The sequence below is a fragment of the Schistocerca americana genome, chromosome 1 (assembly GCF_021461395.2).
Source record: "Schistocerca americana isolate TAMUIC-IGC-003095 chromosome 1, iqSchAmer2.1, whole genome shotgun sequence".
NCBI lineage: Eukaryota > Metazoa > Arthropoda > Insecta > Orthoptera > Acrididae > Schistocerca > Schistocerca americana.
The window spans coordinates 357,862,170-358,150,527 of NC_060119.1; the positions used below are offsets into that span (position 1 = coordinate 357,862,170).

Below are 288,358 nucleotides of genomic sequence, written 5' to 3' on the forward strand. Positions count from 1 at the left end.
ACCAAAAAGATTCTCTGCGTTACTCTGGTCGACCACAAATATGGGAACAGTGCGAACGCCGGATTTGTAAGATACCTCAGCATTAAATTGTCCCAAGAGAGCAATCTTCTGTTGCCGAGTGACAGGTGATAGGAGTGGAGAACCCAACTGAAGATATGTCTGAGAATTAATTATAGTGGCAGCAGAACCTGTATCCACCTGCATGTGAACGTTCCAACCAAGGATTTGGACAGTGAGGAATAACTTCCCTGAAAGGGAAGAAGTGCAATTGACAGACAACACAGAATCAGAATCAGCGTCATGTTCATGAACATCATGTATGTGGTCGGATTTGCAAACGGAAGACAAATGACCTTTCTTTTTGCAATTGTGACACACAGCCCAACGTTGGGGACAATCCTCGAGTGAATGTTTCATAAAACACTGTGGACATGAAGGAAGTTGCCGGGGGTTTTGCTGCAGTTTCTTAGCGGGTTGTTTACGGTTAGGCCGAGGCTGCGCATGGGAGCCCACTGTGGCCACGTTGGCCGGCGGGGACGCGCCGCACGCGTCGTCAACAGCGCACAGAGGTTGTATTTCCCCGACATCACCCCACGCCTCTATTTGTCCCCTGCCGGTGTGAGAAATTTCAAAAGACTGCGCGATGGAGAGGACTTCATCTAGAGTCGGATTTGCCAACTGAAGGGCACGTTGCCTAACTTCTTTGTTGGGCGCCAACCGGATAATAGCATCCCGTACCATGGAATCGGCATAGGATTCTTTGTGAACGTCAGTAACAAATTGACACTTTCTGCTGAAGCCGTGAAGTTCAGCAGCCCAAGCGCGATAGGATTGATGCGGTTGTTTTTGACAACGATAAAAGGCAACACGAGAGGCTACCACATGCGTTTGCTTTTGAAAATAGACAGACAGAAGTGAGCACATTTCAGCAAAGGACAAAGACACAGGATCTTTCAAAGGAGCCAATTGCGTCAACAACCGATACATTTGAGGTGAAATCCAGGAAAGGAACAGAGACTTACATGTTTGTTCATCCGTGACATGAAATGCCAAGAAGTGCTGTCGAAGACGTTTTTCATAATCAGACCAGTCTTCCGCCATCTTTTCGTAAGGAGGAAAAGGAGGTATAGCCAACGACGAGAAACGCCCCGCGTTTGACGCCGCGATGAAATCGCGAATTGCCGATGTTAGAAGCGTTTGCTGTTCAATGAGACCCTGCAATAGTTGCTCGACAGTAGCCATGGAAACCTGTGGGTCAACGATGAAAAGGAAAAATCCACTACCTCGTCACCAATTGTTAAAACGTCAAGTTGAACACACATATTTCAAAACGACACAAATATAAGTCAGAGAGGAAGTTGACAAGCTGGACATGTGAACACGGTCACATTCGAATGAGCACCGAGTCCAAGTCTAGCGGCCGCTGACTGGCTGGCCGCTTAGGTGGTGCGGCTGCGGCATGGCTGGCAGACAGCGCCGCATGTAGGGGACGCGCGTAATTGCACGGCGGCACTTTGAATGATCGGCGAGTCACAACAGGGATGTTCCTTTTGTTGTGTATTCTTACTGTGCCTGGCCCAAGGGCTATCCAAAACACCTGACACTTCCTTTCCATCACCCATAGAACCTGAAGAATACCATTTTTATGCGTGGCATTGTGGAACATATTAAATAGCACACATTGCCACATGCATACTCATACAGAAAGATTCTGCATCAGTGCACATTTCATTATAAATAGCAGACCAAATCAATGAAGGTGAGTGCCATGGTAGTTCCTTCGAAATGGCGACTGGCAATTTCCGTCTTCAAACTTGTTTGATTCAGGCATTGGTTTTGACTGTGATCTAGATGCTAGTTAAAACTGGAACAGGTGTATTCTGTTTGACTCTTGTTGCTGATAATAAAAATCAGTTTTAGCTGATCTGTGAATTAAACAATCACAATACAAGATACCAAAATTATTTTCAAGTATGCTTCACTCCTTGTGCAGGGTTCAGACTGAAATTATTTACTCTGGTGTAAAGATATTCAAGAATTTCCCATCTGACATAAAACAAGAAATTTGGAATCCCTTTCAGTACTTCATTAGCCACATCTCCTATAAATTATTTAATTATCTAGCATCAGGGATTGAAAATTTCTATTAACTACAGGACAAGAATAAGTGTTAGTGGTAAAGTTGCTGACAATTAGTAGTGTATTGTGAACAGCTCTCTGCACGTGCAGATGTAGGTAACAGTTTTCTGTGAAAAATAATGAGATAATCGAGAAACTTTTAAGCTAACGATATAAGATAAACAGCAGCTGTTTAATATAACTGAGGAAACAACAGCTTTTGTTAAAATTAACAGTTTCTTGTTCACTTACCAGGTTACATTTACCTAATGAAAACACAAATCTTATTAAATAGTATAGTAATATTTCATTGTTAGTGCACTGTAAAGAGCAAGTTTGAGGCACTTGCCGCTCTTCTGTTATTGGTTATCTTGAGCCACAACCCTGAAAATTCTCCTTGATTGTTGAATGTATGACACACAATAAATGAACAAAAACAAATACTGTTTCAGTGATGTAAGATAGATTACTTGATATAGACGTTGGTTGTTTGATCTGTCATGAGTGACACCTTCCTAAGGCCCTATAAATTTCTGGTGTAATTACATTGTTACCTTGTATTTGTATTGTATTTCTTTTCTCACATAACAGAATATGGTGACATTTTATTCTGTATTGGTTATGATTTTTGGGGCTCCTTTAACTTCCAGATATTATTTTGGGTGTATCTTTGGCCATCGCCTGTCTTTCAGCATTGAAATGTGTAGGACCTGTTGTCATTTGAACATAACATGACAGTGCCGCATACATCCATTCCTCTTGTGGCCTCAGTTTGTTACTCCACTTCTTAATTTTTTAACTTGTTTTGTTATTTCTTAAAATGTTGTCGGTCCAGTAAAATTGGAGTGGTAGCACACATCGCTTATAAGACATTGTTTTTAAATGTAGGGCTATATTTATTGTTAAGGTAGTGTTTACTTTCAATATGCAGACCATCTTGGGGTTACTCACCATGTTTATTCATATATTTTATTACCTCTACTGAGTCTCCTAGGTTTGTGTATATTTTGACCAATCCTATTTTCGCTCCATCTGTTTTATCAAGTTTTGCTATTAGCAGCAGTTCAACTTCATCCAATAGATGATATTGTCTATGGTATCTTTCAAGTTAGCTGCTATCAAGACAGTTTTATCAACAAATTGCAGATGATGTAGTGGATTGCCAACATCTTTACACCATTTTGTTCTCCCATTCAGAGTTTATGAAGGCGTATTCCAAAACAAACAAAAATCATAAAAAACAACTTGTTGTTTTGCTGTCCTTGTCATAACAGTATGGAATGTTATGAATGCTGTTGTTTTTCTTATTGATATCGGGGATGAGTTTTGTGTATTTGTAATCTCTTCTGTATAGTACAGATTGTGGTGAACTATCTCTTTCCATAACAATTATAAGAAAAAGTCACTGAAAAAGGGACATACAAATGATATAATTGATTTTCAAGTTTCCTCTTTAGTATTTCCCCAGATAATGAAGTCTTGTAATACACTAAGGGGTAAAAATTACAACACCAAAAAGTAGTTGTGTGGAATAAACAAAAATTGGTAGGCGTGTTTCTAAATCTGAAAGATGAAGTCTATTCAGATTTTGTGCCAGTCACATAAGAGTGGTCCTAATAATACCACCACTATGAGGATGCAAACCAGGTAACGATCATGAGGAGTTGATGTTGGTCAAGAATCCCTTTAAGGTGACAAAGATGCCATTATTAACACTTCACTGAGTTTGAATGAGGTCATTTAGTAGGGCTGCAAGAAGCTAGCTTTCCCTTCTGTGATACTGCAGAAAGACTTGGCAGGAATGTAGCCACTGTAAATGATTGCTGGCAGTGGTGGTCTTGAGAATGTACAATCACAAGACCAGACTCTGGATGGCATTCATAAACAGCAATCCAGGGGGTGTTTTCCAACCGCATAATGCTTGCCCACATATCGCTGTTATAACCCAACGTGCTCTTCAGAGTGTCAACATGTTGGCTTGGTCTGCTCGATCACCAGGTCTGTCTCCAATCAAGCACATAAGGTACATCATCGAATGACAACTCCTGCGTCATCAGCAGTCAGCATGATTTGTCCCTGTATTGGCTGACCAAATGCAACAAGCATGGAACTCTATCTCACAAACTGACATTCGGCACCTATACAACACAATGCATGCATGTTTGCATGCTTGCATTCAACGTTTTGGAGGTCACACTGGTTATTAATGTACCAGCATTTCACATTTGCAATGATTTATCTTGCGCTTACAATAAATTGTGATGCTGCAGTGTTAATCACTTAAATATGTTATCTAGACAAATGTAGTCCCAAAATGTTATTACTCTAGAGTAATTATTTTTTGGTGTTGACCTTTTTTCCCATCATTGTGCTAGCCTTTGGGACAAGAATGGAAATTAAAAACAATTTTATACTTCAAGTGTGCATTATCATTTATTCATAATTGTTTGATTTATTAATTATTTTTTACATGGAGATTTCCAGTAATTTTGTTAACTGTAGCAACATTTTTGCAGATGATGTAATGGAGACAAATGAACTGGCAGTCCGAGATGTTGTTGATCTGCTTCATGCAAAATTTGCCATTATAACTGGTAAGTTGTATAATAATAAATAATTTTCATGGTATTAATATATATATATCTTCACCTAAGAGCATGATGGTTAATCTAGGGTCACATAAAAAACTTACTTGCAACTGCAGGGGAATAGGGGAATATGGAGAAAGGAGGAAGTTGTCAATGAAAAGTAGCCACAAGATCCAAATGATATCTCTCTCTATTTTTTTTAGATAAAACAATGCATACCAATGTGTTTGTTTGAACTGGTAGTACTTAACAGCATTATTGTTTCCAGATCTCTCCTGGGAAACTGTCAAACAGTTCCCAGCAGAATTGTGTGGGTTTAGGAGCAACTTAAGTGTGTAACATGTCTTTTTGTGGGGACATTCACAAACAAAGGTCACATTGACAGTCACATGGGCTGTCAGACTGCAATGTCTAGTTAGTCTTATTAGTGTTGTGACATAGCCACTTGTGATTTCTATGTCATCTGTTGAATGGTTCTGGCTGCATAGTTACATATGTGGGAAACTGCAGTACAGTTTGTCCAATACAGCAGTGAGAGCAGAGTCTATGATGCCTAGTTAAAAGGAACATTCTTTTTACAGTAGCCCAGGAACTGTTTGTGAGTAACAGACACCCTGTGACATCCCTAGCTGTACTCTGAGACAGTGGTGGCTGGTGGCAGCAAAGACATTGCTGACACAAGTCGTCTTGTTAGCTTGGTGCTACAAGGCCAAGCTGGGCGACTGAGATACACCAGTGCTGTGTGACATTAGTGGGAAGTGGACAGGTTCCATGTTGAACGCCAGATCCTTGGAGACTGGCTGTAGTGTCTGGCAATGGCAGTACTGCTCAATGATGTTGAAGTAACTTTGCCATATGTTCAACCGGTGACTGGTGCAGAGGCTGCACCAGTCAACTGGACGACGCTGAAGGAATGCTGATATCATCTGTGTTGGGATCGTGTAGTGTGCGTTTATTTCCACCTCAACCTGCATCGTTCCTGCTTCCATTCCCCGCCCTCACCCCCCCCCCCCCCCCCTCCCTCCTCACTCCCTGCTCATTATGATCCTCACCAGGCGATGTTATCGAGCTGATTTGTGTGTTACACTGCAACCACTACCGTCAGACCTGAAACTTGAGACATTATTGGCTTTTTCAAGGTCACCACTGCCATCAGTTCAGAAACTTGAGCCATTATTACTGTGAAGGAGATTGCAGAGAGTACTTCCAATTTTACTATATATTAAGGTACGGAGTGAGGGAAAAATTACTTGTTAAATGCTGCTGGCAAGCTGTAATTAATCAGTGTTATCTTCATGATCACTGCAAGAACTGTAGGGAACTGTAATATATTCTTAGATTTTTCACTTAATACCGGTACATGAAATTTTGTAAGTAGTCTATCGAGAGATAATTTGTGGGTAAGTTCCTGGGTAATTTTCCTGTATCCTATCAATGAAACTACTGTACATGAACATTAATGTGTGAACTGTGACAATATTAAAAAGGCACTTATTTCATCCATTTCTGGATACAAAGTATTTGGGACCAGAGGCCTACAGATCATCATCATCGCTCTGTGACAGATAATATTAAGTGTAATAGTTTTAGGGAATGGTTCATCTGTTTTACCCAGTTTATCGTTTAGTCTGTTCCATTACAATATCAGCACGAAAATCTAAAATTGTCAGATCTAGTGTAAAGTATGAAGTAGATTTGGATAAAAACTGACAAAATATCACCTGAGAAGCTCTTCATCAGAAATTGCACTAATAATTTTGAGTCAGATCTTCATTTCTCAACCTATTCTGGTTCAATAATATTTAAAGTAAACTGGCAAATTTATTATGACAGTTGTAAATGTCTGAAAAAGTGCTCTGGATAATTTTTGATATAACTTGTGAAGCTGTGGCTGTTTGAGTAAGGGCATTTCGGGATTTTACCACCTGTAATGTTTATCTCCCTCCTGATGATGGAGAGCCTCAGAACTTATTGTCTGCATTGGTTTCTCAACTCCACCCACCTTTCCTAATCTTGGGTGGTTTCAATGTCCACAACCTTTCGTGGGATGGATCCATGATCACGAGCCATGATAAAGACATGGAAAATTTACTGACAGATCTCGACCTCTTTCTCTTGAATACTGGTGCCTCCAAACACTTCACTGTGGCACATGGAACTTACTCGGTCATAGCCCTGCTCTTCTCCCATCCATCCACCGGAGGGTCCACGATTACCTGTGTGTTAGTGACCACTATCCAGTCCTCCTGTCCCTCCCTCATTGTTACCACCCTGGGTGCCCACCAAGATGGGGTGTACACAATGCTGACTGGGATGCTTTCATCTCTACTGTTGTTCTGAGCTCTCCAATAAATTGAGGCATTGACAAGGCTGTACAGAATCTCCTATCCTTCGAGATCACCCTATCAGAAGGTACTACCTTGGTGGACCTCGGAAATTGCTGAGGCCATTAGAGAGTGTAAGCAGGCTGTCCAGCACCGTAAGCAGCATCCATCGATCGAGCACATCATTACCTTTAAATGGCTCTGTGCCCAGATCTGCCACTTAGTAAAATAACAGAAGCAAGAGTGCTGGGAATGTTATGTTTCAACCACTGGAACATGTACACCACCTCCACAGGTCTGGATGATCAGATGCCTGTATGTATACCAGTCCTGTGCAGGTGCACTTGTCATTTCCTTGATTGGTGCTGTTTTCAATGACCCAGATGCCGTAGCTGAACATTTTGTTCTGTATTATGCTCGAGCCTCTGCATCTGAGAACTAACAATCTGCCTTTCTTGTCCTTAAAGAGAGAATGGAGTGATTGCACTTATCTTTCAATACACACCACCTGGAGCCCTATAATGCTCCATTCAGTGAGTGGGAATTCTTTAGTGCCCTAGCCCTTTTCCCTGATAAAGCTCCAGGGCTAGATCCCATCCACACCCAAATGCCCAAACTTGTATCAGTGTCAAACTCACAAACAGCCTTGGATACAGGACGGGGTCAACAACATTCGAGGAATAACCAACAAAGAAAGCAAGTTAAATAACTTACTCAAAGAGAGGAAAGTGGACATTGCAATAATAGCAGAAACTAAGAAAAACTAAAAGGAACAAAAGATTTGACAGACTACTGGATGGCTTACAGTGGCATCCCACAAAGAAAATGAGCCAGTGCTGGAGTATCGATTTTAGTTAATGATAAATGGAAATATTTGTGAATACAGATTCATAAATGAAAGAATAATGACAGTCAGATTTCAAATTCCCAGACGTCATCTAACAGTTATACGTGTCTACAGCCCAGAAGAGGGAAGGAAGGATGATACTAATACTTGTTATCATGATCTTCAGAAAAAAGTTAACAATAACAACAAAACAGATCATGTTGTCATCACTGGCGATTTTAATGCAACAATTGGAAATCTACCAGTACCAGGAATAGGAGAACTATTTGGAGAAAAGGCCCTTAATAATAAGGACATGAACTATGTCAGTTTGCCTCCTTCAACAATTTTAAAATTATTAACACATTTTATAGAAGGAAAGACATTCACAAGTTTACATGGAGTGCACGAGGATTAAGGTCTGTGATTGATTACATACTAAATAATGATAAAATGAAGAGTCTTGTGCAAGGTACATGTATTTATAGAGTAAGTTGCACACAGTCCCTGGCCAATTTATTAGACAAACTACAGTTTTTAAGCAGATTATGATTTTTGTTTAACGAAATTTGTTTTTTTAATACATAAATTGTGATAAAATGATTATGTGTAGTCTACTTCATAACTAAAGCGATATAACAAATAAACAAAATGTAGTATTTGTTGAAAATATTTTGTTTCAATAATTACGACAAAAATTAAAATATTGTGAAAGTGAAAACATTAGTTTTAATACCTTGTTGAGCCAACTTTTGCAGCTATGAGAGCCTTAATACAATGTGGCGTGCTGGCGTGCTGTCAATGCAGGACTGTATTGTGTCCTGCATTTGTGGATGATAATACCACACATGGATGATCTTCTCTAAGAGCTGTGTTTTTCTTGTGATGACATCTTTTGCCATCTCCCTCTTCATTAGTTCCCATACATTTTCTATGGGGCTCGGGTCGGGACTATTACCTGGCCAGTCTAACAGAGGGATAGTTTGTTCCATCATAAAGGATTTAACTGACCTGGCTGTGTGACAGGGAGCTCCATTGTGCATAAAGATAAATGGTTCCCCATTTGGGAACCATTCTCTGAGCTGTGGTATTAACCAATTTTGCAGGACTTCCTTGTACTGGTCTTGCCTCATTATGCCTTTAACCATGTAAAGATGTCCTGTACCCGTGCCACAGATGACAGACCAAATCATCACCTTAGTTGTATGTTTTAAGGTCTGAATAATGCAGACTGGATGAAATTTTTCTCCTGTTTGATGGCCCACGTACTGAGATTTGTTAGTTAAAATTTCAATCATGCTTTCATCGCTGAAGCATGTCTGTAATAATCAAGAAACATAAGTAATATACTATGAGTAAATGTTCATAGATTATATCATATTGTAAATAATAATCTTAAAGTTAAATTACCAATCTCCAGAAGTCTGCATCCTTATCACACACTGTTTAGCCCACTTCAGACACTTTACATTCATTGTAGTTGTTAACTTTGGCTTTCTAGCTGGTTGACAGACCTTGAAATCAATATACTTCAACTTTCTGCGAACAGTGTGTTCAAATGTATTCACATCAACCTCTTCCAGTTGAGATTTTATCTGTTTTGTTTCTGCAATTCTTTTTTCTATGCAAATTCTTTTGAGAAATCTTTCTGACCTTGGTGTGAAATTGGTTTTATTACACATTTATTCTTCCCTTTGGGGCTCTATTCTTCATCTGAATCAATTTTCTTCTTTATACGCCTCACGCTAGATACTGACGTTTCCAACCTTTGTGAAATTTCCCGGTTGGAATACATTTTCGTATTAACGAGGGCTTTGACCTCAGCTTTTTTATGTAGTGAAATTTCCCCTCCTTTACCCATTTTTGAAGGTCACAGTTAGTAATATCTGGCTGTTAAAAAATCAGTTATGATGTCAATATTACGAAATTGATAATCAAAGCGAACAAAGTATTACACCAGTTACACATGAGAACGCCACAGAACAGGTCCTTTCCTGTGCGCTCTACTCTGCTCATTGATACCTACAATTGGTCAACAATCCAATGACATGTAGCAACAATAGATACAAAATTCAACAATGTAATAAATGCCCTGAATAACTGTCATAAATTTTCCAATTAATTGCATTAAATATTGTACTCAACACGTAATTATTACAAATAACATTAAAAATGTGCAGTGTGTCTAATAATTTGCCCAGGAACTGTAGGTAGTGACCAATTCCTTCTAAGCAGTAAGATATGGTTACTATCAAAATGGAAGAAGACAAAGAAACTCCAAAAGAAGCCACAACAAGAGTTGTTCATAGTACATCTCCTGTCAGAATATAGTATTAGGAAACTTTATCTGTACAGACTCCAAGAAAAGCTTGCTTCACTACCAGTCAACAAAGACATCGATATAGAATGGAATAATATCAAAACCTGCATCATTGAAGCAGCCTCAGAAGCACTTGGTAAATGGAAGAAAACAGATGGGGAAAAAGAGACTCATAATTTGGTATACAAAAATTAAAGAAACCATTAAAGAAAAACAAATAGCCGATATGAAGTTTCTACAGACAAAAAACATCAGACAGCTGGGAAATATATAAAATAAAATGGAATGCTACAACACGAACAGCACAAAAACACACCAAGGGTCGTGGGACTCATTCATAAGTGTCTCTTAGAACATGATGTACATGATAGACAGCAGTGTGCACACAAGATCATGAAAGCCCTTAACAAGGGGGAAAAAAAAAAAAAAAAAAAAAACAATTAGGTAGGATTACCACTAGATAAGACTTTTACAACTAATAAATGAACGTTGGTCGAACTGCAAGTTCCCAGACCCTTGGTATACAGCAGAAGTAATCTCTCTTTTTCAAAACGGGAAACATAGTGACTGCAAAAACTATCATGGCATATGTCTTCTAAACATTGGCTACAAACTATATGCAAAGATCACCAGTAACCACATGAAGAATACCACAGAAGCTATTATTCCTGAAGAGCAAAATGGATTTAGATCAGGTCATTCATACACAGACAATGTGTTTGTAATTAAAAACATCGTAGAAAAACAGAGAATTTAAAGTAGAAATCCATATGACCTTTATTGACCTTGAGAAGTTTTTTCTACTTTGTGAGCCATGATAGCCTATGGAAGATTATGTCTGAATGTAGATTTCCTTATCACTTAATAGAGGTAGTGAAAAGTCTTTACAAAGCTGCAAACACTGTAATAAACACAGGTTGGAATTGATTATAAGAAATGATTATTAACCAAGGCGTTAGACAAGGGTGTGGCGTATCACATACCCTTTTTAATATTTATGTTGACTTCATTCTTCACAAATGGAAATAAAGTAAACAAAGGAATTAAGATAACGAATGAGGAACACCAGTGTGTACTTTTGTTTGCTGATGGAGTTGTTGTTATTCTAAAGAATGAAGATGACCTCCAAAGATTAATATACCAGCTGAACAAAATTTGCAAGAAGTACAACTTTAAAATTTCTAGTAAAAGAAAGAAAATGTGGAAATAAAATTTGAACAGCAGACATGAGGTAGCCATGACGAACGAAGGGCTGCCCAAAAACAGCTATATGAGTAGAAACAAAGATATTAGAACAGAATTAAATATTTTCAGCAGGAATCGAAAAAATCCAAAAATATCCTGAAGATTGGAAACATCACCTTATGAGATTGCCAGGCCACAAAATTCCTCAAAAGATCCTGAACTAGAAGCTGAATGGGAAAAGAGATATTGGAAGATCTAGAAAAAGGTGGGAATGATTTTGTATGAGAGTTCAGAACAGGCAACTGCCTAATCCTTAACAGGACAATGATGATGATGATGATGATGATGATGATGATCTTTCAGCAGACAGCGTCATATCCTTACTATCTTCAGCTGTACCTGGAACAAGGGTGAGTTCCCTTTCCAATTGTGAGAAAGCTCCATCGTCCTGGTACTGAAACTGGACAAACATCCTCTACAGATGGAAACCAATTGTTCTATTAGCCTCACCAATGTTCTCTGTAAGTTGCTCAAACACATTGTGAGCCAGTAGTTGTGTTGGCTCCTTGAGTCTCTGGGCCTTCTGGCTCAGTCCTAGGACAGTTTTCCGCAAGGCTGTTCCACTGTTGATATTTTGGTTTACCTAAAGTTTGCCATCTTGGACAGCTTTTGATTGACATCACAGCCATATTGTAGCCTTCTTCAACGTACAAAAGGCTTATGACATCAAATAGCAACACCACATCCTCGTAGCCTTATATTCGAGTGACGTTTCTGAAACCCAGAACCTCTTGTCCAGAACCTCTTGTCACACCACACTTTCTTCTTTTGAGTTGGTGGTCTAGCAGCGACTGTAGGGTTCTTCAATATCACCTTCCTTGTATGCTGATTATTTTTGCTTTTACTATTGCTCCTCTAGTGTGGGTGTTGCTGCATGCCAACTACAGTGTGCCATTCGAAAGGTACTGTCAGGGACCCTATAATGAATCCTCCTCCTCTAACATTACCTTTTTCTTTATAGAGATACCCCTTTTCATTTATACTACCAATTCTTCTTTCGATAGACGTTATCTCAGCTGTTTCACTGAAAGAATTCATATGATTTTTTATATGATGTATTATATTTCAAGCTATAAAATGTATAAAAACGAAATTAATCTGTTACAATCGATATGTACTAACAGTTAAAATTACTCTTCTTTCAAGAATAATCGAAACTACAAAACTTCTGGCATTCTTGAAATTCATTTTATTAATTGTGCAATCTAACACTAATTATTAAATTTGTTTCTAGATTTATTTATGAAATAATGATGGTAAAGATTCTTCCCTGTGGAGAAAGTTTGTAAACTCTTTTGCCTTGTGAACTCTTTGGAAATTGTGACTACTGCAGAATGTTAAGTAGTGGTGGGCATGCCTCTGATGGAAACACACATATTTTGTTAAACTTGTCAACAACAATGTAATTATTGGTTTTTTAAATGGGGAAATTGTAAAGTCAGTGTGATTTAGAAGACTGGGATAAAACAGAAAGATACTTATAGCAACATGCAAATCTTCATCAGTTATTTAGTGCAACAAGAACCCGCAACGTTAAATCAAAATTTTCAGCAGCGAGATGTACTCCTAGACACAACAAGATTTTGAGCCAGCAACAACTACTTTCAGTTTTCCGGCACCAAAACTCGTGCCTTGCATTTCTGTCGCTATTGGACTGTTCATCCACAATCAGAGCCTTATCTTGGTGACCAATTACTCAATGTGGTGAAGACTTGTAACTTTTTGGGAGTGCTCTTCAATGCCTGGCTGATGGCTTCTCCATCTTTGTCAACCTAAGCAGATGTGCTGGCTATGCCTTAATGCACTTCGCTGCCTCAGAAACAGCAGCTGGGATGCAGATTGCACTAGCATTGTGCAGTTTTACACAAGCCCTGATCCTGTCCCACCTTGATTATGGGAGTCTGGCATACAATTTGGCATCACCCTCAGCATTGCAGTCACTGGACCCAATACACCACTATGGGATCCAATTTGCAACATTGTCCTTTTGAATTAGCCCTGTGTACAGCCTAATTGTGGAGGATGGGGTTCCACCTCTACAGATGAGGTGCCTACAAAAGCTACTCAGTTACGCTATACATGTTTGTGGCTCCCTAAAGCATCCAAACTACCTTGTCCTTTTTCCAAGTTGGAGATCCACCCCTCACAACAGAGATCCAGGACTGTGGTCAGAATTGCAACTCGACTATAGTGTCTCTGCTCTGAACTCAAATTCCCCCACTGTCATCTCTTGTCAGGGAGCAATCGCGTACGCCCGCATGGATATACTCCAATCTCTGTTCTGTCTTGATTTATCCTTTGTGCTGAAAGATTCAGTTGACCCCCTGGTGTTTTGCCATGTGTTACTGGTTATCCTTGATGAATTTTCAGGTTTGGAAGTGGTATCCACTGATGGGTCAATGTCTGATGGACAAACCGGTTTTGCACACACACATACAATGTGCAGTGAACTACGCTCTTTGCCAAGGTGTATTCAGTGTCTCCACTGCCAAATTGGTGGCCATCAAACGAGCCCTTTGTCATGCTTCTTTACGCACTGGCAAGATATTTCTAATCTGTAGTGACTTCATGAGCAGCCTTTAGGCTGCAGAGCAGTGCTATTCCCACCACCCATTAGTCATGATGATCCAGGATCTTCTATCTGACCTCCATCAAGCTAGACAGCCAGTTGTCTTTGTTTGAACCCCTGGCCATGTTGGGATCTCAGGTAATGAACATGCTGACTGCTCTGCAAAGTTAGCTACCAGGATGCTGAATTTTCAAATGGGAGACACAGAAATGGACCTTCGGTCAACTCTGCGCATGAATTGTTTGGTGTCTGGAACTCAGAATGGTTTGCTCTGGTCTCCCCAAACAACCTGAGGGCAATAAAGAAGACCATGACAGTGTGGCTGTCTTCCCTTCACACTTCCCGCAAGGAATCCACTGTCATTTGTTGGCTACACATTGGCCACACTTGGCTGACCCACAGCCACACACTCTGACATGAAGACCCACCTTATTGCTGATGTTGTACCTGCATGATGGTTGCCCACAGTCTAATAGACTGCCCAAATTTGGCTGTTTTAATGCAATATATTAAACTTCCTGAGATGCTGTTTCTGGTGCTGGTGGATGATGCCAAAGTGGCTGACCTGGTTTATGTTTCACTCGCGAAGAAAGTTTCTACTTATTTATATAAGGTGGGGCACTTTGGCCTCATTGACCACCTGCTGTGGTGCAGGGGACCTGTGATGGCCCTTGCCCAGCAGTCTGGCCTGACCCCTATCCTTCCCACCTTTTTATTCTCCTTATTCTTTTACATTTGGTGTTTTCAATGTTTTGTCCTTTCTTAATTTTCATCATCTTGTCTGTGTTGCTCATTTTCTTGAGCTAACATAATGTGAGGTGGTGCTAGTGGGATGCAGAGGATGTCTCTCCCACCGCATACCATGCTCTAGGGACCTCCAGCTGCGTTCTGCACAGAGTGGCTCGCCCATCTTACCCCCTCTCACTCCTCTCCTATTTCTCCGTGATTTTATCTTTGTCCTATTGTATCTTGCTTACAACTGGTCTTCCCAGGAGTTGCTTTTTATATCCTCCTCCAGAGGGTTATTTCTGGTTCAGTAGATATAGGATGAAGGGTCTGATGACCTCACAGTTTGGTCCCTTAATCTCCAACAACCAGCCAGCAGTATATTGCAGTCAGCCAGGGAACAAGTATCAGTGTTAGGATTACATGATATATTCATTTGTGATGGTAGTTGCAACTGTGTGCATGGGCCTTGACTGGCTATTACAACAGAACTTTGTTATCATGAGAAAGACCATGGTCATACTTGAACTGAAGTTTTTGTGTGAACATTAGATAAACATTTGCCTCATCCATTGCTATGTAGCGAGTTTTTGTGTCCTGATTGGTACTGCTCATATTAAAATCCACATAGCAAGTAGAGCACTAAACCTTCCAGTTCTAGGGAAGCTAAATTGTCTAGGGTTAGTCCAGCTGATGTTTTATAGAGACATAATTTGTAGAACTGTGAATAGGATCTGTTCCTGAACTGTATTAGGTGCGGTGTGTGTGATACAAAAACTGTTTGAATATTTGGATTTTTTCTTTTAAAGTAGTTAAATGATTTCAGTATCTACTTCCTCAGTACCCCACAGTATCAATTAAGAGTTCCTTTTCAACTTTGGAGAGCAGATAATATCAATAAGTGGAATGCAGGCTAAAGGTTACCAATTTGCCACTATTTTCAGGTTACATTTGTCAGTAGTTTACAGGCCCTTATTATGTGAGTGACTATATATATTATGATAAAAATTAATAGACTAAAATGGAAATCCAACCATCCACACCACCACATATTCTGCAGCGATGTTAATACCAGCTTGTTTGGATAGGGTTTCAATGCATGGGTAGTTACATACCCAAAGTACTTGTGTTTGACCTGTGTAAAATTACAGAACATTTAAACATACTCACTCATGTCTAATATGTATTCTTTTAAATGTATGTGTATCTCCATCAACATGTTCAACATAAGAATCCCCACACTGTACCTCGTCCTATCATTGCTACCTCTGGATCACAGGGTACCGGGTTCAGTTCCTGGCCGGGTTGGGGATTTTCCCTGCCTGGAGACTGGGCATTTGTGTTGTCCTCATCATTCCATCATCATTTATGAAAGTGGCTAGATTGGACTGTTTACAGATTGGGAATATGTACGGGTGCTGATGACCTGCAGTTGAATGCCCCACCAACCAAACATTGTCACCATCACCTCCTGCAGTGAATCTACTATACAGAACATATCAACAGGCTGCTCTGGTTCTACATTCATGCAAAGTAGCTTTCCAGTGTTTTCTGGCACAATATCATGTGAATCAAGCAGTAGCGTTTTTGTTTGCAGCTTAACTGGTTTGCCCCTTAAGACAGATGAACCTTGCCTCAATATGTCATTGGCGATAGTTCTTTCTAGTTGGAATGTTGTCTCTCTAAGTTCTGCTATACATTGCCAAAGGTCAATTTTGGCATAATACTCTAACAGAAGGTCTAATCCCAAGATCATACAGTAACCTTTGCTTACACAAGGTACTACTTGCACACATTACTTAAACTAAACCACCCCAACCTGAAAATTCAATCTCACTGAATCTAATGTCTTAACCATCTCCCACCTCATACAACTTACAGCTCAACTGAGTCAGTCACTTCTGACCTACAAGATTCCGACTTGAGGCCATTACCCCCCCCCCCCTCCCCCCCGCCTCTTGCGTCCAACTAAAACTTCTGTTCTCTGCCTTCCACAATTCCTACTATACCACATTCAACCTCCGCTTACGTATCTGTAGCATGAAAATTTAAAGAGGAAGTTGCCCAATGGACTTCAGGGTCCCTCTAGCTTTCAACATCTGTCCACTTCCCCCTAGTCTTTTGGCCATCATTAAGCCTTCAGTCTCATTGATGGTGTCCATCCATACCATTCTTACCCCATTGAGGCTACCAACATTGCCTCTGGACATGCTGTGCCCATCCACACCCATCACATCTCACATTAGTAGAAAAACTTCTCAGTTATCATGAACCCCTGTTGCCAAAGTTAATTTCTTTAAATTCTTTAGCCATTCAGACAGCAACGTACATATCTTTCAATGTACCTGTACAAACGCTTCTTGACGTATTGGACATCAGGCTCCTCAGGAAGGCATTTTGTGCCCTGTGTTCGGCTTCATGGAGTGTAATCCTTTTTGCTTTGTCACTGTCCCCCAACTCATATGTTTGCCCATTAATTTAATGTATCCCAACCGAAAAACTTTATACTGTCTCAATACGCCACCCTGTCTCACAGTGCCACTTAACTGTTTGTGGAAGAACCTTGAACTGTTGTGTTTTTAATACTGTTGTAGGAGGCCTTGTTTCAAATGATCAAATGTCCGTGCATTTCTCATCCTCTCTCTACATCTGACAAAAGTTTTTACCTCCTGGAACAACCATAATTTTGCTACTTGCAATAACTGATCATCTGACCATCCTCCAATGTTTTATGATGATTACAGATCGCTCAAAAAAGACATTACATTCTCAATTGATGTGCCAAAAAACAGTGACTAAATTGGCGACAGCTGGCTCTGTCCGTTTCCAAAATTTGCTCTAGGAATTCTGACTCAACTGCAACACCTCTTGCTGGGCAAAACCCTATCCCAGACTCTGTCATTGTGGAACCTGCATCTCCACTGCACAAATAAGTATAACACATTATAAATCAACAATAGCTTATTCTCTCACAACTGTGAAACATTAATTTATACTCTACACCTCATTGTGAGCCATCTTGATTCAGTGCATTGCCTAGCCATATAGGCATACTGGTGACAAGTGAATCAGCCTGTTGCCTCAACCCAGCACAAAGTGCAGTGTGCCCTAGCAATTACAATGGGAACACCTTATGGGCTGCAAACACGATTCCCCAGTATTACCTCAAAATTGTGACATGTCAGCCGGTTCTAATGGCTCCATTAATATAGCCTTCAAATTTCAATGAATTTCTCGCCTAAACCCCATCCCCCTTGCACAGTGTAGAAACAAAGAGTTTGTTCACTTACCCTACTGTGTGATCACACCATGAACTGCAGATGTGATGATGTGCTGCGTGGAGATGTGACGTCAAAACAAAGGCCCAGTCATCCCATTGGAAACTGTCTGAAGAGACAAAAAAAAAAAAAAAAAAAAAAAAAAGTTCGACGAGTTTAATCACATGTGAAGGTTATTCTCACTGTTTTCTTCGATTACAATGGGATAATGCCTCAAGAGTTCCAGTCTTACGGTTGTGAAGTCAGTAAGGAATACAATGTCAACGGCAGCTGTATGCATCCTCTTTGGTTTGAAGCTGGCACAGTACTTACAGTAGAATATCTTTGGCTTCCCTCTGACAACCATGCCTCCATCCTTGCTACCCTCCCTGTTTTCCTTTCCCTGTTGCTTCATAACCTGGGTTGTGAGTAACTGAATCTACTTTCCCTTCTTCCATTTCTTTCCCCTCTCTCCTCCCTGATGAAGGAACATTTGTTCCAAAAGCTAGGAACGTAAATTTTGGTTCTGTTTTTTTGTGTATCTATCGGCTGTACTGAGCTCAGGTAAGTACTTGCCAGCCCCTCTATCTCTTTGTTAGTATTTGTTTCACATCTTTATATGAGATTTTCCATTAATCATTAAGGAAGTTTCAGATACACTAACTAACCAATAAATTGCAGACCCAACTCACTCATGAGAAATTGAACTTATTGACCTGCCAGTAGAAGGCGTTGGGAGACAAATGAAATGGTGGGCATCAGAACAAGTTGCTTTTCCTACTACTTCAGTGAAGTTCGCTGTTGTTAAATCTTTCTTTCAGTATCTCAGATATTTGGTGAATTGTTACCTTTATTCCTTAAATTATAGGTATTCAGTAATGTATGAGTATACCTGGGTAAGTAAAACTGAGTTATCATCTCTGTGTGCATTCCACAAGAACCTTTTCATTGAGCATACTAACAGCATAATAAAATAATTAAATGAAAAATAGGACCAACAAGAATTTAATGTGATTTATGTAAGATGAAAATTTAAATATTTTCAATGAACTAAGGTTTTAGGACTCAACTTGCAGTTAATAATTGTGTGATCATGTTTCATGTTATGTGATGTCTGCTTGGAGAAAGATTACTATTGATGTGTGAAGGGGTTGGTATTTGGTCTGTTTCTGCTCTTGTTAGCTCTGAGAAAGGATAAAAGTTTGATAACAAAATCTTGACCTTTTTATTACTGTGTTTGTTACGAAGTGCTGGCTTTGAACTATGAGTGTTTTTCTGTTCTTACATTGTATTTTATTATCTGTCCTGTGTTTTATTGATTTGCTTTTTCTTAATAAGGCAGAGAAAATTGTTCTTATAGTGATGACGCAAATGTTGTAACGTCCAATTTTCAACAGAACTACTGATTGGTTTTGTGCTAGATTGTCATTTTACTTAAAACAAATATCATTTTGTATCCTTGAATACTGACCAGTCCTCTTGCGACTTCAAGACGTCTGCCATCACAGAGGGGCAGACTGGAGCAGTAAGCTAAGGAACAGCCAGGCATGTTACAGTGCAGTGGTCAGAACAGCAACGTATTGTGTTTTGTCCTGCAGCAGATTGTGATTTCACACATGTACACTTTCAAAAAGACAAGCTTTATTTTGGCTGTTATTTTGTATTTAATTAAGAGCAAAGTGTTTTATTTTTTCAGGCTTATTCTTTCATTCGCTGCTCCCCTTGAATCTAAGCCTACACACATTTCCAGACACTAAGGTGTGAAGTACTTGTTTTTGAGCAGTTTTGCTGATGACAGACAACAATTCTCAAATTTAAAAATTGCTGTAATCACTTTTGGTTGACATCTACTTCTATTCAAAAGGGACTTTTAAATAGATAGTCTCTCTCTCTGTTTCAGGAGGAAAGTCACGTGATGGGTGTCCAATTATTGTCTTTCCTGATCTGGGTAATTTCTGCGGCTTGGGTGATGAAGAATACAAGCGCCTTATTTTGTACCTCACCTCTGTCCCTTCGTGAGTGATTTTAATAATTGTATTAGTGCAATTCATTGTAGTGACAACCATTCTTTTATTTGAGATATTATTGTCTCTAGTTGTACTATAGCCATAGTGTAAGCACTTTCCAGTTTTCATTGTGTGAATACACCGAAATTGCAAGAACAAGGAAAGTAGTCCAGGATGCTACCATAATGTGACTTAAAAAAGTTGACATTAATATTCTATTCAATTAAACAAATAGGCAGTTCCCACATGTTTTGTAAATTTTATTTTAGTTCTTGGGTAAGGAAAATTCTTAGCTTACAGAGAAACAGGTGACTTATGAAAATGGCTCTGTAAAGTTAACAAATAATTTCTTAAAACTGACTTTTTTCTGTGAATGTTTTATGATCATCACTTCTCCAAAGCAGATTTTTTTTACTACGGGGGTGTTAAGAGTAGCCAGTGATGAAAACTATGTTGTTTATTTCTTTTTTGAGACATGTCGTACAAGGCCTAATGAGAAAGTAAATTCAGTTTTTGATAGCTGCTGTGGCTGCATTGTAACCACAAGTGTCTATATCTGGGCTGACCAGTGTGACACACATTAATTCTCATATTGCAGACATGGTTACTGCACTTTTCACAACATACTTGCAACTTTGTTTCCTGTTAATGGTCTCTGTCCACACTGATGGCAAATATTTATCATAGCATATTCGCATAGACTGTAGTGCTACAGTACCAATCATTAAATTCAATAACCATGACTATTACCTGATATATCAAAAATGAACACAAGCAAAACTTAATTTCTCCAAAAACATAATTATATGCACTTAAACTGAAAATACATATTTTACTTTCATCAAAGTCTTGTCAACTGAATTTAATGACTGCCTCACAAACTTGAGGCATGCTGTCAATAAGCTTTTGTAGGTACTGTGAGTTATATAATATCACACATCCTTAGTGACATTTCAGAGATATTCCTTACTTTTTATGTGAACTTACTGGATGTGTCTGTTCACTTCATCCCAGGTCATTTAATATGATTACAATCCAGGGATGAGCACGCCATATCTTTCAGTACCTTCTGTTTTTCCTTGGATGCACTGTACTTCTAATAGAAAACTGACTAATGTTTTGGGGGCTGCGCAGGGTAGCTGCGCGGTCTAGGGCCTCTTGTCATGGTTTGCACAGCTCCCCCCTGTCGGTGGTTCGAGTCCTCCCTTGTGTGTGTGTGTGTGTGTGTGTGTGTGTGTGTGTGTGTGTGTGTTTTTTTTTGTGTGTGTGTGTGTGTGTTGTCTCCTTAGTGTAAGTTACTTGCCAATGCCCACCACATCCACACACACAGAAGTTTTAAAGATTTTATGAAATTCCATCTCTCTGCCTCATGCCTTGTCACAGTACCTCAGACAAAATCTGAACTTGAAATATAAACATAGCCTAGAGCTGTGCAACAGCAATATGCATTGTCCTTTGATCTGCACCAACAGTGTCATGACCAGCCAGTAGTTGCTGGAAACATGGTGCAAACTTGTGTTTTACAGACGACAGTAATGAGTTCCGATAATGTTTGAGAAATTTGATGCATCCATCACTTGCAAATTTCTTTCTGTCATACAGTTTATAATACATGAAATCTTGTCATTGACTGTAATTTGCTACAAAATTTGTCAAGGGTATGAGGAATAGATAATGGAATACATCGATGATATGGAAATGAGTGTGATTGTGCAGCAAAAGATCTGAGCACTGTGCACAACACAGAATGCAGTGGATGCTTGTTTCTGGTACATTACCATACAAGGTGGAGAAAAATTGTCACGGGATTTTAACCTTGGATAGCTGATTCCAGTAGGAACCAGAATTATTAATGTTGTGTAGACCGACAACGCACCATTTTTAAACTACGGAAAGTTGGCACCACACGCTCCAATTGGTTTCGGATTGCCCTTCCATTCTTGAGTTTATGGGCTGCGCTATGGTTGTTGTTTCACACATACAAACGTCCATCGTCGTGGATATATTGTGATCTCCGGCAGGCAAAGCATTTGCGGTCATGCGTTGTCCAGAGCATCCGGCAACAGGGCAATTCCGTGGCCAATCGAAGTGCATGGCGCCAAATTTTCATAGTTTAAAAGTAATGTGTTGTCGACCTACGCAGCACTAGTAATTTTGGTTCCCATTGGCATCAGCTATCCAGAGTTAAAATTTCGTGACAATATTTTTCTCTATCCTGTATTTGGCAAGGCCCTGTTGAGGTTTACGATGGTGGTTTGAATCTCATTGAGGATGTGGAGTAAAACAACATTGTTGCTCAAAACTATGGAAACAAAATTACAATCCTTGAAGTCGAGGCAAATTTCTAACCTATAAAAGACCAAAGCTAGATTACAATCTCCTGTGCATGGTATTTTGAAACACAGGATTATTTATTGATTGACTTTTTGGCATGTGATGTAACCAACAACAGCAGAACTTATTACGATCATACAATCCGAAATGAATGATAAGGCAGTTTGAGATTTGAATTTTATGTAAAACCACAAAACACAAAGTCACTGCCACAGTATTACAACAGTGCAGTGTCTGATGACACTAGACTTTTGCTGTGAACATTTTTTTCTTTTTACCTAGAGACCCATCTGATTTTGAAGTCTCTTTGTGTCTGACAATTTCGTTGCTGGTGGGACATTAAGGGTGATAATAGTGTTAAACAAGCTATTGCCACTTAGTTATAACTACATACAGCATCATTCTTTGATAAGGAGATACTGAATGTAATACCTTGTTATGAAAAGTGTCTCATCGTAGATGGCAATCTTTTTGGTTCCATTATACAGGGTGGTCCATTGATCGTGACCAGGCCAATATTTCACGAAATAAACGTCAAACGAAAAAACTGCAAAGAACAAAACTTGTCTAGCTTGAAGGGGGAAACCAGATGGCACTATGGTTGGCCCGCTAGATGGCACTGCCATAGGTCAAGCAGATATCAACTGCGTTTTTTTTTTTTAATATGAATCCTCATTTTGTATTACATATTCGTGTAGTATGTAAAGGAATATGAATGTTTTAGTTGGACCACTTTTTCGCTTTGTAATAGATGGTGCTGTAATAGTCACAAACGTATAAGTACATGGTATCATGTAACATTCCGCCAGTGCGGATGGTATTTGCCTCGTGATACATTACCCCTGTTAAAATGGACCATTTACCAATTGCAGAAAAGGTTGATATCATGTTGATCTATGACTATTGTGATCAAATTGCCCAACGGGCATGTGCTATGTGTGCTGCTCAGTATCCTGGATGACATCATCTGAGTGTCCGGACCGTTTGCTGGATAGTTACGTTATTTAAGGAAAAAGGAAGTGTTCAGCCACATGTGAAATGTCAACCACAATCTGCAACAAATGGTGATGCCCAAGTAGGTGTTTTAGCTGCTGTCACAGCTAATCCGCACATCAGTAGCAGACAAATTGCACTAGAATTGGGAATCTCAAAAACGTTGGTGTTGAGAATGCTACATCAACATCGATTGCACCTGTACCATATTTCTATGAATGGCGACAACTTTGAACGTCATGTTCGGTTCTGCCATTGGGCACAAGAGAAATTACAGGATTTTTTGCACATGTTCTATTTAGTGACTAAGTGTCATTCACCAACAGCGGTAACATAAACCGGCATAATATGCACTATTGGGCAACGGAAAATGCACAATGGCTGTGACAAGTGGAACATCAGCGACCTTGGTGGGTTAATGTGTGGTGCGGCAGGGAGGGTAATTGGCACCCATTTTATCATTGGCAATCTAAATGGTGCAATGTATGTTGATTTCCTACGTAATGTTCTACCGATGTTACTACAAGATGTTTCACTGCATGACAGAATGGCGATGTACTTCCAACGTGATGGATGTCCTTCACACAAGCTCGCGTGCGGTTGAAGCAGTATTGAATAGCATATTTCATGACAGATTGATTGGTCGTCGAAGCACCATACCGTGGCCCGCACATTCACCGGATCTGACGTCCCCGGATTTCTTTCTGTGGGGAAAGTTGAAGGATATTTGCTATTGTGATCCACCAACAATGCCTGACAACATGTGTCAGTGCATTGTCAACACATGTGCGAACATTACAGAAGGCGAACTACTCGCTGTTGAGAGGAATGTCATCACACATATTGCCAAATGGATTGAGGTTGACGGATATCATTTTGAGCATTTATTGCATTGATGTGGTATTTACAGCTAATCAAGCTGTAACAGCATGCGTCCTCAGAAATGATAAGTTCACAAAGGTACATGTATCATATTGGAACAACCGAAATAAAATGTTCAAACGTACCTACGTTCTGTATTTTAATTAAAAAAACACACCTGTTACCAACTGTTCGTCTAAAATTGTGAGCCATATGTTTGTGACTATTACAGAACCATCTATCACAAAGCGAAAAAAGTGGTCCAACTAAAACATTCATATTTCTTTACGTACTACACAAATATGTAATAAAAAATGGGGGTTCCTATTTTTAAAAAAACGCAGTTGATATCTGTTTGACCTGTGGCAGCGCCATCTAGCAGGCTAACCATAGTGCCATCTGGTTTCCCCCTTCAGGCTAGACAAGTTTCGTTCTTCGTAGTTTTTACGTTTGGCGCTTATTTTGTGAGATATTTGGCCCAGTCACGATCAATGGACCACCCTGTTTATTGTGTTCTCTTAAGTGGGCACTGTAAAATTTATTTTGGAGATTCATTATACACAATAATTTATCAACTTGTTTTTAAAGACCCCAATTGTTGTGTCTAGGAATCCTGCATACTCGGTTCGCTAGACAAATAATCAAACAACTCTTCATTACTGAGTTTTATTACAATAAGGCGAGATACTATTACTTAACTTTGATAGATGTGTTGCAAGCAAATGGCAACATACAAAATAATCAGTCTTCTTCAGTATAGGCAAACACAAGTCTGTGCTGCATAGAGATTCCTAACAAAGTGGCTGACGTTGATGTTGCTGTCGAAGTGGGCTACCACCAATCGGGCGTGGCGCTTAAGTCATTTTCACATTGGAGCCACTGCTGTTGCATTGTCATCTTGGAGGGAACGTGCCATTGGCTGACTTCTTCTCATAACCTTCTCTGCCCTGTCATTCCCAAATGGTATGCCGGCACTGACTTTACGCTGTAATGATCCTCCCCCCCCCCCCCCTCCCCTCCCCAAGCGACGTACTGTCATTGTATCTGGAGCTCAACTGGTGGGGTCGGGGGGGGGGGGGGGGGTAGGAGCATGAACGCTTTGCGCTTTGATAGACTGGAAGTTATGTTTGCATGGGACGTCAGACTTCTGGTCGTACCCTGCCGTCCGAACTCTGCTCTGGTGGAAATGCCCCTGGAAATCACCCAGAAGGGTAAGTGTCCACCTCCTGTGGCCCATACCATGATATAGAAGGCGTGTAGGCATGTCCAGCTCCATTGGTAGGATGAGAGGAAGCAGAGGAGATGGGGGTCCGTCTTCATGGGATTGTCCTGCAGTGTCATGATGACACCCTCTGACGGCTGCTGTGGCTGTGCTATCCTTGGGATCCTTGAATCTGGGGGAAGAGATACAGAAGGATCACCATGCACATGACAGCGGCGAATTCGACTGTGATGTTAGCACTGCAATCCATCTGTGCCTGATATGAGATACATCCATGCGTCAAGTTGACAAGGGATCTTACCTCGTGCCCACTGTCTGCTGCTGCCAAAAACCCTGAAAAAAAAAACAATATTATGCAGTGCGAAGTGATACTTGTGGCCTTCCTTCACCGCTGGGTGCTGAGGAGGGTGGAGCAATGTCTAATGGCAGCAGCCGTGAAGAAATTCTGCCGGCAGTGGTCCATCTCATGGATGCGAGTGATAGGAGGCGAGAAACAGTTGCAATGCTTGAGCTCTAGGTTGTGTGGTGTGAAGTTTGTCAATTTGCTGGTTGAAGTTTCTGACAAAATGTTCCACTTCGCCATTTGACTGTGGATGGGACGGGGCACTAGTTAGATGCTGTATGCCATTGCATTCACAGAATGTCTCAAATTCGTGTGATGTGAACTAAGGGCCTTTGTCCGACACTATGGCTTCAGGCAAAACTTTGAGGCAAAACATAGAGGACAACACCTGAACTGTGCTCTGTGACATTGTCAAGTTCATTGGCACAGCAAAAGGAATCTTGATATAAGAGTCCACCACAATCAACCAACAAATTTTCCCAAAAGAACCCACAAAGTCTATGTGCACATGTTGCCATGGTGGTTGCGATTTAAGCCAAGCAGAGAATTTTTGTGGCAGAGTGAAATGATTTTCGTACATGTGTGACACTGTGACGTCATCTGTTCTATTTGGGTGTCCATACCCTGCCAAATACAGTGTCGACACGGTAACTGTTTCATATGAACAATCCGCCAGCGTCTTTGGTGAAGTGAGTGCAACACTTCTTTTTGGAAAGCTTTGGGGATCAACACACATGACTGTCCACTGTCATTTTGAACAAGAATGATACCTTGCTGTATAGTGAGGATATGACGATGTGCAAAGTATTGGCGCACTACAAAGTTCTACGTGCTATGCAATGAGCGAGGCCAAGATGTGCGAATGTATTTTAGCAAAATGTTTGAAGTTCAGAGGAAAGGATTGAAGCAATTCAGCATCATGAGCATCGATGTAACAACAAGAGCCAGGAGAAGTGTCAATGTTCGTAATAGGCCCAAGTGGAAGAAGTGAAAGTGCGCCCGCATTACCATATTGAGCTGTCGGACGATACACAATCTCGTACAGATATTGAGACAACAACAAAGCCCATCTTTGCAATTTTTGAGCAGTTCATACAGGAGCCGGCTTCATCGAAGGAAACAAGAACTGCAATGGATTGTGATCTGTTACTAAGTAGAATTTTCTGCCATACACATAGTGGTGGAATTTGGTGACACCATACACAATAGCCAATGCCTCTTTCTCAATTTGTGAATAGTTACAATGAGCTTTGAACAACACTTTTGATGCAAAAGCAATAGGCCCGTCTTTATCACCAAATCTATGTGAAAGCACTGCACTGATTCCGTAAGAGGAAGCGTCGACTTGCAACACAACTGGTTCGTCAGGAACAAAGTGAACCAAGCCTCAATCACTGAGAAATACATCATTAAGTTTTTGAAAAGCTTCTTGGCACTCATCTGTCCAAACAAAGGGGTGTTCTTGTGATGAAATTGAGCTGCGATTTGTGCGACATCGGTATGAACTGGATATGAGAGTTCATTTTCCCTAAGAGTGACTGCGAGTGTGTGAAATTGCGAGGAACTGGCAGATCACATATGGCTAACAGATGTGACTGAAGAGGATGTACACCTTGACTGTTTATGACATAACCAAGATACTGCAACTCAGATTTAAAAAAGATTGCACTTGACCAGTTTACACTTTAGTCCTGCATCAGATAACACACAAAACAAAGCATGCAAATTTGCAATATGTTCTTCAGGTAGCGACCTGATATGACAGTATCATCCAAATAGTTTGAACAATTTGATACTTGCACACAGTTTGAGATTCTTCATCTAGTGGTATTTGAAGTTACATGTTGCTCAAATTAATTTTTAAAAGTAGCGATGCGTGCCTGATCTGACCACAAGATCCTCTGGGAATAGCAATGGATAAGTATCAATCGCAATTTGTGGGTTGACTGTAGACTTCAATTGACCACAGAGGGCAATGCAACCTGAAAGTTTGGGGAGCAAAACCAGTGGACTTGCCCATTGCTAGCTTGTATGGGTGCAATAGCTCTGCTATCTTGCAATTCTTTAAGTTCAGCAGCCACTTTGTCCCATAATGCAATGGTTCAGGCAAAATTTTGGCTAAGCATTGTCTTTCAGAGTAGTATGTGCAACAAAATTGTTAGCCTTGCCAAACAATTCAGAAAAGACTTCTGAGAATTGTTTCAGCAAGCTAGATACACTGTCTCTGGCATTGAATTCAGTCACTGTCAACACATTGTCCTAACTTTGGGAAAAAAAAAAAAAAAAAAAAAAGAAAAAAATCAAAGCCAAATATCCAAATATGTTCTGACAATCGCATGATTGTAGCATAGGGAAAGTCACAGTTCGCGTGTACGAGTGATACAGGCAGGCAAAGTACATTTTTCGATAATGGGAATATCTTGGCCATTATAAACTGTGAGGAGTGTGCTAGTTTTAGACAGGCGTGGGGAGCCTAACAGTTCATGTGTGTTAAGATTCAGCAATGTAACAGAGGCACCAATGACCAACTGAAATTTCACATGATTTCCACTAAGATGCAAGTGAACAAAAAGTTTGTTGGACTGGCGTAGTGCTGAAGAAACTGTTTGCTTGTTAGTTTTGCTGATGCCTGCAGCAGGATATGAATACACTGCATTGATGACATAGGCCTTGTGATGAGATCTTTGTGAGTGGGTTCAAATGGCTCTGAGCACTATGGGACTTAACGTCTATGGTCATCAGTCTTTGTGAGTGGGCAGAATTCCAATGTTTGTCCTGATGCAAATCTACGGATTGTATGTGACCTTTCTATCCAAGGCATAACACTGTGCTTGTCTGGATGGGCAATCTTGGTGTTTATGCTGTGAATAGCATCGAGGACATGACTTAATTCTATTCACTGACGTAGCTGCCTCTTTAGAGAAAAGTTTACGCGGCTTGGCACGTGCGTGCAGTTGCTGCATACAGGGCCGGTCATGAACAAGGGATGACTCAACCCAACAAATTGGTGACTGCTCAAATTTACAGCTGCCATGGCACCTGAATCGTACTGATCTGGAATTGCACTATGTGACAAAATGAGGGATCTGACTGTTTCAAAATCTGTTATTGATGGTTGACATCAGTTGCATTCTACATGATCGCATATTCTGCAAATCCATTACCCACTCGAGATAAGTTTGTTCTGACCTTTTCTTGTAACAAAAGAATTGGTACCTAGCTGCCACCAAATTCATATGTTGGTCATAATTGTTAGTGAACCTACAAACTGGAGTGGTGTTAGGAAACAATTTCTGAATGAGGCGAAAGACTGCACTTCTTGCTGTTGACAAAAAGTAATGTAGTTTCACAGTACCTGATACTTTGTGAGCAATGATGTGGGCTTCATAATGTTGCAACCACTCGAGCCATTCCTCTTCTTTTTCATTAAACTGGCAAAAAGGCAGTATGGCACTTTGAGCAACAGTTGCGGCATGTTGTGCTGTGTTTGTTGCTTGGTTGGCGAGTAACTGCTTTACTGTGTTTAGAAGGGTTGCAATCTGCTGCGTCTAAAACTGAAATGTGTGTTAGCTGCATTGCATCTATCACTTGCAGCTGAGGCGCCTGAGCACGGCGTGGAATGGTTGGGTTGCTCAGTATGGAATGGGCAAATGCAATAGATCGACAATGCAAGCAATAAAAATAAGCACACAAGCAAAGAAAATTTCTGCAATACCCACCTGAAAACACTGAAGAAAAAACACTATAAGAGACACTGTTAGAACATGTAAACACACCCCTGCAAAAAAGAAACAAGGTAGAATTAAGGCGCCAACAAAACACAAAAGCCCACGACAAAACAAAACAGACAAAACAAGTGGCAGCTGATGGCTAGGGGCTCGAATATTAACAGGTTGTCACTATGCTATTTGTTCACCTCGTCACCAATGTTGTTATGTCTAGGAATCCTGCATACTTGGTTCACTAGACAAACAATCAAACAACTCATATTAATGAGTTTTATTACAATAAGGCAAGATACAATTACTTAACTTTGATAGATGTGTCGCAAGCAAAGGGCGAGGTACAAAATAATCAGTTTCCTTCAGTATAGGCAAACACAAGTCAGTGCTACATTGAGATTCCTAACGAAGTGGCTAATGTTGACGCTGCTATCAAAGTGACCTGCCACCTGTTGGGCATGGTGCTTATGTCGTCTTCACGTAGGGGCCGCTGCTGTCACATTGGAGGGAGGTTGGTGAGTGCATGATTGGCTGACTTCCTCTCATAGCCTTCTCTTCCCTGTTACTCCTGACTGGTGTGTCAGTGCTGACTTTATGCTGTAATACCAATAGTGGGGAAATGAGTATGATACTATATATTTATGTTCTATGACGATAGCTGGAAACATGTCATTTGAATACAAACTGATGTTACAAAATGTAATAGCAAACAGAAATTTTGCAGGTCACCAAATGCACTAAGTGAGCACTTTCTTTATTGAAATCCTTTGTATATATCTAAATATTCTGTGTTTCCTTAATAAACTTTTCTTTAAAGTAATTGCTTCTACTCTCTTACTTTCTTTAAATTTGTAATAAGAGATGATAAAATATAATGCAACAAGAACATGTGAATATTCCACACGCACCATTAAAAACTGAATCCTGTCTGATGTAATTTGCTGTCTGTTAATTTTGTAGCACATACAGGTTTTAGTAGATGCATTGATTTTTGTTCCAGAATGCAGGAGGCTGATGTTGGCTTTGTTTTGGTTGTGGATCGTCGTAATGACAAATGGAGTTCTGTGAAGGCCGTCCTTCTGAAAATCTCAGTGAGTTGATAATATTTTCTCAGAAGGATGTAGGAAGAATCTGAAACTTCAGTAATGGACATTTGCAAATTCCTGTGTGTTAAGTACAGATAATACAAATATATTAATAATGTCATTACAGTAAAGATGACTCTCCTTCTCTCTCTTTGTATATTATTTACATTTTTTGTCTGTGGATTATTTAATGTTCCTGGTTTGTTGTCAGAACAGATTTATTACATTTTATTGAGAAAGAATACCTATTTTATCAGTTGTTTAGATTCTGATGCACCAAATCTAGATCAGTTATAATCTGTTGTAACTCAACCATTTCTTCCACTAGGACTTAAAAACCATCTTTTGCCATCCGTTAAAATGAGAAATATCCTTTCCAAAATTATTCTTACAGTCTCAAAGTTCTATTTTTCCCTAGACCCAATCTGCTTTCTTGACACCTGTTTTATCCTCCTGTTACCTGTGCTTCCAAGCCCTATACCACAAGGGTTTACTCCTTTGACTGTCTTACACCAGCATTGCCTACCATCTCCTACTGACCTGTAACTGCCATCTCTCTGACTGAGAAGTAGAGCTGTGTGAGAACAGGTACACCATCTGTCAGTTCTGCTACAGTTTATGTGCAGCATTATATGTGGGCATTGTTAGATTTGCTTTCATTAGCGTATACTGGTAGATCCTAGTCACAGGTAAATGTGATCTTGCAGATGCAGAGTATGTTCTTCAGTGTAATATAATGAATTCACAACTCATGTTATATACATTTCACACCCTCACCCTATACCTCCCCTACACCTCTTTTCTTCTTCACCTCAGTAACCACTCCACTTAGAATTGCATGTGTTTTGACAGGACATTAAGCCCTAAGGCTGTTCCATCATGAATTAAATGAATAATTTGGTTGCCACAAGGTTGATCCTTGTAGATACGTTGGTTCTGAAAGAGGAGTTGTTCAGTCTCCTGAAAAATCATTGTACACGAGCACAACTTCTTCCCACAATTCGGAAAATACAAGATGTGTGTGAAACATTTGGTGAATAATCTCAGAAAATAAAGGAAACAAGACATACAACAAAATACGAGGGTTATTCCAAAAGTAAGGTCCGGTTATAAAAAAAAATCAAAACTAAAATGTTTTTTCAAAACAATTGTTTTATTTACATTCCTTACATCTTTATCTATTTTTCTACATAACTTCCATACTTATTTAAACATTTGTCACATCGTTCAACAAGCTTTTGAATGCCCATGTTATAGAAATCGGCCGCCTGTGACGATAACCAGTCCTTAACTGCTTCTTTCACTTCATCATCTGTGTCGAAGCGCTTGCCGCCGAGAAACTCCTTTAAGTAACGGAACAGGTGGAAATCACTTGGCGCCAGGTCCGGACTGTAAGGAGGATGGTCCATCTGTTCCCATCCAAATTTCTTGATCAGAGCTTGCGTTTCATTTGCAGTGTGGGGTCTGGCATTGTCATGCAACAACAAGATTCCAGACGACAAAAGACCACGTCGCTTATTCTGGATTGCACGTCGAAGTTTAGTCAGAGTAGCGCAGTAGGCGGCTTTATTAATCGTTGTTCCTCTCTCCATAAAGTCGACTAACAATACTCCACGTCTATCCCAGAACACAGTCGCCATAACCTTACGTGTTGAGATTGTCTGCTTTGCCTTGACCTTGACTGGCGATGACGTGTGACGCCATTGCATTGACTGACGTTTAGACTCTGGAGTGATGTGAGAAACCCATGTCTCATCCCCTGTGACAACATTGTCTAAAAGACTGTCACCTTCCTTATGATATCGCTCCAAAAAATCAAGAGCAAAAGCCATTCTTTTCATTCGTTGGGGCTCAGTAAGCAGCCTGGGAACCCAACGGGCACACAATTTGTGAAACTTCAAATGTTCAGACACAATTCTGTACAAAGTTGTTCTACTCACATTCGGAAAATGCATGTCTATGTCTGTAATAGTGAATCGGCGATCTTCACGAATTTTTTTGTCAACCGCATTGACCAAATCGTCTGAAATCACTGATGGTCGGCCACACCGTGGTTCATCGTGCACATTATCCCGTCCTTCATTAAAAGCTCGCACCCACTTGCGCACTTTACTGTCGCTCATTATGTTAGGACCGTGCACTTCAGTAATCTGCCGATGGATTTCCGCCGCTGAATTGTTTCTTGCAGACAAAAACCGTATCACTGCCCTTACTTCACAATCGGCGGGCTGATCAATTGTCTTAAACATTGTAAAGTGACACTGTGAACTACACTCAGCAACAGTAACAAAACGAATGGCGGCGTTTGACGCGCAAGGCTTGCCGGGAGTCGGCGCGCATGCGTGTTTTGTCATTGGCGCCAAATTTCAATAGTTACGGCGAATCGGACCTTACTTTTGGAACAACCCTCGTACCTTTACTGGCCTTCAAGGTAATAACTCTTATCCCCAACACGCTTCTGAAATTGGTTGTAAAGCTATTGGAAATTGCTAGCAAACTCTTCTTGTGGAATGACTCGAGGAACCATGGTCACACATTGTTGGATATCTGCAATGTCTGTGACCATTCCTGAACAATATTGCTTATACTGGGTTTGCTTATACTCAACTCCTTTGCTCTCATTCACAAAGACAGCCACTGGTCATCTACAAGCACCCATATTCCTCTCATTGTAAAATGATGCAACGTGTTAACATAAAGTTTTGCTTCATGCAAGTTTACAGTGTTGAAGCAGTGAGTATAAAATGCTGGTTTACAAGCTTTAGGAAGAGCTGCATTTGAGTCGATAAGCACAATCCCAGACAGCACTGAATCAGTGCGGTGTACATTTACAGATGATTGGCGGCTGTCTTTGAGAATATCAGAAGGGTTTAACATAAGCAAAGGCAGTATAAGCATGATTGTTCACGAACATTCACAGATGTTGTGGATATCCATCATTGCATGACTATAATGTCTTGAATGATTCCACAAGAAATGTGTGTTGACAGTTGCCGACAGCTTTGTCACTGATGTCAGAAATGTGTTGTAGCTAATGGTGATTACTATGAAGGCCAGTAAAGGGATTTTGTTTCTAACTGTTGTTTCCGTTATTTTCTGAAACCTTTCACCCAATTTTTCGGACACAACTTGTGTGTTAAATTCAACATCACAGGATTCTTAGTACCTTCCTCAAGTTCTAGACATGATTCTCCTGTTTAAAAAGAAAAACTGAAATTTCCACTCTCACTGTGGCACAATTGAAAAATTGGGCAGTCTTTTATGAGCTTCCTCTTAAGCATTTTTCCATTTCAGAATTACCTTGGAAACTCATTGAATGAGAAAGATAATTTAGAATGATCAGTCACATAATATGTTTGTTGTACATATCAGTGGGAGGATTCTAGTGTGCGTATAAAACTACGTGAACTGAAGAATGTATTTCGCTCATAGAAAACAAATCAGATTAGTGCTGATGCCCTTGTATGAAGAATTACCATTCAGCATGAAATGAGCCCCAAATCCTTCAACATACATTATCACTTGCACATATACAATTCATATTCTCAGTCTCTTGGCAAGTTGTAGCATCATTCAGCTGATCCAGACTCATGTCAGAATCATTTGATAAATACTTCAGTCATGCGTGTACAAGCCTCCCTGGTCGTCTTACCTGAAATGTATTGAACACATTTTGAATGCTGTGAAGAGGGATGTGCATATTTTGGATCCTGGTTCAACCACTCTCGCAGAGCTGTGGGTTGATAATAATGGAACAGTAAGCCTGTGACATGGTGTTTTGTGAAGGCAGTGTTATGATGTGTCACTACCATAGCGCATCTGATGCCAGAGCAAACTTTCTACAGATTTTGACATGTTTAGTTTGCCATGGTAGTTGATAAGACATACGTGTATAGCTTTCAGCCAAAACAAAAACAAACAGGCGCGCACACACACACACACATACACACACACACACACACACACACATACACACATGACTGCCAACTCCAGCAGCTCAGTCTGGAATGCAACATCACATGGGATGCAAGCAGCAGTCTGGAGAGGGTGGTGAAGAAGGGGGGGGGGGGGGGGAAGGAAGGGATGAATTCTGTCTGGCAGTGTGTGCAGGGACTAAACTGCCAACAGTCATAGTGTCAGGAGGTTGTAGGGCAGGGAGGTTGGGAAAAAAGGAGCAAAAATGGAAGGGAGTGGAGAAAGACAGGTGGATGCATTGGCAGAGGGCTAAAAATAAACAGGGTTGGGAGTTGAGTATGGGAAGTAAATGATAGGTCAGAGGGGGTAAAAACTATTAGGTGAAGGGTTTGGGCAAAGTATGTTACCATAAGTTGAGGGTGGGATAATGATGGGAGTGGAGAATATGTTGTAAGGATAACTCCCATCTGTGCAGTTCAAAAAAGTTGGTGGTGGAGGGAAAGATCCAGATGACCCGGCTAGTGAAGCAGCCATTGAAATCAAGTGTGTTATGTTCAGTTGCATGCTGTGCCACAGGGTGATATACTTTGCTCTTGACCTCAGTTTGGCGGTGGCCTTTCATCCTGGTGGACAGCTGGTTGATAGTCATACCAATACAAAAAGCTGTGCGATGACTGCAGCAGAGCTGGTAAGTGACATAGCTGCTTTCACAGGTGGCCCACTCCGGATGGAGTAGGATAAGCCTGTAATAGGACTGGAATAGGTAGGAAGTGCTTGGTGGTGGAATAGGCATGTTTTGCACCTGGGTCTTCTATAGGGATATGACCCTTGTGGGAAGGTATTGGGAGTGGCATGGGGATAGACTGAGATGTTGTGAAGGTTGGATGGGCAATGGAAAACCACTTTGGGAGAGGTGGAAGCCATCTTGGGTCGGATGTTCCTCATTTCAGGGCATGATGATAGATAATCAAAGCCCTGGTGAAGGATGTGTTTCAGTTGTTCCAGCAAAACTTTCCTGCTGGGTGATGAGGAGGACACTCATTTGTGGCTAGTTCTTGGGGGTGGTGGAAGGATTGGGGGTATGAGTGGAAATGGCACAAGAGATCTGGGGGATAGTGCCTGCCTGTGAAGGCCTTGGTGAGACCCTCAGCATACGGAGCAAGGGAGTTTTTTCACTGCAGATATGCCATCCCCTGGTAGCCAGGCTATACTGTCCCCACACACTCAACCCAACTGTTTCCACCCCCTCCGTCCTATCACCTCCTCCAGATTCTCATTTTCCAACCCTGTTTATTTGCAGCCCTCTGCTAATGCATCTGTCTGTCTTTCCCCACCCTTTTCCATTTTTGCTGCTTTTTTCCCCATCTCCCTATTCCACAACCTCCTGACACTGCGCATGTTGGCAAGCTAGTCCCTGCACACTCTGGCAGACAGTGTTCATCTCTCTTCCCACCTGTACACTACGTGCATGCGTATGTGTGTGTGTTTTACTGATGGAGGCTGTGGCCGACAGAAGCTATATGTGAGTCTGTCTTAATTGTGTGTCCCCAACTTGACATGGCTTCTTTGTGCTAAGTAGCGATCTGTCTTTTCCTACTTTGTTGATATTCCTACCAGGATTTTCCATTACTTGACCCAAGATTGTGGTTACACAGTGAGAGACATTTTTCACGTTTGCAATTCTGGTGTACATTAGATCTACAGTTACATCTGATGCAAAGGTGAGTTAAATACAGTAACAAGATGGCGACCTAGTTCTAGATGAAAGAGCACAAGTCAGATGACAGTGATGATATTGAGTGTGGTTTTAATGATGAATACAGGTTATCTTCTAGTTAATTAATTAGTGAAGATACATTTTATATTTAATATTACATAACTTCGTTAAGAAAAAGATGTTATTGTACAATTATATGAAATTAAGGTTATGTGCAAAAGTGAACTAACTGCTTGAGTGTGTGCTGTTGACACCATCTAGGTTGGAAAGTAGCAGAATACACACTCCTGTTGATAAAGCTTTGTCCCAAAGTGATTATTGCAGCAGTTCAATTTTATAAACATTAGGAATGTAGTATGTTCACACCAGTAAATAAGAAATGCAAAAGATTATCATTTTCATTGTAAATCTGTTGGCAAGACACACAAGAAAACAGTTGACATATTTAGAAGGAAAACCAAATCTTTAAGTACATTTGACAAAGCTTGTGAAAATGTGAAGGCTTTTGCAGATATAAATTAAGAAAAAAAATGTGTCATTGATAGGTTGAACTTTCAAGGATAACAATGCAAAAAGACAAATGGGAAGCAATAAAAGGTGAATGCACTGGACTGACACGTGATCTACAGAAGACAGTTTCACTCCCAAAAGCTCCTAATGGTACTGTATAACAATGAAAACAACCAGTTTTTGACAGTAGTTGGATAGATAAAAAGTCTACTCACCAAGCGGTGGCAAACCACACGTAAAAGGAGGTCATACTTAGGCAAGCTTTCGGAGCCATGAGGTGCATCACAATCAGCGAAAATAAGCCAAGTGTAATACAGTTTCTGAACTTCCCAGCAGTCCCCTGAAATTCAAATTTACCAGGAAAAAACTACTTATAAATGTAAAGAAGGAAAACGTAGACATAGTCGATGTTACGCTACGTTACCCTAGTTCACAACTATTTTTGCAAGAACTTACTAAGTACTACTCAGATTGTTGGAGATCCATATCAATCCATCTCAATAGATCAGTGAGAATCCTCAAAATTATACTTAAAATATACAAGAGATTGTCTCTTAATAGCACACAACATAGTCCTTAGTTGAATGAAACAATATTGTTTTATGCAGGGTACTATAATAAGGGAAGATGGCACTACAGATGTAGGCAGTACATTGCTTTGAAGCCGGCGCCGCTATGTTAGATGCCCTGAAACAATAGAACAATAGCAGAGTACTGTTTATGATTGCTTCATGTCCTTAATTTCTGTCATATGCACACAACAGTTGTTTTAGATAGAAAATATGACTGCTTTCATGAGTAACAGCATCAAGAAAGCATTCTCAGCATTTTTCTGGTCTTAAGTGTGTATTTGATCCAGTAATATGGCACATTTCATCTCATTAAAGTAATTTTCTTTTTGTGATCCATTTTGAATAAGCAAGAAGAGAAGTATGTGATGTGAAAACACTGCTTTAGTAATCCAATATTTTCCTGATGTTTTCGTCAGTCTTAAAAATGCTAAGAGAGATTTTGCTATGTTTTGTCAATTTACAATATTTCCTTCTCACTGTGTTCATTCTGAGAGCTTATCAGGTTGGTCTGATAGGAAATATAAAGTCAGATGACAGAAATAAAACCACTACAGTAAAAGTAAATAGCAAAACAAAAATTTATATGTCTGCTTGTGTCTGTATGTGTGGATGGATATGTGCGTGTGTGCGAGTGTATACCTGTCCTTTTTTCCCCCTAAGGTAAGTCTTTCCGCTCCCGGGATTGGAATGACTCCTTACCCTCTCCTTTAAAACCCACTTCCTTTCGTCTTCCCCTCTCCTTCCCTCTTTCCTGATGAGGCAACAGTTTGTTGCGAAAGCTTGAATTTTGTGTGTATGTTTGTGTTTGTTTGTGTGTCTATCGACCTGCCAGCGCTTTTGTTCGGTAAGTCACCTCATCTTTGTTTTTATATATAAAACAAAAATTTATGTTTATAAAAGAAAATATCACTTGAATGAGTCCACAAACAAATCAGATGTGATTCCGTTATGTTTTAGAGTATAATCAGAATTTTTATTTCCCCTTTAAATTACACAAACTGGCATTTTTAATCAAAGCTGTAGCATCATAAGCTAATGTTTGGGGCAGCTGTCATTTGTGTCATTTGTGCATGGTTTTTACAGGTAATATCTATGTTGAGACAGTGTTGTTCTTCAATTTCCATTTCTTGTAATTGCCGTATCTCTTATAGGCCGTTGATGTCTGATTTCTGTGAAAAGCAAATATGTCACATTGAATAAATGTTAATCTGTTGAATGTCATTTAGTGTTCTCAATACTCCAACTGATTTTTTTCTGTGGCTGAACATCAGAGATTAATTTCTTGAAGCATGCAATTTGTTCTTGGTCATTGTGGCATATAACTCTCCGATTATGATTGAGGAAGATTACTGTGGCTGTGTGTGTTGCACCTTCATTTTAATGTAATTTTTTATATTTTTCTCTAAAGTTCTTTAATTTAGAAACTAAAGAAGAATTTGTTTACCATTTTAGGGCTTTTTCCCTGGCCTAATACATGTGGCATATGTTTTACGGCCAGTTGGTTTTCTTCAGAAGGCTATTTTGGAATTTACCAATAAACTGTCAAAGGATGAGTTCAAATTCAAGGTAATTATGAACTATATTAGGCTGTTTGGCACATCTCATATTTTTGTGCATATTTGACTAGTTCCATGTCAGCTAGTAAAAAGATGTTGAATGAAGTTGCAATTTATTATCTTTTGTAATGGTTTAAATCAGAAATGTCACTTATTTTTGTTGTAACAATATGAGACTGACTTACAGTGTTATTGCATGTGAAGCTAGACCAGTAATGACAGTGAAACAACAAAGCTAAATGTTGTAGTTAACCCCATTGTGAAGTGAAGACTTTAATGTGCTCGGCACTAAAGGATTGTCAGTTTTTCAGGTCTGCTATAATATGTAATTAGAGAGTTAAGTTTCCTGCCCCTTGTGCTTCCATGTTCATTGTGTTCTTATTTTTTGAACAACAGAGATTTAGGTCTAAATGCTTGAACTGAATTATAGCTGTTTTGGTTTATGTTAAACCCTCCATAGTACAACCATTCAGTTCCGTAATACACTTGCCTTCTACTACCCATTACTCTGACTTATTTGCAGCATGAATTAATCAGAAGTATTTACAACCTGAAACATTTTGTGTATGTGAAAAATGTGTAGATGTATGATCTGACTCCTTGGGGATATGAGATAGAGGGCAGGAAAAAGAAGACAACTCATGACTGCTCCTGTTAAGTATTGTATAGAGGCTGCAAGAAGACTTATGGTGTAGAGGCTTTGTTAAGAGTTCATGGTGGTTGTTCATTGCTCGATTAGAGGAGGAGGAAAATCTGATAAAGTATACTGGTTCCCTAGCAAGTTTTGTACTAGCAGCTAAAGTGGCATTTACTTTAGAAGAGAGGTGAGCTATCAGTAATGTAATGAGACACTTCTGTGTTAAACACATTCTTAATGTTGTGATTGTGGCTAATGGAGATGGTTTACAGTGCAATCGATGAGGGTAATTGCAGCTTACCCGTAAAACAACCTTGCTAGACTCAAAAATTAAAAAGAATCTGCTCAACAATGTAGAGAAAGAATGATTGCTACTTACCATAAAAAAAAAAAAAACACGTTAAGTTACAGACAGGCTCAATTAAAGGACACTTACACAAAATTTACAGCCACAGCCTTCATCAGCAAAAGAAAAGGACACACCATTCATACACACAAGCAAGCACACCTCACCCACACATGATCGTCAAATCGAGCAGCTTGGGCCAGAGTGCAAGTATCATGTGGGATGGAAGCTGCAATCTGGAAGGGCCAGGGAAAGGAAATGGGTAGCTGTGTACAGGTGGGGAGAGAGAGGAACATTGTATGACAGAGCATACAGGGACTAGAATGCCAACAGATGAGTGTGTGGAGGTTGCGGGGCTGGAAGGTGGGGAAAAAAGGATCAAAAAAAGGAGAGGAGCGAGGAAAGACGGGTGGGTGGATGGGTGCATTGACAGAGGGCGGCAAACAAAGACGGTGGGATATGGGAATGGGGAGAATATGACAGAATGAAAAGGTGGAAACTATTGGGTGGAGGGAGTGGGGACAATATGTTACTGTGGGTTGAGGTTGGGATGACTACTTGAGTGGAGAATGTGTTGTAAGGATAACTCCCACCTGCACAGTTCAGAAAAGCTGGTGGCAGAGGGGAGGATCCAGATGGCTCGGGTAGGAAAGCACCCATAGAAATCAAACATGTTATGTTCAGCTGCGTGTTGTGCCAGAGGGTGATCTACTTTGCTCTTGACCACAGTTTTTCAGTGGCCTTTCATCTTGGTGGACAGTTGGTTGGTAGTCATAACAATATCAAAAGCTGTGCAATGATTGCAGCAGAGCTGGTAAATGACGTTGCTGCTTTCATAAGTTGCCCGACAGCTGATGGGGTAGGATAAACCTGTGGCAGGACTGGAATAGGAAGTGCTGGGTGGTGGATTTAGCTGGTCTTGCACCTGTGTGTTCCACAGGGGTATGATACTTTTGGCAGTGGGTTGGGATTGGGAGTGGCATAGGGATGGAGTACAATGTTGTGGAGATTGGGTGGATGACAGAGCACCGATTTAGGAGGGATGGGAAGGATCACGGATAGGATATCCCTCATTTCAGGGCATGATTATAAGTAATCAAAGCCCTGGTGAGCGATTTAGTTCAATAGGTAATGAAAACCCTCATAATGGGTGTGGTTCAGCTGTTCCAGTCTGGGGTAGTAAAGGTTGATTAAGGGGGCATTCCTTTGTGGCTGGTTCTTGAGGATGGTGGGAAGATTCAGGGTGCGTGGGGGCATGGGAGATCTGATGGCGGACTATGTCTGGCGAATAGTGCCCGTCTGTGAAGGCCTTGGTGAGACCCTCAGCATACAGGGCAAGGAAGTTCATGTCACTGCATATATGCCGTTCCCAGGTGGCCATGTTATATGGGTGGAATTTTTTTATTTTAAAGGGATGATAGCTGTTGAAATGTGGACAGAGGTGACGATGGAGCCATCAGATAAGAGGAGGTCAACATGTAGGAAAGTTGCACACACTGTTGAGGAGGACCAGGTGAAACAGAATGACCTGTTGAGTTGCAGATGGGCACAACAAAGACACACACATATTCACAAAAGCAAGCGAACATCGCACACACGTGACTGCAAACAGTGGCAGCTCCAAATGCAATGGCCATCTTCCCTTTCATAATATTATCTTCTAGATACATTTCCTTTGTAAAACTGTGTCATATATTTCTTCCACTTTTCGCCTTTCCCTTCCAGTATTTCTTTAATACTGGCTTGTCTTCAAAGCTCCTGATGTTCACACAGCAGCTTCTGTCTTCACCCAAAGTTCCTTCAGTTTTCCAATAGGTGGCATCTATCATTTCCATAGTTATGCATGCTGCTCGAGCTTTGCATTTCTCCACTAACCATTCCTGTCATGGCATTTTGCACTTGCTGCCACTCATTTTTCTGGTATTTGTATTCTCTTTCTCCTGCTTAACTTATGTTTGTATCAAGTTCAATTCCATGGGGAGTTTGAATGATGTTTGTACATGTGAAAGTTATATTGGGATGTTGTTCTGATCTTCAGTCCAGAGACTGGTTTGATGCAGCTCTCCATGCTAGTCTATCCTGTGCAAGCTTCTTCATCTCCCACTACCTACTGCAACCTACATCTTCTGAATCTGCTTAGTGTATTCATCTCTTGGTCTCCGTCTACGATTTTTACCCTACATGCTGCCCTCCAATATTAAATTGGTGATCCCTTGATGCCTCAGAACATGTCCTACCAACCGACCCCTTCTTCTAGTCAAGTTGTGCCACAAATTTCTCTTCTCCCCAATTCTATTCAATACCTCCTCATTAGTTATGTGATCTACCCATCTAATCTTCAGCATTCTTCTGTAGCACCACATTTTGAAAGCTTCTGTTCTCTTCTTGTCCAAACTATTTATCATCCATGTTTCACTTCCATACAAATACTTTCAGAAACGACTTCCGGACACTTAAGTCTATACTCGATGTTAACAAATTTCTATTCTTCAGAAAGGCTTTCCTTGCCATTACCAGTCGACATTTTATATCCTCACTACTTCGACCGTTGTCAGTTATTTTGCTCCTCAAATAGCAAAACTCATCTACTGCTTTAAGTGTTTCATTTCCTAATCTAATTCCCTCAGCATCATCCGATTGAATTCGACTACATTCCATTATCCTCGTTTTGCTTTTGTTGATGTTCATCTTATATCCTCCTTTCAAGACACTGTCCATTCCATTCAACTGCTCTTCCAAGTCCTTTGCTGTCTCTGACAGAATCACAATGTCATCGGCAAACCTCAAAGTTTTCATTTCTTCCCCATGGATTTTAATTCCTACTCCGAATTTTTCTTTTGTTTCGTTTACTGCTTGCTCAATACACAGATTGAAAAACATCTGGGATAGGCAACAACCCTGTCTCACTCCCTTCCCAACCACTGCTTCCCTTTCATGCCCCTCGACTCTTATAACTGCCATCTGGTTTCTGTACAAATTGTAAATAGCCTTTCGCTCCCTGTATTTTACCCCTGCCACCTTCAGAATTTGAAAGATAGTATTCCAGTCAACATTGTCAAAAGCTTTCTCTGAGTCTACAAATGCTAGAAATGTAAGTTTGCCTTTCCTTAATCTATTTTCTAAGATAAGTCATAGGGTAGTATTGCCTCATGTGTTCCCACATTTCTATGGAATCCAAACTGATCTTCCCCGAGGTCAGCTTCTACCAGTTTTTCCATTCGTCTGTAAAGGATTTCTGTTAGTACTTTGCAGCCGTGGCTTATTAATCTGATAGTTTGGTAATTTTCACATCTGTCAATGCCTGCTTTCATTGGGATTGGGATTATTATATTCTTCTTGAAGTCTGTGGGTATTTCGCCTGTCTCATACATCTTGCTCACCAGATGGGAGAGTTTCGTCAGGGCTGGCTCTCCCAGAGCTGTCTGTAGATCTAATGGAATGTTGTCTACTCCCAGGGTGTTGTTTTGACTTAGGTCTTTCAGTGCTCTGTCAAACTCTTCACGCAGTATCATATCTCCCATTTCATCTCCATCTACATCCTCTTCCCCTTCCATAATATTGTCCTCAAGTATATCGCCCTTGTATAGATCCTCTATATACTCCTTCCACCTTTCTGCTTTTCCTTCTTTGCTTAGAACTGGATTTCCATCTGAGCTCTTGATATTCATACAAGTGGTTCTCTTTTCTCCAAAGGTCTCTTAAATTTTCCTGTAGGCAGTATCTATCTTACCCCTGGTGAGATAAGCCTTTACATCCTTACATTTGTCCTCTAGCCATCCCTGCTTAGCCATTTTGCACTTCCTGTCGATCTCATTTTTGAGACATTTGTATTCCTCTTTGCCTGCTTCATTTACTGCATTTTTATATTTTCTCCTTTTAGCAATTAAATTCGATATATCTTCTGTTACCCAAAAGCTGTCCATTCTTCTTCTACTATATTTTTTTCCCCCATTCTTGTCAATCGTTCCCTAACGCTCTCCCAGAAACTCTCCACAACCTCTGGTTCTGTCAGTTTATCGAGGTCCCATCTCCTTAAATTCCCACATCTTTGTAGTTTCTTTGGTTTTAATCTACAGTTCATAAACCAATAAATTGTGGTCAGTCCACATGTGCCCCTGGAAATGTCTTACAATTTAAAACCTGGTTCCTAAATCTCTGTCTTACCATTATATATTATATCTGAAACCTTCCAGTATCTTCAGGCCTCTTCCATGTATACAACCTTCTTTCATGGTTCTTGAGCCAAGTGTTAGCTATGATTAAGTTCTGCTGTGTGCAGAATTTCTTACCCCATTCCATATTCATCTACTACGTTTCCTTCTCTTCCTATTCCTGCTGTCGAATTCCAGTCACCCATGACTATTAAATTTTCGCCTCCCTTCACTATCTGAATAATTTCTTTTAGCTTATCATACATTTCATCAGTCTCTTCGTCATCTGCAGAGCTAGTTGGCATATAAACTTGTGCTACTGTGCTAGGCGTGGGCTTTGTGTCTATCTTGGCAACAATAATGCGTTCACTATGCTGTTTGTAATAGCTTACCCGCACTCCTATTTTTTTTATTCATTATTAAACCTACTACTGCATTACCCCTATCTGATTTTATATTTATAACCTTGTATTCACCTGACCAGAAGTCTTGTTCCTCCTGCCACCGAACTTCACTAATTCCCACTATATCTAACTTTAACCTATCCATTTCCCTTTTTAAATTTTTTAACCTATTTGCCCGATTAAGGGATCTGACATTCCACACTCCGATCTATAGAACGCCAGTTTTCTTTCTCCTGATAACAATGTCCTCCTGAGTAGTCCTTGCCCGGAGATCCGATTGGGGGACTATTTTACCTCCGGAATATTTTATCCAAGGGGACACCATCATCATTGAACCATACAGTAAAGCTGCATGCCTTTGGGAAAAATTATGGCTGTAGTTTCCCCTTGCTTTCAGCCGTTCATAGTACCAGCACAGCAAGGCTGTTTTGGTTAGTGTTACAAGCCCAGGTCACTCAATCATCCAGACTGTTGCCCCTGCAACTACTGAAAAGGCTGCTGCCCCTCTTCAGGAACCACACGTTTGTCTGGACTCTCAACAGATACCCCTCCATTGTGGTTGCACCTACAGTACGGCTATCTGTATCGCTGAGGCACACAAGCCTCCCCACCAATGGCAAGGTCCATGGTTCATGGGGGGAGGGGGGGGGGGGGTTGTGATACATGTTTTTATAACTACACTCCTGGAAATTGAAATAAGAACACCGTGAATTCATTGTCCCAGGAAGGGGAAACTTTATTGACACATTCCTGGGGTCAGATACATCACATGATCACACTGACAGACCCACAGGCACATAGACACAGGCGACAGAGCATGCGCAATGTCGGCACTAGTACAGTGTATATCCACCTTTCGCAGCAATGCAGGCTGCTATTCTCCCATGGAGACGATCGTAGAGATGCTGGATGTAGTCCTGTGGAACGGCTTGCCATGCCATTTCCACCTGGCGCCTCAGTTGGACCAGCGTTCGTGCTGGACGTGCAGACCGCGTGAGACAACGCTTCATCCAGTCCCAAACATGCTCAATGGGGGACAGATCCGGAGATCTTGCTGGCCAGGGTAGTTGACTTACACCTTCTAGAGCACGTTGGGTGGCACGGGATACATGCGGACGTGCATTGTCCTGTTGGAACAGCAAGTTCCCTTGCCGGTCTAGGAATGGTAGAACGATGGGTTCGATGACGGTTTGGATGTACCGTGCACTATTCAGTGTCCCCTCGACGATCACCAGTGGTGTACGGCCAGTGTAGGAGACCGCTCCCCACATCATGATGCCGGGTGTTGGCCCTGTGTGCCTCGGTCGTATGCAGTCCTGATTGTGGCGCTCACCTGCACGGCGCCAAACACGCATACGACCATCATTGGCACCAAGGCAGAAGTGACTCTCATCGCTGAAGACGACACGTCTCCATTCGTCCCTCCATTCACGCCTGTCGCGACACCACTGGAGGCGGGCTGCACGATGTTGGGGCGTGAGCGGAAGACGGCCTAACGGTGTGCGGGACCGTAGCCCAGCTTCATGGAGACGGTTGCGAATGGTCCTCGCCGATACCCCAGGAGCAACAGTGTCCCTAATTTGCTGGGAAGTGGCGGTGCGGTCCCCTACGGCACTGCGTAGGATCCTACGGTCTTGGCGTGCATCCGTGCGTCGATGCGGTCCGGTCCTAGGTCGACGGGCACGTGCACCTTCCGCCGACCACTGGCGACAACATCGATGTACTGTGGAGACCTCACGCCCCACGTGTTGAGCAATTCGGCGGTACGTCCACCCGGCCTCCCGCATGCCCACTATACGCCCTCGCTCAAAGTCCGTCAACTGCACATACGGTTCACGTCCACGCTGTCGCGGCATGCTACCAGTGTTAAAGACTGCGATGGAGCTCCGTATGCCACGGCAAACTGGCTGACACTGACGGCGGCGGTGCACAAATGCTGCGCAGCTAGCGCCATTCGACGGCCAACACCGCGGTTCCTGGTGTGTCCGCTGTGCCGTGCGTGTGATCATTGCTTGTACAGCCCTCTCGCAGTGTCCGGAGCAAGTATGGTGGGTCTGACACACCGGTGTCAATGTGTTCTTTTTTCCATTTCCAGGAGTGTATGCTAACTCTGCATCACTACCTATAATGTACTGATAGCTGAAATCTACATCTTCAGTAAAATAACAGATGATGATATAACCGATGCTGACCTCCTTCCTGTCCTTATGGTTTTATATTTTCTCCTTTGTCAATGGAATTTAGTATCTCCTGTGTTCTCCAAGAATTTCATAAGACTTTGTCTTTTTACCTAGTTGTTTCTATGCTACCTTCACCATTCCATCTCTCAGTATTACTTATTTGTCCTATCTTTTATTTTTATTGTTGTTTCAGTCAATCATTGTTGGCCCTTTGAAACTCCAGCAACCTCTGGTGCTTTCAATTTATCCAGATTACACCTCCTTAATTTCTTAAGTTTCTTCAGTTTTACTATGCAGTGACTATTATGATCAGTCACAATATCTGGCCCTGGAAATGTTTTAAAATTTAAAATATTTGTTTCAAAATCTCTGTCTATAATCTATCTAAATCTTTCCAGTGTCTCCAGGTCTCTCCTATGTATACAAACTTCTAACATTATTCTTAAACCAAGTGTGAGAAATGGTTAAATTGTGCTCTGTGCAAAATTGCACAGACAGCTTCCCCTTTTGTTCCTTTTACCCAATCCATGCTCTCCTACTATTTAAGGGATCTGACATTCCATGCTGTGACCCATAGAATGTCACTTTTGTTTTACACATTGTCAACATCCTCCTGAGCAGTCCTTGCCAGGATATCCAAATGGGGGACTATTTTTACCTCCAGCATATATTACCAAAGAGTGTATCATGTTCAGTATGTTGTACAGTAGAGGTGCATTTCCTCAGAAAATATAATGATTGATGTTACCCTTTGCTTTCACTCGTTTGCAATACCAACTTAGTGAGGCTTTTGGTTAATGTTACAAGACCAAATCAGTCACCCAGACTCTTGCCCATGTGATTACTGAAAAGGCTGTCCCCCTTCAGGAAACTATGTTAGTTTGGCCTTTCTATAGATCCCTCTCCTATATGGCTACACCAACACTGTGGCTATCTAAGTCACACACTGCATTAAGGTCCATGGTTGTACATTGTAATTAAGAGCCAGATGGTTGCTTGAGTGGCCATGCTCTGCTTCAGCTGTTGTAATTAATGCAGGGTGTTTTTAAATTAATATTGGGGTTTTAATGCTTTATAATATTTATTATATTAAACTTACAGTTATAAACGATATGTCAAATGAAAGAGCAACTCAAGCAGTTTTACCAAGAACCTTATAAATGTTCAATGTGAGCACCATTTGTTACATGGCCATGTGACAAATGGTGCTCACATTGAACATTTATAAGGTTCTTGGTAAAACTGTTAGAGTTGCTCTTTCATATTACATATCATTTATAACTGTAAGTTTAATGTAATAAATATTATAAAGCTTTAAAATCCCGATATTCATTTACAAACACCCTGTATTTTTTTCTGTTTCTTAAATAGATTGAAAACTGAAGAGGTCATTCTTCAGATTTGGTATTCCATTTTGACGAAGCACCCTGAATTATTATGGTGTGAATATTCCAGAGATAATGTCTTTTCTTCTTTTGATTATTAAAGTAAACCTGTCCTCAACCTGAAGGCTAATTTGAACACTTGGGTGTTTTATAAGGCCTTGGCCTGTTGGAAGTGATATGTCCTTGCTTTCCTTTGACGCAGACAGTTATAGGAGGATTTGGAGTTTAACTTGGACTCTGAACCACAGTGCACTTTATAATTTTTCAGCTACATAAATTGTTGCCAGTGCTGATGGAATGATAACTGACATCAAAAATACTAGGACCAATTGTGGACTGAACTCTGGACAATTAGATTTACAAAAGGGGATTCAATGGTTTAATGTCCTATTAATGATCTCATTAGAAATGGAGCACAAGCTCTGATTGTGGGAGGATAGAGAAGAAAAACATGAGAGACCTCTCAGTGGAACCGTTCCAGTATTCAAATTAAGCAATTTAGGGAAATCTGGATGACAGAAGGGGGGATTTGAACTGTAGTCCTCTTGAATTAGTGTTTGCTTGTTAAATTGGACATGTAGTGTGATATACATTGATCAAACCATTGTGCTGAATTATTTATTTTATAACATAAAAGGTCCTAAATGGAAGAACTATTGCGTATTTCATTATGAACTATTTATTTTATAAGAACATAAAAGTCCCAAATGTAAGAAATATTGCATATTTCATTATGAACATAATCATGTATTTAGGAAGGAAAATAGCAGTATTAAAGTAACTGTCATATATAGGTAAATACAAATTATTTTACTTTAGGTAAAATTTTTAAAGGTTAAAACAACAGCAATGTAGTACTCATTTTGCAGGTCATTGTATGCAACTGTGTTGAAGATTTGCATGAGTACATTGATAAAGCACAGTTAACACCTGATCTTGGAGGAGAAATCAACTACAACCATGAGGAATGGATACAACAAAGACTTGTGAGTTTACTATTTCTTAAGTAGAACAATTTAAGATTCTTGTAGTCAGACTTCTTTGAGGGGACAGTTCATTACTGTATCATATCCTTGTCCTTTCTTTTTTATCATTGCGATGTGTTTGAATTGTAAGTCTTCATTGGTACCTTGTAGATCATTGATATTTATTTTCCATTATACCATTAATAGTGATACGGAGTTGTTTATTTTGTCAGAGTAACATGAGCAAAAAAATTATAAATACTAGCTCAATGTTGTTGAAGATCTATATGAGGAAACGTGGCTTCAAATAATTTGTTATCATGTTTCCTTTTTTAAATTTTGTTGTTATTTCAGCTCCAGTTAATTTAATTCTGTACTATATAAGTAACCATCTGTCACTGTCAACTTGGTGACTAGTGGACCGTCCTCACAACGTATTCTATTTGGTGATTATTGATCTATACTGTTATAAATATTCATATTCCCTCATGGCATATCCTTCATTGTATTTTGATTTGATTTTTTTCTCTTATCTGTATGCAGGCTCTGGAAAAGTTCTCATGCAACACACAAGAAGTATCAGATGCTCTGGACAGCTTTACCCAGCGATTGCAAGACACTGAGTTCCCTAATGACGTCAGTGCAACACAACAGTTGCTTAAGACACAGGTGTGTGGGGGAAGTCTTTGAAATATTTACTTTAGAGATACAATTGAAATGTGGTGATATTTCAAATGCTAGAATCAAGAGCCATTTCTTCAATAGATGGGAAAAAAAGATACACTAGATTTTATTGTGCTGTCATTTGTGCTCACTCATATTTTGAAATTAATTCCATTTTAAATAAATTAATAGTTTTATATAAAACTGTATGTTGATAGCACTTGTTTGTGTCATTAAATTGATTAGAACTTTCTGAATTTTAAAAGGTTTTGAGGGCTAGAAGTAAAGAAATGGCAACTGACTTGCTTGAACAGTATGTTGCAAACAAAACAGAATAAGAAGAAAATCTTTTACATCTTTGCACTATGAGTTGTGATTAGGTAACTGATTTTCATGAATCTTGCCTCTGTCTCGTTCTCAGAATGCAAACATTTCTTTATGTTACTTGCTCAGACGTTATGTCAAAACACACATCATACATAATTTATTATTATTCTTGGATTGTTAATAAATGCAATGGATTGCACATTTCAAAATGCACTTCAATGCTTTCCAACAAGGCTTGTTTGATCTATCTTTGACCCTAAAAAATTACTTCTTTTATTTTCCAAACTGTAATGACACTCCACACATCACCTTCAGTTACTCATTTCTGAGGAAAAAGTTTTATTTAATCAGATGTGAGAGTGGTAAGGCTTATCCAGCAGTGGTAGTTTAACTTCATTTTTGGCCTACTGTTAGCAGTTACACTGCCCAACTTACAAAAATTGTGATTCTTTGATTAAATTTTGCTGGACTTTGGCTTATACAGATTTACATGTTCCAGATTCATCAGTGTGTTTTTCCGTTGTGCACAGTTGATATTCTTTCTAATTGGTGGTTGTGAAATTCACCTGCAGGGCTATATTGTCATTAAAAAGATCACAACTCCTGTCAATAGTGTTGTTGACAATGAATCAAATTCTAACTTTTAAAAGTACGCAACCACCCTCAGAAATAGATTTTTGTCAAGAATCTCCTATTTTTCTGAAGCTTTTCTTGGATTATCATTTTAACCAATTTACAGAATGGCTTGGAATTGCTAATAGAACAGCAAAACAGTTAATATCAAGAAATTGATTCCATTAATGTGGCTTTCTGTGTCAAAACTATGACTTTTCTCATATTTATTGTGAAAATGTCAGTGAGAGACACAACAACACTGTTTGTACTCATTGTTCCAGGGTACTGAATATGCAGAGCTGAAAGAAGAAATTCTCCAAGCAGCTCGACATGGTGAAGATTTACTAAACGATATCCGTCAGTCATCATCTGTTTGCAGAGAAGACCAACAAGAAATGTACAAAATGTGTCCCCATCGTTTAGGCAATGTTACTGCTGTAGAGAGGTGAGTGCCATGAAATAACATTTACTTGCCAGCTACAAGTTTTATGCTTATACTCAACTTCAAATTAACTATGTGAACTCAGTAATGACAGGAATAAATCTTGGAATGTAGAAATTTAATTTGAGATAGAGCTCACTTCAAGGAAACTACTAAATTTTTTTCTAAAGAGTATGTAATATCCCAGTTTGATAGGGGAAGAGTGTAAGGATCTGCTGTTCACTGTCGACATCTGGAAATGTGGGCACAGGTTGGCTTGGATAATTCCACAACACATTTTCATTTACTTTTATCAGCAAACTTAGGGATGAATATGGCATTTCTTCCAGGCATGTTACTGCATTCATCTCACTGAAGGACACAAAAAACAATCATAGTATTAGTCAGAAAGCATAAGCGTTTACAGAATAGGTGAACAGATGGGAGCCTGGACAAAGAAAAGACTTAATTATGAAATGTCTTCATTGCCAACACTGTTTCACAGAGAAGATAGAACTAACACTGCTGTTTCTCAGTCTGTGCGTAGCTCTACACACAGCTATACAGTTGAAGTGGCTTCATCAATGAGTGGTAGATTAGCTAACAGCCTCTATATCAGCTTTCAAGAGCCCAAGGCACTTTTGGCTCAAATGTTTCAAAGAAGCTTGGAGCAACGTATCCACAAGACATTCATGTGGAGGCAAGGAAAAGTAGAAAAATGACAAAATGACTTATGAAAAGTTTTCTAACTACAGTCCTTGGTGAACCTGTATGTGATGATGTGAAGATCCTGTTGTTGTGTGATACCCAGTCAAGCCATAAAGATTGTACTCTCGTAGATGAAACTGGGATGTTACATGGAAGATGTTACCACTAAATGCAACAAAATGTTACCGTCTTGTGATATGTATTTTTTCAGGAAGTATAAGATCTACATGAGAAGGGTCGTTGAGTTTGTAAGACTACAATGTGAAAAAAAAAAAAGAACAGAAGTAAAGTTACGCTATACAGTTAACTTCCTGCATCAAAGTAAAAGCATATGTTACAATATTTGTGGCAAAAAGTTGGTTGTGGCATTGACATAACAATATCATCTGCAAATGTAATTAGTATGGCATTTGGTAATGGACTGCTGGACTATGGAAGTGATGTTGAGTGAAAAAGTGGCTTTAGGAAGATGTGCCTATTGCTCTGCTCCACTTTGCATTGACCATCTCATTGTAATTCCACACCTGGACTTTGAAGACTGAGTAGCTGTGTAAGACTATTAAATCAGTAGAAAAAGTTGGTTTTTCAGGTAGTGTTTATTATTTTAAGCAGAGGGGAATAAGTCAAAACATGCCCTTCGTAGGAGAATGATTCTGTTAAAAATCCTGCTGAAATTATTCATGAAACAGCAACATAAAACATGCCTTTTATGAAAGCAAACAAAATCCTTTTGATTTGTTGCTTAAATTATTAATTCAAGTTACTCATGAACATGTAAATGAAAACAATAATACCTGATGTTAGACATATAAATACGAGACAGCAAAATTAAGTTATTTGGCAGCTAAATGCCCTGTGAAAATGCTCAATGCTGATGTTAGATTGTAATGTTACTCCCTAATCGAATTTTAATATATATGATGGCAAAGAAACAGCTGGTTTACTTTTGAAATTATACTGCCTGATTACATTACCTCTGTTTATGAATGCAACTGTTAAATATTTGAATCTAAAGAGATTATATAAAGTACTACAGTTCTGTATCGCAAACCCACTAATCAAAATATCACATTTGTAGCACATGTAAATGAAAACAATAATACCTGATGTTAGACATATAAATACGAGACAGCAAAATTAAGTTATTTGGCAGCTAAATGCCCTTTGAGATTTTTCATGAATAGGACACTCACAAGGGAACCTCCCCATCACACCCCCCTCAGATTTAGTTATAAGTTGGCACAGTGGATAGGCCTTGAAAAACTGAACACAGATCAATCGAGAAAACAGGAAGAAGTTGTGTGGGACTACGAAAAAAATAAGCAAAATATACAAACTGAGTAGTCCATGCGCAACATAGGCAACTTCAAGGACCATGTGAGCTGAGGAGCGCGGTGGTCCCGTGGTTAGCGTGAGTAACTGTGGAACGAGAGGTCCTAGGTTCAAGTCTTCCCTTGAGTGAAAAGTTTGCTTTCTTTATTTTCGCAAAGTTATGATCTGTCCGTTTGTTCATTGACGTCTCTGTTCACTGTAATAAGTTTAGTGTCTGTGTTTTGTGACAGCACCGCAAAACCGTGCGATTAGTAGACGAAAGGACGTGCCTCTCCAATGGGAACCGAAAACATTTGATCACAAGGTCATAGGTCAACCGATTCCTAAATAGGAAAACATGTCTGATATATTCTATACGACACTGGTGACGGCATATGCGTCATATGACAAGAATATGTTGTCGAGCTGAGGGGAGCTCAGATTGACCTCCTATTTCCAGATTTCCATAAAACATTTGACACCGGTCCTTACAATCGACTATTCCTGCCAGAATGGTCACCATTCGTGGTAACTGAAGAAAAGGTATCGAGTAAGACAGACGTTATATCTGGCATTCCACTTGTACACTTGGAGAATGGGTAAAAAGATTCTTCTACCTTGCCCGATTTAGGTTTTCTTTTGGATGTGATAATCACTCCCAAAAAAGTGGTGAAAACATAAGAATTTGTCACATAAACTTTAACAAATGAATGCAACAGTTTCACAGTCGCACAGTTTTCCCTATGCTCTGTCAAAACATACGTTTTTAACGTTTTCAAATTTTTCCGCATGTAGACCGTCAAATCCTGCATATGTCCAAGCAAATCTGAACATGTCCTGGAATTTTGGAGAGCGGAGTTGATTATGTGTGAGTGCCTGAACTTCGATAATTATCTGAAAATAAAAAATTAAACGTTTCACTCGAGGGAAGACTTGAACCAAGGACCTCTTGTTTCGCAGCTGCTCACGCTAACCACGGGACCACGGCGCTTTCGAGCTTACACTTTCCTTGACGTTGCCTATCATACGCATGGACTACTCAGTTTGTATATTTTGCTTATTTTTTTCATAGTTCCACACAGCTTCTTCCTGTTTTCTCGATTGATCTGTGTTTAGTTTTTCAAGGCCTATCCACTGTGCCAACTTATACCTAAATCTGAGGGGGGTGCGATGGGGAGGTTCCCTTGTCAGAATAATTCAGTCAGATAAAGTAAGGAACTTATAGTAGGCCAGATTCTGAAGATCTAAGACTGTATGCACACATTTAAACACAGATATCTATTGTTGGTTTAGACTTGATAAAGGAAAAGCTGATCTCTCTGTACAAAATTAAATGGGCTTTCTGCTTGTACAAAAGTTGAAGATAAGTAAACAGTTCCCATCTGCAGTTTGCTGCAGTTTCAATCAGTCCGCTGCATCTCATACTCAAGTTCAACTTGAACACCCATTGTTTCCAAATTACAGTTTTTCCATCCAGTTATTTCAGACTTTCCTTTTCACCATTGTAGGGTGAGCATATGTGTGTGATCTACTTAGCTCAGTGGCATCCCATCTGAGGCAATTTGTGAGCCACGATTCCATATTTGTGAACCATGATTCCATAGCAGCTTTCTCCAGGTTCATCTTCTTGTGAATTCTTTAGCTGCCTGCTGCTGATTGATTGGCCGACTGACTGACTGCATTCTGCTCATGCATGCCAAAACTTGCCATGCCACAGTATCTGTATCTTTCCTATCGTGTGAAAGAAGACCAATTTCAAAATCGGTTGCAATTTTCCCTTGGGGGTAAATTGCCTCATATGAAGATCACAGTAATTACATGTATAAGATAAAAGTCTAAATTTTATGTAAAGTTTATGTATGACTGTCACATTATAGAAACAACCCAAACAGTCATAATGAATAAAAACAGTAATGAATATGATATACAGTGTACATTAAAAAAACTTAAACATAACACCGATAACATGAATTAATAATGTAAGTGCTTGTGTGTGTTTCGGGTGGAGGGGTGCGCGCTTGTAAGAGTTGTTGTATCGGAAGTTAGACTCATTATCATTAGTGTTCAGCCAAAAGGCAGGTTTTCACATGGTAGTTCTTCAGGCTGTCCGGTCTTCTGCCATCCTCTTTAGGTCCGCATAATTTCCTCTTCCCTTTATGTTGTCTATCATCTTGTATCTCCTTTTTTCTCTCAGTCTTCTCCCTCCAAAGCATCTGCTAGAAAGCACTCCCTTCTCAGTGAATGTGCCAGCCAGTTCTTTTTACTTTCTTTTATAACCTTCAGCAGACATCTTCTCTCACCAATCCTTTCCATTACTCTTTCATTACTCACTCATTCCATCCAGCTTATCGTCTCCATTCTCCTCCACATGCACATCTCAAATGCTTCTAACTTTTTTTCTTCCTCTTTCATCTCAGTGTCCATGTTTCTGACTCATATAGTGCCACACTCCAGACAAAACATTTGCCAAGCCTTTTCCTTAGACCTTCATCTAATTTGCCACATAATGCCTGTTGAATGCCTTCTTTGCTATGGTAATTCGAGTTTTCACCTCCTGATGACAGCTCAAGTCTTCAGTTAGTGTGCTTCCCAAGATATTTAAATTTATTTTAAGACTACAATGTGACATGACTTAGTCAGACTGCCTGTTGGTGCACTAACATGACTGTACAGTTCGTGAAAAGTTTGTGCTGCCATACTTCATAACAATGCACTTTACAATATAAAAATTTTGCACAGTGATTATTTCTGGATGCATTAGTAAAGTGTAAAATTCTGTATGACACAACTCAAGTGCATTCTTGTGGCTGACATATGTATACAAGGGTGAGTCAAATGAAAACCTTAAATATTTTTTAAAATATTATTTATTGCGCAGAAGTGGTACAAATCTGTATCACTTTTGAACATAATCTCTCCCACGCTCAATGCAAGTCCTCCAGCACTTACAAAGTGCATAAATTCCTTTAGAAAAAATTATTTTGGTAGTCCGCACAACCACTCGTGCACCGCGTGGCGTACCTAACCAGAATGGAACTTCTTTCTTCCCATTGTGTCTTTGAGTGGTCCAAACATATGGAAATCACTTGGGGGCAAGGTCTGGTGAGTGTGGTGGATGAGGAAGACACTCAAAATGCAGGTCTGTGGTTATTGCAACTGTTGTATGGGCAGTGTGGGGCCTTGCATTGTCATGTTGCAAAAGGACACCTGCTGACAGCAATCCACATTACTTTGATTTGATTGCAGGCCGCAGATGATTTTTTAGGAGATCTGTGTATGATGCACTGGTGACAGTGGTCCCTCTAGGCATGTAATGCTCCAAAATGACACCTTTGTCATCACAAAAGAGAGTCAGCATAACCTACCCTGCTGATGGTTCTGTTCGAAACTTCTTTGGTTTTGGTGATGAGGAATGGCGCCATTCCTTGCTTGCTCTCTTCATATCCAGTTGGTGGGAGTGAACCCAGGTTTCGTCCCCAGTAACGATTCTTACAAGGAAGCCATCACCTTCTCGTTCAAAGTGCCGAAGAAGTTCTTCACAAGCATCAACACGTCGTTCTCTCATTTTTGGAGTCAGCTGCCATGGCACCCATCTTGCAAACAATTTGTGAAACTGGAGCAGATCAAGCACAATGCGGTGTGCTGACCCATGACTAATCCATAAACATGCTGCAGTGTCATTCAGTGCCACTTGGCAGTTTTCCTCCACTATGGCTTCAACTGCTGCCATGTTCTGTGGAGTCACAACTCATTGTGCCTGACCTGGACTAGGAGCATCTTCCACTGAAGTCACACCATTTGTGAACTTCCTGCTCCATTCATAGACTTGCTGCTGTGACAAACATGCATCAGCGTACTGAACCTTTATTCGTCGACGAATTTCAATAGGTTCACACCTTCACTACGCTAAAACCGAATAACAGAATGCTGTTCTTCCCTGGTGCAAGTCGCAAGTGGGGCGGTCATCTTTATACTGATACTGCGACGGTATGTGTGCATCTGCACTATGCTGCTACCTACAGACCATTCTGCCCGCTGTCTGTAGTAAGCTTACCAACTTACAGGATAACGGTGTGAAACTTCGATTTGTTATTACAAATTTAAGGTTTTCATTTGACTCGCCCTCATATATATATATTTCCATATCTGGTGTTTCCTCATGTAATACCTCCTATTTTCTGAAGTTCATTAGGTATTGAAAGTGATTGCAGAATGGAAGGAGACCAATCTGATTCTGCCGCTCAAGTGTACTTTAAACAATGCATCGTCATATTTGAGTGTGTTTGGCAGCATAATGGGCTCCGCCATATATACAAACAAAGCAGCTGCCTAGAGTGCCAGAACTGAGTGCCACTATATTTTGAATAGAAATCAAGAACAGTTTAAAAGATTGGATATTGTAGACTATTACCAAAAAATTACCACTTACATTACCCACCTATGCACATATTGTTATGATGTAGAGGTGTTGCTTAAGGGGGGAGGGGGAGAAGGGATATTAGACTGATGAGATAGGGTTAGGGGAGTCCAGTGCATCAAAATATGTAGATGCTGTCCTGCTTAGCTGACAAAAAATGTATAGATAATGGGATGTCACTGGTTGTATGGTATTTCTTGTAGATAGATGTTACTTAATCAGTCTCTTTCATTCTCAAAAACTTTGTGGTAAAATATGTTTAGCACTGTATCTTTCATGAAAATAATGCAAAGAATGCAATAGTCAGGACCGGTGATGGTCAAATTCAGAACATATTTTGTCTTAGGATTCCACTCCCTGTGATTGACCTGCTAATAAGGAATGGATGAAAGATAGATAGATAGATAGACATAAAGAAATAACAGTGAAGTTACATCTACAAGAGAAAGCAAATGCGTTTTGCAAGAACATGTGGAGTTGTGATTTGTGCTCTCTGTAGTCACCCCCTCCCCCTCCCCCCTTCCCCCATGCTTTGGATTGGTCAATGCTGGGGCTCCTCCTTCTATTACATTTCTACTGGGCTTTGTGTGGCCCTATAAGGATCTCACTGCTATTGCTGTTTGTGTTGTTTATCTTTGAAATCATACTGTGACTAATTTATACGGTACATAATGAGTTCCATTGCAGTAGGAGGTATAGACAAGAGAGTTTAGCATTTGGTCCTTTTGTGATTGTCTGATTTTTTTTTTTTTTTATTGGTCCAGTTTTTTTACACAGCACAAATTATACAAGTTATATTGGACAGGTCAAAATTAGGACACAGTATTTAGTATCAGCAAAACAGAATCATTTAGGTACACATTCCTATTATCTAAGTTTATCGATATATGTTTCAGTGACATTTAATTTTACATATTCATAAATTCTGTAACAGAATGAAAAGAATACTTTATTAGACATGTCTTTAGTTTCATTTTAAATATTGCGTGAGTAGCAATTTTTATTTGCTCTGTTATGTAGTTGTTTAGTATGACAACAACATTAACTATGCTCCTCTGACAGGGTGTTATTGTGGAAAATGTTTGGTGTATATTTGTTTGTTCTGCAGTAATTTGCCTGCTTTCAAGAGGTAATCCCTCATTAATAAGATAGTTTTACAAATGAATGAGTACAGGACATTCAGAATGCCAGGCTCAATAATGAAATTGACATTTCATCTATTTTTTTAAACCCACAAATTATTCTTGTACTTTTGCATCCCAAAAACATTTATGCTGTGAGTTGTGTCTATAGAAAATGAACCCATTCGGAGCAGTGACTGAAACTATGCATATTATGCATGCAGTACTGTTGTACTTGTAGAATTTAATGTTCTTATACTACAGCATACAGATTAGCATTTCTTTGACAATTTATGTACACATGTGTCCCATTTTTAGTCCTGCTGAATCCACAAACTGAAAAACACGTACATTTTGTAGAGGATCCTTTTTCAGTTTTGTTTAAATAGATATTTGGCTGGATAATGGAAATAAATTAAAACTGACACATACAATTTTTTCAGTATATGCAATGAATTTGATTTTGATGCAGTACTCTGAAAGTCTTTTCACTCAACTTTCTGCTGTTAACTGCAATGTTTCTGGGCTGGATTCAGTGAGTAATATGCTGGTGTCATCAGCAAATAGGATAGTGTTTTTAGGACTTTCACAGAATATTTTATTTTGCAGAAAAGTATGTTTAAACCTTTTACCAGCGCAAAATAATTTCATTCATACTTTTAGTTTGTAAATTCCTAGAGTTATATTTTGTATCAACAGTGAAAATAAAATTACATGGCTGTTTAGTTAACCTACTGTCCTATACTCAACAACAATTATGATGATGATGATGATGATGATGATGATGACGACGATGACGACAGTGATAGCAGCTTCTTATGCTGCCAAGTGAAAGTTCTTAAAGTGATAATTGAAATAATGTTCTAGTTGCTTAGGTTTCTTTACTAATAATTTGCTTGTATTTATGATGATTTCTCTATGTGGATTCTCACAAATACTTTTCTCTACGTATGTATGTGTACATTCAATACATAAATTTTTTTGTATGATATGGTTCTGTATGTCCAGTTTCATGTGTGTTTTGACAATGAATTTATGGCTGAAACTTCAGGGATAATATATAACTGGAATTTATAACAAAATAATAATAAAAAACCACTTCATCTAGGTTATTAGTCCAGCTTGAAGAAACAGAAAGAACATTTGATGATTTTTGGCAGAATCATTCTGCAAAACTTAGACAGTGTCTAGAACTGCGAAAATTTGAACAAGACTTTAAGGAGTTACAGGTAACTGTTCCACATAATGTTATTTTCTTTTTCCGTTGTTTTCATGAAAACAGTGCACTTATTTTCCTTTCAGATCTGCTAAGTTCAGGGTGTATACGGTTTGGGACATCCGGGAAAAAACCTGGGAATTTTTTCATCTAGGAGAAAACCAGGAAAACCTGGAAATTTTTTAGAATCCGGGAATTTTTCATTGTTTTAGACTTTAGTTACTTTTTTTGTAATTTTGACTGGTAAGATCTGATAAACAGCTAAATGAGTCAAAGGCTTTAGGACGAAGACTATGGAATACTTCATAACAATAAACTGCTGCCAGTGAGCGTAACGTCTCAGCTGTTTACATTAAGTTCGTTTGAGCAGTTTCCTGCAAGCGCACATGCATGCGCATTTGAGTTGCGTATGGGCAGTACCTTCTCCTGCATTCGGATAGTGTGGCTGTTACTGTATCAGCAGTAGCAACAAGCGGCCAGAAGCTACCCAGAATAAATTTTCTGTCATACCCAAGCTGCCAGATTGTATAGCAGTCTGAGTTGTAGTGGGGAGGAGGGTTAGTCTCCACATAAGATGTGTTTACATTTAGTGATTATGTTGTTTTCTCTTCGTTTACACTTCTCACATCAAATGGAAACAAAACGGATTTCTGTGGTTGGGAGGTATCAAGTGAATTAAAATAAATTCACATCATTGCAGAAGGCTAACATATGTTATTAGTTTCAGTTTTCTGATTTTATTTCCACGTTTTTGACAGTCATTCGCCTTGCAGAACAATGAAGTTATTTTTGTCGGTTTGCTAGTAAATGTGACTTTCAGTAATCTTTTCACCAAAGACAGTCAGTTTATTAGAAACTAAATGTTTTGTTCTGCACTATTGGCTGGTTTCGGCTGTTCACTGAATTTCAAGTGTACATTTTCATCTTCTGGCACGTTTGGCATTATGCCATAATAAAGAACCAGACATAAGATAATACACTCCTGATACTCCAACAAAATTTGAATCTAGAAAACTGCACTGAAATCTTGATATCAGATTGGGGCAACTTAATTGTGAATCTGGACATATGAATGAGCACTTTAAGCCAAATTATGAATTTTAGTATGGTGTACGAAATTCCACTGCTCTTGGAGTATCCTATTTCTTTTATGGTGTCTTGTAAGATCTCTTAATACTATATTTGTATGAACATATATGGGCTTCCTACGTCATTGTAGCTGCCCACACCCAGTAACGCCTGTTTTCTGGCACTCCCTGGCAACTGTTGAAACGAAGCTATTTCTAACAGGTTGCGAAGAAAATATTGTGAATGATGCTTTGAAAAGTGATAGTTTCAAAGTAAATTTCCTTTTACACTAGATGAATTATGTTACATGTGTGAATGTGCAACGAATTTCCAAAATCAGTGTGTGTTTGACTCTCATTTAAAACTTAATACATTGAGAACTTGCCACCTAGAAGAATTTCAGGCCCAGAAGACCAGACATTAATGTCATTATTTTAAATTTTACTGGCACATTTGTGTGATGTATCTTCAAGTGTAACACACGCAAAAAAGACCAATATTACATGTGAAAGTTTAACTTTTCTTGTAGCTTATTACTCTTCAAGACCAATATTATATGTGAAAGCTTAGCTTTTCTTGCAGCTACACTATGTACATTAATTCAAACTATTAATTTTTCCTATTTGTGTGTTCACACTGCTTAACAGTGATGTTGCTATTGGCTGACTACATCATGTGTCCTATACTTTGAAAATCTGCTGTCACAGACTGGTGATATCACGTGACATGAACTATGACTAGCTTACAAAAGGGCATTTCAATCTCAGTTTCAGTGCTTTGGAAATTAACATACTGTTTCGAATCTATACTTTTGTAATACGAATACAAAAATATGCAGTGTGTCATAATATGATTTTTTTTTTTTTTTTTTTTGCCAAGTTTTTTCATTCTCCGAAGTTCCTCGCTGGTGTATAAAACCATTCAAAGGATTGATATTTTTACAGCTCCAAGGGAAAGTATAATGTCACTTATCATGGAAAAAGTGTAATTTTCACCTTGGACGAAGTGTTTTTTCATGTGGGAGAAAGTATGTTTTTAACTGGGAAATCCAGGAAAAATCTGGGATTTTTTTTTTCTAGTCCACGTATACACCCTGTAAGTTATATTAAAGCTCCATCTCCAGTAATACAAAGTAATCCATAGTATATTATCATGTCGCAAGACTCTCTCCTCTTTATACTGTTTTTAGCATGATTGAATTTCACCTGTCATTTTTTGCAACAAAGAATCACAGTAAAAAGACCAATTTTGTATCTATTCTTTCAAAATTGTAGGTACTTAACAGCACAAAAGTTGCAAAAGTGCCAGGTTTTTGAAAATACATTATTTTAAAACATCAAGACTGATAGGCAGGCATGTTTACAATTTTTTGATGTCAACATTTGATTGTAAAAGTCAAAACATTAGTCCTGAGAGAAAAACCAACATTAGAATTTAGGAAAAGTCGAAGTTCCACAAACCTGTCATAAATGTTTATGTGTCACTTACTTTCCAAAGATGTCTGAGAAAAAAATTTGTTTGCAATCTTGGCTAAGTAGAGTGTCATCACCGTCAAATCCTTAAGGAACAACACTGTATATTAACAAGAAATCATAGACCTATTCTTTTGATCAAGCTGTTTGTCATGGGAAAGAGACAGAGGAATATAGTCTCTTAATTCTTATTCTGTAGACAGTAGCTACCACCTCAAATGATAAGTTTTCTGTTGTTTGTTATTGCTGTATTCAACATTTAGAAAGTATTCCATTTCTCTCTCAGCAAGCTACTGCCTCATCCCACATGCAACTTCTGTGATGCAAGTGTACCCCTCTATGAAGGGCTAAAGTAGTAACAAGACAACTGACAGCATTGAAACATGTCTGATCTAATCAGTGTGGAGACACATATAAAGTACCTCAGGTCAGTTGATATACCACAAGTGTTACTCTTATGAAACTGAGATGATGTCTGTAGAATTCTTTAAAAAATACCCGGTATGATTTATACCATTCACAGATGTTTGAAGATACAGCTGTTTATACTTACTAGCAATTTAATTGCCCCATAATGTGTACATTGCCTTTTGCCCTAATGACTGTGCCAGTGTGCTACTGTGTGGATTCATTCAAGGGAGGGTCCAGTGATGGTGAGGTAGAGGGTGGTCATAGAGCTCTCAATTGCTGCCCACAACACATTTCATTAGAAACATTTTTATTTTTAGATATATCAGTTTCCAAATTTCACAGATAAGTCGTGGAGAGTAAAGTAGCATGAAAACTAAGCATCTTGAAAATAGTGAGAAATTCTGTAAAATGCAAGCTACATTTAACATGGCAATTTGCAATCAGTTGTATGAGGGGCTGCCCACATGGATGTGCTTACAACGTGACCAGTAACATTCTAGCAAGGCAAAGTTGCACATTTCCAGGCCTTAAGTGTACCTGCTACCAACAGCAAATACGACACGGATCATAAATCCACAGGTAGAACCAACTAGCTACAGCAAGTGGAGTAAGGGAAAGACATCCTGCTAAGGGAGGCAAAGAGAGAGAGAAAAGTAAGATAAATACTGAATTCCCAACATAAGTGCAAATGACTGAAAGAAACAGCTTTCCCTTCACAAGGTTTATAATTTAAAACAGCAATCATCCACAAATATGGTATGAGCAAGTTTGATTTAAATAACCTTTTATTGATTTTGTGTTTATTATGAATGCATCATCAGAAAGCTCTTACAGATTTTCTTGTTTTCCTGGTGGGGCCTTGCTTTACAGTTATAGATTTTGTACAGTGGTTTACATTTGTGTGTGATAATTTCATTTGGGGTTTGCACTACATATTTTAAAATTTCTGCATTTTGGCGCATGTACTATGTGAATGCCGATAATTTTTGTGGGAACTGTTTGAATACACACCTTTCTATGTTTTATACCAGCACACATGCTCAGCATTTACAGAATACGGCCCAGATTCACTTGAATAACAAAAATATTAGTTTAGCAGAAGCACTGAGTCATCATCAGATGCACACTAAAGAGAAAGGAAACCTGGTAGCAGGGCCACATGTGAAAGCAGCCATGTGGTGTGGGAACCATACCGCGATCACTGCACAGCTTTTCATATCGATATGACAATCAACCAGCTGCCCACCAGAATGAATGGCCACTGTCAAACTGTGGCCAAAAACAAAGTTGAGCACTCAGAGATACAACTTGCATCTGAGCACACATGCTAGATTGCCATAGTTGCTTCACAATTGGAGCCATCTGGATCCACCCCTCCACCACCAGCTTTTCTGAGCTACTTAGACGGGAGTTCTCCTGACCTCTATATCCATTAACCCACTGTCCGCATATCCTATACCCAACAGTTTCCCCCTCCTCTGGTCAGTCACGCCTCCCAAACCATGTATCCATATCACCTCCATTGTGTGCTGTACCCCACCAGCTTCAGTAACTGTTCATCACAAGCTTAGTCCATGTACTTTTCACCCCTCCCTTCATTGCTAACCAGCAAACCTGCTGCCTCCTCCCCAAATCACTAGCTACCCACTACCAACCCCTCTTTCTACCTCTTGCATCTCTCTAGCCACCCCACCAGACACAACCCCTAGTCCACCTGCCGAAATGCAATACTGGCATTCTCTGTCCAGCTCGCACAATGTAGCAGTTCAGGTGTGTGTGTGTGTGTGTGTGTGTGTGTGTGTGTGTGTGTGTGTGTGTGTGTGTTTACTTTCACTCTACAAAGGGTATTTGTTCCAAAAGCTTAGGAAGTTTTCTTTCTCTTTTGTGTTTGTGTCTGCCTGTCAACAACTCAGTGATACTGGTATTTGCTGAGTGGTCTCCTTTACTCCAAAATTATTTACATTCTGGCATAATTTCCAACAAAAATATTGGTTTCAAAGATATACACCTCTGCACAAACCTATAATGATTACAAAATGAGGCCCCAGCAGAAAAGCAAGAACTGCATCTAGAGATGCAGTTGTAATAAATCCAAAACCAGCAGTGGTGTTATTTAAATAAACTTTCTTAAACCATACTTGGAGCTTGTTGCTGTTTTAAACCTCATAATTGCCACAGTTCTCATAATGTCTACTTTCAGTGATGCAGCATTAAGCATTTACTTCATTTCCATGCTCACATAACCAAAGTTTTAAAACCTGTGCTAAGTGAAATACTCATAATGAGCACTGCACACTTTGATTTTATATCATATAAAAATAATGAGAATTTGGTACTATGATGGTTCTTAAATTAGTTTCATGGCACACATTCTCAAATTTTTGGACAAATGCTGTATGTCACTAAATTGTAATTCATTAGATGTTAGATCAAATTGCTGTACTTAATAATGATGTTAACAGATTATTGTTTTTATTATTATGACATTGAAACATTTTATACTTATTGTCACTAAAATCATAGGCATCTGTGGCACGTTAATAGTGTGGTACTGTAAAAAACTGAGACATGAACAGTCTTCCCCCCTCCCTTTTTCAGAATTGAACCTGGGTCTGCACCTAATTTCACTTGACACCAAAAGCATTGCAGAACTTTCGTGAACCATGATCTCTCATATGCTGCCTACAATTCATTGATATTATAAAAGCTGTATGAAAGCAATTCAGTCAACATACAACTTTGACACAGAATTTACAGACCGTGAATGTTACATTAGTTACCGATGGAAACATCCAGATACAAGTAATATACACCATTTAGTTATCTTCCATAACCTCCACACCCTGTTTCCCTTTGGGGATATGACCAACAGGTCAGGATTGGTGAGGTATCTTCCATCAGCAGTGACAACGATGGCTGTATTTGGGACTCCTCATCTGCCTCCTTTCAGTTCCTGTACTCCTGATGCAGCTGGGGTCTAGAGGTAACGACTTTGACTAGTAAACAAAATGTCCTTAGTCCTGGATTTGAACCCTGCTGCTGCTTAAATTTTTAATGAAAATCATCAGCAATGGTGGTTGAAGACTTCCAGCATAGAAGTCACCCTCACTCTGCTAACAGCCTTGTCAAAGAAGGCAGAAGAGCTGCCAAAGGTTCAGGGCACTCTCTTGCTCTTGGGGTTTGAAACTGCCCATAAAAGGTGGAAGAATTAGCAATGATCACTGGCATGAGGATGCAGAAGGCGATGGAAACCATTGCATTAAAGACACATAATTTATGTCCACAGGAAATGTGGTCTGTAATTAAAAAAGTGTCATGATGATCTCTCCACTGGCAAAAGATTCTGGACAGCATGGATTTTCAGGAGGAGACTGCCAGTGGCAGGTGACCATGAGGGGAAGATTAAATAACCAAGGAAACAATAATGTTCTACAAGTCAGGGCATAGAATGTCAGAAGTTTGAATGTGGAAACTGCAGAAATGTAGAAAATCTGAAAAGGAAAATGCTAAGATTCAGTCTAGATATAGTGACAGTGAATTGAAGTGAAATGGAGAGAAGAAAAGGATTCCTGGTCAGATGAGTGTAGGTATAATATCAACAGTAGCAGGAGTACGATCCCTTATGAATGAATGGGAAGGTGGACCAGAGAGTGAGTTACTGTGAACAGTTCAGTGATAGGGTTGCTCTCATCAGAGCTGTCAGCAAACCAACACCGAAAATAGTAGTTCAGGTATACATGCTGATGTCGCAAGCAGAAGATGAAGAGAGAAAGTATTTGAAGATATTGAATGGGTAAATCAGTAAATAAAGGGAGATGAAAATCAAATGGTCATTGGGATTGAAATTTGTTTGTAGGGGGAGTAGTAGCAGAAATGGTTATAGGATAATGTGGGCTTTGTAGATAAGAAACACAATTGAGTTCTGCAATAAGTTTCAGCTAGTGATAACAAATATTCTGTTCAAGATCACAAGAGAGGAAGAGGTATATGTAGAAAAGTCTGGGAGATGGGGGAAGATTACAGTCAGTTTACGTCATGGTCAAGCAGAGATTCTGAAGTTGGATATTAGATTGTAAGATGTATCGAGCAGCAGATATAGATGCAGATCACAATTTGGTAATGATGAAGAACAAGCTGAAGTTTAAAGAGACTAATTGGGAAGAATCATTGTGCAGGGAAGTGGAATACACATATACTAAGGAATGAAGTGATAAGCTTGAAGTTCTCTGGGGCTATAGATGCTGCGTTAATGAATAACTCTGTAGGCAGTTCAATTGAAGAGGAATGGACATCTCTAAAAAGGGCATTCACAGAAGCTGGGAAGAAAAACTTAGGTACCAGTAAGATAACAGCGAAGAAACCATGAGTAACAGAAGAAATACTTCAGTTGATCAACGAAAGAAGGCAATACAAAAATGTTCAGGGAAATTCGGGAATACAGAAATACAGTCACTTACGAATGAAATAAATAGTAAATGTAGGGAAGCTAAAGTGAAATGGCTGCATGAAAAATGTGCAGAAATCGAAAAAGAAATAATTGTTGGAAGGTCTGTGTCAACATATAGAAAAAGTCAAAGCCTATGGTGAAATTAAAAACAATGGCAGTAACATTAAAAATGCAATGGGAATTCCACTGTTAAATGCAGAGGAGAGAACCGATAGATGGAAAGCGTACATTGAAGGCTTCTATGAGGGGGAGGATTTATCCAATGACATGATAAAAGAGGAAACTGGATAATAGGGAAGAGAAAGGGTTTCCAGTTTTAAAATCAGAATTTAAAAGAGCTTCGGAAGACTGGAGATCAATTAAGGCGGACAGGATAGGCAACATTCCGTCAGAATTTCTAAAATCACTGGGAGAAGTGGCAACAAAATGATTATTCACATTAGTCTGTAGAATGTATGAGTGTGGCAATATACCATGACTCAGAAAAACACCATCCACACAGTTCTGAAAAGTGCAAGAGCTGACAAATACAAGAACTATTGCACAATCAGCTTAACAGATCTTGCATTCAAGTTGCTGACAAGAATAATACACAGAAGAATGGAAAAGAAAATTGAGAATTTGTTAGGTGACAACTAGTTTGGCTTTAGGAAAGGTAAAAGCATGTAAAAGCAGTTCTGACTTTGCAATTGATAATGGAAAGTAGATTGAAAAAACCAAGACAAGTTCACAGGATTTGTCATCCTGGGAAAAGCATTCAACAGTGTAAAATGTTTGTTTGAAATTCTGAGAAAAATATTGTTGAGCTATAGGGAAAGATGGGTAATTTACAATATGTGCAAGAACCAAAAGGGAAAAGTAAAACTGGAAGACCAAGAATAAAGTGTTTGTATTGGAAAGGGTGTAAGACAGGGATGTAGCCTTTCGCCAGTACTGTTCAACCTGTACATCGAAGAAGCAATGACTGAAATAGAAGGAAGGTTCAAGAGTGGAATTAAAATCCAAGGTGAAATGATGTCGATGATAAGATTTGATGACATTGCTGTTCTCAGTGAATGTGAAAAAGAATTACAGGATCTGTTGAATGGAATGAACAGTCTAATTAGTACAGAACATCTGTTGAGAGTAAATCGAAGAGTAGGAAAACTGGAACAGAAAAGAACTGAAGCACTTGAGATGTAGTTCTACAGATGTTGAAAATTAGATTGACTGATAAGGTAAGGAATGAAGAGATTCTGTACAGAATTTTGAGAAAATTACCACATGGTAAGTACTGACAAGATGAAGGGACTGGATGATAGGAGAGCTGAAGACAGAGGTTGGAATACAGCCAGCAAATAGTTGAGGACGTAGGTTGCATGTGCTGCTCTGAGATGCAAAGGTGGCACAGAAGATGAATTTGTGGCAGTCCACATCAAACGAGTCAGAAGACTGATGAATCAAAGACTCTTGCCTTCTTCCACATTTTGCGAGAACTTATTGCAGAAAGATGTCACCAACTGTGATCCTCACCAATATTCCTTTGGGCATTTCCCATGGTGGAAATTGCACAAGGCCAAGAGGTACTCTTTGCTCCAGCACTTTCAGAAGTCTTCTTCTACTTTCTGATTGAGTCTGAATTCTCTCACCATATCTGTTACAATTGGTATCTCAGTCCTATTTGACAATGTTTTATCTTCCCACAAGGAAGTGTGCTGAGGAGAGCACTTGTGGTACATTTTGGGTTATTGGCTCCACTTTGAAGGTGGCTTCAATATTCACAAGCTCAGCTACAGCCCTTCTCGTCCATGCTGGGCCATCCAAGTACCTTTCAGACAGCTTTTGGTTGAACCAGTCATTCTCCCCTGACATACTCGTCACCAGATGATACGCACAGCTACACTGGAGAGCCAAAGAAATGGTACACATGCCTAATATCGTGAAGGGCCCCCTCTAGCATGCAGAAGTGCCGCAACGCGATGTGGCATTGTCTCGACTATTGTCTTAAGTACTGGTGGAGGGAATTGACATCATGAATCCTGTAGGGCTGTCAATAAATCCGTAAGAATATGAGGGGGTGGAAGATCTCTTCTGAAGAGCATGTTGCAAGGCATCCCAGTTATGCTCAATAATGTTCGTGTCTGGGGAGTTTGGTGACCAACAGAAGTGTTTAAGCTCAGAAAAGTGTTCCTGGAATCACTCTGTAGCAATTTTGGACATGTGGGGTGTTGCATTGTCCTGCTGGAATTGCCCAAGTCCGTTGGAATGCACAATGGACATGAATGGATGCAAGTAATCAGACAGGATGCTTAAGTGTGTGTTACCTGTCAGAGTCATATCTAGACGTATCGGGTCCCATATCACTCCAACTGCACATGCCCCACACTATTACAGACCCTCCATCAGCTTGAACAGACCCCTGCTGACATGCAGTGTCCATGGACTCATGAGGTTGTCTCCATAACCGTACATGTCCATCTGCTTGATACAATTTGAAACGAGACTTGTCTGATCTGGCAACATGTTTTCAGTCATCAGTAGTCCCATGTTGGTGTTGACAGGCCCAGGAGGGACATAAAGCTTTGTGTTGTGCTGCCATCAAGGGTCCATAAGCGGGCCTTCGGTTCCAAAAGCCCATATCGATGATGTTTCGTTGAATGGTTTGCACACTGTCTCTTAGTTGATGGCCCAGCATTGAAATCTGCAACAGTTTGTGGAAGGGTTGCACTTCAGCCACGTTGAATGATTCTCTTCAGTCATTGTTGGTCGCATTCTTGCTGTATTCTGCCTGTTTACATATCTCTCTATTTGAATACACATGGCTATACCAGTTTCTTTCGTGCTTCAGTGTATAAATTTCATTATGCTTTATTGTGCGAAATATTGGTGAGTTTTACTAGCAGAGATGGCCACCCATAATTCCATTATCTATTTCTTGGTTGCATGGAATGCTTGGACATTGTCACTGTGGATGATGTGTGGAATATCACGTCTGTCAATAAATCTTTATAGTGCTCACAAAAATCAACCCATTGTTGCATTGTGAACTAGCTCTAGGTGAATGGCTCTAATTGCAGCACAGGAACATAACAATATAGCATTTAGTTGTGTTACTTTCTATGTTGGTGTATTACGGTCCTAGAAAATAAACACCAGTGATCTGGATGGATCTGCGCAGTCAGTGGAACTTTTGTTTCATGACTAACAAAGCAACACATTGTTTTATGTGGGAAGCCTGATAAATAACTTATGTGTTGCATTGGGCCTGTAGTATCCAGGAGGAACAACGAAACCCTGAATGCACAATTCAGACTCCAAGGTGATGGAAACAGATATGAGTATGTGTAGTTAAAAGCCTCATGAAATGATAGTTTCTGTCCAGGATAGGTGGATGTCATTCTTCAATGGTTAATTTGGCATAATGCAGATGACCACCTAAATGCAAAAGTCTTTATCCAAAAAAGGACTGAGAGACTTTATTCTTAATCCAGTGAGTAGGTGCATGTTTTCCTTCAAAGTCTGATTACATAAAAGAGAAAAACCATTGCTCTTTTACACCCGTTATCCAATAATGTCAAGTTGCTGCCATTTCTTCTACTGTAAATTCACCATGCAAATTCAAATTTCTTTTTCAGTCAAAGAAATTGGGCAACGACTCACAGCAGATTCCAGGAGGAACTAAATCTTTCAGTGTATATCAGTGGCTGAGTAAGGAGGACCTCTGGATCTGAGAGTGAGTTTTTAGTTCCTGGCAAAGAAACAGGTGTGCTATACTTGGATATTCATTTAACCAGTGACAGGGCTGTTGTTTAAGACAAGGCTTCCCCATACACCATGTCTCCATTCTATGTAAGGTTTGAGACATTTTTCCTTCTGACAAATTATCTCTGGGATTGTGTCTACCTCAACACAGTCTCCAATGGGATGGTGAAGTGTACTTGTGAATTTCTATTATGCAGTTGCATACAAAAATTTTCCAAGTATTGGGACTGTCTCGCAACCAAGCAATCAACACCATGGAATCGGTCAAAAGAGTTGCCCTACATATGTGTATGTTGGCAGCCTTGCTAGTAATGTTGAAGTCTCAACTCCATTATTGTTGCCAGCAGTTCATCATGGCAGCTAGTCGGCTTTTGCTGTATATCAACTGAATATGAGACTCACTATTTACAGCGCACCCGACATACAAGACCACACTATGTGTGCTCAGAAGCATCACAGAAAATGGGGTGCAAATGCTTTGCTCTTCAGAAATTTTGAGCCATCTTGGTTTATAAATATGTGATAGGCTTGAAAAGACTGACATCTAAGTGTGCCACTGGGTGACGTGGTGCTAAGGGAGAATTTCATCCCACCCTAGTGTAAGTAGCAAAGTTCCTTGAACCAAAATTTTCTCTGTTAAAGATACTGGTATTTCTAAGCCCAAGGGGTCATAAAAGCTAGCAGTTGTTTGTAACAGCTTTAATTTGACTACTGTGGGGGATTTTATTGATGACTTCATGCTGATCCACAAAAAATGTATTATCTACTGTATTCCACTAAACTCCCAACCCGTGTGAAGGTATTGTGATCTCTTGTACTTCTGACTTCCATATTCTGACAAGCTGCTGAGGCTTCAGCACCCATTTTAACGTAGCCAGCTGGATCTGACTCACAGGTGAGGTCAGTTAATAGTAAAGGGTTATTTCTGTATTTTTGCCTGCAGTGCCTGGTGCAAAATCATCCATGTAAGTGCTATGGCCTAATAAGGTGATGGGAAAAGGTACATTGACTGCCAATTCTCTAAGTGCTGCTGAAAGGAAGAATGGACTAAATTTAAGCCCAAAGAAAAATCATTTGAATTAGTAATTAGTTCTTCACACGCTTGAGTGCTTCATTTGCTCCATGATGATGATCTCTGTACCAGAAAAATTTCATCATGTGTCTGTCATCTGGATGGAGAATAACTACAAAACGCCTGGATAATATCTATAATGGCAAAATGTTGCTTTCGAAGATATACAGGAACTGCAGTTATGTCAGAAAGAAGGTTAGGCCCTTTTCCCAAGTCTTCTGTTAGTGAGGGAGAGTCTATTTCATGCCAAGATGCTTACAATATGACTTGCCACTTTGTGCTTTCATATCTCTTACTCATCAGTATTTGATGAAGTAAATAAAAGATGTTCACTGAATTTTGGGTGAGAAGGTAGACTGACACAGCCATTTTGGGTGTAATTTGGCCTCTGTGTCTCATAGGAGGCATTGAGGTGGTAGATGAGTGTGCTAGAAGTTGTCATAATGATGTTTGATTTAAAGGTTGTAATGCTCCAATAATAATTCATTTCCAAATGCCTCTACAAAATTAAGAATGATTTTTAAGCATTACGGATGTTATTTGAAAGAACAGCTGCTTATTTTTGTGGGAGACAACTGCTCTTCACTTATTTTTGATTGAACAGGAAGCATAAAATTCCTCGGGAAGTACTGAATCTTTTGCACCCGTTGATCGGTCATGATCATTTCATATTCCTGTTGTCTTGAAATTCTAGGAGCTACAGACTGCATTTCCCGATGATTGATTGATTGATTGATTGATTGATTGATTGATTGATTGATTGATTGATTGATTGATTGAATGGCATGTTGATGAGGTTAATGATGTCATACTTTATGGAAACTGTTGGGTGGTTTATACTAAGGATCCAGCTGAAGTTTGAAGGTAGTAAATCCAGTGATGGGAAGGTGCATTTGGGCTTAGTGTCTTCAACAATTTTCCAGTGGTGATATCATTGTATCTTTCTGCTGGACTTTCTTTACCTTCTTGCAATCTTGAACTCAGTGACCACATTGATCATGAAGTACACAGTAGGTTTCTGCCTGCCGTATGGACCTTTGTGCTGTTTGTTCTAACATAGATTGAATGTTGAGGGCTATTGTAGATGGTACAATCTTTATTGGTCTGCAAGTTTCCCTACCAATCTTTTGTACCCTCAGGGCCCCAGCTACATTCCTAACAAGAATTCTATCAGTTTGAAGGCTTTCGTTTCCAACACCGTATCCTCTTCGTATGAATTATCCAATGTCGACAAACATTTTCTGGAAAAGCACAAAGTATCTTTGGAACTAAGAGTCAACCATATGTCTCTACATTTTCTGCCAGTGGCTGCAGAGCGTGAATGCAATTGTTGCATTCAGTAAATGTTAAGTCAAGAGATTACGGGTAACTGTATGTTATACGTGTGACGTCTTCAGGGTAATGAAGGTGCACTTGGATGATTCAAACACTACAATATGCTTGTAAAATTTCATTCATTTGTTCTTAAGCATGTGCTGCAGCTACTCAAGCACGACTCATGCCCCGTCCTCACGCCCACAAAAGGCAAAGGTCCTGAGTTCGAGTCTTGGTCCATCACACAGTTTTAATCTGCCAGGAAGTTTCGTATCAGCGTACACTCCACTGCAGAGTGAAAATATTCTGAAAGCATTTAGTGTTGGAATACTGCATTCCTTGCACACATTTCAACTTACAGAGACTGTGGTTGTTTCAATATCTTTGGTCACATTTAATTTTAGTTATAGCATCACTAAAAGGTGTGAGCACTTGATAAACCTTCATTTCAACTTCCTTATTAGAGTCTGCTATGTACACATTTCGTAAAATGTATTTATTTTTCAACATAATCTCCCTTCAGCTCCATACACGTTTGATAAGTTTGATACCCTTTTTATAATGAGAACTGTCTAACGCCTCAAAATATCCATTAACTGCCAACATCACATCTTCATTTGTTGAAAATCTTCAACCACCGAGCCATTTCTTCAAGTTTGGGGACAGAAAATAATCCGAGGGGGTAAATCTGGTGAATTGGGTGCATGAGGTAGCAATTCAAACTTTAATTCATTAATTTTGGCCATTGCAATAACAGATTGTGAGGTCTCTAAGAAACAACAGTTTCTTCTTGGCCAAATGCAGCCATTTTTGCTTGATTTCTTCACCCAAACGTTGCTGTAAGTTCACATAATACTTGCCAGTGATGGTTTTTCATTTTTCCAGAGAGTCAATGAAAAGTATCCCATGCTCATCCCAAAACACCGACGCCATGACCTTGTCTGAAGATGAAATTTTCTTTGCTTTCTTTGAAGTCAGCTCTCCAATTTGTGTCCATTGTTTTGATTGTTCTTTTGTCTCAGGAGTGAAGTGAGTGACACATGTTTCATCCGTGGTTATGAAAGGTGCAAAAAATCAGCTTTGCTGCTGCAAAACTTTGCTAAACACTCAATTGAAACATCTTCACGACACTGTTTTTGCTGAAGTGTGAACAAACCTTGCACACAGTTTTCTCATGTCCAAATTTTCAGATAATATGTGATGTATTGCACTTTGTGAAATGACTACTATGTCTACTAGCTCGCGCACTTTCAGTCGACAATCATCCAGTACCGCTTTGTGAAATTTCTTCACCATTTCATGAGTTGTCACCTCATTTGGTCGACTACTGCGATGTTTGTCCTGGCAGCTCGTTTGGCCTCATTTACACTTAGCTACCCAATATTTTACTGTTGTCCTTGCAGACTCTCCCAAAGGAAAATCTAGCTCAGCTTTAATATTGGCTGCACCGAGGCCTTTAAAAAAAATTGTATCACATAACGATGACCAATTTTCTCCATTTTCACAAGTTCACTCACAATGTTCACTATTGATGGCTGCCAAACAAATACTAAACAATGTGGCGTCTTCAAACTTGAAACATACGCTTCATAAATTGTGCACTTTTTAATCAAGAGATATTTTTCAACAACGACTGCCATCTCTCGGTCAGGCCGGCTACTAATGGGACCACCCTCATACATTACAATAATGAATGGAGCCAAACTGAAATGACTGAGCTGAGAGTGTGGTTAGTTCACTATGCATGAAGAAATTTCATCATTTAGTGACTAAATCGATGAGTAATGCCTCATGAGTTATCAAAGACATCCCAGAGATTGTGAACATACCCATTCCTAGCATTTTCTTGTATTTTGGCTCCAGAAAATATGTAGGAGAAAGTAGAAAGTGATTTAATATCCACCAACAACCCACACCTTTTTTTTTTTACATTGAACTTGTAGATCGTTACAGAACTCCTTTAGTTACAAGTACAGAGACCAGAGACACACAGACAAATCAGACATGCTGTTTAGTGACCCCCACAAGCTAGGTCGAAAAGTGCAAATTTCACCCAGTGGCATCCCAGAGGTGCTCAGTAGGATTAAAGTCGAGTGACCTGGCAGACAAAGCAAAAGACATTCACAACTTTTGGAGTACTGCACAAACAAACAGTTGTACATGATTGACAAGTAGGTTCCTATATTATTCTGTACTGAGAGATGGTGACCAATATTTCTGGCCCTGTATCCTCCTCTGCAAACATCACCACATGAGAATACACCCATTGCCTGCCATCGCAACAGTCCCCTACTGCCATGTGGGATGCATATCATTATGTTGCTTTTGATGTACTTGTATCCTGGCATTTACATGTACCAATGTGTAAGATGAGCTTATTTACCAAAGCTCATCGATCAAGGCAACTTATTCCTCACAGTGGGGGTCAAATCGTGGTGGGTTTTATGCCCATTCTAATCTCTGTGCTCTGTGGTGTATGGAGAGTAAGGTACATCTATAGAGTCATGGGTTGTGTGACACTCAAGTGTGGGATTCTGATTGGTATGGCCATTCACTGTTTATTGTTGTCCAACACTGAAATGATGTGTGAATAACTGCACTTTGGCCTGTCTATTCAGTTACAATCACAGTTTTCCTAATCCCTCTCAAGAGGATGCCCATTGCAGTTCAGTGTGGTGGTGACAGTTTCTTTCTAATAGAAGTACACGTGGTGCACCTGTGATACATGGACTTGTGGAAAGATCAGTGCTGGTCAGCTTTAGAGATGGAATGTTCAATGCATTGCTCTCTCATGATCTGACTATGACCAAATGCTCTGGTACCATGTGTTATACGCGAGCTGTGCTCAACCATTATACTGATGGCTAATATTCTTATGCATTATCACCTTCAAAAATAAACCCATTGCAACAGTGTTGAATGTAGGGCTGGTTAGTATGTTGGGGTAAAATATCCTGATCATGCACAGCCCTGAAATTATCCTCAATACTGATGAGATGTCTCAGACATTCAAACATGATACCATTCCCAGAACAACTAACTCCCAGATGGTTGAGATGATCATTGGTGCCTGCCTACTTCTACACTCTTCTAAGGCAATCATCAGGTGTCAGACAAATCTTGCAGCCTCTTTTGAAGAGAACCTGATGGCACTGATTCAAGTTCCATTTCAGGTTTCTTGTCACTTACGTTCTTCATGCATCATATTGTTTGGGGGGGGGGGGGGTGTTTATTCTGCTGTTCATGATGGACACTTGGAGGTCAAAGTAATTGTATGGATATGGTTGCTTACTGTCTGCATCAACAAGGCCCTTCCAATTTCCCCAAAAAACGCAGCCTTCAGTCCTGTTGCATTCTCCTTGTGGTATTTCCGAGCCACAATTTATAAGTAGTTTTGATCACCTGATGTTGTTGACTGCAATTGATCACTGTCAGGCAGAGCTTAAATGTTTTGTTTCTTGTGACAGATTGAATGTTCAAATGATATTGCTATGGTGTACACCAATCTGGCAAGTAACTTTGTGTTCTCATAACTCTTCTTCCCATGAAATGCCAATGCAGGCATGATGTAAGCTTGAAATGACCCTTTGAGGTGTAATGAACTGATAGATAAGAGTACACAAGCCGCATTGTCCTGTTCATTGATGGAGATACAGTGCAGTCCACTGAACTACAATCCCTAACACAAGTGGCTGATCTAGCTATTTCCTGTGGTCAAAATAATATTGAGAAAGAGGTTTCCGACTAGAAAAAGACAGACTGTGCAAACCCTGCATCACATACGGTAGGGGTATTTAGGAACACACCAAAAAAAGATACTGACATTGGAGCAAATTCGTGCAGTCCCTTCTCCTGTGAAATGTAAGAAACAGGTGAAGAGGCTACAGTGTGTTTCTTATGTGTAGCCATGTGACTTGGTCTCACCACCGTTTGCCAATTTTGTCATAATACTTGATAACACCACAGAACATAGCTCTTCTGATATATATTGTTTCATAGCAAATTTCACCTTCATAGTGTGGTTTCTTATTTTTCATAAATCTGACACTTATTGCCTTTGTGCAGTTAAGTATCCAATTGTTCTGGTAAAATATTAATGTTGTAAATGCTGCTGCAGATTGTGCAGTATGTTGTCAATACTTTCAGTTTGCAGTGTACAAATTGTAAGAACCTTTATGTTAACTTTTGTGTGAGGAAAATAAAAATAATTAAAATGTAAACAGAAGTTAAGGAAATGTATAAAAAGAAAGAAAAGGCAGTATGCTTGAATTTTTACTGGCTCTACTAATGGTTCTCAAGAAATCATTTGAAGATATGTAACTTCACTAATGTGAAATGATCCAGCCTCTGTTGTATTTACTAGTTTCCTTCTCTATATAAATACGTATTGCTGATTAAAATTATAATAATATGCTTATCAAACCAAGGTAGCTTGTGCTTTTGTTCTTTCTCTTTTTCTGTTATGTTAATAACATAATTTTCTTATTTCTGCCCATTATAGTTTTCTTAAGACCGAAGATGAAAAATGCTTATTAATATTTTATATTGTAGCTTGTAATCTGTTTATTTGCCTTAATCAAAATGTTGCTTACTTTCCATAGTACAAGTGAGGTGGAGGTCATGTATAATATGTGAGTAGTAATGTAACATTAATCATTAGAGAAATTTATATAAAATTTAAGAAAGGAAATTGTAGCATTACTCATGTGACAGACAAATTGCTGGGACAAACGTCAAAAACAGTGTTTTGCTGAGATAAATTGAGCTGCTATTAAATGGTGAATTTTTGTTCAGGTTCGCTGGTTTCAGATCTGTGAATAATCTATCCAGATTTCAGAACTGTTGTGTATTCAATAAATCATTTAAAAAAAGGTGATGACAGATTGCATACTGAAATTAAGTTCCCCCATCCCATCTGATCCTCCCTTAAACTCCCCCCTCTCCATCCTTCCTTCTGTCCATGTGACCATCTGTCCCTCCCTATCCCTCTCCCTTCCACCTCTCTCTCTCTCTCTCTCTCTCTCTCTCTCTCTCTCTCTCTCTCTCTCTCTCTCTCTCTGTCTCTCTCTCTCTGATGACTGCACACTCATTAGAATAAATGAAAAAAAAGTTATTTTTGTGTCCTTCAACCAATGAGTCAGTGAAGGTACAGTTTCTCTTCCCTTCATTTACAGTTTCCTTTAATTCATTGCCATTTATCTTTGATATACTTCAGTGCTTATTCTTTTCATTTGCAATGCTTGATATTTTCAGGGTAATTTTGATAGCCATCTAAAAACAATATGTGAAATGACTGAGATTGGTGAAACTGTAGCTAGAGTTGAAATACTGTTAAATGAAGCTAGAGGTTTCCAAAAAATGTGTTTGGTAAGTACAACTATTTTACCTTTATTTATAATCGTAGTAAAAATTGGAATACATTGCAATTTTCCCCCATCAAAACATCTTCCCCTCCCCTCTTTTATTGCACTGCTTATCAGGAAGCTCCATAGCATGTGCAAGCTCACCACTAAGTTGCATTTATTAACTAATCTTACACTTTAAGCAGGTATAGTAAGTATTCATTAGAAAAACCTTAATATTACAGATGGATATAGAACGAGCAGAAGAACTAATTACAACAGGACAGCAGCTTCTGTCCAGTCGTCATTATTGTCCATTGGATTGTGTTCAACCGAAGTGTGATGAACTTCAGCGTATGTGTGATATTCTTTCAGAAAGAATTAACTGCCGATTGGAAACTCTAGTAAAAAATAAAGAATTGCAGGATCGAATAGAGAAGGTAATGAACTGTTATCCTTGGAAATTGTTTGCTTCCTTTATACTTTATTTTTTATCGTGTGTGTGTGTGTGTGTGTGTGTGTGTGTGTGTGTGTGTGTGTGTGTGTGTGTGTGCGCGCGTGTGTGTGTGTGTGAGGGAGAGGGGTGAGGGGGTGGGGGGGGGGGGGGGGGAGAGAGAGAGAGAGAGAGAGAGAGAGAGAGAGAGAGAGAGAGAGAGAGAGAGAGAGAGAGGCATTGTACCTTTGTTCTAGTCCGGAGACTGTGAAACGTGACACTACCCCCCAGACTAAAGAAATGTTGGGTTGACTTTACAGGGAATCATGTATACAAAAGGTTATTGACTATTCCCTGGAAATTGTCCTAAATGGGCAGCTATGTCATTTTGTGCTCACAAGTTTCTTTTTTTATTTTTGAAAAGTTCTAATGAATTTCAAATAATTTGAAAGCCTGCTAAATGCTCCATTTGAGTAATGGGATGCCTGTGATGCCACTAGCTAGTTCACTGCCCCTACTATTGTAAAGCTCATTCACAATGATATCTTTTTTTGTAAAATGGGTAACAAATGGTGCATAGTCCACATTGTACTAATAAATCTCTAAGAACCCCTTAAATATATAGTTTTTGAGTATTCCAAAGAATGAGATGTGTAAAAAGTGGTTGCACTGGCCAAATGCCTCGTTAATGAGGCACAAATTCCCTAACTTAAGGTAACATTAATTTACATCCGAGATATGCTTTCCCACTATTGCATGGAAAGACACAATGTTATTCAACGCAATTAAACTCTTAGTGAAATTTTGAGAACTGACTGTCATTATACCCAGTATTACATGCAAGCTTCGGTACCTCAATTGGTAGAGTGGTGGACTGTAATAGTTTATAAGTGGTTATCTATTTCTCACTGGCTCAAATCTACCCTCAAGGAAAATTTTAACGAATTTTTAGACGAGTCGACAGTCTTCTTGTAGGAAAACCAAACCACATTTACAATATTTCACAACACCGATTGGAAACGTAGTATTGTTGAGTTTTCCATGCCGTTTGTATGTGGTTACATTTACATTTGCAGTTGCAGTTCACAAGGGTCACCTTCAAGAAGATTTCTGGTTAATGTGACCACACAAGTTTACTTTATTGGAAACAATACTTTTTTTTTATCTCCGTACTGTCCAACTAGGATCCTTACTGTTAAAAGTTTCATTATCTTACGTAAAGATGACGTAAGTCTGCTTCAGATACTGACGTTAGTTTCCACTCACAAATGTCCCACGTGTTTTATATCTTTCCATATACAAAATCTCATCACTCTGCACCTCATTGTACTATGGCCTGTGGTGATACGTTCACCACTAGCAGTGCTTTCCAAAAAATGTGAATTGTATGTACTCAAATTAAATGCATTGGTCCAAAGTTATCTATATCTCTGACCAAAATTAATGTGAGACTATAATAAATTCCACTATTGAACCAATTGCCACAATGAGTTCTTGCTAATGCTATTATCATGTTTCATGTAACATTTTTAAAATTTTATGATCTTGCCAGGATTTGAACTTATAAAAAGTTACGATGTTGTGTAGATTCGAACCTGCAACCTTCTGTTCCATAGTCAGACAGATTACTCATTGTGCCATGGAATCAACTCACACTGCACTACCTCTGCTCAGTATGTTGTATATGAGGAAGTCAATATAAGATGTACCAAGAATTTTATTGTGCTTCGGGTAATAGTTTATGACTGCAGTGACAGTAAATGATGGCATGTTTTACAGGCCAAGCTCATCTTAGTTTCTGAAAGTGTATTTCACATGAATCTGACTGTCGATAATCTAGATGTAAGATATGGATTCATTTTGAGTGAGTGTAATGATGGTGTGGGGAGATAATGCCCACCCTTGCGCATATTGCTGCTCTAGTGGAAGTAAACACATCAACTTCCAGAAGGTTTCCTCTATTAATATTCGCAAAATTCTTGTCCATTGTTACTTAAAAGGTGTAAATGGATTTTCCATAATTAAATAGCTAAATTGTCTACAGAAGAAACACAAAGAAACATAGTGACTTTGGCGAACACCTGTAAAACACATATAGCTTTTTGTCTTACTCCTAGTCTGTGACATCACCAGAGCTTCAGGCAGTAACTTAGCATTTTTGATCACATGACCAATTACTGAAACTTAATCATTTCTGAAAAGTAACATATATTTTGTGACAATATTGATCAAACAGACTATTTGAATGTTATAAAAAGTCAGAACAATAGCAATGCAAACCATATTTTTAACATAGGAAATTCGTCTGTTATGGATATTTCCGGTAGTAGGGAGTGCCCATGTTTCAATTTTGTAGGCTGTTCATTGAGAACTAAACCACGCACACAAAGCAGCAAATATTGACAAGTGTTGCTTTATAATCATCTTGTCACTAATGTTCTACCTCAGAAGGACACAGAAATTGAAGTTGTTTCGTGTATGTCACGAATATGTTGTCAAGCATCGCCCATAATGAATACATCTACTTCTGTACCCTACAGACCACTGTGAAGTATGTCGGAGAGAGTACTTCTCATTATACTGTGTTTTAGAATTTTAGAGTAAAATTGTCACCAGTTTAACAATTACAAATTTATTTCATTTTGTCGGTTTCAACAGAGTAATCTGCCATCTTCAGAAGTCAACAAAATGTGGGATGTTACACGGGATGTACATGAAGTCCGGGAACACTTTCAATAATTTATTGCACATGAACCAAACATTTTGCAGATATCGTATGTGTCATATTGAAGAGAAACCCTGAAAGTTTCTTTTTTCATGTATACTGCCGCAGTGTAGTTTGCTAATTTGCCGAGAATCGACGCTAGTCGCAAATATAGTGTGTTCAGGTGTGGAGTGAGCTTTCTTTGTGTTGGAGTTCGACAAAAACAAGTGTGCTACAGCTGTTCAACGGATGTTTAGAACCAAGAATGATAAGAAGAAGAAAGAAAACAGGCATTCTACAGATCGGAGTGTGGAATGTCAGATCCCTTAATCGAGCAGGTAGGTTAGAAAATTTAAAAAGGGAAATGGAGAGGTTAAAGTTAGATATAGTGGGAATTAGTGAAGTTCAGTGGCAGGAGGAACAAGACTTTTGGTCAGGTGAATACAGGGTCATAAATACAAAATCAAATAGGGGTAATGCAGGAGTAGGTTTAATAACGAATAAAAAAATAGGAGTGCAGGTAAGCTACTACAAACAGCATAGTGAACGCGTTATTGTGGCCAAGATACACACGAAGCCCATGCCTGATACAGTAGTACAAGTTTATATGCCAACTAGCTCTGCAGATCATGATGAAATTGATGAAATGTATGATGAGATAAAAGAAATTATTCAGGTAGTGAAAGGAGATGAAAATTTAATAGTCATGGGTGACTTTAATTCAATAGTAGGAAAAGGGAGAGACTGAAACGTAGTAGGTGAATATGGATTGGAGCTAAGAAATGAAAGAGGAAGCCGCTAACACTTGGTTCAAGAATCATGAAAGAAGGTTGTATACCTGTAAGAAGCCTGGAGATACTAGAAGGTATCAAATAGATTATATAATGGTAAGACAGAGATTTAGGAACCAGATTTTAAATTGTAAGACAGTTCCAGGAGCAGATGTGGACTCTGACCACAATCTATTGGTTATGAACTGCAGATTAAAACTGAAGAAACTGCAAAAAGGTGGGAATTTAAGGAGATGGGACCTGGATAAACTGACTAAACCAGAGGTTGTACAGAGTTTCAGGGAAAGTATAAGGGAACAATTGACAGGAATGGGGGGAAAGAACTACAGTAGAAGAAGAATGGGTAGCTTTGAGGGATGAAGTAGCAAAGGCAGCAGAGGATCAAGTAGGTAAAAAGATGAGGGCTAGTAGAAATCCTTGGGTAACAGAAAAAATATTGAATTTGATTGATGAAAGAAGAAAATATAAAAATTCAGTAAATGAATCAGGTAAAAAGGAATACAAACGTCTCAAAAATGAGACTGACATAAAGTGCAGAATGGCTAAGCAGGAATAGCTAGAGGACAAATGTAAAGATGTAGAGGATTATCTCACTAGGGGTAAGATAGATACTGCCTACAGGAAAATTAAAGAGACCTTTGGAGAAAAGAGAACCACTTGTATGAACATCAATAGCTCAGGTGGAAACCCAGTTCTAAGCAAAGAAGGGAAAGCAGAAAGGTGGAAGGAGTATATAGAGGGTCTATACAAGGGCGATGTACTTGAGGACAATATTATGGAAATGGAAGAGGATGTAGATGAAGTTGAAATGGGAGATACAAAACTGCGTGAAGAGTTTGACAGAGCACTGAAAGATCTGAGTCGAAACAAGGCTCCAGGAGTAGACAACATTCCATTAGAACTACTGACAGCCTTGGGAGAGCCAGTCCTGACAAAACTCAACCACCTGGTGAGCAAGATGTACGAGACAGGCGAAATACCCTCAGACTTCAAGAAGAATATAAGAATTCTAATCCCAAAGTAAGCAGGTGTTGACAGATGTGAAAATTACCGGACTATCAGTTTAATAAGTCACAGCTGCAAAATACTAACACGAATTCTTTACAGACGAATGGAAATACTGGTGGAAGCCAACCTCGGGTAAGATCAGTTTGAATTTCGTACAAATATTGGAACACATGAGGCAGTACTGATCTTACGACTTACCATAGAAGAAAGATTAAAGAAAGGCAAACCTACATTCCTAGCATTTGTAGACTTAGAGAAAGCTTTTGACAATGTTGACTGGAATTCTCTCTTTCAGATTCTAAAGTTGGCAGAGGTAAAATACAGGGAGCGAAAGGCTATTTACAATTTGTACAGAAACCAGATGGCAGTTAAAAGAGTTGAGGGACATGAAAGGGAAGCAGTAGTTGGGAAGGGAGCGGGACAGGGTTCCAGCCTCTCCCCGATGTTATTCAATCTGTATATTGAGCAAGCAGTAAAAATTCGGAGTAGATATTAAAATCCATGGAGAAGAAATAAAAACTTTGAGGTTCGCCGATGACATTGTAATTCTGTCAGAGACAGCAAAAGACTTGGAAGAGCAGTTGAACGGAATGGACAGTGTCTTGAAAGGAGGATATAGGATGAACATAAACAAAAGCAAAATGAGGATAATGGAATGTAGTCGAGCTAACTCGGGTGATGCTGAGGGAATTAGATTAGGAAATGAGACACTTAAAGTAGTAAAGGAGTTTTGCTACTTGGGAAGCAAAATAACTGATGATTGTCGAAGTAGAGAGGATATAAAATGTAGACTGACAATGGCAAGGAAAGTGTTTCTGAAGACGAGAAATTTGTTAACATTGAGTATTCATTTGAGTGTCAGGAAGTCGTTCCTGAAAGTATTTGTATGGAGTGTAGCCATGTATGGAAGTGAAACATGGACGATAAATAGTTTGGACAAGAAGAGAATAGAAGCTTTCAAAATGTGGTGCTACAGAAGAATGCTGAAGATTAGATGGGTAGATCACATAACTAATGAGGAGGTATTGAATAGAATTGGGGAGAAGAGAAGTTTGTGGCACAACTTGACTAGAAGAAGGGATCAGTCGGTAGGACATGTTCTGAGGCATCAAGGGATCATCAATTTAGTACTGTAGTACTGGAGGGCAGCGTGGAGGGTAAAAATCATAGAGGGAGACCAAGAGATGGATACACTTAGCAGATTCAGAAGGATGTGGGTTGCAGTAGTTACTCAGTGATCAAGAAGCTTGCACAGGATAGAGTAGCGTGGAGAACTGCATCAAACCAGTCTCAGGACTGAAGACCACAACAACAACAACAACATGGTAAGAAGCCACTAACAATGAAAGCCATTTACCACTGTCACAACAAATTCGGTACTACGGGTTGCTTGCACCCAGCAAAGAGAAGCGGATGTCCCAGTGTGAGTGAAGTAAATGTGGAACACCTACAAGAGACATTCATAAGGAGTCCAAAGAAATCGGTGTGTCATGCATCCCATGACCTCGAAATGACTCCAGTGACAGTGTGGAAAGTCCTGCGACAGAAGCTGTCTATGAAACCATTCAAATTGGAGCTAGTGCAGAAACTCAGCGATGATGACAATGACAAGCCTTTTGAGTTTTGTTCTTAGTTGCAGCAGTTGAATGAGGATGAGGATGGCATTGTTGATCACCTAATTTTTAGTGTCGAAGTCACTTTTCACATTTTCATCATGAAGTTCATAGGTACCTGAACACTGAGCTGCCGCATTAATGGATAGGCTGTGCCACAGAAGTGGACAGTTGTTTCATGAAATGGCCTTCCCGATCACCAGATCTCACTCCTTGTGACTTTTTTCTGTGGGGACACATTAAAGTTCTGGTGTATGTACTGCCTCTACCACGTGATGTAGCAAAGCTCCAGGAGAGAATACGGGAAGCGACTGCCCCAGTCGATGATGCCATGTTGGGATGGGTAGGGCAAGAATTTGATTACTGTATTGATGTTTGCCAGGTCACTAATGATTTGCATATCAAATGTTTGTAAAAAAAAAAAAAAAAAAAAAAAAAAAAAACACTTTCAGAGTTTCTCTTCAAAATGCAGTATGTATGACATCTGTACAGTGTTTAGTTCTTGTGCAATAGATAATTTAAAGTGTTCCTGGACTTTTTTAACACACACATGTATTTAAAGTATAAGAAGGATATTACAGAAACATACTTAATATTCGTTTAGCAGCTGTCAGTATCTTCTTCTCAGAAGCATAATGCCATTACAGGTCCAAGAATGTACATACCTTATGTGATTGTTGTATGCACACATTGATAATTTACAATAAATGAATTGTATTTATATACACAGTCAAATTGTGCTGACAGTAAGGAACATATATAAAAGCATATTAAAAGTACAACTAAACAATGTAAGAAAATATAGTTTGCTACCTACTGTAAAGAAGAGACGTCAAGCTGCAGACAGGCATGATTAAAAGACACTCACATATAGCTTTCGACCACAGTCTTAGTCAGTAAATAGGGAGACACACACACACACACACACACACACACACACACACACACACACACACACATATGACCACCAACTCCAGCATCTCAGCCTGAAATGCAACATCACGTGGGATGCAAGCAGCAGTCTGGAAAGGGTGGGGAAGGGGAAGGGATAGTAGTCTGTGGGTAGGGAAAGAGATTAATGCTGTTTCGTGGACTAGACTGCCAACAGGCACAGCATCAGGAGGTTGTAGGGCAGAGAGGTGGGCAAGAAAGGAGCAAAAATGGAAAGGAGTGGGGAAAGACAGGCAGATGTGTTGGCAGAGGGCTGCAAATAAACTGGATTGGGAGCTGAGAATGGGGAGGAAATGATAGACCAGAGGGGGTGGAAACTATTGGGTGGAGAGTGTGGGGAAACTATGATTCCATAGGTTGAGGGTGGGATAATGATGTGAGGAGAGAATATGTTGTAAGGACAACTCCCATCGGTGCAGTTCAAAAAAGCTGGTGGTGAAGGGCAAGTTCCAGATGGCTCGAGTAGTGAAGCAGCCATTGAAATCAAGTGTGTTCTGTTCAGTTGCAAGCTGTGCCACAGGGCGATTTAGTTTGCTTCTTGATCACAGTTTGGCAGTGACCGTTCATGCTGATGGACAGCTGGTTTGTAGTCATACCAATATAAAAAGCTGTGCAATGATTGAAGCAGAGCTGGTAAGTGACATAGCTGCTTTCACATGTGGCCTGCCCCTGATGAGGTCATCTTTACTGACAAGGGCTGTGGCTGAAAGCTATATGTGAGTGTCTTTTAATCGTGCATGTCTGCAACTTGATGTGTTTGCTTTGCGGTAAGTAGCAATTGTGTCTTTTCCTACATTGTTGATATTCCTACCTGGAGTTTCCATTGTTTGATTAAAAGTATAACTTTGGTATACAAGGGAAATTATACATCATAGGTATTAAAAAAAACATGGTACATAATTCCATATAAGCTGTTGCTGATAGTAATTAGAATACCTTCCCATTCAATTTGTGTATGAAGAGTGGGCAGAGTGAGTGCTTAAAAGTTGGCTTTTGTTGGATAGTTGGTGTTTATCTTTATGTGCTGGTTAATGTTTTTCAGCGTCTCTGTGAACACATTCTTGGGTCAAAGCTCACAGTGACCATTTATGTTGTCCATTTTTGTATATGTTCAATCTCCCCTCTTAGTCCTGTTTGGTGTGTGTCCCATGCACTTGAGCAATAAGAGAGTTTTGTAAGCAGTCTCCTTTGTAGACTGTTTGTATTTTCCAGGTATAATTCTGGTGAACTGAAGTCTGACATCTGTTTTGCATGCAGCCGGGTCTGACCATTCTGTTTAATATCCCTAAAATTACTACTCCCAGGTGTTTGTAGTTCACTGATTCCAGCTGTGACTTACTGATATCATAGTCTTAGGATACAGTGTTTTTGGGTTTTGTGAACTGTAAGAGTTTTCATTTCTGCACATTTAAAGCCGATTACAAATCTTTGCTCCACTTTGAAATCTTATCAAGATCTACCTGATTTTTGCACCTTTTTTCTAGACAATATTTCATGATAGGTAACTGCATCATCTACAAAAAGACAGAGGTTCTATATCTAAATCACCCAGCACTGGTGCAAGAATTAAACTGGGATAGTGCTATTAGATTGTCGTTTGAAAAAGACCATTTGAAAATGGAGAAGAATGCTTCTACTTCTGATTCAGTTGCAGCTCCTGTGCCATCCATGTGTGTCTGGACACTAAATTCAGTGCCATGTACCACCTGTACACGTGACTAGAATTTCTTTGGTTTTGTGAGAGATGTTTTGATGTGACTGTGATACATTAGTCATTGAAGAGTTCAGGGATTATCCTTTTCATGGCCAAATGCGTTTCCTTTAGCATGGCTTCATCAATAACCCTATGATTTGTTTTACGCCTTGTTTGCAGTAGACACTGTTTCCTTAACAGAGACTATGGATGGCCCCTTTCATCCTGTACTGTTTTACTAGGTACACTTTCTGAATGCTTGGTCAGTTATACTTCTAAACTTGACTACAGTTCCTCTACATGTTTCTGCCAGAGCTAAATGTTTCAAGTTCCTATTGAAATATGACACTACTATACCTTAATGTAATTTACTAAACATGTAAATCTTTCAATTTGTTTTCATTATTATGAAAAGGAAAGTTCCCACTCACTATAGAGCAGAGATGCTGCATCACAGATAGGCACAACAAAAAGACTGTCACAATATAAGCTTTTGACCTTAGGCCTTTGTCGAAAATAGACATGCCCTACACGCGCATGAGTGCACGCGCACAAGTGCGAGCGCACACGAGCACGAGCACGCACGCACGCACGCACACACACACACACACACACACACACACACACACGCGCGCACGTCTGCAGCCTTTGGCAGCTGAAGCCACACTGTGAGCAACAGCAGTGTGCATGACAGGAGAGGCAACTGGGTGGGTGTAAGGAGGAGGCTGGGGCGGGGAGGGGGAGGGATAGCAGGGTAGGGGTGGGGCACAGTGAAGTGCTGTTGCGGAGCACGCAAGGACGAGGTGGAGAGAGAGTAGGGCAGCTAGTTGCAGTTGGGAGGTTAGACAGGAGCAGGGGAAAGGTGGGTTTGGGGGGGGGGGGGGGCAGAAAAGGAGAGATGTAAAAAGACTGGGTGCATTGGTGGAATGAGGGCTGTGTAGTGCTGGAATGGGGACAGGGAAGTGGCTGGATGGGTGCAAAAGATGAGTAACGAATATTGCAGGGGGAGTTCTCACCTGCACAATTGAGAATAACTGGTGTTGGTGGGAAAGATACGTATAGCACAGGCTGTGAAGCAGTCATTGAAATGAAGTATGTCGTGTTGAACAGCGTGCTCAGCAACAGGATGGTCCAGTTGTTTCTTCGCCACAGTTTGTTTGTGGCAATTCATGTGGATAGCTAGCTTGTCGGTTGTCATTCTCACATAGAGTGCAGCACAGTGGTTGCAGCTTAACTTGTAGATCACATGACTGGTTTGACAGGTAGCCCTGCCTTTGATGGGATAGGCAGTGTTTGTGACCGGACTGGAGTAGGTGGTGGTGGGAGGCTGTATGGGACAGGTCTTGCAACTATGTCTATTATAGGGATATGAGTCATGAGGTAAGGGGTTGGGAGCAGGGGCTGTGTAGGGATGGATTGAGTATATTGGGTAGGTTTGGTGGATGGCGGAATACCATTGTGGGAGGGGTGGGAAGGATATTGGGCAGGACATTTCTGATTTCAGGGCACAATGAGAGGTAGTCGAAACCTTGGTGGAGAATGTAATTGAGTTTGCTCTAGTCCTGCATTGTTCTGAGCTAAGAGGGGAATGCTCCTCTGTGGCTGGACTGCGAGACTTTGGGAAGAGGTGGGAGACTGGAATGATAAGGCACAGGACATTTATTTTTGTACAATGTTAGGAGGATAATTACCGTCTGTGAATTCTTCAGAGAGACCCATGGTATATTTCAAGAGGGACCACTCGTTACTGTAGATGTGATGACAACTGATGGCTAGGCTGTATGGAAGGAACTTCTTGGTATGGAACAGGTGGCAGCTGTCGAAGTGGTAATATTGCATGTGGTTAGTAGGTTTGATATGGACAGAGGTAATGATGTAGCCATCTTTGAGATGGAGGTCAACATTTAGGAATGTAGTTTGTAGGGTTGAGTAAGACCAAGTGAAGCAAATGGGGGATAAGCTGTTGAGCTTCTGGAGGAATGCGAATAGGGTATCCTCCCCCTCGATTCAGATCACAAAGATGTCATTAGTGAACCTGAACCAGGTGTGGTGTTTAGTATTCTGGGTGTTCAGGAAGGATTCCTCTAGATGACCCATGAATAGGTTGGCATAGGATGGTGCCATGCAGGTACCCATAGCAGTACCCCAGATTTGTTTGTGGGTAATGCCTTCAAAGGAGAAGTAATTATGGGTGAGGATATAGTTTGTCATGGCGACTAGGGAGAATGTTGTTGGTTTGTAATCCATTGGGTGTTAGTGTAAAGGGAGGTGGTATTAATAGTGACAAGCAGGGCACCATGTGTTAAAGGAACACGAACTGTGGAGAGTCGGAGGAAATGGTTGGTTTATATAGGAGGGTAGGTTCTGGAAATAGGCTGAAGATGTTGATCTATGAGAGCACAGATTCTCTTAGTGGAGGCACAGCAATTGGCCAAAATAGGGCATCCTGGGTGGTTGGGTTTATGGGCTTTAGGAAGCATGTAGAAGGTAGTAGTCTAGGGAGTGGTAGAGGTGAGGGCAGACATGGACTTCGGGGAGAGGTTTTGGGATGTGCCTAAAGATTTGAGGAGAGACTGAGGTCCTGCTGGATTTCTGGAATGGGATCACAGTGGCAAGGTTTGTAGGTGGATGTATATGACAGCTGGCGGAGTCCTTCTGCCAGGTAATCCTTGCATTTCAAAATAACAGTGCTGGAGCCTTTGTCTGCAGGTAGCGTTATAAGGTCAGGATCAGTTTTTAGGTGGTCGACTGCAGTTCTTTCTGCAGATGTAAGGTTAGTTTGCATTTGGGGAATGATGATGAGGCAAGTTTTGAGGTTAAGAAATTCTGGAAAGTTAAGAGGGGGTGATTTGGGGGTAGTGGGGGTGGATCATGGTTGGATGGAGGAGTTGACTCAGTCAGATAGGGTTCAACATTGGTCTTTGGTTGGGTTGGTGGTGGAAAAGTGTTCCAAAATGTAGGGACTGGGAGGAGGAGAGAAGGTCTTTAACAAGTTCTACATGATTGAATTTGTGAGCGGGGCAAAAGGTGAGACCTTTGGAAAGGACTGATATTTCTGTGGGGCTAAGGCTTCTGGTGGAAAGGTTCATGACTGTGTTTCTGGTCTGTTGAGGTTCTGGATTCTGTGTGGTGGTGGGAGGGAGTTTTGGAGGGTGGAGTAAATGTTTTAATTCCTATTTTTCCTTTGTGAATGCTTCTATTGCTTTGTGATCGTTGATACCAGTTTTAATGTGGACATTCTGAAATAAGCCAGTTCCATTTTTCTCCTGTTAGCTCTAATGTATCTCAATCATGAGCGAGTTTCCAAACAGTTTCAGAGAAGACATTTATTATTGTTTCACAAGATGTCTGTAACATTTGTCACTTACAAAACCGACAAAACTGTAATTATCCCAGTCAAGTTTCATATGATTAAAACTTTCTCTGGTGACATTATGATTGGGAAAGTTATATTCTAGTGAATTTAGGTTTTCTATAGAATGTTTGGTCTCATCTGGTGGCGAGTCTCGTGATTGATGAAGGAATTGAATTATAAATTTTGCCCATTATTCTACTGAATCTTCTCCAAACAACCTTGCCTTCAGCTTCAATTTCGATCTCAGTGGATTTGAATTTGTTGGCTGTGTTGATGAGTAGTTCACCTCTATTTCCATTTAGCATACCCTCTTGATGTTCAGTTAGATTAGATTTGCCCCCAAAATTTCCTTGATATCAGTTTTGGGCTTTAGTCAGCTTTCTGTTTCTCCTGTGTGAGCTCCACAACTTTTTAGGGACACTTCAAACAATGATGATATGTGGGGAATGCTTGGACAATTAACTGCTAGGATTTCAAGTCTCATCTACATGGGTTTTTGTGTGTGTGTGTGGGGGGGGGGGGGGGGGGGGGGGGAGGAGGAGGGAGATTGGCTTTGGATCCTACACTATTGCTTTGAGGGGCACACCCTTTGATGAATTTCTCGGCTATCTTGAACTCGTAGCATATACAGCTGTTAAAAATATTAGTGACATCTGTGTGTTATGTTTTTTTTTTTATATTGGATGAACTGTTTTTACTTCACATGAAGAAGAGTAGACCATTCAATAGCGTTTACAAAGGAGTTGTTAATCCAGTAGCCTCTTTCTGTATAAATATCAGTTGTATATTTTCTTTCCTCTTTACCTCTTTTTGTATTTTTTTCTGCTGAGGCTTATGGTTAGCACTCTTTGTGTTGTATGTGCCTTGACTGCTTGTTCTGTGCCAACCTACTTATCTCAGGGGAGCACTTACACCCAATGTCCTCAGTTATTTGTTGGATATATTCCAATCTTTGTCTACCTCGACAGTTTGTATTCTCTACACCTCCTTCCAGTTCCATGATGTCTTTACATGTTTGCTACCATCCTTTTCTTGTTCTTGTCAATGTTTTTCATATATTTCTTTGCTTACCAATCCTGTGGAGAACTTCCTCATTTATTTTCTTATCAGTTCATCTAATATTCATCATCCTTCTACAACACCACATTGCAAATGCTTGGATTTTCTTCTTTTCTGGTTTCCCCAATATCTGTGATTCAGTCCCATTCAGCATTTTGTTCCTGATGTACATTCTGTGAAATTTTTTCCTCAAATTAGGCTCTTGTTTAATAGTAATAGAGCTTTTTGGCCACAAATGTCCTCTGTGCCTCTGCTAGACTACTTTTTATGTCCTTCTTGCTCCATCTGTCATAGGTTATTTTGTTTCCAGTGTAGTGAAATTCCTTCACATTATCTATCTCATGGTCACCAATTTTGATATTAAGTTTATCACTGGTCTCATTTCTACTTCTCTGCATTATTTTTATTTTTCTTCAGTTTACTGTCAATCAATATCTGTGTTTAGTGACCAGTGAATACCACTCTGTATGGCTTCAGAGAGGATAACAATATCAGCAAGTCTTATCATTGATATTCTTTCACTCTGGATTTTAATGTCACTTGTGAATCTGTCTTTTATCTCTGTTATTGATCCTTCAATGTGCAGAATGAACTGTCGGAGAGAGAGACTGGAGCCCTGTCTTACACCCTTTCTAATCTGAGCAATTCATTCCTGGGGTCCCATTTTTTTCCCCTTCTTCAGTCTTATACATATTGCATATTAATGAACTTTCCTTGTACATTACTCAAACATTCTCAAGAATTTTGAACATAATGTCCTGTTGAATGCTTTTTCAAGGTCAACAAATGCTATGAAAGTCTGTCAAGTTTTCTTAAGTGTTGCTCTCATTATCAACTACAATGTCAGAACTGTTTCTCTGGTGCCCTTTCTTTCCTAGTCCCAAACTGATCAGCACCTAAGAGATCTTGAATGTTTGTTTTCTTTGTCTTTTTGCTACTCATGCATGAAGTGTTAAGCTGATTGTACAATAATTCTCATACCAATCTGCTCTTGTTATTTTCATAAATATGTATATGATATATTTCCTAAAGTGTGATGGTATGTCTCTAGTATCATAGACTCTACATGCCAGCTTGAGTAGTTGTTTGGTTGCCATTCTGCCCCAGTGATTTCAGAAATTCCGAAGGACTGTTACCCATGCCTTCAATCTTATTTGATTGCAAGCTTTCCTTAGCTCTGCCAAACTGTGAATCTAAACTTGATCTCCTGTGCCCTCCTTATCAACTTCCATTTCTTCTTCTATCACTTAATCAAGCAGTTTCTACACATTGAAGTGGTCCTCAGTGTACTCTTTCCACCTATCTGCTGTCCCTCTCTTGCATTTAACAGTAGAATTCCTATTACACTGTTAATGTTGACTTCTTTGCTTGTAATGTTATTGAATGTTGTTTTGACTGTTCAGTATGCTGAATCAGTCCTTCAGATGGCAATTCCTTCGTTGATTTCCTCACATTTTTCCTTTGGCCGTTTTTTGCCTTTGCTACCTCACACTTCTTATTTATTTCATTCCTAAGTGACTTTTATTACCGTGTTCCTGTCCTTTTCCTGAGCGTTTTTTTACTTTCATCTTTTGTCGATCAGTTGCAGTATTTCTTCTGTTCCCCGAGGTTTCTTTGAAGTTACCTTCCTTGTACCTATATTTGTCTATCTAACGTCCATGAGGCCCATTTTAGATATGTCCATTCCATTTCAGGTGAGCTGTCTGTTGTGGTATGCATTATTGCAATATCTGTGGGCTCAGAGAACTTCAGATGCATCTTATTATTCCTCAGTATCCCACTTTTTTCCATGCTGATTCCTGGGGATGATTCTCTTAAACTTAAGTCTGTTATTCATCATTACTAAATTATGGTCTGAGTCTGTAGCTGCTCCTGGCTACAATCCAATGACTCATTCCGAAATCTCCATCTCACCATGATGTATTCCAGCTATTATCTTTCCATGTCTCTAGGGCTTTTCCATGTATACCACCTCGTCTTGTGATTTTTGAATAGTATATTCACTATTACTAGCTGCAGTTTACTGCGGAACTTGATCGTCATTCCCCTTTCTCATTTTGACTACAAGGACCGTATACCAGGCTCATATACTAGACCCATATTTTCAAGTCTTCTATTGCTTCCCATATTATAACATTCTGATCACCCATGATGTTGGATTTTCATTTACCTTTAAACACTGAGTGAGTGAAACCTTCAATATCCTCACATACTGTCTCTATCTCTTCATCTTATGCTTGTAACAAAGGTTTATGTACCTAAATTATTGTTGTTCATGTTGATTTGCTGTTAATGCTTAAGAGAATAACTCTCTCAATGAATTGTTCAAAGTAGTTCAATCTCTGACATACCTCCCTATCTAGATTGAGCCTTTGCATTTTCCTTTTCAGATTGTATAACTTCCCTACTACACACACACTTTTGACATTGCACACTTCAACTCATAGAATTTTGCCCTTTTGTTGCTTGTTTAATTTTTTGTTCTCATGGTCACCTCTCCCTTGGCAGTCCCCTACCAGAGATTCAAATGGGGGACTAATGTGGAATCTTTTGCCGTTGGAGAAATCGTCATGACACTATCTTCAGTTACAGGGCCCATTTCCTGTGAATACACATTACGTGTCTTAAATGCAGTGGTTTCTATTGCCTTCCGCATCCTCATGCCATTGATAATTGCTGATTCTTCCATCTTTTAGGAACTGTTTCCACACACCAAGGATAAAAGGGTGCCCTGAACCTCTGTCTGCTCGCCACCCTCTTTGATGTGGCTGTTGGCAGAGTGAGGGTGACTTCATAAGTCAGCAGTCTTTGCCTGCCATGCCGATAATTTTTATTCAAAATTTAAGAAGTGGCTTAAATCAAACCTGGGACCCAGGACGTTTTGATTACTAGTCAAAGATGCTACCCTTAAACCGCTGTTGTAGCAGTGGTCAGATACTCTGTTTCCTATTCACTAGTGACGTCTGTCTTTGAATCGTATCCACCTGTTACGTAGGCCCATAGTGTCACTGTGTGTGTGTGTGTGTGTGTGTGTGTGTGTGTGTGTGTGTGTGTGTGTGTGTGTGTGTGTGTGTGCGCGCCAGTGCAGCCAGTTTTGTCTAAAAGAAAGATTGGGTGATTGATATGGCAGACTTTACGTAAAACTTCATCTTGGCACTTATCCGATTGTGATTTTACAAAACTCATGTCAGAAGTGTACAATAGTACTTGAAACCGAATCCTCTAAAATTTAGGTCTACTGTTGTATCACTACGCCGCCTTTCCTGGGTTACTGTAAATTTTGATAATAAATAATAACATTGTAATTCTTTCTCCATCTGCCCTCTGCTCCAGCTAAGAACACTTGGCCAATGCCGAAAGAATTATTTACTACACTCCTCTGACTGGCTTAATGGGGCTCTGTGCTGCAGCACTTGTTTTAAGACATATTGTCGCAGAAAAAAAGCAAGTTCTGGTGTTGTGGGCAGTTACAGCAATAACATTTCCATAAAGTAAATCTAATTTATTGCTGTAATTACATAAAACAAATCGTTAAGTTGAAAAATATTGGTGACATAGTATATACAATTGAATTTAGTTATTTTTATTTACTTTTATGTTCTAGGCTAATCGGTGGTGTGCAAAGGGAATAGACCTTCTGGCATCACAGCACATTGAAAAGTGGTCTTCATCTCCAGAAGTGGCTGAACAGTGCTTATCAGAAATTCAGCAATATATTGCAAGTGCAGAAGAGTTCAAGCTTAGCAGTCCGAAAGAGTTTCGGACACTTTTTCAGGATTCAATAACACCAGAAACAAAGGCACTTGTCACACAGGTGTGTGGGATCCTTATAAATTTTTGGACTTACTGTAGTTGAATTCTGAGAATAACAATAGTTGAATCGATCCTTTCTCTCTCTGACTTTTTATTTTCTCATCTTTGTAAATTTTCCACATCAGCTACAGCTACATAAACAATTAAGAACATATTCTGTAGTTTCAAAATTGTGTTTGTATTTTGTGTGTTTGATCCCCAGTAATGATCCTAAAGGACTGAAAGGACATAGAAGCATATGCAACTATGGTGCTTGAAACTGATGACATGGCACTAAGGACGTAACATGTTGATGACCTTTCTCTGTCCCCACCCCCTGTGCTCTGTCTTGTCTTTCTTAGTATGTTCACTTGAATACAATTAACAGGATTCATCCTTAAAAATTTGTTTTGTTACACAGTCAAGGAACTTATCATCTGAGTATAATTTGACAAATTTGTTTTCCTTCTTTGAGCTCAAATCATTGCAGTTCGTTTCCTTTATTATCAAATTTTAATCACTGTGGTGTAATAAATGTTTATTCATGAAACATAAGTAATAGAAGAAATAAAGGGACAACTCAAAATATACTTGAGGCACTGAATAGTCACTAGGAGCACAAATGAGATCATAAATGTTGCTAAACTTCGTTGGATGTGTGTTATACGAGAGTGTGTACATGTATTATGTTAGACCTGAAGAAAAACTTGTCTGAAAGCTTAGATATTTTTCCTTCTTGTTTATTTGCTTATCAACTACACAATGCCTTTGCTATATAGTGAGTAGTTACCTTTACTTCTCCCACAATTTTAGGTTATTGCATTCTGACCAATTGTAAACATGCAGGACGGCTCTGTTTGTCTTCCATATCCCCCAAATCACATACTGTTAACTTTCCAGAATTTCTTAATGTCGAACATTGCCTCACCATCATTCCCCAAATCCCTCAACATGCAAACTAACCTTACATCTGCAGAAAAAACTGCAATCCATCACTTAAAACCTGATCCTGACCTTATAATCTTACCTGCTGACAAAGTCTCCACCACTATTGTTTTGAACTGCAAGGATTACCTGGCAGAAGTACTGAGCCAGCTGTCAGATTCGTCCACAAACAAACCCTGCCAGTGACCCCATTCCAGAAAACCAGCTGGATCTCCAGTCTCTCGTCAAATCCTTAAGCCCATCCCAGAACTGTCCATATCTCTCCTCACCCCTACCACTCCCCACATGCCTACCTTACACAGGCTCCCTAAAGTCTATAAATCCAACCACCCAGGATGGCCCATTGTGGCCAGTTGCTGGGCTCCCACTGAGACATCTCTGCTCTCATAGATCAACATCTTCAGCCTATTACCCAGAACCTTCCCTCCTATATAAAAGATACCAACCATTTCCTCCACTGACTCTCCACAGTTCTTGTTCCTTTACCACCCTGCTCATCACTATTGATGCCTCCTCCCTTTACACAAGCATCCCTAATGCCCATGGCCTTACTGCTGTTGAACACTACCTTTCCTAACGCCCAATGGATTGCAAACCAACATCCTCCTTCCTAGTCGCCATGACCAACTATATCCTCACCCACAATTACTTCTTCTTTGAAGGTTTTACCTACAAGCAAATACGGGGTATGTCTATTGGCACCGTCATGGCACCATCCTAGGCCAACCTAATCTTGGGTCATCTAGAGCAATCCTTCCTGAATACCCAGAATACTAAACCCCACACCTGGTTCAGACTCACTGATGACATCTTTGCGATCTGGATCAAGCGAGAGGACACCCTATCCACATTCCTCCAGAACCTCAACACCTTCTCCTCCATTTGCTTCACTGGTCCAATTCTGCCCAACAAACCACCTTCCTAGATGTTGACCTCCATCTCAAAGATGGCTAAATCATTACCTCTGCCCATATCAAACCTACCAACCACCAGCAATACCTCCACTTCTACAGCTGCCACCCATTCCATACCAAAACGTCCCTTCAATTCAGGCTAGCCACCCTTGGCTGGTGCATCTGTGGTGATGAGCGGTCCCTCTCAAATTATACTGAGGCTCTTACTGTGGCCTTTACAGACTATAATTATCCTTCCAACCATGTACAATAGCTGATTTCCTGTGACTTATTTTTCCAGTCACACACCACATCCCAAAGCCCCACCATCTGGTCACAGAGGGGCATTCATCTCGTGACTCAGTACTGCCCAGGACTGGAGCCACTGAATTACTTTCTCCTCTAGGTTTTTGACTACCTCTCATCATGCTCAAATGGGAAATATCCTACCCTCTATCCTTCCCACTCATCCCACTGTGGTATTCCACCACCCACTGAACTTACACAATATCTTCGTCTATTCCGTACACTACCCCTGCTCCCAACCCCTTGCCTCATGGCTCATATCCCTGTAATAGACCTAGATGCAAGATCTGTCCCATACAGTCTGCCGCCGCCACCACCACCACCACCACCACCACCACCACCACCTACTCCAGTCTGGTCGTAAACATTGCATGTTCCATCAAAGAAAGGGCTACTTGTGACACCAGTCATGTGATCTACAAGTTAAACTGCAACCACTGTGCTGCATTCTATGTGGACATGTCTGCCCACATGAATGGCCACCGACAAACTTTGGTCAAGAAACAAGTGGACCATCCTGTTGCTGAGCACACTGTTCAACGCAACTTTCGTCATTTCAATGACTGCTAGACAGCTTGTGCCATGTGATCCTTCCCACGAACAGCAGGTTTTCTGATTTGTGCAGGTGGGAACTCTCCCTGCAATATATCCTTTGTTCCTGTAACCTCCTGGCCTCAGCCTGTGTTAGTCATTGTCCTTACCGATCTAGCTCCTTCCCTGTTACAATTACAGCACTACACAGCCCTCTATCCCACCAATGCTCTTTTTATTTCTCTCCTTTTCCACTACCCCCCGCCCCCCTCCCCCCCCCCTCCCCCCCCTCCCTCCCCCCCCTCCCTGCCCCCCTTCTGTCTATGGCATCCGCCACTATTAATCTCCGCACCGAGTAATGCCACGCTATTATGTACGGCCATGAAACACATTGTTGGCCCCAATTCTCTGTGGGTGGCCTGCTGCTAGCATCACAGGCTGACATTTCTGCGTACATGCGATCCAAACCACAGCATCTGGCCACAGATAACACTCAAAGACTGGCAGCCAGAATATTCAATGACACCAGCCACCAGCTCCGTTAACTACAGAGCCTTATTTAACACTGCCACTGACATCTACAAGTCAGTTCTCATTGTGCTATGTTCTAATGTACAACTCAGGAGAGCTGGGCTGCAGTGGACCTGCTGCTTGATGTTGATTTGGCTCCGCTCTAGACTTAGAATCCGAATGATATTCTGGAACTGGGACTTCAAACTCCACTAGGCTTAGTATATCAACAGACTTGTGACTCTGCCTTCAATGTATATAATTTTCCACAAAGTGTTCAACAACAACTTGGCTCTTTGTAACATAATTTTTTGTATCAGTGTGTCTCAATAAACTGTAGAATGGTGACATATTTGTCGTCGTATTCCTGGTTATAACACCGCCTAACCTCCAGAGTGCACCTAGCTTCCCCACCCTCTATTCACCTCATCCCTGCACACTCCCACTTGCATCACTTTACCATCCCCCACCCCTAGCTTGCTATCCCTCCCCCTCCCTGCCCCAGCCTCCTCCTGACCGCCACCTGGTTGTCTCTCTCTCATCATGCGCTGCTGCTTGCAGTCTGACTTTAGCTGCCAGAGACTGTGGTCGAGCGTGTGTGTGTGTGTGTGTGTGTCTGTGTGTGTGTGTGTGTGTTTTGTTGGCAACAGAAAATAGAATTTCTTTCTTATATCTGCTATTAACCTGGTTCCTGTCAATGCATTCTTTCGGTACACAAAATTGCAGTTTTGCTTATGTCTGGTGACAGATTTGGACTCTGACCACAATCTATTGGTTATGAACTGTAGATTAAAACTGAAGAAACTGCAAAGAGGTGGGAATTTCAGGAGATGGGACCTGGATAAACTGACTAAACCAGAGGTTGTACAGAGTTTCAGGGAGAGCATAAGGGAACAATTGACAGGAATGGGGGAAAGAAATACAGTAGGAGAAGAATGGGTAGCTTTGAGAGATGAAATGGTGAAGGCAGCAGAGGATCTAGTAGGTAAAAAGACGAGGGCTAGTAGAAATCCTTGGGTATCAGAAGAAATATTGAATTTAATTGATGAAAGGAGAAAATATAAAAATGCAGTAAATGCAGTAGGCAAAAAGGAATACAAACACCTCAAAAATGAGATCGACAGGAAGTGAAAAATGGCTAATCAGGGATGGCTAGAGGACAAATATAGGGATGTAGAGGATTATCTCACTAGGGGTAAGATAGATACTGCCTACAGGAAGATTAAAGAGACCTTTGGAGAAAAGAGAACCACTTGTATCAATATCAATAGCTCAGATGGAAACCCAGTTCTAAGCAAAGAAGGGAAAGCAGAAAGGTGGAAGGAGTATATAGAGGGTCTATACAAGGGCGATGTACTTGAGGACAATATTATGGAAATGGAAGAGGATGTAGATGAAGTTGAAATGGGAGATACAAAACTGCGTGAAGAGTTTGACAGAGCACTGAAAGACCTGAGTCAAAACAAGGCCCTGGGAGTAGACAACATTCCATTAGAACTACTGACAGCCTTGGGAGAGCCAGTCCTGACAAAACTCAACCACCTGGTGAGCAAGATGTATGAGACAGGCGAAATACCCTCAGACTCAAGAAGAATATAATAATTCCAATCCCAAAGAAAGCAGGTGCTGGCAGATGTGAAAATTACTGAACAATCAGATTAATAAGTCATGGATGTAAAATACTAACACTAATTCTTTACAGACGAATGGAAAAACTGGTAGAAGCTGACCTTGGGGAAGATCAGTTTGGATTCCGTAGAAATATTGGAACACGTGAGGCAATACTGACCCTACGACTTATCTTAGAAGCTAGATTAAGGAAAGGCAAACATACATTTCTAGCATTTGTAGACTTAGAGAAAGCTTTTGACAATGTTGACTGGAATAATCTCTTTCAAATTCTGAAGGTGCCAGGGGTAAAATACAGGGAGCGAAAGGCTATTTACAATTTGTACAGAAACCAGATGGCAGTTATAAGAGTCGAGGGACACGAAAGGGAAGCAATGGTTGGGAAGGGAATGAGAGAGGATTGTAGCCTCTCCCCGATGTTATTCAATCTGTATATTGAGCAAGCAGTGAAGGAAACAAAAGAAAAATTCGCAGTAGGTATTAAAACCCATGGAGAAGAAATAGAAACTTTGAGGTTTGTCGATGACATTGTGATTCTGTCAGAGGCAGCAAAGGACTTGGAAGAGCAGTTGAATGGAATGGACAGTGTCTTGAAAGGAGGATATAAGATGAACATCAACAAAAGCAAAACGAGGATAATGGAATGTAGTCGAATTAAGTCGGGTGATGCTGAGGGAATTAGATTAGGAAATGAGACACTTAAAGTAGTAAAGGAGTTTTGCTATTTAGGGAGCAAAATAACTGATGATGGTCGAAGTAGAGAGGGTATAAAATGTAGACTGGCAATGGCAAGGAAAGCTTTTCTGAAGAAGAGAAATTTGTTAACATCAAGTATAGATTTAAGTCTTATAAAGTCGTTTCTGAAAGTATTTGTATGGAGCATAGCCATATATGGAAGTGAAACATGGACGACAAATAGTTTGGACAAGAAGAGAATAGAAGCTTTCGAAATGTGGTGCTACAGAATAATGCTGAAGACTAGATGGGTAGATCACATAACTAATGAGGAGGTATTGAATAGAATTGGGGAGAAGAGAAGTTTGTGGCACAACTTGACTAGAAGAAGGGATCGGTTGGCAGGACATGTTCTGAGGCATCAAGGGATCACCAATTTAGTATTGGAGGGCAGCGTGGAGGGTAAAAACTGTAGAGGGAGACCAAGAGATGAATACACTAAACAGATTCAGAAGGACGTGGGTTGCAGTAGGTACTGGGAGATGAAGAAGCTTGCACAGGATAGAGTAGCATGGAGAGCTGTATCAAACCAGTCTCAGGACTGAAGATAACAACAACAACATATGTCTCGTGACTTCCTTGTCCCCCCCCCCATACAATGTCCTATTGAGTGGTGATAACAATAGATTTGAATTTGCTGCACAATTTCTTACAGAAGCTGCATCTGCATCCGGATATTTTTGTTGTTAATTTCTCTGCACTACTGGAAAAATGCTCATTCACAAAACTGCCCTATTCCTATGAATTTTCAGTTTACCTATCCCAGTCCTTTACGACTAAATTAATTTGTTTTGGAGTAATAATGTCACTAGTTAGATTATCAGATTTATTTTATTAGTCTTTTCTAATTTAGGTGTTTTCACACCCATCTATAGAATGTGCACATTTAATTATTACAAGAAACAAATTATAGGTCTAATATTTATTCTAAAAATTCGTATATTTTTCTTCCTTTTCATTAACTTTGTTACCAAAATTTTAACACTATATAGTGCAAACACAGTTTGCATATCTCATACTTGAGAACCTACAGCATAACAACATTTGTGAGAGGGCTAAAAGCCACAATCAGTTTTGTTTTCCATTATCAACATGCACATAATTTATTGACAGGTTGTATTTAGCTTTATGCACTATTACGTCTATGCCACTTCTGTTACTTACAGATTTACTTTATGTTAGAATCCATATCCACATACACATTACACATTTGATTGAAATAGATTACATCATAATATTAATATGATAAGAATATTTTGTTACTTGGAAATTTATACTACACCCTAGATCAAGTCCATACAAAAGATTCCATGTTGAAGCTGAATTCACAATGACTGACAACTGATTGAGAGTTAATCAGTATGCAAAATAACATCATAGTGATTGTCAGCTGACTGACTGAACAATTCATCCTACCTTATAACTAGTGATGCGGTTCAGATGAACTATTATAGTTAATTTTCCATTATTTTTAAGTAACCCCCATTCACACCTCCAGCTCATCTCACCCTGACCTTAATAGTGGTAGGGTTGCCTTGCCCTGACAGTGAATTTTTTGAGATAGTCAGTCATATAAGTACCAAGTTTGGTTGAAATTATTCCAAGCAGTTCCAGTTCTATACTTTCATGTCTGTTTACAATCCCCTTTCTGTTAAATAGGGCTGTCAGTGGTGTATAGACCCCATGGTAATTGTCTCTTGCTGGTAAACTATACATGTACCATGTTTGGATGAAATGATGCCAATTCCTGGAACACACACACACACACACACACACACACACACACACACACACACACAAATGCTCTGCTTACTCTGTTTTGTAACATAAATTTTTATAAGCATTATGTGATTCTTCTTTTGAAGGTGTTACATCGAATAGATGACGTTACAATGATGTGTGATAAAAGACTGGACAGTCTGAAGCGTATGATTCAGAAGCCACCTAGACCTGTCCAGACAGTGATACCAGAGCCTGGTGTACCATTACAACCTCCAGGAGGTGCTCCAAACTTGTCTCGTGACCATCACAATGTTAACAAGGGATCAAAAGTGTTTAGGAAAGCCAATACCATGCCAAAGGTTTGAACAATAACTTACCTAACCATGTACTATGTAATGCAAATTATCTTTGAAATAACTGCATTTACTTTATCTGTTATTGAGTTCCTAAAAGTGAACGGAAAATAATACTTACTGGGCAGATCAGCAGTTAGTTTTTAGTTTTATTGTTTTGTTTAAACATAAGCCAAGGTTCTTGGTCTGATTGTTTTCTTTATGATAATTGATATAAATTATTGTTATTGAAATTATTGCAGACTTAAGTTTGAAGATAATTTGTGGGTAACATTTGCTGTTCATGTAGTCATTCGTTTACTTTCATGTAGCAAAGAATGATGTACAAAATGATCTGCAAAGGTGTAAGAAAATAAGAGCACAGACATTGCTAAAACAGAACCTTTTCTGCCTGAAAAATGTGTAGGAAATTGAACAATAATTATTTAAGTCTTTCTTGTCGCCTTTTTTGTAAAGGGGTGTAACAGTGTCACATTTTAATTTGCGTGGAAATTTCCTTAAGTCAGCTGTGCATTTTTTATTAAGTTAAAACACCACTTTAGAGTTATGTTTGAAATTCCATCAATACCATATGAGCTTTTGTTTTTTTAGAACTTCTGTAATCCTAGTAGTTTCAGTGGAGAATGTTGATGCTACTTCTAGTTGCATGAAGTTTTGTGGAATGACATTTTTAACATATACTCTCAGTTCTTCAACTGAACAATTTAATCCTATTTTTGCTGCTGCATTTAGAAAGTGATTGTGAAAAATAGTTGCAATTTGTTAATTATCAGTCACAACATTATCGTTTAGTTTGCTATGGCTTCTTGTTCCCTGATTGGCTGTCCTATCTCCTGTTTCACATACAGTTTTAATTTTGATATCTGCATTATTAATTTATGTCAGGAAATGTATATTTAATGACTTTCCTTAAGATATTACAGTATCATTTTGTATAGTGTAAGTAACATCAGATTTTGACTTATTCAGGCCTCTAAATAAATTTCTGTTTCCTTCTTACATGACATTTTAATCCCTTTAGTTATCCATGGATTAGTTGTTTCTTAGTAGACTTTCTAGATAACTTTTTAGTAAAGCTAATTTAATATATTGATGCAAATTTACTATAACATATATTTAATTTCACCTTAGCACCTCTTTCCATATGTTTGTGATTTCATACCAACTATTTGAATCTATTCTTAAAAGATTGTACCCTGTTCTGATTACTAAGCCTCACTGCTTTGTATGAACTATCCTCAGAGCTGTAAGGGGCTGCATTGTTTATTTTTATTAATTGTGCATCACGTTCAGATAGCCCATCATCAGTTGGTTACACATTAATTGTTTCAGGTGAGCACCGTCAATAAAAATGTTTTAAATCTGAGTCCTGCTGTCTTGCTGCACACATGTTGGACAATTCACTTCTGAAATCTGATAGAAACAGACAAATATTGATCCTGTTCAGTTTTCTTCTCAGAATCTTTCAAGAAACCAACATTGATACATCTACAAGCTACTGGCTACTCCTTCTTGCCTGACAGCTCAACAACAATATTATGAGAAGGAAAGTTGCTACTCACCATATAGTGCAGGCCAGCCTGGGTGGCCAAGCGGTTCTAGGCGCTACAGTCTGGAACCGCGGGACCGCTACGGTCGCAGGTTCGAATCCTGCCTCGGGCATGGATGTGTGAGATGCCATTAGGTTAGTTAGGTTAAGTAGTTCAAAGTTCTAGGGGACTAATGACCTTAGAAGTTAAGTCTCATAGTGCTCAGAGCCATTTGAACCATATAGTGCAGATGCTGAGTCGCAGATAGGCACAACAAAAAGATTTTCACACTTAAAGCTTTTGGCCAATGGCCTTTGTCAACAATAGACACCCACATACATGTGCATGCGCACACGTACACACACACACACACACACACATACACACACAGGACTGTAGTGTCAGGCAACTGAAACCACACTGCGAGCAGCAGCACCAGTGCATGGTGGGAGTGGCGACTGGGCGACTGGGTGAGGGAAAGGAGGAGGATGGGGTGGGGAAAGGGAGGGATAGTATGGGGGGGGGGGGGGAGATTGTGGACAGTGAAGTGCTGCATGTTGAGTGGTGGGCAGGGGGGAGGGGGGGGGGAAGGAGTGGAAAAGGAGAGAAATAGAGAGAAATAAATAAAAAAATAAGATGAATAAATGCCAAATGGATGGAAATAGATCTGGAAGAAGAAGTTGACAATAGCATGGATTACAGAAGTAAGGAAATATCTAGGAAGAAACAACATCAAAGAATCAGAAATAGCAAAAAGAAACGGTTTTAAAAATAAAATACTAAATTTGGAACACTTTCAAAGCAGAAGAAATAAAAAATTGGGAACAACATTGACAGAAGAAAGGAAGAGACTTCATGGGGAGAAAATGAGGGAATATTAAAAAAATAGGAAACAACAACAAAGGAAGAAGAGGAACTGAAGTTGTTAACGTGATCCTAGTTGGTCAGTAAGATTGTAAAGAAAGAGAAGAAAAATAAAAAGGAAAGACTGGGTGTCGTGCTGGAATGACGGCAGTGTAGTGCTGTAATGGGAGCTGGGAAGGGGTCGAATGGGCGAGGACAGCGCCTAACGAAGGTTGAGGCTAGGAGGGTTACAGGAACATAGAATATATTGCAGGGAAAGTTCCCACCTGTGCAATTCAGAAAAGCTGGTGTTGGTGAGGAGGATCCATATGGCACAGGCTGTGAAGCAGTCTCACTGAAGTGAAGGATTTTATGTATGGCAGTGTGTTCAGCAGCAGCCTCATTTAGAAGAGATGCCCAAAGACAACATTTTGATTCCCCCCCCCCCCCCCCCCCCCCCTCTCTCTCTCTCTCTCTCTCTCTCTCTCTCTCTCTCTCTCTCTCTCTCTCTCCCCCCCTCTCCCTCTCCCCCCCTCTCCCTCTCCCTCTCTCCCTCTCTCTCTCTCCCTCCCCCCCCCCCCCCCATCCCTCTCCCCCCCACCCACCCACACACCCCTCTCTACTGTCTTTCCCATTGCATAAGGAACATTTTCTGCTCAACCATTGCAGATAAAAAGATGAAATTTGCAATAGACTTTGTACATTGTGTAACACAATTTCAAAGTATGTTTTTGTCAAAGAAATTTAATTTTTTAAAAAATAAAAATTGCTGTGTATCATACACATAATTTTAAAAAATTGTTTTGAGATTTCTGTGACTGATATTTTATTAAAAAGCCGTTAAAAAGGTTTACCTATCCAATTACTAGGGTTAACCTACCACATTTTGAAAGTGACCAGTAAAGTAACCACTGAGAAAATGTTCCTCATATGACCTAGCCAGAAAGTTATTCCAACCAGTCTACTACACTCTACTTTGCTCAAAAACTGGTTAAGGCTCTTCTCCTATTGAAGGTAATTGCTAATCAGAATTTGAAATCTGATTTCTGGAGTTTGCTCCTTTTGATTATTATTATTATTCAGGTATGGGCCCAATAGGACCACATGATGTACAATCAATCAATGTCACTTTTGATGGTTGGTCTTTCTTTGTGTCCAAATTTGTTTCATCCTTTCAGAATGAAGTGTCTTTCATCAGACCACATTTCCAGTCCATTCTCTAATTTCCCTGTGACCAACTTTCCAATCAAATATCTTTTGTCTGAGTGTTTTTCTGTCTGTAACATCTGCCTGAATCTATTTTAAGAGCCTCCTTAATCGCAGCAATCCATTTAATTGATTCAGTTTTGGCCTTACTTTTGTTTTCATAGAATTCTATTATTTGTTTTGTCAACCTTGTGGGTGCTATTCTTTTAATGTGCCCGTAAATTTTTTTTAAATTTTTTTAATGTCATCATGTATGTTTGTGTGTTCTTCTATTTCCTTATTACTTCTCAGCCTATAAGTTTCTCATCAGTAATTTTGGGGCCTAATATTTTCCTTACAATCCTTCTTTCTTTTGAATTTCTGCAATATCCCTCTTTCTATTTAAAATTAAACTTTCTGCTCCATAAAGACATTAAAGCTTGATTACAGTGCTGTAATGCTGAAGATGACTGAAATTAGAGTTTTTTATTATAAATAAATTTTTTATTATAAATATTCTGTGTTAATCTGAATGCAGTTGCCATTTTTTGACAACAAACTTTGTTTTCAGCTTTTTCCAGACCGTTTTCTTGTACAATTTATCCCAAGTATTTAAACTGAGGAACCCTTTTTATTTTTCCATATTTTGTGTTCAAAAACTTTGTTGCTTGTTTGTTACATGTCATATATTCCATTTTTTAAAATGATATTTGTAGTCCTACTTTTCCCCAACTTCCGTAAGAATTTCAATTTCAATTTGTTTTTGTTCTGTGTTAATATACCTAGTTAAAATTGCCAGATCATCTACAAAGGTGAGGCAATCTACTCTAATATTACTTCTATGTAACTGACTGATTTATTTTTTTTGACTCAACTTTTGCTCTTGCCATTCTGTTATTACCTTTTCCAAAACACAGTTAAAATGTAATGGGAAGAGGCTGTCTCCCCGTCTCACACCATTCTTTAATGGTTCAGAAATTTTTCCCATGATTTTAACTTTGGAGCTAGTGTCGGTTTATGTTTCCTTAATCTGAGTTTTATTATCTAGTCCTTGTTCCTTTAAAACTTGGAAAAGAGATTCACGATCAACTGAGTTGTAGGCCTTTTTGAATCCACAAATGTACATACAATATTTTTACTAGAATTCCTTTGGTGCCTAAGGGTTAATTTTAAATTAAGAATTTGTTCTGGACAGGATCTGTTTGGTCTGAAGCCTGCATGGTCTTCACCAATTTTAGGTTCTAACTCTTCTTGAGCTCAATCAAGTAAACATAGTGATACAATTTTGTATGCGACAGGGAGAAGAGAGACTCCTTGGTAATTAGTAACCTTGGTTCTATCCCCTTTTTATGTAATGGATGTATTAGGGCAGTTCTTCAGTCCTTAGATATTTTCTTAGTTTGTCAGATATGTCCTATTAGTTGAGTGATCCCTTTTATAGTGTTAGGGCCAGCTGATTTTAGTAGTTTTGCAATTATACCTTCTCCAGATGCTTTCTTGTTTTTAAGTCTCTTAATTTGTTTAGTTATTTCGATTTTGACAGTTTCTTTAGAGTCAGGGTTAGTGTTATTAGTTTGCTGTGATTGCAATTTATTTGCTGGTTCTGGACAGTTTAATAGTTTTTCAAAACAATTAGTAAGTACCTTACAATTTTTCTAGTTGTTAAGAGCCTAACTGCCATTTTCATTTTTGAAGCCAAGGCTTTGAGGTTTGTAACTGGTTAGTTTTGTTTTGAGTGTTTTATAATAGTTTCTCATGTTGTTCTTTTGGAAGTGTTTTCAATTTCTAAAAGTTGAGCATTTTTGTAGTTTCTTTTAATCAGTTGGATTATTTTAGATGTGTCTTTATTACAGTTAGAAAGGTTTTGTACGTATTTCAAGTTTTGTTACTATTCCAATTTTTGAATGCCTCATACCTAGACTTAATTGCTGTTTCACAATCCATGTTCCATGAAGGGTGTTTTTGTTTCTTTCAAAGCAGAATTAAATTTTGTGTTGTTTTGATGAACTTTTCTTATAGGCTATACCAATTGTTTTTTGTCAAGTTCACTTGTTAGAGTTAGCAGTGTCAAATTTTGGATAACTTTTTTTAAGAGTTTTTGAGGTTGAAGTTTTACTTTTATTCACGTTAAATAATAATTAGAATCAATACGAGCCTCTTTCCTAACTTGAACATTTAAAATTTCTTTGTAGTTTGGGTATGAAATTGCTACATGATCGATTTGAAATTGTTTGAAGGAATTTTCGAGATGATGCTTTGTAACATTTCCCAAGCTTCATTAACTTCTACAAGTTTTTTGTGGTTATACTTATGGACTGACATATGGGCATTAAGTAAAGTGTATGCTTCATTTGCGCATTTAAGAGAAATTGTCATTAGTCTATTATTAAGGGTTTTATCTCTGTTATGGAATTTAAAATATTTTTGGAGACTGCAAAGGCAGCTACCACATGTGGTGTATTATTAAGTATTTTTTTATCAGTTTTACTTTTAAAAAGATGATAATTGTCAAAATCCATGATGTAATTGTCCGTCGTTCGTGTTTCTTGTAGTGCCAAAATTTGAATCTTTTGTTCTTTTAATGTATTTCCCAATTTATGAAGTTTACTTGGTTGCAAAAGTGTTTGTATGTTAAGTGTCGCAAAAATGTATTTGTTTTGGTTTTAAGTTGGCCAGAGGACTCTGAATTCCTCTGTTGAATCACATTGCAATTTAAGCTGGCCGCCCCAGAATCCGAAAGACCAGTTGCGCCAGTAACACTGGCCGTGGATTGAGCACCTGGAGTAATATTGTGATTATCAAAATGCTCCATGATGATTGTACCTGGAATCAGGTGGGGATGAGTAGGCTCACTGAGTGAATTCGGAGTGTTAAGACTGGAAGGGTTAGTTCCAGAGTGTAAATTTCAGTCACACCACTGGTGAACAGATGCTGATCACTTTGCTGCTTACTACAAGACAGACCCAAAGTGGATTTGGTTTCATTTTCCCTTGGTCTGGGACTGCTTATTCTGTATTCGCAGCTGTCCACCGTATCTGATGGAATGTTCACTGTCTGTACATATGGCCTGTCCAATACCCTATGCAAGGTCAGCTTCTCAGACTTTTAGTTACAAAGTCTTGAAGCCGTTTGATTATTATGTTTTACTTCTTCCCAGTTCCCATTATCTATTTCCCCCTTAAATCTATTTGATTCAAAATAGGCCATGTCTAATTCTGTCTGAAGACCACAAATCTGGCTCTGGTGCAGATACCTGCCACTTAGTTGTGGAGGTGAGAACTAAACACCATCCAGTGTCTCAAGGCGGCACCACAAACTGACTGACTGCTAGACTGACGGCTAATATGGCTTCAAAAAGTTGTTCGAGGGAATCCTCACAATTAGACCGCTGCGGGTTCTCTGCAAACGGTGCATGAGGAGGAGAGCTCTGACAGTTCTGATAGTTCTGATAGTTCTAACAGTTCGGGTACAGGTAGACTCTACATAGACTTGGATAGGAAAAAGTCGAAAAATGATAGGAGCGAGTCGGAAAATGTTAGGAGCGAGTCGGAAAATGTTAGGAGCGAGTCGGAAAATGTTAGGAGCGAGTCGGAAAATGTTAGGAGCGAGTCGGAAAATGTTAGGAGCGAGTCGGAAAATGTTAGGAGCGAGTCGGAAAATGTTAGGAGCGAGTCGGAAAATGTTAGGAGCGAGTCGGAAAATGTTAGGAGCGAGTCGGAAAATGTTAGGAGCGAGTCGGAAAATGTTAGGAGCGAGTCGGAAAATGTTAGGAGCGAGTCGGAAAATGTTAGGAGCGAGTCGGAAAATGTTAGGAGCGAGTCGGAAAATGTTAGGAGCGAGTCGGAAAATGTTAGGAGCGAGTCGGAAAATGTTAGGAGCGAGTCGGAAAATGTTAGGAGCGAGTCGGAAAATGTTAGGAGCGAGTCGGAAAATGTTAGGAGCGAGTCGGAAAATGTTAGGAGCGAGTCGGAAAATGTTAGGAGCGAGTCGGAAAATGTTAGGAGCGAGTCGGAAAATGTTAGGAGCGAGTCGGAAAATGTTAGGAGCGAGTCGGAAAATGTTAGGAGCGAGTCGGAAAATGTTAGGAGCAAGTCGGAAAATGTTAGGAGCAAGTCGGAAAATGTTAGGAGCAAGTCGGAAAATGATAGGAGCGAGTCGGAAAACGACAGGGAAAGCGAACAGCAGGAGCAAGTTATAGTAAATGTACTGATCGGGAACTCATTCTCAGCCCTAGAGAACAAAGACGCGCACGGAGAAGGCAAAATGCAGACGGTTAAGCGCAAAAGAAAAGAGCGAGTACCGCCAATCATCGCCTATATTACATAGAGAAGCCCGTTACTCCTCAAGGAGCTGCAAGTGGGCATAAAGGGCCTAGGACAGCGAAAATTGGGGGGGGGGGGGGGGGGGGGGAAATGTAGAGGATTATAGGAGGGTTAAATCGGAACTTGAAAGGAAGGAAATCGAGTTCCACACATATTCTATCGACCCCAAACAGGCTCTGAGACTAGTACTAAAGCACCTACCCATCAACGCTGAGGAGGAAAATGAATTAATAGAGGAGGGATTCGTAGTACACTCAGTTCACCAATTCTCAAAACCCCCCAGACTGCAGAAGAAAGTCACGGCCGCAAGAAAGAGCCGAATTTCTTGGCGGTTTTAGAAAACAATGAGGATGCTCAGCAGGTGTTCAAACTGCGATACCTGCTGAGATTCCGAATAACTGTAGAATGGTATAATAAACTGGAAGGACGTGGGCAGTGCCATAGGTGTCAAAAATTTAATCACTCGAGCAGCAACTGCATCTTGCAGCCGAGATGTGTAAAGTGTGCAGGCCCCGATCTTACCAAGTTGTATACAAGCAACAGAGAGTGGCAAACCTGGTATGTGCCAACTGCAAAGGCCCCCACCCAGCAAACTATCGCAGATGCGAAGTATACCAAAGATTGGTGCAAAACCAGAGGCAGCAGAAACTGCCCTAGCAACAACAGCCGCATCAAATGCTCAGGCTCATCAACAACCAAACTTTGAAGTGCGAGCAAGAGATTTCCCGAGTATGCGACCATACAGGGCAGCTATGCCCGCTCCCACCGCCCAATCTACGTCCGCGGCACCCCCTGCGACAGTGCAGGAGACGACCCTCCCCCCCAGTCCCATCTACACCTCCCCCACCCACAATACAGGCTTTACCTCCACCACCAGTTCCGGAACAGGCAACTGAAACAACAACAAACAATACTGCAGTCCCACCGCAGGAGCAGCCACAGGCGGGGCCAAACGCGGACAGTGATCTCGGCAGTTTTCTGAGGGAATTCAGAGAACTGGGGAAGCTGTTTGTGGGGATAAACCTGAGAGCAGTGTTACAAAAAGTGAAAGAAACCATAGCGGCAGTCCGAGCCGTGAAAGATAGATACGCAAAAATGCTAGTAATTGCTGAAGCAGCTATGACACTCTTCTGTAATGAACCGTAGCAGTACTAGAGAGTTCAAAATGTTAACATAGAATGCAGACGGCATATCCTCAAAGATCCCACAGTTGCAATCATTCCTAGATCGTCATGCCATAGATATAGCCTGCATTCAGGAGTCGCATCTAAAGCCGGCCGTTTGATTGAAGGTACGAAATTATTCCGTGCACAGGCTCGAAAGGCAAGACCGTGCAGGCGGACTAGTCGCTGTCCTTGTGAAGCTGAGGATTTGTCACCAGACGATCGAAATGCCAAATCTGGCCACGGTCGAGGTGGCCATCATCAAATTAAAAGTTGGTAACCACATAGTTAAAATAGTATCGGCATATAAACCCCCACATATCAACTTCAGCAAGCAGGACCTTCAACACCGGATCAAAATCGGAGAAAGAGTCATAATAGCAGGGGACCTGAACTCCAAAAGTGTGGACTGGTGGTGCAACACGACAAATTCTGGAGGCTGGAGATTGAGAAGGTTTATCGAGAGCAATCCCCAAGTGGGAATAATTGCTCCTGACGAGCCTACTCACATCCCCTACAACCCCAACGATGCACCGGACATCCTAGATATCTTCTCGTACAGGGGCCTGCCTTGGAGGGCTGCGCCAACAGTCCATCATAAGCTGAACTGAAACCACAACCCAGTTGTCCTGGAATGTGCCAATGTTGAAGACACAATCCGGAGGATGACAAACACAATGTATCAAACTAACTGGGAACAATATACCGCCCTGGCAGGATAACAGCTGGAGGACATTCCGCAAATGCGGAACGAGAGGGAGCTGCACACAGCAGTAGAGTATTTCACAAACGTCCTCCAGACCTGTGCTCTAGAGACAAGCACCAGGCTAGCAACCGAGCCTGGTGCCAAGGACCTGCCCCCTGATATCGGGGAGCTGATAGTCGCAAAGCGGCGCATGAGGAGGGATTGGCAACGCTATCACGATCCTGCAGATTATCGCTTGCTTAGGCGGCTTGAAGCCCAGGTAATGGAAAGACTGATGCAGCACAGAGGCCTCTGCTGGGTAGAGAAACTTAGGAATGCAGAACAAGACATGAACCAAGTCTGGAAAATCGCAAAAGTGCAGAAGGCTACTCGCAGGGTAGACAGGCCACTCCGAGGTCCAAATGGGCTAGTATACGACGACGAGGATAAGGCAGAATTACTGGCGACATCGTTAGAGTCAGAATTCTGTACTCACGTCATTAAGGATGACGAGAGTGACAGGCAGGAAGAAATAATAACTGGATGAGTGGCTCAGTTAAGGCAAGAAAGGCCAGATACAGAATTTATTCCTGTTTCCGATCGACTTGTGTGCGCCTACATCAGGCGCTTAGGGAATAACAAATCTCCCGGTCCTGACAAGGTCTGTGTCCTATACCTGAAACACATGCCTCCCAACGCAATCACCTACCTCACCACACTATACAACCAGTGCCTTTCCCTAACCTACTTCCCAAAAACCTGGAAAACTGCTCAGGTCGTAACCCTACCCAAACCCAATAAGAACCTTATCCTTCCACAAAACTATAGACCTATCTCACTCCTGTGCTTTCTAGTGAAAGTACTCGAGTGCCTGATCCTCAGCACCCTATCCAAATTCCTATGAGACAATAACACAATCATCCCTGAACAGTTTGGATTCCGTCATGAACATAGCACCCTCCATCAATCCCTGCGCCTGGTGGAACACACATGCAGTGCGAGAGAGTGGAAACACAGCACAGGAGCAGTCTTTCTTGACATTGAGAAAGCATTCGACAAAGTCTGGCATGATGGCTTAATATACAAGTTATCCCAGTTAGGCATTCCAGGACATATCATCAACATGACTGACTCGTTTCTGGCGGGGAGGCAGTACCATGCCAGATGCAGCAAACATGTAAGCGCGATCAGGGATGCTGTGGCAGGAGTTCCACAGGGGTCAGTTCTTGTCCCCATATTATACTCGCTATACACAAACGACGTGCCAAAGTCGGCAGGAGGTGCGATAGTGCTGTATGCCGATTACACGACGGTTTACAGGAGTTGCAGCAACCTCAATTTCATAACAAAAAAAGCTGCAGGAGCACTTGTACAAAATCGTAAAATGGTGCATTATTTGGAAAATAAAGATAAATCCTGAAAATTCCGTAGCAGTCATGTTTATGAGAAAACTGACCGCCCCCGCCTACCCCCAAAAAAAAAAAAAAAAAAAAAAAAAAAAAAAAAAAAAAAAAAACACCAGACGTATTTTTGCAGCTGAAAAGGAAACAGAATGGAGTGGCTCAGCTACATACCTCGGCCTTGAACTAGACAAACGCTTAACCTTCCCAAAGCAGATAAACAGATCCAGAGGTAGAGGCTACACTGCTTTCATTCAACTGTACCCACTCTTAAAAGGTGGAGGACTCAGCATAGAAATTAAACTTAGATTGTGCAGGGCAGTTATACCGCCAAGTATGTTATATAGATCGGAATTTTGGTCCATGGCAGGAGACGGACATCTGCAAAAAATTCAGAGACTCCAAAACAGAATCCTCCGCGTCATCGCCGACACACCACACACACACATTAAGGACCTCTATACCTATATTAAAAGAAAATCAGAAAAACTCTATGAAAAGGCACCTACCTCGACCCACCAACTAATAAATCAGTTAGGATCCCATTATCCTGATGCTACAGACAAGCGTCCAATATCAACATTAACGAGAGAATTCAGGGCATAACAGTTACAGACAAAACAGGCAGACATGCTAACATGATTTAGATAAACTACAAAAGCTAAAAGCTATTCCTCTAAATATCATAAAGCCATATCAGAAGTCAGATGGGCAAAGCCCTGCGGTGCTTCTGTGGAACATTAATATAGATAAGCAACTCAATGCACCCTTTAGGAGACACAGATGGGGAAGGTGTACAGTGTCACAGTAACATTGGCCTATGAGTGTACTATATTCAAAGATTTGGAGGGCAATACGCCTACACAACATTGTTTCCCCAACCGTAACACATGCACCGCCAAAGTGATCATATTCGTCAATGCTACTGTGTTCATTACATGTTCTCACCTCTTGCCATATAAGTGTACTGCTGCCACCCCCCTCCCCTCCGCCATCTTACCTTCCTGGCCAAGAGACAGCTGCTGGACCACCCAGTTGTTGAGCATGGCACCCGAGATGATGTGCTTCACTTTAATGACTGCTTCGCAACCTGTTCCATATGAACTCCTCATACCAGCACCAGTTTTTCTGTTTTTGCTCGGTTGGCAACTCTCCCAGAAACATATCTTTTGTCTTTTGTTCCCATAATGCACCTGGCCTCGACCTTCACTAGTCCCTGTCCTCCAGCTGCTTACCCCTTTCCTACTTCCACTTCAGTACTATCTATGGCCTTTATCCCGCCCACACACCTATAAAGTCCTTTCCCTTCTCTACTTCTCTGCCTTTCTCAGCCATATCCAGTTCCTAACATGACTCTGTACACTTCCAAAGGTTGCACTAGCATCTTCCCCCACTCTTACACTGCCACTCCTCCCCATATGCACCACACACATCTTCTGTACCCTCATTGCTCACTCCAGCTAGATCCTTAGCACTCAGAGATGACAGTGGCCTTGTGTGTGTGTGTGTGTGTGTGTGTTTTGGGGGGGGGGGGGGGAGAGAGGAGAGGGAGAGGGAGAGAGAGAGAGAGAGAGAGAGAGAGAGAGAGAGAGAGAGAGAGAGAGAGCGGGGGGGGGGGGGGGGATTAATCGGTATTGCAAATTTATAGTTAAAGTGTTCGGAGCTTAATGTTACATTGAGCAAGTTGTTCAGATTTTATTTTATGTAGATCGAATTAATTAAGTGGATATAAGTACGAAAATGTGAACTTTCTCCTAGTGAATTTTATGGTGGATGTGCATTTCTGTGCAAGGTTGATAACTTTGTGTACATAGACAGTTTTCCCACTGCTTTTGCCTCTTTATTTTCATATTCATCTTTTAGAATGATACATTTTGTGCTCAGATTGTATTATTTGAAACAAACTTACTTCAATACAAACACCAGGAAAATTTTCTAGAATGAAATCATTCTCTGGAACAATACAGTACATGTCTTTGTGCTACTTTCTGACAATAGTGTAAATATACTTTAAAGATGTAGCTGATGCTGTCAATGTGTAATTTTAGTTATTCCATGTCACTGAAGGCCCTCTTTCATGATGAGATTTATGGAACATGATGTATGTATGTATGAGTGAATGAATGAATGAATGTGATGGTAATACTAAACATCAAATTATAAAACTGTGTTCCTCTACTTTTTAGTATACAATTTTTATGCATTTTTTCCTCTTTTAGATTGATATGCCCTCTGATTCATGGCAGATTCCTGTAAAATCTTATGAATCTAATGACACAAATCTGTCTCCTGACAATGAAGTAAATCATGATCAAGAGACTTTGAAAATTAAACAAGGCCATGTCCTAACAGAACTGTTGGAAACAGAAAAGGCGTATGTATCAGAGCTCGGATCTATTATAAAGGTAAGTTTGATAACATCTGCTAAATGATTGTGAAAGAAACTAGCCCATTTGATGAAAAATGAAGTTTTTATGTCGTATGAACGTTGGAAAGTATGTAAGTGAACTTAAAACAGACAAGCACATTTGTGTGCAGACCTGCTTTGAAATGTGCAGTGTTGTTATGAAATGTAAAGCTTTATTTATACTTCCCATAGCCATATTCTTTGCAACTGTCAATGTATTCTTTATTTTTAAATTATCTACAGTAATGTTTGTAACAATTGCAACACACAGGAAAAATGATGTTGTTCAGCCTTGAAGGTGTGTGTAGAACAGTGTATGAAAAATAAGTAACTAAGATACTAGAGAAACGTTGTTTATATCATCCATTCCTGAGTATCCAGAGATGCCATTGTTTCATAACTCAGTGAAGAGCTGTCAGGGGAGATGAGAACATGAGAACACGAGATCATGATAGCATATCGTGTCAACATTAAGGAGTACAGTATCGGTGCCGGAAATAGTTCAATCAGGGTAATGCGTGAAAGCAGTGAATAGATCATCTCCATATGTGACAACATGCTGATATTGGATCACAATCCTTGACAGCACAGGATATGGTGACACTCATCTTTTCTTCTCAAATAAACTATAAGCCTTTGTCCTCAGTGTTGTCTCAATGTAAAGTACGAAGATATGCGGGCACAGGCAGAAGTTCTATAGCTAAGTGAAGGTAGTCAATCTGTGCATATTGTGTTTTGTGCTGGACAGTCCTTAAATTAACTACTTAAGCAATTATTATAATTGTAATATTAATTTAATAGGAAAGTGAGAAAAAATTGACAGAACACTGAAAGAATTAACAAGAGGACTGCACGGCAATCAGATTTTTGTAAATTTTTATATTTGTAGCTCATGATGTTCAGGCCTCAAAAATAGCTCTCCCAAAATAGTTCACTGCAATTCTCAGAAGTACTGGAGAAAATCAACATTGAATTTTTCTGACCATTTTTAATATGCTAAACTAAAGTGGTGGTATTTCGACAAGCAGCTTGGCTATATGTTAAAGTGCTCATCTGCATCTACATCTACATGATTACTCTGCAATTCACATTTAAGTGCTTGGAAGAGGGTTCATCAAACCACAATCATACTATCTCTCTACCATTCCACTCCCTAACAACGCGCGGGAAAAACGAACACCTAAACCTTTGTGTTCGAGCTCTGATTTCTCTTATTTTATTTTGATGATCATTCCTACCTATGTAGATTGGGCTCAACAAAATATTTTCGCATTCGGAAGAGAAAGTTGGTGACTGAAATTTCGTAAATAGATCTCGCCGTGATGAAAAACGTCTTTGTTTTAATGACTTCCATCCCAACTCGCGTATCATATCTGCCACACTCTCTCCCCTATTACATGATAATACAAAACGAGCTGCCCTTTTTTGCACCCTTTTGATGTCCTCCGTCAATCCCACCTGGTAAGGATCCCACACCGCGCAGCAATATCCTAACAGAGGACGAATGAGTGTAGTGTAAGCTTTCTCTTTAGTGGACTTGTTGCATCTTCTAAGTGTCCTGCCAATGAAACGCAACCTTTGGCTCACCTTCGCGAGTTCCAGTCCTGGTGGAACCAAATTTTTAAACAAACATGCATGTTGCATGTTTAGTGAGCATCTATGTGACGCATAAAATATAAAAATACAGAAAAAATTAATTTGTAATTTTTGTTAAATCATAAAAGTTTGGAGAAGTTGTTTTGGGTATGTTTATTATTTGCTTATTTCCATCAAACCAGTAATTTAAGTGGTCTATAGCTTTATTGTAGTTCTCTTGTAGTTTTGCTGTAAGAAGGATGCTAGTGTCACCTGCAAACTAGCTATTTATTTCTGATTCAGTGCTTAGATCTAGGGAGATTAAATGACTGAATTGAAATGATGAAAAAAGAAATTTGTAGCTCAATGTGACTAAAAGAAGGAATGAGTTGATAAGACATATTCTAAAGCATTAAGGAAATATCAATTTGATAATGGAGGGAAGTGAGGAGGGTAAAAGTTTTAGAGGGAGATAGATGGAACAACCAGCAAATGGATGTAAGTTGTAATAGTCATGCAACAGTCAAGAGGCTTACACTGGATAGATTAGCATTGAGAGCTACATCAAACCAGTCTTCACACTGAAGACCACAGTAACTACAGAAAATTAATGGCAGATTAAAATCGTATGTTGGACTACGAATTGAGCTATTGATGTATGATCTCCCATCCCTGGCAACTTCACTCCTGCCAATACCTCTTAGCGTCTACACAACTTTCATCTTCCAGAACATTTCACACTCCATTACAAGGTGAAAGATGCTAGCTGTTTATTTTATTGCATTTGCAATATAATATTGCAATATAATATAGGCAGTTACTAGTTTTGGCTATTATCAGCCATCTTCAGGTACTTCCAGCTTTGTTATGGTTCGGCATACATACTTCATCTATGTTTTTGGCTGCCTCAGCATTAAAATACTGGGTACTAAAAAAAAAAAAAGAAATCCAGGAGGGTACCTATATAGACATAATGCTGAATTCTACTTTGTTCTACTTTGAAAGTGGTGGGGATGCGAGCCGGGGGGGGGGGGGGGGGGGGGGCTGTAAGAGGGAAGTGATAGGCACATAAAGCTACCTTTTATGATAGTGAACCATTTTTAAGTTAATAAAATATCTGCATTGTCCAGGGAAACATTAAACACCATTCAGAGAACATTGTAGAATCTTGTAACATATTCGGAGCTCAAGCATCAAGTGGTAACTCAAATAGAATGACTTCTGACATGCCAACCAATGTGATGTGAAATCACACATACCACTTTTCTATTACATCCTGGAAGCTATGGATAAAGGCATTTGAGTAGATACAGTATTCCTTGATTTCAGAAGAGCATTTGACTCAATACTACACTTAATGTTTGTTAACAAAAGTATGACCATATGTGGTACCCAAAGAAATCTGTGACTAGATTGAGAATTTCACGGTAGGGAGAAAACAGTCTCACAGATAATATTAATTACGTAAGGGAAAGATAGATTGCTACTTACCATAAAGGTGTCAAGTTGCAAACAGGCACAATTAAGATACTTACACATTAGTTTCCAGCATTATGGTCCCAGCTGCAGGAGGTGGTGGTCATGTGTGCATGAGGCATGCTTGTTTGTGTGACTAAATGGTGTGTGTGTTTCTCTTTCTTTTTGTGATGAAGACTGTGGCCAAAAGCTAATGTGCAAGTGTCTTTTAATTGAGCCTGTGTGCAACTTAACATGTCATCTGTATGGTATGTTACAATCTATCTTTTTTTTACATTGTAACAATATTATGAAAATGAAAGTTGCTACTCACTATACAGCAGAGGTGCTGAGTTGCAGATAGGCGCAACAAAAAGACTGTCACAAATAAAGCTTTCGGCCATGAAGGCCTTCGTCAACAATAGACGACAGGTGCACATGCGTGTGCGCTCACACACGCATGTGCAAGTGTGCTCGCACATGTGTGCACACACGCATGTGCTCGCACACACACACACACACACACACACACACACACACACACACACTCACTCACTCACTATCACACAAACGTAACTCCCACACACGACTGCACTGTCATGCAACTGAAACTGCAAGACGACTGCACTCTCAGGCTACTGAAACTGTGGTTTCAGTTGCCTGGGAGTGCAATCATGTGTGTGATCTGTGTGTGTGTGTGTGTGTGTGTGTGTGTGTGTGTGTGTGTGTGTTTTCTGTTGTTCACGAAAGCTTTATTTGTGACAGTCTTTCTGTTGTGCCTATCTGCGACTCAGCACCTCCACTGTGTGGTTAGTAGCAACTTTCCTTTTCATAATATTATTACATTCCACTTGGATTTTCCATTGTTTGATTTTTCTTACATTGTTGATATTACAACCTGGAGTTTCTGTTGATAAATAATATTAATTGTAACCTCAGACGTCTTGCAGGTGATCCAGTCATTTATACTGTAGAACCTTCTGAAAAAAATTCGGCCTAAATATTCTGGCAAAAATGGATAAAATTTCAAAGTATTGTGAAGATGGCAACTTACTTTAAGTACTGAGAAATGAAAAATTGTGGAGTTCACAAAACAAAAAAACACAATATCCAATGACTACAATATCAGTGAACTACATTTGGAATCAGCCAACCCATATGTATTCCTAGGAATAACATATTGTGGGGATATAAATTGATCACATAGACTTAGTCATAAGTAAAGCAGATGATAGACTTTAGTCCATTGGAGATAGCAACGAAACACTGTTGTGATCCATCTTGAGATTGTGAAGCACTACTCAAGTGTGTGGGGCCCATACCAAATACATCTAACAGGGATACTGAATATATTTGAGGAAGGGTACATGAATGGTGACCGATTTGTTTGACCAATGGGAGAGTGTCACAGAAATGCTGAAAAATCTTAACTGTCAGACATTTGAAGATAGATGTCAACTATCCCATGAAAGCCTACTTTCAAAGTTTCAAGAATCAGTATTAGGTTAGGAATCTCAAAAAAGCCTCCTACTATGCACTTCTTTCACGGGACTGATGATACAAGATTAAACAAATTGTGTGCAAAGAGGCATTTAGGCAGTTATTGTTCCCACAATCTGTGAGTGAATGGGACCCTAATGTGTGGTATGATGGAAAGTACCCTCTGCCTTGCTCTTCACAGTTATTAGCAGATTATGGATGTAAATGTTGCACAAATGAGAAGCAACAAAACCACTACCAGGTCCGTCTGCTGATGCATAAACACTCAACAACACATGAAAGTTTTACACAGAGCACCCAAGTCACTTATCAGTAAACATGCAACAGTATGCTTACTGGTATGTTTCAAAACACTGTGCATTAAAAGGGGATTTTTCCGGGGCTCATACCTCCCATTCTATTGGTGATAGTGTTCTGTGTAGCCTTTAGGCTATAGGGACCATTTGTACACCCAACAGGCGCGTAATGGGGCCTCTTAGGGATATGGCAGCAAGAGAGGGGAAGAAAACCAATGTGCACTCTGTGTGCATACTGGGGGGAGTCATTCCAGATGTGGAAAGGGTCCTTCCGGATGCCATGAAGGGTACAGGGTGCACCCATCTGCAGGTGGCCGCTCATGTCGGCACCAATGATGTGTGTTGCTATGGATCGGAGGAAATCCTCTCTGGCTTCTGGTGGCTATCTGATTTGGTGAAGACTGCCAGTCTCGCTAGTGGGATGAAAGCAGAGCTCACCATCTGCAGCATCGTCGACAGGACTGACTGCGGACCTTTGCTACAGAGCCAAGTGGAGGGTGTGAATCAGAGGCTGAGACGATTCTGCGACCGTGTGGGCTGCAGATTCCTCGACTTGCGCCATGGGGTGGTGGGGTTTTGGGTTCCACTGGAAAGGTCAGGAGTCCACTACACGCAGCAAGCGGCTACACGGGTAGCAGGGGTTGTGTGGCGTGGAGTGGGCGGTTTTTTGGGTTAGATGGCCTCGGGCAAGTATAGAAAGGGCAACAGCCACAAAGGGTGCGGGGCAAAGTCAGGACATGCGTGGACCAAGCAGCAATCGGTATTGTAATTGTTAACTGTTGAAGCTGCATTGGTAAAGTACCAGAACTTCAAGCGCTGATAGAAAGCACTGAAGCTGAAATCGTTATAGGTACAGAAAGCTTGCTGAAGCCAGAGATAAATTCTGCCGAAATTTTTACAAAGGCACAGACGGTGTTTAGAAAGGATAGATTGCATGCAGCCGGTGGTGGCGTGTTTGTCGCTGTTAGTAGTAGTTTATCCTGTAGTGAAGTAGAAGTGGATAGTTCCTGTGAAATATTATGGGTGGAGGTTACACTCAACAACCGAGCTAGGTTAATAATTGGCTCCTTTTACCGACCTCCCGACTCAGCAGCATTAGTGGCAGAACAACTGAGAGAAAATTTGGAATACATTTCACATAAATTTTCTCAGCATGTTATAGTCTTAGGTGGAGATTTCAATTTACCTGATATAGACTGGGACACTCAGATGTTTAGGATGGGTGGTGGGGACAGAGCATCGAGTGACATTATATTGAGTGCACTATCTGAAAATTACCTCTAGCAATTAAACAGAGAACTGACTCGTGGAGATAACATCTTGGACCTACTGATAACAAACAGACCCGAACTTTTCGACTCTGTAAGTGCAGAACAGGGAATCGGTGATCATAAGGCCGTTGCAGCATCCCTGAATATGGAAGTTAATAGGAATATGAAGAAAGGGAGGAAGGTTTATCTGTTTAGCAAGAGTAATAGAAGGCAGATTTCAGACTACCTAACAGATCAAAACGAAAATTTCTGTTCCGACACTGACAATGTTGAGTGTTTATGGAAAAAGTTCAAGGCAATCGTAAAATGCGTTTTAGACAGGTACGTGCCGAATAAAACTGTGAGGGACGGGAAAAACCCACCGTGGTTCAACAACAAAGTTAGGAAACTGCTGCGAAAGCAAAGAGACTTCACTCCAAGTTTAAACGCAGCCAAAACCTCTCAGACAAACAGAAGCTAAACTATGTCAAACTTAGCGTAAGGAGGACTATGCGTGAAGCGTTCAGTGAATTCAAAAGTAAAATTCTATGTACCGACTTGACAGAAAATCCTAGGAAGTTCTGGTCTTACGTTAAATCAGTAAGTGGCTCGAAACAGCATATCCAGGCACTCTGGGATGATGGCATTGAAACAGAGGGTGACACGCGTAAAGCTGAAATACTAAACACCTTTTTCCAAAGCTGTTTCACAGAGGAAGACCACACTGCAGTTCCTTCTCTAAATCCTCGCTTAAACAAAAAAATTGCTGACATCGAAATACGAGGGTTGTTTTTTTAGTAAGGGCCGTTCGCGTGTATAGTCCCGTAGTTCGCGCGGACGTCGCAACAAGCCTCTGCACCACTTGCTGGCATCCTTCCCGTTCACACTGATGCAAGTTGCAGCTCTGTAGCTGACGTGTACGCATCGCTGTGCTACTTTATAATGTTTACGATTATTGAATCGCCCGCCGCGTGTGAGATATGGTCAGTGATATGTTTTTTGATCGCGAGAAGCCTATCAGCTGCAGAAATTCATCGTCAGTTAACAGAAGTTTATGGTTTGAATGCAATGAGTAAAGGTAAAGTGCGTCAATGGGTTAGAGAGTTTAAAAATGGCCATCAAAACGTCCATGACAAAGAACGCTGAGGCCGGCCCTCTGTGATCACTGATGATTTGGTGGCTGCAGTCGAAACAAAGATTTTTGAGGACAGAAGATTCACAATTTCCACTCTTTCTTTGGAATTTCCACAAGTTTCAAGATCGGTTTTGTACTAAATCGTGTCTGAAAACCTAAACTTTAAGAAACTGTGTTCTCGGTGGGTACCCAGACTCCTCACAGAGGACCACAAAGGGAAGATATTTGCCACTTCATTGGACTTTTTGATTCGTTACGAGGAAGAGGGGGATGACATGTTGAGTCAAATTGTCACTGGAGATGAAACATGGGTATTCCATATCACTCCCAAAAGCAAGCGCCAATCGATGGAATGGCGACACACACAACCTCACCCATCAAGGTCAAAGCGAAACAGACGCTGTCAAAGCGCAAGATTATGGCAACTGTGTTCTGGGACCAGCGCGGTATTTTGCTAGTGGACTTTATGCCACGAGGAACAACAATCAACTCAGATGCCTACTGTGCAACTCTAAAGAAACTCCGCAGAGCAATTCAAAACAAAAGGCGCGGCATGCTGACAAAAGGAGTTTTGCTCCTGCACGATAACGCTAGGCCTCACACCTCTCAAAACACTCGGGATTTGATTGATTCTTTTGGCTGGGAAGTGTTGGACCATGCACCATACAGCCCCGACCTTGCTCCTAGCGATTTTCACCTTTTCCGGTACCTGAAACACCATCTTGGCGGGCAGCGCTTCAATGACGACGATGAAGTGAAAGCGGCCGTGAACTCTTGGCTGCCGGAGCAGGCGGCCAAATTCTTTGAAGAGGGAATTAAAAACTTAGTTGTACAGTATGACAATTGCTTAAATAAACAACGCAACTATGTGGAAAAATAGGTAAAAGTGTGTAGAATCAGAAAATAAAAGTTTTTTTACAAAAGTATTTGTATCTTTTTTAAAAAATAAAAACGGCCCTTACTTAAAAAACAACCCTCGTAAGTGTCCAAGGAATAGAAAAGCAACTGGAATCACTCAACAGAGGAAAGTCCACCGGACCTGACGGGATACCAATTCGATTCTTCACAGAGTACGCGAAAGAAATTGCCCCCCCTTTTAACAGCCATGTACCGCAAGTCTCTAGAGGAACGGAAGGTTCCAAATGATTGGAAAAGAGCACAGGTAGTCCCAGTCTTCAAGAAGGGTCGTCGAGCAGATGCGCAAAACTATAGACCTATATCTCTGACGTCGATCTGTTGTAGAATTTTAGAACATGTTTTTTGATCGTGTATCATGTCGTTTTTGGAAACCCAGAATCTACTCTATTCCGGAAACAGCGATTGTGTGAGACCCAAATCGCTTTATTTGTTCATGAGACCAGAAAATATTAGATATAGGCTCCCAGGTGGATGCTATTTTCCTTGACTTCTGGAAGGCGTTCGATACAGTTCCGCACTGTCGCCTGATAAACAGAGTAAGAGCCTACGGAATATCGGACCAGCTGTGTGGCTGGATTGAAGAGTTTTTAGCAAACAGAACACAGCATGTTGTTCTCAATGTAGAGACGTCTACAGACATTAAAGTAACCTCTGGCGTGCCACAGGGGAGTGTTATGGGACCATTGCTTTTCACAATATATATAAATGACCTAGTAGATAGTGTCGGAAGTTCCATGCGGCTTTTCGCAGATGATGCTGTAGTATACAGAGAAGTTGCAGCATTAGAAAATTGTAGCGAAATCCAGGAAGATCTGCAGCGGATAGGCACTTGGTGCAGGGAGTGGCAACTGACCCTTAACATAGACAAATGTAATGTATTGCGAGTACATAGAAAGAAGAATCCTTTATTGTATGATTATATGATAGTGGAACAAACACTGGTAGCAGTTACTTCTGTAAAATATCTGGGAGTATGCGTACAGAACGATTTGAAGTGGAATGATCATATAAAATTAATTGTTGGTAAGGCGGGTACCAGGTTGAGATTCATTGGGAGAGTCCTTAGAAAATGTAGTCCGTCAACAAAGGAGGTGGCTTACAAAACACTCGTTCGACCTATACTTCAGTATTGCTCATCAGTGTGGGATCCGTACCAGATCGGGTTGACGGAGGAGATAGCGAAGATCCAAAGAAGAGCGGCGCATTTCGTCACAGGGTTATTTGGTAACCATGATAGCGTTACGGAGATGTTTAGCAAACTCAAGTGGCAGACTCTGCATCGCGGTGTAGCTTTCTCGCCAGGTTTCGAGAGGGTGCGTTTCTGGATGAGGTATCGAATATATTGCTTCCCGAGGAGATCACGAATGTAAAATTAGAGAGATTCAAGCGCCCACGGAAGCTTTCAGACAGTCGTTCTTCTCGCGAACCATACGCGACTGGAACAGGAAAGGGAGGTAATGACAGTGGCATGTAAAGTGCCCTCCGCCACACACCGTTGGGTGGCTTGCGGAGCATAAATGTAGATGTAGATGTAGATGTAGATGGATTGTCTTAGTGTCAATATCCTACAGTATAGGGCCAAATGGAGCTGCAGATTTAAAGACAGCTAAGAACCACAGATGGCTGAAAGTTTTATGGTATATTCCTAAGTTCCTGATGTTGAATAACCTTGAAAATTTTCATGATATTTTTATCCATTTCTGAGATACAGAGGTTCAATGTTGCCCTATGCACGTAAAATCTCATATTAGGTGAAATATAAATAATAAATAACCACAGGAAACTGCTCTAATTTTAATGCTATGTTATTTAGGCATTTATCTAGAAGTGCTAGCTTCCCATTTTCGAAAATCTTTATCCATTATCAAGACACACACCAAAAACATGGTGTCTGAGTATCAAAACTGAGCCACAGATCCCAGGACAGCTATCCACAGCAAATGGGTGTAATCTTTTTTACAATATACAGGGTGATTCAAAAAGAATACCACAACTTTAGGAATTTATAACTCTGCAACGACAAAAGGCAGAGCTAAGCACTATCTGTCGGCGAATTAAGGGAGCTATAAAGTTTCATTTAGTTGTACATTCATTCGCTTGAGGCGCTGTTGACTAGGCGTCAGCGTCAGTTGATGCTAAGATGGCGACCGCTCAACAGAAAGCTTTTTGTGTTATTTAGTACGGCAGAAGTGAATCGACGACAGTTGTTCAGCGTGCATTTCGAACGAAGTGTGGTGTTAAACCTCCTGATAGGTGGTGTATTAAACGTTGGTATAAACAGTTTACAGAGAATGGGTGTTTGTGCAAAGGGAAAAGTTCTGGACGGCCGAGAACGAGTGATGAAAATGTAGCACGCATCCAGCAAGCATTTGTTCGCAGCCCAGGAAAATCGACTCGCAGAGCTAGCAGAGAGCTGCAAATTCCACAATCAACTGTATGGAGAGTCCACATTGGCACTTATCTGTCCGTAACTACCTGAACGTCAACTACCCGAGGCGATGGATCGGCCGCCAGGCAGCCCGTGACAGAGCACTTCATCACTGGCCTCCAAGAAGCCCTGATCTTACCCCCTGCGATTTTTTTCTTATGGGGGTATGTTAAGGATATGGTGTTTCAGCCACCTCTCCCAGCCACCATTGATGATTTGAAACGAGAAATAACAGCAGATATCCAAACTGTTACGCCTGATATGCTACAGAGAGTGTGGAACGAGTTGGAGTATCGGGTTGATATTGCTCGAGTGTCTGGAGGGGGCCATATTGAACATCTCTGAACTTGTTTTTGAGTGAAAAAAAACCTTTTAAATACTCTTTGTAATGATGTATAACAGAAGGTTATATTATGTTTCTTTCATTAAATACACATTTTTAAAGTTGTGGTATTCTTTTTGAATCACCCTGTATTTCTAATATCCTGATCTCAAACAGTTGATATCTTTATCCATTTTCTAGGTACAGAGGTTCAAAGTTACCCTATCTGTACATGTAAATTATGCATGTGAAATCCAGTGTGAGGTGAAAATGTAGTTATAAAGTGACATAGCATAGAGAAATATGCTGTGAAGTGTGTTCGTTATCGTCAGTAGGGTTCTGAGAACCCCATGTTGTAGTTGTGAAGTACATGCAAATTTTTTGTATGTGTAGAGACTTTTCAATCTCTTTTCCCACTGTCACTGTCGCTTCCCTCTCAACGTAAAAAAGTGTGAATTTGTTTGCACGCTAAAACCTTCAGTAACATTTTTAAAGGTGCTGAGAAACATAGAATGAGGCAGCTGGTGCCCCACTTTTCATTCAGTGTCTTTTAAACAGGAACATATTCACCTGTTGTGTTTTTCTGCTGGTTGAATATGTTTGAAGAATGTAAGTGCTATTGTACTACAGTCAGCAGCCTGGATATGTGTTGATCCTGCAAAATTGTTTCAACCAGCACACTTACTTTAATAAATTTGATGAGGTTTTTTACTAATCTGCATGTTGTCCCACATAACGCAGAAACCAAACTCTCACTCATGTGGTTTTGGTGGCATATCTAGTTACCTTCTGAAATAAATCGGCCATCATGTGTTTTATTCTCTGTTAGCTGTAATAAACTGCTTCTGTAGGGACAGCTCTCTAAAAAATTCAAGGCAGCTAAAGTGGTTCATCTCTCATCTCTTTAAAAAGATGAAATGAGTGATGTCAATGACTACAGACAAATCTTGATCCATTCGAGCGTATCAATGGTTCTTGAGAAAGCAGGATATTTCCATAATAATAAGTTTCTGGAAAGCAACTATTTATTGACTGCTCTTGAGTTTGGCAATAACTGGGGTCCTACATTCATTTCCAAATGTGTATAATGCTCTCACTGACAGAAAGCGTACAACAAGATTACTGCTTGATCTCACAGAGGCCTTAGGCATCGTCAGCTGTGAGTTATGTATGGAGAAACTGTTAGAGTGTGGAATTAGGGGAAAGTGCAATGACTGGTTTAGATCATATCTCACAGACAGAATACAAAGAGTTGCAGTCACCTTAAAAAGTTTTGGAAGCATGCAATCAAAGGAACAAATTGTAAGACAGGGCATTGCTTAAGTGTCCACACTTGGCCCACTTCTGTTGTTATATTTGTCTATGATCTGACTCCAAAATATTCAGAAAGGCCTACCAGGAATGTTTGCTGATGATACCAACATACAATATTCAAATCACTGTGCTAATGATCTCTGTAACATCAAATCAGAAACAAACTCTGAGATGGTATGTTGATTAAACAAGAACTAAATATTATTGAATAAAGGTAAAAACTGTACATAAATTTTCACCTATCACATGTAGTCTGATCAAGGGCAGGTGATGTCAGATTTGAAAAGGTGCGTATAAAGTACTGGGTAACCCTTAATTCCTCAGAAAGTGGATAGATGTTACTCTTCGATGGGTTGTGTGTGTGTGTATATATATATAATAGAGGGAAACATTCCACAAGGGAAAAATATATCTAAAAACAAAGATGATGTGACTTACCAAACGAAAGCACTGGCATGTTGATAGACACACAAACAAACACAAACATACACACATAATTCAGGCTTTCGCAACCAACGGTTGCTTTATCAGGAAAGAGGGAAGGAGAGGGAAAGACAAAAGGATGTTGGTTTTAAGGGAGAGGGTAAGGAGTCATTTCAATCCCAGGAGCAGAAAGACTTACCTTAGGGGGAAAAAAGGACTGGTATACACTCGCACACACACAAATATCCATCCGCACGTACACAGACACAAGCAGACATTTGTAAAGGCAAAGAGTTTGGGCAGAGATGTCAGTCGAGGCGGAGGTACAGAGGCAAAGATGTTGCTGAATGACAGGTGAGGTATGAGCGGCGGCAACTTGAAATTAGCGGAGGTTGAGGCCTGGTGGCCAACAAGAAGAGAGGATATACTGAAGGGCAAGTTCCCACCTCTGGAATTCTGACAGGTTGGTGTAAGTGGGTAGTATCCAAATAATCCAGATGGTGTAACACTGTGCCAAGATGTGCTGGCCGTGCACCAAGGCATGTTTAGCCACAGGGTGATCCTCATTACCAACAAACACTGTCTGCCTGTGTCCATTCATGCGAATGGACAGTTTGCTGCTGGTCATTCCCACATAGAAAGCTTCACAGTGTAGGCAGGTCAGTTGGTAAATCACGTGGGTGCTTTCACACGTGGCTCTGCCTTTGATCGTGTACACCTTCCGGGTTACAGGACTGGAGTAAGTGGTGGTGGGAGAGTGCATAGGACAGGTTTTACACCGGGGGCGGTTACAAGGGTAGGAGCCAGAGGGTAGGGAAGGTCGTTTGGGGATTTCATAGGGATGAACCAAGAGGTTACGAAGGTTAGGTGGACGGCCTGAAAGACACTCTTGGTGGAGTGGGGAGGATTTCATGAAGGATGGATCTCATTTCAGGGCAGGGTTTGAGGAAGTCAATCCCTGCTGGAGAGCCACATTCAGAGTCTGATCCAGTCCCGGAAAGTATCCTGTCACAAGTGGGGCACTTTTGGGGTTCTTCTGTGGGAGGTTCTGGGTTTGAGGGGATGAGGAAGTGGCTCTGGTAATTTGCTTCTGTACCAGGTCGGGAGGGTAGTTGCGGGATGCGAAAGCTGTTTTCAGATTGTTGGTGTAATGGTTCAGGGAATCTGGACTGGAGCAGATTCGTTTGCCACGAACACCTAGGCTGTAGGGAAGGGACCGTTTGATGTGGAATGGGTGGCAGCTGTCATAATGGAGGTACTATTGCTTGTTGGTGGGTTTGATGTGGACGGACGTGTGAAGCTGGCCATTGGACAGATGGAGGTCAACGTCAAGGTAAATGGCATGGGATTTGGAGTAGGACCAGGTGAATCTGATGGAACCAAAGGAGTTGAGGTTGGAGAGGAAATTCTTTAGTTCTTCTTCACTGTGAGTCCAGATCATGAAGATGGTATCAATAAATCTGTACCAAACTTTGGGTTGGCAGGCCTGGGTAACCAAGAAGGCTTCTTCTAAGTGACCCATAAATAGGTTGGTGTACGACGGGGCCATCCTGGTACCCATGGCAGTTCTCTTTAATTGTTGGTATGTCTGGCCTTCGAGAGTGAAGAAGTTGTGAGTCAGGATGAAGCTGGCTATGGTAATGAGGAAAGAGGTTTTAGGTAGGGTGGCAGGTGATCGGTGTGAAAGGAAGTGCTCCATCGCAGCGAGGATCTGGACGTACGGAATATTTGTGTATAAGGAAGTGGCATCAATGGTTACAAGGATGGTTTCCGGGGGTAACAGATGTGTCAGCATATATATATAATCATTTATTTAATTTGTAGGCCTTTAAGGCATACAGCAGAGTAAAAAATTGTGCCAACCACAATATAAATAGAATATAACAAACTGCACATCACAAAAATTTGCAAAGGTACATGTTTCCAAAAAAAAAAAAAAAAAAACCAACATTGCTGTTGATCCCCACCCTCATCTTCTACTGTTGTCGGCTCCAACTTTTGAGTATTGCCAGTACCTGATCCTTCCATTGTGTCCTCGGTTGTCCCTTTGGCCATCTCCCAGCTGGTTGGAAATGGAGAACATGGTTAGCGAGGGATCTACCAGCTCAGAAGATGTGGCCTAGCCACTGTAGTCTCTTCTGCCCCAATATTTGACTGATGTGTGGTTCTCCGTACCACTGTTGTTCTTCATTCCCATTTACCTTCAATGGTATTGTAGACGGCACATATATTTTTTGAAGTACGTTCCTCTTGAATGCTCAAATTGCTTTGCTTCTTCAGTTGTTGCTAAAGTTGCCCAGGTTTCACAATCATATAAAAGTACCAGCCATACTAATGTCATGTACAGCCGAATCTCGTTTTATAGCTGTACAGTTGAATCTTGTTTTTGAGCAATAACAGCCAGGATTTGAATAGACTGTTTAGGCTGAAGAAAATGCGGTTAGCGTTTGTTATTCATTGCTGCACCTCTTTTGTCACTTCACTTTTATTGGTCAGTATGGATCACAGGTATTTGAATTGTCTTACTCATTTGAAGGCACACCCATCAGTAGTAGTGGAGGGGAGAGGAGTTTGATGTCACGAGACGACGAGATATTTTGTTTTACTCTCGTTCACTGCAAGCCCTATTTGTCTTGCATTGCAGAGGAATCGTGAAGTGTGAGCACTTACTTGCTTCTGGGTGTTGCCAAGGGTCACATCATCATCAGCAAATGCCGAGATTGTGTCTGTTGCCACTATATCCATTTCTCTGTTTTGACCAGTGTTGTGGCTTACTTTTTCCAAGGCCAATGGACTCCTTGTTGCAATCTATTTTGAATACCAAATGGTGATGATAGTTGGCTGTCAAATCTTGCTTGGCAAGTTGATTGGGAATAGCAAGCTGCTGTTAGTCGGATGGTGGAATGTTGAGTTGTTCTAATGTTTTCCATAGCTTGGAGCAGTCAGTGCTTTCATATGCTTGCCTAAAATCAATGAACATGAAGTGTAGTTTCCGATAAAACATGTAAAACTTGCCTCAAGGCAAATATGTGAGAAGAGTTGACTGTCCAAAGATGAAGCCACACTAAGAAGTGCCTATAATTTCTTCAGTCAATGGTTTCAAGCAGCTTAGGAGCAGCATTGTAAATACTTCGTACCCAATCTCAAGTAGTGAAATCCCGTGGTAGTTGGACACTTATGTGGCATCTCCCTTCTTGAAGATTGTGCCTTTCCCTTCTTCAGAAATTTTTTCCACTGTCCAAAGTGTAGATATTAACCACTTAAACACCTCCATCAATGCTTCACCCCCCAGGCTTAGCATCTCAGCTATGATACCACTACTACATGGAGCCTTTTTGTTCTTGAAGGCCTTTAGCGCAACACAGATTTCTTCCTCTGATAGTTCAGAGATTTCCCCTCTATCAAATTGGAGTTTTCAATGCTGTTGGGCTGCAATGGTTCAATAAATTCTCAAAATGTTGTTGTTTTTTTTTTTTTTTTTTTAAATAGGTTTGCCTGCTCTAGTGGTGGTACCACTTCACCAATATCATTCACTAAAACCAATGTATTTTGACGGTAGACACCTCTGGCAAATCTTGAGGCCTGGAGGAAAGAGCATGATGACTTTGGCTCTTCGACTGCTGTCAACAGGTTTTTTTGGTGTTCCCGTTTCTTCCTCCTCGTGAACTGGTCTGTTTTTTGCCTTGTCTCATAATATACTATTCTTGTATCATCTATAGGTTGCTCTAGCCATTTTGGCCTCCTCGCTGATCTGGTCTCTATGAATTTCCGACATTCTTCATCAAACCTAGGTTTACTTCTGTGTTTTGGAAGACAAACAAGCTCTTCATTTGCACTCAGCAGCACCATCCGCCTTCTACGTTGTTAGAATCTTCCGATGTTGTGAGATGTTCTGCAATTTTTTCTTGGTAGTGCTGTCTCACTGCTACATATTTCAGTTTTCACTTGTCAAGATGGACTATCCTTTCTGCATTATTTTGCCATTTGGTGGACAGTTTCAGACGTAGTTTGGCTTCAACCAAAAAGTGATTGGAGTTCAAATCTGCCCTGCACAAGGTTCGTGCATGTGAGACGGTTCCATGATGCCCTCAGTCAACTAGAATATGATCGATTTGGTCCTTCATACTTCCACCTGGGGACATCCAGGTAACATTATGTACTTCTGGGAAGTATATGCTTTTGATGGTCATTCTCATTATTTCAGTGAAGTTAGTTAGCCTGACACAGTTCTCATTGCTTGTTTCATGGCTACTATCAGGGCCAATTGTTGGGTGATACTTCTTTTCTCTACCCACTTTGATACTGAAATCTCCTATTATCAGTTGGATTGAACGCCTAGGTAGTCCATCTACTACATTTTCTAGCTCGAGATAGAAATTGTTCTTTGTTTCTTCATCAGCATCTTCTGATGGGGCATGACAGGTGACTAAGCAGATCTTATATGGTTTAGCATTTAGTATAATAAAGTAGATGCAGCCATTTACTGGAGACCTTTTATTGATAGTGATAGATGATACCATTTAATTATGGACAGCAAATTCAACTCCTGAAGTCCAGGCTTGACTTAGCTCATCCCCTATCTTCATGACTCCGGAGATGGGAACTTGCCCTTGAATATATTTTCTCTTCCCGTTACCCACCAGGCCTCAACCTCCGCTAATTTCAAGTTGCCGCCGCTCATACCTCACCTGTCATTCAACAACATCTTTGCCTCTGTACTTCTGCCTTGACTGACATCTCTGCCCAACCTCTTTGCATTTACTTATGTCTGCCTGTTTCTGTATATGTATGTGTGTGTGTGTGTGTATGTGTGTGTGTGTGTGTGTGTGTGTGTGTGTGTGGGTGGGTGGGTGGGTGGATGCGTGCGCGCGAGTGAGTGAGTGTATACCCGTTCTTTTTTCCCCCCTAAGGTAAGTCTTTCCGCTCCTGGGATTGGAGTGACTCCTTACCCTCTCCCTTAGAAACCACGTCCTTTCGTCTTTCCCTTTCTTTCCCTCTTTCCTGAGAAGCAACCTTGGGTTGCAAAAGCTTGAAATTTGTGTGTGTGTTTGTGTATTTTTTATTGTCTCTATCAATGTACCAACGCTTTCTCGTTTGGTAAGTTACAGCGTTGGTATGTTGATAGAGACAATAAACACACAAACACACACACAAATTTCAAGCTTTCGCAACCCAAGGTTCCTTCATCAGGAAAGAGGGAAGAAGAGGGAAAGACGAAAGGATGTGGGTTGTAAGGGAGAGGGTAAGGAGTCATTCCAATCCTGGGACGGAAAGACTTACCTTAGGGGGGAAGAAAGGACAGGTATACACGCGCGCGCGCTCACACACACACACACACACACACACACACAATCACATATTGCATTCCATTTTCGGTTGTGTCTGATAGAGAGATATTTATTATGTGGAAGAGAATAGTTAAGAATGAGGCAAGCAGATCTACCACTGAACATCTATTTATGTAGCTCAGTATCTTGCCAGTACCTTATATATTGACTTGTCCCACATCTATTAGTAACAACACGAAGCAGGATTTCTGGGATCAATAAAAATCAAATCAAATCACACTGAATGCTGTGTTCCATCCCATACAACCTACCTACCCTGCTGGATCCTCCTCTTTGCTGGACAACTGGTTCTGAAGACTGCAGGAAACTTCTTTTATTTTACTTGAAAAATGCCATAATAACATTTTAAAATACTTTTCAATTCTCTAGTTTTTATATTTTATGTTATTCAGAATGGTTTTTGATGTTCAGTTAGATATTTTACGTAAGATTCTGGAAATATTTTACAAACTTCCCAAAGACTTTAAAAAGCTCTTAGTTATTGCACATTTCTGGATGTGCATGTCTACATCTTAAATTGTTGGCTCTTAGTGTTAATCCTTTTAAAATTTTTAATTTGTAAACTGCATGTCAGATAACACTGGTGAAATAAACGTCGTGATGTGTGTAAGCCTTTTAACTCCATCCCTTCCACTGAGTACCATCCTGGATGTTCACTGCTAGTATTTTAATATTAACCCACAACATCAGAATTGATATACTTCACTGTAACCAAGCCGAATAGATCTGAAAATAGCTGAAACTGATGATCATCCATATTACATCACAACTGTGCTTGAAATGATCTGTCAACAGTTGCTCCAACTATCAAAAGACATTATATCTGCCCTAATCGTGAAACATTCATTCTATATTAATTTCATTGTTTTGATCGTCATCAGAGGCACTGTCTCCTCATGTCATTGACCATCACATCATACGGTGGCTTTACAATACCATAATGTGTGTTTTGTGCATCACCATTTGCATGTGTACAAGAATGATTCAAAGGACAAATAATTAAAAAAAAAAAAAAAAAAAAAAAAAAAGAGATGGATGGTCTGTTCAAATGCTGTTACACACACATCTATCATAAAGCTCATTTAGGTCTGGAGACATAATTTATTGTAAAATAACCGAGCTTATAAGATCGTTCCAATATGGTTTAATTTAGTAAAATTTAACATTGAACATCATGTATTTTCTCTTAGATGATTTAAAGCTCTGGTACCTTAGCATTCTGTTTTTATTCTTTTTTTGATTTGTTGTTTTTTCTTTCAGGGCTACAAACGTGAAATGCAAGCAAGTGACATGCAGTCTATAATACCTCAGGCCCTACTGGGGAAATCAGATGTGTTGTTTGGTAATTTGGAGGAACTTTATTCTTTCCATGGGGATGTTTTTCTGAAAGATTTGGAAAACTGCATCACAAGCACTGAACTTGTGGCATTGTGTTTCATACAGAGGGTAATGAATCAAAGGATGCTTTAATAAATTAAATTAAAAAAAGTGTTGAAAATATGCGTAAAATACAATAGAAGCTGTCACACCCGTAAAGGACAAGTATGAGAGGTTTATCAAAACAATGATACTAGATGGAAAACTTAGATTTGTTAGTTATATAATAAGGAATATCTATTAAGAACTTGTTTCATATACCTGACTTTCTTGTTTACTTTTTCAAGAATGTAGAACTCAGCAGTTTAATGTAGGTTAAATGTAGGGTAAATCACTAACCTATAGGTAACATTATATATAGCATTTTATTGTAATCACCAAATTTAGAAACTCTTCATCAGATTGTTAAACCCAAAATCAAGTTTTGAGTGAATGGAAAAAATGAGAAAGGAGACTGAAGGCAATATTATCAACTACATACCTCAATAATGAAATTGGACATCTTTAAATAAGAACAGTCTTACAGGATGTGGACCAAACACAAACTGTAAATATTGGATAGCCAGTAAAGTTAACTGACCAAGAAAAGGTGTCTCAAACATATGAAATTATTATAGAATTTACAAAATATCAAGGCAGATTGCATTAATTAAAAATTCTGCATTTTCCAGTTGTAAATTTCTTTTGTTGAATCATATTCCCCAGAGTTAAAGATGGGGTGATACTGTATTCTTTAGCATTAACCTGGAATGCCGCACATGCTACCTTTTCAGAGAATAATGAGGGTCTAGGAAATGGTGATCTTGCTCTTACTATGATGCTATAACTGTAAAACAAATGGTAGAAAGAAGAGTGTGTGTGATATGAAGAAGCACATACTTCCGAAACTGTTTTCAGTATTGAGGAAGAAATGTGTAGTGGAAAAATAATGAATGGTAAAGCTTACTTACATATAAAAATAAGTTTGTATAATACTTCTTTTGTCACAGTGTAAGAAATGTTGGAAATAGATTTTGTGTGGATATGAGTGAAATGAGTTCAGTGTGTGTGCTGTAGGTCACCGGCTTGGATTTGTTAATTAATGCAACATTCCTGTGGGTGATAAAACAGAAAAATGATGAGTAGACAAATCAGCACTGGGTAAAAACAGTAAGAAAGTAAACACAAAAACAAGTTTTCTCACTCTGATAACCAATATACATACTTACAGCTTGAAAATGTGAGCTACCAGTATGATAGCAAAGGCTTTCATAAATTTTTCTTATTTGGTTATTTGCATATTCCGTGCTTCATAATGGTGACCTTCCCCTACAATACAGAGTGAGTCAGTTTTACAGTTATAGGACATCTCGGCAGATTATGTTGCATATAAGGGTGAAACGTAATGAACAGATTGAAAAAGTAATAAAAAATATGTAATAATATCACTTTATTGGAACAATTAAAAAAGAAAAAATGTTGCCAACATATTATAGGACCAGGTATTAATGTAGTTCTGAATAGCGTATTCAGCATAAGAGGAATGTAAAACACATTTCACCCTGTGAAATTAAGGTTTTGACATGTGTCTAAAGATGGAGGGCAAGGGATAATGTAAACCGCAGACACAATAGAGTTAGGCATAGAACCAAGAATAGAGGAAATGTAAAAGATAATACTAAGAAGGTCTTACTGTGTACTAGTTCTCCAAACAGTTTCACAAATGCAAAATCTGTGGGCAAAAGAATAAAGATTGGTATGTAAAACAGGGAAAGGCAAACAGTCGCTTGTAACAGATTGACATGTGGCATGCAGAAACATGTGCCAGAACATAGTATTTGCACTAGTTTTTGAACTCATGCTACACAGGTGGGAATTGTCTGTCCAGCAAATCCTGCGATCTCACAATCGTCCTGGTCTAAACCTCCCCTAAACTTTTTCCAGCTGCCTCATTTTACCTTTCCCTTCTCCTACCAGCCCTTTTCCCAGCCAGGCAACCTATCTCCCCCCCCCCCCTCCCTCCCTCCCCCCTTGTGCCATCTTCTCCATTTTCCACCCCTTTCCCTTTCTCTCTTCCTTTCCTGTTTCCCTCTTCACCTCCACCTTTCTCTTATTTTTCCTCCCTCCCCTTCTCTCCCCACAATCCTTTGTGTGTCTCTTATGTGCTCTACCCGCAGAATTCCTTTCATCTTGTTGCACAGCTGCAGAGTCACTTGTCGAAGGACATGCCTCACACTGTACTGCTGCCCTCTCATCACCTTTAGTGTCCTTCCCTACTTCCATCTGCCCAGGCAGCTACTCTCAACAATCAGTACTCAGTATCACTCCGGCTATGGTGTGTGTGTGTTTGGCTGTCTCGGCCGCTGTGGTGGAGCAGTTATAGGCGGTTCAGTCCAGAGCTGTGCTACGGTCACAGGTTCGATTCCTGCCTCGGGCATGGATGGGTGTGATGTTCTTAGGATAGTTAGGTTTCAGTAGTTCAAGTCTAGGGGACTGATGACCTCAGATGTCATGTCCCGTAGTACTCAGAGCCATTTGACCCATTTTGGCTTTCTGCATGGTTGTGTGTGTGTGAGTTCGAAAGCTAGTGTACACACTATTTTCTGTTGTGTGTTTCTGTGCACAACACACCATTCAGCTACAGTGAGTGGTCACATTTTCGTAATTTATGTATTATTCTAGCCAGGAATTACCATTGTTGTTATTCAAAGACTGAGAATTACATGGTGCAACTGAGATGAGCTAGTTGGGATGAACTATAATTTTTTAAATGAGTAGGAGGAGGAGGAGAAAAAATGTTGTTAGGCTGCTTTGGATATTTCATTTGTAATTTTACAGTAGCAAGTGAGGATGATTTCTGAGATACAGAGATGCCAGAAAGATTACTGTGGAATAAAAATGACAATGGCTCTGCTTACTGCTGCTTATTTTTATCAACAGTGTGCAGTCTCAAAAGCTTAACTGGTTCAGCTGACCACTCCAAAAGAAAAATGGGAGCATTACATTATCATTTGTCTATTCTTTGTAGCATTTACTTTTGCATTCAAATTTTTTTCTTATGTTTGTTAGATATCTTTCTGATATTGCATTACTTTGTTTACTGCAGCGTGATGCCTTTTACCGTCTGTACAGTTACTACTGTCAGAACATACCACGATCAGAACATCTAAGGGAAATGGTAGGCGAGAAAAACATATTTTTCCAGGCTTGTCAGTTGAAGCTTGGCCACAAACTGCCACTCGCAGCGTATTTATTGAAACCTGTTCAGAGGATAACGAAATATCAACTGCTGTTGAAGGTAAGAATAAATCCAAGATGGTAAGAGAGCAGCTGTATCACTTTATTTACTGAAGTCTATCATGGGTTGTTTCTTGCAGCAAACTTATTGTTATTACTATTATTATTTATAATATACAGTGTGAGATAGCTAACTTTTTCAACTCAAATTACATTTAATCCATTAAAGACAATTGTAATCTGTTCTCATCTAGATGATTAGTGGCTGCTGACCCATGAAACAAACAGCAATATGTTCTCACAACTTCATTTGTAATGCAAATACAGGCATCAGCTTTTCTTCCATAAAAAGCTAGTCTATTTTTGCCACCAGAATAGCAGATCTCAGTGAGACAAATTCAGCGATTTAACTCTTTTGCAGATCTAACAAGAAATCGTGGAATAAAAATACATTGAATATAGAGTTTTTGTGCTTTTGTTGCAGCTGTTGGAAGTTATGCCATTCTCCGAGGAAACTTGTGCTATCGGGTTAAGATACAATATCATGCTTGTGCATTAGACTTTACAAAGGTTTAAATATGTTTCATACCAAAGAAAAGATATATTGCTGGAAAGCCATATAGGCAGCATTAAGATGAGTCAGTCAGCTTATTTTAGCTTCTACAACGTTCAAGAAATGGTAGATATCCATGAGAACATCTGATGCTTACAAAGGATTGTTAGCGACAAAATTACCAGTATTTGCAGAATAATTTTATATTTTCTATCAAACTAAAATTTTCTTTCCTTTTATTACATATTCTGTCATTTGCACACTGCTGAAAAAATCATTCGTTAAAATAATAATGAAGTAAATGAAACCAAAGATAATGTACAAAAGACAATGCATACATTATTATTTGCTGCCCCATTCCTGTGATGTTCTTTTTTTTTTTTTTAAATGTATATTCAACATGAGAACCATTTGCTTGATGAAACTTTCATACGTGGTGAACTCACTGTTGTCAACATATCTGGAGTAATCTCTTTAAATGCAGCAGTGATTTACTCTTTCATGTCCTTCAGTCATTGTAGCCTCCTTGCAGAGAACATGTTTAACATGACTTCAGGGGAAGAAGTCTTAATGGCATCAGGTCTTGTTGGTAACCTCTGAATAAGACTACCTCTTCCCACTCACCAGTTTGGAAATAAGCATCTCTTGCTACTGAAGAATTATGGGTGGGAATCCATCTCATTGGAATAAAATCACTTTTTCTAACTACAAGGTTAAAGTATTTACCAGTTATTTGTGCACTACTTTGATAAATATACCATTAAGGGCTCATCGTGTGCTGTGCTGTTCTGTTATGAAACACCTCAGAGTCACACTTAACTGTCATTGATTGAAAACTAGATGAAGCCAATGTGGGTTTTCTGTTGACCAGAATTGCATGTTTCTCAAATTTACATTCCTGTGATTTGTGAATGTGGTCTTAGCAGTGAAGAATACTTCCCACAAAACTCATTTTTCTGGAGAACTATGTGACAGTATTAAAAATGTTTCTTCACTGCCTTGTAGCTGTTGGCGTCAAGAAATTTGGGATAGGTAATATTTATGTCTGTGAAGAGTACGCAGAACTCTTCTTTGTATTTGACAAGAAATTACTTGCAGCTTTATTGCTGTAGGTGCAAAAATTGCTACTTCTGCAGCTTTGTTTGTACCAGTATTTCTTTGTATATGTTATAGTGGAAGTTTCAACAAAAGTATACCATCACTGGTAATAATGCACCTTCACTGGCCCATTAAGTGTAAGTGGATTACTGATTCCAGTTCTGACAAACAATAAACACTGGCTAGGGATAGTGCACTATCACTACCTTCACTACCAAGAGGTAAGGAATGTGAACCACGGCTGTAATAACAAAACAGTCGTACTTTAAAAGTTACATTTATCACCTGTAGTTTGAAAACATAGTCATATTATGTAAAATTCATTTATTGCAGCAAGGACTTGAACCATGGCACATTGAGTTGCACAACACATTTTTGTTTTTGAAAAGCATCTCAAAGTCTGACAGTTGCACTTGAATCCCTGGCCACTTCCTGTTGACTGAGATGTCACAACTGTCCGTAGGGCAACAGTTTTCTCTACTGGAACTTCCTCCCCTGAGAGGGCAAGTACTGAACTGGGACCTGAAACAAAATGTTGTAGTTGCAGTTGCAGTGGCATATCGTATCGTCCCTTCCATAATTATTTAAAAACAAACAATTTATTACCGTGTGTATAGTTGGCTCAGAACACCATCTCTTTTCCCGATTTGGTAGAAGCCATCGGCCGTTGTCTTGAGGATGACACTCAAGATCGACCTAGCATCTCCTCTTCATCTATCAAAGTCAGGAACTGGAACTCACAGTACAGCCCATTTCCACTGTTGGAAAGCAGCGATCTGAACAGTGGTACATTCTTTGCGCTTGTTCTTCTAAGCACTTGTACGCTTTAGTTCTGTGTTTCTTAATAGCACGAGTTATCTCATCTAAATCAGTCAGGCGGTAGTCATTATCATCACGAATACTTTTTCTCTGTCCTCAACCTCTATTTCTGTTGGTACATTATCCTCCTACAATGGAGATTTACTGTGATCATTATCTTGCAATGTTTCAGTCCCTGTCTCACTGCTAACACTCACTTTATTAATTAGATTTTCAAGGTCATCCTCAGAGTGAACATTCATCAGTGCTTCAAGAGGTAAACTTGTTGAAGACAAACCATGTTTAGGAGGGCAGCCAAACATTGCTTCATACAGAGATCTTTTAATTCCAAAATGTACTGTGCTATTCTTCATTAGCTGCACCGATCTTAATGCACGGCTCCACCATGCATGTTGTGCTCCTGCACCCATGTAGTTAGCATATTTTCTATGTCTTGATTTGCTTGCTCTATGCTGCCTTGCTTGACTGTGTCTGGGTTTACTGTGGACGATCTTAAAGTTGTGCCATAATTCAGCTAAGCTGCTCATTATTTTGTTAACGAACTCTCTGCCACTGTTAGACCACAATACTGAGAGAGCGCCTAACAATGTAAAAATGTCAATAATGTTATTACGTATCTCTTCATGTTTTTTGGGCTCCAGTAGCTTGTGAAACAACGAATTTAGTGAGGTGGTCCTGATAAACCATTATGAATTTGTAATCTCCATCTGGTTGCGATTGGGAAGTCGATGAGATCAAATTGACATCTGGAATTTAGCTCCTTGAACAGCATTGGCTTCACTACTATTCCTTTTTTCTGACCTTTCTACTTTTCTAAACAAGGCTCATACAAACTAGGAAAAATATGGACATCTCTGTATGTTATATTACAGAACTTTGACTTCAGGCATGTCATCATTCTGTCGCATCCACTGTGGCCAGTCATTACATGAGCATCATGCAGAATATCGTACAGTTCTTCTTCATAAACATAGTGTTTAATCTTACCTTCTTCAATTATAGGTTGTATTAATTTGGTTACTCCATTCACTCCAGCACTTCATATCTCTTCAAAAACTTGTAGTTGTTGTCATCCCTCTTTCGTTCTGATTTTAGTGATTTAGCCTTGCTGATAAGTGACTCATACTTTTCTCTGTCCATGAAGACAGAATTTTAACTGAGATTTCCCCGTTCCACTCTAAGATGTTTATAGAACTTCACTGATGTAAACCATAACTGCACTGCTGTCAACCATAACTGCACTGCTGTCAACCATAACTGCACTGCTGTCAACCATAACTGCACTGCTGTCAACCATAACTGCACTGCTGTCAACCATAACTGCACTGCTGTCAACCATAACTGCACTGCTGTCAACCATAACTGCACTGCTGTCAACCATAACTGCACTGCTGTCAACCATAACTGCACTGCTGTCAACCATAACTGCACTGCTGTCAACCATAACAATAACAAGCTGATGACAATTACATTCATGCTGATGCATGGTAGCATTGTTGGACGCACTGTTAGTAACTCGGGAACAGCAATAGTACACCTTCACTAGTGGATAATATACTACTGTACACTTTCCCTAGCTGAGTACAGTGATGGTTCATCATCACTAGTGGATGTGTTTTTTTCAGTTTATGGTAAGCTCACACTGATCATTTTAGTGATGGTGTACATCCACTAGGGAAGGTTTATGTTCCCTAATCTCCACTTCCACAATAACATACACGTTTCCTTGAGGAAAAACTTCTAATCTCTCCAAGTTTTTGATAGTATTAATGAAGGTAGTATGAGTACGATACTGAATACTGGGGAAACGCTCTGCATACAGTTCTGCTTCTCTTGATTCAGTTTAGTATCATTTGCCATAAACTAAGGTCATGTTGACCAATTCTTCATTATTAAATGGTGTTGTATTACTGAAAATGGTTTACGCATTATTAATGATTCAACATTGTGAATGATTTACAAGCAACATGCTATAAATATGTCACAGCATTCCTACAATAAACCTGATCTACGAGGTCTGTTCAAAAAATTCCAGAACTTTGTCCGCAACATTTTTCTACACTTATATTGTACTTACTGTGCATGGTCATCTTCAAAATACTCTCCTCCACAGTTGATACACCACACCCAACACCATTTCCACTTCTGGAAGCATCCTGGTACGCCTCTTTCTGAATTGTGAAAGGCCCCATCTGCAAATTTTCTTTTATCTCATCTATCATTGCAAATCTGTCCTGTCAATGGGGTTTTCAACTTTGGAAATAAAAAAGGTCCCCAGGGGCCAGATGTGGAGAGTACGGAGGACAAGGCAGCACAGTGGTTTCGTTTTTTGTGCAATAGTCGGGCACCAACAGGGTTGAATATGCAGGTGCGTTATCATGATGCAAGAGTCCTGAATTGTCTCACCACATTTCAGGCTGTTTCCTTCTCACATTTTCTCGCAGGTGTCAGAGCATGTCCCGATAGTACCACTTATTAAGTTTGTCCCCATAGCATGAATTCATGGTGAACTAATCCCTCAAAGCAAAAGAGAACTTACCATAATGGCTTTGACATTTGACCTGACCTGACTTTTTTGGTCTTGGAGAACCTTTGTCAACCCGTTGTTAAGATTGAACCTTGGTCTCACCATCATAACCGTAGATCCATGTCTCATCACCAGTTACGATTCTCTTAAGGAACATCTCATTTTCATTTGTGCGATCCAAAAGCTCTTCACAGATTGTGAGGCAAAGGTCTCTCTGGTCTTCACTCATAAGCTGTGGGACAAACTTGGCGGCAACGTGATGCATTCTAAGAAGCTGTGTTATGATTTTGTGACATGATCCAACTGAAATGTTACATTCTTGTGCAATTTCTCGGACAGTCTGTCTTCAATTGGCACGCACAATTTCGTTGATGTTCCTGACATGAGTGTTGTCAGTAAAAGTTGAACTGCATCCTGAATGAGGGTCATCTTCAGTTTCCATCCAGCCGTTTTTAAACCATGTGAACTATTCGTAACACCAAGTACGGCTTAAGCACTCATCATCGTAGGCTTCTTGTATCATATGGTGTGTCTCTTTTAAAGGTTTTCTTGAGTTTCATACAAAATTTAATGCAGGCTTGTTGCTTCTCTAAAACTGCCGTCTCGTAATTCACAAACTTTGCGACACACCATTCCACTCAGTATAGCACTGAACAATAACTAAGAGACGTACAACAATGAAGCTTTGGCAGTTACACATTAAACACAGGTGTGTGTAGGGATGTCAACCGCTAAATTACATATGTTCTGGAATTTTTTGAACAGACTTGTACGTAGTCAGTGCTTCTACTGCACTTAAGTTAACTCCTCCAAAATGCAACACACAACTGATGACGTATCTCTGTCTTGATGGTGTAGGTTCTTGTCAAGAGTAGCAGAAACATCACATACATATTGTCACAATGGCAGGAAGCTTTCTTGCAGAGTAGCATATACTTCCACATGGCGGGTCATTCAAAGGTCGCAGTAAGAGCACAAAAATCCCTATATTCATTGTATTGATTTCTTATAATATATTCAAAAGAGGGGTCTTACCAAATTTGTCTCATAGAGAACTGCTGTTTGGTGGCAACAAATATCATAGTTCCATTTGAGAAAACAAAACTGATGTCTGTGTCTTGGTTATTAATGAACTTACGAGAACAGATTGCTGTTTAATGATAAAAGGCAGGCTTTCATGTCCAGTGTCTTCATTAGTTAAAACTTCCGGGCTGAAAGGCCGAGGTCGATTTGTAAAAATATTCTTCTTGACGTTTCGTTGCCAACTGTGGGCAACATCTTCTGTGGTGAGTCATCGACTGGCTGCCAGGTCGTGGAGGTTCCGTTTATATAGAGTACATAGAGGGCACTACCATATGTCACATGGGGCTGACTATAAGTCTATCCCTGACTAATGTCATTATTCTCGATTTAAGGTAATCGTTTGTCACACCGTTTGAGCAAAGTCGACCACCATATCTTTTCTGTTAATATTATTGTGATGTTTCTGAATTTCTTTAGCTTCTCTATACATGCGTGCATAATAATGCAATGTCCTGGCTAGCACACTCATCTCACTAAATGTTATTTCATGATCACCATCTTTATAAACGTGTTCCACTACAGCTGATTTGTCGGTATGTCCCAGTCAACAGTTCATTTTTGTTTGGTTAAGCGGATATTGACACTTCTTTTAGTTGTTCCAGCTACACAGAACTTTATACACCCCAGGAGTTGCTAAAGGCTGTCGAGTGTCTTTCTAAACACTCATTAATCTTCTTGGTGGGTCTAAAGATTGTTTCAACTTGAAACTTGGCCAGAACTTTCCCAATACGGTCCGTAATATTGCTAATAAATGGAAGAAAAACTTTTCCAGCTGACAGTTGTTGTTGCTGAATGTTGTCGGACACTTTTCTTCTGGGATGGAGTGCTCGTCTATCTCATTGTCAGCGTATCCATTTTTCTTAAAAGCCATTCGCAAGTGATTTAGTTCATCTTGCAAATAAACTGGCTCACAGATTGTACTAGCTATGTCCAACAATGTTTTAATGACACCTCTCTTCTGCGCGGGATGATTGTTCAAATCCTTACGGAGATAACAGTCGATGTGTGTATCTGCCTGTTTAATTACTGATACATCCAAAAAATTAAGTTGTCTATTACTCTCTTCCTCCATAGTAAAGTGTATCTTTGGATTAATACTGTTTAGGTGCACCAAGAAACCATACGTTTCCTCTTCACCGTGATTCCATACCACAAAAGGATCATCCAGATACCAATACCACATCAAAGGGCTTTTACTGACAGACTGCGGGGCCTGTTGCTCAAAAAATTCCATGAATAGATTAGCAACAGCTGGACTCAGAGGTCTGCCCATGGCCACTCCTTTGGTTTGTTGGTAAAACTCATTATCATACTGGAAATAAGTCGTGGACAGGCAGTGATGAAACAGGGCTACTATATCAGTGGGAAACATATCAGCTATGTATGAAAGAGTTTCGTCAACAGGAATCGTGGTAAACAGGGATACCACATCAAAACTGACAAGGATATCACGTGGGCTGACAGTAATCTCCTTCCGTTTTTCAATAAAGTGCATAGAATTTTTAATCTGAAAATCAGTTTTACCAATATGCAGTTGTAGCAAGGAGGTGAGATGTCTAGCCAACTCCTGAGTAGGCGATCCAATAGCTCTCACTATCGGTCTCAATGGGACATTAGGCTTATGTATCTTCAGTAGCCCATATAATCTAGGAGGGTAAGCTTCTGTTTTGCATAGATATTTTTATCCTCTGTGAGAATGGTAGACTTTTTTATTAATCAATTGGTAGCTCCTAACACATTCATTGTAGGATCCTTTTGAAGCTTTTTGTATGTGTTAGAATCCAAAAGGTCATTGATCTTCATATGGTAGTTGTCCTCACTCTTCGTCACAACAGTAGCATTACCCTTATCAGCAGTAAGTACAAGAATACTCCTGTCTGCATTAATCTCCCATAACACCTTCTCCTCTCCTTGAGACAAATTACTGCTAGGTGGCTTAGCTTTACACAGTGTCCTGGCTGTTTCCATGCTGATTTCATCAGCAGAATGTGGTGATAAATGATGAATCCCCACCTCTATATCAGCTATAATATCATCCATGGGAACATTTGATGGAGCAATAGCAAAATATCTTCCTTTTAAGACAACAGAAATTTTTTCCTTAGATAATTCCCTTTCCAACAAATTAATAACCACACAGGAACATCTGTAACTGTTGTTGCCTGCCTGCCCTTCTGTAAATTCTCAAATTTTTTCTTCTGCCTATTAATGGGAAAGAAGAAGGCTTAAATTTAGATAAGATATGGTGGTTGACTTTGCACCAGCGATGTGACAGTCAATTGCCTTAAGTCGAGAATAGTGGCGTTGGTTGGAGATGGACTTGTGGTCGGACCCAGGTGACGTATGGTGGTGCCCTCTATGCACTCTATATGGATGGGACCTCCACGGCCTGTCAGCCGGTCATTGACTTACCTTGGAAGATGTTGCTCGCAGTTGGCAACAAAATGTCGGAAAGAAGTAGTTTTAGAGATTGACTATGGCCTCCCGGCCCGGAAGTTTTAACTAATGGATCATTGTTTGTTTCATGAGCCCCTAGTCCCTGTTTGGCTTGGTGAAAATAGGGTGAAAGTGTCTTTAATAGGTCAAAAGTAATTTCATGTGACAAACCTCGGTGCCTCACCCTGAATATAAGACTTATATATGCGACGGTACGTAATGGTTACTGCTGAGTGTAGTTGCTCTTCAAAACAGCAGTCCATACAAGCAAACCAGCTGCGTCTTTATGTGCTGTTACTCGTACTTTAAGTACTGGGGCTATGCAGGGCTCTGTTTAAAAAGAATAGCTCAATGTAGTCATAGGGTCGACCCTCACATGTCTGCTTTCATGCCCCACAGTTAATTCGCTTCAAATAATGAGCTGTAGCTTTGATCCTGCAGTCAAATACTCTATTCACTAGGATTGCGAGTTAATGAAATAGACAGAAATACAAAATAAAAATTAAATGAATAATTTAATAACAAGGTCCTATTCTAATGTCTGTAATTGATTTAGACGACAGAGAGTTATGTTGAATATTGTTTATTCGAAAAATGACATCTCATATAAACAGGAAGTGGTCCTAAGATGGTCATTTAAAATACAGTCAATAAATACCCTTATCAAAAGCAGGAAAGTTACATTGAGAGCGTTACAAGAATGGTAACAAAATATACATTGAAGATATGCGAAAACTGTGTCATACACTAAATCATACATGAAATATTCACCAGTACAAAAACAGTTCAGAGTTCAGCATGATGATTCATAAATTAATGCACATAATTCAAAGAATATAAACACATACTCTGTCTGTTCTAAGTTCCATAAATCAAGTGGAAAAAGTTAAGAGTCCTACTATGGAGCACATTCAGATCTCTCGAAATATTAAGTCCCTTCAGAGTTAAAGTATGGTAGTAGCTGTCCACTGCCCAGAATCAATCACCTATACAATGGAATCAATCATGTTACTCTAGACAGGTCTGCTTTCTTCCAGAACTCGTGTAAAAGTGCCCATAATCGCTTCTCTGAGCTTTTCTGTTGAAAAGTCCCAGTCTGCACTTGACACCCTTAGTGTTCCACTACTGCTTGCTTTTCCATTCCCAATAAAAATACATCCTTCTTACGTGCTACTGACATAATTTGATTCATCTTGATCACTTTCCAGACTAAACTAAAATATTACAACAACATTTAAATAAAGAAATGTTATAAATATTCGGTCACACTCGCATCATTCACAATAATTACAAAGAAAGGTTTGTTGATAAATAAATAATTATCCTTAAATGTTATTTAAACAATTATTTATGATTTATGACTTCTTGATAGAAGCATCTTTCAGTTTTCTTTTTTGCTTATGGTGTCCACTAATTCATGTGATTGACCACTTTTAAACCTGCACAGTCTTTTAATAGCCTTTGCAGTCAACATTTAAATAAAATTGCAAAATAGTAAACTGTTCATTAAATAAATACACAAGCATGACAAAATATGAGGTATTGATGCTGTTTTCATCTGCTGTGTAAATGTGGAGAATATGATAATCGTACCGAGCGAGGTGGCGCAGTGGCTAGCACACTGGACTCTCATTCGGGAGGACGACGGTTCAATCCCGCATCCGGCCATCCTGATTTAGGTTTTCCGTGATTTCCCTAAATCGCTCCAGGCAAATGCCGGGATGGTGCCTGTGAAAGGGCACGGCCGACTTCCTTCCCCGTCTTTCCTTAATCCCATGAGACCGATGACCTCGCTGTCTGGTCTCCTTCCCCAAAACAACCAACCAACCAATATGATAATCTGACAAATATTGGCATAATAAAAAGGCATCGATGACATAATTAATCAAGAAATAAAATAGATATAGACATGTAGTTTTCAGGGATTATTGCTATAGTGTCGTGCTATCATCCGAGATTTCAGAGGTTCATTCATTAAATGTTTATTTTCTGTGAAATATTAACTTATTATTATTATTATTATTATTATTATTATTATTATTATTATTCTTTTTCATCTTCTTTTTTTTTTTAATTTGAAATGTTGTGTCACTGAATTAGCCTCTTTTTTCTGAGACCGCAGATGTATTCAGATTCACTTTAATATGTAACTGTGATTTATTGTCAAAGTTAAAAGAGCTGTAACTTAGCCACCTGTAATATTGTCTGACACTCCGCCATTTCCTGGAGCACAAAGGTCATGCGAGTGACATCCATCCAGATCCCCAGCATTAGGACTTCCCCATTTCTGGTGACACTGCTTGTCTCTGCACATGGCTGGCTGGAAACTGTCAACTAGCGAGGCTGGCTGTGGTGCGCCCTGTGCCCTGGGGCCACTAGCATTCAGTCATACAACAAATTCATCTCTGAAATTTCCTGGCAGATTAGGACTGTGTGCTGGACCGAGACTCGACTCGAGACCTTCGCCTTTCGTGGCCAAGTGCCCTACCAGGAGAACTTCTGTGAAGTTTGGAAGGTAGTAGATGAGGTACTGGTGGAATTAGAGCTGTGAGGATGGGGCGTGAGTCGTGCTTGGGTAGCTCAGATGGTAGAGCACTTGCCCACAAAAGACAAAGGTCCCGAGTTCGAGTCTCGGTCTGGCACACATTTTTAATCTGCCAGGAAGCATCATATCAGCGCACACACCACCGCAGAGTGAAAATTCCATTCTCGGGAAATTCATCTCTTCTCAATACCAGGCCTAGATTGACGAATAACTCGTCCACATATTCGTAACATTATGTATATAATTTCATGTCTCTGACAACAACAGTTAAAATAATTAGTGATGGTATCACGAAATATTATGAAGTTGTTTGTTGTGTGCAAAGGTAACTGAAGCCCGTATTTTTGTTACTTTTAAATCTCTGAGCCCTCTTTATACAAAATAAATAGAATCAACAAGTTTTATTCACCATTGATCACTTCATAATGAAATGGGCTTCGTCATCATTGTATAATACAGCATGTTTGACACCTGAGAGATTTTTTTCACATATACGATTGATATGTAGACAACATTCCATTAGAACTACTGACAGCCTTGGGAGAGCCAGTCCTGACAAAACTCTACCATCTGGTGAGCAAGATTTATAGTATATACTATATAGTAATAAAGTTCACTAATGTCAATTAACAGAAGTATAGATAATAAGCGCCACAATAATGATATACGCCACAGGAAGATGTCTAAGACCTAGTGTCTATAAGTTATACTATGATGTCGTATGGTGCAAACACTGTGCAATAATAATTGGATAGAGTATACAGGACACAATTATATAAAACATAGAAGCATAATTATACAAAGCATAAACATGCCACATACTGATACAGCAGACTATGGGAAAATTTGTTACACGCTATTATCCTCCTAAGGCATCTCAAAGAATTCTATAATGTGGTAAAATGGGTGTTGTGATTGCCAGCTTTGCCATTTAATTTTAAAAATATTTAGATCCATAGATCAAACATAGATTGGTAATTTGTTGAAAATTTTGAGTAGGTTCATTTTGTGAGAATTTCCAGTTCTTGTTAAGCTATGCCTTAGTTCTGGTGTTGTGTTCATGGGCTTCTTCCCTAGCAGCAAATTCTGAAGTATTATTTTTAACGTAGAGCAGACACATATGTAAGTATAAATTTATAATTGTAAGTATTCTGAGCCTGGGAAAAGGATGACGACAGTGCTCTATGGATCCTGTTTTACACATTATAAATAGAACATATTTTTGTATTTTTAAAATATTCATGATGTGAGGGAAATGTCCCTATACAATCCGACCAAGCGACATAAGTGACTGGCAGAGTGCAAAGTATGTCACCCTAAGGTAATCCAAGCTCACTAAATCCCCTAACTTCAAAATGAGGTTTGACACCTGAGAGATTTTTTTCACATAAGCGATTGATATGTAGACAACATTCCATTAGAACTACTGACAGCCTTGGGAGAGCCAGTCCTGACAAAACTCTACCATCTGGTGAGCAAGATATATGATACAGGCGAAATACCCTCGGACTTCAAGAAGAATATAATAATTCCAATCCCAAAGAAAGCAGGTGTTGACAGATGTGAAAATTACCGAACTATCAGTTTAATAAGTCACGGCTGCAAAATACTAATGCGAATTCCTTACAGACAAATGGAAAAACTAGTAGAAACCGGCCTCGGGGAAGATCAGTTTGGATTCCGTAGAAATATTGGAACATGTGAGGCAATACAGACCCTACGACTTACCTTAGAAACTAGATTAAGGAAAGGCAAACCTACATTTCTAGCATTTGTACACTTAGAGAAAGCTTTTGACAATGTTGACTGGAATACTCTCTTTCAAATTCTGAAGGTGGCAGGGGTAAAATACAGGGAGCGAATGGCTATTTACAATTTGTACAGAAACGAGATGGCAGTTATAAGAGTCGAGGGACACAAAAGGGAAGCAGTGGTTGGGAAGGGAGTGAGACAGGGTTGTAGCCTGTCCCCGATGTTATTCAATCTGTATATTGAGCAAGCAGTGAAGGAAACAAAAGAAAAATTCAGAGTAGGTATTCAAGCCCATGGAGAAGAAATAAAAACTTTGAGGTTTGCCGATGACATTGTAATTCTGTCAGAGACAGCAAAGGACTTGGAAGAGCAGTTGAACGGAATGGACAGTGTCTTGAAAGGAGAATATAAGATGAACATCAACAAAAGCAAAACGAGGATAATGGAATGTAGTCGAATTAAGTCGGGTGATGCTGAGGGAATTAGATTAGGAAATGAGACACTTAAAGTAGTAAAGGAGTTTTGCTATTTAGGGAGCAAAATAACTGATGATGGTCGAAGTAGAGAGGGTATAAAATGTAGACTGGCAATGGCAAGGAAAGCGTTTCTGAAGAAGAGAAATTTGTTAACATCGAGTATAGATTTAAGTGTCAGGAAGTCGTTTCTGAAAGTATTTGTATGGAGTGTAGCCATGTATGGAAGTGAAACATGTACGAAAAATAAGAAGAGAATAGAAGCTTTTGAAGTGTGGTGCTACAGAAGAATGCTGGAGATAAGATGGGTAGATCACATAACTAATGAGGAGGTATTGAATAGGATTGGGGAGAAGAGAAATTTGTGGCACAACTTGACTAGAAGAAGGGATCGGTTGGTAGGACATGTTCTGAGGCATCAAGGGAGCACCAATTTAGTATTGGAGGGCAGCGTGGAGGGTAAAAATCGTAGATGGAGACCAAGAGATGAATACACTAAGTAGATTCAGAAGGATGTAGGTTGCAGTAGTTACTGGGAGATGAAGAAGCTTGCACAGGATAGAGTAGCGTGGAGAGCTGCATCAAACCAGTCTCAGGACTGAAGCCAACAACAACAACAACAACAACAACAACATGTTCCTCCCAGCAGAGTGTGGCATCAGTATAAATATGTGTAAAAGTTTTAATGGCTTATTTTCTATTTCATTAGACATTCCCATAGGAGTTGTTGGGTTTTATTGGGATTACACAGGAGTTATTAGCTGCAAACCATTTCAAGAATGTATCAAGAATTTCTGTTGCTATCCGATTCAGATCTGAGCTTCTTTGATGTGTGGTAAGTAGCGTTGTATCATCAGCATAACATATGTCAGAATGAGCTGTGTTCTTAGCCAATCGTTGACTGCTGCAATGAAGGGGAAGGTTTCGAAATAGATCCTTGTGGAACACCTGTGCTGATTTCCATTAAGGAGAAATTTACATTTGTGACTGAGACAAATTGTTTTCTGTTGCTTAAATAAGAATGCATCACCACTAATTTGCTCCCATGCAACCTGTAAAACTCCAGCTTCCGTATTAGTATGTCAACAGGAATGCAATGGAATGCTTTGCTTAGGTTGCATAATAGCTATTGTACCAAGTTTTCTAGTCAATAGCTGTTAAAGTGTGATCCAAAATTCCTGGAACTTGCAAAAACCAAACTAATTGGTACATAGGTGGTAGTGTTTTTCAATGTAGCTGCTTATTTGTGAGTGCATAGCAGTGCCTCAAATATCTTTGAAAATATTGGCACATCTGAGACTGCTCTGTAGCTTTGGGGAAGCTTGTTCCCTTTTTAAAAAACTGAGATAACTTTTACCACCTTGAGTGTGTCTAGCTATACTCCAAATTCTACACATTTATTAAAAATAAAAGCTAATGGTGTAGAGACTGTGTGTATTGTCTTATTTTAATGGTGTAGTTCGAAAACCAGTAGCAGTCCATACTTTGAGAATTTGAAAATTTGGAAACCGCTTTTATAATATCAGCAGATGTGATATTACTCCATTGAAATATTTGGTCACTAGGCAGTGGGGCTCCAGTCAGGTCCATTGCTGATGAACTTGTTGCTTTAAGATTGTTTCCTATTTCTTTAACTGGGTATAGAAAGTAGTGATTTAATTCCTCATCTGTCAGACATGTTTGTGTGCATTTTGGTGTGTCCTTATCGTTTGCCATTCTGCCATACATCTATTGGGGGCACTGCCAGTGTTTTTGCCAAGAGGAGCTTAGTATTGTAGAATTTTTTGCACATAAGATAGGACTTATAAATGTCTCTCTTTGTTCTGTCCTGTTGGTCCAGGCATGCTTCTGTATCTGGTACAGTATGAGCTTGTTGTTTCTCTGGTTCCTGTGAGCTCTTCAGGAAAGCAGTACAGCCTTTTATTTTTGGGTGCAGTTGGAGATCTACTTTCCTTTTTTTTTTCTACTGGGGAATAAGAATACCATAAATCTGTATCTCTCTTAAATCGAACAATGGAAAATCAAGGATGGAATGTAACAATACCAGAAAGTTGCTACTCACCATATAGCGGAGACGCTGAGTCACGATAGGCACAACAAAAAGACTCGCACAGTTGTGGCTTTCGGCCATTAAGGCCTTTGTCAGCAGTAGACAAGCATGCGCGCGTGCGCGGGCGCACACACACACACACACACACACACACACACACACACACACACGGTCATGCAAATGCAACTTGCACACCTGTCTGCGGTCTCGGAGAGCTGAAGCTGCACTGCGAGCGGCAGCACCAGTGCATGATGGGAGTGGAGGGTGGGTGGGGGTGGGGAGGAGGCTGGGGCGGGGATGGGGAGGTATAGTGTGGTGGGAGTGGCGAACAGCGAAGTGTTGCAGTTTGGACGGAGGGTGGGAGAGGAGGGGGGGAGGGGGGTGTCGGAGGGGAGAGAAATAAAAAGAAATTAAAAGACTGGGTGTGGTGGTGAAATGATGGCTGTGTAGTGCTGGAGTGGAAACGGGGAGGGGGCTGGATGGGTGGGGGCAGTGACTAGCGAGGGTTGGGGCCAGGAGGGTTGCGGGAATGTGGGATGTATTGCAGGGATGTGTCTCATCTGCGCAATTCAGAGGGGCTGGTGTTGGTGGGGAGGATCCGTATGGCACGGGCTGTGAAGCGGTCATTGAGATGGGGGATGTCATGTTGGGCGGCGTCTTCAGCAGCAGGGTGGTCCATTTGTTTTTTGGCCATGGTCCATCTGGGGCCGTTCATGCGGACAGACGGTTTGTTTGTTGTCGTGCCTACATAGAATGCAGCACAGTGGGTGCAGCTTGGCTTGTAAATCACGTGACTGGTTTCACGGGTGGCCCTGCATTTGATGGGATGGGTGATGTTGGTGACTGGACTGGAGTGGGTGGTGGTGGGACGATGTATGGACGGCTCTTGCATCTGGGTCTATTGCGGGGGTGTGAGTCATGAGGTGGGGGACTGGGAGCAGGGGTTGTGTAAGGATAGACAAGTGTATTGTGTAGGTTCACTGGATGGTGGAATACCACGGTAGGAGGGGTGGGAAGGATAGTGGGCAGGACATTTTTCATTTCAGGGCACAACGAGAGGTAATCGAAACCCTGGCGGAGAATGTAATTCAGTTGCTCCAGTGCCAGATGGTACTGAGTTATGAGGGGAATGCTCCTCTGTTGCTGGACTGCGGGGCTTTGGGAGGTGGTGGGAGACTGGAAAGACAAGGCATGGGAGATTTGTTTTTGTACCAGGGTGGGAGGATAATTACAGTCAGTGAAGGCTTCAGTGAGACCCTCAGTATGTGATGACCACGGGTGGCTAGGTTGTACGGAAGGGTCTTCTTGGTATGGAATGGGTAGCAACTGTCAAAGTGGAGGTATTGCTGGTGGTTAGTAGGTTTGATATGGACGGAGGTACTGATGTAGCCATCTGTGAGGTGAAGGTCAACATCTAGCTAATTCTGTACAGACGTTTTTACCAAAATAACAATGCCAAAACTGCACAAATTGGCCTAATACAACATGCAAAGTTACAAAATCCAGTTTACTTTTTGAATACATCATTCTTCTTCTACATTGGAAGACAAACTTTTACTGTATTAAGATAGTACTGTTAATTCAGACAACTCGTTAGTCAGTCTTTGAGAATGGTGAGAGTAGGGAAATTGGCCTGCAGTTTTCAGTGCTTTCGACATCATATATCTTTAGTAGGGGCACAACTTGTACATACTTTAAATACTCTGAAAAATTTCCTGAACCAATACATTTTTTTATTATGTGTGTTAATTGAGTTTGTATGGTGTCTATGCGTGCCTTCAGAACAGAGTTGCATACCTCATCTAGGGCTGCTTTTTCTTATTTTTTAGTTTTTGTATTGTGTCCTTTACTTCTTGCTCTGTTGTGTAATAAAACATAATTGTGCTGGATATATAATTCATTCTTGGTGCTACACTTTCATAGAGAAACTTTGTTGCAGCTTCTCTGTAATACCTGAAAAATAGTCATTTACAAAATGTCCTAGTTCTTATGGATTTTCTATTTATCTACTCCCATCTTTCATTTGTATGTTGTTGTACTAACCTGCCTTTTTTGGTTCCTTGTTTTAGGATGTTCCTTGCTACATACCTCTTATTTTTGCATTATATATAATTCTTTCATTAAATGGTTTTTCCTAGCAAACAGTACCCTCTTGTATATATTTTTTTGTAATTTTTCTACTGATTTAAGCACTCTGAATTAGTGAATTATATTTGTAAAGAATTGGGGTATCTAAGAGTTTCAGAGGACTTTATAATAGTTGCTGTTACCTATTTACTTTTCTTAGCTGGTGCTGCTGAAGTGCTGCATGTGAAAACAGGAGTTGACCTTGTGTGGCCCCATTTCCACACCCTCTTTTGTTACTGAGTAGCTCCAACAATCTTACCTTACCTTACCTTACCTTCCCAGCCCTCTTGCAGTAGAGGCAATGCATAGTGAAACTCTTTTCTTCCAGTAGTCACAGGTGGCACCAGTGCAATGTGTGCCTGATCAGTAGTCATCGGTACCTATCCAGCCCCACATTAAGACACTGTATAGTACTGTCCAAATGAAGATTATGAAACTGGAACGACTTGACCATGGACACATTTGTCCTGCCAATTAAGGATGTTATCTTGTTCACATCACCAGCTGCTCCACCCACAGTTACTACCTGATTATCTTTAGGTAAATCCATATATAAAAGCCTTAAATCCTCTTTCTTCCTAACATTATCAGTGCTTCGATGTTTCCTAGTCATGGGCAGAGACTGCTGCCCATTTCCTACCTCTCCTCCTGCCTGAATCTCCTCTCCACTTGTCTCTGGCATTTCCATCAAAAGTGTCAGACCATTCCTTCCTCCTCCCAGCCTTCCTATCAGCTGTCATTTCCCAACTGCCACTCTCCTCACAGTGTGCCTTCATCCTCAGTAGCTCTTTGCTTTCTGCCTTCGATTGCAGTTCAAGGGCCCAGACATACTTTCCTCGATCCTCTATCGTGATTTAGCTACAGCATATCTTGAAGTTCCAAGAGAGGGCCTCTGTGACTTCCTTGGTGTGCTCCCCACTACATTCATCCCAATGAAACTATCTATTACAGCCCTCACAATAAATCTAACTACTGACTTTCGTACTAACTCGCCACTGTTTTTATAGTTATACAGTTTTGGAACATACAGCAGTATTTCAGTCTGCCGATAGTGTCTGATGCAACTGTCTATGCTGAGGGATGAAAGATGAAAACTTCTACTAATAAATCCTGTGTGGTTTTAATGGATATTAGCAGCTGCACTTGAAGTCAGTGTATTTGTGGTTCTTACATATATGCTAATGTGTATTAAATGAAATATCTGCATTTAACAGTGTGTAAAGTTCTTGGAATTGTGCATCCCATCTATAACAGAAGTTATATACAAGAAAAATCTTCTTTACTCTTGATTATCACTTAGAATTTTGTGGTCTCCTCGAATATTAGTATTGACATACTTCAAATAGGTGGGGAGCCCATTTTACACATGCTACTTCCTGATCAAAATCAACTACTTGAAGTGTGTGCACCTTTCGTGCCTGAATGTCGATTGGCAACCAACCACAACGTGAGTGCCTATGGTGTGAATGATCTATAGATTGTGGTGAGTGTGGAGTTCTAAATTTCTGAGTACGCTGCACACTGCACATGCACAGAGACAAGGACTCTGGTGGCATCTGCTAACATCAGAAGTTATAACCTATTCTGGATGAGTTCACTTCTATTGCAGAAACTGACTTTGTGCTTCCATGGTTTATTAATCTTTGTGACACATTGAGAAGCTACACAAGGTCCTGGTATTTTTTTCTACTAATATTCTCCTACAAGAGAGACGAAATATCTGAAAGCAAAAAGTATTTATATTTCACAAAGAAAAAAAACCTATACTATGCAAAAATAAGAATGTAAACAGATAAATATGTTTTAATGAAAATTATTTCAACAGTGAAACTTTCAGATTTCTTGGATGAGAAAAACATTTTTTGTTGTTATTTAGCACTTAGCAAGAAAACAATACACAAAGGATAAAGCAAAAAGGCACTATTTATTCTGTTCTACCTATTGTCTGACATATTTGCAAGTACATATTTTCTTGAGCAAATACATGGATATGTTCTGAAATGTTTGGATGACACTTTTCTTATTCTTTCAGTTCTCAGGAGTGTAGAGAATTTACCATGTGACCGTTAACAAGAACTTCCACTATGAATTTGGCTTTGGTCATTAACAAACTCTATTGCCATTGCTTGTCCCTTAATTTTATTACTGTAATTGGATTTTTCTATTTAAAGGATAATCCCTCATAACCTCATTTTCATCAATCAGATGCTAAACTCCACAGCAGACAGCTCACACAACACTGGCAATTTTGGCATTCATCTGTAAATGAAAACAACCACTCATAGCAGACAAGACTCAGTTAGGGAATAGAATGCCAGGGGTGCTAAAGTAGGTGCACTTGTCTCGAGTAGTCAATTCAGATAAGAAAGTCGATTGTGTAAAGATACTTTTAAAGTGACTAGACAGGGCCTAAAAAGAGTGCTCCATAAACTTTGATAGATTTATTTGTTGAAAAGATAGGTAAAAAAAATGAAAACATGTTGGATATCTGTTTCTCATCGTTGTTATACAACACGACCAAGTTCATCACCTTGTAATTTTCCATTGATCTCTTTTTCACAGGACTTAATACACTACAGTGAAGATGGCAAATGTGGTAGAGAACTTCAGGAAGCACTTGATGGTATGCTGATTGTGCTCAAGTGTGTGAATGACAGTATGCACCAAATTGCAATAACTGGATTTTGGGTAAGTATTTCTGCTGAACTTTAATATAACTTAATGTGTTACTTTTTTATTGATGTAGTAGATGGAATGCAAATGACATTTGTTATTACAGTGTCAGTTTTCCTAAACTGAAGTACAACTGTGACAAGGAAAAAGTGTGTGAGGAGCAGTAAACAATCTTTACTGCTAAGCACAACATATTATCTGTGTATATAAGGAACAGTATTGTCAGTAATGCAGCAATTATAAAATGAGAAATGAGGACGCATTATCTACTTGAGAAAGCAATTCTGCTCTATACTAAGACAAAAGGTTTTGTTAGTGTACAGCTTAGGATTATGGTTGTGTCAAGTTGTTGCCTGGAAGATCTAATACTTCAGTTATAAAGTGCATTTAGGAATGTAGAGTGAATTCAGAAAACAGATATATTACTGATGACGACTTTTCAGTGCTGTAACTCTCAAAAGCTTGATTGTGTAAAACAGCAGTTGTGAAGCGACATTCTTATTATCAGTTGATTGAGAGTGACAATTTGGATTGATGAGGATGCTTAAAAGTAATGTGCCAAGCAAGTTTTCATTCTAGTAGTGGAATTCTTTATGTTAAGTGAGAATGTATTCAATATAATGGCTTGAATACAGCTGGCACTTTCAGTGGAGTGTCAGAATGTCTGTGGAGGAATGGCAGCTCATTCTTCCTCAAGAGCTACAACCAGAGAAGGTAGTGATGATGTATGCTGAGATCTGGAGCCAGCCAGCATTGTAACTGATTCCAGAGGTTCTGACATATGATTTAACGATCAACAGCTGTATGAAATATTGTTCCAAATTATTCACTGAATATGAATTTCACGTCACCATCTGCAATGGGTATAGATATATTGTTCAGTTGTGACAAACGAAAATTTGTGCCAGACAAGAACTCAAACCTGGGTTTCCTGCTTATTGTGAGCAGTCGCTTTAACCACTTCTGCTGTCCGTGCACGCTTCCCAGCCTTTTCCAAACCTTTACGTCATGGTCCACATCCTTAGATTTTAGTCTTTTGTAAGTCCTCCTTTTAAGCTTGCAACATTACACTATTCTCGCATAGGGAGAATGGTTTCACCACAAGGAATCAAAACCTTGTCTTGTGACACTATTTGATAGGTGATGTCATATGGTTTTTTACAACGATGCTCCACAGTGCCTGTTCATCAGTGCGTGAGTTCTGCCTGTTCTTGATTTAACTGTGATTGTTTTGTCATGCTTCCACTTCACAGTTCCATCACCAACAGTTGACGTGGGCAGCTTTAGAAGGGTAGAAATGTCACTGATGGATGTGTTATGCAGGTGATATTCCATGAGCTGTCCAAGTTCAAAGCCACTAAACTCTCCTGACCTATCCATTCTGCTATTATTGCTTCTCTACTGACAACACAGTACTACTCCCCACCTTCTTATTATAGTGGTAGATCCATCACTTTTGACGTCTAGTGGTCAATTTTTCATTACTTGGGGCTGTATACCATACTTTTGATTATATATGATAGATCACTAGTCACTAAATAGAGAAGGTACTGAATAGTGGACTGGTGGATAGGCATGTAGTAAGGATGAAACATTTCTTTCCTTCTGGGCAAAGCCCTGCTTTCAAGCTAACAAACTTCCACATAGCCCGTGCTGTTCTAGATGTGTAGACCTTAAGCATACTGGGAGAGGGGCTGCTTGTCACCCCAGTTGTGATACTTGTGAGTGTCCAGACTGTATTGAATGGGAAGTACTTGCTAATTTGAAATGGGTGCTAGTTGTCACAATAAAAGGTATTTCAGGTAATTGGTAGCTTGAATGTAAATGAAGGCTCTTATGTAGCCACTAGCGAGATGATTAACATCGACTAAGGTTGCTCACTGAGTAAAGGGGGACCAAATAAAATAAATGAAGCAAGAGGTGTTGAGGTTCTGTTGGAATAATGACAGGATGCCCTTAACATGGATCATGACCGTAAAGATGTCATAAGTGAAACTGAACATGGTGAGTTATTTAGGTTTATGAGTGGCTTGTAAGAATTCCTCGAGACAATTTAATAAAAACTGGTGTAATATGGTTTCATGTTTTGTGCCCGTGACAATGCTGTGCATTAATTTTTTGTTCATACTTTCAACAGAGTAGTAGTTGCATGTAAGAATGTAGTTGGCCTTGGTTATTATGCAAATAGTATTTATATCCAAAGGTACTGCTTCCCCAGTAGACTGGTATCGTTCAAACTGTGTATCAATAATATAACATGTTATGTTTTGTGGATTCTGTTGTATGTCGTTATTTTTTGTTGCAGGGGGATTTGAGTGACCAAGGAGAGTTACTAATGCAGGGCTCATTCTCTGTATGGACAGAAAGCAAGAAAGACAGGCTACGAGAACTACGCCTCAAACCTATGCAGAGACACATCTTCTTATATCAGAAGGCTATGCTTTTCTGTAAAAAGATTACCAAAGAAGGCCAGAATAAAGCTGAATATCATTTCAAACGATATTTGAAGGTAATGAATGTTTGTACAATACTTCTACCATGTGGAAAATACAATTAGGTGCCTTTTCCCTGAGGAAGTCTTGTGTGGCAGTGTCAACAGAAGTCAGCCAAGATTGACTTCTGCTTGGTGTCAACTTTAGTTAGAAAACAGAACTGTTCACAGTTCGTTGTAGACTAGTATTTTGTAATTTGGAGCAACAAGATTCATGGTTTTGTTATATAAAAGTATTTAAGTGATTATTACATCAGTGTGTTGTCTGTGTTTTTATTGAAACTCTGATGCACGTTTGTTTTATATGCTGACTGCCCTGTGAAAGGCAGGAATCACTTGCAACACCCCTGTCCAAAGCGCTAAGTCATACTGTGCATACAATAGATGTGTATGAGCCAATATCATATTGTTGTAGAACAACAAAAGATGAGGAGGAGTGGCTCCATATGGGAAAACCCTTGTTTAGTCCCTGTCCTTACACATTAGTTAATATTATGCGGGAAAGGTTTTTCATTACCTTGTAATGACATTGGATCTAGAATTACAAAACCTAGTAGTGTGGACAGTAAATGACATTAGGAAATATCAATATTCTGTAGTGCTGCTTGAGGACATCAATAATTGTTGCTGTTTAGCTTTGGCTTATTTAACACAGTAACATTCCTATTAGGGATTCAAGGTCATTGTTGTGACCGTAGTAACTGAATGCTACTACTTTTAATTCAGCACAAACATCCTCAGTATCAGGATAGTGTTTCCCTACTATAGTCCCATGAAGGTGACTGATTACATGCTTGCTAATTAAACATTTTTCAATATTATGAGAAGGAAAGCTGCTACTCACAATATAGTGGAGATGCTGAGTCGCAGATATGGCCTTTGTCAACAATAGACTCATATGCATACGCGCGCACACACACACACACACACACACACACACACACACACAAATGCAACTCGCACACACGACTGCCGTCTCAGGAAACTGAAACCACACTGCAAGCAAACACCCCCCGCATGTGCGCGTGGATCCTCTTGCGCACGCTGGTGCGCGCGCTGCCCCCTCCCCCCCACACACACACCTGCAGCATCTGGCAGCTGAAGCCACACTGTGAGCAACATCAGCAGTGCATAATGGGAGTGGCGACTGGGTGAGGGAAAGGAGGAGACTGGGACAGGGAGGGGGAGGGATAGTATGGTGAAGTGCTGCAGGTTGGGCGGGGAAGAGGTGGGAAGGGGAGGGGGAGTAGTGGAAAAGGAGAGACATAGAAAGGAATAAATAAAAAGAAACATAGAGGAAAAATAAAGTAATAAAATAAATAAATAAAGGCTGGGTGTGGTGGTGGAATGACGGCTGTGTAGTGCTGGAATGGAAGCAGGGAAGGGGCTGGATGGGTGAGGACAGCGATTAATGAAGGTTGAGGCCAGGATGGTTATGGGAACATAGGACGTATTGCAGGGAAAGTTCCCACCTGCGCAATTCAGAAAAGCTGGTGTTGGTGGGAAGGAACCATATGGCACAGGCTGTGAAGCAGTCATTGAAATGAAGGATATAATGTTTGGTAGCCTGTTCAGCAACAGGGTGGTCCACTTGTTTCTTGACCTTAGTTTGTCGGTGGCCATTCATGCGGACAGACAGCTTGTTGGTTGTCATGCCTACGTAGAATGCAGCACAGTGGTTGCTGCTTAGCTTGTAGACCACATCACTGGTTTCACAGGTAGCTCTGCCTTTAATGGGATAGGTGATGTTAGTGACCGGACTGGAGTAGGTGGTGGTGGGAGGATGTATGGGACAGGTCTTGCATCTAGGTCTATTACAGGGGTATGAGCCATGAGGTAAGGGATTGGGAGCCGGGGTTGTATAAGGATGGACGAGTATATTTTGTGGGTTTGGTGGCCAGCGGAGTACCACTGTGGGAAGGATGGAAGGATAGTGGGCAGGCAATTTTCCATTTTCAAGGCATGATGAGAGGTAATCGAAACCCTGGCGGAGAATGTAATTCAGTTGCTCCAGTTCTGGGTGGTACTGAGTTACAAGGAGAATGCTCCTCTGTGGCCGGACAATGGGGCTTTCGGAAGTGGTGGGAGACTGGAAAGAAAATACACGGGAGATTTGTTTTTGTACAAGGTTGGGAGGATAATTACGGTCAGTGAAGGCTTCAGTGAGACCCTCGGTATATTTTGAGAGGGACTGCTCGTCATTGCAGATGTGGTGACCATGGGTGGCTAAGCTGTACGGAAGGGACTTCTTGGTATGGCAGCTGTCAAATCGGAGGTATTTCTGGTGGTTATTAGGTTTGATATGAACAGAGGTTCTGATGTAGTCATCTTTGACATGGAGGTCAGCATCTAGGAAGGTGGCTTGTTATGTTGAGTAGGATAAGGTGAAGCAAATGGGAGAGAAGTTGTTGAGGTTCTGGAGGAATGTGGATAGGGTGTCCTCACCTTTGATCCTGATAGCAAAGATGTCATCAATGAATCTGAACCAGGTGAGGGGTTTAGGATTCTGGGTGTTAGGAAGCATTCCTCTAGATGGCCCATGAAAAGGTTGGCATAGGATGGTGCCATGTGGGTGCCCATAGACGTACCTCAGATTTGTTTGTAGGTAATGCCTTCAAAGGAGAAGTCATTGTGGGTGAGGATATAGTTAGGAAGGAGGTTGTTGGTTTGGAATCCATTGGGTGTTGGGAAAGGTGGTGTTCAATAGCAGTAAGGCCATGGGCATTAGGAATGTTAGTATACAGGGAGGTGGCATCCAATAGTGAAGAGCAGGGCAGCGTGTGGTAAAGGTGCAGGAACTGTGGAGAGTCAGTGGAGGAAATGGTTGGTATCTTTTATATAGGAGGGTATGTTCCAGGTAATAGGTTGAAGGTGTTGGTCTAAGAGAGCAGAGATTCTCTCAGTGGGGCCACAGTAACTAGCCACAATGGGGTGTCCTGGGCGGTTAGGTTTATGGACTTTAGGAAGCATGTAGAGGGTAGGAGTGTGGGGAGTGGTATGTGTGAGTAGATAGATGGACTCTGGGGACAGGTTCTGGGATGGGCCTAAGGATTTGTGTAGTGACTGGAGATCCTGCTGGATTACTGGAATAGGGTCACTGTGGCAAGGTTTGTAGGTGGAAGTATCTGACAGCTGGTGGAGTCCTGCCAGGTAATCCTTGCAGTTCAGAACAACAATGGTGGAGCCTTTGTCTGCAGGTAGGATTATAATGTCAGGATTAGTTTTTAGATGACCGACTGCAGTTCTTTCTGTGGATATAAGGTTAGTCTGCATGTTGAGGGATTAGGGGAATGATGGTGAGGCAAGGTTTGAGGTTAAGAAACTTTGTAAAGTTAACAGGGGGTGGTTTGGGGCAGTGGTGGTGGATCATGGTTGGATGGAGGAGTGGACTTAGTTAGGCAAGGTTCAATATTGGGCTTTGGTTGAGTCTGATTGGTAGGGCTGGTGCCGAAAAAGTGTTTCCACTGGGAGAAGGAGAGAAGGTATTTAACAAGTCCTGCATTATTGAATTTGAGAGTGGGGCAAGAGGTGAGGCCTTTGGAAAGGACTGATATTTCTGTGGGGCTAAGGCTTCTGGAGGAAAGGTTTACAACTGTGTTGCAGGTCTGTTTAGGTTCTGGATTCTGTGTGGTGGTGGGAGGGAGTTTTGGAGGGTGGGATAAGTGTAGTAGGTCTGTGAGATACGGTTTGTCCACTATGAAGGGGCATGGGGGAGGTTTGGAGGTTGTTGTAGAGGTGGTGGACAGTGGTACTCCGAGGTGGGAGTAGAAAGTGAGCAGGATGAAGAGCTTTTTGAGGTGGCATCTTGCATGTTTCTCAAATTCTTGCAGGTAAAGAGGTTCAGTGTGTGTTATGTGTTCCAAGAAGAATGGAATTGCATAGCAGGAGAATCTTGCAGATGGAGAGAAGGTACTGAAGGAGATTTGGGTTTGGTTGATACGCTTTTGCAGGACTATGTTGGTGAGGGCTAAGTGTTTCCAACTGGCTTCATTAGCATTTTGCTTCCTTGCTTGACAGCATGTGTATTTGGTTGGTGCATGTCTGTTTGTCCCCCTGACATTCTGTCATGGCACCATGGCAATCCCATACAAAATCATAGTGAGAGGGTGTCTAGTTGAGTGTTTGCCATGTTGATATCTGTAGACTGGTTTGACGTGGGAGCCACAAGGTCCACTTCCATTTTCCATTGGTTCATAACCGGCTGGATGTGTATGGGACCCAGTGTTGGTGGGGGCAGCTGCTGGCTGCGTCAGGAGGTCTCTCAGAAGGCTGGCTGCATATAGGTCTTATGATTGTATAAAGTAAAATAGGAGTACTGCGTGTATGCGTGTCACTGCAGTGTGGCCTGATTTTTTATTTTTATGGCGTATTTCGATTGCATTTGAACATTTAATCTTAAACATAACTTTTGCTGAGCTGTTCTGTGACGGTGCTTGGTTCCCATGTCTTTTTCCACACTTTTATCTGAAATGATTACTGAGTAACTCAGTTGAAAAGTTTGTTTCAACTGTTGTCGAGGCTTGGCATGTGGATGCACAAATGGTTTTAAACTTGACATCAATTTTCAACGTGATCTCCCACGGAGTTCCTCCATTCCAGATTGTGCATTGTGTCGACTGGCTCTGTACTGAGAGAGAAAGGACAATAAAACATTGTCTTTATTGTATTGTTGAAAGAGCTTCATTGTGTGTGTCTTGAAAGTTTGTACAAATCATTCAGGGAGTACATTGGCCTCAGAATGAAATGGTGTAGTCCTGAAGTGTGAAATGCTGTTGGTTTTACGAAATAATTGAAATTCCTAAAAAGAAATTATGTGCCATTGTCAGTGACAATAGATTTTGGCAGTCCTTCAATAGAGAAGACTAGACAAAGACGTAGACAAAGCCTGAATAGTCTTTGTGGAAGATATCAATGACGTGTATCACAATTGGAAATTTGGAGAAAGCATCGATGAGGATGAGCCAGTAGGTTCTGAGAAACGCTCCTGCAAAATCAATATGCAGACATGACAAAGGTTCTGAGGCTTGTGGCCATGGAGAATACAGTCAAGGCAGAGCTGACTGGTATTTTTGACAAAAATGGTATCTAGCCAAAATAGTTTCAGTGTCAGTATTCTTCCATTTGCTCTCTGACAGTGCAGTAGATATGAGCTATGCCCTAATGGCATTGATATAGCATCTGTAGTACCTTAAAACTATTAACTGTAGGAATAACTACTCTTGTCTTGCCTTGCCTGATTCTGAATGAACCAAAATGACACTGTTGTACACTGTTAGTACAAGCCTCACATTCCAGTAAGATATAATCTGTAGTTGGTTAAGTAACTTCTTATCATTAGGCCACTCCATTTGAATACAGTGTATCATGTTAGGCAAAACAGGGTCTATAGATACAAGTTTGTCAGTTAAATTTGAGTTTTCCTGGGAAAGTTTCCATTGGGTGTTGACAGCTGATATCCATTGGAAAACAAACATAAGCTGAAGACTCAAACTTTATGTCTTGTCCTATTGGCAGACACAAAAGCCAATCCGTGTTTGCATGTTGTGCTGTGGACTTGAATGTAATTTCGTAGTTACAATTCAACAGAAGCAGCACCCAGCAATACAGACATGGAGCAGTTTGCGTAGGAACATCATTGTTTGATCCAATATAGCCAATGAAGGTTTGTGGTCTGTGTACACAAATGTACATCCCTAAATGTAATAAAGAAATTTCTGGGCTGGAAATATAATCATGGGAGCCTTTTTTTCAATCTGATGTTAATTTCTTTATGCCATTGTCAGAGTCCTCAAAGTGAATGCAATTGGACTTTTGAAACCATGTCAGTGTGACAGAACAGTGCTCATGCCATAGGCTGAGACATCCACAGCATGAGCATTTTGCTTGGACCGTCAATCAAATAGTTTAATTTGTTAAATGCGCATTGGCAATCGCTGATCCAGTTCCATTTGGTGCCATAATGTAACAACTTGTGCAGTGGTCCACTGATGGAAGCTACATGAGGGAGAAATTTCCAATAGTAATTTATTTCTCCTAATACAGAACATAACTGCTTGATATCCTTGGAAGCTGGAAGCTGTTTAATTGCGTCAGTGTGTTGCAATGTTGACTTGATGATGTATGCAGGCAGTATGTGTTCTAAGTACTGTACTTCACATTGTCAAAATGTACACTTGTCTTCATTGTATTTCAAATTCACTGCCTGTAGAATTTTGAAAACTAATTTCAAATTCTTTAAGGACTTCTTTGTATTTGTACCTGAGGCAATAATATCATCAAGGTAGTTCACAGCATTTGTAGCTTTCTGAATTAAATGTTCTAAATACCACTGGAATGAACTTGGCACACTGGCTATGCAGAAGGGTGACATTTTATAATGGTAGAGACCAAGTGGAGTATTTATCACCATAGTTCTTTAACCGAGCTAGTTTTGACATTGATCCTTTCAGCGTTGGAATAGGTTATGACTCAATAATAGACTGAGAATCAACCACTACTCTGAAATCTCCACAGATGCAAAGTGGGCCATTCGGCTTCTGACAACTAAGATTGGTGTTGCCTGTTGGCCAGTGTTCATGGTTTTGATAATCTCTCTTCATGACGGTCAAGTTCCTGCTTTACATTATCTTTCAGTGCAAAAGAAATGTTGCATGCTTTGCAAAATTTTGACACTGCATCGAGCTTCAGTGTAGAGTCGCCATGTAACCTATGATACTTCTTGTTGCTTTGAGGGAAAAAAATCATCATATTTTTGCAATGCCTGATTTAACTTTTGACTTGGAATAACACTTTTTGATGTGCCTCCTCGTGAGTGGTGAAGCTCAAAGCATTGAAGAGATCCAGCCCTAGTAAATTTGTTGCTTTATTTGAATTTACACCTAAAAATTTAGCCTGTTTCATAAGTTGCTATACATCAACATATGCTGAAAATTGTCCTTTTACTGGTATCTCCTGATTGCTGTAACTGAACAGCAAACTGTGAAAGTCTGTAAAGTTTGGAGTGGAATGACTGAAACTGACAACCATATGTCAATTTGAAAAGTTACAGTTTGAAGAGTTACAGTTAATGTCTTTTTTATTGCCACCAAAGATGACATTTATGTGACGTTTCATTCATGAAAGTTTCTGAACTTGCACGTGTTCATTATGAACAGTACTTGACTTTTTACTACTATCCATTGCTGTGTGCTTGAGTGTCTGTTGTTTTTTTTTTTTTTTTTTTTTTTTTACAGTAATTGCGACAGGCATTGTGATTGAAATTATTGTCTCCTATGTGGTTTATGCCACAGTGTGAACTTGATTGTAATTTACAATTTCTAAACTTGTTTACTGACTGTTTTGTTCTAGTAGTGTCCATGCCCTGTGTTTCCTGGTGTGGCCCTACAGGTTGCTTGGCTATGCCAGCCATTGATGCATGATCGATACACATCGTCGCACAGTATTGCACCAGTAGATACATGCGTTTGTTTGTATACTAAAATCAATGGCAGATCGCCTTCTAAAGACGTGTTTGTTAGACTAACCAGGTCCTCCTCTAATTTATTGCTGGGGGAGTGCATGATAAGCATGCCGTGAATTAGTGAATCTGCGTAAGTTTACATACATTGATCATTTTCATAATGAAATGTATATTCTTGAGTCAGGCCTCAGTAATTGACTTATCCACTGTTTATAGCTTTGATTTGACTTCTTTAAACTTTGAACCAAATATATGTCTGCCAGCAGCAACATGAACTTGCGAGTTAAAATATTTCGTAAACATTTCTTTAGTGTCAGAAAAAGGGAGATCATTGGTTCACAAGTAGGTTACAGTCTCAGAAGAATCTGAAATACAGTTGGTTGTGCGCGTGCTGATAAAAATGATTTTCATTCCATGTCATCTGATATTTGATGCACGAGGTAATGTTTCTCCAGTTGCTGGACATAATCGTTCCAGGACTCCATTTTTCGATTGAATGTTGAAAAGTGTGGGTGTGGCATCTTTAATTGCAGTAATTGTTGTTGGCTGTAGTTCTTGATTTCTTCAAGTTGGGCCAAGTGTGCCATCATTATGAGCTCATGGGTTGCAGACTGTTATTGCAATAAGCTGAGAACTGTGTAGCAGAAATTCCGGTTGGGCCATGTCTGAAAAATATGCTCAGAAGTGTTTACAAAATTCACAGAATCTTCCTGAAAAGCATGTGGATTAGCAATCCTGGAATGGAACAACTGCGGAATAAAGCTGCATAGCTTTTCCACAAAAATCAAAGCAAAGAATCATGCAGTCTGATGTAAGTAAAACAAAAAAAAATTGTCCCTCTCCCCAGTATTGTCCTTTCTATTTACTACCCAACATTGATGAGAATGCTGTGATTTTGCACTTATGAAATTTGAATAAACAATTCCCAGTTTTTCTTGTTGCTGAAATGTTGAGAGTTGGTGAAAAAGTGAGAATAGCCTTCAAAGTTTTTCTTGACAGCCAAAATATTGTGAATGTAGTAACTGACTTCTTTTATTAATTCAGGTGAAACATCCACAATAGCAGAAAAGTGTTTCCCTATCATAGTTCCATAAAGATGGTTGATTGCACACTTCCTAATTTAATACTTGTTTGAAACCGCAGCACTATAACAGAAATATAGTAATACAGTAAGAAATAACAAATTACATATATTAAGAGTGTGATACAGAATGGAACTTAACTTTGGTACAGTTTTGTGAAATCTAAAAAACTTTACAGTCTCGTGGCAGTCTCTGATGTCCTAACTGTAACTGATAGTAATACTGCAGACACTCTTGATTGTCATATGACTCCATAAATAGCAACTGCTAAGTCAGGAGATGGTCCTCAGAGAACTGTACTAAGCTGGCTGCAGGCACTGAACTGAACTGTCTGATGGCTGGATAGTAACTCTCTGAGTGTCCGTGGTGCATCGCACTTCATGCCTGTTAGTAAAAGAATTTCCATGTTCACCAGTACAAGGCAAATGCAATGTAGTTGCCCTTGACAGCCCTTTCTTTGATGGCTCTTCATACTGTCAGTGGATGAAGTGAGTGTGACATGGATATAGACATGGCATGGAAGCAGAAAAATGTCTGGATCTGTGAATGCCATTTGGAAGCTGCTGCTAAGAACTGAGAGGCATTGTGCAAGTGGTTATGCCTGTGTGGAAGTGGTCTCTTGCCAGATCTCTGGTGTACCTTTAAGCCCAATGCACAAGTCATAGTAATGAAATGTGAAAGTGATTGTAAATCCAGGTTGGAATATCAATAATAGTATTAAAAGGATAGATCACTACTTACCGTATAGGTGACACATTGAGTTGATAGGCACAATGAAAAGATCTTAACACATTGAGATTTCAGCCAAAGCTAAGCCTTCTTGAGTAAGAACACATCACACAAGCAAACACACATCACCCAAACATGACTGCTGTCTCCAGCCAGAAAGCAATAGTAAGTGCTTCATCTGACAGTGGTGGTAAACTTTTTGGATAAATGGATGTGTTTTATTTTCGTACTTTCCATGATCATTCTGGTGAGTATTGATTTAAATCTGAATATTGTTTAGCAATTGGGTAATAGTTATTGGAATGAGGTTTCTGTTGGGTTGGGTTGTTTGGGGAAGGAGACCAGACAGCAAGGTCATCGGTCTGAGGTTTTTGTATTTATGATATTAGTTGTACAATAAATGTAACAAAAATGCACAATTTATTATTTTGTATAGTAAAATCTTCTTCACTGACTGACGCTCAGACAACAAAAACAATCCTTGTAGTTAGTTAGCAGTTGAATCCCCAGGTAGGCCCAGGTATAGTGAAACTTATAAATTCCTGCACTCATATCACAATTCATTTGCTGCTTAGTGGTATTTGTTGATAATAATAATTTAAAATAATATATTGGTGGAATTAAGATTCATATAGCCACAACAAAAGTCACAAAAATAATTTCCTTGTTTTTTAGCCTTCTTGCATAGGATTTAGAGTGGAAGAGAAATGAAAACATACCTTATTAGCCACTTTTACAAAATAACTATTTAGATGCAAGAATCTGCTAGCTACAGAACAAACAGCAGTGCTCTTTGTAGAAAGACCTTCACGCACAGATAACTTTTGTTCTATGGACAATATAGATATGGTTTCGGATATTAAATTAGCAGTAAGAGATGAACATCAGCTATTTAATATAACAGCAACTTTTGAAGTAGTGTGTTTCTTGCTAACTTTAATATGTTAAATTCAGCTTGATAAGAACAAATAATTTATAGTAGTTTAATAACAATTAATTATTAATGCTATTTCTAATAGCTGTTTCACTTTTTTTAATGTACATCTTGACTCATTCCACATCCCTGAAGGTTCATCATCGTGGTGGGCACTATAGAGCACAGTGAATGACTGGTTTTCAGTAGTTTATTTTACACAAAAATTATGTATGTTTGTATGTCTTTCAGATGTCTCAGATAGGGTTAACAGAGTCTGTGAAAGGTGATGGCCGTAAATTTGAAGTTTGGCTGCAGGGGCGGCAGGAAGTTCACACCATTCAAGCTTTAACCTTAGAACAGAAGGAAGTATGGGTGAGCAAGATAAAAAGTGTCCTACTTGATCAGTTAGCAGAACTGAAGGGCGAAAAGATCAGGCAGTACTCTATGGCAGGTGGAAGCAAAATTATTCACAGGTATAAAGTAGTTCTAGAAAATTTCATGATTACAAATTACAGCATAGTTTTTAACACTGCGGATAACTGCTTTAAGAGTAATTCTGTTGGGGGTTTGGCAATTGTGAACCAAATTTGAAAATTTGTATAAAAACTGTTACATTCTTGAAGAAAAGTATGACTTGATTTAGAAAATATTTGAGGTTGCAGCAACAAATAATGTTCAGTAGTATCAACAAATTCTCATTGACATAACTTTCCTGTTTGTAAAAGTGATCTCTAAGCTGCTTGTTTTGATTTCTGTGAGGGTCGTAAGTACACACTTCATGTTAGAAATTTTACTTTGAAGTTCTGCCAGGAAGTTTCAGGATCAATATTGTTATGCTGTAACATCTTGAAATTATAACCTCTGACAAGTAGTATGCAGTTAGCTTCTAATTACTTAAATATATTATTTTTATTAGCTTGCATCTGTTGCTGTGATATTTACTCCAAAATGTGTGAATGGTACAGCATAATGTTAAAAGTAAAGACATTTTAGTGATACTTCTTTATTGCACAAAACATCATTCACTAATGTTTATTCAAATTTTTTATAAGTTTAGTTTAATTTTCCCTATATCAAGTATAATTCAAATTGATTTTTTTTCACTAGATATGTTTTGCTTTTGTTGGCAAAAAACATTACAATGTTTACTCTATAACTACTAAATATGCTTTTCCAGTACAAGCGAAATCTGTCTGGTAATGAAGATTTACTGTCTGCAGCATGCTTGAAGTGAATAACACAAGCTGCTGCAAAAATGACCATCAAAGTGTACATGTTTGCAATTCAGTGAAATTGAGTGAAAAAAGTAAAGTGGGAAGGCAACTGCACCTGAAACCAGTGTTTAGTTTGACATGAGTATTTTTTAAATGTAAATGTATAGTATGGATCAAAATAACTATTCTAATTTTCTCTAATTTTGTGTTTGATGAAAATTAATATGTCATAAACTATCAGCATAATTGTAAAAGTCATTGTTTTAATGCATTGAATATTAAATACACAACATTATCATTTGGTTTCAAGTGCAATCCTCCTTGATTTTTTAATGGATTCTTATTTATCTTTGTATGTTGATTGCATGGAAAACTAAACGTAAATTTCTTTCTATTTCCTTCACATCAAACCACAGAAACATAAATCATCTGTTACCATACTGGGATTTTCATTTGTGTCATTTGTTTCAGATCTTTTCTGACTTGTGTGTGGTATCTTTTTCCAACTATTTCTAACTATTCATCTTCACAAACAGGCCATTACACCAGACAACATCATGGGATAGCCATTCATGTCTTCCAAAAAATGGAGGTCTAACATTTGAAGAATCTCAAAATAAACGTCCTCATGTAGTGACTGAAAATCCTGAAGAAGAAGCTGCATGGAGCTCAGAGTACAGTAACAGTGATGATGAGGATACTTTCATAGAGCACACAGAGGTAACTAACCACTGTTTCAGTTATTTAATAAAAATCGGTATACTCACTGAGCATAGCTTACAAAATGAAACGGCTTCACACACCGTTTTCTCCCTCTTTTGTTTAACCAAAATATTTATAGCCTTTACTTTGTCACTGAACGCTAATGTTACACATGTTTTCTTTGGGCTGGGAAGGTACTAAATTTTTGTTCTGGACTTTAATTAGCACAACAATCATTAGAATGAATATCAAAGAAATTAACTAATAAATAACACGTACAGGTAGGTCTTCAGATGAAGTAGGTGATATAAACTGCATACCGCATGCTTCATGTTTCATATTTGCGTGGTTGAAAACATTAATTGGATTGCTCATTACTGTGAAGCTCTGAAGTCTATGCAAAGACAGATGATATTAGTGAGCATTTAAAAAAAAAAAAAAAAAAAAAAAAAAAAAAGAACGCAAAGGGCATTAATTCAGTTTTGTCTTCATTTTTTAAACTTAACTATATTGCAAAGGCAGTTGCCAATTATTGTGGGTATTAGATAAATTGCAAGCTCAAGCAAATAGTATCTGTGAACAACTGTGTCAGGGAAACTGCTTACAGAAGATGGAATTTGCTTTACAAATTAAGATTTCATTGTGCCGTTTACCGATGTGCTGTCAATGAAGGATATGTGCCTGCCGTGTTGTGCAGACACTGTCTTCTAGAGCTGTGTACCTTTCTCCAGACAGCTAGTGAGCTACAAATCTGATGGTTTTCAACAATCTTTAAAAAAATGCTTGCAGTGTGTCTTAGCAGCTAAAATTTTGATATTGTGTTTCTTTTGGCGTATTCATCTGTATAAAAAAATTTTAGGTCAGACTGGACTGTTCCCATGTAGTCAGGTATGGCTCTTTGTCTTATCCATTCTACATTTATACCATTCCATATTTGCTATGTTTTGCAAATTTTCATTTCACAAAACCAGTGACCTGTTTTAAGTCAACACTATGTCCGAATCTTTTATAAGTATATATCTTCCACAAAAAACTGTTCCTTGCTGATTTTGCACCACTTGTTTTTACTGCTAATTGTGAAACATATTTCTCTTTCATTGTGCTTTTTCCACAGCACCGAGCGAGGTGGCGCAATAGTTAGCACACTAGACTCGCCTTCGGGAGGACGGGTTCAAATCCGTGTCCAGCTATCCTGATTTAGGTTTTCCGTGATTTCCCTAAATCGCTTCAGGCAAATGCTGGAATAGTTCCTTTGAAAGGGCATGGCCGATTTCCTTCCCCAACCTTCCCTAATCTGAGCTTGTGCTCCGTCTCCAATGACCTCGTTGTCGATGGAACGTTAAACACTAACCTCCTCCTCCTTTCCATAGCACTACTCAAATTTTTTACACAAACTGTTGTTTGCAATCTTCTAGAATAAGTTCATTCTACTGTTTGGGTTAAGATATATTATTTGATAGTCACAATTAGTACCAACCTTTAACATTGCTATTCATAAACAGTGAGCATTTACCATTTTTTTGGGGTCATATATATATTTTAATGGATTTTTCATTGTTCAAGTCCACAGGCTAAGTACAGTTAATTTCACTTTCCTAAATTGTCACAATTTCATTTCTGTTTTTGATAATATGCAGTCAAGTTTTTGATAATTTGTTTCTATGAAGTGGGGTAATTCATATTAAAGACCCACTCTATGTACATCCTGGAGACAATTATGTTTAAATGAATGGTAATGTACTTACCTATAACACACAAGTGAAGGCAAAACTTTAACTGAATTACAAATAATAAAAAGTTTGCAGACCACAGTCCACATACAGAAGGGACAATTTTTTTGCAACAGATTATCATCTGGTTTTAAGACAATTAATTTTAATACCTTAAAGAATAAACTGTAAGACTGATTAATAAAGAAAGGGTTGTATTCAGTAGAAGATTTCTAATTGTAATATCCCCTTGTAAAACTGTTAGTATTTATATGTAGGGTGGAACTTAAATAGTGGCAACACTGCTGTGGAGACACTATGCAATTGAATCTACTATTGTTGCTGATAGCACACGTCGTTGACATATCTACCTTACCTCTGAGCAAATGGACTCTCCTGTCCCACGACACCGGTGTGCGCACTACAGAGGGAATTACAGTCGCTTGTGAGCGAGCGGTCTAATGTAATGGTATCACTATGTTTTCAAAACAGGAACAACTAAGTTGGATCAAGATTCAATGTGCCAGAGGTCATATAGCACTACAGTGTCATCAACGTCTTAAAGAGGCATGCGGGGAATCTGCATTGCTGTACAGAACAATGGCACGTCAGGTAAAAGCCTTCAACGAAGATTGGCAAACTGTGGCAGACAAGCATCGGGCAGGTCGTCCTAGCATCTCTGAAGAAGTAGTGCGAGCTCTTGCTGTGTTAGTGGACAGTGATCGACGCCATATGATTCGTGAGCTCACCCAAGAAACTGGATTAGCGCATATGACTGTGCTTCACATCCTGAAGGAATGCCTGGGCATGTGAAAAATTGTATCAGGATTGGTTCCACATGACTTGATGGAAATGCAGAAATGGATGCGTTATGACACTGCTCAGATGCACTTGCAAAGTGCAAAGGAGAGGCTTTCTATTGCCGTGTCGTAACACTGGATGAGACATGGGTCATATCATTCGAGCCAAAACTGAAATGCCAATCCAACGAATGGCATCATTATGGATCGTCGCCAAAGTCGGAAGTGCATCAGAGGTCCAGTATGGTGAAAGTTATGGTGATTCTCGTGTACAACTGTGATGGTGTTATCCTAACGCATTATGTTCCTCCACGGCAGACCGTCAGTGCACAGAATTACTGTTGATTTTTGAAGCATCATCTGTGACCAGCTTTGCGACAGAAGCAGCAACGCTTTCTGCACAACCCACCTATCATTCTGCACGGCAATGCACCATGCGTGCAGTGCAAGCTGTGGCTGCTCTGTTCGCTCGACGGGACTGGGAAGTACTGTACCATCCGCCATGCTCCCTGGACAAGTCCTTGTGACTTTGATTTGATTCCAAATATGAAGGAACCACTTCGTGGCATTTGCTTCAAAACTGTTCCAGAGATTCAACCACTCCATTTGCACCATCAACAGAACAGGCTCTGCTAATGGTATACTATGCCTTCCACATCACTGGCAACTTGTTCTACACAAAGCTGCTAACTACTTTGAAGTACAGTAACAGGTGCAAACAGGTAACTCTTTTGTATTGGTTGTGAATAAATAGTTGCCACTATTTAAGTTCCAGCCCTCGTAGCTATAAACTTGTTTTTGTAACTGACAACTGGTAGTTTCTGATTCTCCTTTTCTTTCCCTTGTATACATATGACTTTTACTGAGGTTGGGGGGAAGAGACCAAACAGCGAGGTCATCGATCTCATCGGATTAGGGAAGGATGGGAAAGGGAGTCGGCCGTGCCCTTTCAAAGGAACCATCCCGGCATTTGCCTGGAGCTATTTAGGGAAATCACAGAAAACCTAAATCAGGATGGCCGGACGCGGGATTGAACCGTCGTCCTCCCGAATTCGAGTCCAGTCTGCTAACCACTGCGCCACCTCACTCGGTGACTTTTACTGGTAAGAGGAGTGCAGTTGGTAGAACCTTATATCTCATTGTACATTTAAACTAAATCTGTGGTAATATTTGAAAACTGATCATTATATAGACAGCAAATAAATTAATAAGTGCTCAAAAATGGTTAAAAAATCTTTTCATAAGGTCAACCATTCTTGTGATTTTGCTAAGCATGTCACAAAGGACATTTCTCATTTGCTTGCATAAATAGGTGCCCATACGGGGAAAATTGTGGAGAGGAGGAGGGGGAAGGACAGGTGAGGAGCTCAAGGTCTCGTGCCCTAACCATCAAATGGACTTTTTTTTTACGATGCTGTAAGACAAAAATAAACATAATGCATATACATGTTGATGCCACTGTACTTCATTCAGTTCTACCATAGTCAAGTATAAGTACATTCCTACTGCATTATTAGATGTCAAATCTACAAAATAATTGAATCATCAAATTTATATAACTGAAATCAATGTCTCTCCATCACCAGTATATGGGACTTCATTATCTGTGGATTCTATTGTTCACTAAATTGGTTTTACTGGCTTGTATTTATTGTGTGCAAACAGAGACAGAATGTAGCAGGTGAATTTGAGACATTTAGCCATTGATAAACTTTCCAAAACCAAGTGGAAATCTTCAGTTTATTTTTTTGTAAAAGTACTCAGCATGTGCATGTAATTATCATTTCCAGTCATAATGCTCTCCAAGACTCAATTACATCATTAATTTTGTAAATCATTTGTAGCTTCTTCCCCACCAAAAAACTTGGAGTAAAATGCCAGAAACAGTTTTTATGTAGCAGTATTTTAAGGTAAATTCCCTCCTCCCCCCCCCCCCCCCAAGTAATCATATGGGCATACCTCTTCGTTTCCTGGATGTTACTTAATTGTTCTGCAACTTACTTGCAAATAGCAAAGAATACAGTGTTTACACTTTCCTAATTTTTTGGTTTCCCAAATAGCAATTATTTAAAAACTCACATTAGTAGTTACTTCATCTGCACACTTTTTATACTTTAAGTGATTGTATGAAATTTAGTTTCCATGTATTGCATAAGCTATTTTGTTTCACTACCTTTATATTTCCTTGTAAAAAAACTAACTATCCTCTTCTTTCTCAATCATTGTGAAGAGCACACCTGCCCCGAGGACAGCCACAAGTGATGCACAGTGCAAAAATTGAACTTTCTTATGCATAGGCTTATATGATTTCGTTATCTTCCTCTCTATCTTATGGAATAGCTAATCTCCTTATGCTTAATGGACTAAAAGACAATGAATGCTATGCGGATCAAACTCACATGCTCTACATTTCTGGCATGTATTTCCCATCCAATGTGCATTTATGTCGATATATGAGGTGTGATAAAAAATTAATGGGAATTTTCATTTTTCTTAAAGAATCTTTGTTTTTTCATCATCATCATCATCATCATCATCAACTACTACTACTACTACTACTACTACTACTACTACTACTTTTTTCACTTCAAAGTAATCCCCTCAGATATAATAGACTTATGCCAGTGCTTTTCCCACTCTCAGAAGTGCTTCCAACACTCACTTTTTGTTATGGTGTTCAGCTCCTTCAGTCAGTTTTTTTCCCCCCTCATCAATGGTTCAGCAGGGAACCATGTTCGGCAAATACAGTGGGCTGAGACAACATAATGGTTTTGTTTTTGTCAAAAAATTGTGAACGAGCATTGAAGTGTGAGTGAGAGCATTTTCATCACACAATTTCCATGAGTGGTTTTGCCACAGTTCTGGTTGTTTTCTCCTGATTACTTCCCACTGTAATCTTACCCTCCCACATATCACTATTAAAATTTTTCTTAGTGACTTCATTAGCTTCAAAAGCTTCAAGAGGCGTAAGATTTACAAAAGAAAAACATTTTACTTATTTTCATTTTCTCTTGTTGTTGGCTGCAGTTCTCGCATCTAGGGGTACATTCTTGTGGCTGAATGTTGACTTAGTGGGTTCCAAATAACTAAATAACTGATGAAGATTTGCCTGTATTACTCTTGACTTTTATTCTATGTCATATTTTTCAGTATCACACAGTCTTTACAATTTCCACTTCTATCACACCGAAAATTACATTTTTAGTGTCAGTCATAAAAACACACCGAGCGAGGTGGCGCAGTGGTTAGACACTGTACTCGCATTCGGGAGGACGACGGTTCAATCCCGTGTCCGGCCATCCTGATTTAGGTTTTCCGTGATTTCACTAAATTGCTCCAGGCAAATGCCGGGATGGTTCCTTTCAAAGGGCACGGCCGACTTCCTTCCCTAATCCGATGAGACCAATGACCTCGCTGTCTGGTCTCCTTCCCCGAAACAACCAACCAACCAACCAACCAACCAACCATCCATAAAAACACATCTGTTTCCATCAGAGGCAGGTGCACTACTACTGCTTACATTCTGCGGTACTAACAATATTCCAAAGAGTTTAGGAAACAAAAGAGTTACAAATTTCCTCGACAAAAGTAGAATCTTTAGCAAATTATATTATTATCTTATAAAAGACTCCAGAAATAAATTTAATAATTCACATTATATTGTGCAATTAATAATAGGAATTTTTAGGTATGCCAGAAATTCCTTAATTTCAAATATTTCTAAAAGAAGATTAATTTTAGCTGTACATACTGATTGTAACAAATTAATTTCTTTTTGTACATTTTAGCCTGAAATATAATACATCATATACAAAATCAAATGAAATTCTTTCAGTGAAACAGCTGACAGTCTTCACCTATGCAAGATTTAAAATACCTTTTGGTATCATGTATTTCTATAATGAAAAAAAGTGGGCAATGCTAGGTTTATACTATTTCGCGACAGATTATAAGGTTTGCCAAACAGTGTACAAATGATGCCCATGATAGCATATAGATGTATAGAAGTATCTGATACACAACATATTAGAGAATATATGAAAAATATCTACTATACAACTTGTAATCCATACATATAGCAGGATATAGTACTCAGATTTCAGATCTGTGGAACATACTGTCACAAGACAAATAATATAAGGTCAAAACTACAACATTTCACCACTGAACTATAGAAATAATTACAGAGACAATGTAAATTACAAGAATTACAACTGGTAAGTTAACAACCCCACAATCAAACCTTCAGAATCTTAGAAGAGAAAACTTTCAGAGCCTAAAGTGTACGATGAGTGAGCCAACTTGAAAAACTCACAATGGTGGGTACTGACCAGAAGAATATACTCAATCATGAGTAGGATTCATTTAGCCATATAAACCATAGTATTTAAGGATATGTTGTTTCATTAAAGAACAAAATAATGGAAAAATATTGGGGTCTAAGTTCACAATGTGGGAATCGACCCATGAATCTGAACCACACTGGGTACAAACCAGCAAAAAATGTTTCGACACAACAAAATACATAAAGTTCGTAATCATATCAATAAGTTCAATTATGTGAAAAGGGTAATTGTAAGAATCATCTAGCCTAAGTCAATGGTTGTCCACTTTCCTTGAGCACAAAACAGAGCTAAGCGTGAGTCGGTCCACAACTCAAGTTCCAACCAGATACAATATTGCAATATTCAAGATAAATACAAGTAAACGGAGTCATAATTAGCTTGAATGATGACTCAATCCAGTAGCTTGAGAACCAAAATCAGAATATGAAAGCAGATACGCATACATCTTGTTATATTGTCTACACTAGTAAATGTGTTCCACACTATTTGCTAAGTGTCCATACAAACTAACCTACATACATAAAGTCTTAGAAGATTCATTTATAACTGATAAAAAAATACATACTGATTTAAAGTTACATAATGTATTGGAAAGTCAATCCACCTACTTGAAAAAGCATACATTTATGCTGAATAACACTATCTGTAGCAGTCTTGGCTAACAATTCACAAATATCAGTCACAACACTGATTTAGTTGACATGTGCTCAAGTACATTACCCGGCTCCTATGATCTCTTGGAAGTTGACTGGTCCAGCGGGGTCCAGCCATACAGCAGTGTGGGGAGTAGACCCACCCACATCTCTCAGTTTCCTCCTTAGAGTTCTCATCATGCACCCCAGTGTATAGGTAACTTTCTGTCTTGCATTCACATCAAATCGTGAAACATTGTACTAAATATGCTGTTCAGAACCTTCTTCACATCACACAAGATATACTGTCCTTAGTCATTTATTAAAGTCATGGGATTCATGTCAGCTGTGATTAAAAAGTGTTCACATATGAAACATTAATATTCAGAGTTAAATGCAATAAAAAATGTACTGATAAGCTATTACACAAAGATATGCTCAGATACCATTCCTAATTTTTTCTGTACTAATTATGAATATTGTCCTGTTTCAAGATTGCGAAAAGATCTACTCATTTAGTGTCATGGTATATGTGTATCAAATTCTAAAGCACAAATCTATTGTAGAACAAATTATATAGTGTGTCACAGGTTTTAACTCACTCAATAAATAAGATAGAACTCTAAAAATCACATCATCTTACATATTAAATTCCAGACAAATGAAACACAATTATATAGTTCTATGAATTTACAAATAGATTTAAACTCAGTCACTGGATAAGATCGAACTTTAGAAACTGCATGATCTTGCACATTACATTCATGGTAAACAAAACATGGTTATCTAGTCTTATAAATCTAGTAGCAGTTTATATTTCCTTCTAGACTAGGGATTATTATGCATTCATGTTCGTAGGTATTGTTCTCTATACTAAATGTTAAAAGTACTTGACATTTTATGCACTTACTTTGCTTACCAGTAGCTCCTCTTATTTTTACACATTCAATGGGCATTTCCACAAAATTCTTACTATACTTGATCTTGTCTCTAAATTGTTCAGATATGCCACAAATTGGGCTACCTGTATCAAACAAATAGTTCCCTCCCCACTGATCAATCTTAATGTAAGGACATCCAAAATCTGAATCACCATCTCTCTTCATCATCAGTTAATCACAGATAACTCACCTTTACTGCTTGAATCATTAGTCTGCATTGAATGACAGCATCTCTGTTATTAGACACTTCATATAAAAGATCATTTTCAATTTCATAAAATGCTACAGCCACATTATTTTTGCAGGATTTTATCAACTTTTACTGGTATCATGGCATTAGTTTGGTTACCCTTGTTGTCAGGGAAAAAATTGAACACACTATGTGGGTCCCACAGCACAACTAACATCACTTATTACAAAAGGAACACAGAACATATTACTGTCAAAATTACATTTCCTACTTAGATCTTCTTTCACTCCATTCCACCAATTTGGATACAAATTTTGGCTGACTACAGCTAACTTATTCCAGACTGCACATTTATCTATGTCATCATTAATCTTGTCCCAAACAAATTTCAAAGGGTTTTCATCTTTCTTCTCTAGGCTTACAGATAACTCACCTTTACTGCTTGGATCATTAGTCTGCATGACATTAATGACAAACTGCTTTGGCTGGACTGGTATTCCATGACTTGGAGATTACAAACATCACTTACCTTACCTGTATTTGTAAATAACTCTGAAACTTCATTGTTCTTAAACTTCACAAATACCTGATCATCATCATCATCATCATCATCATCATCATCATCATCATCACATTCTTCCAAAATTACTTTGTCAACAAGATCACCAACAACACAAGTCTCTTCACCGTCAAAGTCACACACCTCACCCACATGCATTTGCAATAAGCTACCAATCTCAGACTTACCAGCCTCAGTTATTTCACAGCTCTCATTCACATCTACGCCAAAAATACCATCTAATTCAGATCCAATACAGCCTTCACCTGTTTTACACAGGTCAATAATTCTGTTTGCTGACCAAGAGAAGAAATCATTAGTACACACTATAATGAATCACCCTCCTCTTTTTTTTATTTTTTTTTTTTTTTTATAGATATAGATAACCGATACCATGTTCACAATCAATTCTTGCATAGTTAAAATATCTCAGTTGTTTCATTAAAAAATTCATATGATTTTGTATACGATGTATTATATTTCAGGCTAAAATGTATAAAAAAAGAAATTAATGTGTTACAGTCGATATGTACTAACAGTTAAAATTTCTCTTCTTTTAAAAATATTTGAAATTATGAAATTTCTGGTATACTTAAAATTTATATTATTAATTGTACAGTCTAGCTCTAGTTATTAAATTTATTTCTTGATTTATGTATAAAATAATGATATAATTTGGTGAAGATTCTTCTTTGGTAAAGAAAGTTTATAAATTCCCTTGCTGTGTAAACTCTTTGAAATAATGCGAGTACCGGAGAAAGTGAGGAGTGGTGGGCATGCCTCTGGTGGAAGTAGTAGATGTTTTCTAAGTTTGTCACCAACAATGTAATTATTGTTTTTTTTATGTGGAAAATGTAAAAATGGAGTGATGTTGAAAGATGTGGCAAGGAATAAAATTCAAGAATAATACAGGCAAGTCTAAATCAGTTATTTGGTCATCAAGAACCTACAAAACCGAATTTCAACTGTAAGAATGTACTCCTAGACAAGACTTTGAGCTATCAACGATGACAACGAGGTAATGAAGATAAGTGAAAAGTTATTCTTTTGTATATCTTACACCTTTCGAAGCTTTTAAATCTGTGCAAAGACAGAGAAATTTAATAGTGATGTGTGGAAGGGTAATATTACAACACTACATCAAAATTCTCATTACTCTCACATTCTGGTTTGTGATTAGTATGTACACCACTATAACTAAACATAGTATTTCAAAACTTTTGATCAAAACATGAATGGCAAGTCTGATGTTCCTTCTGTTCAACTTCAGATACCTGTGCCACATTATTAACACTGTTGTTATTATCTAATAGCAAGTGTAAATTGGGGGTCCTGTACTTATTGTGTATCCTCGCCCCAGAACTGTGGACCTTCACTGATGTGGACTGCCATTTCTCGAATATTTAGCTCTGTGATTGTTTCTTCTATTAAATTGCCCATTGTTATACCCATTATTCCTATTCTGCCGATGTTCAAAATTTCTGTTGCTATTACCATTTTGACCCAGATAGAAATTACCATTATTTCTGTTTCTGTAGTTATTATCATTGTGATCTCTATCATTTCGATTATTATGATACATGCTTCTTTCTACTGCCCCATCCAGCATATCAACATACTGTAAAAATTGTTCAAGGAAGTCATCAGGTCCATGTACTAAATCCCACTGCAAACTTTCTGGTAATCTCCTTTTTAGTGCATCAATCAATGTCATTTCATCAAATGATTTGTCAAGATGTGTTAATTCCTTAAGTTGATTCTTACATAACTCTTTCAGGGTACTGTCCCTATTCCAATAAATTGGACCATTCAGAAATTCACTTTTAATTCTCCCTTGTTCAGCTTTAGACCAAAATTTATTTAAAAACCTTTTTTTGAAACTTTGATATGTTTCCCACTGACTTAAATTTAGATTTACCCAAGACAGAGCTTCACCTTCAAGACATCTTTTAACAAATTTAATTTTTTGATAGTCAGTCGTGCCCGACACAAAACTATCTCTACAGTTTTTCTTGATGCAATAATTTACCAACAGCCCTATGTATTGTAGAAATTTATTTTATAAACTTCTTATGTGCTATCAGTTTCGGCATTACCTTGACGACTATGACGTGTGGGGCCTGAAGATAGCATCAATGTAATGCTGAAACTGGTAGCACATTAGAAGTTTATAAAATAAATTTCTACAATACATAGGGCTGTTGGTAAATTATTGCATCAAGAAATACATGCCAGCCGTTTTCCCACGGTCCATAATGGATCAATGAAGATTATCTCTACAGTGGTGCAGAAAATTCACTGGATGTAAATTGTCTGATGGAAAATTTTTAATTGGAATGTCTGACCACGCAATACCATTGCTTGAATAAAGATTTTAGTGAATACAATTTTCCTGAACTACTGAAATTTAGCATACTGCTTTTCAACATTTAAAACTACTAAAGTTCTCTTCATTTTTTCCTCTACGGCCTTCTGCTGAACTCTGATGTCAATAACATTTTTCTCGTGATTTTCAGATTGGGCAACTAACTCATTTTCTGAAACAATAATTTTTTTTTCTCAGGCATCGACTTTTTAATCCATCTGACAACCCATTTTTTAGCGCCAAAACCTGGTTACTAGGTTGGTCTAGTTGGTATTGTACCATGTCCATTTTAATATTGTTTTCAGTTTTTAGGTCATTTAATTGTCCTTGTAGTGAAGTTAATTTGCTATCATTGTTTGTCCTTATTTCAGTTAACTGCTCATTCACTGCACTAAATTTGCTATTGCTATCTGTTTTTATTTCTGTAAACTGATCATTAACTGCACGAAATTTGCTATTGTTGTCTATCTTCATCTCCTCTAAATTTGCTAAAATCAACTGCAAAATATTGGTTTTCACTGTTTCTTTGCTGACTAAACTTTCACTTGGTTCAAACATGCCTAGGCTGGGTCCTACAGCTTTCATTTCATCATCACTACCCTCATCTCTATTCATTTTCCTAGCAATCATGAGTATACAAGGAAAAAAATTCACAACTAGTTTGTATTTTTTTTTTTTTCTTATTAATGTCCTTCGTTGTAGATGTAAAGTCCTCATTCAATTCATCTGGACCGTCATTGTTCATAGTATCTTGTCACTGTTGGTACAACTTTGTTGGGCAGCCTAGAGTCTTCTTTCTTCGAGTGATTGGAGTTAAAATAGACTGCAACTGACACATTTTTTTTCCTTATGCAATAGACAAAACTTCATTATCAGTCAAATGATCGTGACTGATGCCCGCACTCGTAATCTTACCCTCCCATACAGCACTATTAATTTTTTCTTAGTGTCTTCATTAGTTTTAAAAGCTTCGAGAGGCATAAGATTTACAAGAGAAAAACTGTTTACTTATCTTCATTTTCTCTTGTTGCTGGCTGCAGTTCCTGCGTCTAGGGGTACGTTCTTGCGACTGAAATTTGGCTTAGTGGGTTCCAGATGACTAAATAACTGATGAATATTTGCCTGTATTACTCTTGAATTTTATTCTTTGTCATATTTTTCAGTATCACACAGTCTTTACAATGTCCACTTCTATCACACCGAAAATTACATTGTTAGTGTCAATCATAAAAACACATCTGTTTCCGTCAGAGGCAGGCCCACTACTACTACTTACAATCTGCAATACTAACAATATTTCAAAGAGTTTAGAAAGCAAAAGAGTTACAAGCTTCCTCGACAAAAGTAGAATCTTTAGCAAATTATATTATTATCTTATAAATGAATCCAGAAATAAATTTAATAATTCACATTAGATTGAGCAATTAATAATAGGAATTTTTAGGTATGCCAGAAATTCCATAATTTCAAATATTTCTAAAAGAAGACTAATTTCAGCTGTACATATCAATTGTAACAAATTAATTTCTTTTTATACATTTTAGCCTGAAATATAATACATCGTATACAAAATCAAATGAAATTCTTTCAGTGAAACAGCCAACAATGTTCACCTATGCAAGAGTTAAAATACCTTTTGTTATCACATATTTCTACAAAGGAGGAGGAGGGGGGGAGGGGGGGGGGGGCAATGCTCGAGGAGGGGGTACCATTACAACACGAATGGTGCACAACTTCCAGATAGGATTCCTTATCGGTTGTACGACCCTAAGACAGGAACTCATGATGTGCTGTCCCTTTAAATTGATTAAAACAGTGAGAAGAACCTTCACATATGGTCAAACTTTTGGATTTTTTTTCGGTCTTGGCTCTTGAGGCAGTTTCCATTGGGACAATTGTGCCTTGGTTTGGACGTCATACCCGTATACCAATGTTTTATCACCTGTTATAAGATTCTTCAGAAGTTCTGGATCATTCTCGACTTCATTCAGCAATTCCGGAGCAATGGTTACTCGACGTTGATTTTGGTCAAAATTCAACAGTTTCAGAGCAAACTTTTCTGATACACATAAAATGCCCAAAACATTGGAAAAAATTGCATGGTATGAGCCAAAGGAAATGCCAACATCATCAGTAACCACTCTGATTATGGTTCGGCAATTTTTCTGAACGATTTTCTGTACTTCTTCCACATTGTCTTAAAGTAACTGATATGCTAGGGTGTCCAGGGCAGTCATCATCTTCTAGACCATCATTGTCACATTTATACCACTCATTAACTCTTGTCTTAAGCGTAGTAGATTCATGAAAAGCCACAGTCAACATTTCAGATGTGTTGCTGCACTTTATTCCACTTATCAAGCAAAATTTAATGCAAATTCTTTGATCCACCATTTTTTAAAGTAAAAATTTCCTGAGCACTACAAAACATGAACAACCTTTTTGACTGTAGAAACTAAACTGAATATCAAAACAGTTGAAAATGCAAACATACCTCAGGAAAATGTGTACCAACAAGATAAAAAATATTTGAAAACCAGATGTATAAAGCCTGCAAATTTAAAAAATTCCCATTACTCTTTGATCATACCTCGAAAGCCTGCCCCAAATCAGTTGTCAACAAACAGGCCATTCAGTTGCTTCATGCAACCAGGAGCACTTGTCAACAGTTCAATATCTCTATTCTTGTTTGCAGTGTGAAACCTGTCACTCCTATATGGGGACTATTTTGCTGTACTGTTCATGTAGTATCTGTCTGATTTTTCTCTTATCATTCACCAGGTCATTTTTCATGTAGTTTTGGGAGTCTTTAGCTGCAGAATACATGTAAAAAAATTCTCTTGGTATTCAAGAGCCAGCATGTCCAAGTTAAAACTTGATCTTTTGAATACATTTACCAACTTCTTTGTCAGAAGATAATGGTGAATATCGTTGAAACTTCAAGTTTTAACTTAGACATGATGCAGCTTGAACAGCAAGATAATTTCATATAAAGCTATTCTCAATGTTTATTCCACACAGTATTTATTGGCCTCATCTTTAAATATGCAAAAACTTGATAAAATTGTTGCCCGTTCTGGAATGGATTCTATCAGGTTGTAGAACAGGGCTGGCCATGGCGTGCTAAACTTCAGGTGGGACAGGTGTGCAGGCCATGTGTGGGCTAGGGCTCAACCTGTGTGGGCTTTGCTCGTTCCTTTCTGGCAGTACTCAGTACAGTGCAACATTTCATTAGTATTGTGGTGAGGCAGTTTTTGGCCTCCATAACTATCTTCAGATTGGGACCGGAACCACCTCGAACTATCGAAAACTTGGACTATCGAAATTTAAATGGGAAAAAGAAATATTATTACATTGTAAGTAATACAGGTCAGAATATGAACTTTATTAAAATAAAAGTATTTACACATGCATTTGCATTGGCAGAATAACAACAATTATTTATTTAGACAAGTAATAGTGAAGTGTCTTTTTGTTTGGCGAAGCTGCAATGTTTTCTTGCGGCAATGTCACGCCACCGTCTCAGGAGCAGTAGGTCAGTTGGTGTCGCCTCAGGCTGTTGTTCCATGTAGCATATGGCGGCCTCGAGAGCAGCGTAACCATCAGTGCAGCCTCTGCCTCGTCATCCTCATCACTCTCACACTGCGATGGAATGTTAACCATGTCAATTATAGAAGAGTCTGTCACTTCCAACTGTTCGTCCGAATTTAACCACTCGCCTACTTCCACCTCTTCTGCCTCTTCACACCCTGGCAATCTTCTGATTAAATTACACAGTGGATGATCGACTTATCTGCTAACTCTTCAGTTTCTGTGTCTGGCATACTTTCCTGTAGAATTTTCCTCCATGACTTAGAAATTGTGTCTGAATTTATTTCGCTCCTAGATTCGCTAATCCAGTTTATGATGTCCTTCAAAGTCACTTGCTTCAAAGCTCCTACAGTGCTTTTGTTGTCTTCGGAATACAGGATTGACTGTAGCTATCGCCATCGATACTTTTTTTTTTTTTTTAGACATTCCAGAACGCCCTGATCCATGGGCTGAATGAGACAGGTAACATTTGGTGGGAAAAACAAGGCACGGATACCGTCACACTGCAGTTCTGCTGCACTTGGATGTGAGGACGCATTATCCATGAACAAAATTGCTTTGCATGGCAGTCCCCTTTCTTTTAAAAAATTGAAATGATAATTAAATGGACACCCTAGCTGCAAACAGGCGTTGATGTACTTCATTGGGGACATGTTGAAAATGTGTGCCCCGACCGGGACTCGAACCCGGGATCTCCCGCTTACATGGCAGACGCTCTATCCATCTGAGCCACCGCGGGCACAGAGGATAGTGCGTCTGCAGAGACTTATCCCTTGCACGCTCCCCGTGAGATACACATTCCCAACATGTCCACACCACTACATTCGTAGTGCGGCTAATAGATGTTTGCCCATCATACTCATTACTTGTGGCAGATTAATCTACCAAGTCCCGTACAAGTTCGGGCATAGCGTGTGCATTCGCACAAGAAGGTCAATGGCCGGGAAGCCATGTTTTAACTATATATGACGGTAGTATCTGTTCCCGAAAGAACAGTTACCGTGGATGACCATGCAGCTTTGCTAGAAATGAAATGATAATTAAATGGACACCCTAGCTGCAAACAGGCGTTGATGTACTTCATTGGGACTATTAGGCGCACTACAAATGTAGTGGTGTAGACATGTTGGGAATGTGTATCTCACGGGGAGCGTGCAAGGGATAAGTCCCTGCAGACGCACTATCCTCTGTGCCCGCGGTGGCTCAGATGGATAGAGCGTCTGCCATGTAAGCGGGAGATCCTGGGTTCGAGTCCCGGTCGGGGCACACATTTTCAACATGTCCCCCAATGAAGTACATCAACGCCTGTTTGCAGCTAGGGTGTCCATTTAATTATCATTTCATTTCTAGCAAAGCTGCATGGTCATCCATGGTAATTGTTCTTTCGGGAACAGATACTACCGTCATATATATTTTAAAAAATTCTTTCAGTCAGGTACAAATGAGTTAAAAAACCAGTTCTTGAAGATTTCCTGATTCATTCAGGCGTTATTCTGATGTGCATAGACAACCGGAAGAGCTGAGATGGATACATTCTTGAATGCTCTTGGCTTGGCAGACTTCCCAATCACAACTAGTTTTAGTTTGTGGTTTCTAGTTGCATTTGAAGCTGCCATAACTGTGAGCTGCTCTTTGCTTTTTTTGTGCCCAGGAGCACTTTTTTCTTCACAAGAAGCAAGTGTTCTCGCTGGTAACATTTTAAAATTTAGCCCAGTTTTGTCACAGTTATATATTTGTTCATTAGACAAATTGTCGTCAGTTACGATTTTTTTAAACTCGACGATAAATTTTGAAATGGCCTGAGTGTCACCAGAGAGTTTTTCTCCACATACGTCTAGTTGACGCACTCCATACCTCTTCTTCCACTTGTTGAGCCAGCCCACACTAGTGGCGAAATTGTCATCTCCTTCCTGCCGCTGGTTTCTGAAAAACAAAGCTTTTTCTTGCAAGATTGGGCCAGAAATCGGAGCACCCTTCTGTCTCTGTTGGGTAAACCACATGAAAAATGCCTCACTTGTTTTTTTGAAGTCTGACTTCATTATACTTCTTCGACTGAGAGATTTGTGTGAGCATTTCTGTGAAGAAAACTGTTCCAATTTAAGTCAGTTTCTTCACCAGTCACCAACAATAACTTCACTGACACCATATTTGAGAGCAAGTTTTTTTATTGTTTCTCCTTTGTCAAGTCATCTTAGTGATTCTAATTTTAGAAGGCACAAATTTCCTCATTTTTGTTACAGCACTCATCTTTGTAAGGTGTACAACGGAACACACAGTCAACAAACAAAACAACACAAAACACTGTACGGTACAGGTACTGGGAACTACAGCAGCGTATGAACTTCCCAGTTTTTATCGGTAGCAGCCGGCAGCAGTCGAGGTATTTCGTGCCATACTGACAACAGATGTTCGTGCAACAAGGCAGCGAGCTAATCGTCAGTGTTGATTGCATTGTTGTCTGCTTTGTCACTGAGCTGTACTCTCCCTATCTATCTTTTGCAATGATGTTTTCATTATTTATTATGTCAGTAAAAAAAAGAAAGTAGATCGTTGAAACTTTTTTAAAGAGGGGCTCGTATTATTGGAAACTCAAACTATCGAGACTCGAACTCTCAAGATGTTTGTGGTGTGAAGATCATTCACAGGTCCAGTGGCTGTTTGCACAAAAAGAGGTAGTCTAGCGATCTATCATCACAAGCCTTAAATAATGAATGGGAATGGCAGAATACAGGGATGAGAATTTTGTGTCTATATATATTCAAATACGCACACAGTTCTCATCTCTCTATTCTGTCATTCCATTCCTTTTTGTCTATTGGATGGCGAAAACTAACATTTTTCTTACACCAGGGACATGTGCGCCTCCCCCCCCCCCCCAACCCACCCCTTTTCACACACACACACACACACACACACACACACACACATACACACACACACACACACACACACACATACACATTCTGTACATCAAGAAGAACTTTGTGCTAAATTTGTGCACAAAATTTGAGTCTGCTGTAAGGAAAATGTTAGTTTTTGCTGTCTAGTAGACACTTTGTTTTTGTGATGACTAGGAAATAAAAAATTAAGTAAAATATACATTATTCAAAAATTGTCATAAGAACTGTGCTGCAGGAATTGTTGTAAAATATCTCATGTCAACAAATTAAAGCCACAGTGGATGGGAGTCATCTGTAATGTAACATTATGCACTGCCTTTATTTTCTTTCCTCTGCTAGTTACTTGTGTAACATTTTCATCTGTACTAGTTTAGCTGTTGATATGAATTGCAAGTTTTCAATAAATTAATGATTTGAGACGTTTCTGGCATGGTTTAAGTGCTAATTAAGAATTAATATTATTGATATTCCAACCTGTAGTTTCCATACAAATTAATAATTTACTGTACTGACAAAACTCTAATTTTGTATTTAGATTAACTAAAATGGGCCATTCTGCAATACCTGACTGACTGGTTTTGTTTTACAGGGAGGTAGGTATGTAGCTCTGGCTGATTACTGTGCAATGGGGCATAGTGAAGTCTCCATGCATGAAGGTGATACCGTTGAATTATTGAAGGTTGGCTGTGGAGGATGGTGGTACATCAGAGTATCAGGTCTGTTGATGTCACAGCAAGGCTTGCTCATGTGTTGGTGAAATTAATTTCCTTTGGATTTTTTTATTCAGCTTGTTATAATGTGATACTCATCTCCAGCTTCTTGCAACACATATTCAGAGAATCATTTTATTGATGCTCATGTAAGTCCACATCAATTGCACACTCCTCTATTCGTAAAAAAAAAAAAGTGTAAAAAAAAATATCACCAGTGGAAGGCCTAGTTGGATTTCATTTCAGTTCATGTTTTCTCAAATCAGTCAAAACCACATTGTTATGGAACCAATATCATGTCAACTGAGTATTACATAAAGTAAAGAAAAGGCAACCACTCATCTTCAGCAGAGTGATGTGTGATGCATACACACATGCAGCAGGACATTTTAACTAGCTTTTGAGCCCTGGGTCATCATGTGTCAGGAAGTACACACATTCACACACACAACCGCACAAACACCCAAGTGCTTACTACTGCAGCTGCAGTTCGTCATTCGCAAATATGATTGATTACTTTGATGGGGCAGTTTAGTGTTAATTTCAGTGGTAATTGAATTTTAGGTATTTCAAATAATTTGGCTATGTGGTAATATGGAGACTGCTTTCATCAAAAACCTAATAGTTTGAAATCCTTTTCTTTTGAGATTGCCTGTGGAAATGTAAAAGTGTAAATATTTATGTTTCAGTTATTAGTTTTCCTTGGTTGTTCTCTTTTCTGATGTTACTCACACACAAATAAAGAAAAGATATTATGTGGACATGTGTCCGGAAATGCTTAATTTCCATGTTAGAGCTCATTTTAGTTTCATCAGTATGTACTGTACTTCCTCGATTCACCGCCATGATTTCATACGGGATACTCTACCTGTGCTGCTAGAACATGTGCCTTTACAAGTATGACACAACATGTGGTTCATGCACGATGGAGATCCTGCACATTTCAGTCGAAGTGTTCGTATGCTTCTCAACAACAGATTCGGTGACCGATGGATTGGTAGAGGCGGACCAATTCCATGGCCTCCACGCTCTCCTGACCTCAACCCTCTTGACTTTCATTTATGGGGGCATTTGACTTGACTTTCATTTATGGGGGCATTTGAAAGCTCTTGTCTACGCAACCCCGGTACCAAATGTAGAGACTCTTTGTGGTCGTATTGTGGATGGCTGTGATACAATACGCCATTCTCCAGGGCTGCATCAGCGCATCAGGGATTCCATGTGACGGAGGGTGGATGCATGTATCCTCGCTAACGGAGGACATTTTGAACATTTCCTGTAACAAAGTGTTTGAAGTCATGCTGGTACGTTCTGTTGCTGTGTGTTTCCATTCCATGATTAATGTGATTTGAAGAGAAGTAATAAAATGAGCTCTAACATGGAAAGTAAGCGTTTCCGGACACATGTCCACATAACATATTTTCTTTCTTTCTTTGTGTGTGAGGAATGTTTCCTGAAAGTTTGGCCGTACCTTTTTGTAACACCCTGTATCCACAGTGAAGTCATTAAGGTCCAGTACTGACTTTCCTTTTTAAAGTGTGAATGTGGTGCAATGTCTGCTGACAGTAAAGAAAGTGTACGTCACACTTTGTCCACAGTCCTAGCACTATCAAATTTTATCATAAAGTGCATTATTAGAAAAGATACACATCCATGACTTATCTTCAATTTTGGGTCATTCTGGTAGAGCTGTATTTTGTCACCAGTTACAGACTCCTGATTTTGACCTCCTGAAAGTATATTTACAAATTTATTTGTATGCAGTGCATTAAACATGAACTCCCTTGTTCATGGGCAAGTATCTGACTGAAAAAAAATCCTCCTGAAAGATATTAGCAGTGACCACTGCACCAAATGTGAATGCGCTAATTCTTGATTTGCGTCATCCTCACTCATTCTCTGAATATAAAATACATTTTCTACAGTGTGAATGCTACCTTTCAAATTTTTACAAAAACAAGGGGGGAAAATATCCCTTTTCATGCCATCCATTTTATTGTTTCTCATTACATTCATCTTTGAAATTTAAACTGTTTTCCTCGTATTCAAAACAATCCTAGAAACGTTTTCTCCTCTCATATTCTAGTACAAAACATGGTTCTGAAAGGATTCAGTAGCTTTCTCATGTGATGAATATACTGTCTAAGAATATTTTGCTTGACATTAGGGAATAAAATATGTTTCAGGCAATAAACAGGGTGAAATAGGCAATGAAGTATTAATTAGATATTTTTCTCTGTCAAATAATCAACTGTATGTCATGTTACATGACAGATTTCTTTAGGAATAAGAATGACGCGACATTTTCATTACTAATTTCATTGATAACTTGTGGCAAACAAATTATTGTAAACCATTCACCATCAGTTATTCTTCACTCCCCTAAAGCAGTGGTTGTGACGTGAAGAGAGTATCCAAAGCAACAAGCAATTTTTTTTTTCATGAAAGTGCTGTGGAACATACCACTTTCGTTGATTTTGATTCATCTTGGAACATCCAAACAGTTGATTGTAGCTTAGTTACTGACCTAGTCTGACTCGTCAGAGAACGAAGTGTACAAATATGTACAATTTTTGCCTCCTGTAATAATGTTGTATGTCAATTCTGCATTTCCTCACATTAGTTGATGTGAGCCTGTTTTTGGGCTTTGCTCAAATTGTGTGAACGTCACTATAGACAGGTCTCTTTCACACCTACATCTTCAAGCGAAATCGAATGTACCACAGCCTTCAACATGTCCACAGATGCCGCCCTCTCACGGCAAGTCACAAGTCTCTTCTCCTGTCGTTGGGCAGCATCGATATTTTTTGAAGTGATGTATGACTTTGGTTGACCATCATGAAATTCATCACTGGCTGAAGCACAACCGCAAATTCTGCAGACCAATAAACACCCTTTTCTGAAAGTGATTGGTTATCAAAAGCTAAACAAAGTGTTCCGAGATGTCGTCGTTGATTTAGGCCATTACAAAAATCATAAAAACATAGCTCAGTAAATACCTTCATGTGAATTTTCCATTGTTTCACAACACTGATTCTTTAAATGCTGTCTAAACAAATAACTTCCCAATTTCTGAATTACCATTGTTAAGAACAATATATGACAAATAATAAAACCTCAGCACTGTCTAGCGGTCATTTGTAAAAACTTAAAAGGCAATCCTCATAGCATCTGTTGCCAAGCTCCTGAAACAAATTTCATTTTCACATAAATTTTATGTATGATTTTATGACCTAATAGAGCACTGTGAGCATAATAGCAAAAGATTACGCAACTTCCGTATAAGCTACTCACTGGTTGTAGTTTAACTATCTCGGAAATTGTGGGAAGTCATCACACTTAATCTCTCCTCCTATTACGTGAAATTCTGCATCTTTCTGTTTGCTGCTCATGTTCGGTCTACTGATGTAAAGTGTTTTCTTTATATTTCTATTTTTGGAACCATTGCTTCATGCTATGTGTAAAATGCACAGTTTATTCCTGAAGTGAATGTAATCTGTGATGGGATCGATGGTGAGAAGATGATAAACTGTACCCAACTCCTTACACCAGTTAACTGAATTTAGCACAAATTTGTGACTGACTGTTAGGACATGTAGAAATGTTCTTGATTATTATATTAACTGATCTGGCCATGTTCAAGTTATATTTTTCACTTTTGTTTTAAGTGGTCAGCTCCATTAAATTAGTGGTACTGTTTTTAGAGTTTATATGGTGATCTTCGATGAACAGTGTCGATTATTGAACTTACCATGACTTTTCTTAATATCTTTGTAATTAGTTTTGAAGAGGAGATGATTTGTTTCTTGGATATGGTGGTTCTCCCAGAGTAAAATATTTTATTGTTGTAAATACTTTTGGATTAAAAGAAACCATTCACCAAAAACCAGAAGCATTGAGTTACTGACAGGTGTGTGAGTGCATGCACATGCTTGTGAGCCCATACCCACACAACACACTGCCAGTTGAGGTGGCAGTAGTGTTGGGTGGGGTGTGTTGATACAGCAGTTATTGGAACCAGTGGGGAGTGGCGCACACTGCAGGTGATGATGGGGCAACAGAAGGTATGAAGAGTATAACTGTTGGGTTTAGGATGTGGGAACAGTGGGCTACAGATTACGGGAGTCAAGGATTTGTTGCAGTGATAGCTTCCATCTGCATAGTTCATAGAAGCTGCTGGTAGAGGCAGAAATCCAGATGAACCAGGTTGTGAATTTGGGCATGATATGCTCAGCTGGATGTTGTGCCTCCAGGTGGTTAACTTTGTTCTTGGCAACAGTTTGGCAGTGACTATTCATCCTGGTGGACCATATTAACGTACAAAATCTGTGAAGTTTTTGCAGCAAAGCTGGTATATGACATGGCTGCTTTCACAGGTGATGGAGGTAGAATAAGCCTGTGGCAGGACTGGAGTAGTAACTGCTGGGTAGGTGGATTGGGCAGGTCTTGCATCTTGGTCTACTTCAGAGATATGATCCCTGTGGCAAGAGTTTGGGAGTGAGTGGGGCACAGGAATGGACTAGAATGTTACATAGGTTGGATGGATGATGGAACGCCACTTTAGGAGGAGTGGGATGGATCTTTAGCGGGATGTTCCTCATTTCAGGTTGGCATCAGAGAGTGAAGAATGCCATGTAGGCACCCATGGCTGGCCACAGATTTGTTTCCTTCTAAGGAAAAGTGGTTGTGAGTCAGGATATAGTTGGTAGGGTGTACAAAGTGCTATCAAACAGTAACAGGAATTTTTTAATTTCACGAGCTTTGTACATCTGATATTTTTTATTTGGTTGGTACACATGTTCCTGATGTATGTTTGTATATTAGCTGTTTTGAATAATTAGTTTATTGTTGACATTTGAAAAGATTATACATGTTTTTTAGAGTGCTCGGTGAGTTTTCATGTAACATACTTCATGACAATGTGGAAGAACTAAAGAAAATGGCTCTTTAAAATCGCCATATCACCATCAGGGATGTTGCTGGTGATATTGGCATATCCCTTTGGCTCACGCCAACCAATTTTTCAGATATTTTATGCGTTTGACATGTAGCAGCAAAATTTGGTCCAAAATTGTTGAATTTTGACCATCACATAGCCATCGCTCAGGAATTGCTGAATGAAGTCAACAGTGATCCAGAACATCTAAAGAAGATGACGAAACATGGGTAGATGGGTACAACATTGAAACCAAGGCCCAATCATCCCAATGTAAACTGCCTGAAAGGCCAAGACAAAAAAAAATTCGACAAGTTTAATTGCATGTGAAGGTTCTTCTCACTATTTTCTTTAATTCAGTGGGATAGTGCATCATATGCTCCTGCTCTGCAGTCGTTTGGTGAATAAGGAATACTACCTGGAAGTTAAGCACATTCGTATGAATCAATTCAAAGAAAATGACCAGAATTGTGGCAAAACCACTTTTGGTAGTTGGATCATGATAATACTCCTGCTGATTCCTCAATGCTTATTCACGATTTCTTGGCAAAAAACAAACATGTTACGTTGTCTCAGTCACTGTATTTGTTGGGTGTGGCACCCTGTGACTTCTTTTTATTTCTGAGGCTGCAGAGAACCATGAAAAGAAGTCATTTTGCCATCACTGATGCAATAAAAACAGAATTCCCAAAGATGTTGAACACTACAATGAAAAGTGGGTGCCAGAAGTGCTTCCAAGATTGGAACAAGTGCTGGCACAAGAGTATTATATCTGAGAGGTTTACTTTGAGAGGGACAAAGTTGATGTTGATGAATTAAGATTCCTTAAGAAAAAAATATTCCTCTTGTTTTTTGATTACACCTCACATAAAGAATGAGCTGGTGGGTTTAAAGTCTGAAGAATGTTCAGAGAGGTTAGTGTTCAATATCAGCAAGGCCATGGGTGTGAGTGTATTGGAAGATGGCATCAACAGTGAGGAGTAGCAATACAGGAGATAAAGGGGTGTGGGGACAGTGGAGAGTCAGTGAAGGAAGAGGTTAATATCTTTGATGTGGGAGGCTACGTTTTAGGCAATTGTTTGGAGGTGTTTCCCAATGAGAGTGGAAATTCTTTCAGTGGGAGCACAATAGTCTGCCACAATGGGGTGTCTAGGATTGTTGGGTTTGTGGATTTTGGAGATCATGCATACTTTGGATGTGTGGGGTGTTGTTGGGGTGAGGAGGGAGATAGACTTGGGGATCTGTGGATTTCGGTAGCGATTGTAGGTTATGTTGGACTTCTGGGATGGGGCCGCTGTCAGTGGAGAAGTCGGACACTTCGCGGAGATCTTCCATCAGAAAGTCACTGCTATAGTTCAATTCTTTTATCTTGGCGGTTCGCGCATGCCCGCCCAGACGCGGGAGATTGCTGCGTTGCCAGTTGTACGTGCCAAGAGAAGCAGCGTCATAGTATAGTTCGCAAACTTACATTTAGGGGGGAGCGCGCAGTTTATGAAGTAAAGCCATCATGGCCGCATTAACCCTTTCGCTGCTACAGAGACGTGCTCCCCGCATTCCGCGATGTGCGCGATTTTGTCATGATTGCATTGCTCGCCTGTGCAGACACATGGTGTTTCGACTGCTTTGACACACTTTATCATTCGATTTCACAAAAACTATTTGGCCCAAAAATTTGATTTTTACACATCTTCTTGACTGATACCTTCCCCCCATAAATGACTTAATTTTGTTTCAATGTTCAACGCAGTTATTATGAAGCATTAGATGTAGTAAACCAATGCACGAAATTTTGCAGAGGTAAAAGTTCATAGCGTATACTTTCCGTATGGTCCATTTTAGTTGCCACTAGAAATTTCAAAAAATTACAGTCAAATGAATAAAATTCATATTGTTTTTAAATAAAGAAAATATTAAGCATCGATCAAGGTTTGCCCTCAGAACCATTACGCTAACGCAGCTCGTCATGCAAAATATCTCCCGGAGGACTTTAATATATCATGCAAAATACCGACAAACACTGTTGGTATGATTATGAATTACTCACATTTCGTCGAAGTACAATAAGAAATAAACAATTACCGCTGTTCTTTATTGCGAAAAAGCAGTTAGTGAGAATGATACAAACACCTTTCCTTGCTATCACATGAATTAGGAGGCTTATTGCTTGTTTGGTTTAATTAATTAATAGAATATGAAACAATTGTATAAAGAATGCTTTTTTCCAAACTTTCTATAAAAGAAAGTCTGCTATCAAGACATTGCTTTTGTTCAATTACTTTATTTATGACTGAATGTTTCTAAAACTGAAGACACTTGTCCGTGCTCTGCACTGCAGTCGAGCTCTGGCAACGTCGTTCTCTGTTCATTGGCTGACTGTGTTTTTTGACGTCAGATGCGCAGAATGAACCTAAACTCAGCCGCCGTCATAAATGACATGCACTTTAGTTGTCGTGACACTGATGGAGTCTTTGTCTTGAGGGAGGATGATTAGGTCAGGATCTGTTTTCAGGTTGTGTATAACTGTCCTTTCTTTTGCTGGAAGGTTAGTGTTCTTAGGAAAGGACTTGGGGAAGGATGGTGAGGCAAAGAGTTGGAGGTATGGAATTTAGGGAAGATGACAATGGTGCAGTTAGCTTGGGGGGGGCGGGGGGGGGGGGGGGGACCATGGTTGCATGGTGGTATGAACTGAAAGAGGCATTGTTGGGACTAAGCTGGCTTTGGTTGTTGTGACTGGTGGCAAAGAAGTGTTTCCACTGTGGAGCAGGAGAGTAGGTCTTTGACAAGTCCAGCCTGGTTGTACTTAAATGTGAGGCTGAAGATGAGGCCTTTGGGTAGGACTGAAACTTCTGTGGACTGAGGTTTTTGGTGGAAAGGTTAACGAAAGTGTCTTGGGCTTGCTTGGGTTCTGTATTTTGTGGTGCTGGGAGGAAGTTTCAGATGATATCATACATTGAAAAGGTCAGCTAGGCAGGGTCTGGGTGCTATGAAGGATTGACAAAGGGTTTAAAAGAGAGAGAGATTATTAATTAATCACCGATGCGTCAGTTCTCAATTGTGTTCAGGAGACATATGGGATTGTTGACCCAGATTGCCTTCATGCAACAGAATCCTCGATGAAAATACCTAAGGGACCTATTTGAATATAAAAATGGAAATGAAAGCAAATTAGTGGAATTTCTTAAGAGAAAGATTAACAGATCAGAATTTGAACACTTTAGTGGTCTCCCAAATACAATCGAGACACCACAATAAAGAGCAAACCTGTAACAAAGCTCATGTACCATTAGAACATCATTTTTGGTTAGTGAAAGAAAAGAATAAGAACAAAATTACTATATTGTAATATATTAATATATTTTGAACAAATTGGCATTAAACTTCTAAACATTGACAAATACACAATAAATGCATGACTTACATCTGATATTTATTTTGTGGATGGCACATTCCAATAATCGCTGCTTTGTCAGTCCATTCCTTCTTAAAATTAAATGTCCTTGCATGTGCGTAAGTACATTTTATTCACTCCCCAAATTACCGAAATGTTTGTTCGTCGTTTCACATAGTTTTTACACAAAATAAAAATACAATTTGTAGCAATGCTATGCATTACGTCTTAACATGTCGGCGACCAAAAATTCAAGGGATAATGAAGTCTCTCTAATATTTCTTGACAAAAGATAGATTGTTCTTTCTTCTGTTTTGCAGCTTCTTGCTATCAAGTGCTGCGGCAATGAGTTTTAAATATCTGAGCCCAGTGGGTCATAGTGTTTGTTTAGAGTAATTAAACGCTGGACGCGCATCTTGGTATGGGCACACATAAAAAATAAATAAATAAATATTTCATCTCTTTACTCTTGCGCTGTGATGCTTAGCATCTTTACGAACTACAGCTCATTGGCTGTCCTTTTCTTTAATGATTAATATCTCACATGCAAAGTAGCTGAAATCCAATAATATTACATACTCCACTCCTGTCACAGGCTTGTCCTACTGTATCTGATTCTGGGCCTCCTGTGAAATCAGCCATATCATATACCAAGAATTCTGTAAACACTGCACAGGTTTTTATGTCAGTACGACTACCAGCCAGCTGTCCACCAGGATGAATGGGAATCACCAACTGTTGCCAAGAATAGGGATGACTACCTGGTGGCCCAATATCAAGCTGAGCGTAACATGCTCAGTTTCACTGGCTGCCTCACAACCTGACCATCTGGATCCTTCCATCCTCCAGCACCTTCTCTGAACAACGCAGATGGGTGTTATCCTTGCAACATGTACTTCTCTCCCATAATCGTCCTGGCCTCAATCTCCGGCAACCCACTGTCCCCACACCCTACACTCAACAGTTGCCCCTTCCCCATCCTTTTGCTCCCTCCCAGTTCACATCTTCACATCACTTTAAGTGTGTGCTGCTTCCCACTGGCTCTGACAATCACATGCATCACCCATGAGCCTGCCATTCCTCCGCGTCACATTGTTAGCCAGCAAACTGGCTGCCTCCCTCTGAACCAATAGCCACCCACCCCTAATCCCTCTTCCTGCATCCCAACTGTCTCCCCCTCTGCTAATCCCATCTGACATAACCCCACCACAACATAGTCCATCTACTGAAATGCAGCCAGCAGTGGTGGCACTGTGTGTTCAGCTGTCACCATGTAGATAAGTGTGTGTGTGTGTGTGTGTGTGTGTGTGTGTGTGTGTGTGTGTGTGTGTGGCTCTAGTTCGAAATAGTATTACACCAAAAGCTAGCCAGGTTTCCTTTCTTTTTGTGTGTACCCATCGGTGACTCAGTGCTTCCACTTTTCAGAGTAGTCTCCTTTAATCGAACAGTATTCAGTATTTACGTGCTACCAGAGCTTGCCTACTCCATCACATACCTCAATGTTACTTAAATTGCTTCTTCAAAATCAATCCATTGACTCATTTTAAGAATAATTTGTACCATGTGTGTCATTCCCACCCATCCTTTAGCAACCTCTCAAGGCACAAAGTTAAATTTCATATTCTTTTTCTTTTCTCAAAGCTAATTTCTCTATCAGCATACTCATATTTGGCAAACAAATTACTTATGTGATTAATTGATATGTGTGATAAAAGATATATGCACCACCTACTAGATAGCTGTTCGGTGTACTGATTACCACTTTGTTTCCAGAGCATATTTAGGGCTTTTATTGTTAAAATAATGTAATCATGTTTTATGATTTTACATGCCACGAGATGGAGTTCTCAGAAACCTAAGTCCACTATAAGAAAAGAAAGTGACAGCTGGAAGTTTGTGTGAAATACTGTTTTGATACCAGTACAATAATACATGTGTATTTGTCATTATCTGATGTTCCATTCTGTTTTGCTTGCAGCATCACAACTGGAAGGATGGGCTCCTTCTGCCTATTTAGACCCACTAGGTAGAAAATCTTCCCGAAATTCTCAGTCTCTTAGTGGTCGAGAGAGTGGAAGATCAGCAGTAAATCCTCCAATGGAATAATGATGGAAATTCTTTTACATGCATCTGCTACCACCATTCCACTTAAAGTTACAGCAGGTTCCTTGTTGCCTTCATGAAGAAAATAAGCAAAAGGATTTAGCTTGCATGGTGATTAAGTGTACTTAAAAATGAAGAAATTTGTATCCAAACTTTTTGACATTTTTGATGGTTATTATGATTTAGTATTCAAGGCAAGCAAACATTTCTGTACTCGATCAGAGTTCCTGTAAAACTGACAGATTTTGTTGCCGGAATAAGGTGCAGGTCATAATTTGCTGTAACTTTAATTGTTAACTAGTGTGTAAGTGTATATAATTAAAATAGATAAACATTTTTAAGAAACATTTAATTATTTGATAGTCATATGTCAGGAACAATTCTAGTCCTGTGCACAAATGTCAAGGACACCAAAAAGTGTTTTGTAAAATTTTATATGCAAGATATGTGCAAAATTTATATTCTGTTAATATTTGCAGTCAGGGTTTAAAGGATACATTCCATACTGTTAAATGAACATTTGAACTTATTTTTATGGAAAACAGATACAGGCAGTTGTTTTACAAACTGTTTGCTGTTTTGCTGTTCACCTGTTGCTAGTGGTTAAACAGTTTGTTTGTTACATGTTGTTATTAAAGATAATGTGGGAAGTAGTTATGGCTCAGAAATTAAAATATTTCTGTACAGTTAAAGAATCTTGCCAAATTTTATAAAATTTTGGCTTTCATTGTATTTATTAAGGTGTGTGAGTGTGTGTGTGTGTGTGTGTGTGTGTGTGTGTGTGTGTGAGAGAGAGAGAGAGAGAGAGAGAGAGAGAGATGGGGATGCTTGAATGACTATGGGTATGAATTGTGCAAGCTTAATTTTGGTGCGTATGTGGAAATGTTCCGTGTAAAAATATATATGCCATTACAAGGAGATGTACATAGAGCATATACATTATCACACACACAGAGCACTAACATATTCATCAAAATGGTGAACTGATTCCTCTATATAAAATGTAATGTGATTTTACTAAGTCATTAATACAGCAGTTAATATACCAGTACAGCCTACCATCCCTTATTATATTTCATAATTTATATATAAATTTATAGTACCAATGAAGATGTTTCTCATTTGATAAGCAAGTGTTTGTGTCATTTATTCACAAATGTGTAAATGGTGATGCCGGGATGATTACAGTAGATGCTATTGAATTCCATAGAAGTTACATAAGAGCCTCTGTTCCATTTTTAGTGTTGCCCATATAATGAACAGCAAGATTTATGTCCAGTATCTTTTCAATGAAACACAAATAGTCTAATTATACCTCTATTGCCGCCATATCCAGTGAAGAATGCTATCTGGAGCAAGAAATTGTTGTACATCATGTAAAATTCTTACTTTCTTACTTTCCTTCTCTTACTTCCTTCTCTTACTTTCTTCTTTCAGCTTCTACACTGTGGAGGACATAAGAGTTTAGTATCTAATAATTTAACGTTTCTAGGTCCTAAAAAAAATTCATTTTTATGCATTTATCTCAGAAAAATTGTGTGCGTTTGTTGAGAAAAGCCAGTACTTTCTTAAAGTTTATTTTCAAAGGCTTTTGCTAAGTAAAAGAACTGATTTCTAAATCACCCTCAAGGAACTGTTGGGAGACTCTGCAAACTTATTAATACAGAATTATATACTGAATGATGAACTCTTAATGTGTTACATGCTAAATTGCCTAGTCAAAACAGGTATCATGTCTTCTTGTGTTATACTTGATTTTAATGTGGTCTTTTACAGAATTTTCATTAATTAACATGTAAATTTGTACCACACTTGAGGCACCAACCTGGGTTTCCTTGTTTTTTGTTTCTAGTCACCTGAGTTAACAGGCTGTCCTATTTCTGTGAAGAGACTGTATGTGATTATTCTATTTAGAACTACTTGTAGTGTTTCTGTGAATCTACTTTGAACATTAAACAGCTGAAAATACCTGGTTATTTCCTTACTGTGTCAACTTCATACCTAACTTTGTAGTTGAGATCTTGCTGTCTAGTATTACTCAGAGGTTCAGTGAAAAATCCTTACTGATTATTTTATATAATAGTGTCTTCTTGTACAGTCTGAAAAATTAAATGAACGTGTTTAACCTGCAGCAAGGTGCTGGAATTTACCAGTGGCCTGTTCAGTTGGGGTAAATTCAGTAAAAAAGTATTTGAGGATACATGTTACTTCAGCTTACTTGGTGGTGGCACCCTGTTTGTAAACCATTTGCTACCTAGTCTTGCAGAGAAAATTGAGTATTTTTTTCTTTGATTCTAAAATGCAGAGGTCATTGTTTTAGGAACTGCTAAATTCGTATTTACTAAAATTAATTATGCAGAACATTTTGATATGATCAGCCCTGCCAACATTTACAAGCTCAAATCTGTTCTGCAGTTCAACACCTTTCTCAGGTGCAGCACTTTCTCTCGTCGTAATATTGTATTATTCCCAAGTCATGAAAACATAATTCGTCTAACAGTGACAACTTAAATGTCACCATCGAGTCATTTGATGTTTGTTATGTTGACATGGCATTATTAAATTTGGTTATCTGTGGGATTAATTTCAAGTCAGACAATCAACTACTCTGGGCTCTTCCTGCCGTATACAGTCATTGCTGAAAATCTCTCTCTTGCTTTTCATATCTGTTTTTTCAGTACATGTTGATTCCTGTAGAGAACTTCTTAGTTTGGGAGCTGTCTTTTCTATCTTGATAACTTCCAAGGTTCTACTTGATGGGAGACCAAAGCTTCAGAATACAACATAGAAAGAAATATTACTGGCTGGGGAAAGAGACCACAAGAATAAGCACTTAAACTCAGAGCTCCACATCAGAAAGCCACAATTCTTGAACCAAGATTATTTCCCAGGTACTCACTGTGAATTTCTCCCACATGGAATACCATTAACAGTTTCTAAAATCACTCCATGATGAACATCCATGAAATGCAGTTCTGAAGCAAAAAGCATTATTACAGTCACGCAGCTGTAGCTTTGGAATCTCCTTCCTTAACTTAAGAGTTCACTATGAACTAAAGTTTGAGTTGGTGCTCAGTCACTAGATGAGTACTATTCATGATGAACACTGATCCCCCACTGTGAGTAGCAATAAATGTCTCACATGCTCTCTGGGAAATTTGACAACTGCCTTATGTGACCCCCCACCCAGCATAACATCAATTAGTTCATAAAGCACGCAGTAACACCCATTAATTCTATCTTCGTTGCGCTGCTGATGCATCTCTAGCTGTACATGTGTATTTACTTTCTTTTCTGTCTTTCAAATTAAAAACAGTGTTGTTACATCATGATGGTGGTGGTTGTGATTCAGTAATTATTCCATGCAGTTGCAATAACGCAGTGACTTGAGGGACATTCTCCTCTGTCATAATCATCTAGTTTCTGACACGCAGTCTTTTCAGAATTCATAGTTTCTAGGCAACTGCTGCTATATTCATCATAAAAGACACCATTGAACTATTCCCACACACTCACTTCTGCCTCCATCTCCTTTATACATAATTATGTTGCTGTATTTATTTATTATTATTTTTAATTGAGCATGGCTTCCCATGCCCTGTCCTCTTTTAGCACTTAAACAGACAAAATGATAGGCCTAAGTAAGATGTCAGATAAACATGAAGTTTATACAGTGGTCACCCATTTAACTGCATTAGTGTTGAGCATATTTGATGGGTAAAGTGGAGAAACAACATTAATGTTCAGTTGGTGACAATGCACCTAAATACCTGTTGTAGGTATCAAAATCTGTCTTATATTATTTTGTGTGATGTCTGAAACCTATAATTAATTGCTATCAGTTGCTTCTTGAGGCCAACAAGAGAGTCTACTAAATGTCTTTTATGCTGTGTTTACAATACTTGTTGTCCTGGCATAAGGTTTTGGTGTCTGTCATTACTATGCAGCTGTTGTTACTAGGGCTAACATAGACTTTGAGCATTTCCTGTAACACATGTCCTTGCAAATCTTTCCTGTATTTAGGTATTCTAAAATCTACACATTTTGGTTTCATGCTTTACAGAAATCATTAATATTTTGTAGACAGGTACTTCCTTTCAGTCATTCAACAGAACAAGCTTATGGTTAATTTTAGGGTGCTGCATTTGCTGTACTCATAATATTTCATATCAGTTATTTTTCCTTTCTCTTCTTTAATTCTCTTCTTGAGCTAAGGAACAAAACAAGTATTGTTAAGTTGTGTGTAATGAGTCATGGAGACCAATCCAACAAATATAAATACTGCAAAAATTCCTACCAGAAATGAATTGAGAAGCTGAATAGAACAGTAGTTCGGTAATGGAAAAAGTAAATGCTTTTGTTGTGATAGGAATACTATTATTGTATGTGATTCCTTAATCAGTTCAAATACTGAAGTTTCAAACAATGCTAAGTAAAGAGAACTACTGTAATCATCTCTTTCACTCATATTACTTCAGTTTGTACCTTTTCTTAACAAGCCTTTTAATTTGATTGCAGGTTTTCTACAATACATTTTGCACACATGCATTTCTTGATATTTTCATTTGAATTGTATTACTTGAGAATATAGACAGTAATTGTATATTATACACATTTAAAGTACCAAACCAGGATTAGAAAAATCATGTTTTTCAAAAGTTGTTGTTACCCAAATTTAACATTTCCAAAGTAAGATGCTAAGAATGTGAATTTTTAATTGACAATCAGTATTTAAATAAGTATTTATGACTAGTAATTCAAAGTTAAGTTGATGAAATTTGTGTTATGCTTGTGTGTGCTATTTGAAGTTACCAAAACTTTTAAGTGTGCATGTGTAAGAATACATCATAATCATAAATGTATGCCGCTATCTGTAAATCAATTTCAACAAAGCTGTTTTTGTACCATTTGGGCAACAAATCATTGTAATACATTCCAGCTCATTACCTTTTAATACAGCAATCCGAATTTGTGTCTTGAACAGTAATAACAGTGTCAATGACCTCTTCTGTATGTGTACTATAAACAAATGATGTACTTTAAAGATCAAAGTTCCCTTAATTTGTTAATTTGAACTTGGATTTTATGTCCATTTACCAACTAAGCATTCCTTTATAGATATCAGTACTGCTTTCTTGTGATAACATATTGTATTTTGTACTGTATTCAGTCCTTTTATAACACTCACCGTCAACTTAGAATTTTTTAATGGTTCTGTAAATTAAATAAAGTACCAGTATTGCTGTAGTTGATAAGGTTCGAAAGGAAAAGTACAAATAATGCTAACGTCAGTAATGCTGCCTTGTACAAGAGAACTTTGTAAATATTCCTACTTGTGGTGCTATAGTGACCTCCATCTTCCATGCGTTTCACCACATGTATTTATGATCCATTAGATGAACTTAAGGTTCATGTTCTATCTGAATTTATTCAATTTGAACCCAAGTACTTCATTAAAGTGCAAGCTTCTCAGTCTTATGTTGCCTGGGTGAATGATTTTCAGATAATTGATATGAAATTCATGAATGAAGACAGGAAAAAAATGGACCCTGTATGTTGAAGAAGATAGTCACAGCAAGTACTTCATTCTGAGAGTGACGTGTGTACTGGAAATGCCAGCAAGATTATCTGATAGAAATAATGTCAATATAACTATTACAGCCTCCTCTTCAGGTTCACTTCTTACCTATGGGGAATTCTGTGGCTCCTGCTACACCCATTGTATTGCCATACCCATATATTTACAAAGATGTCTGTCTACCTTCACCAAATTAGAGTATCAGTACCTCAGGACCATTATTACCTTTTGTAGGCATGCAGGTTTAGTACTTCTGACCACAAAATTACATGCAATTCTTTTTTATTGTTGTCTTCCATTAAGTAAGATGAGAAAGCATGCTTTTCATACAAACAGAAAATAAAACATTAATGTAAAGTTATAATACTGTACACAGCCCTACAGCTCCTGGAATGTTACTTAAGACTATGAAGTAGTATTTTGTATTAAAGATAAACAAGCCATTGAAACTGCCACTCTGTGTAAGTTATATATAAATTCATAATCTATGCAGAGATAAGCCATGAGTCACATGGTGCTGTACATTGATTGGGTTATGATCACCAGTAGGCTGCAAAACATTTGCAGAAGAAAGAAACTCTGTAACTTAACTTGCAAAAGCAAATTATGAAGAGTTATCTGTTCAATTTGTTATGAAACAAACTGTTTTAAATTACTGACTTAAATTATCTGTGGTGTTCAGATTTTGTATTATTTATTAAATCTCACAAACAGTTACATTTAGGGCTTTTTTTCTACATCTCATTATTTCTTTGATGATCAGAGTCTACAAGAAAGTATGGAAGGGGGCTGTTGAAAACTAACAAGTTATTTCTCTGCTTGGTTTTAATTTCATTTCATTAGAAATAAATAAATATGGAAAATGTATCCTGGCATGCTCAGAAATTCCTGCCAATAGCTGATATTATACTGCTAGTGCCACAACAATTAAATAAAAGCTCATTCAATTTACTGTTTGTTCACAATTGTATTGAAATTGTCATTTCCTTTCAATTTTTATAATTTTCATGCCTTAGGAATGTATTGCTTTGCTTGATTTATTGGTAGCCTTATTTTTCATGAGGCATCACCCTCTTGCATTATTGATACAATCAATTTATTCTAACACCTTTCAGTATATTACTGCACATGACATTAGTTTTATTTTATCTTTATTTTATGTGTTCACCAATCTAGTCCACAGTAAAATGTATAGAGTGCTCATATTATTAAACAGTGATCATGTCATTTTGCATTGTCCTTGTAACAGTATAGTACGATGGGAGCAAAGTATAATTATTTTCTTAGGAAGTAAATAATATTCAGTGAAACACAACTTAGGGAACTCAAGGTATAAAACTTGAGACAAAAAAATTCTAGTAAAATGGCCATTTACAAAGATGACTATCCAGTCTGTAGGTATAATTTTTCAGATATATTTTTGGAGCATAGGTATTTCTTTTTTTGTGCTCATATTTAGTGTGTCAACATAATAAATAAAAGTGATGTTCCGACATTTGTGCTCTATATTATTGATATTGGGAAATCTTAATAGATGATCTGCATTGTTGGCACATTTGCATTAACTACATAATTGTTCCTCGTAATATACAAATGTTTGATTTGTAAAAGCGACCATCAGTATTTGTTGTGCATGTCCGATATGCTTCATCAATGTAACAGTGTCTTTTCCAGTAACATAATGTTGTTTTCCCTTTATTTCTTATGCATTAAATACACCTTGAAATTTTTAGTGTAAGTTGTGCTGTGTATAAAATATTGTTATCGTGATTCTCTCAAAAAAACTTTTATTTTGGTGATGTGTTTTTCTTTTCTGAAGACAGCGAAATATTCATTTATATTCAGTGATGTTAGCCTTTTGAAAGACTTTGTTCTACATTGGAATAACATCTTTGCAACTTTTTATGTTGAAACTCTGACAGTATATTTGCTGAAAATGATGTGTCTGGATGTATATATATATCAATGTCTGTTTCATAATTTGTACTAAAAATTTGGTTTTAAATTGTAATTCATTGAGACATACTATGTGTGAAAAGTACAAACTTTTATAAACAAGTATGAATGTTTTGCAGAAAACGTGATCCAATCCTACTACTAGATGTGAAATACATTTCATATAACATTGGAAAGTACTTGCATTGTTGCTTGTTTAGGTGAACTGCTCAGAAAACATTTTCATAATCAGGTTGCCATATTCATAATTTTTTGAAAAGATTCATTTTGTGAAATGTCATACTGAATTTTGTCACTGGAATGATCTGATATTAAACTGTTGTATTACTGAAATCCATATCAGTGTTTAACTTTTTTCTAAATATAGTGCTACTCATTTGTAACCTGTTCATTTTAATTTCTTTCCTTAAAAATTGCAATTTTTACTAATGTCTCTAATCAGTAGTCCGAAGCAATCTAAGATGGTCGCAGATTTGTAGACTAGTTGAAGAAGTATTATATTATCTGGGTGCTGTAATATGTTACTGGTAAGTTGTGGTTGCCGTATGCAACATTTAGTTACCTATATCAGTAAAAGATGATGACCACCACCACCACCACCACCACCACCACCACCACCACCACCCCTCATCAGATATGCTAACCTATGGTAAATACAGAGTTCTGAATCAGTCTTTTACACATATTCACATTCGTGTATAAGTAAATGCTTGATGTGATGCCATTACACAGTCACTCTTAATTATGGATCTGATGATGGTAATGTCATGAAAGGGGTGATCAAATACACTGCTGAACATTCAAACTGTAGCACCAAGAAGACAGCATGCAACGAACATCAAACTGGCATGAAGTGTACTATATGCTTGGATATGCAAATGAGTAGCATGTTGGCATGTACGTAGGAATACCTCATTGTACATTCTTTAAATAAGTATAAATTATGGGGCCTCTCATTTAGAAAACACATTTTGTCTTTTTTTGTTTGTGAGAAGATCACATTTTGTCTTTTTTTGTTTGTGAGAAGATCACATTATGGCTCATGGAAGAAGGAACATTTATCAACATATGTTGGAATTCGACAGCAGCAGGATCATTGCCTATCAAGGCTGCAGTCTTGAGTTTATCTTTCCATAATATTGCTGGTCATGTTGGTTTGTATCTTGCAACTGTCATGCTAATGTCATGTGACTACAGAATTGATGGGTTCAAGAGGACCTTGCATCATTGTGTGGCACCACATGACTAGTGCCAGAAAGGAAGACATATTGTTTGCTTGGCCATTCAGGATCGTACAGGTAGGCCTAAGTCATGTGTCTTGACTTTGAAAGTGCTAGCAGCAAGACAAGTATCTGTAGGGACAGCACTATGGACTGTTGGCACAGGGACCATTATTGTAGTTTCTTGTGAGGCAGCAGCAGAGAGAATTGCAGTGGACAAAGAAATGGCACCATGTCGGCTGTTCAGCAGAGTCCTACACCCTCATGATTGAAGTACCTGTGTCTGGAGCAGAGGAGAATGGACATTGCCAGATAGCATTTGTTGTAGTCGTATGGACTCAGCACCTTGGGTGGTGTATGGGGTGTCATTGAATGCACAACGCATCACCTTGGGTTCATGTGGCCTGCAATTTGGTCAGCCACTATTATATTTCTGAAATGTTACAGCTGACGGCAATGCCCTGTCATCAAAGTATGCATGACATTGCCTTTGAACAAGATAATGTGTGACCGTATGTTGCCTTGCTGTCCTGACCTGTCTTTGGTACAAAGTGTATTCAACTTGTGCCCTGGCCAGTACATGCTCCATATCTCTCACTCACTGAAAACATGGTCAAGGGTTGTCAAGAGACTGACACACCACCACTTGCCAACCACAAAATTGATGACTTTGAACATAGAGTTGAAGCAGCATGAATTACACACCCGTGTCAGTCATCCGAGCTCAGTTTGAACCTGTGCTCAGCTAACTTCGAGCTATTGTTACCACCAGAGGTGACAGCTCTGTGTACTCTTCATCCCCTAAGCACTTACAAACTTTGTCATTTATTCTTCCAACAATACTGTATAGGCCCAAAAAGTAAAATTTTGTTGTGTTGTGTATACTTTCTGGTCATGCATGTTTAAGGGCCAGCAGTGTATTAAGAGTATGTGTACCATTTAAGACTGAGCAATAAAATATTGTATTGTACTATGATAACAGTAGAACTCCTCTTTTGACTGATGTCAAGTTTTACAAGTTCTGTTAATTGTTCTGTACTACTTAAAATTTCTGTTCTGTTAAGATTTTAACTTAGCCGAAACATGGGTATCCTTTGAGTGTAAATATACAAGAAACCAAATATTTTGCAAGGAATGTGGGTCTGTGTGTTATATGTATGGGAACTAGGACTCCAGCTTCTGGTATTAAACATGTTACATTTTAAAACAATGGTCAAGGTTATGATTACCATTTCTGGAATCTTGTGGTGTATACTTTATTTTTATTACAATGTTCATGAGCAGTTTTAGCAGTGATAATATGTGATCCAATTAAATAGCAGATTTAGCATTGATGTAATAGGAAGTAGTGTGGTTTTTAAAACTTATTTCCATTTCTCCACTTTGCGAAATATTCATTTGGTATATTTTCCTGGTTATTTTTGTTGCATTACCACAAGATTTTTTTCCATTATTCTGATTTGTTTTTCTATTTCAAATTTTTGAGTTTCAGTGATAACCAGAATAGAGAAAGATATCAGTTGGACTACACCCTGATACAGAAAAGATTTAGGAACTGCCTGAAGAAGGCCAAAGCATACCCAAGAGCAGACATAAATTCATACCGCAAACTTGTAGTGCGAGAAATACAAGTGAAGCTGATGAAAGTATGTAGCGATGAATGAAATTAAAGAGTAAACTTGAGGAGGTAGGTAAGGCTCTAGAATTGGAAAAACTGGCAAAGAGGTAGAGTTGAAGGATGTGTAAATGACAAATGGATTAAAATGAGGCAAGGACTTATGGACTCTACCAAAGAAGTACTAGGAATCAGACTGTAAAATATTATCAGGAAAGAATGGATAATGGAAAACATGTTGAAAAAGATGGGAGAACAGAGAAAGTGGAAAAACATGGACAAGGAAGAAGGCAAAAAGAGGTACAGGAAACTGAATAATGAGAGAAACTGAAGAAGCAAGGGAAAGATGGATGAAAGAGAGATGTGAGGAAATGGAGAGAGGGAAAGTATGAAATTCTGTACAGATTGAATAGTGAGATAGTTTTTGAAAATAAGATAAGGAAGTCTAACATGGAAATAGGAGTAGTGGATGGCACATTAACCAACGAACCACAGGAGGTTTAGAGCAGATGGAAAGAATATATACTACGCCTGTATGAGACGGATCAAATACCGAGTTAAGTCAAGATTGAAGAGGAGGAATGTATTTAGAAGATGGAAAGGCGTACAGCATCTTAGAAGCAGAAATAGAAAAGGTACTGATGGAGATGAAGAAACAGAAGGCATGTAGAATCAATAACTTGCCAGTAGAAGTGTTGAAGAGTTTGGGACACAGGGAAGGAAGGGAAAAGTCTACTCTGTAATGATATATGTGACAAAGGCAAACGGTCAAATGACTTTCTTGCAATGGTAATGATACCAATAGAGAAAAAAAATACCAAAATGCACCTGCTCATTCATTCATCATTGCATGTGAGAGATTTTCTGGCCAAAAACAAAACGACAATCATGCCTCAGCCACCATGTTCAACAGATCTGGCACCCTGCGACTTTTCCCATTCCCAAAACTGAAGAGACCTATGAAAGGATGAAGATTTTCAGTGATTGAGGAAATAAAAACTGCATTGCTAGAAGTACTCAAAGCTGTACGAAAAAGTGCTTCGAGGATTGGAAGAAGCATTGGCACAAGTGTGTTGTATCTGAGGGGGATTACTTTGAAGGGAACAACATGAATATTGATGAATAAATAAATAATTTTTTCACAAAAATATAAAGTCTCCTTACTTTTTGAACACATCTCTTATCTTTCTGCTTGTTTTAGTTCCCCTTTGTACTTTGGTAATCATTCCAGCCACAACCATATCATGATCACTGATGTCAATTTTGACGTGGACATCCTCAAAGAGGCTAGGTCTATTTGCTGCCATTATATCCAATACATTTCCATCCTGAGTGGGGTTCCTATCTGTTCTAGGTAGTTTTCAGAGAAAGTATTAAGTAATGTTTCACAGGATGACTTGTCACGCCCACCACTGACAAAACTGTAATTTTCCGAATTGATTGTTGTGTGACTAAAATCTCCGCCTATGATTACCGTAAGATTGGGGAGTTTATGTACAAGCAAACCGAGGTTTTCTCTAAAGTTTTCAGTTACATCAAGAGATGAGTCTGGCGGCTGATAGAAGGATCCAATTATAATTTTATGATCGCCCCCTGACACTTAGTTTTTCCCTATCAATTTCACATGCAGCCTCAATTTCTATCTTGGTGGATTTGAGTTTTTTGTCTAATGCAACACATATACTACTTCCCATTAGCCTATCCTTTCGATATACACTTAAATTTTCCCCAAAAATCTCACTGCTGCCAATATCAGATTTCAACCAGCTTGCTGCACCTAGTGTTACGTAAGCTTCACTGCTTTTCAGGAACTCTTGGAATCCAGCACTTTGTCACGAATGCTTCGGCAGTTAACCACTAGAATTTTAATACTCTCACCTGTGAGAGGCATTTCTTTGAATCTTACACGATACCTCTGGGATTCTAACAGATGTTGTTACCTGGAATGGATGGAGAGTCATCTAATCTAAAAAATCTTGTTTGCACCCCACAACGTAGTCGGCAGTCTGGGTAGCAGCTTCTGATCTGTAGTGCATACCTGACCCATTTAGGGACATCTTATAGTTCTCAATCCCATGGCGCAAGTCTGGGAAGTCGCACCCTAGCTTGTCACAGAACTTTTGAAGTCTCTGGTTCAGTCCTTCCACTCGACTCAGACTTCTGGGGACAATGCTGCAAACTTTAGGCTTCGTTGAAACTCCTTGCGCAAGGCTGGTCTTCTCAACATTCTTTGCCGGTCGCTGGAATGATCCATGTCTGAACTTGGAGCCTGGACGACAGGCATCTTTTATTCCAACATGTGCCAAAATCTGCAGTTGGTTGCATCCTGTGTAACGTCTGATTATCATGCACGTTGATGTGTCTACGTGAAAGAAACAGCAGCCTTTATCTCCTCATACTGCAGGAAGTTATGAAGATGACTGTTGAATGTTCGTCAGTGACAAGGTGCCCAGGGACAGAACAAGCTTTTATTGGGGAAGCACGCGCCCTTCGAAACAAACCATCTCGACAATTCGTTTTACACAATTTAAGAGAATAAAAAAATACCTAAATCTGAATGGTCGGCGAGGGTTTGAAGCGCTGTCCACCTGAATACAATTCCAGTGCCTTAATATTGCAAAAAATGAAATGATCGTGTGGCACTGAAGGCCAGGAGAGACCCCATCCGGGGAAGTTCGGCCGCCAGGTGGATTTCGTATTTCATGTGACGCCACATTGGGCGACTTCTGTGTCGATGATGTTGATGATGATGATGATGATGATGACAGCACACCACCCAGTCTACGAGAGGAGAAAGTCTCCAACCCAGCCAGAAATCGAACTGGGGCCCGTTGTGGTAGCAAACACGTTACCACTCAGTTTCTTTTTAAATCTCATCTCCTTCGATACTGTTCGTTGCAGTTGTTCAGGGTGAACGTCCCATTACACCCGTTCCAGTTCGTCGTTGATCTTTTCACTCAGTATCTGCCAAGCAGGCGGACTTGGTTTCTTGTGCTACTAACACTGAGTGGTTGCATTCCGCAATGATGCTCCCCGTAGCCTATCTACCGTAGTTACAGAGGCAATGTTTGTGTTGGCCAATGAAATAAAGTACGAAGTTGCCCTTCCAAACTACCTGCAAAATCTTTTACTGCATGTTTAGCAAAAATTACACAGGATGTGAAACTGAAAAGTAAGTTATTCCTTTGCTGGTGTTGCGAAATCATAATTCAGGTGCGCTTTCCTGTTCCAGTCCTTGTTTTGTTTTATTTTACTTCGTCATTTTCAGTCAGGTTCCTCGCTGCCGATGCACATGGAACCTAGAGCTGGAACAAGGAACCAAGGAAATCGTGACAGTAACCTAATGCTACTCACTACTAATTTTCTCATTGAAAATAATCAACTATTTCGAGATAATTAGATGCTTATTTTTATGGAAATGTATTACTCGTTGGCGAATGGACTTACTCTATTTGTTCTGTGGCATATTTCGTACGTATCTATTCACAAACGCGCACCAGTGAGTCTAGTATGCTCTTGCTATGTATTCGTGAGATGTGAAATGCGTAAGCACTATCTGACTGTGCTGCAGCGTGACGTCAAATGGCGGTACTCAATGGTTGCCCCTAATTGCGTCCATTGCTTCAATTACGAGCGGGTCACATCGTCTGAGCTTACGACTCTGCGGCTGAGAACGTTGCCCGACAACGTATGAGAGATGGCAACCGTGATTAACTTTTACACGCTTTCGACCAGTCTTGAAAACTAACAGAACAGTCTAAAGGGAGCCACGTTGCCAGAAGCACAGTTAAGTTAATCTGACGTGTTTAGTTCGCGTGGTTATCGAAAGGAAGTATGATTTACCACTACTCTGGACCTCTGAAATTACTGCACCAAAGCCGAAGTTAACGTTACGTTGGTCACTGCTCCTGCTCCTGCTCAACGAGATTTGTCGCGAAGTATCTTTGACAAGGAGATATAATTTTTGTGGTTGCTTAAATAAAAAAAATCGTAAATGAAGGTAATCTTGGATGGAATGAAACCAAGACAAGATAAGAGTGCAGAAAACAGTAGCTGATAAATTGTAACGCAATTTTTGAGTGCGCAAGAGCATTTGATTCTTCTCAATGATAAAGATATGTGATTTTCGTCGTCTTGAGGTTCGTATACCTTCTCTGAATCACTTTTTTTGCCCTCACAGTTGTTTTTCATTGTTAAATACCGTGCAGAAGTCATAGGCAAAAACCACGTGAATTACACGTGTATCTTTCCATTCTGACACTATCTACATGGTTTACCCGAGCTTTAGCACTTTGTTAGGGTTCAGTTGTGTCGATTTCTCGCCTTTCTTACCAATCCGGAGAATTTCACCCAATCTAGACCACACAGAGAGTGGCAAACGTGTATCTGAAATTGTTCTCTGCAAGTAGTGTTGAACCAACTCTTTTTCCTAGAGGTTGGTTGGTTGGTTTTTGGGGGAGGAGACCAGACAGCGAGGTCATCGGTCTCATCGGATTAGGGGCGGATGGGGAAGGAAGTCGGCCGTGCCCTTTGACAGGAACCATCCCGGCATTTGCCTGGAGCGATTTAGGGAAATCACGGAAAACCTAAATCAGGAGGCCGGACGCGGGATTGAACCGTCGTCCTCCCGAATGCGAGTCCAGTGTGCTAACCACTGCGCCATCTCGCTCGGTTTTTTCCTAGAGCCCGGTTAAAATCTTGACGTCTCATTGTAGTGTTTCCGTTTGCTAAACTTGACCGTTTAATCCTGCGACGTTCAGTGTTGAATAAAATGTGACTATTGGCCATCTTTTTGTATTTCAGAAGACACTATACAATTGTACTCGTATATACGACATCTATATCCGTTTTTTATTTATTGTCACAGACATATCTGTATTTGTTGTAGACTTTGATGATCTCAGGTTTCTTTATACTATCTGTTTATTCATTACAGTAGTTGCCGTACCAGCATGTAATGTGGAAATGAAGATAACGTTCGCCTTCGCTTATATCACGGCACCAGAACATACTTTGCGGGACTGGTACGTAAAACGTATTTAAGGCACATTGTTTTTTATATTCGATATTTCATGTGGAGCTTGACACTTATTTTTCTTATGCATCCCACCAAAAGATAACCTGCAGTTTTGATAGCGAATGGGAGAAGTAAAGTCATTGAAACAAAACAAGAAGTGTAAGAAATATGGGTATAGGAATCTTTCAGATACATGGGGGATTTTAGCGAGATATGATTTATTTGTTAAATAATTCGGTAGGATAAAAGATTTGTAAAACTGAATGCTGTTGGGTAGTTTTAAGAAAGATTAATTTATTCAAAAGAAATTAACCTTACACAGCTGGTCGCTCTTTCTCTCGTACATGCGCTTCGGTTCTCACGCTAGTAATAATGCACCGATCACAACAGAGGAGATGCTGAGAGATACCTGACACAGGAAGATAAAAGAGAAAGGGGGGGGGGGGGGGGGAGAGGTGAGAGACTTTTGCTGTTCTCCAGTTTTCTGAGAAAATAAGTACGTTTGCGTCTGTTGGAACACAGTGACTAACCGAGTCTTCATATTGAAAAAAGCGACATGGCAAGAGAAAATGCGGCTAATTGTGTGACTATTCAGATTTTACCGCAAAAGTGAGTATGATATTATTATTGAAAGCGTCGAATAGGCACATGATATAAAAATCTGTGTATTGGACCTCTGATGTCTCGGTCGTGTTTGCGCTTGCATTGTGAACAGGCGAGTTACCAATTGGTCGGATGTACCACAACGCATCACGGCAATAACGCAACACACTATTCGGACTCTCTTTAACACATAAATATTTCTTAATATTTGTTAACTGCAGGCTGCTGGAGAAACATGGGAGATTTATTTAAACTGCCAATAATTAAGACGAATAAAAAATCAAATTTAATAAGCGTTGCATTCAGTCTAGTAACATCAAAATACAGTTCCCGGCAAAAAAGTGAAACACTCAGCAGACATGGTCGGATGTCAACGTAACTTCATACACATACGCTCAATCAGCGGGTATGTAAATGCTTAGAGTTTTAATTCTCTGTGACAAATAGAGCAGCTACCAGAGTGCATTACTGTTGTTACCATGCCTATAGTTGAGTCGGTGTAAGTTGATCCCTAACGCCGGCCGGGGTGGCCGAGCGGTTCTAGGCGCTACAGTCTGGAACAGCGCGACCGCTACGGTCGCAGGTTCGAATCCTGCCTCGGCCATGGGTGTGTGTGATGTCCTGAGGTTAGTTAGGTTTAAGTAGTTCTAAGTTCTAGGGGACTGATGACCTCAGAAGTTAAGTCCTATAGTACTCAGAGCCATTTGAACCATTTGATCCCTAACAGTTGTAGGGGGCCGGGCGAGGCAGTTTCGCTGGCTTACTTCAATCAATAACGTAATGCGATTTTGTAAACGTCTCTACGGCAACGCCTCAGTGTTGTCATACACCGAAGAGCCAAAGAAACTGGTAAACCTGCCTAATATCATGTAGGGCCTCCGCGAGCACGTTGAAGTGAAGTGCCGCAACACGACATGGAATGGACTCTGCCAATGTCTGAAGTAGTGTTGGAGGGAACTGACACCATGAATCCTGCGGCGCTGGTCATAAATCCATAAGAGTGCGAAGGGATTGAGATTCTTCTGAACTGCATGTTGCAAGACATCTCAGATATGCTCAATAATGTTCATGTCTGGGCAGTTTGGTGGCCAGCAGAAGTGTTTAAACTCAGAAGAGTGTTCGTGGGACCACTCTGTAGCAATTCTGGACGTGTGGCGTGTCGCATTCTTGTGCTGGAATTGCCCAAGTCCATCGCAATGCACAGTGGGCATGAATGGATGCAGGTGATCAGACAGGATGCTTACGTACGCGTCACCTGTCAAAGCCGTATCTAGACGTATCAGGGGTCCCATATCAGTCCAACTTCTTGAACAGTCCCCTGCTGACATGCGGGGTCCATGGATTCATGAGGTTTTCTCCTTACCTGTACACGTCCATCCGCTCGATGCAATTTGAAACGAGACTCGTCCGACCAGGCAACATATTTCCAATCATCAAAAGTCCAGTCTCAGTGTTGACGAGCCTAGGCGAGGCGCAAAGCTTTGTGTCGTGCAGTCGTCAAGGATAAACGAGTGGCCCTTCTGCTCCGAAAGCCCGTATCGATGATGTTTCGTTGAATGGTTTGCACGCCGACACTTGTTGATGGCCCAGCATTGACACTGCAGCAATTTACGGAAGGATTGCACTTCAGTCACGTTGAACGATTCTCTTTAGTCATTGTTGTTCCCATTCTTGCAGGAACTTTTTCCGGTCGCATCGATATCGGAGATTTGATGTTTTACCGGACTCCTGATATTGACGGTACGCTCGTGAAATGGTCGTACGTGAAAATTCCCACTTCATCGCTACCTCGGAGATGCTGTGTCCCACCGCTCGTGCGCCGACTATAACACCACTCAAATCTTTATAACCTGCCGTTATAGCAGCAGTAAGCGATCTAACAACTGTACCAGGCGCTTGTTTTATATAGGCGTTGCCGAGCGCAGCGCCGTATTCTGCCTGTTTACATATCCCTGTATTTGAATTTGCTTGCCTACACCAGTTTATCTGGCGCTTCGGTGTAGCTGTGTAGACGGCTACTGCTCTCGACTGTAGCCGTTACCGCTTTGCAATTGAAAGCTGGGAACAGCGCTGAGAGCTGTCAGCGATCTTCTTACGCTCTCTAGACTATAAAAGCGTATACAAGGGGAATGAACAGCGTCGGATGTTGACTGATCACAATGAAGCACACAGACATGTATGAGGCAGGGTTGGCAGCACCTGACAGAGCTTGAAAGAGGCCACATTGTGGATTCCCATTTGGCGAGCTGGTCGAATCGTGCAATATCCAGATTTGTGGTGCGTTGGTGTATGACTGGCCTGATGTTCGACTGCATGGGAACGTGAGGGCAGGCATACTCGTCCTCAAGGTTCATGTTTACTGTGTCTGACACCACAAGCAAGGATAGCTGTATTGTGCATCAAGATCTTTGAGACCCCGCAACGTTCTGTGTCACCCGCATGTCACCGGCATGACTGGTTGGAGACTGGCAACAGTCGGATTGGAGAATTACCGTCCCACACGTAGGCTGCCGTTAACATCACAACACAAATTACTGCGTTTGGAGAGGCGCCGTGGCCGGGAAGCATGGACTGAATGGCGTCACACTGTGTTTAGCGGTGAATCGCACTTCTGCACTATCCCAGATGACTACTATCGGCAAGTATGGCGGCGACCTGGGGAGAAGTCTCATTCTTCCAATGTCTTGGAGAGGCCTAGCGTTACGCCTGTCGTCATGTAGTGGGAAGCCATCGGGTATGACTTCCGGTCACGGTTTGTAGTGATTAAGTGAACTCTAACAGTACAGTGGTGTATCAAGGACATCCTGTGTCCAAATGTGTTACCTTTCATGTGACAGTAATGTGGTTCCATTCTTCAACAGGACAATGCTCGTTCACACATGGCACATGTCTTTGTGAACTTTCCGCGTGATGTAAGTACTTCTGTGGCCTGCAATATCCCTTGATCTGTCCCCAGTACAATACGTGTGAGTCCAGCTCGGAAGTCAACTGCATCCTAGTTCCAGTATATGAGGCGTAAAAGACCCGTTATGTCAAGGACCTGTTACAACAGTTATGGGCAGGACACAATAGCTTTATGACGCCCTTTTCAACCGAATCAGAGTATGCATCCAGGTCAGATATACGCAATAACATACCGATAAGTAGGCGCGTACTGTCAAGTTCTTTGTAAATGAGACTCAGTTTCGTAATCATTGAAATAAAGTCACATACCCTCTAAAGCCATGAAGTTTCAATTCGTCTCGTTTCTGGGTACTTCACTTTTTTGTCAGATATTAAAAATGCCGGAGTGCCGGAAACAAGCTGAGGACATGTAGGTGGAGGGGGAAATCAAAGAATGTTGCGTAAAGAATAGTGAGTTGAATAATCTTTAGACTTGTTAATATGGTCAACTTATGACACTTTTAGCAACGCAACCAGTGTTTAATGTCCACATGGACGCGCCGGGACGATGTTCCGGCAACACCGACGGAACTGTTTTTGAACTCACTGGAACAATTCGGTACCGGACATTGCAAATAATACACGTGTATTAAATCGCAACGTAACTATAATTTGCTCCTGTGCCGGCACCAGTGAACGTGACAATGTGTGACCAACGTGATTCGATGGGCAGGGGCGTGGGATGCCGTGTGTGTGTGTGTGTGTGTGTGTGTGTGTGTGTGTGTGTGTGTGTTCCCATGATAAAGTGAGCTTCGTGCAGAAGCGATTGTGTTATTTCAAAAATCAATACTTGTGATTCTCTATGGCATCGGATGCAGGGATAGTACGGTTAAAGAGGTGCGTTCCAGCATCTAAAATTTTTGAAGTTAAACACTAAACGTAACGTTATATAAATATGTGCTACGACGTTTTGTTCCAACCTTTATCCCTTAATTTTGATGTCAATAAAGGTTTTTTTATGTACAGTAAGGTAAACAGAATATGGGATATTGTTTGTCACAAACAAAGTTACTACTACCCCCCCCCCCCCCCGCCCCCCCCCCCCCCCCCCCCGTTCAAGACAATATATCTTCATTCCAAATTTTTCCGGGTTTTGTTTTATCAACACAGAGAAAAACATATATGACAAAGTCTGCCAATTTTTTTAGATTTATTTTTCTGCTTGTCTTTAATGCAAATGTTGAAACAAACTAAATACAAAAAAAACTGTGCTAAGCAAGGTAATCAAATAAAAATTTCGCACACTTATTAAGCATCTGTTCAGTGGAAACTTGTGGGAAAAATGCAAGTTACACCACAGTCCTTTGAGGAAGGTCATTAGTTCAAACTATTAGTCATTTCTCATACCTCTGAACTTCTAAGAAAATTTGTAAGTCATACTAGATTTAATACAATATGCTGAGCAACTTCATGTTTTATTGAGAAACAAAGGTATAATGCGAAATAATACTTCGCTTTTTTTGCTAAACTATTCACAGATTCAATGATTTCATTAACGAGACTTGTTTTTTACGCTCTTCAAATTTATCGGCAGCAACTTAAAGCTTCCAAGAAATCTACAAACACAATTTTTTACCTGTACCGTAAACAAAATGGCTTTGTGAGAAGCTGAAGTATACTTGTAAATTCTATCACTAATGACATCACTACGCAAAAACACACTGCAAAAGAACTATATGTTGAATGTTGACCAGAGTTACAGTATTTAAGAATTAAAAGCTACAGCCCGATGTTGTCCCAAAGCCAGGGCCGTCTTTAACGTATTGGAGGCCCTGGGCACATTAGGATAATGGGGACCCCTATGACCTTGACAGCGCACTTTTTTTTTTAGAATAGTCAACGAATGTAGATAAGAGAGGTTCTAGATATATATTTATCCCTTTACAGTCACATTAACGGAATATACAATACAATAAAATCCACAAAAATAGCTCTTTTAGCATTCACAGGTTATTGCTTAAATATCTATGATTGAAGAGATTTGAGAGGGACGAAATCGTTAATCACTTCTTCAAAATCTATATTTTTGAGCATATTAAATTCTATGGACATCAGCGATAAACTGGTTAATCTCTCTTATAGCATTCTACTTCTTAATTAATTTTTTATACTTTCCAATTTGGCGAAGGAGCGTTTCGTACTGCATGCTAAAAAAAAAAATTCTCATTGCGATTTCCACATTTGGAAATGTGCCTTCAATTTTGTTTTCTTTCAACAGGTGATATGTTTCCAATATACTATTAGTTCCCCCATTTTTACTGTGAACAATTTTGAAGTATTCTGTTAAATGCAAACATTCAGTTTCCAAATCTTGCGCGTTAACATCTTCATAATAAATTTCAGCAAATTCTTTGTAACTTTGTCTCAGCTCTTCGGAATTCAACGTTTTCAAGCGAAAGAATAAACCAAAACATTGACTAATGTTCTCACACCAACTTAATCGCTGTATTAAATGAAAGCTCAGGATACCTATTATGGGAAGAAAGGCTTCTACTCTGAATTTCTTTTTTTCATTCAGTTGGACTGACGATGCACAGCCGTCAAAAAAAGCTCTGGCGTGAACTTGTATGTTTCGTTCTTCGAGATAGGTCCTCATAATCAGATTCCGGTTGTCTTTCTTTGGCGGGCGATTCGAAGTCATCAGATTTATCCCTGAGGTTAATGATAAAATCATCACGTGAACCGAACAAATTAATTGCAACGCTCAGTGTTATTGTTTCTTTTTGAAGATAATTACTTGTTTTGGTTATTCTTTCCAATATAGAGCTCCAAATTTCCGTTAGTATAATATATTCTAGCTTTCCCATTTTCCTGGACAGACTAAGGGCTTCGTCTCTAATTTCTCTTAACTGTTCTGTATCTTCTGCGATGGACATCAGTGTTTCCATAATTTGTTTATCTTCATGCATTAGCTCGGGCTGACCATCTGGTTTGTGAAAGACATGTAACAACTTTTTACATCGGTGGGTAGAGCTAACAAAAAGTTGTACACTTTCTGAACCATATCAAAAGACTTTGTTGTCTTTGACACACACCCAGCAACTTCGGCACCTACCAAGTTTAGTGAATGTCCCGTGCATGGTACAAAAGTGCCAAATTGACATTTCTCCTTGATTCTTGCTTGTAGTCCAGTATACTTCCCCGACATATTAGAAGCGTTGTCGTAACTTTGTCTTCTGCAATCTTTCATGGGAATATCACGAATCTCTAAAAAAATTAAGGAATGTTTCCGCTAAATACTCAGATTTATGCTCTTTAATGGGTATACGTTTCAGGAACCTTTCAAAAGAAACACGGTCATTTACGTATCGAATTATAAAAGTTAGCTGGTCAGCATAAGATAGATTGGGCGTACTGTCAACGCTAATGAGAAAATATTTTGCTTATTTGACTTCATTTATAATTTTTTTAGAACGTGTTTCCCTTTTACGTATATAAACTCACTACAGTTATTCGTTGATAAATAAGAAGTGTTACCTTTTCCAGAATTACCAATTTATTGTAGGCGATGTGCAAGAAATGGATCAATAATTCCACACATCCCAAATAATTTCCATTGTTCGGAGATCCTAGGATATTATTGTCACCGCGAAATGGAAGACCTCTCGATTCCAGAAAATTTACAACAATTACAATCCTTTTAAGTGCATTTCTCCAGTAACCCACTTCTTTTTGATGTTGAGATGTTGTTGTTGTGGTCTTCAGTCCTGAGACTGGTTTGATGCAGCTCTCCCTGCTACCCTATCCTGTGCAAGTTTCTTCATCTCCCAGTACCTACTGCAACCTACATCCTTCTCAATCTGCTTAGTGTATTCATCTCTTGGTCTCCCTCTACGATTTTTACCCTCCACCCTGCCCTCCAATGCTAAATTTGTGATCCCTTGATGCCTCAGAACATGTCCTACCAACCGGTCCCTTCTTCTCGTCAAGTTGTGCCACAAACTCCTCTTCTCCCCAATTCTATTCAATACCTCCTCATTAGTTACGTGATCTACCCATCTAAACTTCAGCATTCTTCTGTAGCACCACATTTCGGAAGCTTCTATTCTCTTCCTGTCCAAACTATTTATCGTCCATGTTTCACTTCGATACATGGCTACACTCCATACAAGTACTTTCAGAAACGACTTCCTGACACTTAAATCTATACTCGATGTTAACAAATTTCTCTTCTTCAAAAACACTTTCCTTGCCATTGCCAGTCTACATTTTATATCTTCTCTACTTCGACCATCATCAGTTATTTTGCTCCCCAAATAGCAAAACTCCTTTACTACTTTAAGTGTCTCATTTCCTAATCTAATTCTCTCAGCATCACCCGACTTAATTCGACTACATTCCATTATCGTTGTTTTGCTTTTGTTGATGGTCGTCTTATATCCTCCTTTCAAGACACTGTCCATTCCGTTCAACTGCTCTTCCAAGTCCTTTGCTGTCTCTGACAGAATTACAATGTCATCGGCGAACCTCAAAGTTTTTACTTCTTCTCCATGGATTTTGATACCTACTCCGAATTTTTCTTTTGTTTCCTTCACTGCTTGCTCAATATAAAGATTGAATAACATCGGGGATAGGCTACAATTCTGTCTCACTCCCTTCCCAACCACTGCCTCCCTTTCATGTCCCTCGACTCTTATAACTGCCATCTGGTTTCTGTACAAATTGTAAATAGCGTTTCGCTCCCTGTATTTTACCCCTGCCACCTTCAGAATTGGAATGAGAGTATTCCAGTCAACATTGTCAAAAGCTTTCTCTAAATCTACAAATGCTAGAAACGTAGGTTTGCCTTTCCTTAATCTTTCTTCTAAGACAAGTCGTAAAGTCAGTATTGCCTCACGTGTTCCAACATTTCTACGGAATCCAAACTGATCTTCGCCGAGGTCGGCTTTTACCAGTTTTTCCATTCGTCTGTAAGGAATTCGCGTTAGTATTTTGCAGCTGTGAATTATTAAACTGATAGTTCGGTAATTTTCACATCTGTCAACACCTGCTTTCTTTGGGATTGGAATTATTATATTCTTCTTGAAGTCTGAGGGTATTTCTCCTGTCTCATACATCTTGCTCACCAGATGGTAGAGTTTTGTCAGGACTGGCTCTCCCAAGGCCGTCAGTAGTTCTAATGGAATGTTGTCTACTCCCGTGGCCTTGTTTCGGCTCAGGTCTTTCAGTGCTCTGTCAAACTCTTCACGCAGTATCGTATCTCCCATTTCATCTTCATCTACATTCTCTTCCATTTCTATAATATTGTCCTCAAGTACATCGCCCTTGTATAGACCCTCTATATACTCCTTCCATCTTTCTGCTTTCCCTTCTTTGGTTAGGACTGGGTTTCCATCTGAGCTCTTGATATTCGTACAAGTGGTTCTCTTTTCTCCAAAGGTCTCTTTAATTTTCCTGTAGGCAGTGTCTATCTTACCCCTAGTGAGATAAGCTTCTACATCCTTAGATTTGTGTCCATTATAATTATCCGGGCTGTTATGCCGTGGTCGGTTGATGAATTCTGTGGTGATTCCCAACGTTTCGTCTCCGACTGCGGGAGACATCTTCAAGGGGGTCCGTAGCTTGATGGAAGGTCCAACACACACACTGGCTCGCTGTGTGTGTGTTGGACCTTCCATCAAGCTACGGACCCCCTTGAAGATGTCTCCCACAGTCGGAGACGAAACGTTGGGAATCACCACAGAATTCATCAACCGACCACGGCATAACAGCCCGGATAATTATAATGGACATGATATTTCCGGCCGTGAAAGTTTACATTTTAGTATCCTTAGATTTGTCCTCTAGCCATGCTTGCTTAGCCATATTGCACTTCCTGTCAATCTCGTTTTTGAGACGTTTGTATTCCTTTTTGCCTGCTTCATTTACTGCGTTCAATTAAATTCAATATTTCTTCTGTTACCCAAGGATTTCTACTAGCCCTCGTCTTTCTACCTACTTGATCCTCTGCTGCCTTCACTACTTCATCCGTCAGAGCTACTCATTCTTCTTCTACTGTACTTCTTTCCCCCACTGCTGTCAATTGTTCCCTTATGCTCTCCCTGGAGCTCTGTACAACCTCTGGTTTAGTCAGTTTATCCAGGTCCCATCTCCTTAAATTCCTACCTTTTTGCAGTTTCTTCAGTTTTAATCTGCAGTTCATAACCAATAGATTGTGGTCAGAGTCCACATCTGCCCCTGGAAATGTCTTACAATTTAAAACCTGGTTTCTAAATCTCTGTCTTACCATTATATAATTTATCTGATACCTTCTAGTATCTCCAGGATTCTTCCATGTATACAACCTTCTTTTATGATTCTTGAACCAAGTGTTAGCTATTATTAAGTTATGCTCTGTGCAAAATTCTACCAGACGGCTTTCTCTTTCATTTCTTACCCCCAATCCATATTCACCTAGTATGTTTCCTTCTCTCTCTTTTCCTACACTCGAATTCGAGTCACCCATGACTATCAAATTTTCGTCTCCCTTCACTATCTGAATAATTTCTTTTATCTCATCATACATTGCATCAATTTCATCATCTGCAGAGCTAGTTGGCATATAAACTTGTACTACTGTAGTAGGCGTGGGCTTCGTGTCTATCTTGGCCACAATAATGCGTTCACTATGCTGTTTGTAATAGCTTACCCGCACTCCTATTTTTTTATTCATTATTAAACCTACTCCTGCATTACCCCTATTTGATTTTGTATTTATAACCCTGTAATCACCTGACCAAAAGTCTTGTTCCTCCTGCCACCGAACTTCACTAATTCCTACAATATCTAACTTTAACCTATCCATTTCCCTTTTTAAATTTTCTAATCTACCTGCTCGGTTAAGGGATCTGACATTCCACGCTCCGATGTTGAGATAATAAGTCTATATCTATTCTAGCAACCGCTTTAGTTCGTGCCAGATAAGTCATCACAATTGTCTATGTGATGGCTTATTTTCATGTGTTAAAATTATGCTCATAATGTGCTTCCAATCATTACATCCACTCGGAGAGCATAGATTTAAATAAGAAGTGTTAAATAAGCAGCATGAAAAACAAAATATGCGGGGCAGCCACTGAGGTTTGACCGTTTTTGAACTGTTCTTCCCACTTGTAAAAATTAGTGCGGTTCATACAGCTTTTACCATAGTGTAAAATTATTCGAGAAAAGATTTTAGCGGGGTTTTCGCCTTCAGAAAGCAAAAAACTGAACACCGGACTTTGTTCAATTAGCGTGAAAAGTTCAAGGGGGCAGCCACCGTTAAATGCAATATTGAAATTGTAAACAAAATAATCTTTATCCGTCATCCGTCTCAGCTCATCCCAGTGATGCCAACGTAAAGCGATCGAAAGTACAAAACTCCTCCAACAAACTGTTTCATTTCTACATAAATTTGTCTGTTTAATTACTGAATGTCCCTCGTACATAAACGATGTATCTGATAGGGTCAGCAGCTTTTTCAGCTTGTCTACAAGAAAATATTGTCTTTGATTGATTGTCAGGAAAGGCAGAACGACTTCTGACGGTATTTTCACTGGACGTACGACTCTCCTCAATTGGAGATAAATGTAATATAGTATTCGTAAATGGGAATAGGAGGCCATTAGCGATGAATTACAACGTTAGTGGTCAACTTTGAATGCTTATTGTGTTACCTAGGGGTAATGCCACTGACGAGATGCGCTGGAATGAATGCAAGTAATTAGTAGCGGGGGACCATCCACCGTGGCCGAGGTCGCTAACACACGCATGTGCAGAGGCGTTCGACACGGAGGTAAGCCGGGTCGAATCCTGGTAGTGGAGGAAACTCTTGCTGCCTGTATTTGGCCGGCAGGGGGAGGAGAGGTGGCGGCGTAAACTTTCTGACCCCCAGACTTTACGCCAACTGCCTGGTTTAAATACCAAACCTGTCCGGAGTGTCTCATAAAGTGAGATTATGTGACACTGTTGATGATGATCCTTCCGTCGGATGGGCATGACAAGCTCGGCGGCATCATCGGTGCTCTTTTGAGGGGAGTAGGCGATATGTTCCGGCACCGGGTTTCATCCCATGCCCAACTCCAGCACAAACATGACATTACACACACGCTCGCTCAGTACAGAATCTTTGCTTGACAGATCCACGTACGCTTACAAAACTCTTACGTCGCAAAGGAAAGGTCCTGCGAGCGCGAAGGATAGGGAAGACCTTCCCAACTAGGTGGCTGAACCTACCCTTCGGCGTCTCGCAGCCATTCATGCCACACGACTTTACTTTTCAGTAGTGGGGAAAGATGTGTGGAAGATTTATATTCGCTGAGAATATTCCGAGAAAATGTAATGAATCTGTCAAGAAAAACGCATACCAGACGACCTACTTTAGATTACTATTCCAGCTCTGGAGTGATTATCAAGCAGACCTGAGAGCAGAATTAGAACAAGTCCCTAGACGTACTTAAAGGTGTTAAGTGGCAGTCATGATAAATACGCCGTTGTTCTAACAAAATGCTGTTGGTTATTATACACGACTGGCCATTAAAATTTGTACACCACAAAGATGTCGTGCTACAGACGCGAAATTTAGCCGACAGGAAGAATATGCTGTGATATGCAAATGATTAGCTTTTCAGAGCATCTACACAAGGTTGGCGCCGGTGGCGACACCTACAACGTGCTGACATGAGGAAAGTTTCCAACCGATTTCTCGTACACAAACAGCAGTTGACCGGCGATGCCTGGTGAAACGTCGTTGTGATGCCTCGTGTAAGGAGGAGAAATGCGTGCCATCACGTTTCCGACTTTGCTAAAGGTCGGATTGTAGCCTATCGCGATTGCGGTTTATCGTATCGCAACATTGCTGCTCGTGTTGGTCGAGATCAAATGACTGTTAGCAGAATATGGAATCGGTGGGTTCAGGGGAGTAATACGGAACGCCATGCTGGATCCCAACGGTCTCGTATCTCTAGCGGTCGAGATGACAGGCATCTGAACTCCGCATGGCTGTAACAGATCGTGCAGTCACGTCTCGATCTCTGAGTCAACAGATGGGGACGTTTTCAAGACAACAACCATCTGCACCAACAGTTCGACGACGTTTGCAGCAGCATGGACTATCAGCTCAGAGACCATGGCTGCGGTTATCCTTGACGCTGCATCACAGACCGGAGCGCCTGCGATGGTGTACTCAACGACGAACCTGGGTGCACGAATGGCAAAACGTCATTTTTTCGGATGAATCCAGGTTCTGTTTAAAGCATCATGATGGTCGCATCCGTGTCTGGAGACATCGCGGTGAACGCACATTGGAAGCGTGTATTCGTCATTGCCATACTGGCGTATCACCCGGAGTGATGGTATGGGGTGCCATTGGTTACACGCCTCGGTCACCTCTTGTTCGCATTGACGGCAATTTGAACAGTGGACGTTACATTTCAGATGTGTTACGACCCGTGGCTCTACCCTTCATTCGATCCCTGCGAAACCCTACATTTCAGCAGGATAATGCACAACCGCATGTTGCAGGTCCTGTACGGGCTTTTCCGGATACAGTAAATGTTCGACTGCTGCCCTGGCCAACACATTCTCCAGATCTCTCACCAATTGAAAACGTCTGGTCAATGGTGGCCGAGCAACTGGCTCGTCACAATACGCCAGTCACTACTCTTGATGAACTGTGGTATCGTGTTGAAGCTGCATGAACAGATGTACCTGTACACGCCATCCAAGCTCTGTTTGACTCAATGCCCAGGCGTATCAAGGTCATTATTACGGCCAGAGGTAGTTGTTCTGGGTACTGATTTCTCAGGATATATGCATCCAAATTGGGTGAAAATGTAATCACATGTCAGTTCTAGTATAATATATTTGTCCAATGAATACCCGTTTATCATCTGCATTTCTTCTTGGTGTAGCAATTTTAATGGCCAGTAGTGTAGCTACCATGTATTCGAGACAGTGTGTTGAATAGCTCCACTGTCTCCCTTGTGTATCTCTCTTAAGGATCATGAGTCAGAGTAGAGAAATTAGAGAGCCTAAAGACGATCACTTTTAAGTCCCTTTATATTCGTATGGAATGTGAAATGGGTTAAATTGGTACAAAGAACCCCCCGCCGTGCAGTGCACAGTATAACAGCAGCTTGTGTAGCATATACATCAATTAGCAAATGGATTACAGAGAGCAATCTAGCGTAGTGTGTAGCGTCTTCTTTAGACTTGACCATGCGGCGATGCGTCATGGCATGGTCTGCACGAGACTTAGAAAGCATTAAGGAGACATCCACACCCACGACTGCTCAGCCGTCATTCACGGTTCATGGATTTGATTGAGCCGAGCACAACTCATATGACGACATCCCGGACGTATCAAATACGACTGAGGTCAGATGGCATGGACGGTAATAAAAGCAATCTTATGTCCGTCGAGCTCTTCTCAAATAATTCTCACCCAATTTGGGAGCGATGAAGTGGCGGTGGTCGATTGTCTTGATCAAGCTGCAAGTCGCCCGTGGGATGTAATAGGCGACCGCACAGATGTACATGTTCGGAGAGTAGGTCATCATGGGGACATGTCTACATCCGCCCCTCCCCCCCCCCCCCCTCCCCCCGCACTCGCCACCACTGTGTTGTGTCCTGTTGGCAAGTGGAATGCACTATTTCAAGTGATTTTCGGTATTCTCGTTCACTGCCGATACTATACACCAAAGCCTACCGCACCTCATCATTCCAGTCGACCTTTTTAATGCTTTGGACGTTCAGTGGTAGTTTTCTGTGGCCATTCTAATAAATGTGTCCAGTGAAGCGTGGCGAGTATGCTCATTTCTAGGGTAGTGACTTCTGTATCCTAGAACGAGGAGGAGGTCCTTGACGGTATGGGAGTCCACCAGTTATTACTACCAGGATGAAACTACGCGTGATTTTCTTCTCAGAGACCAGTCTACAAGCCACTACAATTCCGAACAATTGACAGAGATCCTAGTCATCCACAAGTTGATGCCTGTGGTACTGGAATATAGCACTGTCCTTGTTCCTGAACAGAGGTCCTCATTCTATAGCGATGACTCGGTATTACATTAGAAACCATTGTCTCCGCGACCTCAGAGACATCCTTGACACGGTGTCACTCTGGAAATCCATTGTTTGCACGATTTTGGTGGTATCTTTGGCTCGATGTCACATTAGAAGCCCAGTGTCTGGACGACCTCAGAAATGGAATGTCTCGCGCGTCCACAGGTGGCAGCGATCAAATGTGCTGAGGCAGTGCGTCTAACCCATTCTGTGCTCCACTGTCTACGTCTGACAATACCCGGATCACTTGAAGCGCCTCTCACTGTAGCGACAGAAGCACTCTCTCTCCAGCTCAGTGGACGTCTTTAATATAACAGCTTATACAGGCGGGGTGTTCGACAATTATAGGTGCAAACGAAAGGGGCGAGTAGAGAACAATGAAACAAACAAATAATCCAAATAAACGTAGGTTCAGAAACCAATGGTTTTCCCAGACCATGTAATACAACTGAGTACATGAACACCTTATTACAGTATTCTTGAGGTTGCAAACTGCAGATATGCACTTGAGGACCAACACATTACAAGAGTGTTGCACATGCTCATCACTCAGCACTTCCTCTCGTCAGTGTCTATCTGTGTTTAAAAATTTCATGTGTGCTGCAGATTGAAAAGTATCTACAGTGCATTGCCAGAGTTCATCGACAGTAGCAAGAGGGCTGGAATATACCCAAGGTTTTAAATACCTCCTCCCCGTCCCCCCACTTACACACACACACACACACACACACACACACACACACACACACACACACGCACACACACGCACACAAAACACAACAGGTTGATGTCAGGGGACCTGTGTAAGCGGTCGTGGATGGAGGATGCTTGCAATGTTAATTAGATGTATGAAAGTGGCACTGTTTATCTAACATGATTACATCGTTGCTCACCAAAATAATGATCAAAGAATTCGTTATGTACGAAATTAAACATGAATTTACATTACAATGTATGATAAATGGCTTGGAGGACGTTGAAAATGGTAAGCTATTGGCTTAGCAATCTTGGATAAGAGATCTGAAGTATGATTCAAATGAATGCTTATCAGGATACAACGGTTATATTCGAGGTAGACGTACCGTGATTGCTGAGTGGTTAAAGTTTAAAGACAGAAAGCACTACAAAATGGTATGCATTTGCATCTACGGCTGGAGTTGAAAGAACATTGAACCTTTGCCTTCAGGAAAGAATTCAAAACGAAGCTTGTAATTGCTGAATCTCGGTAAAAAATGACTTTCGCCGGCCGCGGTGGCCGAGCGGTTCTAAGCGCTTCAGTCCGGAACCGCGCTACTACTACGGTCGCAGGTTCGAATCCTGCCTCGGGCATGAACCATTTTTTTGACTCGACTTTCCCTGTGGTTCGTCTCGCTGCGCGGCTAGATCTCACCATGTTAATCTTCAGCTAAAGGCTGAAGTGGTCGCAGAACCAGTCATTGGGGATTTCGAATCAACAACATGCATCACCGCCTAAGTTCAAGTCAGCTGGAAAAGTGCCCAAGTCGCCTGCTCATCGAGTCTGCTTGAAGAGGCGCCCGGCTGGGGAGGCGCTCGCCCGAAGAGATCGTTCTGTGCTCGCTCCTGGCTGCAGGGCAATTTTGAAGCCGTCTGCTTCCTACAAGAAAGGCTCGGTCCTCTGCTATTTTGCTGCACCACATAACTTTATTTGGCTGAACGATACATTGTCCGAGTCAAGAGTAGACGTAAAAGATACTGGTCTCCTTCCCTTACTCTAATTTCAGGCAGTTTACCAGTCACAACTTTCGCAATACTTGGCGCTGAAAAACTGTGTCCTACTCTCGTTGTTTCTCTGTCTGTGGCCAGTGAGGATAGACAGCCGTCTCTCTTTCTCTCTCTCTCTCTCTCTCTCTCTCTCTCTCTCTCTCTCACACACACACACACACACACACACACACACACACACACACACACCGTCTTCAAAGGCATCCTAACTTCTTTGTTCCACACTCCAGTCTCAGATGTTATTTATAGCGATCTGTGTATTTTGACGAAGTCTGATTTTCTATCGTTCTGTTCGCAATAACGTTCTACTGGGACACAGCCAAAACCGGCATACATTCTCATAAGAGACTCCGTTGTACTAGCACAACTGAAGACACAATGTGTATTGTGACTTTCAGCGCCTGGTGCTTGGTGTGGCTTGCCTTAAAGCAAGGCTAGTCTGATAATGTGGCGTTGACCCTTGCAAGTGTCCTGCGAGTTCTCGTGGGGTGGTCTACGAGGTGCGGCTAGAAAAAAACCGGACTGATGCTGGAAAAAACATTTATTTACAATTATTTACAATTTCATGTTCTCTTCTTCAATGTACTCTCCTCCTCGGTCTCCACACCGCTCCATACGAATTTTCCACTGTTCATAGCAATGCTGCAGATCATTTTCGGTAAGTCCATACATTGCTTCCGTCGCTTTTTCTTTTACTGCTTCAACAGTCTCAAATCTAGTTCCTTTCAAAGCTGACTTGACTTTAGGGAAAAGAAAAAAGTCACAGGGGGCCAAATCAGGTGAGTAGGGTGGATGATCTAAGATGGGAATGTTGTGTTTTGCCAAAAACGTCTTCACTGACAACGCGCTGTGAGCTGGGGCATTGTCTTGGTGAAGGATCCATGACTTTTTTTCTCCACAAATCGTTCCGTTTTCTCCGTACTCGCTCACGTAGGGTAGCCAGGACGCTAATGTAGTAATGCTGATTCAGTTTGTCCCTCTGGTACCCAATCAATGTGCACAATCCCTTTGATGTCAAAAAAAAAAAAAAAACAATCATCATTGCCTTGAATTTCGATTTTGACATTCGTGCTTTTTTTTGTCGTGGAGAACCAGGAGTTTTCCAATGCATCGATTGGCGTTTAGTTTCGGGATCGTAAGTAAAAAACCACGATTCATCGCAAGTAATAACATTTTGTAAGAAGGTGGGATCACTTTCAATGTTTTCCAGGATGTCAGAACAAATCATTCTTCGGCGTTCCTTCTGTTCAATTGTGAGACACTTTGGAACCATTTTTGAACACACTTTGTTCATGTTGAAACTTTCATGAAGAATCTGCCTAACACTTTCCTTGTCAACTCCTGTTAACTCAGACACTGCTCTGATTGTTAAACGGCGACCTTGTCGAACAAGTTTACCGATTTTTTCAATGTTTGCATCAGTTTTTGCTGACAATGGTCTGCCAGTGCGAGTGTCATCACTGGTGTCTTCGCGGCCATCTTTAAATCGTTTAAACCACTCAAACACTTGTGTTCGCGATAAACAATCATCGCCGTACACTTGTTGTAACATTACAAACGTTTCACTTGCAGATTTTCCTAGTTTGAAACAAAATTTGATGTTAACACGCTGTTCTTTCTGTACACTCAACATTTTCCGACGCACAGACAAGACGTCAACTACTTAAAACAGACGCCACGGGCAGACTGAGTGCAGGAGGCAGATGAAACTCGAGTAGTAGGCGGAGCGAGAGTCACGTGACAGGCCACGCGACTTTCAGCCTTATTGCATTCGTTTTATTGTTTCACCAGTACTAGTCCGGTTTTTTTCTAGCCACACCTCGTATTAGCCCAGTTTCTGACCTATGGCATGCCTGCTCGCTGCCAGCTAGGACAACTTGCTTTCTTTGCTCGCTGCCAGCTAAGAACAACTTGCTTTCATAGAATCTTCTTCATTATGTGAACATGCAATTCAATATAAACGCCGCAAAGAAGTACCACTTTTTCGAAGCTCTGTAACTGTCTCCCATTGCAATGCATAAGTTTTAAATTTTGCTCACAGGTGCCAACAACCTTTCCCTGTGAGGCGACGCTTCAAACAGTAAGGTGTCGCCACAATAGGAAAAAAGGCCACAGTTTAGAAGTTCACGTGACTTGAAGGATGGATTAATGACATCACCTTGGCACCAAATCTCACTGCAATTATGCCCAACACCATCGTGGTCGTGTCATACGGTGGGAAGGTCGTCATACCCCCTGTTACCCACATTTCAGCACTTCTTTTGACGCCTCTGCAATGGAGGTCAGAACTACGACACTCAGTATAGAAGTCACGCAGCTTTCTTATTCATGGCCAAGGAAAACATTTCGGACACTCCGCTGCTCAGAATTAAGATCAAAAGCCCTCGGGAGCTGGCATGAAGGGCGTCAAGGAAACAATCTCCTCACTTGGCGCTTTGATTCCCGCACATTTCATTTCATGGTCGAAAGTGATAGTTTTCAGGGGTTGCCTGCCTGCAGGCGTTAGAGCAGTAGTGAGGCACCACTCAGCTGAAGGGATATCCAAGTCTCTGACAGGTATATTTTTAACGTGCTCATCAAAAGTGCGTGGGTGGCATCAAGAGTATTGACGAGCAGGGCATCTTACAAGGATACTTTGCTAGTTTATTCACCCATATGTCTATGGTGCACCCCTTCATAATAACGCCAAAGGAGGGCGCAAAACGAGCTGAAAAAATATAAACACCTGTTGCTGCTTCAGATCACGTTCAGATTTCGTCGAATGGTTTGAAGAGTGCCTAGACCTTCCACCCTGTATACCAGAGCAAATATTGCGTTCGCACTACAATCCAAAGGGGTTAGGAAATTTGTGGTAAGGTCTTAAGGGACCAAACTGCTGATGTCATCGGTCCCTAAGCTTACACACTACTTAATCTAACTTAAGCTAAGGACGACATACACACCCATGCCCGAGGGAGGACTCGAACCTCCAACGGGAGGAGCCGCGCGGACCGTGACAAGATGCCTCTGACCGCGCGGCTACCCTCGCACGGCCAAAGGGGTTAGATCCACTTTGTCCTTAGTGTTGGGTTGAATCGTTTGAGGGATGTAATCAGTGTCAAAGTTGTCAAGGACTCGTCCTGTTGCTCATCACACTGCGAACTGTCATTTTCAGCAACGAAACGTGTGGGAATCAATGAGCCGAGGGAAAGGGTCGTTTCACTGAAACCCTTTGTGCCATCTCCCGAGGGGGTTTCGTCTCGATTCTGAGCGGCAGTACGTCTGAAATGTTTCCCTTGGCCACCCATAAGAAACCGCGTGAGTTCCACGCTGGGTGTCACGGTTCTGACCCCCATCGCAGAGGGTTCAAAAGAAAGGACGAAATGTGGGTAAGATGGGGTATGAGGACCTACATCCAGTGCGACATGTTCACAATGGCGCTAAGCAGGAGCTGAAATTTGGTGCCAATGTGACGTCTTTAACCCACCTTACACATCTCGTGAACTTTTGAGCTGTGGCCTTTTTTTCACATGTGTCGACACCTTGCTGTTTGAAGCGCCGCTGAACGCGGGGTCGACATCACAGGACGCCATATGTTTACACCCTTACAGAGAAAGACAGTAGGCACCTTTGAGCTAAATTAAAAACTTAAAGTCGAAATGGGGGACAATTATGGGGCTTCGAAAAAATGAGACTTTTTTGCGTGGTGTAGGAAATTGTAATCTACTTTATTTGAGTACTGACAATCACTGGTGACCTACATCTACATCTACATCCATACTCCGCAAGCCACCTGACGGTGTGTGGCGGAGGGTATCTTGAGTACCTCTATCGGTTCTCCCTTCTATTCCAGTCTCGTATTGTTCGTGGAAAGAATGATTGTCGGTATGCCTCTGTGTGGGCTCTAATCTCTCTGATTTTATCCTCACGGTCTCTTCGCGAGATATACGTAGGAGGGAGCAATACTGCTTGACTCCTCGGTGAAGGTATGTTCTCGAAACTGCAACAAAAGCCCGTACCGAGCTACTGAGCGTCTCTCCTGCAGAGTCTTCCACTGGAGTTTATCTATCATCTCCGTAACGCTTTCGCGATTACTAAATGATACCGTAACGAAGCGCGCTGCTCTCCGTTGGATCTTCTCTATCTCTTCTATCAACCCTATCTGGTACGGATCCCACACTGCTGAGCAGTATTCAAGCAGTGGGCGAACAAGCGTACTGTAACCTACTTCCTTTGTTTTCGGATTGCATTTCCTTAGGATTCTTCCAATTAATCTCAGTCTGGCATCTGCTTTACCGGCGCTCAACTTTATATGATCATTCCATTTTAAATCACTCCTAATGCGTACTCCCAGATAATTTATGGAATCAACTGCTTCCAGTTGCTGACCTGCTATATTGTAGCTAAATGATAAAGGATCTTTCTTTCTATGTATTCGCAGCACATTACACTTTTCTACATTGAGATTCAATTGCCATTCCCTGCACCATGCGTCAATTTGCTGCAGATCCTCCTGCATTTCAGTACAATTTTCCATTGTTAAAACCTCTCGATATACCACAGCATCATCCGCAAAAAGCCTGAGTGAACTTCCGATGTCATCCGCAAGGTCATTTATGTATATTGTGAATAGCAACGGTCCTACGACACTCCCCTGCGGCACATCTGAAATCATTCTTACTTCGGAAGACTTCTCTCCATTGAGAATGACATGCTGCGTTCTGTTATCTAGGAACTCTTCAGACCAATCACACAATTGGTCTGATAGTCCATATGCTCTTACTTTGTTCATTAAACGACTGTGGGGAACTGTATCGAACGCCTTGCGGAAGTCAAGAAACACAGCATCTACCTGTGAACCCGTGTCTATGGCCCTCTGAGTCTCGTGGACGAATAGCGCGAGCTGGGTTTCACACGATCGTCTTTTTCGAAACCCATGCTGATTCCTACAGAGTAGATTTCTGCTTTCCAGAAAAGTCATTATACTCGAACATAATACGTGTTCCAAATTTCTACAACTGATCGACGTTAGAGATATAGGTCTATAGTTCTTCACATCTGTTCGACGTCCCTTCTTGAAAACGGGGATGACCTGTGCCCTTTACCAATCCTTTGGAACGCTACGCTCATCTAGAGACCTACGGTACACCGCTGCAAGAAGGGGGGCAAGTTCCTTCTCGTACTCTGTGTAAAATCGAACTGGTATCCCATCAGGTCCAGCGGCCTTTCCTCTTTTGAGCGATTTTAATTGTCTCTCTATCCCTCTGTCGTCTATTTCGATTTTCCACCATTTTGTCATCTGTGCGACAATCTAGAGAAGGAACTACAGTACAGTCTTCCTCTGTGAAACAGCTTTGGAAAAAGACATTTAGTATTTCGGCCTTTAGTCTGTCATCCTCTGTTTCAGTACCATTTTGGTCACAGATTGTCTGGACATTTTGTTTTGATCCACCTACCGCTTTGACATAAGACCAAAATTTCTTAGGATTTTCTGCCAAGTCAGTACATAGAACTTTACTTTCGAATTCATTGAACGCCTCTCGCATGGCCCTCCTCACATTACATTTCGCTTCGCGCAATTTTTGTTTGTCTGCAAGGCGTTGGCTATGTTTATGTTTGCTGTGAAGTTCTCTTTGTTTCCGCAGCAGTTTTCTAACTCGGGTGTTGTACCTCGGTGGCTCTTTTCCATCTCTTACGATCTTGCTTGGCACATACTCATCTAACGCATATTGTACGATGGTTTTGAACTTTGTCCACTGATCCTCAACATTATCTGTACTTAAAACAAAAACTGTGATCATACATGTTTCATTTATCAGTGGGGATTAATTATTCTAATTTGATTTTTCTTTTTATTCTCTGTTTCACATTAGTTATGGGACAGTTTGGGAAAAATGGTCGCGTAACATCTCCTCTTACTGCTCTCTTTAAATGTATGCAAATGAAGTTGCACTCAGGACTTGTAACTGCATCAAAGAAATTTGTGCTAACGTGGCATTGCTTTGATGTGCTCTTTTGAGACGCTATTTGTTTGGATTAGGATTTTGCCAAGGGTATACTCATCAATTAGTATGTTCCTTACTAAGCTAATAAGCCATCATGCATTCATTGTTTTATTTTTCTGGTGTAAACTTTGTTTGTCAAACATTACAGATTTATTTAATGTACCAGCTCACAACTTATTCACTGTTCTTCTAAAATTGACATTAAAAATTCTGCTCTTAGCTTAATACTTAATGACTTTATGAAACAATATAATATTACGTTGCTTGGTCATTCACTCACTGATGGTTTAGGCACATTCATTCTTTTCATCCTTTAAACATCGATTAATTACTCTGTATTATTTCAACAATTTTCAGAATTAAGCTGTCTCACATTTTTGCAAAAAGTACAGGGTGAAAATTAATAAAACCAACAAACTACAGGGCTGGATTACTGACTGCAAATGGAGCAGGAAGGGTCCTACGAACATGATTCTGGAAATAGATGTTGCGTGTGCAACGATAACAAATCCTCCAGGATTACAGTACAGAACTGCAACGCATTCACGTGACAACAGATACTCAGAGTGACCATGGGATTGCAGGTGTAGGGATAGTGGTGGTTGTCATATGGGATACATATAACCGTGCTTTGACTTACACCATGTTGGCAAGCCACTTGCCTGGTACTTGTACTAGGGTTCGCCTCAATATCTGCAGTACCCGGCCTTCCCCATCTTTATCCACATGGATACTCTGCAAATCTCATTTAAGTGCCTGGCAGAGGGTTCATCGAACCACCTTCACACCTCTCTATTACTCCAATCTCCTATAGCGCGCGGAAAGAACGAACACCTTTATCTTCCCGTATGAGGTCTGATTTCCCTTATTTTATCGTGGTTTCTCCCTATGTAGGTCGGCCTCAACAAAGTATTTTCGCATTCCGAAGAGAGAGTTGGCGATTAGTATTTCGTGAGAAGATTCCTCTGCAACGAAGAACGCGTTTGTTTTAACGATGTCCATCCAAAATCCTGTATCATTTCAGTGACACTATTTCCCCTATTTCGCGATAATGCAAAACGTGCTGCCCTCCTCTGAATTTTTTCCACGTACTCCGTCAATCCTATCTGGTAAGGATCCCACGTCGCGCAGCAGTATTCTAAAAGAGGACGGACAAGCGTAGTGTAGGCGGTCTCCTTAGTAGATTTGTTACATTTCCTAAGTGCCCTGCTAATAAAACGCAGTCTTTGGTTAGCCTTCCCCACAACATTTTCTTTGTGTTCGTTCCAATTTAAGTTGTTCGTAATTGTAATACCTAGGAATTTAGTTGAGTTTACAGCTTTTAGATTAGACTGATTTATCGTGTAACCGAAGTTTAACGAGTTCCTTTTAGCAAAGGGCCTATAACACTACCTTGGGGAACGCCAGAAATCACTTCTGTTTTTCTCGATAACTGTCCGTCAGTTACTACGGATTGTGATTTGTCTGACAGGAAATCACGAATACAGTCACATAACTGAGACGATATTCCATAGGCATGCAATTTCACTACAAGAGCTTGTGTGGTACAGTGTCAAAACCCTTCCGGAAATCTATAAATACGGAATCAATTTTAAATGCCTTGTCGACAGCACTCAATACTTCTTGCGAGTAAATAGCTAGTTGTTTCATAAGAACGATTTTTCCTAAATCCGTGTTGACTGTGTGTCAGTAGACCGTTTTCTTCGAGGTGATTCATAATGTTCGAACACTATGTATGTTCCAAAATTCTGCTGCATATCGACGCTAATGATATGGGCATGTAATTTAGCGGATTACTCTTACTACCTTTTTGAATATTGGTGTGACCTATGCAACTTTCCAGTCTTTGGGTATAGGCCTTTCGTCGAGCGAACAGTTGTACATGGTTGTTAAGTACAGAGCTATTGCATCAGCATACTCTGAAAGGAACCTAATTGGTATACAGTCTGGACCAGAAGACTTGCTTTTATTCAGCGGCCGTGCGGAGTGGCCGCGCGGTTAGAGGCGCCATGTCACGGATTGCGCGGCCTCTCCCGCCTGAGGTTCGAGTCCTCCCTCCTGCATGGGTGTGTGTGTGTTGTTCTAGGCATAAGTTAGTTTAAGTAGTGTGTAAGTTTGGTCCCTTAGGAATTCACATTTTTTTATTAAGTGATGTAAGTTGCTTCACTACTCCGATGATATCTACTTCTACGTTACTCATGTTGGCGACTATCCTTGATTCGAATTCTGGAATATTTACTTCGTCTTCGTTTGAGAAGGCATTTCGGAAGGCTGTGTTTAGTAACTATTGTTTGGCAGCACTGTCTTCGATAGTATATCCGTTGCTATCGCGCAGAGAAGGCATTGATTGTGTATTGCCGCTAGCATACTTCAAATACGATTAGAATTTCTTTGGATTTTCTGCCAGTTTTCGAGACAAAGTTTCGTTGGGGAAACTATTATAAGCATCTCGCATTGAAGTCCACGTTAAAAGGTCGCCAATGTTGGAGATTTTGCGTCTGTTATATTTGGCAAGTTTTTTTCGTTGTTTCTGCAACAGTGTTCTGACCAGTTTTGTGTACCAGGGACGGTCAGCTCCGTCGTTTGTTAATTTATTCGGTATAAATCTCCCAATTGTTGCCGATACTATTTCTTTGAATTGTATGAGTCGAGTACGTGTTTGATATTAAGCTCAAGTTTTCTTTGAACCTTTCAGCAATTGTATCATCTGAATTGAGAGGTGGGTAAAAGGATCCAATTATTATTTTATTCGGGTTGCCTACAACGACATCTGCCCATACTAACTCACAGGAACTATCTACCTCAATTTCGCGACAAGATAAACTACTTCTTACAGCAACAAACACGCCACCGACAGCTGTGTTTAGCCTATTCTTTCGGAACACCGTTAGGTTCTTCGTAAAAATTTCGGCTGAACTTATCTCCGGCTTTAGCCAGCTTTCAGTGCCTATAACGATTTGAGCATTAGTACTTCCTATTAGCGCTTGGAGCTCTGGTGCTTCCCCAACACAGCTACGACAATTTAAAACCCTTATACAGATGGTTCCTGTATCTACGTTCTTCCTGTGTTCGGCCTGCACTCTTTGTGACGGAAGCCCTTCTTGTGTCTTCCAGAGACACTCTAACCTAAAAAACCGGCCCCTGCTATCCGTGTAGCTGCCTCCTGCGTCTAGTGGACCCATGACCTATTCAGCGGAACCCGAAACCTAACCACCCTTTGGCGCAAGTCGAGGAATCTGCAGCCTACACGGTCGCAGAACCAACCATCTGAGCGTCTGACTGAGAGCCTCCACTCAGCTCTGTACCAGAGGTCCGCAATCGGTCGTGTCGACTATGCTCCAAATGGTCAGCTCTGTTTTCATCTCGCAAGCAAGACCTGCAGCCTTTATCACTTCTTTTAGCCACTCTTACCAGAGAGAATCTCTTCCAATTCAAAGTAACACACATCACTTGTACTGATATGAGCCACCACCTGGAGTTGGCTACAACCTGTGCTCTTCATGGCATTTGGAAGGACCCGTCCCATGTCTGGAATGACTCTACCCGGTATTTACATGGAGTGGACATTTACTTTCTTCTCCTTCCTGGCAGTCTTGTCCCTCAGGGGCCCCATAACGCGCCTAACGTTGGAGCTCCCAACTATCAATAATCCCAAACTATCAATAATCCCACCCTCTGCGATTGCCCATATCTTGCAGCCTCAGAGGTTTCCTCTGAAACAGGGCAGGCGACATCGTCTGGCTGAGCGACAGTGTCAGCCACAGACAGCACCTGGAACCCGTTCATCAGACTAACTGGGAAGTCTTTCGCTGCTCCGGGGCGACCTCCCATTCGACCACAGGTGAGGGGTCAACCTCAGTGCAAGCAGTAACTTGGCTGGCCACCGGTGAGGACTGACTGGAGGATTGCTGAACGTCCGTTGAATCCCCACAGTCTGCCCACAGCATTGGTGCCCTTCCACTGCAGCTTCAACCTGTGCAACCAAAGCCATCACAGCCTGGAGCTGAGAGCGAAGTGTCACCAACTCGGCTCGTATACGTACACGGCAATCACAGGTCCTATCCATACTAAAGACCATGGAAAACTAAACTACCTAAGTATTGGACTATTGGCACATGCTGTGCAACTCTACTGTAGACGCTGATGAAAGCGCAGGAACTATGTCTAATAAATTAGATTCAAAAACCTAACTACCGAAGTACTCAGGTGAAATTAAATAATTCGCCCCTGATTAGGAACTGGTAATATGTCACAAAATCGGTTTGCTTTCCGATGCAATCGAAAATACGAGAACTGTGGCTATTAGATATTGAATTAACATGCAGAAACTCAAGAAACTAAACCGTCAAAGCACACAGATGAAATTATGCAAATCGCTCCTGAGTAGGAATTTCGTAAAAGTCACAGAATCGGTTACTTCCCTGTTGGCGTGTCTCGGCCAGCTGTTGCAGCCTGACATCTAAATCTGGTGTACACTCAGTCCGCCATCTCTCTGAAAGGACTTGTGATCACACAAACGCCGAAAAAGTTGGAATGTTGTATGATTTGGTTGGTGTCTGTAAGGGTACTTGTTTTAGTATATCTGTGCTGCCTGTCAACCAATTCCATTTGCTTGTACATAGACAAACATTATCTCGGCTTGTTCCTGACATGAACACCAGATCATTCTGCTGCTTTAGTATGCTGTGTCAGTCACACAACCTGCAACACACAAGGAACACATGGTACACGGTCAGAGGAACTGTCATTCGTCAGCGCCATGTACTACGGCAACAATGCATTTCCAGATATACGTTCATAGGACTCTTTTTCCTCCATTTCCAGTCAGAAATCGGTACCTGTTGTTTGTCGGTTTTATTAATGTTGACCCTGTATGGATTAAGACATTGTAGCATAGCAGAAACTCTTGAAAACACATCATCACACAATAATATACATAGTACAAGATACAACAAAAGTTCAAGATACATACAGCAACATACTTGCCACAAAATAGTGTAAAATTCAACATGTATAAACAATACAATATGTATGTAAAATAAAGATACATATGCCAATATATTTGGCAAAACCAGTGTAAACAAAGCATACACAAAGAATACTAAACTCAGTTTTCCATACAGAACTTACAGTTTTGTCATAGTGTGTGAAATGGAGCATATATTCATTAATAATGCTTCAACTGGTGTGATTAAATATTGAGTAAACAATAATATCGAACTGGTGAAGTCAGAAATCACAATATAGGTGTTTTCCCCATATAAGATCATATTTAAACAAGTTAAAAGAACAAAATTTTACAGTTACCTAAAGAGAGTTCACATCAAGACCTATTGGTCAGTCTCTGTGATGCAAAAGGAAAAAAGCAGAAGACACACAACAGTACATTACATAGTTTTTGAAAAAGAAGCAAACAAAGCTGTCATCAGTTTAAGGCACGAAGAAAAGCTCGTCACATGTGGTTAGCAACGTCACTGGCTTGGTGCGAGAGGTACGGGATTAGTTTTGGTGATCAAAGTTCATGGTAACAGATATAATTTGTTGTGGTACATTGACCTTAGTTTGGCAAGAAGGTGAACTATTTGCTACGCAAGATTGTTCTCAAGGTAAAATTTCTCCCTATTGTCTTTGTTGCACACACATACATGAAGTAATGAGTTCAGATGTTTACACTGCTGCTGATCATAATGTGGCTTACAAAAGTTCAAAGTCTTGGCTGTTCACATTAGTTTTTAAATAAATGTGTAAGATTCACTTATCTTTAGATCAAACATACATCAAAATTGAGTGATTAGCGTCCTTCCATTCGCACAGCATCGTGAATTGTAACTGTGGCCAACGACCTCCTCAAACTCAACAAAAATGTTTCAGTGTTCATCTGGTATGAAGACACAGTACATTATCACAACGGCAACACACATTGGTTCATTGACAAACTGCATGTAGTCCCACATTACATCATCACTGCGTACGTACATAGGTCGGCTGGAGCATTCCTGTCTTATAAGAGTGAAGCCTTAGGATGCCCAGGGAGCTGTGTGCTTGTTTGTAGCGAGTCGGTGGTTGATTCCCGGAATTTCCTTGGGGTTTTCACACACATGTTGAGCTCATTCAGCGACTGCAGGTAAACGGGGCGTATTGTCACAGAAGTTTGTCTCGGCTGGTGGGCAGTGAGCTGGCGTGCACCTCAGCTGGTCAACGTGTTGGTCTAGTTCCTCATGACACGTGAGTGTGTCACATTATGGCGGGGCTGCAGCGCGCTGTAGGCCTGTGCTTGTTCCGCTGTCTCGTACCGTCCGTGCTCTGCAGTTCTCTCATGCCTCCTTCCTGACCTCGGACTGTATACAACACATGTGTGAGTAATTCAGTCCTCATAAATACAAACACATTCTGCTCTTACAATTTGGTTATCATTTAATAACGGCACTTCATTAATAAAATGGTAGCAATTCTTTCCTAATTTAATAATTATTACAATTAATCTCCTAAATTATTTAAAGAGTTTTCTTTATCATTGGCTTCGAGCACTATGGGACTTAACTTCTGAGGTCATCAGTCTCCTAGAACTTAGACCTACTTAAACCTAAATAACTTAAGGACATCACACACATCCATGTCCGAGGCAGGATTCGAACCTGCGACCGTAGCGGTCGCACGGTTCCAGACTGTAGCGCCTAGAACCGCTCGGTTACCCCGGCCGGCTTTCTTTATCATTAATTACTTTTAATATTTAACGGATTCTTATTCTTTCAAAGATAAATCTTTACATATTTAATTTACATCAGTCTTTGCATTCATGTTAATTCTTAATTCTTTGTAATGTTCATATTTATATTTAATTTATTCCATGGCACTTAATTCTCTTACAGAAAGTTTCCAATTACAATTTTCTCAATTTACATCTCACAATTCTTTTGGTTGGAGGCTCAGGTGAGCTTTACGTTAGTGGTTACTCTTTTCATGCGGTTAGAAACATACCCAGCAGATTTCTCGGAATTATCTGTACATTTGCCATACTCTACCACTCACCGCAGTCTACTTGGCCACTCTACATAATTTACCATCTCTCCACATTGCTATTTTTCCTCTGATTAAATCCTCCATACATCCATCACCTTCCACCTTATGAGTTAGTTTTATTATTATGTTACTTATAATCCGTCTTGATTGCAAATTTTTTTTTATGCTGGACGGGTTACTCCTGTAACTGAAATATCAGACCTGAAGATGGTTCTGAATGAACCGAAACCGGTCATATGAATAATAAAAAAAAATTTGCAATCAAGACGGATTATAAGTAACATTATAAAATCACTGATTGCTGTTATCCCATAAGACATTATGTCTGTTTTTGCAAAGTTTTATTATTGATGCTATGGATTCTCAAAATTGAGTTGATTGCTAATTTGGAACATGAAAGAAGCATAATACAGCCCTCGACTCATACATAAAAATTTTCGATACAATATTTACCATACTTTACATGTCTTTTACTACTTTGGTTTGTTACCCTTGTTTGTTACCTTTATTCACATTGGCAATGATTTGTAGTCTGTCTCTCCTTTACTGTAGATACATAATTAATATATTCCCTTTTTCAACCTGGATTGTGTTCAATTTAATCTTTTATTCTCTCATCTTCTTTCGCTTTCGTCATGGTTACTTTCAAAAGTTCAGCTATCTGTCCTGTCAGCAGCACATGGAGATACACAAAAATTGCCACATCATATTCTCATCAACTAACAAATACTCATGTAAGTTGAAATATTGTATTCTCGTCAGTTAACGACATATTTTAGCATTCCTTCATATGTATTAAATCCTTCACAACAGCTTATTCCTCGCAGTGCAGCGTTCCTTCACGTATACTATCAAATTATCAAGCTCCATGGCTTCTCGCTCATTGCTCCATCGCATCTGATGAACCTATTAAAACAAAAATACACTTCAGCCAACAGGCACATCTTCAATAGGGCAACTACTGCGAGTGATCTGTTCAATGCTCCTCTTCTCGGTATCTCCAGCAAAATCTTTCTGATTCTTTCTTATGACAATTGAACATGTTCCATGCGAAAGCTCTCTTTCATGACCTCATGACTCTTTTACTTTCCCAGGTGATCATTTCATGTTATTATTGCTGCATCTTCTTATGCCAGACCTTAGGCTGAATATCATGTGACTGCTTATTTCTTCAAAACTGCTCATTCTTTAAATGCCTTGACATGTGAAATGTGGTGTTTCCCAATTGACTTGCGACTTCGAAAAGTTTCTGTTTCTGTGACGTTGTGGGAACAATTTTCCGCACATCATAATGTCCAAAAAATACATAAATGAATTAGCTACTTAATTGTTGACTCTTCTTTGACCTCTTCCTTCATGGCAACAATACTCTGTCGCCCACAATAAGCATCTTCTCCCTTATCGGCCCTTTTTTATTTACGTTCCTCTTCTCTGCCTTTGCGCTAATCCCTTCCAAAGCTAGTTGTAGGATTTCCTGGCGACGTTTCCGTCTACCAGGTGGTTTGTCTACAGTTTCTCTCCAACGCATCTATTGTCCTAGCGCTTTGAATAGGTCCCCAGAGCGTGAGTGTCTAGTCAGTTCTGGGAATCGTTTCTTTGACCCCTGTTTCTTTGGTTGTGCCTTGGATCATGTCTCAAACTTCGAAAATTTCAGTTCTTCCGTCTAGCCTATCACTCATTTCCAGTTATCTTGCCAGTGATAACTGGACCATACTGAAGTCCCCATCAATACTACGGTAACTGAAATGATGATAATCATGGCCTCTTAATTCGGCCAGATAGGAAAACCAAGAAGGGCCGGACCAATGGGGATTTTACACACTTCATTCACTGGTAGAACACAAATTTATTTTACACAGTTTCAATCACATGGCAGCCAATTAAGCTTTTTTAATTAATTAAAAGGCCAAGCAATGAGACTCACTCAAAATTCAATGCCAATTTAAATAAGTTACAGAAATTTTAAAGTTAACTTTAACCTAAGATGACTTGATGTTCTTCAAGGCAAGACACTACATATATAAGACAACAGAAAGAAATAAGAGTAAAGTCGTAATGAAGGCAGACGTAAATTTAAACAACACTTCCAGAACAGATCCAAAGGGCCTTAATTACCAAGTGGTGGGAATAAAACGCGATTTAAACTTGACTGAATAAAATAAAACCTAAAACCATACTTAAAACAATGAAAAAAAATTTAACGCCAATATTTAGGCTAGATAATTTTAGACCCAGAAACACACATAAATTGAAGATGTATCACATTTTCCAATAACACAAGAATAATGAAGTTACAACAAATCGAGGTACATGTTGGGATCCCAGCGCACCTTAAAATTTGCTTAAGGTGAAGGCCACAAGCTAACGGAAACAAATTCGGAATTTTCGAAGTATAAGCTTAACTTGAAGGGGAACATTAAGTAGTGCGGTTGCAGTTGGAGAAAACAGCGCGAAAGACAGATAGCGGCGGGAGCTGCTGAGTGTATGCACTCCAAATGATGTAAGCAGCTGGCTAAGCGAGCCGATGGGGTCTAAGTGGGGCCGGATCCTCGATAACACGTACTAGCATAGGTGTACAAAAGATTATTAACAGTTTCCTGCAACAAAAACAATTCTAAATAGACAGAACTCAACACACAGCCAGCATCAGATAAGTAACTATTAGGGTAGAATTAATTTATCTGAGTTCTTACCAAGAACGATGACAACTTAACTGCTTTTTTAAAATAATACGTTAGCCAGAAGATTTAAGAAATCAACTACATATATTTCAAAAAAATAATTTCAGTAATAAAATACTAATATCAGAATTTTTTTCTTTTTAGCAAACCATTAAGGTAGCCACAAGGACCCTCGCATGAAAATCAAAGTTCATCCATACACACGTTAGCCCATAACAGTTTGGGGAGAACAAATGCGTCCTGAACATACTAAAATTTATCTGAGTCAGTTAAATAGAACAGAAATACTGTATAATTTCGTAGACAGCATGGGCCTTTAGCATTAGCTTCATGGAAACCTGAACAACAAAAGCAACTTAGAAATAGGCCAATAAAATAGCAAAACTGACATACATTCTGACATGAACTCAACACACAGCCAGCATCAGATAAGTAACTATTAGGGTAGAATTAATTTATCTGAGCTCTTACCAAGAACGATGACAACTTAACTGCTTTTTTAAAATAATAAGTTAGCCAGAAGATTTAAGATAATCATCCGTGGTAATTCGTAATACTAAACATTTCACTGTGCTTCCAACTGAAAATTGCGTGACCAATCATTTACTTTAAAAATCAGAAGAATTAATGGGAGATGAACAAGAACAGGTAATGCATACATAAATACACACCGTCAACCTTCCAGATAAGCTTTTTTTTCTGGAACACAGTGCCTTGCACTGGCTAAAGGTTCACAAGCACCATGATACATAATGTTAACACATAAAACAAATTATGATATCAGCCAATGAATCAGTCTAAAATGTCCACCAGATCTTGGAATCATTTGCCCTTAGAATACCATGGAGACACAGGCGTCCGTACCCAACAAACAGAAGGCAGACTGGCCGAAATGGCAGTGAACACTGCCTTGACAGCTCAGCACCCTTCTGATACACTCAGCACAAGCCATGTCTGTGCTCAGTAACTTACTCGGGGCAACATGACCCCAATATCGGTCGCCTGCCAACAGCTAACACCGCAGCAAAGCTGTCCCACAGAAAGGTCGTCATAGCTTTGTTCCTCAGCTCATACTGCCTACCAAACCAGTCACAACACCCGGACCCGCCACAACAGAGAGTGCTGCGCTCCAACAGCACGTTAGTGAGAGATCATAAGAATAGTGATACACATACTTTGCGAGAAAGCTGCCACATCTAAGTAACTTGTGGTCTGACACACCTTTGGTATCAAATTGATATCTAATTAATTAAATTATCAGTTAATTACCCTCCATCCCCTGATGGCGTTTTGGGTTTTGTCCAGCCGGCACGTAGGACCCTTCCCCACCCTCCCCTCCCCCCCTCTCTTCTCCACCCTGCTCCACTGTACTGTACTCCACCCCACCATGCCACATGATGCCACCCCTCCACTCCCCTACCAACCCTTCCCCTCCCATTCCCTCCCATCCCCTCCCCACAAAATGGTGGAAAATTGAAATTTTGGCAGGAAATTCCATGAGGTGGGAAATTCAAATTTATTGGTGGGCATATCAAATTTTGTGCAGTCAGGTTGAGGTCTGGATACCAACTGACGTAGTTCACAACACCACCACTACCACCACCACCACCACCACCACCACCATCAGAAAGCACTATTCGCACTCCCCTCTCCCCCCCCCCCTTCTCCCCCCAAACGTGCTGATCCCATTAAACATACATGTATTGGTCCACTAGAGCAGGCGACCAGTGACCAAAGTTGCTTCCATGGACCTGTGTGAAGTTTCGTTGACTGTACTGGAGGAAGGCCATACCAACTATCAGTCACAAGGAGAGGGTTCTTGTGTTGTTGTTTCATAAACAGTTTGATACATTGTTTTTTTTGCCGTAACACATCAAAGCAATGTGTTCACAATGATACATTTGTTTTTCTACCATGACTTCTGGATCTGTGTCAGGTGCTAAACCGACATTAACACATTTTGGTCCATTGGCTCTGACAGAAAGCTGGACATTACATGGTGTAAGCTATGCTGCTCCCACAACACACAGCATGGTTGAAATAAAAGATAGAGCCCATGTGACTCATTGTCAAAAATGTGGAAGACATCGCAATGTGAGGAAAATGGAAGAGTTTGTGGCATTGTGGAGCATTTCCAAACAGCTGCCCTGAGGTGATGACCTCTGCAGTTAATCTCATCTTCCACAGTGACAGGGTAGCAGATGTCTCAGTGTCTGTTTCAGAGAGACAAAGAGCATTGATTCCTTATATTTCAGCCGTGTATGCAATCACTGTTTTGGTGCTGACCATCCCTGAAATATGTTTCTCCCACAAAGACTCTCTCCATTACTAACAAGTGGTGTCAGTCAGTCATTATGTGGTAATCAGCAGCTTACCAGTGGACGGATGGGATGGTAAAGATATCGTCGATATGGGAAACTGTACTGTAATAAGCATCACGTTTGATAGTCTGATCAGTTTTAGCAATTTTACCAGTTTTTCCGTAATTTCAACACCAGCCAGTGACATAGCTGGATGCTTCCCAATTTCTGTATCACAGATAAACCACCCTTCCACTACTCTGCATGTACGAGGATAATCCCAAAAGTAAGATCTCCTATTCTTTTATAAGTACAGAACTCTGTGTGGCAATTGGTCACACTGTTATGAAGAGTGCTTCACTCGCTGTGTGTAATCATGCGCACGCCGCGCTGAGGCGCTCAGTCTTGGCTTGGCAGCCGTTGAGAATGGAGCTCCCGTTTGATGTTAACGCCAAGTGCGAATTGCACACAGTTATTCGGTTTTTGAACGCAAAGGGCACTGCGCCGACTGAAATCCATTGCCAATTGACGGAAGTGTATGGTGAGTCGTGTATGGATGTTAAAAATGTTCGTGAATAGTGTAGAGAGTTTGCAGTTGGTCGGACCGAAATTCACGACGAACAAAGGAGCGGGAGACCGTCAGTTTATGAGCAGACAGTGTTGAAGGTTGAGCAAAGCATGCGTGAAGATCGGCGGATCACCCTGGATGATCTCAGCACGTTGGTTCCTGAGGTTTCCCGAAGCACCGCTCACAGAATTTTCACGGAAACATTGAACTACCGGAAGGTGTGCGCAAGACGGGTACTACGCATGCTGTCTGAGGGCCACATGCGGCAACGAATTGATGCTTCCCGTGCATTTCTTCACCGCCTTGCAGCCGAACAGGACAACTTTCTGGACTCAATTGTCGCGGGTGACGAAACCTGGGCATTCCACTTTACACCTGACGCCAAGCAACGATCACGCCAGTGGCGGCATCAATATTCGCCAAAGCTGCGGAAATTCAAACAAACACAGTCTGCCGGTAAAATCATGACAACCGTTTTTTCGGATCGGAAAGGGGAATTGTTGGTTGACTTTATGCACCACTGGGACCACAATTAACGCTGACAGCTACTGTGAGACTCTGAAAAAACTCAAACGGGCAATTCAGAACCGGAGAAGAGGAATGTTGAGCAAGGGCGTACACATTCTCCATGACAACGCTCGCCCACACATTGTTCGCTCGGCAAACAGTTGCTCTCCTGCAACAGTTTCAGTGGAACATAATCACCCACCAATCCTATAGTCCTGACTTGGCGCCCAGTGACTACCACCTGTTGCCTAGGTTAAAAGAACATTTGGGCGGAAAGCGATTCAGCTCCGACGACGAGGTGAAAGAAGAGGTTCATAACTTTCTGAACAGCATGGCGGCGAGCTGGTATGACACGGGCATACAAAAACTGCCACAGCGTCTATAAAAATGCATGGGTAGAAATGGTGATTATGTTGAAAAATAGCTAAATGTTCAAGCTGTCAACTGGTGTAAACCATTGTAGAAATAAACAGGTCCATGTACTTATAAAAAAAATAGGAGACCTTACTTTTGGGGTTACCCTCGTACCGTATACTAGATTGCGGATGTAGATAGATGACTGTGCACTACATCCATTCATGGTTAATTCTTGGACATATACACCAACGTATACCAGACAGTGTCTTATACCTACGCAGTTAGGTTATCTACATATTTCTAGCACTTCAGTCATAGTGCGAAATTTAGATTTGACCAGACCTCCCTGCAACACTGTCGGCGACTTAATTTGCAACCGACTAGAGGTACGAGGGTAGTATACCTGCTACATTCCATATCTCCTGACAGAACAGAGCGAACTGAGTCCATAACTGCTGTTTAGGAATACTGTTCTGCGCCAATGTCACTCACAGCACCCATCCAAGTGCACACGATCTATCCAGATATGTGCATGTTGAAGAGGTTAGCATCCCCTATCGGTGTGTAATACATATCAGAGTGTGATGATAAAACAGGCGATTAAGATAAATATGTGGTTTTTGAATGATGGAGCTCGAGCTGGATGGTGTTTGAAGCATTTTACGTAAATCAACTGTGCTATGAATTCTTAAGTATTACTCTGGTGTCCGGGGTCAATACCAAGAAGGTATTGGGAAGAGAGATATGATCGTAGAAGATAAACAATGTATTCCTAAGGCTACTCGATTCTGCTCTTAAACACTGTCTGCACATCTCTAGAACACATGGCTTTAATTTTAAGCCATGTGCTCTAGAGATGGGCAGACTCGTTCATCCTTGGGCACTAGTTCACTGGTGGTCGCTCTTTTTGGGAACCGTTCATTTTTACTCGTTCACCATTTGTGCTTGGTATATGCTTCTTATGAAAGATTGAAAATTTGTAGCATGGGTGACTGTAGATGGAAGGCGCCAGGAGGGGGCACTTACCACCGCTCTGGAGTACAGAGTTTTTATTCATAACAGAATTCTCACACACTTGTAATTTTCGTGATTCTACAAAACCTCCCGTAGCGTTATGTGGCTGATCGCAGTGAAATAATATAAGGTGGCGCACGAAAATCAACCCCAAGTACAGACTGCTCGCCAATTACGGACGATTTGTTGACCACTACGACCAGAATAGATAAACATGTAATAATTAGGCAGTGAAAAAATAATAAACAAGCTAATGCAAACAACAACTTCGAAACAATAGATGACGATTGATGGGCGACATTGAGCAGTTTAGTACTAGAGGCCGATTTTTCGTGCGCCACCCTGTACCACTGAAATGATATTCTAGAAGTTATCATATTCTCTTTAAAAAATGTGACATCAGACACTCGATTATGGAGCGCGGGCTTCATTCGGTTGTAAGCTGGTCTGCCTTCCATAACAATGAACATGCCCTTTAACCTTGGATCAAAAAAAGACGGAACATGGCCACTCGTGTGTGCCGTGCCGACTTCCTTTGCATGTGTGATAACAAAAAGATCTTGCCTTTTTACAAGTATTTCTTCTGCTGTTTCTCTAAATAGTGAAGTAAGCTGATATGCCGTTCTGCTACCTGAAAAAATGTGTGTATTACATCCCACGTAATTTTTATGTAATTTACGTAATTATAAAATACATTTTATTACAGGTCGTGGACGCTGAATAGAATACGAAAAGAACCAGACGTTCAGAGTTCAAAAAAGTTTTGAAACAGGTCTAGAATGGTCATGCGCAGCGAACGAAACGAACAACCCGATACTGAACTATGAGCAGTCGGCAGTGGAACTGCGACGAGTGGCCAGGCGAAGAAGGACGAGTCCGGCCGAGCGAGACCGATACAGACGGCAACGGGACCGAGGCTGGAACGAGACCGGCCGACGTGCCGTTGTGGGAACGAGACCGGCCGACGTGCCGTTGCGGGAACGAGACCGACCGTTTCCCGTTCCCGGGAACTGTAAGTAGAAAGCCGCGACTGAAGTGAACTATGAAAGACCGTTCCTTAGAATTCGTTCCTCGCTCCTTCCGTTCATCTTGGTGAAGCGTTCCTTTGGACCCGTTAGTTCGCGAACGACCCGTCTCTAATGTGTTCGGAAATATTAGTCATATGGAGTGCAATGCTCTTAATACTCTAATGCAGGACACATATGTCCACCATCTGACATACATACATCCTGCAAGTTTTCTATCCCCACTTACTACACTGACTACAGTGACAGACTTTATACGATGATAAAACTACTTCCTTCTACACTAAGGAGAAACACAGATTCTTTGCGATACATGTACAGTATGGCTTTCCGGAGGTGTATAACGCCCAGTGCTCACATTAGATTAAGGTTCAGAAATATGCTACGCTCGCATCAGTCGTACAAAATGATCGCCAGCAATGGAAAATGCATCTGATGAGGAAAGAGACAAATGCATGGTAGCAGTGACTGACATGTAAAATTATACACCACTAACTGCATAAACAGGACAACTGTAAAGCAAATGCACACACACAGGGTTTGCAGTACGTCACAAATCTCTGTAACTGACTTAGAAAAGGAGTTTGAAACGTTTTACGCAAATCGCTTGTGCTAACAATTCTGAAGTATTGTTCCAGTGTTTGGTGTCCCTACCAAGAAGATACCAGAAAGAGAGAAATGATCGCGGAACATCAACAAATTCCAAGGGCTGCACGATCCTGCACTTAAACACGCCATAATGGTAGAGTTGTGCAGTTTATTACCTATTACTCGTATGGAATGCAACGCTGTTAATAATCTAATGTAGGAAATATATTTCCAGCGCATGACATACATTCCCCCTGCAAGTTTCTTTCTGATAAACTATGGTGACAAACTGTAAGGTGATAAAACATCTACCTTACATACCAAAGGAAACATCGATTTATGTAACACAAACACTACATATGTTTCCAGAGGTGTATGATACCTGCTTTTCATAAAGCTCAAACCCTATTACAGTTTGGAAATTATGATATGTTCACTACAATCCTATAACATGATCGTCGGCAGCTGAAAATGCATACGAAGAAAGAGTGGCATTTTCGATGAAATAAACACCACACTACATGTACAATGACATGTAACAGTCGTATCGCTCTTTACCACGGCCCCTGGTAACCTTCCTCTTGCACACAGAAGTCATTGTACGATGTTGGGTTGTGTTGCTCATGTGCTGAATAATATGGCCGTTACCCCTTGACATCACGTCTCTAGAATGCCTCCTCTTTCCACTATTAAAGTGTGTATATGTAGCATCAGTCCATTCTCCTCCAGAACACGCAATTTTATTGATTTCCCTCAGTGCTCAATTCATGGTATTTTCTCTTTAATTTTATGTATTCTCAGTGAATTTGCGTAATTTTGCTAGGTTTTCGCGATTTTACATATTTCATTGTATTTCCCTCAATTTTAGTTATCTCAGATCAATTTTTCGTGGTTATAGCAGGTTTTCCTCGAAATTTACACGTTAACTCAGAATGCCGAGGGACACCAGACGGACTAAAGGAAGATGTTGATGCAAATGCGAAAAACATTGAGACCATCAGAGCATGGAAAAAGAAATACGTAAGCTCACAGAAGAATATACTAGGGACAGTGGTAGATCAATTCGAGGTATTAACCACCGCCAACAAGCAGCTGTCGACACATAATTAGTCTGGATATTCCCGAGAGTCCTTACCAAGATCGTGGCCACCTGTTCTGAAAATTAAGCTTACGTGTGCACACTTTAGAGAGGCATTAACGAGAATGTGACTGATGGCAGGAGAGTGTAAGACATATGAACATTTCATATACGCTGTCCTCGACGAGTACTGGTCGCAGGGCAAATGAGAACAAGTGTAGCTGGGGATGCTGATGTTAGAAAATTAAGCACATTCGAGGTGGCACGGCCCCATACAGAACTTTAGGAAGAGGTAGAGATCTATTCTCAGACCTTCCTTATCAGCCAGCAGAATTCATACACATTTGTTTGATGAAACTTCCATGTCAAATACACAGATAAATTAGGATCATTGGTAGGAACATGCATGACATACACAGATCGGAGCAGCTGCTACACGAATTATGCTACAGTCTAAGTAACGAAGTGAGGGAAGCTGTACACTTTGTTCACACAGTCTTCCCACCAGAGCAAATAAGCAGATAACCACAACTGAGAACTAGTCATCCGCCATGGAGGAATGGAAACAGCTGGACAGGCGAAACGACAAGAATCAATGGAAGCAGTAGGGTAGCCTGTATTCTGGCACACTTTTGATATCAAATTAATTAATTGATCAAATAATTACCCCCACCCCTGGCGACATCATGGGTTTTCCCCAGCTGGCACATGGTAGCCTTCCCCCACCAGCCCATCCTCCTCACGCTTCCACGAAACGGTGGGGAATTGAAATTTTGTTGGGAAATTCAAATTTATTGGCAGGAATTGGCAATTTTATTGATTTCGGTCAGTACTCATTTCATGGTATTTTCTCTCTAATTTTGTGTTCTCTCAGTCAATTTCAGTAGTTTTGCTAGCTTTTCATTATTTTATCATATTTCCCTCAATTTTACATATCTCACATCAATTTATTGTGATTACACCAGGTTTTCCTCACTTATTACTATCAGCATTTCATCACCAAGCACTACGTTTAAGAACCCTGGTGTGCTGTCGATACTTACGTGACAGTGTAAATTAAGGGTCTGCTGCTTCTTTCTGTGGTTTCCGCCTAAGTTTGGGAAGTCCAGCCCTCTGTTGTTCTGTTTTCTAGATGGAGGGTCTTTCCCTTTCTATTTCGCCTTATTCAGCTTCCTGTGCTTTGTCGGGTCTACTCTCGGACTCACCCACGAATCGTGACTGTCTGCTCGTGAATCTGTTGCTTTTTGTTTTAAATCATGAATCCTCTAACTGATTTGATGCGGCCAACCACCACCATGAGTTCCTCTTCTATGCCAATTTTTGCACTTTTAACCAACGTCCTCAGTTATTTGCTGGATGTATTCCAATCTCTGTCTCCCTCTACAGTTTTTACCCTCTACAGCTCCCTCTAGCACCATGGAAGTTTTACCCTGATTAAATAACAGATATCTTATCGTCCTGTGACTTCTCCTTCTCAGTGTTTTCCACATATTCCTTTTAATGTAAGGCAAGATCTCACAGTCGCATGTGTTTTTATTCTATTTCACTTAATGAACGCTGCATATATATTGGTGTTAGTTTCAATGTTTAACTTCATGAGTTAATTTGACAACTTGCTGATGAGAGCACTGCCTCTTCAAACGCATTGTGGCGTTATGTGCAGGACATAAAAACTGTTGAATGCTACCAATTAATACTGTTACCAGTTCGATATGTATATAAAACGCAAACTTTCATCAACTTCGGGTGGAATTTCACATACAGCGTAACACCCTCTCCAAATTTGAAGGCCCTTAGTGGTTTGGGTTGGACGATGATAAGTCAGTCGCATTCTGGAGGACGACGGTTCAAACCCGCGTCCGGCCATCCTCATTTATGTTTTCCGTGATTTCCCTAAATCGCTTCACATAAATGCCGTGATGGTTCCTTTGAAAGGACACGGTTGACCTCCTACCTCATTCTTCCCTAATCCGATGGAACCGATGACTTCGCTGTTGCCCCGCCCCCCCCCCCCCCCCCCCCCCTCAAATCAACTAACCAACAAATTTCTTTGTAATACGTCTTACTCCAGGACTGCTAATACAGTAAGGTAGCAAGAGAGCTTCCGCGATGTTTGCAAAGCAGGAGATGTTGACGGAAGTAAAGCTGTCAGGCCAGATCGCTGGTCGTGTATGGTCAGCACTGTCGGTAAGATCCGGGTTTGAGTCCTGGTCCGGCACACAGTTTAATTCTGCCAGGAAGTTCCATTCCTTGAGATTTGTTCTACTGGTTTGTGTGACAGTGGGTAGAGGAATGGATAGAAGAAATTGGAGGATTAAGAATGGAATACTAGCCATCGACCGTTGAGGACAATATTGCAGAGACGAAGAGACCAACGTGAGATATTGAAAGGTGGATGTTACTTGCGTGTACCTTTGAAAGTTTCAGATTTGAGCTGTTGCGGGTTTATATTAAATCTTAATACATACCGCCTTCTTCTGATACCTGTCGATCCCTGGCGAGGATTTCTAATGGACAATTTATTCTATTTAATTTCCTCATGTGACTACTATCAGCGACTTCGTTCTCTTTCACAACGCAGTTCCTTAGTAGCCACTTGCATGAAAACGATAACATGGTGTCTTTGCATCGAGTCTGGGGTAGTTCCTTCCTTCCCCTTCCTCCTCACCGAGGACAATCGAAATTCGTTGGCTTTCTTCAGACTTGACCGGCGGGAGCGAGCCACAAACGCGTCAAAGCACTTTCCCGCTGTTTTCAGACCCCCCAGACTTTCAACTGGTGCGGGGGAGAGCCCGTGAGAAAACTTCCAGAAGGTCTTAGAAGTTCCTCTATCCTAAAGGCACTGAGGCTTTAGGCGTTCCTCACTTTCTCCAGTGCTTCTACACTGAAAAAGCCAAAGAAACTGGCACACTTGCCTAATATCGTGTACAGCCACCGCGAGCACGCAGAAGTGCCGCAACACGAGTGACATGGACTCGACTAATGTCTGAAGTAGTGTCGGAGGGAATTGACACCATGAATCCTGCAGAGCTGTCCATAAATTAGTATGAGTACGAGCGGGTGGAGATCTCTTCTGAACAGCACGTTGCGAGGCATCCGAGATATGCTCAATAATGTTCATGTCTGGGAAGGTTGGTGGCCAACTCAGGAAGAGTGTTCCTGGAGCCATTCTGTAGCAATTCTGGGCGTGTGGGGTGTCGCCTTGTCCTGCTAAAAATGCCCAAGTCCGTCGGAATGCGCAATGGATATTAATGGATGCAGGTGATCAGACAGGATGATTACGTACGTGTCACCTATCAGAGTAGTATGTAAACGTATCAGGGGTCCCATATCACTCCAACTGCATACACTCCACAACATTACAGAGCCACTACCAGCTTGAACAGCCCCTGCTGACATGCAGGGTCCATGGATTCATGAGGTTGTCTCCATACCCGTACACGTCCAGCCGCTCAATACAATTTGAAGTGAGTCTCGTCCGACCAGGCAACATGTTTCTACTCTTCAACATTCCAATGTCGGTGTTGACGGGCTCAGGAGAGGCGTAAAGCTTTGCGTCGTGCAGTCATCAAGGCTAAACGAGTGGGCCTTCGTCTCCGAAAGCCCATATCGATGATGTTTCGCTAAATGGTTCGCACGCTGACTCCTGTTGAAGGCCCAGCATTGAAATATGCAGCAATGCGCGGAAGGGTTGCACTTCCGTCACGTTGAACGATTCTCTTCAGTCGTCGTTGGTCCCGTTCTTGCTGTATCTTTTTCCGGCCGCATCGATGTCGGAGATTGGATATTTTATCGGATTCTTGATATTCACGGCACACACGTGAAATGGTCGTACGTGAAAATTCTCACTTCATCGCTATCTCGGAGATGCTGTGTCTCATCGCTCGTGCGCCGACTACAACACCGCGTTCAAACTCACTTAAGTCTTGATAATCCGCCATTGTAGCAGCAGTAACCGATCTAACAACTCCGCCAGACACATGTTGTCTTATATAGGCATTGCTGACTGCAGCGCCGTATTCTTTACCAGTTTCTTTGGTGCTTCAGTATAATTGGCTTAGTGTGTCGCGTTGTGTATTAGGCATTAGAGAATGGGCTAGACCTCCCCCACGGTAACACGTTTGCTCTGGGCTCAGCGTCCAGCGAGATCTATTAGGTTCTTGGCGAGAGGACACACTTGTTACAGACGTCGGTGGGTACACCTGTTTCTGCTGGAAAGTGGATCTACGTGTTAATTCTTGTTGAATTTTTTCAGTTAGCTCGCTTTCAAGTCAGATGAGATCAGCACCACCAGGAATAGGGGAATAATTCATTGTATGCATTTTAACAATCGCTGGAGTAATTTAACCATTTCGTGTGAAGTTTTAGTTCGGGCATGTGGGTCTTGTGTTAGCCACGAAAGGCCGCTGTGGTCACATACTCACTCTTCCCTTCAGACTAGGATTGCTAAGCGCTCTCTCTGCAGTACTTTGGAAAATAGTGTCGAGTGAGCCTGTATTTGTGCTAACATGGGATCGATCACTTCGTGGTCACTACGCCCGAAGTTCGCGTAGCTAAAGTGAGCCTTGGGTTGCCAGTTTAAAGAATGTCAACTTTCCCAGTTTCAAATAGTTTATTAATGGGTTCATTGAAGTCTGTTGGAGCTGGTGAGGCTAGCGTTTGTCTTCCTAGTTTCTGTTTCCGCCGATTCCTTTGTTTGTGTACATGTCTGCTTTCCTATTACAGTTCTGTTCAAATCCCCTGAGTGTGATGTGGCTATCCCACGCTGAATTCTCACAGCCGAAGTTATCCCTACGGTCATACGTAAGGGACTATAGTGGGTAACTGATATTTAATATGTGTAACGAATAATGTGAAATTTTTGTGATAAATGGTTGGGCAACTGAATACAAATCAATTACTATGTTGGCTCATTCCATATTCCTCTCCGTCACAGGGTATTCAACCGTTATCGGTGATTCATCAAATAAAATGTACAGTGAGTTCAAAAAATTCTGAAACATTCGTTATTTCTCGCTAATGGTGTGTTGGAACGAAATATGGTTGGCATCCCTGCACACGCCTTTGTTTAGTGTGTAAGTGCCGGACATTTCATTGTTGTATGTCTGTTGTTTATTGCTCAATGCTGTATTGAGTAGAATGTTGTGTCGCACAGTTTGCGAATTTCGAGGTGGCAGAGTTGGAGAACAACACGTCTACATTTAATTTTGTGTGAAAGTCAAGAAAACCTTACAGAGACATACCAAATGATGCAAGTAGCCTACGGCGATGAGTGCTTAGGACGTCTTCCGTGTTACGAATGGTTCATACGACTTACAAATGGCCGGACGGAAGTTAAAGATGACCCTTGTTCAGGACGCCCTTCGTCGTGTAAAGACGACGCTCATGTCAGAAACGTCAACAAAATTGAGCATACCAATCGAATATCGGCTGTCCGAGAGATTGCAGAAGAATTACTGTTGGATCATGTCATGAAATCCTCACACAGCAATTTGGAATGCATCGTGTTGCCTCCAAGTTCGTCCCACGGACTATGAGTCAAGACCAGAAAGCCTTTCGTTTCGCAGTCTGTGAAGAGACAGACACGCAAGTGACAACGAGATATACCTTAAGATGAGACGTGGGTCTACGGTTATGATGTTGAGACCAAAGTTCATTGTTCACAGTGGCTCGGGAAAGGTTCTCCAAGACCAAAAAAGCCCCTCAGGTCTGGTGAAATGCCAAAGTCATGCTGATAGTTTTCTTTGACTCTGAAGTATTACTTCATGAGGAATTCGTGCCGCAGGGACAAACTGTTAATCAATGGGACTATCGGGACGTGTTGCGACGCCTGCGAGGAAAAAAGGTGAGAGGGAAACGGAGTGAAATGTGGTGAGCCAGTTCATGACACTTGCATCACGATAGCACACTCGCACATTCATCCCTGTTGGTGCCTAACTATTGTACAAAAAAAAAAAAAAAAAAAAAAAGAAAGAAATAGCTGGGCTGCCTCATCTTCTGTACTCTCCAGTCCTGACCCCTGCGGACTTTTTTTATTTCCAAAGTTGGAAAATCCCGTTGAAAGGACGAATATTCGCAACGGTAGACGCAGTAAAAGAAATTTCGCAGACTGCGCTTCGTGCGATCCAGCAAGAGGTGTACCAAGATTGCTACTGGAAGTGGAAACCTCTTTGGGAGCTGTGCATCAATTGTAGAGGAGAGTATTTAGAAGGAGACCATGCACTATTAGTAAAAGGTAAGTTAGAAAAATTTTGTGGACAAAGTTCCGGAATTTTTTGAACAAACCTCTTATAATGAAATGGAGCAGAGCAAAAACTTATCAGAAGGCTATTGATAAAAATGAATACGTAGGTAACAAAGCAATGAAAGAGATAGACAGTCACAGAATGGTCCTTTGCCTCGCTCTATGAGGCGTCCTTGGGTAACTGCGATGAAAGAGCACTGTGTGCAGACGACAAACATCCGGCCACGACTTCTGGCCCATCTCACAGATTCAGTCTGTGACGAAGAATTATTTTAGGAAACAGTGACCGAAATGACTTATGCTGTGAGATGAGAACCGGTGCAGTTGTATTAAACGCGTCCGTTTAAGGCGAATGGGATACACAATGGTATCAAGAATGAGAAAGTACAAGCCTACGACATTTATGGGGTGGGACTGGAAACGCCTAAAAATAATATGGAGCATAGCAGTGCCATCTAGCGCGTCTACTTGTAAAGCGCCCGTAGACGGTCAGTATTAAAGTAATATGGTATTGTGCGATATTAGGCTGGTCAATAAAAGTGTACAGTAATTAGTGTGTTGAGGAGCGATGGTGGGCGATCAAGATGAAGCAGTGGGAATTGCTTTTGATGTAGCAAACAAAAGAAAAAAAGAAGATGGATGAAAAATTGGTATTAAGACTGCCAAAATTTACTCATGAAAACATTTTGAGATAACTAAGATTGAACGAGATACATGATTATCAAAACTTTTTACGCATTGATCGTCCAATATTTGATAAATTAGTGAACATGATTGCCTCTATGTTTGCTCTTAAATAATAATGAAAAAAATATCTTCCCTCGTAGCTGTAGGATATACTGCTCTCTGTATTTAGTGAACAACAGATCAAAAGAATAATTCATAATTTTTCAGTTTTTATTTTCTTCTGTCCTTACATTGCAATGATTTATACATTTCGACGCACTCTAATGTGAAAGATATTTCGTTTTGTTTGGTGCACTTTGTAATATATACACACAACAGTGTACACAAATGAGCCCAGGAACTTAACTTCAGCGACGCACGTGAGCGACTGGCAAGGATATTGTCAACGTTGCCCTGAGACTCCACAATATTGCCCATGAAGCGCGATGTACTTTAAAAGTTCTTGATCTGGTCAGTATCACTGCACAGTCTCTGAATCCAACCCACATAAATTATTGCTCCTGAGGAAACATTGAACAATAACATTTCCGCCCGCATCTCGTGGTCGTGCGGTAGCGTTCTCGCTTCCCACGCCCGGGTTCCCGGGTTCGATTCCCGGCGGGGTCAGGGATTTTCTCTGCCTCGTGATGGCTGGGTGTTGTGTGCTGTCCTTAGGTTAGTTAGGTTTAAGTAGTTCTAAGTTCTAGGGGACTTATGACCACAGCAGTTGAGTCCCATAGTGCTCAGAGCCATTTGAACCATTTGAATAACATTTCCGCCTAGGTTTCGCTGAAGTGATTGAGTTCATTAATAAATGAATTTGTTTAAAATCATTTTATGTTTTATGTATGAGTATCAGTTATTCTTTTTTCAAATAGCCTTTAACGTTAATGTTAAGGTGTAGGTAATGTTTAAATGTGTTAACAATGTACTTTTTTTGGTAGGCAGCCACCTGTTTTTGATTATTGTTGTTGAAGTTATATGTAAGTAATGGAGGACTGAAAAATAGAAAAAATGAGCTCGCGAACTAATGAACTGTTTTCAGTAATACACTTGACAAGTTGAGAGTGCTGTCGAGTTTTGTTGATGACGAGAATGTTACGTGCGTCTAGAGTAGTAGCTTAGGAAAATGACTAAACAGTGCCGATTTTCGTTAATCACTTTCAAACAGACTGCACAGTATGTAAATTATAGCTAGTCGTGTGATCGTGTGTTATATGATGCGATGTGTGAACAGTCTGCTGTAAATGTATTTTTATTTACTGTGAATCACGGACAGCGTCGAGAAGTGTATAAAGAAACGGGTGGTTTAAATGATGCTGCGCCCAAAGATTCTATAACTGTACGTATAAAAGTGAATGTTAATTGTTACGTAGAGAACAATGTTCGTTGAAGATCTCAGAAAAACAAGATTCCATATTTTTAACATGTGAGTTCCCATAATTAATAGAATGCGAAAATCACTTCCCAGGAAGGACGTTTCTGTTCCACATCAGCCACTTAGAACAGGGAAAAACGTTCTGCTCGGTAAATGTTAAGTGAATATACAACTTGCTTGCACGTGTGGTGGTAGAAACTTAGTTGACTGTAGGTAACTAGTAACATTATCGACATGTAAAATTTTATATACTTCTTTTCAAACGCAAGATGGACAACAGACTTCATTTTCTTTGAATGGCAATATTGTACCCATATGTCGATTGATGCAATGCTTAGGTACATCTGCCAGTATATACTATTGGCGGTACGCAACAGTAAACAGTACAAGTATCTTCTTTTCTTAAATATACCGGTATGTGACATTCCCTTGGTGGCACCACACTTTTTTGCTTCATATGTCGGTATCGGTTCAATTCAGTTTTCAGTCAACCTAGTTTAAATCAGTGTAATCGAAATGAGTAAAATAAGTAGACTCTTTATGCCGACTAGTAAATAACAGGAAGGCTGTTGCAGCAGAAATTCACGATTCAGCACATGCTCAAGACGAGGAAGATTATGATTGTGACTGGCCCGAATGTTGGACACTGTTGTAGAAAAATGACAAGTGCCTGTATGTCAAGAATAAAATGTTGGGCTGTTAATTGTACCGTGATGTCAGAAGTCTAGTCGTTAATAAACAGACGGGAATGAACATTTCAGTGCAGTGGCAAATGGTAAAAACAGTCATGAATATTGCGTCCCTAATGGGTGGCATTATGAGGACAGCGACTGTTGATAAGTACAAATAAAACAGTTTCTGCGCCAGAGTCTTGATTATTTTGCCATTATGCGTTTCGATGGTTCACGCGATCATCTTCAGGCGAGGAATTGTTTATTTACATGGCTGGTATTGGTGAAGAAAAATAGTTCAAATGGCTCTGAGCACTATGCGACTTAACTTCTCAGGTCATCAGTCGCCTAGAACTTAAGTTAAACCTAACTAACCTAAGGACATCACACACATCCATGCCCGAGGCAGGATTCGAACCTGCGACCGTAGCGGTCGCTCGGTTCCAGACTGTAGCGCCTAGAACCACACGGCCACTCCGGGCGGCTATTGGTGAAGAGTACAGACATCTTTTCACAGTAGCAAATCAGACACATTGTAGGTTATGATGCGTCTTTTGCTAATGGTAAGAAATTATTTATTTAGGAAAGGCATTGTAAATTATGAGAATGCTTTGACGAAGTACTTAAAGCGTTCTCATAATCTACAGTTTCAATGTGCAACTACTAATGTAACCACTCCCATTCACGTTCACCTGCAATACTTGTGCGTGACCTGTTGTAACCTTTTTATATATAAGAAATTAATATACTAATTTTTTTGTGTACATGTCCACATTATGCTGCAGCCCACTCATATTTTTTGAAACAAAAGGAAAATATTTCTCTTTTATTTTACTCTTTTATTTCCGTAGACAATACTGCAGCCCATTCATATTTAAAAAGAAATGAGAAAAACATATTTATGTATATATAATTACCTAATATATTACCTGAATTGTGTACATGTCCATATTCTAGTGCAGCCCATTCATATTTTAAAAAGAAGAAAACCATTTAATCTTTCATCTTTGTACACAATGTAAACAAGCATATCTGTAACGTGTACAACAGCTTTGAAGTGACAGTGAGAACGTAATGTGCAGTGGAGAGGACATAAATGAGGTAGCAGTGTGCAGACTTTTTACGGCTCTACCGTCACGTAAGTACTATTCACTGTCAGAAATTCGTGTTTTTTAATATCAAAAGTGCGTTTTCTAAATAAACAATTTTATCGTTAGCGAAAGACACAACATAACCTGCACTGCCCTTGGTCTGCTACTGTGTAAAGACGTCTGTACTCTTCATCAGCGCCAGCCACGTAAATAAATAATTCCTCGCCTGAAGATCATAGTGTGAACCATCGCAGAAACGGTTTTATTTGTATTTATCAACAGTCGCTGCCTTCATAATGCAAGGGAACTACAGGCATATGCAGCGACCCTAGTGCTTCAGCTTCTTAAAACGCAGAATTCTAAGCAGTCGCTGCGTTGCACCTACGTTTCGCACCGTTTCTGCGTGTGGCAAGAATTTGGAGCCTTCGCCCATCACTGCGAAAGGCAAAAGAAGACAGTGAAAGAAGCAAAACAGGTCGCTGGCTTCATGAAGGTCTTTAGAGACAAATAACATCATGTGAGTTTGCTTCTTGTTTGAGACATGTGTGAGTCTGTGCAAAAATTTAGTGGGCTAAGTCTAGACCTACAAGACGGAAATATCGACTTGTAGGAAGCACACAGGAGGATAATGTAAACAGTCGAAGTTTTGAGGAAAGAACTGATAATCCTCTTCAGAGCAAGGAGACCACGAAGTTTAAAAGGTCTGAGCTCCACAATAATGAAAGATACAGCCCTGAAGTTGGTTCATATTATTTTTATAAAAATCTGAGAGGTGCTGTTTGAAAGCGTCTGCTTCAAGAAGATTATGTCGATTTGCCTGAGTGCGCGAAGATAGCAAGTTTTAGATACCAAGTACTGGTCAGAAAATCGTGGTAAGTATCTGATATTTGGTAAAGGTGAAATTAGGAAGTTAGCCCCCAAATTTCGCTTAAATCAAAGAGAAGCAATTCGTGGTTTAGGCGAATATCTTCTAGAAAATAAACTCCCAGAAATACAGCTTCTTCTGAAGCATACTTAGGTACAACTGCAATATCTTCCAGCGAAAGTGAAAGTGATTTCTCTCAAGTGAATCTTATAGTTACTTCATCTAAGTCATCTATGTTTGTATAGACAAATTTTGCGCAGCTGTTCATGAGGATGGTAGAGCCTCCTCTTACCCGATTCAAACCTAAGAAACGTTATTAGACTCATGGTTGGTCCAATTTCATCACTCTGCCGTTGTTAGCAAAAGCAAGAAGCCGTCTAGAAACGATGAGTGTACATTAGATGAGATATTAAAATTGTGGAAGTAGCTGGAATAACATCTTCTTTGTGAGTACCGGCTCCTTTTTCTAGAAAAAAAAGCACTAATTGACATAGAAGTATGTAAATATACTTTCTCTAAGCATTTAAAAATAAGTTATTCATTACTACTGAAATATTTCTTGTATTTACTTTTAAATGGAAATGACTGATCTCGTTAATCATTGAATATAGCGTGTGGTATCAAGTAATTCATGTCATTTGGATAGCACTAATTCGGTCAAAACATAGTTTTATGAATTGCACATCATTATAAAAATTCATAACATTGTGGGCACATTATTCCAACAGAAGTGGAAATTATCCGTACCAGTAGATACCTGGGTACCAAGAGATAGCACCATTACACTGTATTCCACTTGAGTGAAGTAGATTCCGTTCGCAGTATTGTAGGTACCAACTCCTTGGTGCAGTTTGACTGACCTTGAACCCTGCTGTCATTAAGTTCAAATGCATGCCATCACGACACTCAGTTATGTCATCAATGACATCATAATCACAATGTCACAAGCCATGTCTTTTTCTATGATGTCGTATTGAAATCAAAAGTATATTCAATACTACAGTATCTCAGTATCAAAAAATACATAACTTTCTCCTGAACTGCGTGAATGCAGGCAAATTACGTTTCACTGGGTGGGCTTTCTGTAAATATTTAAGCCAATTTTTCCATTTTTTGCGATCACCTGGAGGTCCGAAAAATGTTATTCTCTGAGCAATGTCGAATAAACTGAGCTTTTGGTTCAGAGAATGACCCGTTACCTTTCTTGCATCTACAAGTGACGGTAAAAATGGAAAAATTAGCTTCGATACTTACCGAATCCCAACCACGACAAGTCTTGCTATACATAGCCAGTCATATCACCCAATGAGCTATAAATCCGCTGCATTCCAAGTCTTCTTAACCGTATGTGTGAAGTGCCTTTACTAGCGAAGCTCTCATGGCCGAGTATGAAGTTATACATTGCATAGCGCATCGAAACGGTTGTGATCTAGATTTTATTAATATAGTTAATAGAAGTATATTACAAAAGAAGAATATTCTTTCGCAGAACGGATCAGAGACGGATCGTATAACACTTAGACCAGCCCATCACACAAGGGAACGCTCTATTTTTAATAGAAAATCGTATCTGAGGGCACTATCAGAAAGTAGGTAGATGTGTGAGACCTAAAGACATCGTTCCAGCGTATTTTACTTCTTCAGATCTAGATAGTAAACTCAGGTATAATTAGAAACGTGAGATAAATAAATGTAATGAAGCGGGTATAACTGTATTGCATGTAATGGCTGCCCTAAGAAATACATAGGGCAAACCGTTAGGTCATTCCGCAAAAGATTTCAAGAACACTTTAACTCAAATAACCCCCAATGTGCATTAACAACACCCTTACGTGAAGTGGGACACAGCATCACAAGCCCTTCAGAAAATTTAAAAATACTTCATAAAAGAAAAAAAAGCCATATTTTGAATATATTAAAGAAAGTAGAAACTTTTTTAAAAAATGGCTCTGAGCACTATGGGACTTAACATCTGAGGTCATCAGTCCCCTAGAACAGACTGAAGCGCCTAGAACCGCTCGACCACACCAGCCGGCAGAAACTTTTAGCTAGGCGAGCCATGTTAAATCGTATGTATGAAATTCCCCCTTCCTAGCGAAGCTCAAATGGCTGAATACGAAGTTATACAGTATACAGGGTATCAAAATGGTTATGATATACACTCCTGGAAATTGAAATAAGAACACTGTGAATTCATTGTCCCAGGGAGGGGAAACTTTATTGACACATTCCTGGGGTCAGATACATCACATGATCACACTGACAGAACCACAGGCACATAGACACAGGCAACAGAGCATGCACAATGTCGGCACTAGTACAGTGTATATCCACCTTTCGCAGCAATGCAGGCTGCTATTCTCCCATGGAGACGATCGTAGAGATGCTGGATGTAGTCCTGTGGAACGACTTGCCATGCCATTTCCACCTGGCGCCTCAGTTGGACCAGCGTTCGTGCTGGTCGAGCAGACCGCGTGAGACGACGCTTCATCCAGTCCCAAACATGCTCAATGGGGGACAGATCCGGAGATCTTGCTGGCCAGGGTAGTTGACTTACACCTTCTAGAACACGTTGGGTGGCACGGGATACATGCGGACGTGCATTATCCTGTTGGAACAGCAAGTTCCCTTGCCGGTCTAGGAATGGTAGAACGATGGGTTCGACGACGGTTTGGATGTACCGTGCACTATTCAGTGTCCCCTCGACGATCACCAGTGGTGTACGGCCAGTGTAGGAGATCGCTCCCCACACCATGATGCCGGGTGTTGGCCCTGTGTGCCTCGGTCGTATGCAGTCCTGATTGTGGCGCTCACCTGCACGGCGCCAAACACGCATACGACCATCATTGGCACCAAGGCAGAAGCGACTCTCATCGCTGAAGACGACACGTCTCCATTCGTCCCTCCATTCACGCCTGTCGCGACACCACTGGAGGCGGGCTGCACGATGTTGGGGCGTGAGCGGAAGACGGCCTAACGGTGTGCGGGACCGTAGCCCAGCTTCATGGAGACGGTTGCGAATGGTCCTCGCCGATACCCCAGGAGCAACAGTGTCCCTAATTTGCTGGGAAGTGGCGGTGCAGTCCCCTACGGCACTGCATAGGACCCTACGGTCTTGGCGTGCATCCGTGCGTCGCTGCGGTCCGGTCCCAGGTCGACGGGCACGTGCACCTTCCGCCGACCACTGGCGACAACATCGATGTACTGTGGAGACCTCACGCCCCACGTGTTGAGCAATTCGGCGGTACGTCCACCCGGCCTCCCGCATGCCCACTATATGCCCTCGCTCAAAGTCCGTCAACTGCACATACGGTTCACGTCCACGCTGTCGCGGCATGCTACCAGTGTTAAAGACTGCGATGGAGCTCCGTATGCCACGGCAAACTGGCTGACACTAACGGCGGCGGTGCACAAATGCTGCGCAGCTAGCGCCATTCGACGGCCAACACCGCGGTTCCTGGTGTGTCCGCTGTGCCGTGCGTGTGATCATTGCTTGTACAGCCCTCTCGCAGTGTCCGGAGCAAGTATGGTGGGTCTGACACACCGGTGTCAATGTGTTCTTTTTTCCATTTCCAGGAGTGTAGATTTTACTAACGAAATTACTAGAAGTATATTAAAAAAGAAAAATGTTTTCTCTCGTAGCATATCAGAGAGAGATCTTATAACACTTAGAATCTGCCACCCTGTTACACTCCACACAGTAATTTGCATTGTGCACCGACTAATCACATTATTATGTAGCCAGTAAGGCCTTTTTTAAAAAAAAATTAGCGCCCCCTCCGTATAAAATATTTTTTTCTGTTAGATACAGGAAAGTGTTATAACAAGGCTCTATAACTACATGATCCACCAACCAGCAATTTTATCGAAATTAGTGGATCACGTCTATGTCACCCTTCATTCGTTAATGTAATCTAGGCAATGTTTACTGAATAATATAGCTTGACTAGGAGCGGTGGTTACACGTATGTCTTTTTGACATTGTGAATATATTTTGGATATTGCCTTTATTAAGTTTAAAAATCTACGAAGGTGAGAGATTTTATATTACTGTTTACCATTAGGTTGCACCTGATGATGCGGCTTTAGGCGGCGAAACCGGTTGTATATCAATAGAATAACAATTATACCAGCTGTCGGCGGAATTCTTAACATCATGCCCTTCAACAGCTGAGGATACCCAGAATATAAAATAATCTGTGAAGTTATTATGTGTTCAGTGAGTCTATTACCAACTCTGAAAGTTTTGCGTGCCTCTAATACATAGGGGCCATATATGCATCGCCTTTCTTATGAATAAAGGAAAGCCAGTTTTTTTAGTATTATTTTTTGCATTGTTCATAAAGGTGTTACAAAATTTGATCTTAATACAAATAGTTAACATACTTAGGTGTGTAATGAAGCATGTACTCTTCTTTGTTCCAGTAATTTGATGGAATTACTAGTGATAATGAAACAATAACGAGAAGTAGCTGAAATGAGAGCAGCGAGAAACTTAACATAAGGATTGATAGCCACGAAGAAGATGAGGTTAAGGAATTCTGCTACCCAGGCAGCAAAATAACCAATGATGGAAGCAAGGAGGATATCAAAAGCAGAGTAGCACTGGTAAAAAGGGCATTCCTGGCCAAGAGAAGTCTACATAGGCTTTAATTTGTGGAACGAAATTCTGAGAATATTCATTTGGAGTACAGCATTGTACGGTAGGGAAACATGGACTGTGGAAAAACCGGAACAGAAGAGATTCGAACCATTTGACATGTGGTGCTACAGACGAATGTTGAAAATTAGGTGAACTGATAAGATAAGGAATGAGGAGGTTCTGCGCAGACTCGGAGAGGAATGGAATATGTGGAAAACACCGACAAGGAGGAGGGGCAGGATCATAGGATATCTGTTGAGACATCAGGGACCGACTTCATGGTAGCAGAGGGAGCTGTAGAGGGAAAAACTGTAGAGGAAGATAGAGATTGGAATACATCCAGCAGATAGTTGAGGACGTTGGTGTAGATGAAGAGTTTGGCACAGGATGAAGTCTGAGCTTTTCCCAGCGGGGCACACGTGGCAAAGGCTGGAACGTTTTATTTTACTTTTGACTTGAGCATAGCTGCTCCAGATCCTGGCTATTGCTTTTTAGCAGTGTAATTTTTCGATTTAGCAACATTTAATTTTGATGAAGACACCGCTAGTAGGTGTCAAAACCTGGGTCAATGTACCTCCGTTTATGTGCAACCGGTTGGTTGTTTAATCCTATGCTGAAACTAGTATACGGTTGCTGAGTAACAGCTATGTTCAAAACTATAATATAACAAACATTTGCAGTATTTTTTTATCAATCAATATGGAGTCTTGAAATCAAGCCATTCTTTTTGAAGTACTTATTTTTACTGAAATCAGCATTTAAATTCCTCAGCCGACTATCGGAGAGTTAAACAGCGTCTGGAAAATGAGAATGATTCTAGAAAATCACAAGCTATATACTTGCCAGCAGCCTGACTTATGGCCAGCCTACTGGACGGGCTTGTGCCTCGACCAGCTGCAGAAGACATTCCAGTTAGCAAGAGGCGCCTGCTCATGGGCTGACCAAAGCTGTTGCAAACAACGAACACAACACGGTTCGTGAATACACAAGCGCGAAAGCAAACCACAGCATGTTCAGTCGGACAAGACAGTAAGGGAAAAACAACCGACTGCGACAAAAATAACAGACTGAATCTAGGCGGGAACGACTGAAAGAAACTGCATTCCCCACGATTAACACGCTCGAGTAGCTGTAATCTGCACACTTCGGTTCACAATCGCAGTGCGAAGTGAATACTGATAGTGAAGAGAGCACACTTCGATTTTATGCCGTGTAAATTATTACGTTGTCAAAACAGCAACAGTTCCTGCTGTTATAGCGCTAACTGCACTTCGCATATAAATTCAATTTTTCGGACAAGCGTTTCTCATGTTACGTATTTCTCTTGACGTCAGTTTCTAGGAACTTACGTTAAAGAGTTGTACTAAGTACTAATTTAATTAACTATTATTATTATTACAGCAAAACATTTTATGTGTTTTGTTATTGTTATTAAAATCATAAACGTATACGGCTTGCTAAAAGTGAGGGTGGGGGTAAGCTATACTGGGAAAGCGTGGGCGAAGCCAGCAACGAAGTGTTACCCACGTCTACCCCACTCCCCCCCCCCTCCCCTCTCCCAGAAACGAACCCAGAATCCGTGGATGCTACAGACTTAGGTTGGAGGCCATGCCCTTTTTTCATTTATAACGTTTCTGTTGTAGTTTTACAGCTTTGGAGATTAGCGTCTTATGGAATGTGCAGCTTTGCAACGTGTCCAGAATTTACATCGCTGCGAATAAATCCCTTGATTCCCGGCGGGGTCAGGGATTTTCTCTGCCTCGTGAAGACTGGGTGTTGTGTGATGTCCTTAGGTTGGTTAGGTTTAAGTAGTTCTAAGTTCTAGGGGACTGATCACCATAGATGTTAAGTCCCATAGTGCTCAGAGCCATTCGAACCATTCAATAAATCCCTTGTGTGTTTATACCGTTTGAAGCACTGTATGGACATACGTAGGAACATCTGCCAACAAATCACGAATCTATCACACAGTAACAAACTAATTTCATACGTTAATGTGTATCAAAGTCATTTGTGGTAAATGAAACATTTTTCAACTTTTTAACAAATAATCAAGACAAACTACAATCTGAAAAGAGTAAGAGCATCACTTTCTCAGTTTCATATCTCAATTTTCACTTACTTTCTGATGCTTTTTATTATAAGCACTAACTTCTACATTTAAAATATTCTTTCTACTTTGTCACTAATCACCTCAGATATTAAGGCTAAGAAATGCTGATTACAATGAATACCCGTTTTATCGACCTCCACTACTGTGATGTAATGCAGCACAGTACAAATAGTGAGAACACTAGACGGTTAGAATCAATCATTCACGCTTGTGTGGGTTACATCTGCAGTACATCCGTCTGTTTGGCCATGTCAATCCCTCATACGTCTAGTTGCTCTGCTCTACACAATTAAAGGATCACTTTCTCGAAACCCCGTAATAGTCTTCCATTGGGACGTACAAATTTGAAATTTGGCTCAAAGGTGCTTACAACCTTCCCAGTGGTGCAATAGCGCAATACCCTGCAACGTCGCCCTCGGGTTCGGCAATGCTTCAAACAGCAAGGTGTCGACACAGACGAGAAAAAGGCCACAGCTCTGAAGTTTATGTGAAGTACCGAGTGGGTTAATGATGTAACAGCTTGCACCGAAATTCATCAGATTTGTGCCCAACGCCACTGGACGTGTCACACGATGGAAAGCTCGTCACAACCCGCTTAGCCACGTTTCACCCCTCCTTTTGGCACTTCTACGATGGAGATCATAACCGCGACGCCCAGAGCTGAAATCGGGCGGTGTTCTTATGGGTAGCCGAGGAAAACATTTCATACACACAGACGTCCTGAATCGACAAGGAAAGGCTTCAGGGATTGGCATAAAGGGCATCAATGAAACCACCTCTTCCTTTGGGGTAAAGATTCCCATACATTTCGTGGTCTAAAATGATAGTTTGCATTGCGATGAGCAGCAGGACGACGTTCTTGACAATCTTCGTCGCTTCTGATACCCTCCTGACGACTCAACCCATCTGTAAGGACATCATGGGTCAGCAACCACACTGAACATGACCGCTCCCCCTTGGTGTGCAGTGTCATCACAATTGTTGCTCTGGTGGAATATCTATGGGACTTTTCAAAGGCATTCGGTGAGATTTGAAAGTGATTTTTTTTTTATAAGCCTTCTTGTTTTGCACTCTCCTGTGGCATGATCATGGGTACGGAGACATGGACACATGACCAGTTCGGCAAAACCTTCAGTGCCACACACTCTCCTTTGTTGAGTATTTTAAAAATGCACCTGTACAGAGACAATCTATGATGGAGTGTGAGGCATCTGAAAGCAGGCAACCCCCTCAAACCACTGCGATTTGGCGCGATTGCCAGCAGGGGCTAGAGCAGTAATATAGCCTTCACATCTTCACAGTGCACATGCACCCCACGACCTGTCATCTCATCATAATCTAAATACAAGGTATCACTTATCTAATCCCTAGAAGTTCAGATCCATAAAATAAAAACAGTGTAGCAAATGCCTCATATTCTCCCATTTATCCCTCTTGCTCTTTTTATTTCTCAGTCACATCACTTTCTTTTTCACTGTCTTCAATAATGTGTTTTATCAAGTTTCTCTCTGTTTCTCTCTCTCTCTCTTTCTTCCACCCCTTCACTCATGTCCATTGCTACTAGCCCTCATAGTTTGAAACTACCTACCTTGACTTCTATCTGTTATTGTACTCATGCATTGTGTTTATTTCCTTCTTTATCTGCACTGTAGTAATAAATAAATGTCTTATAATATTTTACACTAGGCGTAACTTATAACATTTCCACCGCAATGAAACTGATGCAAAATATGTGTAATTTCTGGTCGGATGCAAGAGAGGACCTGATGGTCCCAATCTTGCAAAATTAAGTAAATCAATATGCAAATGAAATATAATAAATGTATCGTGAGTAATGGAAACTTGTGCCAGACCTGGACGGGAAACCAGATTCCCTGCTTTTCGCAAACAGTCGCTTTAAACATTAGGCTAGCACAGCAAACCTCCAGGTCAACTGATTTCCCATTGTCGTTCCTGCTTGGTTATAATTACGTTTACATCGGCTCCCAAATCTAGGTATTCCGTAAATCGATCTCCCAATGCCGCTTCTGGTTGGTTTCGTAAACACTCCGTTATTAATTCTGGAAGTGCGAGCTTGGTTGCGAGATTTTACGCCTCACAACTGATTTTCACTCTGTGTAAACGCTGCACCTCATACGACTTGTGACTGTATGGTCACCTTACAACTTTCTTTTTAAAATATTGGTTACTGTGACGAAGTGATTTTGTTTGGAGTGAATGCAAAGAAAATTCATTGGACGAATGATAAAGTTACTCAGTTTCTTTATTTAGTTGAGAAAAAGCACATTTCACCTTTATTTATTGAAAGAAGCACTTAAATACCGATTATTTGTTGAATAAACAAAACAGAAGTATCTGGTAACAACTCCCTATCCTGTGAAGCTGATTAATTTGTTAATTGCTATACTTATTCTTCGGTTTAATGTAAAAGGCTCTGTTAGACAATCAATGTCGTCTGACAAAACGTTCGCTAATCCGGTATAGAGGAATGAGAATACCTCTTTACTCACTTGCAACTTTCCTAACCATTCCGAATCTTTAGAATGTTGGATTGCAGCCATCTTCCCCCAGTGATAAATTCATTCATACTTACTTTCCACACAGTGGGTGATCCATATGGGTGTAAATAAACAGTTTCCCGCGTATTAATTAGCTTTGTTACATTTTCAAACAAACATTATTCAACAGTTTCTATCTCTTCCTTACGAATTTACTGACATCCATAAAAAAAACATTATTCTCCCTCTGCTAACTCTGGAAGAGTTTGGTAGAGCACAAAAGTTTCCCACTCATTTTTATTTTAAATATTTCCTAGAGATGGCAGCACTTTGTTATTTGAGATTCCAGCTAATCTTTGGGCAACCAAACACCTACCTAGTATCATCTGAAGACTTGTTTGAAGTGATTGTCCTTTCCACTAGCAGCGTTATTGGGACACCAATGTAGTGTTACGGCAGGCATTTCCTCCCATATTTTCGTTTTTATGAAGTTTTTTTATAATGGTGTAAAATTACGCTAGCGTTTCAACTATAATAATAACCATAACCACAATAATCGAGAAATCAGCAATGGACCAAAAGCAGAGGTTCTGCAAAGAAGCTGACGAAACGATATTGATCATATCTTGATCTGTTGGAGAAACATTGCTCAGACTAATTAGAAGCAGAGGCACGATAGTGTTACACGAATGACCCACTGGAACTTAAACGAAAATTGCCATCTGTCGGTGACAAGGAACTGATGTGGCTACAAGCAAGGAAAAATGTCGAAAACAAACGTGTCAAATTACCGTGAGAGTTCCTACTTCAGACATACAGAATCCTAGAATTCTCTACACCAAATATCACAACTCTGCAGAAAGTGAAAATGAGGCTCATTGACACTGCCATCCCAGGTGTTAGCAGAATCGACGGGAAGCAACTTGAAAAACTTGCCAGGTACAAGGACATGAAAATCGAACTACAACGACTCTGGCGTAATACAGCGAAAGTGACCTCAGCGATTCTCGGCAGACTGGGAGCAGTGCCAAAATATCTCAGTGGGCATTTCAACACCATTGACATTTATAGAATATCCATGCGCTAGCTACAAAAAGCCACTGTACTGGGATCTGCATGAAGTATCCGCCGATACATCAGGCTGTCCTAGACTCCTGAGAAGTATCTAACTAGTGACAAAATACGAAAAGCGGCATAGTGAAAACATTAGCAGTGTTTACTTTTATAAACAGTATCTACAATAACAATAGTTGTAACAGGCCTAAGTCGTACAGTTCCAAGAGACTATTAATAGATTCACATTTGCTGAAAATGGCGGGCAAAAAATTACCAGACGAAGAGATTTTTTTATGGTGAAGAGGAAAGTGACGCTAATGGAGGAGACGAATATAGACGCGATGAAATAGACGACGATGAGGCAGTCATGGTGGTCATCACGCAGACGTGATAGTCGGCTAGGAACTGATATTATGGAAAACGAACAAGTTCCATCCCCACAAACCACCCCAAAAGAGAACTATGCTAGAGCTTGCATTTGTCCCAGGAAGAACGACAGAAAGACAACGGTTAAGTGTGAAAAACGTAACAGATTTATGTGAAACATGAAGTGTCTTCGTGCTTTGGTTGCACGTAGATTATCTTGTGGAAACTGATTTCTCTATTCAGTAGATTAACAACAATTTCATAACAATAAAATATCAATTTTCACCACTGGAACAGCGATTTTAATTATTTTGATAACTGGAATTTACAGTTCCCCATATAGTGATCATGGATAGTGCCCAGAGGTATAGAACTGCAGGGTTAAAAAATTACAAACGTACTGATAACCCCGTATCCTCGTACTGACGAAATTGGAACAGCTGATATACAGACACATTTCTTGAGAAACAATTGACGCTCGTAAAACCGATTTTTGATCGGACTATCAAACCTATTTGAGGTCTAGCTCGTAAACGCGACAGCGACCATTAGTTTCCGAAATTCGATTTTCGTCTTTTGTTAATTACGGTGCTTTAAACGAGCTGAAAGCTACGCTCGAGAGTCGCAGCGAACAGCGAGCGGGACATTCATAGCTGCTCCGTGATAGCCGGAAGGCTTAACGGCTCAGGATCGCCGTCCCGTGTTCGGTGGACGTTGCTGCTGGGGATGTACTGGTGACGGTCCGTTGCCTCCGAGCGTGACAACGGCTCAAGATGGATAGACGGCGAGGGACTGAGTGGTGGGTAACGGAGCCAGCCAACGACCGCTAGAGAGAAACACAGGAATCGCACACTAACTCCTGTGCCATTAGGAAAATCGCAAGAAAAGCTTTGAATCTCTGTCAATGACAAAGGAATCTTTCAGAGACAGACAGAAGAGTACATAATCTTTTCCTCATTATCAATAGACGACTAATGGTAAAACACATTAAGCAGTCACAAGATATTTCATTTCCTCACAGGCCACAGACTTTATCTGGCTTACCTCCACCGAAGAGGTAAAAGGCCATTGCCCAGTATGAGGCTGGGGTGCTCCTATTGGGAAGATTCAGCATGTAGTCTAGTATTCGAATGCCACAAACTTCGCACAAGTTCCCTTTGTGGATAGGCAGCTGATACCATCGCATGACACAAATGAGGCTATCCATAGCAGCAAACAGTTTAGTATTCTGACAAGGCTCGTCAATAAGGCATCCAAACACGAACAACAGGAACGTGTTTAGAATTACAGAAGATAACAGGAGATGAGAAAAGTGTAACATCTCAGATGCATCTAAAGTGTACTGGCAGCGAAACAGACGACATACAATGAAGCGCCAAAGAAACAGATATACAGGGTGTTACGAAAAGGTACGGCCAAACTTTCAGGAAACATTCCTCACACACAAAGAAAGAAAATATGTCATGTGGACATGTGTCCGGAAACGCTTACTTTCCATGTTAGAGCTCGTTTTATTACTTCTCTTCAAATCACATTAATCATGGAATGGAAACACACAGCAAAAGAACGTACCAGCGTGACTTCAAACACTTTGTTACAAGAAATGTTCTAAATGTCCTCCGTTAGTGAGGATACATGCATCCACCCTCCGTCGCATGGTATCCCTGATGCGCTGATGCAGCCCTGGAGAAAGGCGTATTGTATCACAGCCGTCCACAATACGAGCACGAAGAGTCTCTACATTTGGTACCGGGGTTGCGTAGACAAGAGCTTTCAAATGCCGCCATAAATGAAAGTCAAGAGGGTTGAGGTCAGGAGAGCGTGGAGGCCATGGAATTGGTCCGCCTCTACCAATCCATCGGTCACAGAATCTGTTATTGAGAAGCGTACGAACTCTTGGACTGAAATGTGCAGGAGCTCCATCGTGCATGAACCACATGTTGTGTCGTACTTGTAAAGGCACGTGTTCTAGCAGCATAGGTAGAGTATCCCGTATGAAATCATGATAACGTGCTCCATTGAGCGTAGGTGGAAGAACATACTGACGAAACTAAAATGAGCTCCAACATGGAAATTAAGCGTTTCCAGACACATGTCCACATAACATCTTTTCTTTATTTGTGTGTGAGGAATGTTTCCTGAAAGTTTGGAAGTACCTTTTTGTAACACCCTGTCGGCATGCGTATTCAAATACGGAGAGATATAAACAGGCAGAATACGGCGCTAGCATCGGCAACGCCTTTATAAGGTAAGTGGCTGGCGCAGTTGTTAGATCGGTTACTGCGGCGTCAGTGGTAGGCTATAAAGATTTAAGTGAGTTTGAACGTGGTGGTAGAGTCGGCGCACGAGTAAGGGGACACAGCAACTCCGAGGTAGCGATGAAGTGGGGATTTTCCCGCACGTCCATTTCACGAGTGTACCGTGAATATCAGGAATCCGGTAAAACATCAAATATCCGGCATCGCTGCGGCCGGAGAAAGATCCTGCAAGAAGGGGATCAACGACGACTGAAGAGAATCGTTCAACGTCACAGAAGTGCAACTCTTCCGCAAATTGCTGCAGATTTCAATGCTGGGCCATCAACAAGTGTCATCGTGCGAACCATTCAACGTAACATCATCGGTATGGGCTTTCGGAGCCGAAGCTCCACCCGTGTTTCCTTGATGACTGCACGACACTAAGCTTTACGCCTCGCCTAGGCCCGTCAACATCGACATTGAACTGTTGATGACTGGAAACATGTTGCCTGGTCGGACGAGTCTCATTTCAAATTGTATCGAGTGGATGGACGATACGGATATGGAGACAACCTCATGAATCCATGGACCCTGCATGTCTGCTGGGGACTGTTCAAGCTGGTGGAGGCTCTGTAATGGTGTGGGGCTTGTGCATTTGAGGTGTTATGGGACTCCTGATATGTCTCGATACGACTGTGTCACGTGACACGTACGTAAGCATCCTGTCTGATCACTCGCATCCATTCGTGCCCATTGTACATTCCGACGGACTGGGGGCAATTCCAGCAGGACAATGTGACACCCCATACATCCAGAATTTCTACAGAGTGGCTCCAGGAACACTCTTCTGAGTTTAAACACTTCCGCTAGCCACCGAACTCCCTAGAAGTGAACATTATTGAGCGTATCTGGGATGCATTGCAACGTGGTGTTCAGAAGAGATCTGCACCCCCTCGTATTCTTACGGATTTATGGACAGCCCTGTAGGATTCATGGTGTCAGTTCCCTGCAGCTCTACGTCAGACATTAGTTAAGCCCATGTGACATCGTGTTGCCGCACTTCTGCGCGCTCGCGGTGGTCGTACACGATATTAGGCAGGTGTTCCGGTTCCTTTTGCTCTTCAGTGTGTGTATACATACTTAAGTTTGTACGGAGTCTCACTGAACGAGTCCTACTCGCACTTGGCCAGTTTTCTTGTCACAAAGGTACTACTCAGGATAACGATAAGAACATAAGTATATAACAGCTATGTGTAGGAACTGAAGATGAGGCTACAACGAAAAAAAGAACACGATCCGAACAGGCCTTGAAGGCATAATGGTAACGACCGGCTCCCGGTTCAACGGCGGCACTTATGCCTCTCCAGATGCGGATACATAGGGGCATGTGGTCAGCATGCAACTCTACCGGCCGTTGTCTGTTTCTGTGACCGGTGTCGCTACTTCTTAATGAAGTAGCTCCTCCATTGGTCGCACAAGGGCTGAGTGCACCCCGCTTGCCAACAGCACTCGGCAGACCGGGACAGTGACCCATTCAAATGCCAGACAGCGCTTAGCTTCGGTGATGCGACGGGAACCAGTGTCATTACTCCGGCAAAGCCGCTGATGAAGATGAGACTACAAAGGTTCTAAATCTAGTTTTCTGGGTATAAGAAAAACGCTTCAAAAAGTGAGTAGTTGCATATATATATATATATGTGGACGGGAAGGGGAAGAAGAAGGTCAAAAGAATAAAAGAAGAAGGGAAGATCGACAAAGTGTCAGGCTACAAATTTAAAGGTCTGCGTTCGATCCTCAGTCGTTCCTACGATTTTTTCTGTCGCCTACCGTTCCTTTCACCTCTGGAAACGGTTTGCTGATGACAAAAATGCGATTTGCACCGTGGTTTGACCTCACGTTAAATTATTGGCCGTCCTGTAAATGGCTTAGTAAGACAATTCAAAATTCACAGGAAGGCGAGGACACATCACTCCAATTGGACCACGCCTAGTAAAGCACTGCAGCGCTCAAATCGAAGTAATTTGATCTGCCTTAGTAGTGGTGACGAGAGAGGGAAAGGTGATATCCAATCCTGGCAAGTTGCGAAATTTTCCTGGGTAACACCGAGGACGTAACATCTGACGAAAGTGCTACGGACAATGTGACGTGACCTCACCCCACCTCACGAGGCGACGCAGAGTAGTCTGAAATTTAACCCTGCCCGCTGTCACGCAGGCTGATAGTCTTCTACTGTGTGCCACGGCAACATCTTGCCGCTGCTTGCGCCCCTGTTCTCGGCTGCGAGCATTGCACCCAGGAGCGCAGCCGGAGGTGGTTCTCCCCCACAGCGCCTGTCGGACACGCCGTACATTTCCCTCCGGTTTTATCACCCTCGGTGCCCCGAAATACCGCCGTTTCGAGATAGTCGAGCAGGGGGTGGCTGTGTCTGCGACGGCGCCGTGTTTTTTCCTGTCGGGCGTCTGCGTCGCCATGTGGCGAGCTGGCGCGACCAAAAATACATGGCCGCGGCGCCGCGTCCGCCAGTCGGTCTAATGCCGCAACGCACGCCCTGCACGCCTGCGACGTCGTTCACGCCGCGGTGTCATCTGCTGCTGTGCCTGCCTGCCTCCGGCAATACTTTTTCGACGTGTCATACATTCTGAAACAAAAAGAAGGAAAAAAAACGACGCACCACGAAGGAATTATCCGGATGGGACGGAAATCGGTAATATGTTGTACACTCTTTGACATAAAACTCGAACGGCGGCCGGCCACTTCAGAGGCTAAGTCCGCGCCGATCGCGACATGGGACAAAAAAACTGGCCAACTCGCTAATTCTCTAAGTCCGGTTATCTGCACAATCTGGCAACACTGTAGACTGCGGCACTTCCTGGAGGAAAACTTATCCCATGATAGACAATCCCTATGCTGATTACGCCTGTGGTCTAGCGGTAGCGTGCGTCGTTTCTGTTCATAATGTCAGTGGATCGAGAGCAGCTACCATAAAATATTTTTATAGCCTCTTCTGTCTGAATGCTGAAGACGTGAATGTAATGGTAGCGCAGATTCAATCTATTTCGCTTTCTGACACACCGATATCAAAATTTTATCCAGTAACGATTTTGCGGCAGATTTCCTGCAGACTGTCCTCCTCTGGACGCCGTATGCGGCAAAGCTCCGGGATCTATTTGCTGGCTACCGGCAGCGGCCGTGGCGACAGCAGCGGCGCTGCACTCCCCCGTTCTTTATCGAAAGCGCCTGCTCCCGCTCATCGCTTTTGATGATTTAAAACGCTTTATTATTAAATGTTGATCCACAGAAAATTTCTACAATTTCCATTCACGCTCAAAAGCAACGGAGACAGACGCCCTGATTAGCGGGCGGGTATTATATTACATTAATCGGCAAACCAGAAAAATTTATTGTTTTGGAGGTTTCAGAGAACGGAAAGGAATTGCTAACGCCGGTGTTAGAAAACGTCTACAGTTAAATGCTATTGCAAAAATTTAGAAGAGGGGAACTATATTAATCAACATGTGCACTTCATAAACAACCTTCTGACATGTTAGACCTATATGACGAACAAAGCTCAAATTTATATCGTTGACAGTCGGTTTGAATCTTTTCAGGATCTATTTTACAGTGAAGCACCTTCGTATTCGCAAAGCAGACATCCATGATATTAACTTAATTTACTAAGTCGAAATCGGACGAAGATTGATGTTTAAAGGCATTCTTCAGATTACGTATAAGGAGTTTTTACTAGCAGTTTGCAACTCCATTAATTAAAATGGAAAATAAAAGGTTGTAGTCAGCGGCTTCTACCGTGATTGGAACAGCTATGCCATATAGTACGATCACTGCAACGCACAAGGGAACCTCTGAGCTAACGACACACTGGCGGCAAGAGACTGACTCTAGTCACTGCGATGTTGCCTAAGCCTTAAAACGCAACCTTAAACACACAGAGGAGGAGGAGATTACTGTTTTAACGTCCCGTCGACAACGATGTCATTAGAGACGGAGCACAAGCTCGGATTAGGGAAGGATGGAGAAGGAAATCGGCCGTGCTCTTTCTAAGGAACCATCCCGCCATTTGCCTGAAGCGATTTAGGGAAATCACTGAAAACCTAAATCAGGATGGCCTGGCGCGGGATTGCACCGTCGTCCTCCCGAATGCACACACAAACAGGTGTTACTTATGTGAACAACGCCGTTCTTGGAGTCCAGAAATTAAATACACTTTCTAATTGTGTCTTCTTACAGTGGATTATATCGTACGAGTCTTCGATGTGGAAAACGAATGTCAAGTGAATTTAGCGAGGTAATGCCGGCCTACACCCGGAAGTAAATGCACTATCAGAGTGTTGACAAATACTTGCTACGACGCTGCCATTTCTCGGTTCTCTTACGAGGCAGCTGTTCAGCGAAATGCTTGCCGTGATTCTCCGATACGGTTCTTCAGAGTGGAGACGCGCGCGCACGTTTGGTTTTTATGCGGCGTTCTCCCCTGATGGTTTCTGACGTCGCCTTGTGGGCTATGTATACATTTGAGACATTCAATTATCATTAATCCAGAATTATACAAGTTTCAGCTTCCGGCGTGGAAGAAGGCTGTTGACGCCGACATTATATCATTTCAACGTAGGGAAAGCAAAACGGGTCAAGCATGTGAGATAATTTTCCGTAACGTTCATAATCATCTAAAAATACAAACGAAGTAAAAAACATCGGAAGCTTATTCGAATTGAATATAATGTAAGATACCAAACGCTTTGCACCCCGGTGTCGAATTTGTCCACGTGGAACCTTTTGCAGCATACACATAGAATGTCATGATTACCACGAGAATGAAGAAATATGTTGGTAAGGATGGAAGCAAGAAGAGATGCAGTCAACAAATATTCGATTCCTCATGGCATTCATTTCATTTGAGACGTAAGAAGAGGTAAAGCGGGATATTACTTTCGTTAACACGAAAGATATGCCACACAAATCGATAACGAGAAAGTCTACGTCTTCATACGTTTCCTCCTTGAAAAATGTATGCTCTATTATATACTAAGTAGCCTGATCATTGTTTCAGTAATGTTACCCTCTTGTTTGACCCCGTAACGATGAACAGATTCCAAATGCATGTCTCTGCATGAAAGTAGCTGTTCGAACCCTTCCGGGGTTGTTTTTTGTGTTTTATTGCTTGGAATTCCTGAAGCAGACCACTGTGCCTTCCCCCCTCGTGGGTTGGGTCACAAAACTAAACCGCTTTTTATCCAATGGCATGATTTATTCAGACAGCATCAGCACAAGACTATCAAACAAAGCCTTCCATTTACAGTTGCAACACTCTAACCAGCACTGACCGAAGTGTAATCCACGGTCATGGTCCGAAATTAGCAGCTGTCTGCTACTGTGGCAAAGTCCGTACTACAGTTTCGATTCCGCAGCACCATTTTATCTGGTAACACTGCGTAGTTGCAGAGTTGTGCCAGCATGTCTGTCCTCACACTGTCAACTTTATGTATCTCACTTCTCCTGTAGCGTTGATCACGAGGAGCCGAAGTAAATGAGTGTATTCTGCATGAAGTAACATTCAGTATTCCCTTCTTTCATAGCCACTCTTCATGTGCATCGATACCAAATAGGAATGTGAAAACTCTTTCGAGTGAGAGAATGACAATAACAATCGTAACAAGAACAAGCAAATAATGAATGATGTTTATTCCAACGCAGAACGAGAATGGCTTTAAATATAAAAATCTATATCTATATCCATATCTATTGATCTTTGAGTTGGCACAATGCAAATATATTCTTAGCATTTAGTTACTGAATTTAGTTCTGGATGTTTTCAGAGAAAAGGAAAAGTCGGTACTTCTCGCTAGTGTAATATAATGTGAACCTTTCCTTAGAACACGACTCAAGCAGGTCCCCAAGTAGGTACCAAGGCACTGCTGCATTCTGTTCCCTGACATTGCTCTGATGACGGTTAATGCAGATAGTTCCGATTATGAAATACAAAACGTATTGCAGGTTAGTTCCTAGGATAGTAACATTAAATTTGCGTTGTAGACGGCACATGAACGTGACGACTATCCATATTACTCATCAATATAAAAAGACAATATTATGGGAATTTAGCAGGATTACTCAAAATGAATTCTGAAATTGGGTGACTGT

General features: G+C 40.3%; 1 protein-coding gene and 1 non-coding gene across 2 annotated transcripts; one reads left to right on the top strand and one right to left on the bottom strand.

Annotated features, from left to right (window-relative positions):
• Positions 1–4,640: 4,640 nt before the first annotated feature.
• On the top strand, positions 4,641–203,805 carry LOC124622658 (guanine nucleotide exchange factor DBS-like). Its single transcript, XM_047148453.1, has 21 exons — positions 4,641–4,712; positions 19,874–19,988; positions 30,455–30,545; positions 38,706–38,819; positions 48,782–48,898; positions 49,421–49,546; positions 50,764–50,927; positions 59,569–59,689; positions 78,455–78,568; positions 78,789–78,983; positions 95,755–95,964; positions 103,357–103,572; positions 116,913–117,098; positions 136,325–136,510; positions 139,527–139,718; positions 159,683–159,808; positions 162,099–162,302; positions 172,720–172,943; positions 174,221–174,404; positions 193,009–193,135; positions 203,432–203,805. Exons 1-21 carry the CDS (start codon positions 4,643–4,645, stop codon positions 203,557–203,559), a joined length of 3,210 nt encoding a protein of 1,069 aa, XP_047004409.1. The 5' UTR covers positions 4,641–4,642; the 3' UTR covers positions 203,560–203,805.
• Positions 190,185–190,259, bottom strand: Trnat-ugu. The gene has a single exon. It is a non-coding gene; the product is annotated as a tRNA-Thr (tRNA).
• Positions 203,806–288,358: the final 84,553 nt, after the last annotated feature.

Coding starts and splice junctions, on each gene's coding strand:
- LOC124622658 (XM_047148453.1), top strand. CDS start 4,643: ATGGAGACAAATGAACTGGCAGTCCGAGATGTTGTTGATCTGCTTCAT. Junction 117,099..136,324: donor AGCTCGGATCTATTATAAAG/GTAAGTTTGATA, acceptor TTTTTCTTTCAG/GGCTACAAACGTGAAATGCA. Junction 139,719..159,682: donor AATATCAACTGCTGTTGAAG/GTAAGAATAAAT, acceptor TCTTTTTCACAG/GACTTAATACACTACAGTGA.